The sequence below is a fragment of the Neopsephotus bourkii genome, unplaced genomic scaffold, assembly GCF_033783945.1.
Source record: "Neopsephotus bourkii isolate Nb327-2 ecotype Australia unplaced genomic scaffold, CSIRO-AGI_Nbou_v1 NB_1292, whole genome shotgun sequence".
NCBI lineage: Eukaryota > Metazoa > Chordata > Aves > Psittaciformes > Psittacidae > Neopsephotus > Neopsephotus bourkii.
The window spans coordinates 8,077,305-8,336,495 of NW_026901776.1; the positions used below are offsets into that span (position 1 = coordinate 8,077,305).

Consider the following 259,191-nt stretch of genomic DNA (forward strand, 5'->3'; position numbering starts at 1 on the left):
GCAGTGCTGCAGTGAGTATCAGAGATATTTTGTGTGCTTCAAAACCCTGATTCAAACTTTTTACCATAAGAGAAGACAGATTTGATGGTTTATTTCCTGATTTTCAATGTTATGAGCACGACAGCAGATGTGTAATATGTTTCCAAAATGGTGGGTTTGTCCTTTTCTTTTGGTGAGTCCACACAACTAGCACCATCAGCTGTTGATTAACTATGCTCTTTAATCCAGACTTCATAGATTTGAAACACTTTGGAACAGAAGCTTTCCTTTTCAGCCCTGCTATAAAGCCTGCACTGGTAAAGGTTAGGCCTAGTTTTTTTTTTAGTTTTCACAATTGCACATGCATTCATAATTGTGTAGATATTTATCCAGTCAAACACAAAGTATCCACTACTGTTTTTATAAGAATGCTGTTCTTCACTGCAGTCCACTGAAAAAACTTCCAGCACTTCATGTATATATTTGGATAGTAAAAACAAAGTCATAAAGAGATTGTCCTAGTGAAGCCAGGATATAGCAATGCCTATATTAAAGTCAGTGAAGTAAAACTGTGGTGTGTATCCTTTGATGCTCTGCCTCAGTGATGCAATACAAATGTACATTTTAATGGTGCTTTCATAGTACTTGAACTCTTGGCTATACTGAAATGCAATTTTTCATCCTTGATGTTTTTAGAATGTGTTGAGAGCATAATATCCATGTTTATCCCAGAGAGACCTTCTTCTATTTTTTCTTTTGCCCAGTCACAGCAATCCCTGCCTTGTTTGGGTGCTGGGGAACTCTTGTGAATTAGTCATCATCAGTGAGGTAAGAAGTGGAGTTTGAGTTAGTTGTCTATATTTTAATCAAATGAGAAACTCCATATTCTCATTAGACAGGTTCTTAGGTTTGGACCTAGTTTCTGTTTAGAGTTTGAAGTGCTGGACATTTCCTGGCATTTTAAAATTACCTGCATTTTTGTGAAAGGGCCCCATGCAATTTTATGAACTGCTGGGGAAATGAGCTATTTATCCTATCTAGAACTTTTTAGTCATCCCTTTCCAGAGGCTTTAGAGAGGTATCATTAGCTCAATTTCACATGTGGGGAACCTGAGGCACAGAGGATTGAAGTGACTTGCCCCAGACCATCCGGCAAGTAAGAAACAGAGCTAGAGTTAGGAGCAATGACTTTTAAGTTGTGCCAAAATCCATTCAGACACATGCTGCAGCCATCATGAGCGGAGGAGGCATGTCTTATGTTAACAGTGAATGGTAGAGGTTTTAACCTTTACAAATAGCAATTATTTAACCTGTGTGTCTACAGAGTAAAAAGAGTTGGAGATTTGCATCTTCTGACATTTGGACAGCTTGCACCAGTGTGCTAGCAAGGAGAAACTTTACTCTCTGCCTGGACTAGACAGGAGGCATGCCTCTATGGCTGAGTCAATCTTCACATGATCTCCTCTGTCACTTAATGGAAAAATGCAGAATGAGATTCTACTATTTTCTACAGTATTCAAATGTGATGGTGGCTGGGCTGTCAAGCTGCCATGAGAGAATTATTCTTTCCTTTTGTCCTGACAACTCTTATTTCTTTAGATTTCATCTGATCTAATGTTTCACTAGATGAGGCTCTGATGCTTAATCATAACCAAAACAAGCTTATTGTGTCCAGGTGTATCACAGTAGGAACCTGGACAGGACATACCAAATTTTGAATTTCTGTCCTCAGTTGTGCTGTCTTACCTGAGTAGTTAGAGGTGGAAAAATATTTGTGCTATTCTTCCTACCTCAAATGCCTAGAATCATAGCTTTTCAGCAGCAAAAGGATGAACACATCTGATATTTTTCTTGGTTCTCTCACAGGCTTCCTCATATAAGAAAGGGAGGCAAGCAGCAGAATAGCTTTACATAGCCTCCTCAAAAAGGGGGAAACAGCAAGAAACCACAATGGGGAAAGAAAGGAAGCTGCAGATAGAGGAATTCAGTTCTGAAAAACTTCGAAATTATCCTTTTTTGCTTATGGCCTTCAAATCTCAGTGTTGCCCATTACATAGCATAGTCACAGCATAGGAACTGAGATGTGAACTCCAAACAAACAGTAGAGAAGGGGGAGATGTGCTTACATCTGTTTTAAAGGAAAGCAATGTAAACATTCACTAAAATCTTCCTGTTGAATTTTCTTAACAGCATTGAAGAGTAAGCCTGTGTAAGGAACTCTGCCCAACAACAGCTTCATCTTAAAATAATTCCATATTTCTAAAGCTGTGTACTACTGTTTTGTACTGGTGAACTATCTTCTGTGGGTATTCAAAGTTTTTTAATTTTTTTTTTTCCCCACTAACAACCCTCACTGTGGGCCAAGGGAGATCAAGATGAGGTTTTCATTTCATTCAGAGCTCTGGAATCCTGCCCACTGGAACTTGTATCTTTTGAAGCTCTAATAATTAACATGCTTGCATTCCTTAAACTGCAGCGCTCACCAAAATGTGCTTCCTGCAGAGCTGAATGAGGGTGAGGACTTTGGCTAGCTGGAAGAAAAGGACAGTGACCCTTCCTGGAAGGATTCCTGCAGTCTTTGGGCTGGTCAGAGGAGAGGAGTCACCTGAGCTGGGGTGGCCGGAAGCCTTTGCACATACAGGAAGTATGTAGGATGTGCCTTCCTCTTTAGTCCTCTTTTCTAACCTAGATAAGAAGCAGGCTCTTTCCCACCCCAGGGGTCTGCTTACTGTAGATATGCTCTTGTTCCCTGTTAATCCAGTTTTGGAAACAGATATAAGAGAATTCTGTTGACCTAAAAAAAATATACATATATATATACATACATATATATATATATAAAGCTGTGATTTCTAACAACTGGTGTGAGGATACGACTTCTTTTCCCAGACCGCTTCCTCCTTAAGTGAAAGAAGGCCACATGAGGCCCTCTGAGTGACTGGAAAACTGTCTTCTGAATCAGCTCCTAGATAAGCAGAAATTACTTGGAAATGGCAAGTATCAGTACGTAAGTTTCACACACAATATGGGCTGAAGGAGTCCCCAGGATCCTCCTCTGAAGTGCCAAGGGGTCCATTTGGCCTGTCAGTATGGTCATCCTGACTTTTATTCACGTGTGGTGTCTCAGGGTCTGTAGTGTGACCATGACATACTGTTTATCTGATGTAGAGTATGTAGAGTTTTATCAAGGTGTGATCTCAGGAAGGTTATGAAGCCTGCTCCCTGTCCCAAAGAAGGATCAGTTAAACCAACATAACTTCTCATGAAGATTTGTCTGATCTGTTCTTAAATACATAATCTGTGATGACCTATCCAGAAAAACTAGCCAGTCTTCTATTTTCTTCTTTGCTAAAATACGCTGTCCCCAAATTTCTCATACTGTAAGTCAAGCATATTACTCCTCATCCTGTCCACACTGGACCTGGAAAATAGTTTGCTCCTTTCTTTTTCTTTTTGCAGCCTTATACGCTGAAGATTGTTATCAGGTCTCCTCTCAATCCTTTTCTCTGAACAGTTTGTTCAGTCTTTCCTTCTACGTCAGGTTTTCTGGACCTCAGATTAGTTTCCATAGCTCTTCTTAGGCCTATCTCCATTTGGCTCCATTTGTGAAGTGCACAATCCAAATGGGGCAGAGTACTTGGGCTGAGCTCTTTCCCATGCTGAGAAGAGGAAAGCATCTAGTCTTTCTATATGTTTCACAGCCCTACCAGCATTTGCTATTCCAGCACTCAAGCCAACAACTATTCCGCAATTTAAGGGTACAGCAGAAATCTCTAGCCTGTAGCCAAATCAAAGCAGGTGCTCAAACATCATGTTTCTGTACATCCATGGCTCTGGGTGGACTTGTGGCTAAATCCACAGAGGGTTCTTATTTAGCTTCCCTTCTTTCCTCTCTGCTCAGAATGGGTGACAAGGTGTGGCTTGCCAAGGCAGAGTGCCAACAGCTAAAATTTCCTATACAGCTGTAGAAATAAAGAACTATTGAGCATGCCTGGTCCCCACCACACCCTGTCTCTGGCCCTGCTTTGCCCCTTCTACCTGGCCCTGCACTGTTGCCTGCCTGTGTAGGGAGGCACGTAGGGTCACAGGGTACAATCCCTGCCTTTTCTCATGCCCACTTCCCTTTTTTTTTTCTGCATGTTTTGTCCTGCATGCCTGGGGCCCCCCTCCCTTGCTATGCTGTGCTTTCTTCTAGAACTTTAGGGAGATAAAAGCTTCTAGGTTGGCTGCTTTTTTCACTCTCGGATAATAGCAAAGGTGCTCCATAAGTTCAGAAAGACTAGATGGCATACTAGATGGCACAGAGCTTAAGCCCCCTTTTTGTTTGTTTAACAGAAAACTGATACTTTACTTCAGTCATGTCCCTGGCAGAAGAAGGGAACAGGCAGTCCTGAAAACTGCTTTAAAAGCACCTCATAGTTATTATTGTGACCACGTCTGAAGCTGTGAATGCAGGGGCTCAGTCCTTTGATATGCTGGGAGTACTCAGCTGCCTGGAGGTCAGCAGAAGTTAAAGTCACTAAGCATTTCCTAGGTCGCTCTTACCACCCCAGTAGGACAAGAACCAAATAAAATCAGCAAGTGACTGACCTGGTTGTCTGTTTGTATTGAAACCAGTTGTATGAAACCAACAGAGAGCAGAAAAAACCAAGAATTTAATCTGGAAAGTGGGGGAAGGGTGTAGTTTCATTGCACTTGGATGGGAGAGTGAATACAACAGAAGTGAGGGGGGTTTGTTGCTAATGGGGGAGGGGGGTTGTCACCCACTACAATCGTGTATATGTTGCTGAATCAGAATAACATACATGCCAAATCTGATGGATCAGGCATTTCTAGCTGTGCAGAGAAAGGCAAGGTGCTTTTTAATTCTTCATGCAGTATGAAAAGTGTATTTTTTTTCCAACTTTGCTTAACTTAAGAAACAGCTGGATATATTTACTTTGAATCTTTTTCAGTAAAATCTACCTTTCAGATGAGAATAAGCATGAAACATTTAAAAAGAGTTTTCAGACAGCCGGCAGAGGAAATGTTGGGGTTCTTAACCCTGACTGATAGGTTCTTTATAGGTCATGCTTTCCAAAAATAAGCTAAAGACACTTGAGGGAATGATTCAGTGTGATTAATAATCTCCATTGCAGGAGATCGATGTGATCTTGTCAGGATTGTCTCCCTACAAAGGGAGAATAAAAGGAAGATATACAGTGTAGAGCAGAGTTCAGTTCAGATGCTGCCTGAAAGGGAAGACTAGAGAAACAGCAGCAGTGCACTTTTACCCAGCACAGGCATATGATCAGCTGTTGCACCTTGATTTGTCCTGTCCTGTCTGTGTGTCCAGTTAAGTCATTGGCAAAGCTCTTGAAGTAACAAGCTGGTTTGTAACAGGACCAGGCTCTTCACATGTTGGGGTTTTTTCAAAAATAAATCCTTACATCCGACTATCACGTTTATTTCCTATAGAACATTATATTTTAAAGTTTCTTAGCAATCAGCCCCAGTCCTGCTTGGAATTGCAAAAGCTGTGGATTGCCTATATTTGGTACTTCACTGTGCCAGGATAGCCACTCCTATGTCATCCTCACTAACTGAGAACACAGGGAAAGTGATTGAATGATCAGTTTTATAATGCTTTGACTGTCCATGCTGCAGATGCTATCAGAGGCTTTAATTCCATAGCAATTGCTTGTAAATATCCAGTGAATGATGATGCAAATATGCCATGACTGACTCTCACCATGGGCTTCATTTGGGTACCTAATGTCAGTTTGTGGTACCATTCACAGCCTTTGAAAAGCAGCTTTTATAACTAGTCTTTGCTTTAATAAAAACCAGAATTCTTTCAGGAATGAACAATAAAATCGTCAAGCATTTGTTTTTCTAGCTGAACTTCCAGTAATAAAATATTTAAGGCATATAGTACAATTGTTTTTCATCAGAGAAATGGGACAAATGATGTCAAGATATAAAGAATACGTTATTCTTTATGCATACAAATTTGTATTATGTAAGCAATTTTTTTAAAATATATTGGGAGATATTTCAGTCAAAACAAATACTGTGTCCTATGTGTTTATGGAATCTAAGAATCTGATCTTTTTGCCTTTGTATTCTAAATCTCTGTGGCTTGAACTTGATTTTCTAAATTTCCATAGGAGTGTCCAAATGGGTTAGCTATTAGAGCCATATTTTAAAGTTTATTTTAAATTTCTGTTGCAAACTAGTATTTAATAATTCCAGGAAAAATCTTGACATAGAGGCAGGGTCATTTTTCAGTTCAGTAGGTTTTTTTAGTGGCTTTTTTTCCCTTATAGATACAGCATAAATGTGTATCATTTAGCTTGTAAATAAGAAAATCAGTTACAAAAAAAGAAGATAAAACCACAGAATTCCAACAACAAAACAAAGCCATAACAATGTAATGAAATAATGCAATTATTATTGTGATGAACAGCATGAGATTTTATGGCTTTCATGATTAGCTGTCCAGTGCTCCTTAAGAGGGAGGGGTAGAGACTAGTTGTAGCACCTGCACACAGTATGTGGCATAGAAATTATGCCTCCTGGGTTGAGGTACCTGGCTAAGTAAGACTCGGGTCTTCCTCTTTATCAGTGGGGGATGAAGAACTGCAGCAGTTGTTCTTGGGAGGCAGAGGTACTCTTTTGTGTGGAATTAGCCTGCAGCTTGGATGGAACCCTCAGGCAGCACTTGTGCAGCAGGTTGGGACCACACAAACTTCTATCTTAAAAAAAATAATAATTTAAAAGCTATCTATTACTGTATAGGAAATAGTATTCTGAGCAGCAAAGCTACTGAGGTCTACTATATAGCTTTCTGTCTTATGGCTATATCTTGTCTGATCTACAGTGCAAATGCAAAATGTAAACCAGTTCCCAGAGCTGGGATGCCCGCCGTGTTTTGCAGTCATTGATATCTAATACTGTTGTCATTTTTCAGTAAAACATAACAGAAGCTTCTCTTCAGTTCAGTTTAACAGCCTTGTAGAAATTGAATAGATTTCACATTCCTATTCCTCTTAAAATGCAACTGAAATTGGCTATGTGCTTAGAAGTTATTAAGAGAAAACATATCATGATTGCACATTTCCAATATCTTAAGAAAGTAGTCTAATAATAACAATGATACTGGTTTGGTCACCAAAATATTGAATCACATCAGGATGTTTCTGCACACAAACTCTCCAGGTTTGGCAGGATCTCATTTAGAAAATTAATTATAGATTATAGGGGTTCGCTGGAAAGTCAGTTGTCTGCAGATTCCTTAGTGAGACAGATCTCTATCTTCTGCTCTCCCTCATATGAAAGACAGGTGATGAAAAAAGATATGCATTAAGATGATTTAGACTGTAGGAAGTCAAAGGGGAAATGAGTTTGGATGGTTTATCTACTTCCAACATTATGTAACAGAGTAATGTCGGTCAGCCATGTCAGAGGAAGTTGATTTGTATTCACTATTTGTAAAATTAATTAAATACGGATTCTGAAATTTAACTTCAGGATTCTACTGCTTCAAACATAAGTAAATCCTTAACACAGTAAGTGACGCCTGCAGAGATGTTTAGCTTGTGCTTTACTTGAAGTATCTGTTGATTGCTGAAATAAGACCCCTGATTATCTTTGGAAAAAGCTACTTGATTGACCTTTTGTGATAAAATCAAAGGTAGGCAATTAAATAATTATTTGTATTATCTTACAATGAATGCATAAAACCAGGATTGCATCTAAGACAGGCAAGAATATTTAGTAGCTTAAGCAGATCCTTTGGGAAAAAGTTTGTTGTGATTTTTTGATTATTTTCTCTCCCCAGAAAAGTCAAGAAAATAATAAGTGAACCACACACTAAAAAGTAGGTGCATGTTTCCAAAATTATAAAGCTTAAAAAAATCTGAAAACAAGCAGTAGATTGGAGAATTCTCCCAAACGTCATACTGATACTCTGACCATAGGTCAAAGAGCTGCTAGGTTTTGAAGCCAGGAGGGGTTATTAATAGTCATCTCTTTCAGCTTTCCTTCAAAAAATAGAATTTCACCCAGCAGTTCTTGGTTTGTGCCCAGAACATTTGAGCCAGGTGTGAAAAAATTCAATATTGACACGGACTTGAAGTCATGCAGAATTTATTGCATCCTTTCACAAGCTGTTTAACTGCTTAATTTCCTCACAATACAAATTTGTGTGCTTTACCATTTGAACTTACCTAACTTTGTCTGCTAGCTATGGGATCTTGTTATGTCATTATGCATGAAAAACAGATGCATTAAAGCATCTGTTTTTACAATGTGAACACCAGTGCCTGCAACGAGGCAGGGGGGTGTCTGCTCAGCAAAATGAGGTTAATACTGAAACGTGTGTCACAGCTCTGAGTGCATGAACATTTTCCACAAAGTTAGAGTATCTCATCAAGCACAGAAATGGAAAACCTGTTTTGTTACCAGCAACAGAGGTTAAAGACCAGGTAGTTTTAGTACCAATTAATAGTTTTCCATGTGCCTCTCCTGAGTCATAATAACCTGTCGGAGTCTGTGATGTAACGTAGCTACCACACTGACACGTAAGATGGCAGAGCTACATTTAAGAGGGAGAAAAGTCTGGTTCAGCTGTCTGTCTTGTCTTTCCAGAGCTAAGAGTATGTTTCCTGACAGAGATCAAGTATCAGTCTGGCCACTTCTATCATCAGAAGCATAATCTGTCATTTTTGCTGAGCTCTTGAATTCTGTCTCTTCTATGTCTGGCAGTACATTTTGGAAAACACACTTGATATTTTTGTCTGCTTTCTAGCACACAGCATCAGCATAAATACAAAGGATTGAGCATCATATTTTGAAGGAAATTCCCCATCTAGAGAGAGAAAAGGCAAAAAGCTATTCAATAAACTGTTACAGTGACATTTTGATTTTGAAAGCTTAGGGTAACTATATTGGAGGAAGTCAACAATCTTCAAATACTGTAATTAGAGGGTTTGGACACAGAATTTGATTTATTTTTCATTTTTAAATTTTCTGTTGTCTTTGTGAAGCCCCAAGAGATTGATCTCTAGTACTTCACAGTTTTAATTTGTACTGTTTGTATTATAAACAGGAATGTAAGGTACTTTTCAGATTAGTTCAAAAAGCAGATTCTGTCCCCTAAAAGCATAGTTTCACAGATTTGCACCAAGCACTCACAGGGATGTTGCTAAACTTCTCTGAACCTGACTATTGACTAATAAACAATGTTTGCTAAATATTGATGTCTTCTATGTTCAGATTAATTCATTTTATCAATTGAATCATATTATAAATAGCAGAAGATATGGCAGTTTTCAAAGAACAATAGTCAAATTATATACATCCTTTTCCTTCATTTCATCTTTCCATCAAGTGCCAAGTACAAATATTCCTTTTCCTTTGTCTTAAGTATTGTCATGAAAAGCAGTTAAGTCTACAAAACAATTGCTAATGTTTGTTTGGGATTTTTCATAGATGTAGTGCTTCATATTTGATCCCTGAAAACAATCTGGGAAAATGTGTTTACAGCATAATTCCGATAAAAGTATTTGTAACATTAAAGTTAGATGGTCAGGTTTGAAGGGGATGCATTTCTATCTGTTAACAAATAAGATGTTACTGTGAACTTGGAGCTTCAGGCTCCCCCCCACAAAGGGCCGTAGGTGCTCAAGCTGGGAATACCAATTACAAAGCCAAAAAGCCCTCACTTTGCTGCCTCCCAGTCCTGTAGTCATTAAATCCTTCCCTTCTTGAGGTGCCTGATTTCCATTCTGTATCTCCAGTTGGAACCTCAAGAGCACTTACTTTTGGGGTGAAATCAGCAAGCTGGGAACACATTTAACACACAGCCAGTTGGATCAGGCCTGCACAAACATGAATGTGACTCCTTCAAAATTTAAATAGTGCTCATTAGTACCATGTACTGCTTACCACTATAAAGTGAGTGTACCCACCTTCAGCAAAAACTAGACCAAAGCTCAGTTAGTTAAAAATATATATGTCTACATATGTCTATATATGTACATATATATATGCATGTCTGTTGTTTATTAAAAAGAAGCTACAAATAATCTCTGGCAAAGGTACCAAATCAGAGGTCTTTCCTCCCAAACGAATGCCCTGACTACTGAGGTGGAGGTAAGGTGTGTCCTGCAGTTACTGTACAAAACTTGGCTTTCCTGAGCCTAAGGGAAAAATAATCTGAATTTGTGTCTGACCTCCTTGGCCAGATGCTCTCAGAAGGAGCATAGCAGGAGGCAAATATCAATACAGCACTGTATGGACATCTGACATCCTGCTGTCTCTCTTTCTCTGGGTTCACAGGCAAAAGCCTCTCTGGGAGTCAGGATGGCTGCAGGATGCTACGGGACATGTGGCTCTGAAGAGCCACGCTTTTGCCTCAGATCAAGTCCTGCTTTTGCTTGAAAGTATGCTGGTCTGACAGGGCAGCTCTGAATCACTGCCTGGACCTCAGCAGCAGGCTCATATTAGCTGGAGTATCTTGCTGTCCAGGGTCTGAACATGGGGAGGTGATCAGCAGCTTTTCCTGCTGCCCTCAAGCATGAAAACTTCTAATTTCCAAAAAGGGAAGATCAAATTTTGCAGTTTCAACATTTGAAAGTGGCAAAGAGGGGGAGCATAGTGAAAACTGGGGAAATTGTGTGTGGGTTAATGTGCTTGCTTGTTTTTAACCACTTAATTAGAAAATGAACACATTAAAATTGTTTGCTGATTCCTAGACAATGAGTACTTCCATTTTCAGTGGAAGTTTGGAGAAGTTCAGATGACAAGTTTGAATCATAGCCATGTGGATTGATGCCAGAGGATTCTGCCTTGTACAAGGTAAGCTAACACACATTTTTTTCAGTGAAAATGGGCCTATTTGCTTGGGGACTGTGGCTTTGTGTGTATATCTACAGTGTCACTTACACAGCTGGTGTTTGTCTCTGCAATCCCTTTTTTCTAGTTTTGGTCTAACATGTCTACTGATAGCTAAGGTACCACTATCCTGTAGCAGGGAAACAGGTATATTTTTCAGTTTGCTAAATCTGTCTCTTCTTGTGCATATTACTGCTTCCTTTGTTGTTCCTTTAGTGCAGTGGCATTCATGTTAGTATAAAATAGGAAAACATCAGAATTTCCTAGTATGGGCAGAGACCTACACACAATGATTAAACTGGATTTGTCCAAACTTTTGCAGTTTCATTCTTTCTCAGATGTTTTGTGGGGAAGTTGTTTGTGCTCTGACAAGCAAGCTATTGTGTTTGTTAGTTTGTTTGCTTTTTAAGCATTAAATATTTTTAAAAGTTCTTTTTATGCTCCAATGACTACACAAATTGTTACTATCCGTTAGTATTTGCCTGGAGGATTAGGACTAGCAGTCAGAATAATGTACCCGGCATGTCTCTTTGATTATTACAAAAGTGCTCCATGAAGTATTATTTGGTGGCTATTTTATAATGTGCCCAATTGGAATAAAATGTCTGTTTCATTTAAAAAAGAATGCATCCAAGGACAGTGCAATGGGACCCTGATACAACTGTTTTGTAATAGAACACATTCTCATGAAGTGATTTAGTGTCTCAGCTGGGATTAATTCCCAGGGAGAATTCCAGAATTGTCACTTACTGACTGGTTTATTTTCAGTGGAGAATGCTGACTTCTCAGAAAAGGAGGAGGGGAGTGAAGAACCATCTCATTTGTTGTATCCCTGTATTTCATGGGTCAGGGCAAAGTTATTTGGGGGCAATTCTGCTGCATTCCTTGTCAGATACTCATTCCTCAAGTGCAGAGCAAGGAATTTTATTGCTTTCACTTGGGGTAGTTAAAAATAATAAATTATATTTGAAAATAGGAGATGCATTTTATATGTCTCTTGTAAACTTTGCACTCAAAGATCTCCATCAGCTGTGCAAATGCACCAGCAATTCTGTTAACTTCTGTCAGGCAGCAAGAGGGGAAAAAATTGGTTTAAAAAAAATCTTCAGTATAATATTCCAAACTAAGTTTTTTATTAGTTTCCCTCCCTCTTATTTTGCATAGACCAAAATACTCAACAATTTCTTAATCAGAAAATATGCTGCTTCCGCTGGTCTCCCAAGTAACAAGCAGTAAGACAGGAGGAAATGGCCTTCTCTTGCACCGGGGAGGTTTTAAATAGGATAGTGGGAAGAATGCCTTAACTGAAAGGATTGTCAAGCACTGGAAGAGGCTACCTAAGGAAATGGTTGAGAAACCATCCCTGGAGGTGTTTAAAAGCCTTGTAGGTGCAACACCTGGGGACATGGTTTAGTGGTGGACTTGGCAGTGCTAGGTTAATGGTTGGACTCAAAAGTCTTTTCCAAGCTCAGTGATTCTACAATTACAATGTAACTACAGCTACTAGATTGACTTGTTTACACTGAATTGTCATTGCTGCATTTTGGAAAGCTGAGTTCTTAAGTTCTTGACAAGACTGCTGCTGTGTGTGACTATGTCTGCAGTCAGCATGTGCCAGTAGGAGATGTAAAGCTAAATGACTCCTTGAATTTTAACTGACATGGAATGTAAATTGGACGAGTAATAGGCAGAAACACTCATTTCTTGAGAGTTATGCTCACAACTGGAAACCATTTGAATTCTAATTAATAAAATGGAAAAAGCCACTTTCAGCATTATTTCCCACAAGTGGATTTATTTTAATGATAAAATGTGTTATGTCTGTTCTTGTATGTAGGTGTGTCCATGTATGTACATACATAGACACAGGGGAAACTGATCAATTTCTTGTAGTTTTAAGTCATGCCTGAGAAAAAGCTAAATTCTAATGTATAAAATAGGCACACGTGCAACCATGTGTGTTTTGTTTTGGTCTGCTAGCAGTGGCCCTCAGGACTTCATTTCTTGATAAGAAATCCAACTTAGAGTTAATTTTTAAGTATTTGCTACATTTTCTGAGCATCTTTGTACTCAGAAAATTCAGAGATTATTTAAATGTGCTTTCTTAAATGATAGAAAAGACTTTTCAGATGGGTGATCTGTTGTATCTCAGGGGCCCTGAAGATTTCCGGTATCTATTTTACTTATGTATGTCTCACTGGTACCTAGACCTGTCCATTCCCTTGTTTTCAGTGAATTAATGTTTAACTTTGAGCCCAGCAGCGGTATGGCAGGGCTCAGGCTAGATACTCTCCTGAGTGACATGCACACCCATGGTTAACACACTGCCATGGTGCTGCTCTAACAGGAGTCAATGGCTGTGGCATACAGGTGGGTATTTATGGCAATCCTAACTAGCTGTGTCAATGTGTAAAGTCTCTGACAATTTTTCTTTACATAGCAATACTTTCTCCTGATTTTAAAAGAATTTACTGCTAACATGAAGATAATAGCTTTTTATATGTAACATAATTGCCAGTCACTATGGTCAAGATTATCTCTTGCATCTGTCCTTGAAAGGGGGTCTACAGAAAGGGATGATTTTGGTTTCTCCATCTGCCTTGTTGTCCCTTTTCAGCCCTGCAAACAGACTCTCCTTTTCTGTTGTTCTGTGTGGTTGCATAGGGATAGCAAACTGGTGGTGGAGCATAGAGAGGTTTCAGCAGAAGGGAAAAGAAGGGGGGAAGTTGAAAGAAAGCGAGCATTACTTCCACTGCCTGCAACTCTCTGTGAGATGAGAAGTGTTTTGAGAGTACGCTGTCTCCTTGAAGGCATTAGATTTCTCTAAAGGCTCCTGAGAAAGAAAGGGAGAAACAGAAAATACCTGCACCTCCCTACCTAATGAGAGGTCTGATCTTGATCTTGGGGGTGTCTCAATTTTGAGTGTCCTTTGGGCAGCTTAAAAATGCTGGAAACTCCAGTGCAGAGGCATTAGGATGTATGACTTTGGGGTTTTGGAGGAGGTAAACTCCAACCGAAGTAAACTGAAACTAAGCAAACTGCTTGGGTACATGAGTAGTATCCTTCTTCCTTGAAGGTGAACATGTACCTAAACATTCTGATTAATCAGGAGCTCAATTGTCGCAAAATTAGTGATGTTCTTCTTTCACTGGAATGGAATGTGATACAACCAGTTCAATATATATTGAATGTGTATACCAAATAACTGATGGACTGGAACCTCTTAGAGTCAAGTGCTTAATAACTGCAGAGCTTAAAGTAGCAGATCACAACAAAATTGTTTGGGAGTCACAGTCCTTGGAAGAAAACACTCTCCAGTGTGTCTGTTTAGGCTATTTCTTCTTCCTTTTTCGCTTGCCATTCACAAGGTTCCACTGTGATAACTGTGAGGCTTGTCTCTCCTTCATTGCCTGCTCTCTTTGCAGAGCCTTCTGAGCATCAGATTAGGCAGGTGTATCTGTGTCAAGTCACAAAATATGGGGGAGTTTAATCAGGACATTCTAAAGGTCTTAGCAGATGCCAAGGAACCATATTCAGAATTGCCAATACCTTTATTTTTATCTTACTCAGTTTGTTTTCAAGCTTGAACATGTGTGTACACTAAGATTAGAACTATTTGCATGCCACGTTTTAGAGTTCAGTTATTTTTGAGTTAACTCCATAAAAATAAAACTGAAAAAAGAAAGTGGGTGGCATTTGATCAGGAGGAGAAGGGGAGATGATTTTATTCAAGGCAATATATACAAGACAATAAAAATATAAAAGACAATTTTTCCTTCAGAGCAGTTAATAAAGAAAAGTCAAAGCTATGCATAAAGATCAAGCACAGAAAAACAGGATTTCCTGAAGAAGGTATTCTTTCTTCACTTGCTCCCTTGTCAAACAGTAAAATTTAATCTCATTTCTGGATCCATGAGTCCTTACAGCCATATATGGGAGGTCTTCTGCACAAGGAATCTGCAGCTCCTCAAGGGAAGTTGTGGCCAACTGCTCTAATGCCCCACCTTCTACACCAATACTTACAATTTTTAAAATTTTTGGTTTATTTTATTTTTATTTTTCCAGGTCCCAGGTACATTGAAGTGCATTTAAATAAAATATCTAACCAAACTTTTTTGATATACAAGATATTGAAGGGGTAGATTCCACATGCCTTGCAGTTAACAACTGCTTGCAGATGTAGGTTGTGTTTCTGCATGTAGAAACAGAGCTTTCCACACAACTAATAAGTTGCTTAATAAGACTACTGATGGTATAATCTAGCTTTATAAAGTCTGATGACTATCAGTTCTCCTTGGTGCTGATCCTGAATTTATGGCATTTTTATGTGTGAAGGTCAGAACAGGAAGAAATCTCTGAATTTAGAGAAGCAGAAAAGCCACTCTCTGCAACTGCTGCTGCATTAGCCAGGCTGCAGTTACATCCAAGACCCTGTATCTTGATAGAAGAGGGGTCTCAACTTCTATTTGGCTATCAAAAGCAGCAGTCCAGATGCAACATCTGGCTAAGGAAATCCCTAAACTGCTGATTGTCAGAAGCGGGGAGGAGGGAATCACTCTGCATGCACACTGTCCTTTTTATTCTTTACCTAAGCATCTGCCTCTGTCTGCTGTCAAAGGCAGGATATTAGGCTGGATGGATCTTTCATCTGACCTGGGGTAGCAGTTCCTGTGTGGGTTGGGGGGGGGAGGGGGGAGGTGAAATGGGAGGTGGCTGTGAATGCCCATCTCTTATGATGTAAGTATCCCAAACATGACTTTCCCCTCCTGCCTAAACTTTTAGGGTTATAATGCTTCATCTATTATCTGCTTTTCCCAAACCTGCTCAAAGCAGAAATGCAGCATAGAGGGAGTGGAAGAGTTGCGCCCCCTCCCCAAGAGCTGTTTATTTTTATGCGTTTATGTATTTATTTTGGTTTGGATGAAGATTGCCTCCCCCAGGGAATTCAGAACAGTGACATCATTTTTAATCCTTGACAGTTTATGGTCTTTGAAAGAGATTCTGGATAACACTGAGCAATTAAGATGCCATTTTAATAGTTCTTTCAAGTGAAATCAAGTGAGTAATTAAATAAAATTGAATGAGGACCATGTCAGGCCACCCACAAGCTCTCATATCCACTACAAATAGATTAATAAGTCAGGCTAGGGACAAATGCTGTGTGCTGAAGTCGTCCTATTTATGTATTATTGGGTCACTCTAGGAATGAGGCTTTCAGCTGGAAGATTTGTTTTCTTTGTACAATGTTTCCAAGCAAGAACATACCAGATCGTAAACTGCTATACAAGTAGCAGTAAATTTCCTACCTTTTTTAATTCTGTATGGTGGTATTGATGCCATTGTTTTGTACAGATGGCCTACTGTAAAAGTCACAGTACATAAACAGGATTTTTTACATTAAATGCTGGATTAGAATTTCTGCTGCCTTGTTATTTATACGATTATATATGGATGCTTGTCGAAAGTTGCTTTAGAGCACAAGCATAGGGTATGGTATTACACATGCTTTGCATTCATTTTACATAGATAAAAAAAGCAGACAAAGGAGAAACAAGTGCTTTTGAGATTTGCAGTAGGATAATGAATAGATCCTGAAGCAAAGTGATATCTCTGGAGTATATCAGTTAAATTTTTTTAGGGGAAAAAGAAAAGACTTTTTTCTCTTCAAGCTCTTCCACTTTTACATGTTAAATTTTGTGCCAGGATTTCTCACTATAATTAGCAGTATTAAGTGGAAATTGCATTTCTGAAGTGCATTCTGTGTACTGTAGCTGTGATGCCTAACACTATCTCAGATCTATGCAAAATACTGATAAACTATTGGCAACTGAAAAATGTCTAATTTGAAATTACAACAGAGATATTAATATGATGACATTTGATAACAGTTTTGAAAACTTGACTTGCATCTACAGCATTATTTTTCCCTGAAATAAGCCTGGGGGGAGGCAGTGGTTCAATACAACAGCCAAAATAATCTTATCTCATCAAAATAATCACATACTGATTCACAGAAAAACTCATTATTCCTCAAGAATTTCCTCTGTAGGATACCTTCTGGGCACAGTTGATGGAGAGGAGACCAGGCAGCATTCCCTGCTTACCCCACATAAACTTGTGTTCCTTTCTCATCGGTATGTTCCAATCAACTGATCATTGCTCAGTGCCTGTAGGTGCTACCCTAGTACAAATACATACTTGCCGGTTTCATCCTCTCCTAAAACATGATTTGCTGGTTTTACTGTGCGTCTGGGACAATTGCAGGCCCCCTCTGGTGGTCAGAACCACATCTGTACATTTCTGTGGGATTTCACTCTAGAAACTTGTTTTGCTGAGGGTCCAAACCGTCTGCTTTATGTTTTAAAGTCTTGCAACAATACTTAGTTCATTTTTCTAAGAAAACCACCAGAATAAGCCAAAACTGGAGGAGAAAAATGCATAGGAGAGGTGTTCCACTTGTGTCAGGTCCCAGAAATGTGGTTGGTGACACTGACCGGTACACACAAAGTAGCTGCAAAATTCATTGAACAGATTCTCCTGCCCAGCTGGCATGATGGAGTTGGGATGGCAATCAGGATGCCAGGACTGGGCCCACTGCTGGAGACAGGACAGAGCATTAGGGAGAAACAGGAAATCAACTCTTATGGCTGAGAAAATAAACCAACCTAATGCGGCTCTTTCTCTGATCACTGGAAACTACACAGATACTGGATGTGGCATGTTGAGGTACAGAAAGCAAGTATAGTTTGAATTATTTGTTTCTATGGCTCCCTTTAGTTTAGTAGAGTTGGGCTTATGATAACAAAAAAAAAAATTTGGATTCACACAGAGGATTATGGTATGCAACTCTTAAATCTAGAGGAAGACTATCCTAAGCACTTTTCCTCTTCCTTTTCCTGTAATATATTTGTGTGTGAAAAAGTAGCATTTCCCTTTGCTGTTGTGAGGATGCTTGGTGTTGTCCTCTCTGGCAAGTTATTTCAACAGCATCTGTTTTCCTGGATATAATTCCTGGAGGTTGAGATGGTTTCTGAAACTGCTGGGAAAACCAAACAATGTTTGAAATCACTGTGACATCTTTAAAAGCAACTATCAGCCGTGTCATCAGGAAGATAATCCAAATGGCTGTCCAAAATCAGTCTTACAGTCACTACCCAGGGCTTCTCCTTCCCTTCTGAATCTGGCTGATTCTCACACATTGCACAAGCTTCGACTGGCATTCCTTAGTCTGTCCCCTAAGCCCTCAACTTGACTTTCTGTCTGCTGCCTCCGAGCAGCAACACATACCATCCACCACTCAGAGAATAAAAGAGTCCTGTCAACACAACAGCTGACCAAGAAAAAGAGTAATTCACCAATGTGTTTATTCACTGAATAAGCTCGATCAGTTCTATCAGTGGTGACAAAGAGGTGACATACAATAATTCTGTTGTAGTTTTAAAACCCCACTAGCCACAATAATGGCTGCTGAAGCACTTATAGTTGTCATGTGATTCTTATTAGCAATTTTTAAGGAAGCCAAGAAAGAGGGATTGTGATGTTTCATAAAAATACATTTAACGTTATTTAAGGGCTTGTAACTGGGAATGATGGTTTCCCAGAATCACCCACTTTTCCACATCTCCTAGTAGCTCTTCTGCATACCTGTGCACTGCAAAAAATGGCTCTGTGCCATAATATGCTGTGAAGCTTTAAAACTCTGCTAAGAGCATTCATCCTGGCCAAGGGCTTCTGAATGTTTTTTTTTCTGTAGTAAGTCTGAAGGCCCTGCACAATTTGCTGGTAAGTGTACACTGTTGGCAGCTACACACCACCATCAGAAAAGAGGTGAGCTGCCAGAGTAGCTGGACTGCTTAGAGGTTAAGGTATATTTTTTTTCATTCAGGTTTGTTAATTCCTATTAGGTATTTCCAAAGTAGAAAGTTAGAAATGGGTACGAGGATTTTTATTTGTTCTTCTCAATATAGAAAAAAATATGTAATTTTCCACGAGACTTCTTTTAGTTGTACAATTACAGCCATTCACTGTGTGAATAAGCAGTACTTGCTCACAGGGCTATGTAGAGGACAGTGGCTTTAAGAGGGAAGAAGAGGAGTTTATGGCTGCCTTAAGCTTTCTTTTTCAAAATGCCAAATGCAGGATTGCATTCAAAAAGCATTTGTTCACTTAAAGAAAGGAGGATACTATTCATAAGCAACCTTCAGAGTCCTTTTTCTTTGTTCAGTTGAATAGTTGCTGTTAAAGTCTTGTTACTCATGAATCAGTTTGTGACCATGTCCTTAACCTTTCTCTCTAATGACCTAAGTAGTCTGAATTCATGGTCTTCCTCATAGATGAAATTTATTTTCCAGGTGGCTAACCAGTAGCACTTGAGCTACATGAAATGCCAGCAGTTCAGGTACAATCTCAGGCCATGACCATGGATGGCATGGTTACAGCAGAAGGTGAGTCACCAGCCAATCTCCTAAAGTGGTCTTGTCTTTTATGCAGTGAGGGGTCAGACTCTGGGGGATCAATGTTGTCTTCCACTGATGGTTCCTGGAGTTCCCCTTTCATGGCTTTTGATCAAACAAAGATTCTGGTACAGGGCTTATAGGACAAGGAAGGAAGATCAGTCATGTCAATCACTGTTGTGGCGTTTCTCTGAACTTTATATAATTTATGAGCGTCCCTTTTTGAGCTGCAGGCACTAAGCCTGAACAGTATTCTAGCAATAATTGCTAAGGACTGCGTGCAGACATACGATAGCCATCCTACTTGATACACCCTGTGTGTATGCTTGTGTATCCAAGAGCAGCATTGTCTCTTTTAGCAGTGTGTCACACTGGGAGCTCCTGTTCAGCTGACAAAGCAGCATGACTCCACTATGATTCCAGCGACCTAAAGCTCATGAAAGAGATTCCTTTTTCTTTCTTAGCTGCAGTTAATCGTGAAGGAAAACAAGATTGCATTGAGGTCTTCTTAAGCATTTTTTATTTTCCTGGGGACCAGCTTCATTCCTGTGCCCTGGAAACAAAGATCTTAGGTATGAATTGTTAAGTGGCTGAAAAGACCCATTCTCTTTCTTTGTTCAGGCACTATACAACAGAAGCTAACAAAGGTATTGAAAGAACCTTTGGTATGGGCATGCATTCCTTTGACTGGGTGTTAGCATGCAAGAAAGTTTATAGAATTATAATAGTAAGAGCTGATACTTGAATATTATCCTCGGTGCAAACTACAAATTTAAGTTGAGCGGGACCACCCTGTTCATCCTGCTGCTGATACTGAGAGCTGCTTCAAAATGCTGTTCAACAAATCAAGGGAAAATGCTAAGAAAAATACAGTATGCAAGCAAGTTGTGGGGAGGTATAAAGGGCATGTATATCCAAGGTGCTATGACATCCCTAATTACTGTAAGATAGTATATTCATGTGACAGAATTTGGCTAAGATTTTTCCATCCTTCCTCATTGCTACTTCTGGCAGCTCCCCAGGCTCCTGTCAGGGAAATACAGCCCCAGGCTGGTGCGTGCTGTACAGCCAGCAGCCTCAACATTAGAGGCTTATAAAGACGTCAGGTTACAATCAAGGGACAGAAAGAAGTGAGGAATTTCACAGTCACGTACAAGGATGGTGCTGAGAAAGAGTGGATATAGACAAACATGATTTTTCAATAGGACGAGCCCAGTTTACTTGCAAGATCGGCTGAGAAAAGGAAGATGAACTTACCTAATAAAACAAGTCATGATCTGGGCAATAACTTAAGGATGCTCTGCAGCAGCAGCAGGAAAACAGAGGCAAAAAAGCATGCATAGGCTTCATTGCTTCATTACAAACTCCCTCATAGTGCTTTGTACTTGGCAGACTCCTGGCTCACCCTGTGTGCCAGAGGATTTTCCTGGCTAAAGCAGTCTGCTGGCAGATGCTCCCCCACCTCAGACCCAGAGATACCATCTCCCAAACAGCCCATGTGACTAAGAGGAGGCTGACTATGTTATCATTTTGGTATCCTGCAAAATACAGATAGGGAAACTGGTTACAGGGAAAGCTTTAAACGTTGCCATGTTCACAGGAACAGAATGCTTTATTGTGTGACGTTACTTAGAGTCAGGTTTTCCCTTAAACTGAGGCTGAAAGAAGAGGCTTACTTAAAACCATTGGTCTGTAATACTAAAGTAGGAAAAAGTAAACCAAAACTATTAAAACTACATTTGGTAAGCATCCTCTCTAGGGTCTCCAGGAGCTTATGAAGCTGCAGGCAGCTGTGTACTGTGTACCCCAGCCACGGTGTGTGCTGCTGGGCACTCAGAGATTTTATATGTGGGTTTTAGGCCCAGGGAGGGCTGTTGCCTTAGTGGAGACAGCTTTTCCCAGCGAGGATGGCAGGACTGCTCTCTTCCTGTTTATATGTCCCATTTTTCAGGGTGCTAGAATATAACATAGTGCTAAGGGGATTATGTCATGTCTTTCCCCTTTCTTCCGCCTCCTTCCCAACCCTAAGGTCACTTGGTTAATATTTCTATTGTACACTGTAATTAGCACATTCCTGGCTTCAGGCTACCTTCTCCTGTTCCTGCCCTCTTTAAAACACAGCAGTTTATATTCTCTATATGATTTTTTAAATGTTAATTGTGCAAGGACCTTTTAGGATTTGTAATGTTTAGCTTTCTGCGACCTTTGCACAGGATCTGCCCCTGACACACACAGCAAACACTGGCTTGCAGTGGCAGGCTGCCAAAGCTGCCCAGCCTCTTATCACTTCATCTCCTCTTACAGTTTGTTAGATTTCTGGGGAGCCCTTCCACATGCATTAATGCAGCAAAAATCTGTATTTGTTCCTTAACACCTATCCTGTGGTGTGCCAAACTCAGACTAAAAGGTTACCTTTAGAAAAAACAAGCCAGTGACTATCCCTGACATGAGAGATACAGGTGGGATCTTCTCTGTCAAATGAGTACCTATTGAGAGGTCTCAATGGTAAAGTAATCACGGCAATGACTAGGTAACTTCACAATGTCTTGCAGTGACAGAGGCAGTTCTCAGAGGAGGGTAACCTCTGGCAGAGGACAAAAGAAAAACCAGCAGTGAGCAGCTGGGAGGGTGCCCAGGAGCTTCAGTCTCTGACCCAGTTCGGCTGCAGATACAGCAACACACCCAGGCAAAGCCCCATTAACAGCATTATACATTTCTGCAATATCTGGGTGTTGTCTGAAGATTTCCCTTGAGCACACCCACGCGACCTCAGCCTCAGTCAGCAGGGCTATAGAATATACAGGAAAAAGGAACAATGCTTCTTTTTAAGAAACAGACATCAGCATCTGAAATAAGTCACTGTGCTTGACTTAGCCAAACCAAATTCCGGCTGTCTGGAGTTTTGTCTATCTAGCGATAGCGGGATTAGATACAATATGCATGAATATACTGTGCGACTATGCAAAACCAAATAGTGCCTCAAAGATAATTGTGGTTTAATTAATACAGTCTGCTGCTCCATGCCCCACCAAGTTTTTGATTATTTGTCCATCTTTAAATTTTCAACAAAGCATTCCTGCACAGTTGGATGCCTTCAGAAAAAGAAAAAAAAAAAGTATCTTCCTTTCCATTTTGGCAATTTGGCTTGTTTTCAAGCCATTTCAGTCAATAAAATATATTTTGGTTTATTAACAACACATTTGGCATATCCATTTTTCAAAACCTTTTGAGATTCTAAGTTTCTGTGAATTTCATAACTGAGGAACATGAAATAATTTTACCTATTTTTACATATGGCATAAAAAACTAAAGCAATTTGGAAAACATGTTTTAGTTAAGGACATAAACATGTTTCTGAAATACTAAGTTTACTTGTTGTCTTTGTTCAACAATTCCACTTTCATGCCTCAAACTCCAGCTTTTAAAAACATAACCATCTCAACTACAAGGTGGTACTTTTGCCCACTCACAGAAGTTGTCATTGATTTTTGATTTTTGATTTTCTTTTATTTTTCCATGGTTATTTGGCTTAAAAGACTAAAAATAAAAACATATTGTTCTGAGCATTGTGGACAACTTTTCCAGACAGGGAAAACAGAGGGTTTTATGACTTAGGAAAGCAGAGTTCCCAGAGGGCTGGTCTGCTTTTCTTCCACTCTTCCCTTTAGGATTTTCTGAAAACATTTCACTTTTCACTACATTTATAGGCTCTTATTTTTAGGGCTTTGTGTGTACCTCCTGTGTGCATGTTCCAGCCCTGCCTTCTGCCTGCTTTCCCATGCACACCGGGGTATCACCACACATTTGTTTATGTTCACTCACTCAAACATGACCAAAGATTCAAAGTGGTGGGGTGCCTGGTTTTGGTTTTCCCCTTTCCAGCTGCTAGGCAGAAATTTGCTCTCTGCTTATAATGGGTTAAGCTGAGTGTTCAGTCTCCAGGAGAGAGCAGTGCTGGGGTGGCAGCCCTGGTAATGAGGGGAGCCTTCGGAGTGCCTGCTCCATCCTGGGGTGTCCCCTTGTGTAGCAGGCAGAGAGGCAGTGAAGCTGGGCTGCAGCCCCCGACTTCCCTGCCCCACACTGTGCTTCTGGCCTAGTCTGTACCCATATGGATGAGTGGGCAGGAGCTTCAAGGAAATGGTATCTCTGTCCACCAGTTCCCAGGGGTATCTCCTAGCTGGCAGCCCATGCCCTCCCATCATTTCCTGAAGCAGAAGCTAAGCAGAAGCAGTGCAGCAAGTTCTGAAAGGGTGAAACATGCCTTTGTCCACTCCCTTGATATCCTGAACAGCTGGGTTAGAGCCACACACAACCCACGGCCATGAATGGCAATATTAACTTTAAAAAGAAAGTCCTATTTTTGATTGGCTGTGCCAGCTGTTTGATGTCACAGCTTTGCAGCAACTCAGAATTTCTTTGTAAATAGGGAATCGTGACAAAATAGGGAACAATAACATTATATGAAGACTGAGGTTTAAACTGGGATAGCCAAATTTACTCTCTAGTGGCACCTAAATTAATAATCTAATTTTGAAAGGAAGTCAGAACCTAGCAGCTGCTGGTAGCTTTCTTTAAACTGGTTAGAAAGAGTCAGATTATGCTTTTTCTGAGTATTTGGATGCATATGCTATAAAAAATCAATAGCCTATTCTTAGAATATACTTCTGTTTGTTGTTGATCTTTTCATTTTTTTTTGCCTAGCAAACTGTAAATGTACAAATGCCTTAAACCACATATGAAGTATTTTGTAGTCAACAGAGTGCTCCAGTGTATATTTCTTGTTCAACACATGAGCTGTGATGAGATTAATTGACAAGTAATTCTTTGCCAATATTTTATTTTTATGTAAGCTCACAAGCTTTACTGTCAGACTAAACTCTTGAATATTTGGTGTTTTCTAAAAAGCTGAAGTGTGTTGTCTCTAATGTCTCTGACTTAATTCCACACTATTTAAATGTTTTGTTAAGGCTAAAGCTTACTTATTTAACTGATAAATCTGTTAGTCTGCCTAATATTTCTTAAACATCAGATCTTTGTTAGTTATTTAAGACAAGAGAATTGTCAACATCTCTTTAAGGGAAATAAATGTTTTATATTAACAGTTTCAAGGTGTTAGGAAGTACACTGGATTTATAGTCTTTCTCTTACATCCAGAACTGGTATCTTCTAATACAAAGTCCTGCATTAACACATCAAGTTATTATAATTCTCCAGGTGGGGTGCTAATAGACTTGCAGTTGACTCAGCATACCTGTTATCCACTCCGGAAAAGCCCTGAACTTTGCTAGGATGGAAAATAATTCTCACAACAAAAGCAGGGAACTGATATGAAGTGGTGATGGATAAACAGAGGCTGGAAATTAAACAGGGTGTCAGCCTCACAAAGTAGTGGTGGGGCAAAACTCTACAGGCTATGAAAAAGAAGCTTGATACATCTCTGCACCATGGATGATGGGGTTGCTCTTAACAGCAAGGTCTGCACTGCTGGCCCATCTAAGCCTGGGATCTTTCCTTATGGTCCACTTTGTTCCTGTGTAACGTCAGCAGCTCAGCTTCCTCTTCTGTTAAGCTTTCATTTATCTGGGCGTGGTAATCAGGAGAACTGGACTATAAATTTGTGAATGTTTCCAGTACAGGGCAGGAACATGGACAGATGTCTGTGTGGAAAAATGTTGAAACTGCAAAACTCAGGCACCTTTGTATTCCAGTTCCCCAGATTCTAAAGACAGCTAAGTGATGCTTAGGTTTTTTGCTGGATCAAAACTTGAGTGTACAAGGTGGAGAGTGTTCCCCTTCTCCTTCCTCCCTGAATGCCTTTTCCCTTATTGTATTGGATTTTTCTGCATTGTGTTCTCTCCTCATTACACAGCCCCCTCTTCCCTTTGCCTTCCCTTTGACCCATGCACTGACCTTTCCAAGGCTATGTGTGTCCCTCCTCTTTATTTCTGCTTCTCAATGCAATGTGGGAGAGGGTGGTGTGTTTGGGAGCAGCGGATATGCTGTGCCCTGGGGCTGTGGCGGGAGGGAGGGTGCTGCCACACTTAGGGCTGAGCTCCCGGCACCAGAAGTACAACCAGCTGCACTTATGGGATGTGTGGGAAACCCTGTGGGGCCTTCTGCCCCATAAATGGCTGCACGCTTGAAGTCTGCTGTGGGTAATTAAACCCTTTTCCAGCACACCAGAGGGAAAAAAAACAGGTAATATCCGTCAGCCTCTTGCCACCCAAACTGCAGCATGCGTTAGAAAGTCAAGTGCTGGCCTCGCTTTCCCTGACTTTCCCCCTGTGTAAAATGGGGGTGCAGCTGTGCCAGTGTGCTGAAGTCTATAAATGAAAAGTGTTGCATAGGTGTGAGTATTATTAGCTGCTTAATAAAACTAGACAGCATTAGAAATGAACCTGAGGCAGACAGTGAGCCACAACAGTGTCAGCTTAAATCCGGATACCTGAAGTTTTTGCTGAGAACTACTGAAGTGCAAGGAGAAAAAACAATTGCTGTAGCATTCCTGTAACTCTTTCAAAGGCTTCTGTCTAGGTGCATCAAATGCAGCAGAGACCATCAAGGTCCTGCAAAGCTCCAAAGATCACTTTTTGGCTCAAATTTTGCAAAGTCTTTTGCAAAAAAAAAATGTCATTTTGAGCAGTTGAGCTGCCTTTTTGCTCTCTTAGAGCCTTGCACAGAGACTCCCTAACAGACTAATACATTCTTGCATGCTACCAGCACCTCTGTGCTCAGAGCAATCGCCACACACAGGTGCTTTCCTTGAGTCGAGATGACAAGGTTAGTTTTGAACATCAAGAAAGCAGAGAGATGACTTCCCACCAATAAATAAGCTTAGAACGAACATGTCACCAAAATCTTCTTGGCTTAAAACCACTCACTGAGCAGTGGCTGTATACAGAGGTGGCTGGACTGTGATCCTTACATTGTTATCGAGGAAAAACCCGTGAAACTAATATGGGAAAACCTTTGGGGTTTTCTGCGTGAACTTGTCTGCGCTGAGGAGCACCAGGATGTGTGTGGTTATACAGCATATGTAGCAACTGTGCCCAGCACAGGGAATTGTCTTCAAACAGGGACAAATGTGGGGGTTTTCTCCTCTGCCTTGACCCGTCAATTTTTTATATAGCACCCCAACCCCTCTTCCTCTGACATTCTAATGCCTCATAAAACAAAGCGGTTGGTTGACTTGGTGGTTTATAACAATGAAACTGGTATATGTAACTTGGAGATTTTTTTTAGAAAGCCCATTTGTTTGTTTGTATTTTAGTGTTCCACCTGCAGCTTTTGAATCCACAGGCTACCACAGCACCTCCACTGAATTTCAGAGCTTTGGTGCCAAGTGCCAGTAAGTTGTGACCAAGCTTTCATTTAAAGATTATTTTTTATGGTATTACAAGTAACAGTTATATTTGGAAATAATACACTTGCTTTTCAACAGTACCTAGAGAGGTGATATCTGCACCAAAAAATCTGTGCTGATTTTTCCTAAAGAACTTGGAAACAAAACAGTGTAGCCATTGTATTTTAAACATTACAGCAATTGTTCAGTACATGTGGTGCAACCCTAAATTTCTATGTCAGAACACAGTGCCAACTCTGAGTCTCTGTAAATTATGGTACTGTGGGCATGTGCATGTTTAAACAAGTGCTTTTCTATCTCCAGGTTAAATGGTCGTATTTATGGATATGGTTTGGAAAAGCCAGACAATACTCTAATGCGATAAAAGGGACCGTAAAACACGTGCTTATTTTTCACACCATTGTATTTTTAAAACAAAGCAAAACCTGTTTTGTGGCTTGGATTTTTCCTCTAAGTACATTGGGATTTGTTATATATAAATCCTAATGATGTTTATTATTGTATACCATAAAATATGTGGAAAAAAGAGACCTATTAAAACAAATACAGATAAACAAAGAATAATTCATTGCCTGCAGTTAAAAGTGCTTTGTGCTACAGTTCTCCAGTATACTCATAAACCTGTGACTCTAAACATCTTTAAATTATAGGTTTAGGCAGCCAAAATATTAAGTGTAACTCCTTTTGGATTCAACAGGCTCTACCTAGTGGCTTAACCTACTACTGAAGGTCAGGAGAATATAATTCGTCTTCCACAATGCCTAGACATCACCAGCTACACTTCTGGAGGTATCCTGGAAAATGAAACTGTTAAAACATTCCAAGCGCTTCAGTGGGATTATTGTCTATGACAAGATCCTCTTGGACAATACACAGACCTTTGTGCATGTACCACCATAATACCCACTAAAAATCAAAGCTTCCCTTTGGGACCACTCTGCTTGATGTGAACAGTATTTCAGATGGGCTGGTAATATATGCAATCAGCACTATCAATGACAAAAAAACCTCATGGCTTCTCACCCACATGCTCAGTTTAAGCATTCATTGTTCTTTTAAATGTGCTATTTTCTTACTTTTTAAGAAAGGCTGCCCATGTACCATACATGCCACCTAGCCCTAGAAGATGCTAATCACTGTGCTGTATTTCCCTATTTGGACAAAACAGGTTGTCTTCCGAGGCACTATTTCTAGAGGTTCTTAAGTCACAAAAGTAGAAATATATTTTTATGTATTGTTCTTACTGGAATTACCTGTAGAAACAATGGTTGTATAGAATAGTCAAGACACCGTGCAAGATTAATTGATTACAGGATCAGCCAGTATGCTCAAAGAGCATTAGCTTTTCCCAAGATAAGAATCTTATTACAAATTACAAATGGACTGTAACAGGCAGTGTTAACTCTTGAACCCAGTGTCCACTGCCACTCTGCTACTGATTTGAACCTAACCTTTAAGCACTGGAGTGCTGCAAGGAATGATTACATGTGAACATTATTTCTTAATGCAAAGGCAGATAGTGTAAGAAAAGAAGAGCATCTCCATAACTGACAAATGTTTGGAAGACTGGTGGCTGCTCTAGAAATAAAAAGTATGAAAAACCTTAAAGGTAAGCATGTTGATTTGATCAGAGAGCCAGAGCTAGAAAAACAGCAGGAGGAAAGGGAAAGTGAACAAAAGTGCGGAAGGAAAGGAGGCAGAAAGTTTGGTTTGCAACTGCAGGGGGCTTTTAGTCTTGTTAGTATTAGAGGTTACTATTCTTTCTGGCTATAAAGGATAATTTGGGTTATGCTGATCTTGTATATCTGAGACAAGGAGCTGGACAAATTCTGCAAAAGAGATGCATGTGACTCATGGAAAGAATAACTAGTGAAGAACTTGCTCGACTTGAACTCTTGCTTGCAGGGATTTTATTTACCCCTGGGGAAGGGTGAAATTTTCCAGTTTGGCATAGAGCTAAACTACTTTACCAGTAAGAGAGATCTTGAAGCCTCCTTTGCTGAGAAGATAAGCTTTCATGGTACAGGATAAAGGCTAACATGTACTGAAGATTATTGCACCACAAGCAAGGAAAGAGATGCTTTAAAGCATGATTCTTTTTACTGTGAAAACTAGCTAATGGAGTATTCAACACACATGTATTTAACTAGATGCTCGCATTAACTCATTTTCAATACAGAGCACAAACCATCATACATTCCTTTATTGTAGACACAAAAAAATAAAGAAAAATGCTCCCTGCTTTGAGGAACTGAGAGTCCCTGGTAGCTCTTTCAACAATATGATACTCATATTCTCATTCACAAGGGCTCCATGAGAGAATTCAGTCAAAACTCTTCTGATTTTTATTCCAAGTGTGAATAATAGGCCAGCTGCCTGGTGACAACATTATGGGCAGTTAAAAAAATTTGTTGTGGAAACACTTAGAAGGAGTTACATTCAAGAAAATTACTTGCTAAAGAGGAGCAGTTTAAATGCAAATTCAGCCTCAGCTCATGTGTACAAACGTGTTTTAAAAGAAAGGGGGAAAAACCCGCTTCCCTAATGTGCTGATTAGTGTTCTTAATAGCAGTCTAAAACATGCCTAGGTTAGGCAAAACTCACCAGTTTCTCCACAACAGGGCAGTACTTAATCCTCAGGTGCTGCCTGCCTGAAAACTTGAAGATCACAGAGAGGTAGAGAGATGAGATTTGGATGCAGATGCCAAACACTCTTAATACATAAGGTTGGAATATGGAGTTGTTTGGTTTTTTTTCACAAACCCTGCTTCATATTATGAGGAAATACTTAAGCTGCTGTTGTGAATCTTTTGTTCAGAGCCTATCTGTTTTCTAAAAAGACTTTGTTCTACCTAATTGTTTTGTCAAATCACCTTGAACCTCTCTGCAATAAAAACAAATCTTAAATTCTTTCAGAGGGAAAATAACCCACCTCATTTTAAAATTAATAAAACATAATAAGTGAAAGTTATAATAAGTAAGAGTGGAAGTTCGATTTATGAGCCCTATCTTTGAGCAGAGCTAAATAATTTAGTAGAAATATATTCTAGTTTTCAAGAGATACATGGTAATGTAGATGACAAGATTAGAAAACTAAATGATTGTGCCTTGCAAAAGCCTAATGAAACACTGGGGCTGAAAATGTCAGTATTTAATGAACTTAACAGTAGAGAATCACAAGAGATTCCTGCAGATCCTGAGAACATTATGTTGTGTATCTTGAGCAAAACTGGCAAACACTCAAAAAACCCACTGGTGTTTTTGCCAGTCAATGCTAAGTACTTACATACGGTCTTTATTCAGGTTCTTTCAACTGGTGAGTGTTTCTCTCAATTTAAATAGTTGGCAGTCATAATTTCTAATTTTCATAATTGCAGTTGCCTTTAAATCAGTTCTGCTTAAAAAATTCCTGCAAGGGACCTTGCTGGGAATCATCAAATTTACCGTACTGGAGAAGAATCCTAATCCTTGTCAGCTATGGCTACAGTCCCACAGAAAATGAGGGCTAACAGAGATGAATTGAGCTTAGAAGGAGTATAGGAATTATTTGATCTTAGATCAGAGATGGCCATCAGTGTGCTCTGAATAGGAATAGATAAGAAGCTTCTGTACAGAGACAGATCATTCTTCTTGTTTTCAGATTACATCTTTTCAGTTCAGGATTGTACATACTCCAATAGGTCAAAATAGTGATCCTTGAAAATCAAATGCCTGTTTTGAAAGAAAAGGATGGAAATCTGCATCTCCTTTTTTTTTTTTTTTCTGAAAATTTAAACTTTAATATGAACAAAGCCACCAAATTCATCTACATGTGGATCCTAAATCTAAACAATTTTCTGGATTTTCTGAGTGCTGCTGGCTAAAAGTCAACACCCGACTACATGTGATCCTAACAAGAATCTAACTCACACACAATTTAGCACTAAGGCACATCTTCAGGTTATTTCCAGATAGCGATACGGATGTGTGTAGCTAAAAGACTGTGCATACTGTTCCTATCTGCTGCATGTGATATTATATTGCCCTGCAAATCTGTGTGTTTTAATAAATCAGTCTGCAGATGAGTGGCAGGAGTGCCTGCTTTTGTGTGCGGAAAGATTCTGAGGAGACCATCAGCATGCCTCTGCTGGAGACTAGAGCCCCTCTGGGAAAAGTGAGTGAGTGCCTGAAGGAAGGAAGGAATGAAAGGCTGCCTCTCAGGTGGGCTCCCCTTGCCAGCAATGAGGGCCTGTGGTTGCGTGACTCACCAGCTGGCCGTCACGGGAATGTCTGAGAGCGGGGCGATGTGGGCATGCTGTGGAAGCACCACAAGCCATGCGTGGTTTAGATTCGTCTGCTACTGCTTTAGGGAAGCGCAGTAACTTACAATGGCAAGCTTAAAATAATCTGACAATTACAGAGATATATTTTAAACACAGCTGTTAAAGGAGGATGCACGTTCATAATTTTCATAATCATCCTTTGTTCAGGCTCAGTGTCCTAACAGGCGAACACTGCAAAACTAACCAACAGGAGTGGAGAAAGGATCTGGTGATGTGACAGACTGAAGTAGGTTGAAGCCATTGCACAAAATACCATCCACACATGGGCTTCAGTCCAGAGACCAGCAAAATCAGTAGGAAGTCTTTCCATTGATTGTAGCTCACAGAGATTGAAGCCTTTTGAGAAAAACAATCTATCTGCTTGTTTATGCCCCTATTCCACCCCTTTGTGGAGTGTGGCTGTCGATTTCACACAGTTTAAGACCACAGACCTTCTTGCTGGGAACTGCTAGGCAGGTCCTTCCCACATTCTCTTGGGTCCCAGGAAGACCACCCTGGGACACGGCTTCTCACTGCCATCCATTTGCTCAGGACTACAACAGTACTCCTACTGCTGGGCATACTTATCCTGCCTGAGAAAAAAAACCCTTAACTAAGAATCAGATGTAAGGCTGGTGTGATAAGGACGAATTAAGTCACTGGCTTGCTCTGATCTCCACGTGCTTATTTCACTCAGGGTGTCATAAGCTACTTGGGACAGCTACAGTACTTTGGAAGTAGTCGCTCACATAATTTTGATTTAACTAATTATAAACCATGTGTTAATTATCTGGTGTTGTCGGCCCCTACCATGCCCTTCTTAGCTAAGACTCTTTGCTATAAGGCCAGGCTGAATTTCTGTTCTCTAAATACAGGTGAGGCTCTGTGCTAGGCTGGTGTATCTCTACAGTATTCTTAGTTACAACCTGCTTGGTGGCAAGATCAGTTCAGGCTGTGCCTGGTGCTATGTTTGAGCCCAGGTGTGTAGCCTTTTTCTGGGGTCTGTTTCATCCTTTCAGTCATGTCCTAGCTCTTCCAGTCCTCAAGCTCCTTACCACCTGCACGCTATGCCAGGAAGCCTTGCACATTATTACCCTCCAGGCTTACTTTCTTGAAACTGGTTTCTGTTCCACCCAAAAAGGGCACGAGCTGTGCCTGTTTCCACCTGAGGCTGCTTGTTAGGCATAATGCCACACCTCATCACAGACTCATGCAATAACTGAGGATGGAGGGGACCCTTAGAGGTTCTCCTGCTCAGACCAGGGTCAGTGTTCAAGTGTCCTGATGTAAAACACAGACACACTGCAGGCTGACATTAAACACCTCTGCAGACACATTTGGCTATTGGAGAAAAAGTGACTGAAATGAAAGCCCAGCATTTTTCTCCCCACCTACTTCTTTTTTAAAAAAAAAAAAAAAGCTTGTAATTTTCATTTCATCACCTTCCACCACAAACCTTGAACCAGCAGCAGACAGAGGACCTATACACATACTCCCAACCTCTAACGGTGGTGTGTCTGGGAGCTGCTCCAAATGCATCATTAGTATTATATATCCGTTTTTTAATCCAGAGAGTCAGGATCTGCTGCTCTGTGTGCCCAGCTGGTCTATAAACAATTGTTTATCCTGACAGTAAAGCTCAGGTTCTCGTTTCAAGCACAGCAATCTAAGCAGGGCTGTGTTTCTCTTAGTGACATGGAGAGCAAGGTTAAAGCAGACAGTAGATAACCAAGCCACCCACCCAGCATCATCCTAAACTGTCAGAGGAGACCAAGCACAGATAAGGGGGTGCAACCATTACCTTTCAGGTTATTAAGTAGCTGCTTCAGGAGTAATCATGGCTGGTGTTTCCATGAGCTATAGCTCCTCTTTCCATAGTCTCTTACCACTCTGTCTGCTTCTCTTCCATTTATGCTGATGAGCTGGTCTGCCTGGATTATGTATAATTATGAAATCTTTGAGAGATTCTTTGATGCTAATTCAAGCCAGAAGGGCTTTATTTTACACAGACAATTTTCCTACAGCTTTCCATAAGTCTGAGCAGCACACAGGGCAACAGTGAAAAATCAGGATCCACTGCTGAAGTTTATTTTTGTAGAGGTTAGTATTCTTGGCATATGACATAGACATGCTGTGAGAGTTTTTAAATATTAGTTATAATATTTACTTTGCTTTTGTGAAGAATGTGTTAGTTTAAACATGTCTTCTCCTAAGGTAAAGTGAAATAATTACATGTGTTTTCTCTTGTTTGTGGTCCTTTCCACCTCATCTCCTCTGCACTTTGTTTTTAGTGTGCATGGGATTGTACAAAGAAAAAAGCAATTGCAAGGAACAGTGTAATAAAAAAGTTCAATGGATACTTCAATTGTTTTGTAGATGAGATGAAATTATTATCCTCAAGGAAATAAATACAACAGCACAGTATGGAGATTTTCATATCTGAAAAAAAAAACAACCGAACTTGTATTTCTGAATCAGTTATTATATGTATGGATGGATAACTGTGAAACTGCCAAATAGTTGAGATTTCTGCTAGTCCAGGAATTATGGAATGAAATCCAAGACTATGCAAATCCTCACAACTTCTTTTACTATGACAGTTACGTCAGCAACTTGAAAAGAAGCCAACTCCTACTTGTCTTAAGCATGTATTTTGTTGGTTATGTCTCTAGTCAGTAGTGATAGACTGGCATTAGACTTCTGACAGATGGACCCAACTTTCAGTGTGTCTTAATGCAGAAAAGAAAAAAGCCTTATGGCAAACTCCTTTGGTAGCAGTCCAGGGGGGAGTGATGACCATTACCCTGACTAACATTAGTCAGTCTTCTTTTCCCATCCATACTTGTAGCTCTGGCTTATCCGCATGCTAATCTGACTGTTTCTGACACCCAGTGCTACACTGGACTCATACTGCTCCAAGATATGAATTCATATACAGATCAAGCTCTAAATCTCAGTTCCTTCATCCCTGAAAAGACAGTCTGCTTCAGGACCTTGTGGCTCCCAGTCAGAAAAGCCGATTTATCTTCTGGCACATGTGTTACAGAGCCTAATGCAGCAGAGCCCTGATCACAGTGGCAATAACAATGTGCTGGGAGATGATGACTTCTTTCAGAGGAGGTGCTGGGGAAGGCACTACAAAGATGCATTCGTGGTAGCAAATCCAAGGAGGGGGAGGCAGAAGGTTGTTTACCCAAGGTAATAAAGTGTGAGTCTGGAAGCAGAGATACTTGCCAAAGTTGATCATTATGGATCTCCAAGTCGCAAAGGAAGGCCAACCAGTAGTGAATGGGTTCAGCAAAAGTAAGTTGCTCCCTTCCAAGCCTCACACATCTGTCCACACCTAGTCTGACTGAGTTCCTTGGGAGTGAATGTAAGTACCTACATGAACAGAGTGAGCAGGACTTGCGTTTTTGTGAAGCATTATTAATATTTGTACTGTGGTAACCCTCAGGAACTGTTGAGACCTCAGGATATTAGTTGCAAACTGTAATTACAGTTTGTGTCTGAAGGAACAAACAACAGTCATGGTTGGAAGGTGCAGTTCAGTTCAAAAAAATACCCTATGGAAATTATACTAGCATCAACATGGTTTTACTCAGCAAATGTACTTCATGTATGTATTCAGTCATGTGTGCGATATACTTTAGTGACATAATAAAGGTCAGTTACTTATTTCCTGTACTCTGATTTGAATGGAACTAAGTTATTCTCGTTTGTTCAAAAGAAATGCCTTCTAAATTAGAGTCATGTTACCTGTACAAAGCCGTGGCTAAGGGTATAATTTTGACTGCAAAATACAGGGGTGTTTCTGCAGATACTTGTATAGTACGAAAACGAAAACAGCAGATATAGGTCTCCAGCTAATTCTCAGCTACAAGAAGTTATAGATGATGCTTTTCCTCTAGCTTGGACAAAGTTTGGAGTAATATCATTGAAGCTAATGGAGCTACACTATGGTAAAAATGCTATTCCATAGCCAAAATTAGGACCGAACACAGCATTTAACCTTGTCAAATATGTTAACTGTGAGCTCCCAACCCAGCTTTCTTTGTCGGCTACAGCTTGCTGCATGCTGGATCTACAAGACCACAAGGACCATTTGTTGGCCCCGTAGCCTGACACATTGGGCATTGCCAATCATTGAATTTACTGCCTATCTAACCTGGACATGGGGTCACAGGGTGATATACTGTGGCACTATGCTGCTGCATAGGAAGGCTGAATGATCATCTGTGCTCAGATGACTTCACCCTCAACATAATGTCCATCTTCCCTGAAGTGTCCTGTGAAGGTTCCTGTGAGCCCATACACCAGACACATCCTCTGTGAGACATGGAGCCACATTTCCTTTATTTGCTGAAAAAGAACTCTGGAGGTCTGAGAGTTGCCAACACTGACAGCTCAAAACCAATTGTCCTTCTTCGCTGAACTCATGGAATGGGCCCCAAAGTCACTGGACTTGAACAAAAACATATACAGCAGTTTAGTTCTTGCTTTCATTTTGGTCTGAATAATGCTATTTTTGTTCTTGTTGCAGATACTCACACTCTTAAAGTGGCTTCTCCGCTGTCCATTAAGCCTTCAACCCTTGAACCCTGCCATCTCATCAGGCAGCAGTTCTGCTACCGGCATCCATCATGCTCCCGATCTTCCAGCCAGTTCTTTGCTTCTCAGCCTCAGCTATGCCCTTACAATAGAGCATCCAGAGGGCTGCCCCTCTGGTGGAAGATATACAGACTAAGCACCTTTCTTTCTGCTTCCCTGTGTTCATCCTTCAGTCACAAACCATGGGGGGAAGGAACTGAAACAGTGTGAATTGCTTTCCCAAGCCTTCTTTAAGAGAATGGTGTGGCTGGTAGGTGGTGTGAGGTCTGACTCCTGTTTCTAGCTGCAGACTCAGTACCTTTTCCACAGGAGGTGGGGAGAGCAGGTTTGTCATAAGCAGTGATACCATACTAGAGGATCCTCATGAACGTTGGTAGCTACCTGGCTTGTCCTTGAAAGGCCAGTATCTAGTTGTTTGGTGCTGAACAGATGAGCTTTTTGTCCTTTGGCAGCAGGGACTTAAATGTATGAAGAAATTCTTAGGTGAGCTTTAGGCTGCAGTGGCAGTTCACTGAAATTCTCTTTTAGCTGTTAAAACTTCTACATCTAACCCAACTTGTTACTGCAGCCAAGCCCCTAACACCCAAGACCTTCCAAACCTGGGGGAGGGAAAATAGTAAAGAAAAAGTGACCAGAACCAGACAAAGAGGGAAGGGTGGATTTCCTGGTTAGAGGAAAAAAAGGGAATGCTGAAAGTCAGATCTGCCATGTAAATTTGTGAGGAGTGCTTGACCTCAACCAATTAATCTCAGATAATAATTTTTCAAGAATGTTTTTAAACCTTGATCATTTTATGCAAGGCATCCACCTTTGTGGCTGTATTTCCCTTGAGGTCCCTTACCACTTGCTGTACAGTAGCCAGTAATACACCACATTTGCCCCCTGCTTGACATGACTTAAACCCCACATTTCTTAAAAGCAACTGGCTTCTGCTGTGGAATGATGCAGTTTTTGCCCTCTGTTCAACAAACCCAGCCACACACGTAGCTGTGATCTCATTCTGGAAAACTTCTGAAGGACAGCAGCCTTGTGCGCAGCAACACTCCTGAGCACCACATCAGTTTCTCTCCACTCAGTCCTCAGTCCTTTTCAAGGTGGTCCTTGAAACCACCTCTCTGGTTTCAAGGTATTTTTTGTTCCCTCAACATTGTAAAAACATTCAGTGTGCTCAGGATTGACAACAATAAGCTGTCAGAAGGGTGAACAGTTCAGATGCTGGGAATGTCTTCCGAGTTAAAAAAACAACAGATGTATATGTTTGCTAAAGAGGAGACAGTTAACTTCTTAGTTATGTTCAAGCTGGGGCTTCTTTCTGGGGGCTTTATCTGGTTTGGGTTTTTTTCTGAACGATCACTGAGTTTTATTCTAATTTTGCCCACTGTGGATTTAGAAGCCTTGAGGGCTGGTGGCATTTTCTTTTCAAACCCTGGGCTTCAATTCAGAACGTTGAAGGCATGGGAGCAGGAGCCTTTAACATCCATGTGGCTCCCTTACACTGTGACTATAGAAAGCTCCAAACGCTCATCTATTTAAAACTTCTATTTATTTTTGAGCAGTTTTAAATAGATGAGAACTAAGGAGGAAGGGACCGTTGTGCTCCTAACACTGGCTCTTGCCTGGAATCCTGTCAATGTAAAACCTTCCTGCTCCCTGTCCCGGCTGTGTAGCTGCACCAAGAGAATTTAAGAACAAAATCTCATCAGTTTGGAGCCAGGGTCAGTGTCCTTAAAGCTCTGGAAAACAGCAGAGGAGAATCCAGGGAGGAGGACCTGGTTCCAACATATTGGATTTGCAAACTGTTTGATTCTCTGCAGAGATTCTTGGAAAGAACTTGGACACATCAGCTTCTGAGTATTTTAAAAGATGTAACCTTCTTTTTATGAACTTTTTTTATTTAGAGTGCTTAAGGGTGACATCGGTCAAGACACACTGGAGGAAAACGTGGGCAGTTTTGCTTGTGTGTTAATTCCAAGCGTACAATTGCAGCTTGTATTTTGTTCTTTATGCAAACACACTGCCTTACAAACATAAAGAAAAACAAGAATGTGGTCCCTCTTACTCCTGCTAGGATGTCCCCTAAGAACAATCTCAAACCTATGCCTCTCATTAGTCAGAGACTGATGAACGTGATAACTTTTAACGTGTGTAAGAGCTTTCGCCAAGTTCCTACCTAAAAAGCGAAGCACGCGTATGAACCTTTCGAAGGTTTAAAGCCTTACCTCCATTCAAATAGGATAGAAACGCTGTTGCAAAAGTAGAGGTAGGCTGCCCCCGCTGCACGGGGGAGCTGTGCTGCGGTGCCGGGGCAGACCCAGCCCGGCGCCCAGGTACTCTCGAGGCTCGCTGAGCGCCGCTGAGCTCCCACCACCCCGCGCGGAGCCAGGACCCCCGCGGCCGCCGCGGCCCCATCGCTGTCACCTGGCCCCGGCCCCACGCCCCGGGAGCGCCGCCTGACGTCACGGCGGCCAGATTGGCTGCGTGGGGCCGGCACCGGGGCAGGAGCACCCCCATCCCCTCCTGCACACGCTCACTCGCGGAGAAACTCTTCAGGAGGGTTTTACCAGCCCGGAGTGCCTTAAAGACCGTTTCTTGCACCCGCACGCAGACCCCTGGCAGCTCCGGCAACCGAAACATCTGCTCCGCATTGCGACCACCCCCCTCCAGCAAATACCCTTCCCCTGCTGCTGCTCCTCCTCCCTTCCCGCTCCGGCTCACAGCTCGGCTCGCACCCGCCGCTTCCTTTCTTCCAACGATGTTTTCCTGCTCCACGGAGCGACGTGTTTGCTGAACTTTCCTAACAGTTTGGGGGGCGGGAGGGAGGAACCTGAGGCTTTATTTTACCCCTAACCCCCTTCCCGCCTGGAGCAGGTTGGGGGGCAGCAAGCGGAGGAGGAATCCGCACCGCGAGCGCAGGTCGCACACGGGCGTTCTGTGGAGGAGGAGGAGGAAGCCCTTGCCTTGGGGGTCCGCGAAGCTCGGCGGCTGTAGGGGTCCCGCAGTGGAAATGGCTCAGCTCGGATGGGGATTCCTTGTCCTCCTCACTGCCTGTGCGCTTTTGTCACCGGCGCTCGCAGCCTCCGAAAAGGGCAAGTTGAGGAGGGTCACGTACGTTCTGCAGCCCGGCCGGGGGGGCTCCACTGGCAGCCGGCATCAGCGCCCGACCCTCCTCGGGGGGGAGCAGCAGCAGCGCACGTTTAACGTACAGCTCAACACACGCTACAGCGGCGGCACCCTGGAGCGGACACGGCGGATGAGCAAGCCGGGCGGCGGGGGTGTCCCGCTCCGCTTGAGCCCCGCCGGGCAGGTCCACACCAACTCCGCCGTTCGCGCCTCCTCCTCCTTCGCCAAGCCGGCCAGCTTCAGCTCGCGGCCCAAGCCGCCGCCGGGCCCTCACGGCAACAGCAGCGCCGGCCTGCCCCTCCGCCAGAAGCACCAGCTGCCGCCGCTGCCGGGGTAAGGCGCCCTCCCGCCCGCCGTGCCCTGCGCGTCTCCCCGCTCCCCTGCACGGCTGAGGCGGTGTTTCCAGTCCGCAGCCTCCCCGCCGCCCCGAGTATCTTCATCGCCAGCACGGAGGGCATAGAGGCAGGGGGCAGCCGGTGCCGGGCTCCTGCAGGGCACAGTGGCGCTACCGGTGCCCGGCTGGCTGCGAACCCGCCGATTCCTCGCGGCCTCCCCGCGGCACCTGAGCCCCCGCCCCCCGGAGCTCGCGGCCGGTCCCGGGCTGAGGCGTCGAGCGCGCGAGGAGCCCCGCGGCCGCCCGCGCGCCCTCCCCTCAGCCCTGCCGGGAGCGAGCTGGGGCCCCGTCGCCTCTGTGGTTTGCGCCGCGGCGGGCAGCGCTCGGGGTGCCCCGTCCCGAGTGTCCGGGCACGGCCGGTGCGGGGCCAGGGAGGTTTGATTCTTCCCGCCTTTTCTCTCCGCGGCCCAGCGCCCGCCCCGCGGCCCGGCTGGGGATGGGGAGCGGTGCCGGCAGCCGCCGCGGCGCCGGGAGGGGCCCCGCCGGACTCTCGTCCCTCTTTGCTGTTCCTGCAGGGTCAATGTCTGCGGGGGGCAGTGCTGCCACGGCTGGAGCAAGGCCACGGGCTCCCAGAGGTGCATCAAACGTGAGTAGCCGTGTGGGTCGGGGGGCCTGGGATGGGTGTGGCGGCACCACTGAGGGCAGTAGCGCGGGTACCTTTGGGGAGCGTGCTGCCATGTGGTGAGTGCTGGTATGCGCTGTGGGCAAAGAGGTGGTGGCTGAGTTACAGATCCCACCTGCGCCGCACGGGTGCGGATTACCAGCATGCTTGCTTCAAGCCCTCTCACAGCATCACAGTACGCTGCAGTTGTAACGCTTTTCATCCCTAAATACTTACTTGCTAATCTTCAGCTTTGCTGAAGGACAAGCAGCAAGTGCCTCTTAATGTTTGTTGCCACAGATAGTGGCATTTTTGGAGAGGGCTTGATTAGTTTTTGTGGTGGAAGTCTACACACATGAACGCTTGGGTGTTAGGAATTGTTTGTCGGGGGCTTAATAGGGTAAAGAACCTGCCAGAGGAGTACAGGTGGAGAGCAAGAAGTTGTCATCTCCCCATACTCTCCTTTCACCAGCAGCCTGCATGAAGATCCTGTGCTTTGGGTGTGGAATTTTTGAAGCGTTGAAGAAGTCAAAAGAGATGGATTTGGGGAAGGACATGTGGAGGGATGTACCTTTACTGGGATACCTACAAACAAAATACGTGCACAAAATAACACAGAGTCAATGCAGTTATACTCATGTTGACCTTTCTAATGTGAAAGAGGAAGCATCTCTGCTAATTTTAGGCAGGATTCAGGATGCCTGTAAATGGCTGAATGGCGGTGATGTTGCCATGATGTGACATACTTTTTTTTTCTTCAGGAAACCCCTTTAGGTATTAGCTATATTGGGAAGCTCTTGGGACATCACTTTAGTTCATTAGGACAGACTTCTGCGGCTGAGACTTGGGGTATCATGGAGTAAACAATGCTTGTAAGATGCAAACTTTGGGCTTTTTTGGCTTTTGTCCCTGTGTGGGATTTTTCACAATAGGGATCAATTACGTTTATAATTCTCAGGAAGGTCAAGTACCTTTGACCTGTATGGAACTGTTGCTAAGAAGCAAAGGTTTTATTACAGTAGGCTGTTAAAACTTTACAATTTCCCCGACCAACTTAGACATCAATTTAAGATGAAAATAAGGTAGGAAATTAGCATTTTCATCTTGAAATACGTGCTGCTGTGTTAGGCTAGTCAGCTTTTTCTGCTTAACACATGGTACAAGTACTAAAATGATTTTCTTCAGTTTACGGTGGTAATTTTGAGGCTACTCTCAAACCTTACTAAACACCTCCCTTACCTGAAAGCCCAATCACGGTGAATGGAACCCCTTAATAATTTTGGGATATTAATTAAAAAGCTGTATTTCAACTATTTCAACAGAAATCCTATTGTCAACCAATTTTATTTTCATTATTTTGAAGACACACTCCCCAAATTTTCATTTTTTTCCCTTTCTGTCTTCCAGTAACTTTCAAGTTTCTTCCTTTTAAACTTTATTTTTTAATAAAATAAGCAGTTTTATTGTTTTCTTAGATTTTTGTCATTTAAGTTTCTTTTTTTTGGGTTTTTTTTTTTTTTGTTTGTGGTTTGGGGTTGGTTTTTTTTTTACTTCTTCCATTGTCATTCAGCTGTTCTCTTTATTGTCTTCTCTTTCTTTCTTTTTTTTTTTTTTGTTAATTTTTTTAATTCCTGTCTGGTTTTAGGGCCTTCAATAAAGACTAAGCCAGACAATTAGGTTTTTATGTGATAGCTGTAGAACCTTATTTAGATCAAAGAATTACTTGGTTCATTCATGTAGTGATTGGAGGAATAGAGTAGCAAGAAAAGAGTTAAAGGGGTGTGTGTGTGATTTTTCTCATTGACCATTCTTTCTCATTTTGTGTCTCTGGTATTCGGCTCTCCTTAGCATTAAATATTTTTTCTGCCTGTTCTGATGCTACTCTGGTACATCCTAGCAGTGGTATAATGCACTTGGCTTGGATCTTCTGGGTTTTACCCCTCTCTTGGCAAGCCAAGGGAAGTACTAAATGTACTGAAGCTGCCTGTTTTGTAACTTAGGCAAACCATGAGATAGCATTGACTTGATTTAGTTACGGAAGATTAGTCTCACAGTCATAAAAGCCAGCTATCTCCTTTTCTGGAACCTCCTGATGATCCTTTCAGAAGAACAGAAATCCTACAACTGAACAAATGTTAACCCCTAGTGTCCAGTAAAAAGAAATGATTTTTTTTTTTTAAATTCAGATAGTGGACTGTTAGTTAGTTTTGAGTGGATTATTGCACTTGTGGATTAATTGTGCCACAGATGCAGGCACACCTGAGCTGACTTTGTGTAGAGTCCGTTTGGGCCTGTCATGGTTTATTAGCTCAGGTTCAGTATCACTTTAATAAGCTATTTGGTCTCTAGGGCCAGTTTATATTCTCTTGAATGGTGCAAAGCCTGAGCTAATAAACCCCAGACTCATTCTGGCACTTTCCAGAGCCAACTTCTATTTGTCTGCATTGTGCTTCCAGAACCAGTGTGCTGAGAGCCAGCTCTGATCAGTGAAGTTTATTAGCTCAGGTGTAATCCCAGGCTGGAACAAGCAGCATGTGTTTCTGCTCTGCTGCACCTGTGTGAATAAGCCTGCTGGTAACCCACAGAAAAAGCGGTTGAAGGGAAGAGGTATGGTCTTGCAGCCCTGGTTGTGTTTATCTTCCCCTTTCCTTTGTCTTGGTGGTTTTTGTTAGCCCTGCTTTCTCATCCATGGGACTGTGGCTGAGCCTGCCCTTCTCATGGGGACTTCTATCTCAGGTGGGTGGCAGCCTGGCTGGGAGCAGTAGCAGCTGCATCACAGTCCCTCAGTAACAGCAACAGGGAGTATTTGAAATGTTTCTGTTGTGGGTCAGAGGGCAGCATCTGTATGGAGGAGGCAAGCGGACTTTTCAAGTCCTTCCTGCAAATTTTGGTTGAAAGTTGAACTGCCTGTTGTGTTTACAGTTTGTCCGTTTTCCTGTGAGCTACCTTTATGAGAGTAAATACCCTATCCAGTTTGGAGCATATCCAGTTTGGAGCTCTGTGCCTCGTATTTCAGTTTTACATTGTAAAGTTGTATCTTAAGAACTTTTTCCCAAGCTTGATGTGACTTTGCTTATGAAGAACTGCATCATTCTAATTAAGAAGATGAAGTCATAAAAGTATTCAGAATTGCTTTACACTGGGAGAATGATGTCTAACAATCAAAACCAACCTTTTTGAAGTGTTCGGAACGTTCACCTTTGGGTAAAGACAAAAGGTGGGAAAAAATCAGCCACAGCAGTAATCACTTTGGAAAGTTATAAGCATGTGAAAGGGTTTATGACAAGGATTGTCTTCCAGTCATAGTTATCATAGGTTATAATCTGTGCAAGTGTAATAATAAGGTACCCCTAAGGCTGGAGAAATCCTGTTTTGTTAGTTCTTGTTGCATAATCCAAGCATTATACGAACATTAATTAACCCTATAACATGCCTGTAAGGCAAATAAAACCTAAAACATGTAGGGTTTATTATTTATTTCATTTATGGAAATTGAGCCATAGGTTAAATGTGGACTTGGACAAGTTGTAACAACTGTTTGGAAGGCCTAAACTGGAAATTAGGAATTCCTGCCTTTCAATTGCATGTTTATCCTATTGAAAACTGTTGTCCTGTACTTTGTTACTTGCAACTAAATTTCTATTAGTTAACACTACTTCGTACAACATATGCCCTTCTGTTTATTTTGGTTTTGTTTTCTTAATGATTACAAGGAGCTGTTCTTCATGTTGGGAAGTCAAGAAAGAAATTATGTACTGTATGCAGGATTTGATAAAGAGCCACCGGATTGTAATTGTAACCCCCTTATAAAATGTATCATAATATTTTGCATGGAATATTAATATCAGTTGTTTGTGAGTGTTTTCACAAACTGAATGGCTTAAAAAACAGCATTGCCTGGAGAAATTCTTACTTTTACTAACATAATGATGAGAATTAACTAAAGATAGTTGGAAGGAGAGAGTTGCCTGTTAATGGAATACTGAAGCATGAGTTCCTTAATTTCAGAAGGGTAAGAAAGGCTCATGAGACAAACAGGTGAGGAAGTAGGTTTTGCAGGATTATGTTTAGAGTAAATTTCACATAGGGGCAGGAATTACTGTCTCTGTAGATGTAGAGCCCATGTACATCATTGTTGTCAATTAAGAGAAAAAGGATCTTGTGTCTTTATTAGAATCATAGAATAGTTCTGGTTGGAAAGGACTTTAAGATCATCAAGTTCCAACCCCCCTGCCATGGGCAGGGACACCTCGCTCAACCGTATCACCCAACGCCTCATTTGACCTGGCCTTGAACACTGCCGGGGATGGAGCATTCACAACCTCCTTTGGCAACCTATTCCAGTGCCTCACCACCTTAACAGGAAAGAATTTCCTCCTTATATCCAATCTAAACTTCCCCTGTTTAAGTTTTAACCCATTACCCCTTGTCCTATCACTACAGTCCCTAATGAAGAGTCCAACCCCAGCATCCCTATAGGCCCCCTTCAGATACTGGAAGGCTGCTATGGGGTCTCCACGCAGCCTTCTCTTCTTCAGGCTGAACAGCCCCAACTTTCTCAGCCGATCTTCATACAGGAGGTGCTCCAGTCCCCTGATCATTCTCGTGTCCCTCCTCTGGACTTGTTCTAACAGATCCATGTCCTTTTTATGTTGAGGACACCAGAACTGCACACAATACTCCAAGTGAAGTCTCATGAGAGCAGAGTAAAGGGGCAGGATCACCTCCTTCGATCTGCTGGTCACACTCCTTTGGATGCAGCCCAGGATACGGTTGGCTTTCTGGGCTGCAAGCTCACACTGACGCTGGCTCATGTTCATTTTCTCATCAACCAACACCCCCAAGGCCTTCTCTGCAGGGCTGCTCTGAATCTCTTCTCTGCCCAACCTGTAGCTGTGTCTGGGATTGCTCCGACCCGGGTGTAGGACCTTACACTTGGCATGGTTAAACTTCATGAGGTTGGCATCAGCCCCCCTCACAAGCGTGTCAAGGTCCCTCTGGATGGCATTCCTTCCCTCCAGTGTATCAACCGAACCACACAGCTTGGTGTCATTGGCAAACTTGCTGAGGGCGCACTCAATCCCACTGTTCATGTCAGCGATGAAGATGTTGAGCAAGAGCGGTCCCAACACAGATCCCTGAGGGACACCACTCGTTACTGGTCTCCAGCTGGACATTGAGCCATTGACCACAGCTCTTTGTGTGCAGCCCTCCAGCCAGTTCTTTATCCACTGAGTGGTCCATTTATCAAATTGATGTCTCTGAAGATATTCTGTGTGTGCATGCACGTGTGTGTGCATGCATGTGGTACGTATTCCATGCATGGATGTAAGGTGAGGATTTTGCAGTTGGAGCTGGACTGGATTCTTTGAGTTTGGTCATGGAGTTCTTTCCTATCCGTCATGTGCTCAGGCACCTTGAAAGGTCATCAGAAAATAAGTTTTTTTTACATTAGAAGGGGATCTTCCTAATTCTTTCTTTTTGAAAGACTTCCTGACTCAACATTGGGTAGATGTTTAGTTTAATTAAAGAAGTTTTAATTTATTTTTCAGAATAAGAACATATACAACAGTGAAGTGTTCCTGCTGGAGAAGGAGACTAGAAAGTGTGCTAATATGGGCCCAGAGGAAGGGTCCCCAGTGTTCAGTTCCTGAATTTGCATGGTGTTTACTTGTGTATTGGTATGCAGTTTGAGCCATCTCATCCCTAAGCTTCCAGAGTTTTACTTCTTGCTGTTGCTGAGTTAGCATGCTACAGCTTTGTGTCTCCTTCAGGACAAGAGCACTCTACAGTGTGACCAGTAGTCCTAGACCTCTAGTTGTCCAAGACCTGGATGGAACGTGCCCTAGGTTACTTTTAGCTTATACTCCTGGATTTTCTTGGAGAAGGGGAGGGAAAGGTTTCATGCCTTGGTCTTGTTCTGATACAGGATTAGGATCCAGACCTGCAGACTTGGAAGCATACATCATTCTTCCAATTAGATATAAAACTCTTGACAGTAAGTATTTTAGTATTGATTGCTCAGAATCTGCTCTATTCCTGTCTTCACTTCAGCTCTTAGAAATGGTGTTATCTAAGCTCGCTTTAACTGAATACTTCAAATGTTTGCAGCTGTGCTTCATGGAGGTTTTCTGGTGATAAATGGTTCCTGAGGCTTGTATTTAATCAGTTTTGTGGCTTCGAATTTTACCAAGTTCTGTTTATTTACATTGCTTATACAAAGCCTAACTATAACATACTCTCCCCAGATGTTAATCTTCTCATTCTAATACCATCATCTGAGTAAAAGCAGTATCAATCTCCTTCAAATTATGTCCAAATCAAAATTAAATGTCTCGATTTTAAAGAGACATAATTACTTTGACCCCATATAACTGACCTTTTTAATATGTTCTTTGATGTTGTTTTTAAATGTTCCAAAATTGAAAAAACTGGAAGCCATTACTTGAGCAGCTGGATTTTGCCTCTGCTGTACTGGCTACTGTAGTACATAAATAAAACTTTTGAGTTTTGTATACAGGGAATAAATTGGCTTTTGTAGTGGGAAAGCTCTTGTTAGCCCTCAGTGGGGGTTATGCTCCGCTTTATTTTTAACATACTGCCCTTAGGAAAGGGGGAGAATCCAGGCTTCAGATTCTTATCTTTGGCTTTGTCTACTTTCGTATGCAGCGTGGACTAATGGATGCAGGTGTATAGACTAAAGCCTTTGGTTTTGATGACCTGAGGCGCACAGTATGCATGTTTTGGGGCTTAGTGTTTTATTTTTGACTAGGTGTACTCTGGTCACATGGAGTGAATGCCAGTATGAGGCTGAAAGGTATTAGGTGTCTTCTTGGAGTATTCATGGTTTTTGGTTGGTTTTTTTTTTTTGTTTGTTTGTTTGTTTGTTTTGAGGTTTTTACTTTGGGGGTTTCTATTTAGCGCTATTTATTTATTTATTTATTTATTTATTTTTACTCTGCCTTTGAAAGCATCAAAATTTGACTTTCTGAGCCTAATTTATTCCTAGAAAACAGATCCCTTCCATTGCCTACAGAATGAAAGGAGAGCTTTGGCATCTCTGCATTTCTGACTGCACCCTGGAGGGGAAGAATTTTACATTTACCAACGCAAGATACTCATTTAATGCAGAGTTAAAAATAGTTCTGCTCATCCATATTCTTTTTTGAAATGCACATTGTAGTCCCTGCGTAAACCTAGAGTTTTGCAGAGCTGCGTCCCGATAAATGGGGATTAATTTTGTGTCCTATGGCAAGATTTGATTTTTCATAATTCATATAAGTTTGTTTTGTTTTTTTTTATTATTATCTCTAGATGGCAGATTTGGCCTGGGTTTTCAGAGAAGCTCAACTAATTGGTGAACTCTTAATTGAGGGTTGGTTGGATTTAGGAAAAAACTTTATTGTTCTTAGCACTTTAATGGCTATTATAATTAGTAGCCTTTTCTCTGGTACCTATTTTCTGTAACACTTCAGTTGTCTGAATCCTGCATCCAGTTAAAAATTTTCAGTTGTCTCTTTATTGAGGTTCTCTTAGTTTGTTCAGTTTCTTGTGTATTTCTTACAATGTATTTTGTAACAAAATGAGTAAGTACTATAATGAGAAAGGTTAAGGGCATTGAAAGAATTGCAGATGGGAGTGTTAACCAGCAAGCAAGACCAGTGTGTAACATGCGAATCTGCTGGTTTCCTTGGTTTAGTCCGTTCTGTAGTGAATGATTTCTTAATTTCTTTTTTTTTTTTGATACTGAAATGATAGAATGATCTCTACCATGTGAAATGTTTGTACTGTCAGAATATGTACAATTACCATCTCATGTAAATGTCTCCCAGATTGTACAGCCTAACAAGTATTTATATAAAACTGCAGTAAACACAACATGAATGAAAATGTCAAGTATTAAACAGCATGTTATATTCTTATGACTGATCAAAACCCTAACTTCAGACACATTATTTTAAGTATTTCAGTATAGCTGCTATTCAATTCTGATAAATCTTGGCATTTAGTGATAAAGCTATGTAGGTACATTGAGAATATTCTTAATAAAGTACGTTATGTTGTCACTAGGTTAAGGGAGAATCTCCAATTTATGTTTGCTTTAAAGGAAATATATGTATGGCAAAAGCATTGGGTTTTGTTTCCCTCCTTTCTTGGATGTTTATGTAGTCATCCACACCAGTGTGGAAATGCATCAGATGTTTTGAAGTGGACCAGTGAAGAATTCCAACAGTGACACATGCTTTTATTTGAAATATATTTAGGGAAAGAATTCCCTCAATCCCTATAGTTGTGATAAAAACAAAGTTTTTGTGTAGGAAGATGCAGATGATTGTAGTACTTCCTACATTAATAGTCTAGAGGTCATACAGATTTTCTGTGGTTAATGCCATTTACTCTGATTATTTAAATATCAACCTTTTTTATAGAACGGTCTTACAACATGGTTGTCTCACCCTCGTTCACAGATTCCTTTCTCCCCTACCCCCAGTGAATGTGTAGAATTGTTGGATATATTTGTGATAAAATTCAACTTTTGAAAACTGTTTCCAGATACTCAGATGGAGAGCTAGATCCTCAGAAAAGCATTAGGTGGTGAGCACCAAGAGTTCATTCACTTAGCTGTTAGGTTTCTAGTCTCCAGTGTTGCATCCTCAGTCCCAACAATAACTTAAAAGACTTAAAATGGTATCCAGAATATAAGTATAAAAGTAAGCAGTGAGCTAATTTGGAGAACAGGAAGCTATTATAAACTTCGCTTTTCTCCAGCATGTCAGCACTGTATTCAGAGTTTTCTAAGGGAAACTGGAATATGCCTCTTTCCTTTTGGAACCCACAGCTTGTTGCTCTTCAAAGAAATTGCTTCACTGCCTTTCTTTTGGAATCCGTAGGGGATCGTCACTCTGTCTTTTAACATAGCAGGAGTTAAAGGTGCCTTTGTATTACAACTTTTTGTTTAGGATGCGCACTCAACCAAGACGAACTTTGGCTTGGTTTTCTTGTGTGCTTGAAGGATAGAAATCTTGAATTGATGAAATAGGAAAGGCAATATTTGCTATGCCTTTAAAGTATTCCTGTGTTGCATGTAAACTTAATGCATGCATCTTTTCTCAACCCGTTTATGCTGGAATCTGAAATAGCTCCACACTTATAATCTCTTTCCAATTGCTAAATTTTCTGTTATTTGCCCTCCATCATGTATTTTGTCAGGCAGGATTTATATACTCCTATGGGTGAAATTAATATATATTGTGCCAGTGTGTATAGTGAGGAAATTTGTTGGAAGTCAGTGCATTCTGATTAAGCTGATGCTTGACTATGTGGCTAAGAGGAGGGAGGGAAAAAAGGTATGTAAAATTTTATGTGGAAACAGAAAGGAAAATTCTAGTGGATGGGCTAGAAATAACACAAGTTCACACCACTTGTGGTGTAATTTTCGTATCAAAGTATCAGAGGTTCAGGAATGACATTGAAAAACTTTTTGTGACTATTTTAAGTGCTAACCAACAGCAGTTGCTTGATAAGAGATGCTTAAAGGTGGAGTTGAGGCTGAAAGGTTAGAAACTCGGGTTCAGGCAACTTGTGGGGCATTTAAATTTCTTTACTGTTTCTCACTGAAAAGTACATTTTTGTGCATTTCAATCCTTATGTGATCTAGAGACACAAGGAAATAAACTTGTAGATGAGATGTTACTGTCTGAAGAAAGTAATTGTGAATCAAGGTAAAATCAAAGTGATTAGCATATGAATTGGATCTTAATGATCTTAATTCAAGAGTTATGAGGAATTGAACATAAAAGTTTTCACATGAAAAGTGGAGTTGTACCTGTGTTTTGAGTCTTTCAGAATGTCTGGAAAAGAAATTTCAATTTAAACTTCAATATGTGATAATATTTTTTACTTATGGTTTTAATATTATAAATTATGCTTAATTTGGTATATGAAAACATAAATACATTCTGTACATGTAGAAGATTTAAAATATTTACATATTTTTAAACTGTTATAAAACTTTTATTTTAGGTCTTGCTCCTGCAAATATTTATATACTCTTTAAAAAAAATAACATGAACCCGTGGACTGACAAGTGTCTATGTGTAGATCAGTCTGAAAGTGACATATAGATGTGCTGGAAGGGGTGTGTTTAAGCCTGATAGTAATGTTATTTCATACTGGCTTTTTTGAATGAATGCTGTAAATACAACCATACCAGGCCTGCTACGCGTCCCTTTAATTCGCTTTTCTGTCTGCGGTGGTGGTGAGCCGTAGTTGATTAGGGAAAGATGCGTAAAAAGAGATACAGCCACAGAAAATGTTTTCAGCTTTTTGTGAAGCAGGGATTACCAAGGCAAGTGTGGCACTATAGCTTTATTTTTAGTAGATGTAGATTGCATGGTCTTAAAACACATGAGCCAACCTCAAAGGGCCCTGTGTTCCTTCACAAAGTTTCTGGAAAGTGGGGAGATGTTGGTTGTGTTGTCTATGCCTGGCCTTCCAATGTGACCAGTTTCTTGGCACAGCAAGTTTGTGTGCTGTATGCTAACATGGTCAAAAAGCAGATCATCGAACACTGACAGAAAAATCTACTGAGAGTTATTAAACACAAACCCAGGACTCTTGCTCAGAAAGCTGCTGAGTCCTTAATTCTTCAAGGCTGTAGTGGTACAACATTTTACTGCTTGTCATCCTGTCCTGACACCTGTCATAAAGCATCCACCTTAGTAGGAGAGAGGAGATTAGACTTAAGTGGATCTTTGATCTGACCCACTAAGCCTAGTCTCATTATTTGCATCTTTGCCACGCTTCATTTTGAATTTCCAGTCATGACCTCTTTGTATTGAATAGGAGCAAGCCTATTGCCTTTAACAGGAGTATATTACCCCCCTTTTCAGTTTTAAACTTGATGCTTCCATGGTCCAAGTTTTGGAAACTTAGCTTTATGGAAAATAATGGTGTTTGCAGTTAGATGTGCCATTATTGTTGCCTTCAAACAGAACAATTAGGTCATAGATTTGGCATGCTGCAGCTGTCTTGAACAGTTTTAAAACCAAACCGCTGTATTATGTCAATTAAAATGTAAAGTCTTTCTGAAAAAAAAAAAAAGTATTTTTTCAAATCTTATTTTGTGGTCTTACATTACACAACATCAATCAAGAACTTCAATCAAAGAGTGCATTGCTGTGAAGATCTAATGGTTCAGGTTTCTGACCTGTTGTCACTGTTCACGTGATCTGAGAAAAAATAGGTCTTTTGTAACATAGTTGCTGGATCTGCTGATGCTTTTTTTGTTATAAGGCCAGCTAGAGTAATGCAGTTTGTCCTGTGGAGTTTCATGTGCTTTGTGTATATGTAGAGCTGAGAAACTTGTTTTGGTAAAAAAAGATATTGTAATTTCAGAGTAGCTGCATAGTTTTCAATTCATTGCAGTTTTGTTATGCTCGCTTTGGTAAGTGCAAACGTAAGTTTTCTTAGGCTTTTGAAGCACAGCTTTGGTGACAGGAAAAATAGTTGTGGTTTTCATAGGGTTGTCTTTCGCATGTGTGTGAGATGTTACTTCACTTTTGAGAGAGGAGATACACAATGATCAGTGTCCTAGCAGGGTGGATGTTACGCTGTATTGACTTCTGGGGTTGTCTTGTTAGCTTACTTCTGTATTTGATTTTTTTTTTTTTTTAAAGCAGCTTGCTAATAAGCCTGGAGTTTGATATAAATGCATGTCCATAAATCTCCAGAAATACATGTTCAATATGATTGTGGATTTTTTTGATGTTGTAAAAATGGGACTTCTGCAAATCCTGATGATTTTTTTAAAGTAATTTTTATGTGATAGTTTTCTAAAGATATCTGTGCCCAAACTGTCTCGCTGTGATCTTTGCACATTTTCTAACAGATGACCTGCATGATGGGGTCACTGTTTGGATTTTGAAGTCTCTGTAAAGTCATTGAGCCTTACATTTGAGAATTTAAGGCTCCTGACTCTATTTTCCAAAGGTATAATTAATTTCAGTCATGTTAATATAAGCAAATTTTTACTCTTAGCAAAATCTAGGTCTTAAAAGCCAAGTGGAAAAAAGAGTTGGCTTGTATATTAAAACATATGCTTGCTGTAAGCTTACAGTCAAAGTTACAGCTGCTGAAGTTTACAATGAAAATGGTCTTCAGTTTTCCAGCAAAGACAAAATATAGCCTGAAAAAGAAACAGAAATATAAGTAAGCAACTGATTACTTTTTTGTTGCCAGGGAGATTCATAGTATGTAATTAAGTTAGCTATGTAGTATTGGGAAGGAGAGATGCTGCAGAAAGTTATGCATGCAAAGTTAAAGTTGAGGGCAACTCTGGTGTTATGTACAGGTGGTATTCATGATGTATCTGTATCAGATGGTATTGTCTGTTGGCAAACTAGTTCTTCAAATTAACACAGTCCCATCCTAACAAGTTATTTCATATGTATGCTTATGTGCTTTATTTTTATATATAAATGTATGTATTAAAATGAATTTAAGTGCCAAGTACTCAAATTTATTTGGATGAGGGCTGTGGACTGACTTTAAAAGAATAGAATAATTGTGTGGTTGGATATATGGTGCAGAATCACATGTTATGGTATAAGGTATGGTCTTACCTATTTTAATAAAACCTGTAGACTTGATGATCTGGCATATAATTTTGTCTGAGTTAACAGATCCAAACTGAACAATATCCAACAACAGTATCCATAGTTTGTAGGAGTAAAGTAGCTCAGCAGTGATTCTTACAAATGCTTCTTTGTATACCATGTCTAATGGGACTAATGAAGAAATTATTTTGATTGCTATTTTAATTAGAATTGTGTTCTACTATTCAATTGTATTCTCTGGGTAAGAGAATGAATTTGTTTTGTGAACTTTGTTACTTTAACATTCTTTAAATATGGTAGCATTGTAAGTTTAAGCATCCAAAGTAAATCCTCAGATTAGGCATACCTCTGCAGTTTTACATACATATGTTCAGCAATTACTTTTGCTCCTCCCTCCCCTGCCCCCTTTTTTATTTTTTTTTTGTGGGATTTGCTGCTTCTCCAGATTCCTCACTCAAAATGGAATTGATCCTGTGTTAACTAGGTCTATGAGCTGGGTGTTGTGTCTAGGCTGATGATTCAGACTCCTTCTATAGTCAGTGGATAGAGCAATGCAGTGTAATTACTCCTATCTGAAGGCAGGTATCTGAAAGTGCATTGTTGTTTGAAGAATCTACTCCCTTTTCACTGGAGGTACAAAGAATGTATAGAAGCTAGCTGTGATAATCATGAGCACCTGCTTGTTCCTTCAAAGAATGTAACTCCTATGTGCAGCTATGTCTTTGTAGTACCAGTTTCTGTTTCCTTTCTTATGTTTAAAGTGGTGACATTGGAAGGAATTTCGTTTGGGTTTTAGCGGGGGAAGGGTTGAATTACTTTGTACTTTCCTCCATCATTTTTGTCATCTGTAATGTGACCATAAGTATTCCTGCTAGTTATCTATAGGGGATCTGTGATTTTTAGATAGTAATAGAATGAATCCAAGCCTGAATCAGTAGTGAAATTCTATAATCTGCATAATGTTTCACTGGACGCAGTTTGGTTGTTAAAGTATGGGGAGGGAGGATGCATGAAAGGAAGGGGTGTGTACAAAGCCACTAATAGGAAGATTTGAAATAACTGTTTTTTTTTTTTTCAAGTATTTCCTATTTTTTAGCTCACTTGTGTTTTACTTTTCAAAGTTGTAAAATGTCCATGTCTTGTGTAGGAAAGCAGTTTAAAAGCTATTCTGCCTTATATACAATCTTTTGTGGAGCTTAGCAGTGTTGCTTTCTCCTACTCCAATTAACATTAGCAATTAATAACTTTTTTTTATTGTGGGGAGGGTTTGTGTTTTCCTTCATGCTTTGGTTCACAGGTACTGTTTACAATATCTTTTCTTAGCTAACTGTGCACCACCGTGCCAAAATGGAGGGATGTGCCTGCGACCGCAGCTTTGCGTGTGTAAACCAGGAACAAAAGGAAATTCCTGTGAGGATACAGTCATGCAAGACACATCTTCCACTGGAGGCCGGAGCCCTGTTGTTCCCCCATGGCCCATACCTCAGCAGGCTGCCCAGCAGACCTTCTCTCAGAAGGTGCAGGTCCCACCGAAGGTTGGCCCTATGACTCAGATGGCATTCACTATCAAGCAGAAGCCTCCTGTTGGGTTACCTCAGCAAATGCAACCACAGTAAGTGTTTTCTTTACTTTCAAAGAAGTCCACTGTGTTATTTTTTACAAAACATTGCAAGTGTTTTCAAATCATTGTATTTGGAAACTTTCACAGATTATTATTTTTATTTTTTTAAGAGACTTATTTTAACTGTCAAATTTCAGTGGATCTTTAAACTTCTATTACTTATAAGCCAGATCTCCTCACCTGAACAGAATATCCTGTAATATCAGTCAACTTTATTTTACTTAGAATGACAATGCTGTACTAATTTCAGAGGAGTTATTCTTAATTTAGATTAGTGACTTTCCAAGTTTAGTCTAGAACAGTCTAACACGGAATTTTTGCACCTCATAAAACTGAAGAGAGTAAGATTTGGTGCTTACGGTCTGGTTTCTTTCTTCCATTTGCTTTTTATTTTCTTTAAGTGTGAATAGCTCTACTGCAGTGGATACTTCTGCTTGCTTGTGTTTGAGGTTCAGGGTTGTATCTGCCTGTCGTAAGTAGCAAGGAAACACCCTTCTTGTTGGAGATTTTTTTTTTTCTCTGCTTCTTCAGTAGCTGGTGACCTAGCCAGACTTTGATATTGCTTTCATTAGTTTAAATACTTCAAGTGTGCCTGAAATTTCCCTATGATGGTATTTTTATTAATGTGTCTAACCTTAACTTGATGTGTTTGATATGGAATTAGGGAGATGCACAGGAGGTGTGGCAGTCGAGTGTGGACAGTTGTAGGTGTCTGCTGCAAGTACTGTCCTTCTAGTTTCAGGTGGACTGGATGAAAAAAGTGTTTCTGCCCTATATCAGGTGTTGCTTTTGGATAGCTGTAAGCAGGGTGCAGTCCACCTCGCTTCTAGCTTCTGGAGTAAGTTAATTAGGACTGGGAAATAAACAATGCTTTCCTGTGGCCAGGAACATAAAAATGAACCCAGAAGGGTGGTGTGTGATCATAGAAGCCTGCTTTTGACAGCAAAGTACATCCTGCCACCCCTCTTCAAAGCTGAAAATAAAGATCACTGGGTACTGCCAATGTTTGCTGTTGTCCAGTAACCTCTCTGTAAGTTTTTTTTCCTCTTAAACCCTTCCAGTTCCAAGTCCTAGTTCATCTAACTGTGGAGCCACAAACAAAACTGGGCTTGTACATGTCTTGTGTAATAGGAAGTAGAACTTAGCTGGGTTCCCTTGGAGTCCTAAACCCTAAGCCAGTATGTTCTTTGAGAAAGGTAGAATTTGGGGCAGGGTAGGCTTTAGGAACAAATACATCCACAGTCTTGAAGGACAGAGAAATTGCTACCCAATTTTATTATTTTATAGTACTCTCAGCCCAGTTTCATTCCTGTCAGTGAAGCAAGGGTTATTGAAGTGACTAATACAAAGGGGAAATTACCAGTAAATTCAGCAGGCGTTTTACTGCTCCTTCCCATCCAGACCAGCAGGACTGCTAACCCTCAGCACCTGCCTAGTCTGCTTAGCCCCACAAAGTGCAGTACAGCATATCAGTGCAAAGAGGCCAGACAATTCCTGTCTTATCAGTGCTGATTTCTGTAGTGTGTACTGTCTTTTTTTTTTTTTTTACCTCCCTTCCTTCACACACAAGCATTCTCAATGAATTCTTCTTCTTCCTGTCGTGATACAGGCCAGTTATTCAAATTGGGCATAAAGAAAATATGGGCAGTTTGTTCTTGGCTAAAGAAAATCTGTTGTCTTCCAAACATTCTGAAACTGCTGAAAGGACTTGTGGCTGCCTCCTAAAGAAGACTTATTTTCCATTATTCCTGGAAAAGCAGAGTCCAGGGATAAAGGGTTCCTCTTCTCTGAAGAGAGAAGGTGATAAACTACTGTTTTTTTTAATGCTGCTATGCTAGTTGCTGAGTTATGATACTCAAAGTGTTTCTAGAAGGTACTTACAGTGTGTCGTGCTTCACCAAAATCTCAGTTCCTGCTTGCATGAGACATTCCCAGACGTCAAGGAAGCAGCTTCAGGATAACAACCCCCATCATGGTACCTGCAATCCAAAGCGTTTCAGCATGCTTCCAGAAGCAGTGTTAACCCAGGTGGGCTTTGTAGGTCATGGGACCCTGCTCAACCTAAGGGTTTTTTTCTTAGGTGTAAATAGACGTTTTCAGGTAGGTAAGACTGGCAGTCTTTGAGATTGCATGAAGCTAAGTCTGTTTGAGCCAGCTTAATAATGGAGTGAGAAATGAAAAACTGAGACTTTGGAGTCATGAGAAATCCAGCCTACAGCCTTGTCAGGAGACAGACATAGGAGTGGGAGATGGAGAAGAAATGGGCTGTTTCACAAACCAAAGCATAAAATGCAGCAGCGGAAGGTGGATGTTTAGATCCAACTGTTGAAATCAGTGCAGCAGTAGTTTTAGCTCTCGTGTAGACTGTTAGGGCAATTTAAAGGGCTGAAAGAACCTTCTGTGGTCAGGTCTTTACCACTGGTACAGAGCAAATGGGCTAGTTCTTGCTTCGTTCCTCTCTGAATGAATGTCTTGTGATCTTGTACAGTGTGTGAGGCTCTCCACATATCTTTGGAATGGCTTTTCCCTGTTCCCACCCCTAGAAATACAGGGAAAACTATGGCAGGAGTGGAATCATGCATTGTCAGCGCTATTGGTGTGCTGATCTAGACACTGTTTTTCTGCAGAGCTGTCAAGGACTGGTGAGGGTCAGGGCACAACCTGACCTGGAACACTAAATTAAGCTCCTAGAGGAGGCTTGTCTCTACAGCACTTCTGTTTTGCCATTCTCTGATATTTTTTTTCTGTTTTATATATGAATGCAACTTTTCCAGCTGCAGTCATTGAGATGTCTTCTTATGTGTTTTCTTAGAATCATGGTGGCAGTGACATTTAGGGAAGGAGGCTATTTCTTGCCAGAGATCTTTTTTTGAAGAACATAGTGCTGAACAGAAGGAAAGCTGGAGAGAGATTAATTACCTGGAATATCCTGGATTTAGAACACAGGCACTTAGCACCAGCAAAGTCTGTCATAACCCTGGGCTGAAGATGGATACTGTCAGATAATAGGTCTCATTTCAAAAGAATGCTAGCAGAAAATGTAGCTGGCTGTAATTGAAACCAAGTGGTATCTCAGAAACAAAAACCTGCATCTTATTGGAACTGTTGGGAATTCTGATCTCAATAACAGACGTGCTTTGCGGTCTTGAATTTCTGTGATAGCTCTCCCGTAACTCTGGGTGTCCCTTTCAGATCTCATTCTCTCACTTGTTGGCAACAGTTTGATTTTCTGCATTTAGCAGCTGTGGGAGCAGATTTTTATTTTTTATTTTTAATTTTTTTTTTAAAGGGGAATTTCTATTACAGTTTTGGAAATGGTCATCAGAAGGAGCACAGCATCAACCAGCCGAAACTCAGTAATACGGTGCAGCATCACAGTATTGCTCCTTCAGCCTCTTCTGGAGGCAGCTGTTGAAATTTTAAAGTTTGCTTCTGCATTGGGCAAAGGTGAGGTGACTGAACAAACTGGAGGTGACAGGTTTAGACTTACTCATGTGTCTGGTGTATTTAAAGATGTTTCCTAAGAGGTCCCCTTCACCTTTATTCCCGGATCAGTGGGCCTAGTCCTGTGGTATTACAGGCAGGTGTATCACCTACTATCAAACTTTGTCTTAAAACTGTGTTTTCTTTTTACTTCTGATCAAGGATGTGGTGTTTTTTTCCAGTAATTCCCCAATTTTTAGGTATTGGTGTGAGCTTAATATGAATTTAGATTGGAAGAAAAAAAGCAGAGAAGAAATGGTCATGCTGTTGTGACCCTACTGAAATCAGCAATGTAGGACAGTTATAACTGAAAATAGAATATGTTCTTTATATAATCTATAATGGTAAGTTATATATTCACATATTATATATGAAAATAATCTGTAAATATTGTTGACTTTGTGTTGCATAAACTCTTGGCTGAGGTTTACTGCAAAATATAATAGGCTGCTCTTAGTTATTTCTGTCTTATCTACTAGTTATTTTTCTGTATCTTTGACTATGATATTTATTGTTTAGAGCATGTGGTTCTAAGATTGGTTTCTATGATGGCTGAGCAAGTGGTGATCTAAGAAACACTAGAGAAATGTTTTTTGAAGTTTAATAGCTAGAGTGAGAGTAAATATTTCTGGAGGACATCAATTTTCATCACCATTATGATAGTTTCTTGTTCTAAAGAGGTACAGAGCACCTAAAACTTGACTACTTTTTAGTTAGAAGAGCCCTGTACTTAACTGTGAAGTCTGTTTAAAAATGCTTTATGGAAGCTCTTAACAGAATATTGGACTTCTCTTCAAAAAGACTGTGTCTTTTTTATTATTTTTTTTTTTAAAGTTTTTTAAGGAAAGCAAGGATTTTGGGGTAGTATTGGTGTTAGAAGCATAGAAGATCTTAGGTTGGAAGCAGAGGCAATCTGGTTCAACCCTCTGTTTAAAGTGGGATCATCTATAAAAGGTTACTTAGGGCTTTGTGTGATTGACCTTTGAATGTTTTCAAGGCAACAAGGTTGGGGATCTCACAGTATCTCTGGACTCCTGTTGCAGTGCTTGACCACCCTCAGGGGAAAAAAAAATCCTCCTTTATGTAGCTGAAATTTCCATTGTTGCACATTAATTGTTACTCTAGTATTTTTTTTGTTATACGTCTGTAAGAAGACTGGTTCAATCTTCTCTTCAGTACCTTCTCAAGAGGCTGTTGGGGATTGAGTATTACCCCTTGAACTGCCTTTTCTTAGAGCTGAACAAGCTCACCTCCCTCAGTCTCTCCCATCTGCTCCAGTCCCTGACAGTCCTGGTGGCCTTCTGCTGGACTTGTTTCACTGTGCCAGTATTTTCCTTGATTTGGGGAGACTTAACTGGGCATAGTATTCAAGATGCAGCCTTACAAGTGCCAGGTGGGGAGAGTAATCATTCCCCTGATCTGCTTGGCTATGCTGTTGCTAATGCAGCCCAGTATATGACTGGCATTCTTCACATGAGGGCATACTGCTGGCTCATGTTCAGCTTGTCTGCTGGGACCCCTAGATCCCTTTTTGCAGAGCTGCCTTCTGGCCATTGCAGTACCAAACCTGCACTGTCAGACAGAGTTGCTGTGTCTCAGAGACAGGACTTTGTGCTTGCCTTTGAAATTTGTGAGCCTATTTCTCCAGCCTATCAAAATCTCTCAGGCCTCCAGTATAACAGCCACTCTTCCAATTTGGCAGTCTGTATGATTGTGTAAATGGCATTTTTCCCTGTATCTGGGTCATTAGTAAAGTTGAACAATACTGGTCCCAGTGTTAATCTCTAAGGAAAACAGTTCAGCCTCTTCAGCATCCTGTGGGTTGGATTTTGTACTACTAAGTACCACCTATTCAGACAGACAGTTTTTGCACCTGCTTTATAGTCCAGTTATTAATGTTTCACCATTTTTTACACATGGAGACAGCTGTGTCAAGCACCTTGCTGAAGTTCAGGTTAAAAAGGTTCATCACACTCTTTCCATGCAGTGAGCTAGTCATCTCTTTAGAGAAGTCAAACAAAACCCAAGCAAACGTAACAATAAGTTAAAACTAGAACATTTGTGGTGACTTCATTAACTCCAGAAAGTTGATACTCTTTCCTTTCAAAGCCAGGAACCTGTATGGTACACTGCCTTCCTTCTGCAGGAGGAAACACCATCTCTTCTCTTCGGCTACACAGGGCAGTTGGAGCTGGAAGCAACTGAAACATAATTCTAGTGAGGATATGTTGGAAAATAAATATTTGTTTTTATTCTAGGCAAAATATTACATGTTAATGTTCTTAAATATGGTTTACTTCTTCTCAGTGCAATTTGGGGTTTAATCTGTGTTCTTGGGCATGTACATGTGTCTCTGCTTAGGGCTGATACACATAAGTGTGTTCTTGACAGTATGGAGTGTATAGGGGGTCAGAAGAAGTCCTTGAGTGAGCCATGACTACGCTGTTGTATTACAACTATAGACCATTACTTTGGGCTTCAGAACTTTTTGTCTGAAAGCCATGAGCTACTAAGATCTGCCCTTAGAGCCCAGTGCCATGGCTGTTTGCTTTTAGAAAAGAACATCTAAATCCTGTGAGGCTGTAAAGCACCATGTCCCAAGCACCATATCCCAGGCATACCTACAGGTTGGGCAGAGAAGAGATTCAGAGCAGCCCTGCAGAGCCCTTGGGGGTGGTGATTGACTGGAAACTTAACATGAGCCGGCAGTGTGTGCTCTCAGCCCAAGAAGCCAACTGTATCCTGGGCTGCATCAAAAGGAGCATCATCAGCAGGTCGAAGGAGGTGATCCTGCCCCTCTACTCTGCTCTCGTGAGACCTCACTTGGAGTATTTTGTGAAGTTCTGGTGTCCTCAACATAAAAAGGACATGGATCTGTTGGAACAAGTCCAGAGGAGGCCATGAGGATGATCAGGGGACTGGAACACCTCCCGTATGAAGATAGGCTGAGAAAGTTGGGGCTGTTCAGCCTGGAGAAGAGAAGGCTGCGTGGAGACCTCATAGCAGCCTTCCAGTATCTGAAGGGGGCCTATAGGGATGCTGTTGGAGGGACTCTTCATTAGGAACTGTAGTGATAGGACAAGGGGTAATGGGTTAAAACTTACACAGGGGAAGTTTAGCTTGGATACAAGGAAGAAGTTCTTTCCTGTTAAGGTGGTGAGGCACTGGAATAGGTTGCCCAGGGAAGTTGTGAATGCTTCATCCCTCGCGATGTTCAAGGCCAGGTTGGACAGAGACTTGGGTGACATGGTTTAGTGTGAGTTATCCCTGCCCATGGCAGGGGGTTGGAACTAGATGATCTTAAGGTCCTTTCCAACCCTAACTATTCTATGATTCTATGTGCTTTGCAACATCACGGGATTATTTCTTTTCAGGCTTCAAACTTTACTCCAGGAATCAGAAGTTAGTCTTTTCCAGTAGTTCTTGAGCCCACTGGTTTGTGTCAGAGGTGAAAAACTGTCAGTCTGTCTGCAGTGTTGTCCCTTCAGTGTAGGCTTCTAATATGTAATGTGCTCACAGGTTACAGGTTTGCTAATGCCAGGTGGCTTCAGGGAGAATAAGAAAAGTTAATTTTCCATTGTGAGTTATTTGGGATGGATTCTGAGGTGCCTTTGCCAGAGCTTTTAATAAGAGATCAGCTGCAAGGAACTGTAGTATACCGTATTAGTCCCCAGGTTATTGGTTTCTTCATAATCAACTTGAAAAGCGTTTATGCAAGTCAGTTACCTATATCATCCTGTCAGGGCACATTGCTTTTGAGAACATGTGTAGCCTTCCTTCCCACAATCCCAGCAAATTGAACACACTCCACAAGATAAGCAGACTTTTAAAGTAACTTCTTATTGAGTTATTTTCTTTGAGTAGTACTGCAATATGTTCAGGCTAATGTATGTTAATAACAGCAAAATTAGAGGCACAATGTTTTAGGATTACTCCATGTAAGTAGAAATCATTCCCTTTGCTTGCAATGCAGTGCTTTTCAGGAAAGTAAGTTACTTGTACAACTACACTGGTGTGTTCAGCTTCCAAGGTGTTTTTTTTCTTTGGGGGGGGGTGTGTGTGTTGATTTTTTTGGTTGTATTTTGTTTGTTTGTTGGGTTTCTTTGTGTGTGTGTTTTGTTCGTTGTTTTTTTTGTGTGTGTTTTTTGTTTCCTTGGTTTCTTTTTCTTTGTTGTTTTTTTCCTTATTTTGTGGGTTTTTTTTCCTTTCTGTTATTTTTTAAGGTTGTACTACTGTGAAAATTTTACCATTTATCATGGGAAACAACCAGAAGAATTTCTTTCCAGTGGCTTCCTGGGGACTTGAAGGAACACATCTTGTTATGGATAGCATGACAGTTGGTTTTCATTCTTAGGGCAGAGTGTTTGTGTTGTTGAAACTTGGTTTGACATAACATAGTTATCATGTGGCAGAAAGGCATTAGGAACATTTGCTTTTAAGAAGTTGCTCTACTAGTAGATGTTTGTGATACCAAAACAACTATGCAACAATTTTATACTCGACTGACACTTTTTACTGGAACAAGTTAAAGTGACCAACTCAAGTTAAAGTTTGTATTTTTAAGCAAACTACTGTGCAACAGTGGTGATTATAGGATGTGGCTGAAGTAAAAACAACGTTCAAAGTAGCTGTTTCCCCTGGAGCATGTATGGTCAATAATATAATGGGAATGGATTTTATGTAATTTTCATTCCCCCCTCATTAGAGTTGTGGGAATAGATCTCAGTAGGTTGATTTGGAAAACTCATATCTGTTGCCAAATATATCTGTGCCTTTAACTTCCAAAGGAACTAAAACAAAGTGAGAATAAGGTTTATTACTGATTTCTGGTATAGAACTATGATTTAACAGTGTTCTGTCTTTTTAGGAAAATAGGCGTTTCTGTTTAGTGTTGTGATTATCAAATGGTCACTGAACCTGGGATATTTTCTTTTGTTTTGGGTATATTGGACTTGGAGAAAAGGTTTAGTATGTTTGCAGGTATGTTTGCCTTTGGTCTTTGTATGGAACATCTTGCTTAATACTTGATTTTTAGCCCTTTAAAATAAAATTACCTGCAACTGTTAACTCATTTGCATGTCTTGGTTATTAGTATTATTTTTGATATTAACACTTCCAGTCTATTGAGAATTCATTATTAATAACCTTATCAAATAGATAACAAAACCATAAAGAACCCCTCTTCAGGGGGTTTACTTAATCTTAGCATTTTGCCAGTGTAGCAGGTAACTAGATAGTTTAAGAATATTCATTCAGGGGATGATATGGGCTGGCCTTAGACAAAGGCAGATGTATTTTTAAAATTGGGCCTGTCTGACTAATTACAAATACCTCACTGATTTCTCATCTATTGAATAGTCTGTTCTGGTCATGATTTAGGAACCCCAAGAGACCTATACTTCAACTCTAATAAACTTATTTTATTATTCAATGCTAGAGTCTGAATACTTCACTGAGAAGCAGATTTTTTTCTACTTAGAAGCAGTTTCCACTTCACCTAAGCTCCATAAAAGTTAGATATGACATGTGTCCTTGTACTTTGATAAATTCCTTCCAGGAATCCAAAACTATTGTTTTATACAATGTGTAATCAGTTGCTGATCTAACCACTGCTGGGGAAGTTTATTACTCATGTTATTTTGAAGTTTGCTGGTACTCTTCATCTGTGTCTAGTGAGAGACAGATTTTATTTTTGTATGATTGCATATAAGACGGGAATATAAACAATGAAGAACACCACTAGCCAGTGGGAGAAAGTGGGATCTTCTGATGTCATTGTTTGAGTACTGATTGAGATTTTATAACCTGCCAGTAGTTTTTTAGAGGGGCTTGCCAGTAAATCGTTGTTGATTTCCCTCTTTAGCAAATTTTCCCTGAATTATCTCATAGGGCCTTAGAGAGCAATGTTGGAGGACCAAAATGTGGACTGTTAGTTAATTCGAAGTGTCTAGCAGAGATCATGTGGTATATGAAGATAAGCCTGCTAGTGTTCTCAGGAGAGATGTAGGGAATTGAATCATGACTACTTGACTTTGAGTTGAGCAACTTTCTACACTAAGTGTAGGATCTACAGATTCAGGAAGGACTCTTTGTATATGATACATTAAGAAAATTAATACTTCCAGACTAGTAGTTCACTGAAGCTTTGTGATTATTGAAGAGAATTTTTCTGTGCTTGAAAACAAAAAGAAATATCATTTCTGCTGTTGAGACATGGAATTTCCAGGACAAAGGAAATACTTGCAATAAACCAGCCTTCACTACAGCCCTGTTTTGTTACTAATGCAATCTATAGCTTTAAAAATATCTCCTCTAGAAGTGTGTACAGGAAGCAAAATAATCTTTTCTGATAGACTTTATCTATTGTAGTATTTTTTTTAATTACTCTCTATACAGAATGCAGTTGAGGACAGACATTATTAAAGCCTATAGCACCACTGGAGGATATTAAAAGGAATTCTTAGTCAGTTTGGATGCGCTGATAAATGGTGTTTCAGGCTTGTCAGATATTCCATAAGCAGTTCAAAATTCGTTCAAAAGAAAAGACTGCTTTTGGATATTTTGTGCATTGGCTTCCTGTTTTCTGTTTTATTAAAAAGATAATTGAAGATGCAGTTCTATACGTCCTGTGTCAGGGAAATTTGTTTCTAAGGCAAGATAGCCTGTTAAAAGGAGACTGACAATACTAGCACGTACTATTATGTTGTTGGGCAGTAGGTGGCAAGCTTTGCTTTTCCTTTTACTTAGAGTTTATTTTCATATTGCAGAATGCCAGAATTTTGAAAAGGATGATTTGAATTCACTGGAATATGTTATTTATTTGCAACACAGTCTTTTAACCATCAGTTTTATTCATTGTGTATAATTATTTTTCTATTGAATGCTGAAGTGAAGCTTCTCTTCTTCAAATGACAGAGGGAAGCAAGTCAATGCATGTGAGCTCTGTTGTATCCTCTTATGGCTTTAGTAGACAGATTATTAATACACAAATGAAAAACAAATGAATTGCAGTCACAATCTATCCCAAATTATTTGGGAACCTTCTGTTTAACTTCTTTTGTGGAGCTCAGTACAGCTGGGAGGGAGAGGGCACAGCACCCCCTTTTAACAGAACATTTTCCCAAAATGGCACTTACAGTTCTAGCTCTTACTAATGACTGAAAAGCAGAAATAACAGAATGTTTATTTTGCTTTTCTCATAATGTGTCGTGTTCCATCCTGTGTCCCAGTCCATCTGTTGCCACCCGCCCTCCATTCCTCCTATGAATTGCTCACCTCACAAACCCAGCCTGCTCTGCTGATGTGTAGAGTCAGGCATGGGGACAGTAAAGCAGCAGCAAATTGCCCAGCTAAAACTAAGGGTGTGGAGCGAAGGGAATGCTTGAGTGCTTTCTGCTGGCACTGACTGTTAGTACCCCTTCTCTGCTCAGACTTTCTTAGAGCCAGTCACCCGACATCTGATGTATTAGCAGCCAGCTTTATATCTGTACTAAGGATACAAGGGGCACGGTACCTCTCCTGTGCAGTTTCTCTCAGCTGTTGTCCAACTTAGACACTCCGCTGTTCTCTAGAAGACATTTTTTTACCTGTTAGCCAAGTTAATTCTTCGCTGAGTTTCTTCATACTGAGTTAGAGTTGTTCTTACTCAAAAAAAAAAAAGACACCACTTTCATTTTCTTTCACTCTGTCCTACACGCACTTCATAATAATTGTTCTGAGGAAGATCAGTGGTCTTGGATCAATTTGATCCCAAACTGAAACATATTAATATAGATAGTTATTTGATTTTGTCATCCTCGAAATTCCGAGACAAATTTTTTAATTATTTTTTGGTTTTGTTTTTGTTTTTTTTTTTTCCCTCAGTATAGCAGGGCATTCTGCACAGGAGTCTCCTTAATGTGAATAAAGGCTGCATACGAGTTTGCATTTTCACTACTGAGGCTTTGTTTCCTCACACTGTTCCTAATGAAGGTCAGAAGGATCTTTGGGACTAGTAATGAGGTTCTGAGCTGTCAGTTGAGGGCATGGTTAACATAATTGCTGCAGCACCACTAGACATACATAAAGGATCTTTGGCATCAACTATTGGTAAGTTGGGATGTTTTGAGATTCTGATATTGCAATTATTCTCACTTTTGTAGTCTTTGGCAGTGCTATTGATGTGTATGTGCTAGAACAAAAACTGGTTCAAAGGTAGTTACTCATCTGTTTGTGCTGCCAGGCATTGAGTCAGCCCTCAAGAACACCTCCATTCATCATTCTAGGGGAATGTAGTCATCAGGCTGTGGGAGCTGAAGTCACTGTTTAGTTGAAATGGCTGATCTCCCTCAGGACTGGGATCATTGTGTTGGCAGAGAAAATGGAGATGATTTTTTTATGACAGTGGTATCAAGCCTATAGTCCTGGTGTCCTCTTTGAGCAGTGCTGTTGGGCACTTCAGTGCTAGTCCACGAGATAACAAATAATTTGTAGTTGCCTCTATTAGATTGACTAGCCTCGCTGTACCTGGCTTGTACCAGATGTGGGTCTAAAGACGTGGCCTTCCTTGAAACACAGAAAAACGTGACTTTGTTACCAAATAGTTTAGTCATTTGGTAGATCCTGTTAGTTTGCAGTGGTATGAGAAGTGGGCAGATTGTTATGGCAAACTGCCTTAAGTGAAGCTTTTGGTGTTTTGGTGGACATAGTTCAGTCTGTCATGATGACTTGTTTTTAAGACCTTTCAGTATGAACGTTTGTGACTTTTACTGGTTTGGCTGAAATCTTTGGGGCTGCAAGTATGCAATTTCCTTATGTTGAGAGTTCAGCAGACTTCTTTCAGTGGACTGGAGCTAAGTAGCCTCTGATCATGTCAAGTATTGTTCAGTGCAGTGAACTTTCAGAAGTGTGTTGACTTCTGTTTACCAGGAGAGCAAAGATACTTCAGAAAAAAAATTTGAAAAACAGAAACTATCACCATTGCACCACCATGCAAAACATTGATGAGAGCCAGCTACAATGTCCTATGCTTGAAATTATTGATGTTCCTGAGATGGTGCAGCCTGCCTTTGCATGAGCATCTTGTTTTATCCACACTTGAGCTATCAAGTGAAGGTCTCACAAACTGGTTACAGGGTGTTCAGTATTTTCATTAGTATATCTGACAGGAAAAGGCTTCTCAGAATCTCTTTCTGATACAGAGACTTAAGATATAGGGAGCCAACTCAAGGGATCTCAAGCCAGCCTGAGCTTATTCCAAACAGGAGGAGGAAACTAATCTGTGTGGTGACAACAGCCAGTTGGCTTATAGTTTTATGTGGCTGTGTAATGCCACTTGTCTGAGTAAAGCTTTGGTGCAAGAAAAGAGGATGATCAGTGTTGGATCAAACAAAAGTTTTATGTTTGTTCTATTGTTTGGGGATAATTGAAATTCATATTACTGTTGTTTCATTTCTTTGTAGCTTCAGTGGTATGGTAGCTGTCACTATCTTAGGCAGCTAGTAATATAGTCTTAATGCTGTGTTTCCTCTACTTCACAGTAAAATTGCCGTTCACAGCAATGCCTTTTTAGTGATTGATGTGGTTAATTTGCTGATCTCATTTGAGATTCTACTCTTGCTGGAGGAGTGATGCTGTTTCTCAAAGTGCTCTGTTGGAATATCCAGGATATTCCACAGATTTTTTTCCACTCCTACCATTAGTTTCCCTTTCCCAAGGTAGGAATGATTCCTTCCTAATAAGCCTGTATAAAGTTGGTCATTCTTTCTGCATTCTATTTCTTGCATTTGTAATGTTTCATTTAGAAACATAGGTATTACTGATTTGGTTGCCTCCTCTATGCTATCTAAGAACATACAGGTTGTTCTGTTTCTCACTGTTACATGTTTTAAGTATTACCAGCATCTGTTCTTTACTTGAGTCATTGACTTCAGTAAGCTGTACTGTAAGTACAGTAAGTAAGCTTCATTGAGCTGTACAGTTTTTTTCCCAGTTTCCAATTTAAAAATTCTCCTATGGTATTTGTGAGCGCCATCAGCCAAGTTCCGTTAGGCTTTAAATTGTTTCTTCCATAGAGCTTTCTTTATTCCAGTTTGACAACTCTGCAGTCACCTATGTTTATACTGTTTTCTGAGCCATGCACCAAAACTTTTGACCTCTCTGGAACCATGTTTTGTGTAAACTGTTAGCAAAAAGTGTCGAGTTTTAGAGCATTAGACAAATGCATTGATGTTTGGTACTTTCACAGACTTACAGAATGGTATGGGTTGGAAGGGACCTTAAAGACCATCTCGTTTCACACCTTCCTTCTGTGGGCAGGGGACACCTTCCACTAAACCAGGTTGCTCGAAGCCCTGTTCAACTTGGCTTTGAACAATTCCAGGAATGGATCAGCCACAGCTTCTCTGGACAACGAACAACTTGTTTCAGTATCTCACCATTCTCATTGTAAAACTTCTTCCTCACATCCCTCTTTCAGTTTAAAACTATTGCCCCTTGTCCTTTCAATAGCTAGGGTCATGGTAACACAGAAAAAAGTAAACACTTCTCTATAATATATGTGATTAAAGCATTTTTATAACAAAGAATGTTAAGCTGTTAAAAATTAGTTTAAAGTTGTGGTACAGGAAGCAGTCAACCAAGATCTAAACTTTCAGGCTGTAGGCACTACTCATGGCTTCCTTTACATCAGCTTCAGAAAATTTACAATCCTAATACTTTTTTAGTCTCACTGAGATTCCACACCCCCTCAGGATGCTGCTCAGCTGTTCTCTGAACCACATGTCTGCAACACTTTGAAGTTAATTCTTTGGTAATCATCTTCAATGATCACCTCTGGACAGCAATATCCTAGTTTAGAATAGCTTTAGCTCTAAGTTCTTCTTAAAGTACTTTTAGAATGTGACAATTTTGGGGAGTAAAAAAATTAAACCAGCTTACCTTTGAACAGATTTTACACTGGGAGAGCTCTTTCCTCAAACTGTTTTATAGCCTGTAAATGCTTCTGGGAAAGGTAGCAGTTGGATTCTATGTAAACCCTGTACAATTGATGGATTCTCCGATCTTAATTACTACTTTGATACGGATTCTATTCTGGTTTCTGCATGGAGGACAAGGATGGTTATTGAATTGATGCCACTATCAAATTAATAATTATGAAGAAGGAGACAGATTTATGCATGTATTTACTGTAGCAAAAACTCTGGTGTGTCTCCTGCTTCCTGCACTAGAACCTTGAAGCTCTGAAGTGGAGGACAACTGCTGGTCACCACAGTCCCAGCTGTGCCTCCTTACTGCTTTAAACAGCTGTCATTTTTATTATATAATGCCTGTTTGGGAATTCCAGCTGTTGCACACATGAAGATCCTTAACAAGAAGCCAACTCCCCCTCATCCGCCTTTTCAGTATTCCAGCGGCTTCTCACTGCAGAGCGTGTTTTGCATCCTGAAGCATTTTCCTTCTGTTGCTCCCTGGAGGGCTGTATCTATAAGTTTTTTTAGTTTTTTTTTTTATGGACTATTTAGAAATCCAGTGAATTCCTAAATTGGATTTTCTTTTGATGTGCTTCTGGAAGTGAGATTAGAAAGAGATGTAACCCACAGCTGTACACTTACAACATTTCTGATGGGAATTCAGGTGATGAAGACTGAGGAGAATGAGGTTGTAAAAGGAAAGAGTTGTGTAAATGTTACTTTTTCCCCCTGTATTTTCCCTCTCCTTTCCTCCCCTTCATTGCCAAGTTCTGCTTTTACTGAAAGAGTAGAGGGGAACAGCTAATTCTGCGTGCGGTGCTCCTGGAAAGTCAGTCATTTGGGGGTGATTCCAGAGTAGTCTATCCTTTCTGTAGTAGCTAGTCTGGAGGGATGGCATTTCAGCCCTTTTTCCATTTCCCATTTCTATAGCTGGGATGCCATTTTTTGGGAGGGAGCAGGTTTTACTTCTGGCTGCTTTGGCTGATCAAGGTCTTGAAGAGGATAGGCACTCTTTTCATAATCTTCCTGCGGTTTTTCCCTTCAGGCACTTAAAACATCTTTGGAGAACTGTTTTGTGTGGACACTGCCATTCCTTCTGTAGTGCTATGCTATTAGTGCTCTTAAGCTTCCACCAAGGGAGAGGGAAGTACTTGGGTCACTGTTATGAGTGTAGTTTTTCCCTGAAACATTTGCACGCTTTATGGCAAAGCTCCTTTTGGAGATGTCATGGGGGTTAATCTTCAGCCTACTGGATTCTCTGGTGAAATATAAAGCGAAACAATGGAACTGTGTAAAGCTACATAGCTTCTGTAATGAGTGCTGTAACATTTTCTAAGGGTAGAATCTAGCAAGGTCTGGCAAGTGTGGACAGAGACCTAGAGTTCCGTTAACTTATATACCGTCTAGGTTGCTCTGTACAGTGCAGTGAGATGGTCATAGAGTCATAGAATGGGTTGGGTTGGAAGACCTTAAAGATCATCTGATTCCACCCCTCCCGCAGTGGGCAGGGACACCTTCCACTAGACCACGTCAAATATTGGACCTGTCCAACATGTTGTTCAGCATGTAGTCATGTGACATGAACTGCAGCTGCTTTTTCTGTGTGATGCGGATTTATTTGCACCAGGGTAGGCTGTTATAGCTGTTATCTGCTTAACTGATATTTACGTGTATTACATTGTCCTTGTTGAAATGAAGCAAATTATTTATGAAAATTATGTGGGGGGAGGTTTGGTGACAAATTTTCACTTTGGGAAATCTGTTCTTCTCTTGAAGCTCCTCTTCTTTCATTTCTGTTTCTTGCAGCATGTATTTGGCCTTTGATCCTTACACTGTAACTTCTGCCTTGCTGTGTATTTTTTGAAGTGTTTCACATGGCAAGATTGGAATCCTGGTTGAGGTATCTAAGGCTTACAATGTATTACTAGTAATAATGTTATGAAAAAGTTACATGTTTTATCAGCTGTTTGTTCGCATTTAACACTTTGGTATTTTAAAAAGGTTTCAAACAGATGCTGCTGTTAATTGTTGTACTTAAATAGCTCTCTGAGAATAGCCATTTTAAAGTTATTCGTAGTAAAACACAGTCTTTGTCTTTTTAAAAAGTTCAAAACAGATGCCACTGTTAATTATCATACTTTTTTGTAAAGACTTTCAAGTAGCTTTTTCTGAGAACAACCATTTTAAAGTTATTCATAGTAAATAAGGTTGTTCTAAGAAATTATAGAGCTTGCAATTGTTTAAAAAGTAGCTATGGAAACTAGCAGATGATTCTTAATTTAAAATGAGCTTTCGTTGCTTTCATTGGCTATGCTCCCTTCTTGAAAATGTCATGCCTCATGGACACTCTACAACATTTTCAATTAATTTAATTTTCTTTTAATGGGCAAAATATCCACACTAAGATATGCTAGAGTTTTAAAACATAAATATGCCATTTGCTTGGATTGTTTATGTTGCTTGTTTGTTGTTCTTTTTTTTAAGTTATGTGATTATAAATAGCATCTTTTTTCATTTTCCAAGCTGAAAATGTTAAAATTCAGTCCTTTTCAAGTCTGGCAAAAGAAAGTTTCCTTCTTGAAACATAGCCAAGTGTGCCAAGTTCCATCTTTAGTCTTTTAAGCTGAAAAGATTCTTCTTGGTATATGTTACAAAACATGTCTTGAATGCTGCAGTAGTTGTGTACCTGGGCTTAGAGGTGCGGAGGTTAGTAGGCATATCTTTCAGTTTGCTAGATTACACTGTAGACAATGCATCTCTTACACAAAAGGTGACACATTACCATTTTAGTTAGATCATGGCATTTAAAAAAAATACTTGAATAGTCTGTTATTTTCTCTTTAAAGAGAAAGGGGAGGGGGAGATTCATCCAGCCTAAAAGAATGAAACCAAAGAGGCAATCAAAGCTGGTGATTGCCACACATTTATTTATTTTTTTTTGTTCAGTCTGTGGTGGCTATGCTGTTGTAGATAGAAGATTCTGTGGGAAGGCTTGTTAAGTGTTTCTCCCTACAAGTACAGTTCAAAGTCAAAACTCCTTTTTGATACTGAGAGGTAGATGATAAGCTCTGTGCATAATAGTTGCCAGGTTGCTTGACATTGAACTTCGTGTGGCTTTACTGAGTTTACTGAGTTTGTGTCTCTTGATAATATTCATGAAGCTCTAAATTCCAAGTGACTCATATCAGAAGTAGTTGCTATTCTGGTTCAGCATCTTCCTGGTATGGAGTGTAACGCAGTTACAGTAATGGGTAACAGTTCGAAAACTTTCCTAACCATATAGAAAACAGTATTCATGTTGTCTTAAAATCTTCAGCTTCTTAACATGATAATGCTTGCTGGGAGAAAGTTATTTTTAGAGACTCTTAGCATGCTTGGCACAAGGTTTCAGAGCTACTTTTTCAACTGTACCCTTAAGCACATGCTATGAGGAGCCATAGCTGGTTTTGACTGTGGTTATGTAACTTGGGTAAATAATTATTTTTGATTCAGTTAAACTATGAATTACAGTGATTGTGCTCTGAAAATGCATCTTTTCAATTGTTAAACTTGTTACAGAGAATTCAAGAACTAATATATGACTCTATTATAAAACTTGAGCGTCAGCTTTTGGCTTTTCTCTTCCTTCCTGCTTGTCTTCCTCCCATCCCTCCTATGTTATTGAGGGGAAAAAAACAAACCAAAATAAAAACCCCACCCTATCCAGTATAGTTAAATAAATTGTGATTGTTGTGCACTGTATTTGCTGCAATTGTTTCCTAAATTGATTTAAAATTTAGTAAAATGAAATGATTGCAGTTTGTGTGCGGTTCTGTGTGTGTCAGTTTCATGCAAGAAATTTTGGCATTCATAGGAGCTGTAGTTAAGAGCTCAAGTGATCGGTAGGCACGTAAAATGGTTATGGCTGGAAGTGCAGTCCAACTTTCACCTTTTAGTATGTCACTTTAAAATACTGTTATTTTTCTAATTATGCATTGTTCCACAATTAATAGGAAAGCACTTGGAACTGTGAAACTGCAGAGCCTCAAAAGGATGGAACAGTGCTAAGAACTACAGCAGTTCATGCAGTAAGCTGCAGAATAGAGAATGCTAGAAATTTGAAGGTGCTTTTCAAGTCAAAATATACTCAACATCCAGCTGATTAATTTTAATTTTAGTAGGAAATTACTGCATGCCCTGTACTTCTGAAATTGGGTATTTTTTCAGGTGCTTGTGGGTTTTGGTCTTCAGTTCTGTCAAGGAATACACTTGGGATATTTCTTGGCTAAGTGCATTTGTGCTGCATCAAGAGTTAAGCTGAACTGGAAAAAAGCTGCTCTTGAAGAGTAAGTATGCACAGGAGATGATATTTTAGTGTAACTAGTTTTTTTTAAGTATGAAAACAAGCCTCTCTACTATAGCAGTTTTTATGTCCATCTATGTAGAAGTCTGTTTATGAGAAAAAGCTCCTTATAAGCTAAGAAGCAGCAGGCTGTAAGGATTATAAAAGACTTGATCAGTTGTGCTAGTGATGATCCTCAGCCATACAGGTATATGGTGGCTTCAGAGGTGTGGGGAAGTGCGTGCTTTTTAATTTTCATTTTCTCCTAACCTTGTGTGTCATTTCCTGACCCCCCTACCCCTCCTTCATTTTCTTCAGTTGTGAAGTTAATATTGGCAGTAGAGGATCATCATCATCTGCCTACTAATAGTATCAGCAGAGTCACCTATTATTATCCTGAGCAGGGGTACTCGGCAAACCATCTTTGGGGTAGGTTGCTCATGGTGTCTCTCCATTGCTGATCATTGAAGAAAGGATGTGGATTGTTACCCCAGTCCAACTTTATGTATCTCCCCTGGAATATGGGTTCAAACTTAAACAGGGGAAGTTTTGATTAGATATAAGGAGGAAGTTCTTTACTGTGAGGGTGGTGAGGCACTGGAATGGGTTGCCCAAGGAAGTTGTGAATGCTCCATCCCTGGCGGTGTTCAAGGCCAGGTTGGACAGAGCCTTGGGTGATATGGTTTAGTAGGAGGTGTACCTGCCCATGGCAGAGGGATTGGAACTAGATGATCCTAAGGTCCTTTCCAACCCTAGCTATCCTATGATTCTATGAATGCAGGCTGTAGACACAGAAAGCGCCTGTGGATGATTCAGCCATTTCCCTCAGAAGAATATGGATGGATCTTAAAATGCAGGCTGCCTGCCCAGCAAGTACCAAGGAGAGACTGCAGGACTTCCGTATGCTCTAGTAAGCTGAAAGGGCAGAATCAGGGCCTTCATCACTTAAACCTGTTGTCTGTGGATGTTCATAGTGGGGCTTACAGTGACTGCTCACTGCTTGTGTTGTACATGATCAGGTGTACCTATAATGAAAGGGTGAAAGTGTTTGAACAAGCTAAGCCCAAAACAGCATTTAAGGAACTGAAGATGAACAGTGACTTCTCTGTCTTTCACACTTCGTTTGGAAGTAGGGTGTTAGGCCCAGGAGTTCCAAACAGCTATGCCTTTTCATCATTAAATGTTGTGTAAGGGTAGGTATCTATATGATTTGTTGCTGGAGTTTCTAAAAATAGCACTGAGTAATGAGTCCTGCCAAAGGACTCAAAAAGCGTCAAGAAATACTAGGCAATTACAGGAATGTTTAAGTACTGGAAACAGGAAGAATGTGCCTAGCATCATCATGATTGAAGGTAGCGATGTGTAATGGTTTTGGTTTCACAGTAGTATCCACAGCTTTCTGAAATCCTTCTTGCTAAGTCAGAGATGGATTTGCTTCAGGTAGAACCAAGGACTGCAGAGTTTTTACAGGCTACTTGGATGTGGGGCTAAGCACAAGCCTCAAAAAGATTTGTTTGGCAGGAATGCTAGTTTCCAGAAGTTCAGTGGAACAAGTTCTGCTGGGCTGCTGAGGACGTGTAATTCACAAACCAGCTGGCACCATGGAATATGATGTCTTAAAATACAGGCTTTTTTCAGTGGTCCTGAGATGGTATTGAGTTATTTTGCTTATACTCCTGCCATGACAAATTATCTTAGTATTTTGTTTGCAAGATGTTTATGGTTAAGTATGTGTGTAAAGATGTTTGATCTGTTTTGTGATTCAACATGTATTTAGCCTGTGCAAATGTTATGAACAAATTGTTTTGTGTTGGTTTTGTCAGTAAATTCTCACTATCAATCATTTGATACAAAAATACAGATTTTGATTTGGTTTATCACTTTTAGATGATAATTTTTAACAGGATAATTTGGTCTTATCTTTCTTTATAGCCTAAAATACAGCTACATTAAGGGTTGTTTTTTTTTTTTTTTTTCAGTTCCGTGTATAATTTTTTAACAAATTTAAGTATTGTTTTAATTCTCAAAAATTCTATGATAGAACTCACCCCTGTAGAGGGAAATGCTGTACTAAAATTTTTGTTTCTCATTAAGTTAACAAACCTACATATATCAGATACCAGTTCAAATGGTACCATAAATTTGTGAGTTTGTAGATTTGAATTGCACATCTGAATTGTCCCATTGTGGAAGGTATATAAATATTCGCTATTTTTGTTAATCCCCCCCCCCCCAAGAGAATTAATACGTGCCATGAATACTTTTTTAAAAATAAATAATAATATAAAAGGTATTTTAAGAGCATTTTTACAATTTACCTTTTTCTTAATGTTTCTAGGTTATGTGGTGCGTCAGCAACTTTAAGAAACTCAAATTAGATGTATATATATTGATAGTATTCTTTAATTAGAAGTGTTACTTTTTAATTCATTGTGTGTGCAGTTTACTAACTAAATAGCTTGCTATTTCCAGAAGCACAGTCTCTTTTCTGGCTTGCTGAGCAGTCACAGAGTGTTTTAAGATAATTTAAGTTAGTTTAGTATATTTAGGAGTTCAAGCATGTATTTCTTTGAAGTAATTAATGAAGAAAGTAAAAGAACTCTAGCAGTCATTTCAATAATGAAGCATGGAAATCCAAAGAATGTGAGGAGAAGCTTCTAAATAGAGCCCTAAGGATGTAATTTCAAGCACCTTATAACCTGTCCTCACAGTTTATAGACTTGTTGGAATGACAGTATTCATCTTATGTTTTAAAGAAATCCCATATGCAACGGGGGGGGGGCCCCCCCCCCCCGGTACTGTGAAATGTGGTTTGCGGTTATGCCTGAGTAAAACACAAACCTGTAAGCCACAAACTTCAGTGACCTAGAATTTATGCATAATATATTGTACCAAAAACTGTGAACCAAAACTAAGGACTGGGACAGTATCAGAAAGAAGGCATGCATAGCAACTGCATTTTCTCAAAATCCACTCTGAAAAATTTTTGTTAAAGCTTGTAGTTCTAGGGAAAGCAAAATTTGACATGTAGAAGAAGCAAAGTGAATTTTTGAGGAGAAATTGGAGACATCCTTAAAAAACAGAGGAATGCCTCACAGACTTCAAATTTACCAACTGCAAATAGGAAAACAAGCTATTCCTAGACCTCTGGAATGCAGTCTGGGCTTTTGGTCACAGTATTTTTTTATTATTATTTTTTTTTAAGTAGGCAAAGTGGTTTGGAGTAGGAGATCGAGTTCTTCCAGACATTGTTGGTTCAGCCGTATGTCAGAAATTCTTCATAGCTGCTTTCTTGCAAGCTGAATTGAACTGTAGCTGGACTTATTTCTGTAGTAAGGAATTAGATCGCTTTCACATACTTCATCCATGTGTTGGTCATGGGCTGAAGTCAGGGGTAACATGTTCTTTAAGTTTGTTTGCATTTTACTGCCTTCCAGGGTGACAAATGTGGGTTTCAGAAACTACAATTAGGAACCAAGAGGAACTCTACTTTGGCATTTGAAGGCAGGGTAAAGGCCACTGAAGATAGCATCTACAGGTTTTAAGTCCAAAGGTGCAAAGCTGTGTTTGTTAAGTAACAAAGTCCTGAGATGAAATCATGGCTAGCTAGGAAATAAATGGGAGTTCTGCTGTTGTCTTCAGTGGCATCAGGATTTTATGCTAGTGCCTGGGAAAACACATTGTATTAAAACCAGTTGCACTGTTTTGGTATTCTTTTGCATGTGTACCTAGCACTTTACAATCTTGAACCTTTCACTGTTAAATACTTTGCTGCATTTTATAATATTATGGTGAAGATCGTTGTTTTACAAAAGGGGAGAGGAGAAATATGTGCTTGTTCTAAACTTTTTATCTTCTTTGGAGTAAACTGTCTTGCTCAGTATAGTAAGGTCAGTAGGAAAATTGAGATTTTAAAGAGTTTAGCTTTCATCATTGTCCTCAGTGCACTAGATAAGATTACCTTCTACCTAATTATTTTAGAAATAACAACAGTACATCATTATTAATTATCATTACAGCATTCATCGGGCTTATTAGTCACTATTCAATTGAAATCTATGCTCACCTTAACCCTGTAATTTTTGCTGAAAATCATGAACGTTTTTCAGGCAAAAATATTACTGTCTTTATATAATCTGGGATAAACAGGGATCTTGTACCAACACAAACAGGGTTAGAGCTACCTTCTAGTTATCTTTTTAAGGCATTATACCATATAGACACAAACATACAATTTCCCTGGATGTTATTTATCAGAAAATCCATGATGATGGAAACACAGTTAACACTGCGTCATATGTATGCAGTTTTAATGAAGAAAAAGTGATATGGCTGAATTTTGAGAAACAACTAAAATTCGCTAATAACTTTTAGAAATTGCTGTCTTCTGGTTTTGCATGAATTTACTACCTTTATTACTTAGGAAATGTTTTTTGTTGAAACTGCTTGTAGATGTATGTCACGAATCTTGGAAAGCTCCTGACTCCCAAAGTTAGACTCCTGGTAAGCGGATGTGCTTGTTGTTGTCTCCCCTTTTCCTGGTTCTGCCCACAGATGGAAGCATTTCATTTTTGTGATCACTTAAAAAAAAATATAATCTTTGTTACTCGATTTTGTCATATGAAAAAGTAGATTGCGTGAGTTGTTTATCTAGTTCAACTAAGAAAGTAGTTATGCAATTGAAAACTTAGATGTTAAAAGTGGTTTTGGCCCAATACAAATGTTATCTCTATCTCCAATGTTTTTCACCACTTGTGCTGTACCCCAATGGTGAAAAGGTAACATGTATGTCCGTTTTGTCTTGCATCACTTCGACTTCCCAGATACGAAGCATGCTTCACATCCGAGGGAGCATGCTGTTGTTGCATCACTTGAGTTTAGGTGACTGCTGTGGAGAACTTGGATAAACTTGTTGGTTTTGCCCTTTTTTACACTCTCTATCTTTAGGATTGCTAAATTCTGTGGCGTAATTTAGTGAGAGCAGTCCATGGGGTGTTTCAGGGAGAGTATTCTCTAGCTAGTACAGTCTGACAGAGCTTCTTGCTGCTGATTTAGTATACCAAAAAGAGCTGCTGCTGAGAAATACACGTACTGAAAGTCAAGTCTGGATTTAATCTTGACATTTTCTAGACTCGCTTGTCATAAAGTACTACATATTTTATTCTTCTTGTCAAGTAAATTTAGCAAGCCTTCAATGAATATTTAAGATTCTTACTGTGCACTAACACCTTCCCATTCAAACACATAAAACCATATCTTATTCTCATATAATAAGCACATTTTGTGTATAGTATTTGGGCAAAGTCAGTATCATACTACATCTGCTAGTAGCTGCTTACATACAAAATCAGTGTGTATTACCTGGGGATAAAGTGCTCTGACTTTGCCCTTTTGTTGGCACTTGTGTCAGCAAAAGAAATTAGGAGAAAATTAAGGTTTGTTTACACTGTTTATTATGTAGGAAACTGATATACATAAGCATTGGGATTTCTGATTTTTTCCTCCTGTGATCTCATAATCAAATTAGAGGAATGTTCATCATTTACGTTGGCATTCTTGGAAGCAGTTATGATCCATCATATCTTGTGATAGTTCTTTCCATAAACTGATTTATGAAGTATGTGGAAAAGGCATTTCTTTTTCAGTTAGAACTTATTACATTTCATTTTGAATTAAGGGTTATTTTGTATCTTTCTGTCATATAGTCCTTAAAGAATTTTCTCTGGAACACAACGGAGTCTATCTGGACATGAAGTGCCCACTTTTGTCTTCGTGGGTATCAGTGCTTGTAAAAGTCTTCATTGTTATTTCCCCTCAGCTCTTTATACTCAGTATGCTTTGAGTTTTATTTTTTAATCTAATTTGGTACACTGGAAACTTCAGCTGGGCTGATGCTAGAGTCTCTTGATTGGTTGGTTGCAGTCAATGTAGACATCACTAATGTGTGTGACAAGTTCTGATTGCTTCTGATGCAGATGCACGTTGTCGTGCTCACCAGTGCTGGATTTCATCTGCAGTCCAGGTACTCTGAGTCATCTCTCTTTCTGTCTAGCCACTATTAATTGTCTTGGGGATTTTTTTTGTGCCTTTTCCTACTTGTACATAGGTCTCATTTATAAACAGATTATAAACCTACATTGTATTTTTCTGACCCCTTCTGAGAATCTCTGCTTGTACCAGCAAGGTCCTACTTCTAAAACATTTCCTAGTCATAACAAACTGTAGTGGTAGAATATTTTTGCAAATCCTCTGCATCTACACAAAAACTTGATGGTGTAGTTACCTGCTCATTGCATTTGTATTTTTCATAATCATGACCTAAGCTGTCAGAATCTCAAGGGTAGACCAAGGTTTTATGTTCTTTACTGGCATATTTACTTTTATGTAGTTATTTGGTTCTTAAATGACAGATTTCTGCTAAATTCAGACAAGGCTGTAAATATTTTCTCAGAGTGAATTTATTTTGTGTAAATATATGCTTGCTAGTCTGGAAGACCAAATTAGATTTGAGGGTTTTCTGAACTACTGTGGCAAAATTTCATATACTTCTGTTACTTGTTCAACTAGAGTGAGGTATTCTTAAACCATATGTGTTAGTAGACTCTGAAAGAACATATCATAATTAACATATGTCCAAGAAAAAAAAAAAAGGGTGCATCTGCTCTGATCCATATATTTGCCCATTTTAAGCTTGCAACACTGTTTTATAACCTCAGGTTTCCCAGTAGCCTTTGTAAGATAACTCTTCGAAGTCTTTTTTTGAACTTCAAATAAATTATATCAACCAACTGGTCTCTTTGTCTGCTGTTTTGTTTAACATGCTCAAGAATTTGAGTAGATTAGTGATGCATGGTTTTGCTTTGCAGCAGCTGTGCTCATTTGCCTTTATTCATGTAATATCCATCATGGGAGTTTGTTTCTATTTTTAATTGCCATTTCAGTGTACTTTTCTAAAACCAAAGTCTGTCTAGTGGGTAGACAGATTGGAAATTATCACCAGTTAATGTGTCTTTATCAGAGTAATTTTATTTATTACATAGTGTTAGTGTAAGATGCCAGAGGCCCTAAGAAAACAAGAGATCTTTCTGTGCAAAAAGTAATGTGAAACAGGGAAGGGATATCATATGTTAATTAACTAAAGATTATGTTTTGAACTTGTTCAGTGCTCTGGTTAAGTAAGTTTGCCATTAACTAGTGAATTTCATCTTGACTCACTGTTACAACATAGTGAATGCCTGATGGTTAGATATTTAAAGCAAATATTTGTGACATTGGCAGCAACTCTTTTAAAAGCTGAATTATTAGTTAGTTTGATACCCTGTCTGATTTCTAAAAGACAACTGACAAATTATCTTACGTGAATGAATGTTATCAAATGCAGTGTCCCAGTGTTCTGGGGAACAAAACAAGAATCAGTCACACGCCTAGGTTTTTTAGTGGTTTTTTTGTTTGCTTGTTTGGTTGGTTTTTTGCCTCCTTCACCTTTGCTGCTAAGAGAAGCCTGACAAGTTGAAGGTGCGTGTATGGCTCAGTACCTGTATAAAATAATTCGTATGCCAAATTCATTTACCTGGGTTTGTGAAGTGCTTCACTGGTTGTGTTGGTGCAGGCATGCATAAGATAATGAATTAATTTGTAGCTTCAAGTTGTTTGTTTGGTTCCTGGTGAGAAGGGAAGTTTGTGAATTGCTGTTACTGTCAAACTACAGACTTGTGTCTTTTTCTTCTTCATTGCTGTCTTGTGTTAGATTTTCCTAGCCTTCATGCATACTGCTTCCTTAAGTGTTGAAGTTCTTTTGAGACTTATTTTTTATACTTGTATCTGTTGTATCTTGATGGTGCTTTGGGAGTAGGATGGAACAAACTTTTTGTGGTCATTCTAATAAAAAGACATAGTAGGAAAGCTTTCCTTTTTTTCACTGATAGAATTGCCATTTATACAATTTAATTTTCAGGAGTATTCTTCAAATGTAATCTTCTATGGAAAATGCTTATCTGCTGTTGTATAACTTGCAAGAACCATAGCTTTCATAAGGCTTTGTGGTAGCATGTGTATTTTTGCTCTGTATCTGAACATTTAACCAACAGATACAATTCTTCAGCTTTAAGACCTTTTTTTTTTTGCATTTTGACATCTAGGAAAGGAATCATTGCTTGTGATTCTGGAAAACTCAGTGTATCTTTTCTCTCTAGAAACCTGGAAGAATGTTCATAACACATTTCAGTTTATTGTGTTATATGTGGAAGGTGGAATGAATCATTGGATTCATAGTTGTTCTTGGTTTGGAAACACTGTTGTTTCACAGAGCTTTAGTTCAGCTATTGCATCAGCTTATGCTGGCAAAAGGATTTGAACTAATGAGCAATTCAGTTTATCCTGCAAATGCAGGGCAAGCTTTATTAGCAAACACTTAAGAACAGATAATTCCTGAAAGTGTCTTCAACAAGGATTTTTACCACAGAAACTATATTTAAGTTGGACAAAACTGGTACTGGTGGATAAACATTAATGTTTTACATTTCTATGGGAAACTTTATAAGCAAATCAAATCACCTTGACAATGATCAGATAAGACGCTTTCTGTGGTGTAACTAGCAACCTTTTACATGGGTAAAAAGGTAAAAAATTAGAACTTGAAGGTGTTGTTTGAGAATAGATTAGTCATAGGAAAATCATGATCTCTGCAAATTTTCACCTCAGGAAAACTGTATCATAAAGATATAACTTCAAGGCAGGTTTATAATGAAAATCTAATGTGACCCTGGTAATTCTAGAGCAGGCAAGTCTCAGTGCTTGTTTTGCAGTGTTTCAGGGACAGGATTTTCAAATTATACATTAAAATACATTTTTGTACATAAAATCAACTTGTGTGGAGGTTTTACGATGGTGAAAAGCAAAGCTTGAATGCTTCCTCTCTGTCATCTCTTCTGACTGGGAGGATGTTGTGAAATAGGCCACGCTTGATTAATGCTGGGTATGGTATGACTAATGTAAGGGGCTTTGAAGAAATCCTGTCTGTTCATCATCAGCATGGAAGTTAAACTTTTCATGTATCCTAAAAGAAAGAATGCACCCCACCCCCCCCAAAAAAAAACAACGCAACACCACTCCCCCCTCAAAAAAACCCAAATATGAAAACAGTGTAAGGAGGGAAGCAGCTGGCAAAGATCAGGCTGAGCTAGCAACTGAGTTTTAATAATTTACATGGTGGGGGGGGATTTAATTCTATTTGCATGCCTTTTGAACTGTCCTGCATATTTTCTTTACTATCTCATAGTTACAGAAAATGTTAGGTTTTCCCCTCCTTTTGATTGTTCGTTGTGAGTTTGAGAGAAGATAGTGAAGAAAGAATTAATTTGTCGGTTTGTATAAAGCAATTGTGTTAGCAATTTAGAGTTTTCTTTTTTTAAGTATTGCTAGCTAGGAGCCAACTATGGGAGCATCAGACTTACAGTAAATAAAATTAAGAAAGCAGCCTGAGTCAGGCCTGTCTTATTTAGTCTAGACAGTGCTTTTCATGCCAAATGTTGCTGGCCTCATTTCTGCTTGCCAGAGTTACTCTGATACCTCACATTTGTGGTTTGGTTTTATCAGGCAAGGGAGCTTTCTTTTGCATGATAGCTGCAACTGTTCGTTCTCCTTCTGTAGTGCTGTTGTAACCTTACTACTCTTTGTATTGTTTGTTTCTAGAAAATGCAATTAGACATTTGTTTGTCTCACTAGTGTACATTTCAGCAATGGAAAGTTTTTGTTAAGTTTATTAAGTTAATGTCAGTTTTGACCATCTAATTACAAACTACCCAGATAAATTAGTCACATAAGTCTGTAAAATGCAAAAATCTTATGTAGTCTTGGCTGTTTGGTGCAAAATTTAAAGATTGGAACTAACAATTGCATGTTTTTAATTAGTGTGACAGGGAGTTTTAGTAGTACTGCAATATTTTGTATTGCAACAATGCCCAGGAGTTCCACTTAGTGTTCAGATGTTCAGTAAGCAGCATGCTAAAGTTGGGAAGCAATGAAATATCTTCAGTTGTGGTGATGGTTGTTATTAATAGATAAGAACTGTTTATCTTTTAAGTACAGTGGCTGTGAGTTGCTTATGCATTTTTGTGTGTGTTTTAAATTATAAAATTATTTATAAAATTATAAAAACCTGTTTTAGTGTCCCTGACCTACTTTGAGTATCCACTGTGGTAGCAAGCTAGTACTGGCTATTCCTAGTGGCCTTGAGCCTTGAGTAGTGTTGTGAAGAAATTGGTCTATCCTGCTACTTATTTATTGGTTTGGATATCCCAACACCAGGAATAAATTAAAAACCTCATTCAGTGCCAAGTAATGCTACCCTAGTATAGTCTGAAGAGATTAACTGCCAGAACAATCTGCTTTGGAACAGCTAAATGCATCCGAGCATAATAGCAGGCTTGGGTTTTGCTTTTTGCCAGGGGCCCCTGGCACAGGTGATATGACCAGGTACAGCACCTGAGCCTCCATGCAAAGAAAGGACTGGCATGAGGGGCTCAGGCAGAGCTCCAGGACTTGGTAGAGGCCTATATATAGGAAAGGGAAGAAGCAGAATTATTTGCAGGCTGGTAGTATTGTTTGGCAAGCTGCCACCAACAGTCATAGCAACAATCACTGTGTTTTAGAGGATTGGGAATATACTGTGGTAGAGCTGTTAACTTTCAAAGGCTTAACAGTGACTAGGGTGATGCTTGTTATCAAACTAGGCCTGAAATGTTTCCTTGTGACATGATTGTATTGTTTTCAGTGCTGATGTTTTACTGACCTTCTCTCTGAGGGTCAGGCTCTCCTCTCTGCTGATGTCAGTTAGGAGGGATAGTTCTGAAGATTTTGTCCACAGGGATCGAGACAAAGGAAAAAAATCCACTCACGCTGTGTGGCTGAGCCCACTAGAAATTGCGTCTTCTTACTTAGAAGTTCTACAGCACTGAAGGAACTCTTTATGTGATGGTCTAGGAAATAAAAACTCAGGTACTGCATTAGCATCAATACCCACAGTGGTGGCAGAGCTACATGACTGATCTCATATACCTTCCATGATGCAGTTAGGGGAATATCCTTGATTTTAGTGGAAGACGCAGTATCTCAGTTAGCTATGCAGTATTTTTTAGATTATGAACTAATATCTTCAAGAATTAGGTCACATTGAGAAGAATTTGAGTATCAAAAGAACAGTCAGAACAGAAGGATCTTGTGAGTGCTTTGATGTTTGAGCGTATCAGCTCCTACTAGAACTGCAATTCTGGTGAACAAGATCAGTCAGGCTGGTCAGATGCTTTCAGCTAGCTCACATTGACACTAGCAGCAAATGTCTAATACCACTCTTTTTAAACATTTGGAGTACTTTTGTATCTCTACTCAGGACCTTTGGTGGTTATACACCACAGTCATCAAAACCAAGCACAAATGTGCAAGACACAAACGGTCTAGACAAGTCTTAAATTTGGTTTCATGCAACAATTATAAGCATACTCTTCTATACAAGAGTAGGTTATTTATTATGTATTGAAATTTAAGATCAACAGCTTAAAGATCAGATGAAGATGTTTCCTTTTAAAGAATTTGAGTTTCTGGAGTGAAGATTCAAGCTTTCCTGTGTACTACTGAATAAAGCACTCTTGTGGAACAGTACTTACTTTTCTACTGCCTTAACATAGTTAATGTTAATACTTCATGCAAGCTAAATTAAGGCAGAAAATTGCAATACTTGGGAATGAAGAAGCAACTTTTTATAAATCCTAGTGGTAAAACTTTCAGCCTCCAGTGTATGGCATTCTTGTCTTAGCTGTGTTGTATTGTTGAGTTACTGTGTTTTTCTGGGGGAAGGTGAGTGGTGGTTTTTTTTGGGGGGGGTTGTTGTTGCTTTTTGTATTTGTGGTGGGGGTTTTTTTTGTTTGGTTTTCTTTAATTATATTTTAATTTCAAGTGTTATGGTAGAATCTATTGTAGGTTGACAGCCTTGGGCTACAGTGTGGCTGCATATACTGCAACATAAGAGGTAACACTTCACAACATGTTACAGCCTTAATAGAAAACAGACACTTGAATGGCAGCATCTGTGTCCAGTCAAAGATCACACCACTGAACTTTGAATCATAGAATCATAGAATAGTTAGGGTTGGTAAGGACCTTAAGATCACCTAGTTCCAACCCCCCTGCCACGGGAAGGGACACCTCACACTAAACCATGTCACCTCAAGGCTCTGTCCAACCTGGCCTTGAACACCACCAGGGATGGAGCATTCACAGCTTCCTTGGACAACCCATTCCAGTGCTTCACCACCCTCACAGTAAAGAACTTCCTCCTTATATCCAATCTAAAATTCCCCTGTGTAGGTTTTAACCCATTACCCCTTGTCCTATCACTACAGTCTCTAATAAAGAGTCTCTCCCCAGCACTGTTATAGCCCCCCTTTAGATACTGGAAGGCTGCTATGAGGTCTCCACACAGCCTTCTCTTCTCCAGGCTGAACAGCCCCAACTTTCTCGGCCTATCTTCATACAGGAGGTGCTCCAGCCCCCTGATCATCCTTGTGGCCCTCCTCTGGACTTGTTCCAACAGTTCCATGTCCTTTTTATGTTGAGGACACCAGAACTGCACACAGTACTCCAAGTGAGGTCTCACGAGAGCAGAGTAGATGGACAAGATCACCTCCTTCGACCTGCTGCTCCTTTTGATGCAGCCCAAGATACGGTTGGCTTTCTGGGCTGCAAGCGCACTCTGAAACTGGCTCATCTTCAGTTTCTCATCAACCAACACCCCCAGGTCCTTCTCTGTAGGGCTGCTCTGAATCTCTTCTCTGCCCAGCCTGTAGCTGTGCCTGGGATTGCTCCGACCGAGGTGTAAGACCTTGCACTTGTCATGGTTAAACTTCATAAGGCTGTCATCAGCCCACCTCACAAGTGTGTCAAGGTCCCTCTGGATGGCATTCCTTCCCTCCAGCGTATCAACCAAACCACACAGCTTGGTGTCATCGGCAAACTTGCTGAAGGCACACTCAATCCCACTGTCCATGTCAGCAACAAAGATGTTGAACAAGACTGGTCCCAATACGGATCCCTGAGGGGCACCACTCGTAACTGGTCTCCTCTCCAGCTGCACATTGAGCCATTGACCACAGCTCTTTGTGTGCAGCCATCCAGCCAGTTCTTTATCCATCGAGTGGTCCATTCATCAAATTGATGTCTCTCCTATTTAGAGACAAGGATGTTGTGTGGGACAGTGTCGAATGCTTTACACAAGTCCAGGTAGATGACATCAACTGCTCTACCCCTGTCTGTCAGTTCCATAGCCACATCATAGAAGGCCGTCACATTCGTCAGGCAGGATTTCTCCTTAGTGAAGCCATGCTGGCTGTCACCAAGCACCTTGTTGATTTTCATGTGCCTTAGCATGCCTTCCAGGAGAATCTGCTCCAAGATTTTGCCAGGCACAAAGGTGAGACTGACTGGTCTGTAGTTCCCAGGATCATCCATTTTCCTCTTTTTGAAAATGGGGGTTATATTTCCCTTTTTCCAGTCGTCGGGAACTTCACCTGACTCCCGTGATTTTTTAACTTAAATATGTGCAACTTTTGATAGTTACCTATAGTAACTATAGTATCAGCTTCTGTAGTACTTTGACCTCTTGTCACAGCCTGCTTCTAAATCACATGGGAAGTATTCACTGTAGACCCTCTTATGTCCAGGTAAAGAATTGGATCTCCTTAGATGTAGGCATTGAATGAGACCTGGGGGGGGGGGAAACAACCCTAGGTTGTGGAGGAAGGATTGCATTGACTTTTCAAAGACGTGTAATTCATATGTAAGCAGTGACTTACATATGTGAGTGACTTCAGCTTTTTCACAGGCTGAGGTTTTCTTGGTGATACTTTTTACCAGACTGTTAATTCTAAGCCTGACCTCCAATGTCCCCAAAGCCTCTTTGCCTTGCTGGTAGGAAACCTGAAGACAACACAGGAAGTACAGTATTCTCTCTTAATCTGGGGAAAGGACTTCTACTGAATACAGTGAGACTGCGTAAGCACTGTATTAGAAAATTTGACTTGGAAATAGTCTGAGGAGTTACTTTTTTGTTGGACGTAAGAGTCATAGAATGTCTCTAATGAATGCACTTTTTCTCAAACTGATCCAAGTTAACAAGAGCATCTGTGTAGGACAAAACCCCATTGTCTGTTCTAACCACAAATCCGTTGGCTACAGTGGTTACTAAGCATCCTTGAATAATATGACTAAAGAATAAGGCATTGCTTTGGAGGTAGGTGCTGGCTCAGGCTCCACATGCTGGAAAACAATAGAACTATCATCTGACTTCTCACTCAGCTGAAACTCTTCGGTCTCACCACTGTGGGGAAGTGCTGCTCAGCTGTCCTCTGTAATAAGAGGGCCATGCCTTACTCCCAGAAGACGGTTATTTACCCTGCACAACTGTAGCTCTTTGAGGGATGGTTGTTATCCCATAACTTTCCCTTTTAACTTTTGCAGACTGAACTTACTAGAGATCCTTAGTTGCAAAGAAGGTGAGGGAGGCTTACGGCATCACACTCTGCCTTCATTTGAGCAAAGGACAATGTAGCGCTACTAGCCAATGAACTAGGTTAGCAATTAAAACTACTCTCTGAGGAACGTGTTATCTTGACAGTGTGATCTACAGTAACTACAACTTCTTGAAAACTTTCTATTAGTAGTTCGTTACTTAAAGATGTGCTATTACTGCAGTAGAACTCTGCGGCCTAGAGCCCCAAAGTAATGAGCTTGTATATGGCTAAGAGCTGTGTGATTTGCTTCCGTGCTTGTTTATTGCTGGATAGCACTGTGGAAGAGTGAAGGCCAGTGTGTTAGTAAATAGTTCCAACTGCTGATGGTGTGTGGCTAAATAACCATGTTTTTTTCTAAAGAAGGGGGAGAAGGGAATTTCTATTGAAAGCTGGCAAGTTTTTGTGCAGTGAAAAACTGAGATCTTGGGGAGGAATGTAACAATACCAAGTAAGAAACTGGGATTTGGCAGTGAGAGAATCAGCTTGAAGGCATCGTCTTGTTTAACAGGAAGGGGAAATAGTTTTGTTGTTCATGGAAGCCATGTGGTTATGGGACATTTGTCAGAGATGTTCAGTGCTGCAGGCAGAGAGAAAGTGAATGGGGAAAGTAATGTGATACTGGGAAAGAGACACAGACCTTCTGGTGAGATGGGAGCCAGGCTGAAAGAGGAAGAGAAGGAGTGCTCTGCTGTATGACTAGAAGTGTATGGTGGTGAAGGGAACAGGGTTTCTGGGGAAAAGGTGGGAAAGCAGCTGGTCTTAGGTTCTACTTAACACACCCGGTGTGAAATGACAGTTGTAAGAAATTGAGAGAGGTTTCATGGCACTGCTGCTTCTCTGACTAGTCTGGAAATCTCTGTGTGTTAACAATGTTGAGCTTTTCCAACTCATGATTTTGAGGAGGACTTTTTCTTATTCCTCCCTATTGTCTGAGTTGTTGTGACACTTCTCTTGCTGTATTGAAAAGAAGTGATATAATTTCTGTAGTCTTTATTTCTTGTTTGTTGATCTGCAGGACAATGAAAATGCTAAATGCATAGAAAGTCAGGTGCTTCATTGGAAGCTAGTAAGTTGAAGTTTCTCAAATGGTGTTTTGAGAACTTGGAGTATAGACGAGTTTGTCTTTTGGGTTTTCCTTTTACCAGTAGTTTCTAAGTCTAATTTGTTAACTTTTACATCATTCTCTCTCTTTTTTTTTATTTCTTCTTTTTTTTCCCTAAAACAGGATGATACCTCTATCATCTCAGACACTGATGATGAATCTTCATCATGGCCAAACACAGGAATATGTGATCAAACCCAAATATTATCCAGTAAAAAAAGTGATTTCAGGAGAACAGTCCACCGAGGGATCATTACCACTAAGACTGGGTCAGGATCAGCTTGCGTCACCTTTTCAATGTGAGTACAACTACAAAAAGCATACTCCTTTCTCTCCCCACCCCCCTTTTTTTTTATTTTTTATTTTAAGATCTTGAAAATTTTTTTTCACCTGAATTGCCATAAAACCTCCAAACAGAAAAAGGTTAAAATAATTAAACAAAATAATTCTTAGATTAGCAAATGCTCCAACATTCTGTATCCTGTTGAGAAGCAAAACAGATCTCCTAGATGAAGAAAAAAAAAATTGAACCCGAGTCACTGATAAAATTCATAGTGCTATTTCTAGATGATAGGTTTTTCTTTGGATAAAAGGTGCTTTGTGAACACCTGCTGGAGTAGGCATAACTGTGTAGTCAGTGTAAGATGACAGTTACCTTTACTTCAGTATGATAGATACCCTTCTTGGAAAGCTGGAGTCCAGATTGTGGTCTCACTGGTGACTGGTTTTCTCTATATTTAATTTATTATGTGTTTATGAACTTCTGCACAGTATGGAGGCTGCATGACAGTTTCTGCTTCATATATATAAAAAATGATTGTGTAGGTGCCCAGCTTGTGGCCTTGGCTCACGCTCCATTGTGTGGGGAGCTTGAGGACAAGTTTTGGCTTAAAAGATGAAGGGCTTGATGAATTATGGGTTAGGTATTACAGAATGTCTGCTGGCTTGATTTGGAGAAAAGTTCCTGCAGTTAAATAATGGACTGATTAACATGGAGACCAAGGTAGTTGCAGTCTCCTGACTGAGTTCCTCTGCTGTAGCGCAGAGGGGAATATGTTCTGAAGGATGAAGGGAAGATCCTTTCATATTGAATTTCTAAATATGGTTTCTTTCTGTATCTTTGCATTTCTGCATTGCAGATCTTCATGGTCTGTCTATCTATACTTAAATGCAACGGCCTGCTTCCTTTTTCTCAAGAGTAAGTTCATCGATGGTTAATTAGAATCTTGGCTCTAATGGGAGTACAAGTGGGAAGCTGAAGGTCTTTGAATACTTTAAGTGTGGGGAAGTATACTGCTTGCGAAGCACTATATCACCTTCTTAGAAGCTTCAAAAAGATACTTAATCACTCTGTCAACATCAACCAATAGTACATCTTGCAAATGAGATACTACTGTTTTTCTTTCTGTCAGCTGTAGTTTTCTTACAAACGAGATATTAGTGGCCCCTGGGATTGGATTGTGTCCCTCTGTTCTAACTCTTGTCAGCCAGAGAGTGTATAAATCCCAGGCTGTATAGTTTGCCCAGTACTTGGAGCGACTGTTGCTGGTTGGATTCTGGGGGGAGGGGAAGGGAGTAGGAGGGGGGCACAAAAAACATCTTGATTTTTGTCCCCTTCCTTCAGGCTATTTGGGTCAGTCTACTTCAGATATACTCAGTGTTTGCAAGCACCAAACTGCCAGTGAACAAATGGGTTGTGTGAGATAACTCCATGCTGCTCTAAGACAAAGGAATCAGTACTTCTAGCTCTTAATAGCTTATTGGAGTTCCTCTGTTAATTACAGTACTGTGAAGGACATGACTAGGAGGAGGAAGGTCGGGCTGAAGACAAGAGTACATGGTATCAGATTCTAAGAAGCCCCTCTGATTAAGGATTAGATTAGGGTATGAAATTTCATGTCAGGTGTTCTGTGATAACCACCAATATGCAGTCCCTAGCTTTGCCTTGAACTGAGGGCTGAGGTCCTGCAAATTATGTCATGCTTGTGGCAGGGTTGACAATCATTGTCTAGTTAATATGAGAAAATTTACAAGTGGCTGATGATCTCATGGTATTTTGTCACTGCTATTAAATGTGTAATCTTGTTTTATGGCAGAACCTCTTATTCCATTGAGCAAATGAATCAGTAATATGAAGATACTTAAATCCAGCATTGTGGAGATACTTAAAAAGGAAGAGGGGAACAATGTAGTAACTTCATTAAAAAGCAAGCAAAGTTGGTACTGAATACTTCAAGGTTTTTTTCTTTTATATTTTTTTTTCCTTATTAAATGTTTGGTTTTTTTTTCAGAGGAGAGAAAAAACAGTCGTCAGATAATACTTGGTGACATCACCCAAGAGTTCATAGTTATTGATTAACAAAATGCAAAGCAAATAATTTTTTTCCTGAGCATTTCTATGCATTTTAAGGTATTAACGCTGTGGCAGAGAGTGACATCTGTGAAGGATGTTCTCCAGAGAATAAATCTATTTTTTCAACTTGGCGTTGATTTCTCTGGGTTTCTATAGATTATTTAAAACCTGTGACACTTGAAACTGGAACAAGTGTCAGTCCTGAGATACCTTTAGAGATAGTTCTGTCCTGGCAGAGGCAAATGAGATGTTGGCTAATAGTGCTTTGGGAAGAAAACTGCCAGCCCTGAGTAGGTTCTTGGCATCTTTTGGTTCCCAGTTAGTAGCGTTTGAATGTCCTGCTATAATGTTGCCAGATCAACTTTTGGAGGTATTAGGGGAAAAAATATTGAAGATGAGTCACATTAAACATTTTTTCAATTAAAATTTATTTAAGGTTCTTCCTGGAACACTTATTCTGGTGTATTTACAAGCAGTTTAATGTCTCTGATAGCTTCCAGAACGTGCAGTATAGTAGTGCTATTAAAGACAGCAAAATAGTCTATTCTTTTTTGCTTTTTTAACTGAACTTCTACTGTAAAGTGATACATCACATCAACAGAGTTTGAAAATTCAGTCGTCCATTTGGCTTACAATAACAGCATTTAAAGTCACCCTGGGACATGAAATGCGATTACCTGCCAGTAGCCAGTTCTACTATCAAGCACTTTGATCTTTTGTGCTGTAGAATGTAAGCCTTCTCCTAAGAGCAGCTAGTGTAATTAATCATAAAGCTCACACAAAAATGTAGTTCTTCAGTGCTAAATTTTGAATTCTTGTTCTGCCTAATGAGGCGAGGCTGTTACAATTGTTCATAGGGATTTTTTTTAAAGTCTTGTTTTCTAAAACCAAAATGAACCAAACCCCCACCCTAGAGCTAATGTTAAAGATCTTCAATTAATATTTTTGGAGTTCACTGACTCATTCAAATTTTTAGAATAGTCACAATTTTACTCCATAATTAATTCTGTCTCCTTATGCTTAGTATTGTAATACAGTTATTTATATGGCTGTGTATTGCTTTTTTTTCAGAGGGCTCATACCATATTCAATACAGAAGGAGAGAGAAAAATCAGGGCTCATAAACATGGCATTGTAGAATTTTAAAGTGCTTTTCTTTAGAACTGAAATGCTATTCTGTTTGCATGCTTCTAAATCATCTGTTAAAGTTATTGCACTATAAAGCATCTATCTGATTCCATTTAATCAGCATGCTGGTATATTTAAGCTACTCAAATTAATCTTCAGGTATCTTTTTACAGAATTAGCAAATATTTAAAGATAAGGCTTTGGAAATTCAGAGCTGCCTCAAGCAGATGAAAGTATCTCATGTTGCATAGGCTGACATCTGCAGCAAAAGTATACATATGGTTTAGCACCAGTAAGAAGATTGAATATGTAACGATGAAAATAAGCTTGCAGTGGAGTCAGTATGGTCAGCAAACAAAAACTGAAAAGATGAGATCATGTATATCTCAGCATTTGTAATGTAAACATCAAAAATACTTTAATACATAGGTGAGGCCAGCCAAATAGCCTGTCTTATATAAGCTCACCATGAGCTCAGTAATTCTCAAGGGATGCATTGCTTTCCTAAAAGCACATACCAGCACAGTTGACCTGTAATCTGCCTGAATATTTGAAACCTCAGGGTAGCAATGGCATCAGCACAGAAATTTCAACTGTAAAATTCTATTTGCAACTTATTAGCCTATAAAACAGTGGGGAGATGCACTACTTTCAGTAGTGCAGGTACACCTACTTCAGACGTTTTCTGCTACTCTTTTAATGGCACAGTTAAACAGTAACCACTAGTCAGCACGAACTGAGCGTGGATCCTATAAATATGAGTGCTGATCTTCCTGGCTTTATATGAGTAATGCTAAAGAAAATTAGTTAAATTCTGTTCTGTTCCCATTGGTCTAAAATGTATATGATAATAAGCAAATTATAACCTGAGTATGTGCTTTCTGGAATTCCTTTCAACACAGTTATTGTGAGAACTGTTTATTAGAACAGTAAAAGGCTAGTAAGTTACCTTTCCATCTGTTCACTTCAAGTGTTAAATGATGGTTCAGAAAAGGCATTTAAATATATGCCTCATTTTCTGACCTGAGATAGTTGAGGGCTACTTCTTAGCGGCATTGTGCATGGTTCTGTGAACAGCACTTAAATCCTTGTTTAAAGAGGAAGCTGAAACAATCCTATGAAAGTCATGTAACTGTTCTAACTATTGATACATTATAGTGTCTTATATTTTACAACATAATTTTACGTATGTTTAAATACATGAAGTAAGCTTAATGTGGAAGAAAATGTCCCACCACTTAGAATTGTGATGTGCAGAATACTCTTGTGACGGTTTTGGCATAACAGTAGCTTTCCTACTATTGGAAGCATAATACACTGATAACAGAGAAGCTCTTTTTTAAGCTGATATATAATTTGCACATGCTGGCTTCATGGATGACTTCACAGATTGATTTAAGCAAAAACAGGTGTCACTTTGAAATTCCAGTGTAAACTTTTCATGGTATTACACCATTCTGACTTCACTATGTGACACTTGTATCATAATAATAGTATTTCCCTGTCAGTATGGGTAAGCAGCTGTAAAATACATAAATGTTTTATTGTTTTTAAAAAAAATGCATGCAGAGTCGACACATGTTCCTTGTAAATGTGTCTGTATGATTTGACCTTCTACCACAATTCAGTGTTTGCTGATTTCAGGAGCTTTTCTCCTGGTCACATATACCTTCCACACTTCTTGGTATTTGTTTGTGGAACCACTGTGCATAAACAGAAAAATAATGCTCTCACTGGCTTGTCTTAACTATAGCATTGCATTGTGTTCTTTTAGCTTCTGCCTACGTATGAATGTATGGATATTAGAGTTGAACAGTGGTAACTTCTTTGCACATAAGTTTTGTGAAATTTGGAGGTAAGGGAGGGGTGTTAGAGGCTATACTCTAATTAAACAAGGTATGGTCAGCATAATTAGGTGGTGAAAAGAGAATGAACAGTTAGAATGTTAGAAGACTAACAAGCAGAAATAACTGAAAAAATCACTGCACAGTCTATTCGGTGGAGGGAATGAAGAGTCCAGTTCACTTCAGTCACTCCTGGGAACTGACATGCATGTCATGCTCCTGAGGTTGTACATAATCAAATACAAATAAGGGAATGGGGTAAGTGTATAAATGTCAGGGACTTTATTGTTTTCTCAAACGCAAAACATTTTACATGTGTTCAAAGGCTTTGCTACCCTTCAAGAAGTAATGGGGATTATTTTTTTTCAGGGACATTTTAAAATGTTTAAGAAAAACTTTTAGTGCAGCCAGGGTCAAATAATACTGTGGCTTTTTTGATGACAAAACCCAAACAACTTTAGTAAAGCATCCTTTTTCTCCCTCCCATTTAAGAGCATTATCCATACTGCTGTTGAAAGTCATGACAAATCATAACAGCCATTTAAAGTTTGCATTTTTTTCAAGAGGGACTTGGAAAATGCTAAACTCCAAATATAAATTAAGTGGCTTAACTAGATTCATGCTAAAGCAGTTAACTCTGTCAAATCAACAGCAACATCTACTTTGCTTTTGCTTTAAAGAGTGACAAATTCTGAAACAAATAACTTTAACAAACGAACATAGTTTATTTAGCAATTATAAATCATAAAGGACTGCATAGTTCTAAATCCTTGAAGATAAAACAGTTCTGTATAAACACAAACTGCTTCTCTCAATATATTGCAGCTGCAGGCATTTTAACAATACCTTTTCTAAGGTGTCTTTGTGATTGTTTGTGTATCTATAAAGGGTTCAGAATTGAGGTGGCCAGGAAACCAGCCTCCCCCCAAAAAGTACCATGTTTTTCTCTTTGGACTCCAAAAATGTTTTTATGGCCCTGAGCTCACCAATAATTGAATGTCTGCGTGACAGGCAGAGGCTGCTGGTGCTTTTATAGGAACTAATTTAAATGTTACATTCACCCAAAAATGAATTATCATTTTTCTATGCTTTAAAATGTGGAGGCCACGACTGATAAACATCAGTGTGGGGAAAAAATCTTGGAAAAACAGATTGGTGATCTGGCAACTGGAATTCAGATCAGGTCAAAATGTGTTATAGCTAGAGGAAAACACAGTCTGAGACAAATGAATCTCAACTACTGTGACGAAAGAGAATTGGCTCCAAACCCAAAGATTTCTCAAGAAGAAAAAAGAGTCTTTCCAGAAAATTCTGTAGGGGAAAACCTCTATGATGTATCTGAAAAATAATAACTATGCTGGATATAGAGACTGATTGAACCCACGCAATTAAACATTCTAAGTCCTATAGATAAACTAACTCCAGAGTTGCTGTGATACAAGTCTTGGATACTAAGAATTGGTTTTGTCTGTTGCAAGTAACTAAGTTTGGATTTACTCACAGAAGATATGAAAGTGCTCTTCTCTGTCAGTGCCATCGCGCATGCCAGAAGGAATGACCAAATGTTCATAAAACAAGTACTGCAAGAAGAAGGTCCTTTCATACTCAGTGAAAGTAAGATTTCAGAATCAAAGACATCCTTAGGTCTGTCGTCATCTTTTTCCCCCTTCAGAAAATTAATGGGAAAAAAAGATCTTCGCTTCATGCAGTGCTGAGAGAGATGATTTTTTTAATGGTGATTCAGCATGTGGAGAGGGCTATGTTCATTTATAACTTAATTCCGTGGCATTTGGTCCTTTGTCACTGTTTACAGTTTGTTGACTTCCCTTAGTACTTTTCAGTTGCTTCCTTTCAGGAAATAGAATGTTAAGTGGATATACTTAGTAGAGTCATACTAATTTAATTTTTATTCTCTGTTCTTGCTGGAAATGGTAAACATTTTTAGAGTCTTCTCATTTAAGGAAGTTGCATGTAATGGGGGTGGGGTGTCTCTGTCTATCTCAATAACTTATTTTCTAAAGAGGTGACAATCTTCCAACTTAAAACTTGTACTACTATCCACAAACAAGTCTGTTGTCTTGATAATAGATAATTACTGTAGGCAAAATGTTTAATTGCAGATGAGTGAGATCAGGTGGGAGTGAGTCTCATTTTCAGTGTATAAAGGACTAATTCAGACCTTCTTGAAAGAGTCCTGTTGTGATTAGCTATTATTAATACTTAAGTGTCAATGATGCTAATAATATGTGTTCATCTGTGCCCACCTGGGCTTAGGTACAGCTGTACGTTTGTGTGTAAAGATGCTGGCTTCTCTATTGGAATGTGCAGTTCCTGCAGTAGCCTCCATCAGCAGAAAATTGCTCATGGCAGACTCTGAAGTCAGTGCTGCTTCATTACAGCTAAGTGTTGTGTAGGATGGCTTTCTGTCCTAGTGGTCTCTGTCTAAATGTGGCTTTTTTGACTTTTGTTCCCTTATCTCTCAAGTGAAAGCCTTTTGGATCCACATATGCTTTATCTACCTCAGAATCTGGGTAACTTGGATGGGAGTTAAAAAATGCTTGTGGACCTAAACCCTGTGCTAGGTTGCTTACAGCTGGAATTGTTTGCAGCCCCAAACCTGAAATATGGATGTGAACTTTCAAGCATGATACTCTTGAAGAGCTTGAAGTTCTGTTTCAGAAGTACTGTACTCTGAAAAAGACAAAGTGTCTTGGGTTCTAATATTTTGCTTAATTCTCACAGAAACTTGCGGCTGAAGCACTTGTCTGCCTGCCTGACTTAGAAAAGCAGTCAACTAAGCCTTGTTAAACTCTCCTGCAGGATTAAGCTCCCTGAAGAGGGCTATAGCATAGTCATGATGGGGTTTGGAAATAAAGAGTAGTGAAGAATTGCCCAGTTCCTCAAATGAGTGTGTCTGAGCCCTAAAAGGATTTGAATGAAGCACTATTACGTCCTCAGCGTTTCCTGTTTAATGGGTTGGGCACATTCCTGTTCAGTGTGCTGGTTAGGCTGCTTGCTCTGTACAATTAACTTCTCTCATCTCTTGTACAAGAGACCTAGGACTGATTAGTGATATAACTAGAGGCTAAAATTTAAGCTTTTTAGAATTGTATGCAGTTGCAGATCTAGTCTACATGTAATACCTTTAAAACAAATAAAAAACAAATTAAAATAATTATCCCCAATAAATTTAATTGAATAGAATTGAGGCTGTTCCATCAGTAATCTCAAACCACATTTGCAGCCTCTTTTAATTTATTTGGGGTATTACATTTTTCTGAAATATCCTGAACTATGTAAAGGAAAATGATAGTTCTATTTCTCATTATCAGCTACTGATTAGAGTTTCTAAAATTGCTTTAAACATGTAAAATGATTGTAGCTCAAAATAGGATGTTTGTTGCCTGAGGATTGCATATAAGAGAGTCTGTAGTGGTAAAGACAAGGGAGACAAAAAGTTATTCATAAAATCTGCTGATGGAGATCCTGATTTCAGATCTGTATTTTGTATGTTATGTCGTTTGCACAGGACAAAAGTGATTGCAATTATTATGAAATCCTCTGACTTGTTTTAAAAAGGTTGCATCAGTAAAAGAATTTATCAGCAAAGGTCTCCTGGGGGGGCATGTAAATACAATTTTGCATGTCTTTCAAAACAATAGTAAAGGAAAACACAACAAGCCTGTGTTTGTGACAGCAGTTTGTCAAAATTTGCCAGAATTAATGAAGAAAACCTACTTGAATGGAGCAAGTTTTGCTGTAGTAAATATCTTCAAACAATATATTGTTTAACTTCATCTCTGTATTCACCTAAGATTAAGAGAACTAAAGAGTGAGTTACTTGCTTCTCCTAGAATTGACCAAAGATTTTGCTGTTTTTTAGGGAGGGGGGGGGAGAAGGGATATAGTGATGAGGGAAATGGCAGAAATGCCTCTTCTCTCTGCTGTGACAGGCATCAAGGATAATGTTGTATCCCTGTGATAATCAGTAAGGAAAAAGTGTTTTCCACATATGTTCTTTCCAGTTGTCTTCTTCCTTACCTTGGGATACCTTGGAAGCATCAAGTCTTTGAATTATTTCTTTGCCTGTCTGCCAAGGATGCTGAAGCAGCAAGCAGGACTTAAAGTGAGGGTAAAGAAACAAAGGCGCAATAGAAGCAAGAAGTTAAAGGCTGGACAGGGCCTTGAGCAGCGTGATCTATGGGAGGTGTCCCTGCCCATGGCTGGACTGGATGATCTCAAACTCCCTTCCTACCCATTCTATGATTCTAAGTCTTGAGAGTGAGGACTGTGGTTGGAGCACCTAAACAAGACAGGAGGAGGAAATGAAGATGTAGTGACATGGCTTATCAGAAGTAGGTATGTAGAGAAGTGTGTATAATAGCAATGGTGGCAATAAGAATGGCAACAAAATAACCCTCTGGAGATCACTGTTCAGTTACTGGTGTAATAGGTAGCTGAATCTCCTTTCCCTCTTTGAAGCCCCATTGCTTTGCATGAAGGCAATAGAACTGAGTGCTTGAAAAATGGCAAAATATCAAAGATTAGCCGTATTAACTGATGAAATACATGTAAGATCATGCAAATGCCACAGATTAAGGAGTTACAAAAATAACAAAAAGTAGGAGGAATGCTGGAATTAGTTACATGTCAGTATTGCTGAGGTGAGTAGCTCGAGAGAGGACGCCTTCAGCACTGGAGCGAGGGGAAGATCAGCGTCCAGGAGCCTCAACTCAGAGCGACAAGAGCCACCGAGGGAGCCTCAAGTCCTCGACAGGACCTGCCCAGGAGCCGGCAGCTCAGCTGACGCGAGCAGGGACTCACAGGGGGCGGAGCCAGGAGGGGCAGCACCAGCCCTGATTGGTTAAAAACCTGCCCCAGGGAGCACGGCGAACAGAGCTGGTCGAGGCAGGCGAGCGGTATGACCAGGGCCCGGTCTGGGAGCTCTGCTCTGGCTGCCCCGGCGGCAGCCAGCGTAGGCACCCAGAGAGAGCCGATGAGCGGGGAGGCTGCAGTGCAGAACTCGGAGTGTAGAGAGTGCTTGCACTGGTCTGGTGAGGGGAGGGTGCACAATGGGCAGGGTTGCACCTGGTGCTCCCTGGTGGAGGTCCTCCTGCAGCAGGTGGCTGAGCTGCGGGACACCATCAGTAGGCTGCAAGATGTCAGGGAAGCTGAGAGGAAGCAGGACTGCTTGCTCCAGGGCCAAACTGTGCAGGGGCCTCAAGCATACCCTCTAGCTCGTGGAGGAAAGAAGGAGGCCGCTAACCCAGGAAGCTGGGAAATAGTAACAAAGAAAACCAACAAAAAAAGGAGGAAGAGAACAATTAAAAGCAAGAGGCTTCCTTCTAAATCTGTGTTGTGTTTTGTTTCATCTACTGTGAGTTCAGGAGTGTTGCATCCCAGCTAGAAGGAAACGCAGCAGGAGGGCCAGGAGACCTCCTTGGATGGATAAGGAGCTGCTGAGGAAAATTTTGAGGGGAAAAAAGAGGCTTATAAAAGGTGGAAGCAAGGAAAGGCGGCCTGGGAAGAGTACAGGAATGTTGTCTGGGAAGCTAGGGACCAGGTTAGGAAAGCTAAGGCCTAGTTAAAATTAAACTTGGCTAGGGATGTGAAAGAAAGCAGGAAGGCATGCTATAGTTACATTGCAAATAAAAGGCAGAGTGGGGATAACGTGGGCCATCTCCAGAAGCTATCAGGAGAACTGGCTACTCTGGATTTGGAAAAGGCTGAGGTTTTGAATGACTTCTTTGCCTCAGTCTTCACTGGCAAAGGCTTTGACTGCACCTCCCAAGTCTTGGAAGGCAGACGCAGGGACTGTGAGAATAAAGACCTGAGGCCCACTGTAGGAAACGATGTGGTTCGAGACCATCTTAAGAACCTGAACATGCACAAGTCCATGGGACCTGATGAAATCCATCCATGAGTCCTGAAGGAGCTGGCGAATGAAGTAGCTAAGGCACTGTCCATTTGAAAAATTTGAAATATCTGGGACTCAGGTGAAGTTCCAGATGACTGGAAAAAGGGAAATATAACCCCTGTTTTCAAAAAGAGGAAAATGGATGATCCCGGGAACTACAGACCAGTCAGTCTCACCTCTGTGCCTGGCAAAATCTTGGAGCAGATTCTCCTGGAAGGCATGCTAAGGCACACGAAAAACAACAAGGTGCTTGGTGACAGCCAGCATGGCTTCACTAAGGAGAAATCCTGCCTGACGAATCTGGCGGCCTTCTGTGACGGGGCTACAGAACTGATGGACAGGGGTAGAGCAGTTGATGTCATCTACCTGGACTTGTGCAAAGTGCTCAGCACTGTCCCACACAACATTCTTGTCTCTAAATTGGAGAGACATCAATTTGATGGCTGGACCACTCAATGGAAAAAGAACTGGCTGGATGGCTGCACGCAAAGAGTTGTGGTCAATGGCTCAATGTCCAGCTGGAGACCGGTAACGAGTGGTCTCCCTCAGGGATCGGTGGTGGGGCCGGTCTTGTTCAACATCTGTCTCTGACATGGACAGTGGGATTGAGTGCGCCCTCAGCAAGTTTGCCGATGACACCAAGCTGTGTGGTTTGGTTGATACGCTGGAGGGAAGGAATGCCATCCAGAGGGACCTTGACACGCTTGTGAGGTGGGCTGATGCCAACCTCATGAAGTTTAACCATGCCAAGTGCAAGGTCCTACACCTGGGTTAGAGCAATCTCGGGCACAGCTACAGGCTGGGCAGAGAAGAGATTCAGAGCAGCCCTACAGAGAAGGACTTGGGGGTGTTGGTTGATGAGAAAATGAAGATGAGCCGAATTCAGAGTGCGCTTTCAGCCCAGAAAGCCAACCGTATCCTGGGCTGCATCAAAAGGAGCAGCAGGTCGAAGGAGGTGATCTTGTCCATCTACTATGCTCTTGTGAGACTTCACTTCGAGTACTGTGTGCAGTTCTGGTGTCTTCAACATAAAAAGGATATGGAACTGTTGGAACAAGTCCAGAGGAGGGCCACGAGGATGATGAGGGGACTGGAGCACCTCCCGTATGAAGATAGGCTGAGAAAGTTGGGGCTGTTCAGCCTGGAGAAGAGAAGGCTGCGTGGAGACCTCATAGCAGCCTTCCAGTATCTGAAGGGGGCCTATAGGAATGCTGGGGATGGACTCTTCATTAGGGACTGTAGTGATAGGACAAAGGCTAATGGGTTAAATCTCATACAGGGGAATTTTAGATTGGATGTAAGGAGGAAGTTCTTTACTGTGAGGGTGGTGAGGCACTGGAATGGGTTGTCCAAGGAAGCTGTGAATGCTTCATCCCTGGTGGTGTTCAAGGCCAGGTTGGACAGAGACTTGGGTGATATGGTTTAGTGGGAGAGGTGTCCCTGCCCATGGCAGAGGGGTTGGAACTAGATGATCTTAAGGTCCTTTCCAGGCATAACTATTTTATGGTTCTGTAATGTGTAGCTTTAGCTGTCTAGACTTGGTAAATAAAGTATAGCTTGACATAATGCTGGCTCGTTCAAAATGTTTGACTGCATGGGTATACACATGTACACCTCTCCTCATGCATAACTGTGGGGAGTACTTTTAATCATCACATAAGTTATTGGATCTTGGGTGAAAATGAGCTGGATCATCTTATTTTCATTATCTCATCTAACTTCTCCCATTCCCTGTGAAATGTACACCGAGTGCAAGGTGTTCAGATATACTGTAACAAAGTTTCTGGAAAGAGCCAAGATGCAGAGCTCTACCTGAAGATAAGTATTATATATTGAAGCCAAAAATGAAAATACCCAGCAACTGTGCCTTGCAGTTTTGAATCCACGTAATTTTCAGACTTGTTTGTGCTTGTGATTTACAGAAAGAATAAGGCTCATTTTCTGCCTGGTTTTCAGGTTTGAATGCAGGTTTTAGTTTCATTTTCAGAGCAGTGTAAGGGCTGAGTTCAGTCCTGCTGAAGTCATGTAAGCTATGTTCCACATTTGGTTCACTGGAATGAAATCCATATCAACAGATCAAAAAGGGGTTTGGGAGATCTGTGCCCCTTTGGCCTAGTCTGCAGGCTGGTTCTGAGTATGAAGTGCACCATTAGGGGAGAAATATAAATTATACCAACACAAGCATTTTATGTAAGCTGTATTAAGTAATTCTGCTGCTCTTCTCAATACCCATCAGACCTCAGCTGCAGTATTACCTAATTTTGACCAGTGTATTTGAAGAAAGATGAGGACAAAGTGAGTAATATCAAAAGCAAAACAAGAAATATTGGAGGTCTGCATAATATGGCCTGTTAGACTGGAGAAGTTTAGAATGTTTTGGTCTGTAGAAATGAGACTGAGGGAGATTCATGGTAGCAGTCATCAAATATGTTAGAAATTGATCCACAGAAGAGAAAGGTTTTCTCAGAGTTCGCTGTTGGCAAATAATACCCTTGAATTGCAACAGGGTAATGTGAATTAGATATTGAAAATACCCTTATAATAAGAGAGATTGAAGCACTAGAATATGTTACTTAGGGAGTATGTAGAATATGCATAATAGAAGATTTTTTTGAATAGGCTGGACAGACTTTTTGTGTGATGCTGCTGTTCCATCCTGTGTTGGGAACAAGGAGAGAGGAGATTAGGTGACCTTTCAATCTCTTTCAGTCCTGTACATGCCTAGCAAAGGCTATGTTCCTCTCAGTGTGTATTCTGAAATCTAGGGAAGATCTGCATCTGCTCTGTATGTGAATCTAACGTGTCTTTATCTCTCTCTCCTCCTTTTTAATCCCTTCCCTCTTCTCTCTGCCTTACCTCTTAGCATTAGTAAATCTTCCAGATGCTGATGTTCCTAACTGTATGATAGCCAAATTTCAACTTGTTCTGATCTTTGGGAGTCAGGTGGGGGTGGGTGTTTGTTTAAAGTTGATGATGAAGACAGAACTTCCTCATACATTGTCAAAAGTGTAAAAAGGTCATTTGACAATAGTTCTAAAAATTTAACCGTTTTACTTACGTGGTTGATTTTTGTACAATGTCAGCTTTCCTTTTGACTGAACAAGCATATCTAGTAGTGAGGACTAAACCAGGTGGACTGGTAAAATAACTGGGAGGGACCTGTTTTAGGAAATAAGTAATTTCCTTCTGCTTCTTTCCTTTTTTTTTTTATGTCAGCGTTGAAGAATAAAGAAAGGGAGCTGGTCATCTGAGGATTAAAAATGTCAAATTTATTTGCTATTTAAAAGCTTGTTAGCTTTTACTTCAGAAGATAGATTTTCATGCCAAAGGTATTCTCATGCAGCATGGCTATAATTCAAAAACATGAAATTGCCTGAGATAAGCTAGTGTCTTTGGGAAGAGAATATAATCTTAAAACAGAATCTTCAGGTCTGGTGACATTCTGTGTAGACACATATGAAAACATACTGGGCTTACTGCAGAAGTAGGGTGTCATGAAAACAGGGTACTAATGGAAAGCTTACAGTTTGGTTATTTGCTTCCTCAGAAGATTTGCCACAGGATTTGTCATAAGTGAAGGTATTAAGAAAAACCTCAAACACCAAAACATGAACCCCTTTAAAAGTAGAATCCATAAGAAGTTTTGTTCAAGGATTATGGGAGAGGTATGTGTAAGCCCTACCAGCCTAGTCCACAATATAAGCCACTGCTTATGATTTTGATCCTTCTGATAAGATCACTGTGAAGCACAAAACATTGTATACACAGTAACATAGTAATTTTTTCAACACATTAAAATATTTTCTTCTTTGCCCTACTTGACCTATGAGACAGTACAATGTAGCAGTCTTTTAAACCGAATACCAGTTCTGCTTTCACTAGTGTTGCTAGCCCATTGTCTTCCCACAAAACAGGGACATGCCACAAATCATCTGAGATCCACTTCAGCTATTGAATACTGTCTAGTTGAATTTTTGCAGAATGCTGGAACTGTGAAGGCAGCCATAAAAGCAAGAAAAAATGTGTTTATAGAAATTCTTTTAGAAAGAAACTAAGGCTAAGTACTGTTACAGACAAAGGGACCCGGGAGGTTGAGGAGGAACCCTTCCTTTTAACCAACCCAGGCATAACTTGTGTGAGCTGTTGTGATCATGTGGACCTAAAATCTGCTACCCCCTTATCTTAACATATTCTCCTTTTTTTTATTTATGCAGAAAAAAATATTAATTTGTCATGATGGACAGTGGGGGCAGAGGGATTCTGTGAAGAAAGCCTTTTGCTTGTATTTTCCATTTCTCCTGCAGTAGTTGCTAAATCACAGCAGGAGCTTGCTGTGTTCATAGTATTATATCATAGTGACTTGCAGAGATGGAAAGAAAATCGCATACATGTGGTGCCAATTTTCAACTAAAATCTCATCATTTTACCCATGCATCTTTCTTTTTTTGAGTCTGGCTCAAGAGACTTTCACAGATTCTGGAAACTACGAACATGTTCTTCCACTGATCTCCTTTGACAAATGTATCAAAGAGTTCTTAGGTATAAGTAAGCCTGTACTATGAGCCAGGATGATTATGCAATTGGCTGAGCCTGAGCCTCCTCATTATGAATTTGTTGCCTAACTCAGGGATGAAGCTTTAACCAGGATTGGTAATTCTGATTGTCCTATCTTTATTAAAGCAGCTCTCTGAGTTTATCCCTAGTTCTGCCGTATTTTTTTCAGTATCTTTGCTGTTTATTTGATGTTTGTATCTTCTGCTTTTGTTGGTTTTCGTTAGACTAATTTATTTATCTGGTCTCACGTTTGTATTTCTTCAGTCTGGTGTTATACTTAAGAGCAGAGTGAGGTGTTTCATTTCCACATGTTTAAAATTGGTTTTGAAGAGTTGATGATACATGTCTGTATGTATCTCTATAAAATATGATTCCAGGTATGTTGCAGTGCTGTAGTACCATAATTTTTCTCCAGAAGTGAATTTGAGATAATCTAAGTTGCAGATCTTGTTATGGCTGTGTCACAGTGGCATCATCAGTAAAGCTTCTGGAGTTTAAAGAGGAAAATAATCTGTATGCTACTTTAAAAATGCAGCTAAAAGATATTGAAGGATGTATTTTCTCATTTAGAATTAAATCATCCCCTCTTTGGAGGAGACTGGGAGGGGGGGGAGGGGGGAGAAGGGAGTGGGAGAAGATTCAAGGAAGTCCAAGAGTCTAACCTTGCAGTGTTTCTGCCAAAGGCTTCCTTTCAGCAGAAGGGTTCTTGGTCTGTTTTCAATTTAAATCTACATGCATTATGCTCACTATTAAGGTTGCTAAGCCTTAGGATGCATGAGGATAGTACTGTTTCCTTAGGTACAATTACAGAGAAGGATGAAAACAGTTTTTCTCCCTTGATTCAACTCCTGGTTAATTTTCAGCTCAGAGGCCATCATTAGCTTTGTATCCCTCCCAGATGTCTCAAGAAGTATTGAGAAAGTTAAAAGATGTGGCCTGCTAGGCAAGGAGATGAAAATAATAGTTTCATGACGGTTTTCATAAATCTGAGATCTTCCCATGTCAAAAGAATATGAATCTGTCTTATTTCTGGCGCTTTTGCAGCTAATAAACCAGGAATACCTGTCAGAATTGATTTTTTTTTTTTAATAGCAAAATAATTGCTGAATAATGATGTGAATATTTATAGGGGTTAGGGCTTATATAGTGTTTTTCAGTCTTCTTACTTCCCTAAACAGCTTGCATTAAAATATTCTTTCATGGATACTCTTTACCTCTGTAGGTACTGGCTTGTGTTTGTGAAGGTACTGTTCAACTGCTGTTCCTGCGCTGTTACTCCCAGACTTACGTGCTAATATCTTCTCACCCCAAAGGGATAAGAGGAGAATTTACAATTGCCTCATACTAAGGCACCCCTTCTACCAAAAAAACAAAATTACGCTACAGATTTTTTTTCTGGTAAAATCTGAACTATGTGATAAACATTATTTTAAAAAGAAGATATTATTTTCATTATAAAGATTATGTCCAAATTTTGCTACAGCTCCGCAGCATAGTACAGAATACTAAGAAGGAGAATTAAATTATGATTTAGTTATTTTTAAGCTAAGCTGGAAACCTTGTGTGGGTCCCCCAATACTGGTTTTTACAGTGTAGGCAGGGCTGACTTTTGTGACTCAACTAACCATGTTTTTTTAATTAGATCACATCCTAAAGGAAAAATGTTAAAACATCTGAAAATATAAAATATAAAATGGATTGGGCTTTTCTAGGAAAATACATATATAAAACTGCAAATAAAATACAAAGATGGCAGTATTGCTTGTGAAGCTGTGCTTAACAAAAGGAAGGCTTTTAAATTCTAGACTCAGCAGTTCATAAGCTACTTATGTTTGTTGATTAGGAAAAGTGTATTAATAATTTCCATTTGACATCCAAGAATCCAGGGTGTCTTCTATGTTGACTAAAATCACAATACTAGCCTTTAATTGAGATATGTTATTCCTGTGTCTGTCTGGGATGTGCTTTTTCCAGCTATTGTTTAGGGAGAAATAAGGTGGAAGCATCTGTATTACAGCTGCTGTTCAGATAGAGCAATGCCTTTATTCTAGACAAAACAGTTGGCACAATTGTTTTATTTGTTTATGAAAAGACAAATATGAAGAATTTATATTCTTTTGAAGTGGGAAGATTTTTTTTCATTTTCTTGAGATTTAAAAAAGAAAAAAAAATTGTCCAGAGGGTATTTCATAAACTGGGTTAGACAACTGTCCAGGAGCTTCTTTAATTCTGTGACTTTAGGAAGGGGATTGGAGATTCTTCTCTTTATGGGCATCATTTTGTGGAATTGTTAGGTTTGTTAAGAAATTGTTTATTAATACTTTCCATGAAGATACTGTGATACTTTTACAAGAGGTTTCTGAATTTATTAATAAGTAAGCATGCAGAGGACAAACTGTATGTTTGTTTTTTTTAAGAATTGCAAATGGAATATGTTCTATTTCCCTAATTTTCCTAATGAGTAGTTTTAATGTCTTTTTTTTTTTTGTCTTCAGCTTTACATCTCTTTTTAAATGAAATTCTGTAACAAGTTCTTCTAATTACCTTAATTTAAAATTAGTCTTTGCTCAGTGTTTCTTACATTCAAATTTAAAAAATGACTGTATGTATACATGTATGTATACACATGTATATAAGGAACAGTCTAATAATTTTTTATCTTTGAGCTCAGAACCAGTATTTTAAGCGTTGATACATACTTTTTTTCTCTGAACTATTTATTACTTATACAAAGGCTGACAGCAAAGCTCAGTCTATAATACGTAAATCCTTATGGAAAAGTAGTGCCAAAAATCTGTGAAAAAATGGGTCCAGGCAGCTGCGTCACAAGGTTTGACCACTTTGGGCTGGGGTGCCAGGAGATTTGAGACAGATGTTTTCAGACATGCCGCATGCCTAAAACATTTCCAGGGGTCGAGCTACAAATAGTGACTTAATAAGTGCAGAAACAGGAAAAGTATGCAGGAGGACACAAGAGTTTATTCACCCCTAGGTGCACAGCCAGCCTCTTTACATTACATCTGCCTGTCAGGGTTGACTATTTAAGCTGTCATGCCCTTGGTATTGCTCTTTGTCTGCCTGTGAATAAAGTGCAGCATTGTGATTACTAATCCCACTCCAGTGACTTGACTTTAAATGTGGTTTTGGAGTGGATCCCGGAGTTCTGTTTGCTAAGCTTCCTACTCCTGTTTCAGAGACACCACTGGAGATCTATGAGAGAGCACTGCAGACTGCCCTCCTCCTGTAGACCTGTCGCCTTCTCTTCTCCCCCCCACCCCCCCGCCTTTTTTTTTTCTTTCCCAAAACTTTCTGAAGGAAATCAATGGATACCAAAGTGATCTGTTTATTTTTCTTTTTTTCTTTGCCTCCACTGACAGTGGGAAATCACACTGGTCGTATCAAGGTGGTCTTTACACCCAGTATCTGTAAAGTGACTTGTACCAAAGGCAACTGTCAGAACAACTGTGAGAAGGGAAATACCACCACCCTCATCAGTGAAAACGGCCATGCTGCTGACACTCTGACAGCCACTAACTTCCGAGTAGGTAAGTACCCTGAAACTGTATTTGTCCTTAGCTGTCCTCTCTTGACTAATAGAGGGAGGAGATGTTTTGTTATTAATAACAGTTGTGCATCTGTTACTCTTTGTTTGAAGGGCTGTGCTGAGTAGGAACCATTGTATGTTAGACAAGTTTTCTGGTATCCTTCAGAAACATTCCCAAAAGTTCATTTTGTATCATAGAGAAAAACTCCCATATTTTTCATCTGAATTTTCAGCTGAAGGGGCTGTGAGATGCTAAGCTGCAGCTTTTGGTAAAATTAATCCCTCAGAGTTTGTGTTGGTAAACAGAGAAAATGTCAGATTCCACAAAAAGTTCTGTTTCCTCCTTTTTGCTTGTTGAATGGATATCAAATGCACATAAAATCTGGCTAACACAGTGAATCTGTCTTCAATAGATTGTTCAGGAGTTCCTTAAAACTACAACCCCTTTTAGGAATACATCAGCCTAAAACTTTTTCTTACTGCTGAGAGTAAATCAGGTTACATATTTGTCATTTTTTAGAAACTGAAATAATGTTAAGTCTAATTGCATTTCTTGAAGCCAGTCTCTTCTCTGTTTATTCTCTCTGCTTGCTCAGTAAGAGTACCAGCAGTATGTCAGTCTAAATGCTACAACTGCTTGACTGTGTTGAAACAAATTCTGAGAGCTATCTAGGATAATGATTAGCATATTTAAACTCTATGATATTAGTAGGAATGTGTGTGTTAAGCATTAGTCTCGTAAGCTAAGAAAAATATAGATATGTGGATACTTATCTAAACACTTTTAAACTTGTTTCACTTTCTGATATCCTTAGCTGCTCTTAGTATAGTATTTTGTTGTTATCCAATAAATATCATAATATTGGGGGGGGGGGGGGAAGTTGATTATTTTGCCAATTTGTACTTAAAGAATGCCAGATATGAATAGTGTAATTTTAGTCTCTGTCTAGTATAAACAACATGTCAGGCAGTGCTGAGGCTGGCCAATACTGCCCTTTTTCGAAGTGTGCTATATTTCAGTCTCTGAGGGAGGGGAAAGCTATTCCAGTTTATTCTTCTTTTCATCTGGACAGACGATACAAAGAGCAGTTCCCTCCCTTAACACTCCTACTAGACTATCAGACTGTGAGTGAAAGCTCTTGGAATTAATAATATATTCTTTAATGATATGAATGTTTGTAAAAATGTGTGTTTTGCACTAAAGCTAATAAACCCAGTGATTTAAAGGAGCAATACAGCATATTTTGGGTTTGTTTATTGGCTGTTCTGAGGCACAAAAAAAAAAAAAAAGGATTTTGTGAAGGAATGGTAAACCAAATACTTTGAACTTGTGTTTACTGTCAATAGATTTTTACTAATGTTTTGGCAAGAATCACACTAAGTATGTTTTTTGTTTAATTTTCTGACTATTGTGAAAGGATTGAGTTATTCTCCCCCCCCCCCCTTCATTTGACCTTGTTTTTTAATTGAAATTATGAAATGCTTAGAAGGGGCAGTCATGTAATTTTTCTGCTATGTAAATCTGTGCTGTAACATGACCTTCTCTCAAATACTTGAAAACGGGGAGTGGAAATTGACCTGTGAAGACCTGTTCCACACCTTCCTTCCTGGCCTCAGGCCATGAAGCTCATGATGCACTTTGTACAATAGGCTGCTAGAAATATTCAACAAAAGCAGCCTATAATAGTATTTGATGGAAAGATAAGGGAGCGTTATGTTTAGAAATGTATAAAAACAAGTCGCCACACACGTATAGTGGTTTTTAACCTGCCTGTGGCTACCTGTCTTCCTTATTACCTTTAAAAGACCAAAAGCATTCACCGCAGCAATAAGTGTCATCATTTTTTCAGAAGGGGAATGAGAAAGAGGTCATAGAGCCCTGTGACTTCAGGGTTCTCCAGTTAAAAATAAAAATGCTGAGTAAAGTTCTTAATAGCCAGAGAGAAAAGATTCTACACCTATACATTGAGTTCTTTCACTGATTGCACATTTTCAGGAGCTTTTGAATCAGGGTTGAAAATATATACTACTGAAATAATTTTTATTTATGTTCTCTGATTAGCATCTCTCATTAGCTTAGGTTTGTCCTGATAGAGATGTCACCCAATATATAAAGCAGAAATAACCTGGGTCTTCTGATCTTAATTTAGTTTTGTTATATTTTTTAACATCTATATTATGTTTTACTTTTGCTTTTAAGTCCCCATTTTAAACTTGTTTACTTATTGTTCATACAAAATGCATGGAAATCATGATTCTGATAATTTGACATTTTAAAAGTACAGTCATGAGACAGAATGTCATGTCAGAAAATACATACTTGAGGCAATGAACAGCACTTTTCAGCATGTTTCTTTTTAAAAGTATCTCTTCTTTCTAAACCCAGAAAAGATAAACTCACATGCCCTGTTTGGAAAACTTAACTCCTATTACTAATAATGGATACCTACTGTGAATGGGGAAATTAGGAAACTGCTTTAGGTGGTTATACCTAAATGCATTTCTCTAGCAGGAGAAGCATTCTACTACACAAGACTGAATTTTCTGAAAAGAGATTGCAGTTAACCATCACTTTGCTTTGTCCTTAATAATCCATTATTTCTGATAGTAAAGCAGAGTAAATTTGTGTTTGTTTTAAACTTTCTGATGAACTTTGTAAACACTCTATTTTCAGAGAGAGTAAGCTGCAGTGCTTCTACTGAAGCTGCTCAAGCTTCATCTGGGTTATTCAGATTCTTAAAAGTCGCTTAATTTCTCATTTCAACTGAAACTTGGTACCAGTGAGCCCAGACAAGGAACAAATCCTGTTTTGTAAAAATTTCATAAGAAATGGATAAGCCATTAAAATGAAACCCCCAACAAGAAACAGACTGGGGAAATGCAGCTTTTCAGGTAGTGGAGATTTTGGCTGTTCTCATGAAGAGCTCTAGCGTTTCAGTTGAAGGTGATGAAAGCTTGGTATTTAAAAGGAAGGGTATCCTTGATTGCCAGTCTACTCCATGGAAACTGGTTTTCTTGCAGTTTCATTTTGTGAATTGTGGATGTTGCACAGTTAAACTAACCAACTTCTAATATCTCTGGCTCGGAGAATAAAAGCATGTAATACAAGTGGAAACTTCTGCTGAATAGATGATTTTCATTATTCTATTGGATTGATGCATGTGCAGTTTGCATGGTATGTCAGTCCTGATACGTCTACAGAGGATTGTTAAACAGAGTCGATATATGTGCATAGGAAGGATGTGTATAGAATAACATGAATTTCTGTCTCATTCACTGTTGAAATTACTTAGTGGTGTGTCCTGTTTCTCCACAGAATTATTCTACATTCCAAAATACCTGTTTTTGAAATGAATTTTCACTCTGTAAAGAATGGGAGGACAGTGACTAATTTGTAACTGTAAAATGAAGCAGTAAGGAATTAGGAAATGCCCAAATTAATGTTCTTTATGCTCTTTAATTTTTTCCCCATTGTGCATATGTATGTAATTATATATTTGCATTCTTTTTTTTCCATGGGATCCCTGCCATATTGTGCAGAACTCAGTAAAGGAAGCAGTCATTTAATACCTGGTTTTATATTCACTATTCGTTGCAGCCCTGTATCTCATTTAAAGCAGTTTATTCAAACTGTTATAAGTGAGAAATTAAAAGTTGCATGTATGTCTTTTTGTAGGCATTTTATACTTGAGCACTTGGCAGCATCTGTGTCAAAGAGGGAAATAGAACCATGGAATGGTTACGGTTGGATCTGAAGGTTATCTAGTTCCAACCCCCCTGCCATGAGCAGGTACACCTTCCACTAGACCAGGTTGCTCAAAGCCCCATCTAACTTAGCCTTGAACACTTCCAGGAGTGTGACATCCACACCTTCTTTGGGCAACCTGTTCCAGTGTGATCTCACACTGCCAGCTCATGTTGAGCTTCTTGTCAACCAATACCCCAATTCTTTGTCCTAGGGGCTGCTCTCAATCCATTCTCCACCCAGCCTGTATTTGTGCTTGGGACTGCCCTGACCTGCATGCAGAACTTTGCGCTCAGCCTTGTTGAACTTCATGAGGTTGGCATTGGCCCACCTCTCAAGCCTGTCAAGGCCCTTCTGGATGGCATCCCTTACCTCCAGTGTGTTGACTGCACCATGCAGCTTGGTGGTGTTAGCAGACTTGCTGAGGTACTCAATCCCACTGCCTGTGTCACAGGAAAAGATATTGAACAGTGCCAGTCCCATACTGCAGATGGAGACTGAGGAGAGTTTAAGATTCTTTTTCCCAAGACCATAGGACAGAATTGTGTCACAAATGGTGATAAAACTGTTGCTCTGCTAATCCCCCTTACATTGCTCTTCAGTGCTCATCAGTATCTCTTTTAACACTCTCTTCCCCTTCTGATCCCTTTCCTTCATAGTTGTCTCTCCTCATGGCTTTGCTGTGCACCTTAGTTTACTTAGGCTGTTACCAGGGATAAGGGAATATTTTGTTCTGTGCTTTTCTTTGGAAGAAGGGCAGATTTTTAGGAACTCTGTATTTCTTGTTTCGTTAAATCTGAGTGACTCTTAAAGTGTTTCTCCTACAGTTTCACTGGACTTTGTAGGCAGTTGTTGTGAGGTTGAGAATGATGTCGTGTGTGTGTTGTGGCCTGCAGTCTGGGTAAGCCAGTCTTCCTTGTGAGACTTGTTTATCCATCCTGCTTTCTTTCTTTCTCATCCATAATATGTCCATTTGTCTCTGGTCCTATATTAACATGATAATAAAGATCTGCCAGGCATCTTTTGGTGACATGGTGTCCAAAGTAAAAATTTATCTGGTCCTTCATATTTCAAAGGACATTATTGATTTAATAATAAATCTTAAAACTTTCAGCATGGATCACAGGGATCTGCGTATCTTGTACCCTGTTGCAATAATGCTCGAATTTTCATAGAATCATAGAAGGCTTTGGGTTGGAAGGGACCTTAAGGATCATCTAGTTCCAGCCCACCCTATTATGTTGCCTAATGGATGTTGGCACTTTCCCTATCGGAATTTTGTGTCAAAAAAAATTCCTGTTTTACCGTGTTGACTCTATGCAAGTGGTTTTTTTGGATAATTGAGGTTGTCCAAAAGTTTCCCATTATGTATAGACAGCAACTTCCAAGAAGCAGCATAAACATTCTGCTCAAATCTTGTTATTTGGTCTTCTGTTGAAAGTAATCAAAGAAAGTTTGACCAATATATTTTAAAACAATAAGTTATTCAAAGGGAGCTTAGTAAAAAGGCTCACTATGTAATTATTATTCTTGCAGAATTTCCTGTATAAGGGTCTAGGAGCATAATTATTTAGAGCTATGAACATGTAAAGCAATTACTTTACAAAACATTAATAGAATATTAGAATTTTATTCAGACATACATGATCATGAATTTCTATCCATATTATTGAAGTTAGCATTACTTTTTGTTATTTATTGCATTTTATTTCGATTATATTTATAATCTATTTTTTTTTAAATGGCAATGACCTGTAAGCAAGCCAGCACATTTTTATCCGTAGTTAGTGAATGACAGGAAAGCTAAGAGCAATGAATGGCCTTTTCTTGCTGCCAGTTACTATGTAATGAGCGACTGTGACATTTGAGGAAGGTTTTTCATTATTGCATGGTATGAAAGGCATTGGTTGTAAATAATATTGGAGGGCAAATTTGATGACATGTGAAGACATATAAAAGACCAACAGCTTGTAGAAGTGTTTGTGTAGATTTATGAGCTTCACAGAATCTTCTGGCCGCTTGTGAGGTGTACACTTCATTTTTCTACCCCTCATATTTTACTCTTTGTTGTGCTGGGTTTAGTAAGAGTTGCCAGAATGGCAACATGTTAGAAGAGATGCTTTATTATCTATTATGAAGTTGTTTTTACTACTTGGTGATGTTAGTCTGGGTAAATGAGCCATCATGCCTGATCTGTGTGATTTGTGCCCCAGCAAAACATTTTTCTTATGGCTTCAGCTGAGACTTAGCAGATATACGTGTATCTTCTCCAATGAAATACTTAAAATAATTGGTAACAAATGTTATGCAGAGATTTTTTTTAATTCCTTTTGTAACATAAGTGAGGAGAATTAATGTATTTTAAACGCTCTCCTTGTCAGATATCCGAACTGATGAGCTTATTTTAGGAATAACCACGTAGCTCAGTAACAGCATATGACAATTCATAGTCTCTTTTCAGTAGCGTGTTCTCTGTGGGTGAGAGAAGTGTTACTTTGAACTATTCTCGGGTTTTGCACTTGAACTTGCCATAGTGTCATCCTTTTCTGAAGTAGTTATGATGAAAGAACCATATCAGTTTAGTCCTTTGCTGTCTCTTTGGTGGCTACCTTGTGGCCTTATTTGGTAAAAGTTTTGGTTCTACTCCTGCTGCAGTAATTATCATTTATGCATTGTCAGGCTTTATTGTTTTATGCTTTTTCCTTGTCTTGGTTTTTTTTTCCCCTGCCGTGAAGTATTTTTTCTTTTAACAGACAATGGCAGGAATTTGAAAATTTCTGAATTCTCAGACAACTTGGTTAAAAGATTAACTTTTCAAATTTTCTGGAGGAGTTGTCAAGGAAGTTGATCAGTCTGTCAGAGTGTCTCTCCCAGGTGAAAATAAATAAATAAATAAAAGCTTCAGGACATGAGAGTTTATTCACTGCTTTAGCTGGTAATTTGAAATTTAGTCTGTATTAACTGATGACCATGCTTGAAATACTTATTCATGCATCAGCACTGTAACAGCTGTAGCTCAGACACTGGACTGAATGGATGAAGTAAACAGAAGGACAAAATAACAGTGGAACAGCTTTAAGAATTGTTTGCATCCTCTGTCTTATAGAAGACAGTAGGGAAAAAGGTATTTCCCAGCCTGAAGAGCCAATGTAAAACAATTAGGGAGGAACCACTTATCATGAGCATCAATTTAACAGAAATAGGTTTTTTCTAATCTCCCTTTGTTCTATAAGGTAAATTTGAGCAGAGAGGAAAATGGGTTAATTTACTTACAATCCAGGTATTGTAGTGTAGGCCTTCATAGTCTGAATCATTAGTGGTCTAAAATCCTACTCTGTAATGAAAATGTATCACTGCTGTTTGAGCAACGCTCAGGGTCTTAATGCATTTTGAATCACTGGCCACCTATACTCATATTATAAAGAAAAATTGTATCTTAAGGATTTTGTTGTTGATATTCACATCTGTTCAGAAGGAATGCTTTCTGTCCCCCATGTGTTTATCAGTACTTGTCATCAACAAATAGTTCTGGTTTCTACCATACAGCTTAAGCATCTGTGAGCTCTTTCTTCATAACCTTAAAATAATTATTCAAATTTGGCATTTTCCAGTCTGAGTCTAACAGAGGCCAGATGCTAATTTAGAGAAAATGGATTGTTCAGCCAGATGATTTTAACGAGGCTAAACTTAGACAAGCCAGTTAGCAACTCATTTCCACTCTCTTGTTCACCTTAAGGACTTCAGACCGTCACTGTGAAGCAAAAGTCCCGTCTGCTCTCAGAGCATTCATCTAACTGTATATTATAACGAACACAGTTTTTGGATGTGCAGTCATAGGAAAAACCACAAATGGAAATGGTACAAAATCCACACCTGCAGCCATTCAAAACCACAGGGAGTATGTTCCCTCAAAGTTAAAGCGAAAACAGAACATAAAGTTAAAATGCATAATGCTTTATTTTAGTGTATATGGTTTTAATTTATAGTGACTAGTTTATGTACATCTGACTTGAAGTACTGTAAAAAAGAACTAAGAGAGCATTTATTTGAATGATTACATTGTTGCACATTCAAATAAACACACTACCTTGTACAGCTATCATTTTACTATTGCTGAACCAAATGTCTTTGCACATACCTCACTGAAGATCAAGTATATGCCAACTTTGGCTTAAAAAAGAAGAAAGTTGCCTTTGAATTATGCAAACACACAAGAGTCTGACAAATTTCTTTGCTGTTTAAACTATGGCAGTTATCATGGATAGATTTGTTTAGCAAATGGGTTTGTATTTAATGTGTCCTTTCTAATACCACGCAGCCAGAAGGAAGCAAGCAGCTATTGGTGCTCTACTGATTGCAGTCTTTCCTTATTCAGCCCCTCTACTGTCTATTTTGGTTTTGTTTATTCTGCTCCAGATAATTGCCCTGTGTCTGCACAGTGTAGCCTGTATAGCCTTTCACCTATCTATTACATCCATAATTAGTTCTTAGATTTGAGTATCACTGTAATTGAGAGGCCTGTTTTGTAGTTTAGAAACACAGATTTCTGGATGTTTCTTTTAGAACATGAACTCTGTCTTTCTTACACACACATTTAAATTCTGTAGATTTTTAATCTATCCATAAAAAAAAACCTGGATTCTTAAAAAGGAACTGTGAACTCTCAACATGGGATTTGCTTCACAAATATGAAGCAAGTTAGTCTGTGGGAACGGAGGGGGTTTTTGTGTGTTGGGGTTTTTTTTTTGTGTGTGGTTGGTTTGGTTTTTTTTGTTGTTGTTGTTTTGTGTGTGGGGTGTTTGGGTTTCTTTACAAACCTCTTACGAAGTCTAGAGGAATTCCAGTCAAGAACAGAAGGAAAACTGTGTATTTGCTGCTTGCACAGGGTGATTTTACTGAGGTTAGTGTCGGGTTTTAAGAAACCCAGTCACAGACAGTGTTTCTTATCTATATTTTATTCAGCTGAATACTTTGATAATTTGTCATGTTGGTTGAGTTTTAAGTTTAATTTAAAGATTATAAGATGAGCTATGGAAGTAAAAATTTTCTATTTGATATTATTCAGATACTTCAAGTTTAGGGGAACTTTCAACAACTTTTCATGTCATAATTTAGGAACGTGAGCTCTTCAGCTTTTCCCTGAGAGGGACTGCCTCTGTCCATAGATTGTACAGAGCACACACTTCCAATATATGTACATTTATTTATCAATTATGTGTGCTACTGTATGTATCATGTATATATGTGTGGTTTATAACACATACATAAAATGGAAATTAAAAATGGATCAGATAAAGTAACCACAAAAACTATTTATTGATGGTGCAAAACATATTTCTTTCCAGCATCCCAGTAGGCTGCCTTGCACACCACCTGGGCTGAGCAAACCCTGCTTTGGACAACACTGGAGAAGTTCAGCTTCATGACATAAGCTGTAATATTACCTTTCTGCATATGCAATGTGTCCAACTGTGTCCCTCTTATTTATTATTTTATTATATTAAATTCAGCCTATTAGTGTTACATGCTATGTATATATCTAGGTGCTAACATACCTTTTTTCAGTCTAATTGGAAGATATATAGGTCCAAGAATGCCTGGTGGGAAAATGGGGGCAAAGGGATTTTTTTTGTACCTTTCAACACACAGGGTCAGGTACAGCTGCAGCATGAAGCTTGTCAATGGGGTGGTACATAGCACAGGGGAGTTGGGTGCATGGTTTAATTGCTTGGAACTGGACGTGACCAGTCAGAATGCTGACTATGTTTTAGGTTCACACAGCTTGTGCAACAGTTTATGCAGCTATTATGTACTGTTAAAAGAACCACAATGAGGAGTATTGAAATGGTATGGTTTTTAATGGCTTTCCAACTGTACATTCTCTGCAGAGTAACCTTTATCCTGCCTGCTTACTAGCACTGACTCAGTTCCTTTCCTCCTTCAGAACTCCAGGGTTTGAGTTTCTTGAGTTTTGCTGGTCTCCTATGATCTAATTTATTACTCAAACTCTGAATAATATCCTTCCCATTATATTTATATTGTGTCACCTCCTCAAGGTCAACTCCCTAGAAAACTTTCCAATTTCTTGTGATGTAGCCAGTGCCAGAAAATCTTAGATAGCTAATGTTTTTTAACTAGTCCAGGGAAGTCTGGATTATGAGCTATTATTTGTATGTTAATGGGTATTGAAAGAATCTCTATTCCTACTTTATCCTTCTCATAAAGTTTTTCACACCAAAATGAGCGCTGTGGTAACGTTAATCAGAGAGGAGTCTCCTGACACTTGGAAATGATGGAAATTTTTTTTAATGACTACAGTTTTTGTGGCTTTTCTTTTTTCTGTTCTGAACATAATTTTGTAATTGGAGGATGTCTTGTTCTATGGGATGCAGCGGATTGGTGTTCATAGACCCTTTGGATCTAAGGTTGGGGGGTTCATCTCACTCACCAAATCTTACTGAGGTGCCTGAGTCAGGAGCTGAGTTGGTGATGAGAGACACCTTCATGGCAGGTTGGCCTATGGATGGCCTGAATGGCCTGCTGGGTGAGCCTCTCTTTATTGAAAAGAGTGGGAAACCTTAGGAAACAACACACCTAACTTAGCTCAAGAAGGCACAAAATATTAAATGGGATGAATGTTAGCTTAAATACCTGTTACTCTGTTAGTAAGGATGCTGGTGTACCTGGCCAGTGCCAGCTTTGCTGCTTCTGTGGTCAGGACCTTTGCGTAACAAAGGCATGACCAACTGCTAACATGTTTCTTGGGACATTTTGCCATTTTGTCTGATAGTTACCAAGTAGTGTGATATTTTCAAGGTCTGTTTCTCTGAAATGTATTGCAGCTTTGTCCGTTATGATCTGAACCTGCTCACCAGCCTTCAGTATCAGGATCTCCCATAGCTAACGCTGTAGTCTCCATTAAAGAATGATACCCCACCACTGATATGCTTTCATAATGAAAAATCTGATATATAGTAGGACAAGCATGTAGACTGCAACAGCTTAAATATCAGCATCCGTGTATGAGTTGCATGTTGAAACTTCCATTACATGCAGTGGAGATCTAGAAATTTGTTCAACTCTAACACAGACATGGAAAACTAAGGCAGTACCTACACGATTCTGTTTTCCCTTGGATGTATCTCACAGCTTTCCATCCTCATGGAAGACAGCATCCCTTACCCTTTTTCCATAAGTAGACAGTTTTTCTTTTCTAGTCTATACCTAATTTGTTAGTTATTGCATTATTTTTGGTGAGTTGATACTGCCATTAGGTGATGCTAATCACTGGGCAACCTTTCAGCAGCTCACACAAAGCTCAATTGCTCATGGGGATAATGATCAACTAAGAAGCTGAGAGTACAGTCTCAGCTAAGAGAATGAATTTTAAATGGCAGGTTTGCTGTTGGGAGATACAAAAATGTAAAATGCCTTAAGATGTGGGTAATCTGATCTTGCGATGCAGTCTTCTAATTGTCTTCCTTGGTAACTGCTGTGTAGTGCTGCACTAAGTAGCATCACAGACATTCATCTAATTAAGGTATTATGTGATTTGTTAAAGCTTGGTGTTGATAGTGATACGTGGAGGAGTTTGAGAAGAACTAGTGAAGTACTTTTTCATTTTAAAAGATACATCTTCCAGAATTGTGAGAACAACAGTGAAGAGTAGCTAGATTGCATTCTAGCAGTGAGTCTGGCTTTATTAGTGTTTTCTGTTCGTTATAAGTGTATTTTTCTACATCTGCAATAGAATAAAAAAACCCCAATAACCCACAAACAATGACAAAAAAACCCAAAACCAAAAACCAAACTGCTGTAGTACCTGGTTTTGCAACTATGTTTTCAACATGCATAGTGCAAAGAACATTCGCATTTGTCTATGGAAAAAGTGTAGGAGGTTTATTTTATGAAGTGGTATGACTGCAGCCTGAAAATGGTCATGGCTACAACAGACATATCAGTAAGGTTTTTCTTCACACATGTAAACATACGCCAGCAGAATTGATAAATCGTCAAATTTGCCATGGGCATGATAACAGCTATTGAGCTTCCTTAGTGCAATGTCTCTTTTTTTAATATTATTAATATGGGCAGCATGGCATTTCATAGAGTAGGGAGAGTGACTGAAAGAGAAGGCTGTTCAGGAATTTCTTTCTTTGTTTCTGTTGAGAGGAAGACTTCTTCAAGAGCAAGCGCAATTCCCCAAGATTCTTGGCAGCATATTTTCAAGTGTAAAATCATGCCTGTCCAGATAGCTTTAGTGACTACTACTTGCTCTTCTACTCAGTGATTCTCAACTCTACTGAGTTCAGTTGTGAGACTAGATTCAAACTAATACCAGTGCTTTGAATCCAGTCCTCAAAAAATACTTATGTTTTTCTCTAAGTCTTCTTATAAGATTTTTCTTCAGTAAGGATTCTTTGACAAGCAAAAATTTAAAGTAGAATTGATTAGGAATAAGTAGGGTAGAAAAGTGTGAAAAGGTTTGAATTACTTTGGTAAGTGTTCAGTTATGATTCAGCAAGGAAGAAGGAAGGCATCAACCTGCATGTCCTTGGAGACTGTTAAAAAAATGATGTGTTAAACCATCAGCAGGAGATGGAGGTTAAAACTCTTCCCCTTAGTTGTTCTGCCTGAACTCCTCACTCTGAAATAGGGGTATTCTATCTCTTCTGCCATTATACAGTAGAGTTAGTGTTGCATTTCTAGGTCAGTTTGCCTTCTCCCAAGAGCAATCAGTTTTTAAAGCCCAACATTCTTATAATGTTCAGAAGTTTAGGGTGCTCTTAGCAGGAAAAAAAAAATAAATATCCAAAGATTCATGTATCCTTGTCAGCTGTTTCTGGATAAAGTAGGTTTTTATTAAAGGAACGTGTGTACATCTGTATGTGGCATTTACACAGATCTCCTTACTCTGTGATTTTTTAGAGGCAACCTGCTGCTTTGGACCTCTTCACAGAGTCAAATATGGTTGCAGCTGGGTTAGAGTGGCATGAAGACAGTTGTGGTCACTTTTCTTGCTCAAGAATGCCTTATTAGTTGAGTTCATACTTCGACTCTGATGTTTGCTTATATCTTTAATGTTAACAGCCTTAAAATGTCATAATGCACTCAACTGAAAACCAACAAAATGACCCCTGCAACACAGCTTAGCATTAATACTGTTTTGTGGGAGAAAGAGGTGCTATTCAGTTACTAGATGTAATTCCCGAGAAATACTATAATTCTGCATTTATCTCTGGTGTTTTGGTTTTTGTTTTTTTTTTAATCACTTTAGCAGTGCAAATGTAAGAAAATAATTTTACCTACAGAAAGCAACATTTATATACAAAAAGTTTGTATTTGGGAAGTGTTAAATTTGTTTCAGGACCGTTCTTTGTGCTACCTCTTGATTTTCCTTGAGGCTTCTGTTTTGTGGGTTTTTGAATTCTCCAGAAAACGTGCATGATCCAGACAGGAATAACACCACAAAGCTTGGTTATTTTGGCAATAGATTGGTTTCCTTGTCTGGATAAACAGCAGTACTCTGGATCCCATTCCCAAGTGGCAGTGCATTACTTTGTTAAAGATCCGTTGGTAATAATAGCTTAAAAATATAGGACAATTTGCAATGAAGTCAGTTGATCATGTTAGTTCACAATAGTTGAGAACCCAGTTTAGCAGCTGCATATTCATATATTTTCTTACCGTAACATTAGGTTTGAGGTAGGTTGCTATTTGAAATATTTTCCTGCAATATTGCAGATCTTATTTCTTTCCAGAGGAAACATCTGAATTGTCTTCAGTGTCACACTCAGCCTTTTAGGATGATTTCTATTAAAGTATTACAGCATTCAGAGGAGAAATTGTTTGATAAGATCCTTGTTATCATATTTACACATTACTGATAAGCAGTGTGAAGGTGACAGTATAAGGGAGCACATTAGATAGAGTTCCTTTTTATCATTTTCTACTCAGAAGTCTGGCGTAATGAAAAATGCCACCCTGAATGGCATAAAACATATTTTTTTCCCTACTTCTGAATATTTCTAATCGTTTTATTTCTTGCTCACTGAATAAATGTGAATGCTAATGCACCCACTGAAGTGACTACTGTATTTCTTTTTGTGAATTTAACTTGGGAGTTCATATGCAAAGAAACATACATAATAGCTTTGAATATATTATGTTGATGATAGTTGTAACCACAGAAGAACAGAATAAGGAAAAACAAAATCCTGTGAGTATAAAACCAAACTAGATTTTGGTGCTTCTATTCATCATGCTATTCATCAAGTTTGATAAAAACAGCCTGCAGTAATAAAGAAATGTGCTTTGAAGTAATGATGTTTGAAGTATGCCACTTACCTATGGTGTTCTGTTGTCTGTCATTCATACTAATTTACAATTTTCAATGTAAAAATATTGCATGTTTAAATTCATGGCATTTTGGGGGAATTTGTGTAAGCCAATTTAGGGCTAGTTAAATTAGCAGTAAACCAAATGAAGCTATTTACTAGAGAGATTTCTATATGACAACTCTTTCATTGTATTTTTTTACTTCGTATCTTTTTGGTGTACCCAGCTGAGAAAGTGTGCACTCTTGTTCTATCCACATTTCCGGTACTGATTTTCCAAAACCACTTTCATACATCTTTCAAAATATATTTGCACGTTATTATACATATTACAAGGGATTAATCTACCAGAGTTCTTAAGCCATTGTTTGTGCACAGAGTAGCATTCAACAAAGGAAACCAGAGGAGACCCTTAAACATTTTTCCTTTCTTGTTGAATACTAGAAATACCATTTAAAAAGTGCTGTGATGGGAAGCTCACCGCCCTTCAATACTGCCATTTGTCACCCACAGTGACTGCTCTCTCAGCAGTAGCAGAGACTAGCCATTTCTCGAGGATTGCTTATGTTTGGAACCAAGCCTGGTGCTGTCCTCGCAGTTTGGATCAGGGAATAGCAGTTGTAGGCAACAAGGGATTTGTGGGTGGTAACTAGGTTATACCCATGAGCAGGACATCACTTTTCTGTTTTCAGTGGTGAGCAGAAAAGGGCATTTTTCATCTGCTGCTGGAGATCTTACCATCAGGTTTACTTTAAAAATTGTGTTTGGGTTTTGGGATAGAATGTTTCTCTTTAGATTTGTTGAAATACAATGTTGCATATGGTAGTGCTTCCCTTCAGTAAATGGCCTTCCTTTCCTGTGAAAAAACAGTTGGTGGAACTGTGTGCTAGTCCCTGTGCTTTCTGTGTGCTTAGTAACAGCATGGATGAAAGATGCCCAACAGCTGTGGGGCATGTAGTAATGCTGGGTAACTGTGTAGTACTTGGAAACAAAATTAATGTGCTGATTTGTGATGCATCCAGTAGAAATATTGTAATCTATTGAGCAGTTTAAGGTTTTCCTTAGCCTGTTGATGTAATTGAATAGTTGATAGCATGGAAGTAGAAAAGGCAAAGAGTAGTGAGGGAAAATGAGACAAAGTTGCATGTGCCCTGAGGTGTAAAAGAAAAGGAATATGGAAAGTCAAATGAAGAACATTTCAAAACCAGTCAACACTAATTACAGGAAGGGAGTTTCCATCCATCCAAAGGACTTGTTTGGATAAGTGTGGGCTAATTTTTAAGGATTAGGAGGGTTTAGGTGCTTGGAATTTTTTTTGCACATTATTTTGATTAAATGAAACATTTGGGCTTGATTATATTAATCTGGAGCTGTTCAAGGTTATTTGTGTACCTTGAAAACAAATCAGATGATGTAATTACATGGACAAACAGAGTATCAGTGGTTTCCCAGTTTCTTTGTTGATTTCATGCCCTATTCTGTTTCCAACTCATAGCCATGGCTGCTTTATCAGGATTCACATTGCAAATATTCTTCTTTTAATATGCATTCAGCCTTTTAGAGACTCCCTGTGGAAATACCTCAATGCACCTTGTCTGTTTGACTCACTTTGAACAGTGATACCCACCAAGCTGTCGCAGGCTGGGGGGGATTAAGGCCTTTGGATGCCAGAGAAATCAGAGCTTGCTATTACCAGTTAATTGCCCAAGGATAACAACACTTATTGTGTTTGTAATCATTTAAACCTGTCCCTACATTTCTAAAGGCAACATATTCATTCAATAAAGATATTGTTAAATTTGTGCAATCATGTGTTGGTTGATCCTTAAGAGACAAGTGAGAGACTTGGCTTATGGCAGACCTAAGTGACAAATATGTTGCCTTTCTTAGCTCCATTAATATTTTATTTTGCTTGTGAGATATACCCATGTGTTATCTGCAATTTCTTGTAATCTTGTACATGCCTATCTCCACATTCTTATCAGACTCTGAGCAGCTACAGGGTTTCACATCCTGATGGATATTTTTATCTTTTTCCTCCCATTTTCAGAGGTAATGGCAATAGCCTAGTGAGAATCAAGCTCCAGTGCGCCCTTTGTCTGAATGCCAGTTGTGAACATACAACAGCTGGGCAATCCAGTATCTTCTGGTGGTCTCTCCCAGTGTTTGGGTCTGGTTTTTGTTGGGAATGTCCCCTATGCCTCTGGCAGTGTTCAGCCGTTCTGTTTGTTTAAGCTCTTTAACCTCAATGACAAAACAAAACAAATCAAGAAACTTTCATCAGAAGCTGAGCTGTTCAAACAGACCCTGGCTTTATATCCTGTTCCTATCTTAAGTGGTCCTTTCCTCAGGGCTTTTTGGTCTTTATTAACCTGAGATTCCCACAGCCTTGTTGAGGAAATGTAGTGTTTCCTTCCTCTGCCTTTTTGGAGACTTACCTCCCTTCAGTTTGCATTTCTCAAATGGTCTGTGTGTAATTCCATCTCTGGTGAAGTGTGCGTCTGTGTCATAATCAAATGTAGCCATTTCTCCTGGCTATAAACTACATGAGGGAACATCGCAATTAGTGTATGCATGTTTATTATTTATTTAAAATTATCAGAGAAGTTTTCAGTGTTTTATCTTTTTCTAAAAGTTCTCATAACATTTACCATTTGAGATTATCAAGGTTTCAGTTTAGCTTGGTGATCGTATCCTATTTCTTTACACAGCTGAATGTAACTTACAGTTGTATGTTTCAGAATATTTTGATACCAGAGAGAGACAAGTAGCTGTCAGGCTTTGATTACTGCTGGTATCAAAAATCCTTCATTTTGCCCTAAAGTAATAGCCACTCTTTAAGGATGTCTTCTATTCACTCAGGTGAAATCCCAACAGCACTGGCACCCAGGAAAGTGAAGCCTGCACTGGTGTGGGCAGCCTTCCAAAGTCAACTAGGCCTTTTAGCAGAGTGCTACAGCTTGAAGTACTTCCAGTCAGTTTATATGAAATGAAAATATGAGATAAGAAAAATATTAAATATACATCTGTAGAACAGAGTGGAAGAACAAATCTGGGTGTTTACGTTTGCATGTAGACCTATCTGGCAATCAGGCATTGCTGTTCCAGACCCAGTCAATACAATATGAGGGTGCTCTGTGACAAGCTGGGCTGATTGCGCTGTCTCTTGAGTGCTCTTTCTGGGCCAAATGAATTACGCAGCTGGGTTGGAGCTCTTTGAGCTGCTGAATGCCTTACTTTGTCTTCTTGCAACATGCAACACAAGGGTACCTTTTCCAATACTGACGTTTTATGTTACTAATAATGGCAATAGGCTGTGGTTGTCCAGAGATTACACTACTTGGAACAGTAAGTACTAGGTTCCTAATTATGTTGCATCCTCCCCAGTTTCTCATTTTTATTGTAATACGGTATAGACTGAGCAAGCAGTCCAGCAAAAGGCCATAATTACACCAAAGTCTAGATTTTTATTTATTTATTTTTAGTCCAAATCTTATCCTAGAGCTGACAAATGGACACTGTATGGTATTTCTGAAGAATTCTTTGGTTTCTCAAAAAATTACCTTAGTTTGTCTTGCACAAAAACTCAGTGTTTTTTCTGTTGTTTTTACATCATTTAGTTCTTGAAAATGTTGACAGCTCAGCTAGATTATGGTTGATTATAAAATTTCACATTGTATTTTTAGAAAGTTCTGAACCCTGCCTTATTACTGTCTAGCTGAGTTAAGAAATGTTTTCATTTGATGTTGACATTTTTCATGTTTCACTTGATCATTTATATTGTTGTAAATGTGCAAGTACTATCTGGTACAGAAGTAATTACCCCTGTCTTTATATTGCAGTTAAAATACTTTAATACTTTGGAATTTGTCTCTGAAATAATTTGAGTAGAATCTCTCAATATTTTTATTATCTGTGTGGGTGGGTATACAAATTAGCTTGTTTTGTTGGAGAGATAAATGTTAAGCAAAAATCAGGATACTCAGTAAGACATGGTTTTCCAGAGTACAACCAAAGCTTGAAGTGAAAATGGAAGATTTATCCTTAGTACTGTCTACTTCCTGGTGAGTTTTTCCACAGTCTTCCAAGGAATTGTAGATTGTCCAGCATTTTTGGAAAAGGACTAAATAAAAATACCTGTACAAAAGTGTAATTAAGATGTGCAGCCAAGCAGTACATTAATTTAACATCTTGCTTAATAGCCTAATGAGCTAAAATAGCCAGAATTTCTAAGGGGAGAATGTGCTTAGCATGGTTATCATGGAGAGAAGATGCAAAATAGGCAGAGGTCAAAAGGAGGGTTTGTCATTGGAAGAAGGTGTGAACAGGCAGAGGTCACAAGGAGGGGAAGTGGTTCTACCACAAGGCAATTAAAAGCACATGTCAGATGGATATTCATTCCTCAGATGCTCTAGGAATTAAGGGCCCAGTCCTCCTCATTTTATACTCAACTTGTGTGTGATATGTGGTCAGACAATACTAAAGCTGAAGTCATTAACAAAATTTTTCTTTCTTTTTATATTTCAGTTATTTGCCACCTTCCGTGCATGAATGGAGGCCAGTGTAGCTCTAGAGATAAATGCCAGTGCCCTCCTAATTATACCGGTAAACTCTGTCAGATTCCTATACAGACTGCCAATGCTCAAAAACTCTACCATCACCCGCAACAGGTGAACAAGGCTGTAGGATCACAAATTATCCACTCTACTCATACTCTACCACTGACTATGTCTGGACAGCAAGGTGTTAAAGGTAACTTTTTTTCTTGGTAGACTTTTTTTCCTTTAGAGTTGATTTTATTAATTTTATTAATATTAATTAATTAATTTTATCTTAGGTATCCAACCAGTAGACAATGATCTGTCTACCTAGTGTGAATCTTGACACACGACTTAAGTCATGAGCTCACCAGAATGCCTAGAAAGTATTTTGCTTAATGACTGAAATAATAAGCAATAACAGTGCTATTGAAAAGAGTTTATAGGTAAATCTAATTTGTTTCAGTGGAATCTAATGCAGATTACAGAGTGTAAGGATAATGCAGGGGCCTTCTTCCAGGAGTGCAGGCATGTTCAAGAAGAGAACGATTCTGGCTGAACAGAGTCCATAAATTGCAGTATACCTAGACAGAAAGTAGCATGTAGTTTTTTGATTTCTAGTGGAGGGAAGAGAAAATGATTTTCAACATAACAAAATTTAAATCAATGTAAAACTACAATCCATGTTGTATCTTTGTTATATCACATGGTAGAGTCTGTAAATTAGTTTTGTGGTGAACGTTTTAGTGTAGATAGGCCATGATATGATTCAGTTAAATAGAACATTCCTTCCAGGTCATATAACAATATCATATAAAAACGGTAGGGATTTCCTACTGCTAATGCTGTGAAGAAGGCAGAGCATCAGAAACAAGAAAAGCTGTAATGTTAATCACATTTTGCCCAGATGAATTCCCAGATTGCTTTTTCTTTCTTGTCAAGGGTATTTTTACAATTACCTCTCCAAGATTATTACCTCTGAGTAAAAACAAAATATATGGGGGAAAGATGTGAGGAGACTCAGTTGTTGGCAACTAGTTGCTGAATAACTTTGCTAAAAGAGGCCAAACTATTTGTGTGTTTGTGATAAAACGTAATCTAATGTAGTATTTCTGTTTCCAGAAAGGGACATAGCTGTGAAGGAAGTGTTGACAGTATTCTCCTGGAAACACAATATTTTATAAACGTTTTTAAGTATCTGCTCCATCTGTTCAATGGATTCGTTCTCTAGGGACTGCTGCACAGTCCACTGGGAAATATTTTCCACTGACATGATGGAGTATTAGTCCTTAAAGCTACCCAGAACTTTTCTGACTCTAAAAGACAAAAAAAAAAATGGGGGGGAGAGGGAAAGGAGAATGTAATTTATAATTACCTAGACACTTAGCAAAGCAGCAATTTATTTCTGTGACTGTTTCATTCCTGAACAAATTATTTTAGACAATATGGTGGACTATAAAACAATTTTAAGACACAGGGGTTTTTTTTCAGATTTGGAGTTGCTGTCTTAAAACACACAAAAGACTTCTCATTGCTGAAGAGTCTGACCTCTTAAATATTTCTTTTTTCCTGGCCCTCAAGTCCTCATCAGTACCATCAGCAGTCACAATGCCTTTTCTTCTCTTTACATGCCCAAATGCGGATGTTGGATTGTTGACAGAGGAATGTTTCTTTTCTTTCAAGGAAAGAATAAAACATTTTATCCTGAAATGGCTGGCAGTAATAAAAAATAATCAGCACATCTAGGCAATGATCCAAGACCTGGAGAGGATCGTGGTAATAATACTACATGGGAGGAACCAGCCTAAATTTGATGTTTTAAGCATCTGAACATCTCCAGGTGGATTAATGGATTAAAGCAGTGCAATTCAGAGATTCCTTTTGAGGGCTAATATATTTTGTAGATTTATCAGCTGGATAGAGAAACTAGTTGAAGGGATCCATCTTCACACAAAAAAATATATGTTAGTAGTTACATTGGGGTGAGTTTTGTTCTTTTCACAGCCAGACTATGCAAAACCAGTCTAATAGCGTTAAGAAGGGCCTTACGGCTGCTTCCTGTGACACCGGACCTTTCCGTGTGGGTGTACGTGTAACAGAACTCATGTAGCATAAGTTTTGCTTGAAGGTTGTTTCTGATACAGGCAAGACCTGAAGAGCTGTTAGAGCCCTGCAGCCATGTTTTGCTGACTTTCTGCTACTTCATTGCTGATATTTCATCTGCAGTATGTTTTTCATATTTTCATAAATGAAACAATGCAGGGCAGAGTAAAAATAGTTTTGTTTCTTTTAAGGAATTCCTGTATGAGACTGATTAATACTAAAAATGTTCCTAGAGAAATAAAAGTAATATGAAAACCAAAAGCTATGTCTACAAAATTATGTAATTTTAAAACACATAAATAAATGAAATACACTTCCTTGGAAGTGGAGCTGTGAGGTTGAAATAAGAACTGAAAATCAAGTTCCTAAGAAGCCCAGTCAAATTCCAAAGAGCAGTCTGGCCTCCTGGAGTCAAGGAAACTATTTAGAAGACTCAACAATCCTGTATGCGTTGTAGAAAAAGTATGTCAGATGATAATTTTTGGTTCTTGATGTTTGGAAGGGCTGTTAGGTCTAATGGATTGGCTGGCCTCAAGTAGTCTGTGCAGTACATGCTGACCAGATAGACCCAGTCAGACTCAGTAAATGCTGTTACACAGCTTACAAACTATAGAACTTTGTACACATCTCTCCTGTCTGTTCCCTCTCCCCCGTCAGTAATTTAAGTTACATGTATAAAGGGCATCCAATGAAAAGAGGCTTGTGGGCCAGAAACAGTTCTGTGCACATTACACTGACAGGAGGGTCTCAGTCTATATACCTAGACTTAAAACTACAACTGTATTTAAAACCAGAAGTATCTGAAAAACATTTCCTCCCTCCTTATGTGCCAAATCCTGAATTCAAAGTTCAGGAAAGGGAGTGGTGATTTTAGATGGTTGAGTTGCTGGCAACTCTTTCAGGGGCAAACTCAGGACTTGGCAGGTATATAAAGGTGAAGAGATGAAATCTGAAGCTGTTTCTCTGTTCCAGAGAAAGATGATGGATCTGAAAAAGAAAATAAAGCTTACTATATATCCAAAAATAACCCAGTACAGTTTGAATTCTGGAACTTTGAATGGGATTCTTATTACACAGTATGACCACAAATATTAATGTCACACAAGCCAATTTGGACATCTATGTTGGTGTAGCAGTCTTTACAGTCCTATAATCTCATTCTTTCCTGTGTGCAGTTTTCATTTTCTTGCTTTGTTAATGAGTGCCTGTGTTCTTTCCCTCTAACCCCTAAATTTGGACATCATTTATATTTCACTCCCTTTGTGGCACTGATGTACAAAAATAAATGTCTTAGAGGTGCCTAAGATACCTTTTTTTGACATATTTTACTACCAATTTTTCTTATGTGTTTTTCCTTCAATTATTTTAGTGAAGTTCCCTCCTAACATAGTGAATATCCATGTGAAACATCCCCCTGAAGCCTCAGTTCAGATCCATCAAGTTTCAAGAATTGACAGCACATCAACAGGACAAAAAGCGAAAGTACCTCAGCCAGTACATCCACAGGTCTCTTACCAAGGTCTTCCGTATCAGAAGACCCAGAAAGGACATTCTGCTTACACAAATCAACAACCCATTCCTCATATGTTTCCTGTTTCAGTTAAAACTCAGCTTGGGCGCTGCTTCCAAGAGACTGTTGGGACACAGGTAAGAAAATTGTGCTCAGGCTTTTGAGACAGGTAGTTTTAAAACAATATTATAGAGGAAGGAAAAATTTTCACTCATCCCTGGGAAAGGACACATTTGTTATTATTTTTCAAAAGAAAATGATTTTGAGACTATAAAATTGTTACAAGACAGCATTGTTCTGAACGTCCTTTTCCTTCAAGCTAGTATCCTTATTTTCTGTGGACTTGGATCCCTGACATTCTGATTTTGGTTATTCTAGCCTATTCTCACTTCCCTATTTATATACTATTTCTGCAAATAAAAAAACACTACTTAAATCCTAGCTTTATCTTTCCTGATTGAGCAACTAAGGTTATACCATCTTCCGCACCTTGTACTGTCCTTTGGTTTAATGTTAATTTGGTTTTTTGCATGTGTATCTCAACAGCCAATATTTTTCCAGGAACTGCAGTTTCCATTGAAATTCCTATTCAACAACTTCATCTGTTTTACAGTATTATAGGCTAATATTTTGAATCTGTTGAAATGTGACCATTGAGTGGGGTAAAAAAAAAAAACACTAGAAAAACCGGTGGAAAGTTTGCTAGAGCAGTAAAATCTTAGTTCAGTTTAAAGTAATATGTTCACATCAGTTTTTACATTCGACTGTTCAAAGTTGCATATCTTCCTTCAGCTCTTGAAAGCATTTTAATAAGTGACACAGCATTATCATCTTTGCATATCTGTGTAAATATACAGAGAGAGGAGAAAAACTCATATGTAAACAGATTGTAACAGATTGTAAACAGAAGTTAGCAAGACCCTGTGATTTATTGCTTTTCACTGTGCTGAAATCTAACGTTTTGAGATCAATTTTTTTTTGTTAGCTGAATGTGGGCCTCAGGCTGAAATTTTTTGGGAGGTTTTAGAAAAATCACTTTTTTTTGGGGGGCGGGGATGATATTAGAGAATGAATATGCTGGTTTACTCAGGTTAAAAAAATTTATGACTTTTTTGGTGAAGATTTGGATCATCTGTATGCTTTTAAGTAGAAACTTAAATTTACTACAAAGGTCACTCTGCTTTTGGTCCTTCCAGTAACGTGAGCCCAAAGTTAGCTGATTTTCAAGCATCTGAAAATACATTTCCAATATATTCCACAAGTATTTGGATTTCACCTGCACAGAGCATGGTGAAATGAATCCCTGAAATGCATAACTGTAGCAAAATGTCCTTTACAAGTATTCTAGCTGTCAGTGAATGCTGCGATGCCAAGCATTAGAACAGAAGGAAACTTTCTTGTGACTCCCAAGCAGCACTCATGCCCTGGAAATAAAAGAAAGGGTGGGGGAAGGGGAGCGTGGGGGGAAGAAGAGACCTGACTCAGAGGTGCATGGAGCTTTGGAGAGGATCGGTGATGGGGAACAGGAAGGAACAGGATGCAGTCAGAAGCAGGGTGAGAGTAACACAGGTGGCAGATCCCAAGGTAGTGATAGCAGTTACCTTCTGAAACCTCAGTCTGAAATCACAGTTCCTTCATCTGTCATCCTTTGCCAGCTCCAAAGAATAAACTTTTTTCTGCAAAATGTTTTCTCTTTTTCTCTTTCCCTTTCAGTGACTGGCTTCTGCAGAGTATTGTAGCATTCCTACTAGTGACATAATAAACTCTAGTCAGAAGTCAGTGGTGTGGAAGATTCCAAAATCTGTTTATGCTAGGTCACCACGTAAGGGTGTTTAAAAACAATTGATTCTGAAAGAAATGCAATGGAAGATGTAGATTTTAAATGTTGTCATGGCCCAAGAATGTTTCTAGAAGAGCAGCGTTAACTTTGTGTATGGATCATTAAAGGCTAGTACTCACTAATTGTTAAATGCTTCACGTGGGATCCAGTATTTATTTATACTGATGAGCTCTTCATCCTTGTCTGTTTCAGGAATAGTAAAACCATGGATTTGTTCTTTGAACAAATGTGGAAGCACGTGTTCAAATGAAAGTTTATGGAATTTACATGACAAATGAAGCAGGGCCTGTGTCAAACAACCTTTGTTTCTCTGTTATTTCCTAAGAATGAGAGATCTAGCCAATACAGCATTGTAATGTACAATCATAAAATTCTGGAAATAATTACGATAATTAATATTTGTTTGTTATTAATTTGTATTTCTGGTTACACTTATATCATAGAATGATAGAATGGTTTCGCTTAGAAAGGACCTTAAGATCATCTAGTTCCACTCACCTGCCATGGGCAGGGACACCTCACACTAGACTGTATTGCCCAAGCCTCTGTCCAGCCTTGCCTTGAACACTGCCAGGGATGGAGCATTCATCACTTCTTTGGGCAGCCTGTTCCAGTGCCTCACCACCCTCTCAGTAAATAATTTCTTCCTTATATCTAACCTGAACTTCCCCTGTTTAAACTTAAACTCATTGCCCCTTGTCTTATCACTACAGTCCCCGATGAAGTGTCCCTCTCCAGCATCTTTGTATGCCCCTTAAGATATTGGAAAGCTGCTATGAGGTCACCACACAGCCTTCTCCAGACTGAACTGCCCCAATTCTCTTAGCCTGTCTTTGTATGGGAGGTGCTCCAGCCCCGTTATTGTCCTCGACAAAATTTCTTCCTCAATATTAGACTTGAAATCTTTTATCTCTTACCTCTTATGCTTGAGCAGTTTCCTGCCTGTTCTTTCTGCCACATGCACGAGTGAGGCATTTCAAATGACATAGTGTCGTGGTTTAAGCCCAGTTGGCAACTCGACCATGCAGCCTGCTCTCTCACTTGTCCCCCTTCCTCCACCCCCCCACCCCCCGTTCCTGGAGGGATGGGGAGGAGAACTGAAACAATGTAACTCCCATGGGTTGAGATAAGAACAGTCCGGTAACTAAGGTATAACACAAATCACTGCTGCTACCACCAATAATAATAATGATAAGGGAAATAACAAGGGAAGAGAATACAACCGCTCACCACCTGCCGACCGTTACCCAGCCCAACCCGAGCAGTGATCTAGCCCTTCCAGGTAACTGCCCCCAGTTTATATACTGTGCATGACGTGCTGTGGTATGGAATACCCCTTTGGTCAGTTTGGGTCAGGTGTCCTGTCTCTGCTTCCTCCTGGCTTCCCCTCCTCCCTGGCAGAACATGAGACTCACAAAGTCCTTGGTCAGAGTAAACATTACTGAGCAACAACTAAAAACATCGGTGTTATCAGCACTGTTCCCAGGCTGAAAGTGAAAACCACAGCACTGCACCAGCTACTAAGGAGAAAAATGACTGCTACTGCTGAACCCAGGACACATAGCTAAAACTTTGTGTCGCGTGCATGCCCCTCACATTACAGTGATTTTGAAACTAAAGCTTACTCAACAGTCGCTCACCAAAAGACAGTAACATGTTCCTTGTAAAGTGGGAGAAAAATGAAAGTAAGCTTGCATTGCTCTCATACCTGATTTGGAATCCTACTAAATGTTCAGTCTCCTATTTATAATATTTTTTTTCAGTATTTCTCTGGAAAAAAAGTGTTTTCCATGCTCTCAGGAAAAGGTTGTGCCTCCCAGTTTAGAATAATGCATGTTCTCATTTCTTTTACAAATTTCATTGATCCTTTCAGTGTCAGTCTTGGAGAAGAGCATAGTAAGGATTTCAGAGACCTTTTGTTACTTAATTTAATGGTTCAGTTTAGAAAGGGAATTGTAGTATGGCACTTTTGTAGAGCATTCATTGAGACCTTGCAGAAATATAGATTTAAGTGATTCATTTGCCTGAATCTGAATTCTAAAAGAATTTGGTTTTCCATTTCTTTGATACTTGTTTTGATAAATGTTAGGATTCTCTATCTGCTCAGACAAGGTGCTAAACTGATCTTTCCCTATGAGTGGTAATGTGTCACAAGTCCTTTCTGGAGTTTATGGTGGTTAATATGAATATCTATACTTTTTTTCAACAATCATCAGTGTTTTACATTTATTTTTTGTAGGGTGGATTGTATGTTTGACTTCAGAAATGTTTTATTAAATGTCCCAGGATCAGAGGGGACTTTACCATCTACAGAGCACATTGATGGAAGGATATGTGTGTGGCCTCTTGTAGGCAAATCAATCAAGTTAACAAAGATTTTGCTGAAATTACTGTTGGTACAGGCTAAAAGCACAGGATAAAACCAGTATTAGAATCTCTGCTGTGATTTTGTATGTATGTCGCCTCTACCATTCTGTGACTCTCTCCAACTTTGTTTTCTCCTTCTTCCTTGAATTTCAGCTGGTCTTCAATTATAGGTCCTCTGCTTTTAATACTTTGGGTTTCTTCCCAACTTTCTGTGGAATATTTTTCAACTCTCAACACATTCTTCTGCACCCCACCTTAGTTAAATTCCTTTAATGTGTCTCATCCAAAAACAGTAGTCCTTTAAAAACAGTAGGATAGTTGCTGTACTCAAATCCCAAGAGAGCAGGGGCGTATTTTCTGCAGTGCATTTCCAACAGTGTGCACAGTGTTAAAGTCGGCAACCAGAGCCACCCTGAACTAAAGCTTGGAGGTCATTCTGGTGCAAATACTTGAAGAATCTCGTTGTATTCTCAGGCCTTCAATCACTCGTAATTAATACCACAGTTCTTCCAGACCTCCTATTGATGTAGCTGTACTGTCTCACGCCCATGAGGAAAGTGTAGTAAGTGATGGGTGAAAATGTGAGTCTACAATCTTAGAAGGACAGGAGGAGAGAGATAGGGTCTAGATGAATGAATTTTCATAGTTTTAGAATAAAGATGTATGGTTTAATAAATACATATACACATGCATGTATGTATTGCTTAATTGTGAGTGGTTTCTGAAGTGTCTTCAGCATTGAGAAATAGAGTGAAAAGAGCAACTGTAAAAGTAGTATTAATATTTCAATTTTTTAAAAGTAATATGGGAAGCAAATAACATTTTTGATGGTTCTCTTTTCTGTTCAAGTCAGTTCACTTTTCCTGGCTGCCTCTATTTTCTCTAAGTGGAACACTTAGCAATCATTTCTCCTATGGGAGATGTTAATGGTGATTGCTCCAGGATAGCTTACCATGTTATATGATATCTTACTATGATATGACCTGTAAAAGCTGTGGTTCATCAAATGCTTTCCTAGTACCAAAAAAGGTTTTTGTAGGTTGTATAATAAACTAACAGTTAAGCTACAGGCCAGAAACTTCTCGTTGTCATAAAAACATAGGAAATAAACCTTTACCAAAACGTGCACCTTATTATATAGAAAATCACATTGAGAAAACAGAGCCTTGAAGTTGGGAAACAGACGCAGTGGAAGCAGTAGGATAAAAAAAATCCCACTTAAGATGGAGAATGGTGAATTTCTGGGGAGCACTGTATGTTACAGTGTCTTCAAAAGCTGGTGACTGGATGTGGTGTCCTGCAAGGTCCTTTACAGCCATGTAGTCCTGTATTTCTGAAATCCAAGGAGTTAGTCATCTTAGACCACTGATTGTTTACGTCATATTTAAAACGCAAGCATATAAGGTTATGATGTTTCTCTTCTGTAATTTCTCCTGTTTGGCTGCTTTTTATTTTGATTCTACTAAAAAAAACTTTATTATGACACAGATTATCTCTTTATTTCCTAAAATACTTCTACAGTGTCAGTGGTGTGCCTAGTAAAGATTGTGTTGGTAATCTTGAGTCCTGTTAATTTTGCATATGATTACTTTGCATTTGTATTGAGAAAAGAATGCAGATGCCTACCATCTTTCAGAATTAATATAATTAAGCATCACTTTTTTTTGCCAAGATCACTTTGAAGTGTCTACTAAGATACTAATGTGTTTTCATATAGTTACTGCATTTCAGTGTTTAGACTAAAAAAGTAACTTTTTCTTCAAAATTGGTTTGTCCCTTTATTTGCTTAACTGTAAAGAGAGAGACACTTTTTGCAAGCAGCATGAAATTGGAGAAGCTGGTATTTCCAAATTTCTCTAAAGCAGACTCTTTCTGACTAGATTTGCAAGTAATGCTGTTCATTTCAGCAGATATTTTTGAGTACCAGTTTTACTAAAGGAGATTTCTGGTCAACTCTGCATCTGTAATATAAGAACAAAATTAAAAAAGAGTTGTTATTCTAAAGAGAGACAGACACTGAAGTTGCTTCTCTGGGAAGGCAACATACGCCTAAATGTCCATAAAAGAAGCTGGCTAAGAAATCATGTCTGTCTACACTTGTTCATTGCTCCTCACTGTCCCTCAGTTGTGCTGTGTAACTGCTGAGAGGAGCCGCACTGTTCTCTAAAGTGATCACTGAAAGAATTCAAAAATTACTGTCTCTGATCCCTGCTTTTATTGAGGTATTTTAAATTCAGATCAGTTACAGGTTGCAGTGTTTTGGGCATATGTCCCACTCTTTTCTTGTCCGTTGTTTGCTAAATAATGCTTTCTGCTTCCCTTGCAAAGTACTTTGAAAGGTGTTGCAGAAAAAATCTGTACCTGGTAAGAATGCCTGAATTAGAGTTGCTCTGTTATTGAGGTGAAATTTGGTGTATTATAGTAATACTTTGGCAATCGTATTAAAGAAAAACATATTAGCTGTAGCAGACAATAGAAGCGTATTTTTATGTATTTTAAAAAATTAAGCTAAATAACTACTGGTGAATACTTGTAAAAGCTTACTGAAAATTATAAAGGTTATCAATTTTTTCAGTGTGATCAAAACATATATGCATTCAAATGTGTCCTGGGTTCAGCATATGATAACTCTTAGTACACAACCTAAGGTATAGATACTACTACATGCAGTGACTTTAGTGTATGTAGTCTGGAGGCGATGACAGTAGTAATATCCCAGTTGAAATCATTCATTTAATTGTATAAATATCTTTGTTTAGTTTTAGCAAAACATTTCCTATGGAGATAAGTTTCAGGTATTTTCATTTTTTGACAGGCGTATGAAATGAACTTCCCTGTTCATATTCCTTAGGCAGGAAGAATGATACAAGTAAAATTCTGTGCTTTATACTGGCACTTTTTTTCTCAGAGCAGTTTTAAAACTTTTTTTCTTTAGAATAGTCTTAAAAATACCATCTCATAAAATAACTGTCTGGAATTCCTTGAAGCTCATGGTTTGGCTTCTGAACTTCTTAAACAAATAGACTGTCAGAAATCAGTGCAGATTCATTTCCAGGATTAATGCTTCATTCGCAATAGTTTCTTTGCAAGACCAATACCCTGAAATATCAGAAGATTAAAGATGTATCAGATACCAAAAACACCAAACATTGTTTTAATTACTCAAATATAAGAAAGCGGGATAATTTTTACTTGCCTACGAAGAATGTTCTTCTAAAGCCAAAACAAATTCTTTACCAGTTCTTTTAGAAGGTCTGGAAGTATTTAAGTTTTTCTCCTCTGCTTATGAGACAATGCCTGTTAGTGAACCAGGGCTTCATGGGGGAGTAGCCTTCATTTGTAACTACCTGTCATTCAGCTCGTCAATAAGCTAATTACGCATGGTCGTTAATTGTTTCAGTAATACTGTTTATTAAGATTGAGGTTTCTTGCTCTGTTTGTCGTGCCTATAGGAAATAAAGAAAAAGCAACAATCCAAGGTCAGTGCCTGCTGAATAGTTTACAGAAAGTTAAACAGTGTATCCATTCACTTCTGCTATTGTGGTATGTGAAATGCAGTCTTTTGAGCTGAATCCTAGAGTCATTAGCTATTAACCCAGGCAAAGCACCTATCAATTTCAGTCATAATCATGTGACACTCCTTTATTTATGCCTGTATTGTGGTTTTAACTAACAGCTCATGACAGGGATTTGTAGATGGGTCACACAGGAGTGGGAGTCCCAGGACATGTGGTCCCTTGGCCAGATTCTTTGCAGTTGCCCTGGGACTAATTGCCAGACTGGGCTCTCTACTGCGCTTTACAGGGAGCTGAATACGTTTCTTCTGCTGCCTTAGCAGAGGGTTTTTGAGGATATAATCCTTCCTTTTCCCTGACATTGAAGAACACATGAAAGCCTGGTGGCAGCGCACAACTCCAATACTATTAAGCTCTCCAAGACTGTAGAGACAGTGCAGAGGCTGGAGTCTGGACAGAGGACCAAAGACATGGTGTGGCTTGGGGTGGTCTTTCTGCACCGTCACGGGGTCAGCCAGAACTTCAGTCTATCAGTGGGAATATTCAGTATTTCCTTCAGTTATATAAAATACTGGCATAGAAGCCCAGGCACGCATGGGGAAAAATATGTGGATTCGAAACAATACTTTCAGTGTCTGTGAGTGCTTTACCCAGGAAGAACTTTGTTTTATAGCAGTACCATGTGTGCTCATATTGCTGCTACTGCTGAGCCTCTTTCAGCACAGTTGAGCTCTTTTATACCAATCCTTCATGACTTCTTTGCATTCTGAACCAATAGGAATTATCTGTAAAGCATTAGCTTCTGACAGAGGTATCATTCATGAAAATCTATTCTTTTCCAGAAGCCCTCAGGAATACAGGACAGATTAGTTTAAAATGTGTGTGACTGATGGATAGAAAAGTATAAACCTACGCTTAGGGAATGTCATCGTCTTCATGCATAGTGTGAGCTGTATGCTTGTCTTTAGGTTCCCTGCTTATTTTAGGTTCATATTTATGTGTTGAAGTTGTGTTGAATGGTGAGACAAACTAGAAATAGTTATGGATTCCCCCAAGTGACTTTCCTAGTCACTTGTGACTCAGAGACTGGAAGAGACTGTCTGAAGAACTAATGAGTTGTTCTCAGTGTGGAAGGGTGTAAGACTCTTGAAGTGGATAGAAATTACCTAAAAGGCTTTGAAACCTGTAGAAATAGCTTTGGTTCATTGGTGCTTAGGGTTTGTGAAAGGGAGGAGCATCTTAAGAAAATGTAGCTGGCTGGGAAACAGTTTGTGCAGTACCATGAGTATTGAAAGTATCTGAAGCGCTATTAGATGTACTTCCAATACAGGTTTAGAGAAATCAGGGTTTATTAGCCATAGACAAACTCTGTTTGTGCTTGGCTTAGGACTTAGCAGAGCAGTCATTTTTTCTGATGTATAGCTCCAAAATGACACAGATCTAACACCACTGGGAGTCCCATGTGGCAGTTGCTTTTCCTCCCTGGACGGTTTCTACAATGATCTGTACATTAACAAAGTTATCATTGATTCTTCAAGCTTTAATTCACCATAGAGGCAATGGGAGCAGCAGCTTTAATCATTGCCAGTTTTTACTGACAGGACTACAAAGCACAGTTGCTAGATGACTCAAACTTTGGCATACTTATTTTTGCTCATGGTTTTTATATGAAAATTTTAAAAAATTATGACCACAGAGATCATGATTTTCAGTAGAGTGCAAATGCTGTAGCACCACACCTAAACTAGAAGTGGGCTGTAGTCCAGCTTCCTTCCCTTTTTTTTTTTTTCTTTTTTGTCTTCTTCATTGTTTTATATACTTTTAATTTACTACTACTAAATGACACCTTTTCTGTTCTGGGGAAAAAGAAAAAAACCCCAAACCAACCAGTCCATGATGGCATGTTGGCTCTCATGTTAGTGGAGTCTTACCTTGACACAAGCGTGACCAGCAGGTTGAAGGAGGTGATCCTGCCCCTTTACTCTGCTCTTGTGAGACCTCACTTGGAGTATTGTGTGCAGTTCTGGTGTCCTCAACATAAAAAGGACATGGAACTGTTGGAACAAGTCCAGAGAAGGGCCATGACGTTTATCAGGGGACTGGAGCACCTCCCATATGAAGATAGGCTGAGAAAGTTGGGGTTGTTCAGCCTGGAGAAGAGAAGGCTGCTTGGAGACCTCATAGCAGCATTCCAGTATCTGAAGGGGGCCTACAGGGAGCTGGAGAGGGACTCTTCATTAGGGACTGTAGTGATAGGACAAGGGATAATGGGTTTAAACTTAAACAGGGGAAGTTTAGATTGAATATAAGAAGGAGATTCTTTCCTGTTAGGGTGGTGAAGCACTGGAATGGGTTGCCCAGGGAGGTTGTAAATGCTCCATCCCTGGCAGTGTTCAAGACCAGGTTGGACGAGGCTTTGGGTGATATGGTTTAGTGGGAGGTATCCCTGCCCATGGCAGGGGGGGTGGAACTTGATGATCTTAAGGTCCTTTCCAACCCTAACTATACTATGAGTCTATGATTAAGCTGCTGGGATGTCTCCTTCATGCTTGTGACCTTGCAGAGAAACACTGAGTGTTAAGTAATGTGCCTTGCTGCCCAAATGCTTTATTTCTGAGATCATAAGGGGAGGTGCAGCACCAGCCTTGATTCCTCCCACTTCTTTTCAGAGACAAGATTTGTGAAAATGAGGTACAAGGGGGGGACAAGAGTCAAGTGCAAAAGCTGATTCAAAACCAGCTACAGTATATGACTGTAGTAAGTGGCTTCTCTGTCTTTGCAGTAGCAGTCCCAATGCTAGAAAAGGAATTGAGCAGCTGTAATTATAAAACTGAGTAGCTGTAATTATAAAGTAGAATGGTTCTTCCTAGAGCATGTTCACATGAGATGGGAGTTGAGAAACCAGCATTGTGTAAAGATGCAGCATGAATTCTCTAGTTTTAGGACAGCCACTTGGAAGAGAAATTATGAATAGTCTTTAGTTGGAGGATTTTTGAGCTTCTGGTAATGCAGTAAAATCTGTACATCATCTAGCTAAAGGCAGTTGAGAGAGCTAGTTCCAGTTTTGAAAACATTGATGCTGCTGCAGCAGAGGGAGTTGAGCAGAATTCCCTGTGTGCAGCTTGATGACCTTTGTTAAGTGCCAGGCCAAGAGCTCCTTCTTCGAAACACAGCTTAACAGGCTCTGACTGATAAGAAGTAGTCAATCTTATACTAATCCAGCCAGTGCCTAAGACAGGGAAGTGCAAGACAGCCTGACAGACACATGTCTAAATAGTGTATGCCTAGACCTGCATCTGAAAGGTAGGACTTGCTTAGATAATTTACGTTCTTAACCAACCAGGTGATGACTGTTTCTCACCTCTTGGAACATGGGAAAATGTCAGAAGACCCTCTGCAGACAGTAGTGTGAAAGTCTGACTCCTGAAGTTCCACAGTAACTGAGCAGTCTCTATTAACCTGTTTGGCCACTCTGTTCTTTATGCTGTTCATGTGTCACTCAAAGCAGAAGTGGTGCTAACTGCTTCTATAGGGATGATGTGCAGAGGCACACCGTAACTTCAGTAAGTTGCCTTGGTACTAAAAACACGTTTCACAAGAGAGGCTTTTACTGGAACAGGATACTCCCAGCTGCTCACACATCCTTTGACAGATGTCTGAGCTTCACATGCAGCAAGTACTGAGCTGCTGCAGGCTGCACTTTACATTTTGATGTTTAAACAGTGAAGTGGTGCTGCTTTTAATTTGTTGCTGAGATATTTCAGGAGGCATCTGGGGAGCATTTATGGAAAAAGAGGCAGAGAAGATGAATGGGCTGAGGCCTTGCCACCACTCCCAGTGCAAGGAGGGGATGTTCTGATGAGTCAGAGCCCTGACGTTGTGGGGATAGCCTGTTAGTAGTCACACTGTGAAGCTACACAGGGTAACACTGCACTTCAGAAACATCACTGACTCATGGGCGTCAATAAGATTAAAACATTATGGGAAGGTTGGAGGAAGCTATCAGAGCCTGTGCATTAACACCCAATGTAGAGTGACCAGATTACCAGCTGAAAGTGAAAGCAACCACAAGGCCACAGCCTGTTCTGTAGGATAAGCCAGCAATCTTGAGCTGAGAGCTCAGCAGCAGTGAGCATTTGGTCAGAGGTTTGTATGCTGTCAGGAAGGAAAGTTAAATTAGGGAAGATCTGCTCACTCCATATTGAGGATTCACACTTTGGTGCATTTGAATTGTTAGCTGCAATTTGCATCAGCATTTGCTTTGACAGTATTACTAAGTGCAGTTGTCTACATTTCATGTGCTTTGTGTGTTTCTATTTTATACTTAATAAACAAGTTTAGGTGTAGTTTTTTTAATGTCTGCATCTCAGAAATACATTCAAGCCTTCTTTAGCATGCAAAATGAAAGAAAATTGCAAAAGTAAATGATATAACTAGTACTGTGTAAGTTACCAAAAATTAGTGTTCTTATATAGTGTTCTTAATAAAAAGCATAGTAAGTGTATTCTTGATTGGGGTGAGAAAAGAGGAATATTGATGTCAGAATTTATTGCATGATTAATATGAATATTTACATGGGGAAAGAGACACTTGTTCAGAATAATACAGACATCAGTAACTGGCTTTGATCATCTTATTTGTGTTACCTTCTTCAGTATCTGAGCAGCAGAATGTGTAATTACAATCTGGCGATTTTCAGTAAGTGTTCCTAAACATTAAACAGAAGTTGGCAGGAAGTTGAGGCTTTTAAATAGGAAATAACATTCCAGAAATCAGCCATACTTGTTGTCTTTGAGAGTAATTAGGTATTTGAAACAACTTATAGAGCTTTTGAAAAAGTGGACGAGCATGGTTTTACGAGGAAAAATGCAATGCCAATGGCAAATTACTACATTGGAAATACCCTCACTTATTCCTATATAATACTGTTCTCTTTTTTCTCCTCCTTTTGAAATTGACACAGGGCAAGATGATAATGTCACCTAATTTACCTTTGTAAAAGAATATTGTACTGGAAGTGAGCCTCATACAGTATTGCTAACAAGAGTATTCTTTACCTGACTATTCCAGTGTGGCAAAGCACTTCCTGGCCTTTCCAAGCAAGAAGACTGCTGTGGAACTGTGGGTACTTCCTGGGGTTTTAACAAATGCCAGAAATGTCCTAAGAAGCCGTGTAAGTGCTATTTTGTTGTTTTTCTCTGGATCAGTTTATGACTTTTTGTTCCCTCAATAAGTATTTTTTCCTTTTTTAGTGGGGTAGGGGAAGGACCATAGTAAAAAGAACATGCTATGGTTTGATCAGGGACAAGCTGTAGGAACTGGAATTGTCCTGCATGCCAGCAGAGTTACAATATGCAGGCATTCAGTGCAGCCAGCAAAGTTAACGTCATTGGGATTTTTTTCCCTTCCTCTTCGTTTAAGTCAGTGATGCACTGTTGCAGTTTCTCAGTGCAGAAAGGATAATGACATTGAGTCATCCTGCCTCTTCCAGCTGGATTTATTTTTTTTAAGTTTGCACAGAAATGTTAAATTATAGAGGCGCCAGTTACTACTTGGAGAGAATGCAATGACCTCTTGGGACTGCAGATGAACTTTCAAGTTCGGAGCCAAAGTTTTTCCAGGCTCTGAATTGTCAGTTGCATTTTTTTTTCTCTGTTTTTGAAATATCTTCCTCAACAATTAGACAATGACAAAGACTTTTGCACAATTTTGTTATGATTTGACATTGTACTATAATGAGAGAGAAATTTCCATTTATTTACATGATAGGTGAAGATAGTCTCTTGAACTTGGTGAATCACATTATTTCTTCACAGGAATAGTAGTACTTCTCTGTCACTTTGTATTTTCATCCCTAGATGAAAGATGAGAAGAGATAATGTAATCTCAGTTCTGCAGATGTAGTAGACTTGCAGTTAATGGAAAAAAATAGTGCAGGGAGTCACAGTCCTCTTACCTGGGTCTTCTAGGCACCTGTTACTCATACAGATAGCGATACTGGAAATGTGTTCAGTGTTTGATTTTGGGTTTGTTGGGTTTTTTTAAGCATATTTTTGTCCATAAGTCTTAATGTGGATGTAAATACAATTCTACCGGAAAACCTGCTGTTACTCCTACTTCTCCTACTGTTTCTTCTACATGAGACTGATATAAATTTATGCTGATTCAGTCTGGTCTGCTAGTTTATGGAACATTTAAATTTTGTGTTTTGGAGTATGGTTATGTTCTGAAAGAAAGCCTCCTTGGGGTCTTTGAGGGCCATAGTTAATAAGGGTATCTAAATTTTTATTCCTGTAACATAAATACAGTTTCTGACAGACATGCATTCTGTATTGGTGTATGAATTGTGAAATGTATACTAATTTTTTAGCTTACTCCAGAAGGTGTTGCAGTTTTAGTACAAATGAAAGCCTTGCTCATCAGAAGCATGTGGGCATGCTGAATGTTGCTTAGTGGATGTAGGTGTGCCATGAGAAAAAGGATGAGAGCCTGAGATGTGTTTCAACCAAAAACTGGTTAGAACTACAAATTTCTGGTGCCTGGTTCAAAAAGAAGCCCATTTGCTAGTTCTTCATAGCTCAGGTAAAATGCTAGTTGTCTCAGCCTGGAATCCACAATGGGCATGTTGGTCAGGCAGCTGCTTAATGCCAACATGCTTGGCACGGTGTTAAGAGCAAGCAGATGGGGAAACACTGGGACAAACCATGTCTGAAATTCTGGTCCACAGATGCTTTCTAGGCGGGTCCAGAGAAGTGCCTGAACTCACCCTAAAGCCTCTCCTGAAGGGAATTCATTCCACCATGCTTTTTTCCAAGCACTGAGTAAGAATATTTTTTTTGCAATGCTAATGGGATAAGCACTTTCCTTTGATGATAAAAGCTTGATGACTAGCACACTTACTCAAGATGGGACAATTCAGAGTGTTCCTTTATCTGCCAGAAGAATTTCTAATCTACATTTTATACCTATGAGGAGATGCCTTAACCCATAAAATGTAGAAGCAATTCTTGGAACAGGACTGGACAGTCTCTTTCCCAGTGTCCTTAATTACTTACGGCATGAGTCATGCTAGCTCCTGCTTTCTGGCTCAATCTGGAATTGTTTTTTGAATGTAGCTGTACAAATTCAAGAGGAGAGAGAGAATGTTGCCACTTGGAATAATCCTGTCCTTGTGATTAAAGCATTCCTGGAAAGTAAGGGTTTCTTTCTCCTAGACGTAATAGGATAAATCTCTCGTCTTTCTAGGTGGGAGCTCTCGCTGTAGTGTTTTAAGAAGGGAGGAGATGGGGTGCTGTTTTCTCCAGGTTAAAATACAGTCTCATCTACCACTGCATTATATCAAGAGTATGATTTGGTAGGTTTATGTTTCAAGAATACTCACTGAATCTCTCAGGAAGCTCTGATAGATTTTAGTCTAGATTTGATTTAGGAATGAGTTGAGCATGATGCTGTCAATCATGCCAGGACTTACGGCAGTTCTTCATGGATGCAAATGGTGAATTTTCAGAATTCTAAGAACTTAAGGTGATAAATTCAGAGTGTTGCAGGAGTTCAAGTGGTCTTGCAGCATCTTAAAGTCTTACAGATGTTCAGTTTGAATTCAGGCATGCAACTGAAACTTTCAAATCTATTTAGAATCTGGGCCTAAGTGTCCTTTGGACATTGGTGTCAAATTTAGCCTCATGTCAGTATCACGGTGTTATGCTTCTGTAGAGCAAGCAATCTCCAAATATCAATGTAAATTTATTATAAAATTTAATCAATTGTGGAGTGGTGCTTACTAATTTCTATTTCATCAAGGTTTTGAGTTTTCTTTTTGCATGTTGTTTTTACAGTAATGAAAGTTTCAGTGGTAAAAAGAGTATGCATATATATATTATAAATTTATATGTGTGTTATTGGATGGAAAAATGGAATCAAGTAAATTATTAGTAGCTTATCAGTTAAGTGATCTTCATGATAGTGTCACAGCAGTCCCACAGTAGTCCTGTGTAATTTTGACCTGTTCTGATACTTCACTAAATTGGTATTAGCATTTTTCTTGTAGACTATTTGGAAGCAAACAAACTTCCTTTTGCTTTTATGGTTTTGTGCTTCATAAACTTTGTTCAAAACTGACCTGTATGTAATAATCTGTAATCAGGTTGCATTTAATATTGATCCTCTGCAAAATCCACAGCAGAATATTTAAACATATACTTCAGTCTCATTATCTGGCACTTTTCTTCTCTCTTCAGTAAGCTACTTAACAATGTACATAAGTCTGTGTGTGGCGTGTTCCCATGGACTTAAACAGCATTTTGTCACTTTGCAAAGATGTACTTGCATGTTCTGGGTAGTAGCCACTGCTGAGTCAGGGCTTCTGTGTTCTTGCAAAGTCAAGTGTCTTGGCCTGAGACTGTAAGTCTTGGCCATGCCTGTAACTTTATGGGTTGTTCAGTATTACTGAAAACAAAAAAAAAAAAAAACCAAACAAAAACATTTTGGAACAGATCTTCATTTTTGAGGGCTTGTACAGAAGATGACTTTTAAGACAAAGTGCATTTCTGTGTTACATTGGGAATGTAATGATTGTTCAGGTGCCTTGCTAACAGTTAATAATTACAAACAGGTTGTCTAAGTGAGTAAAAGGTAAGTAATGTAGGACTCTATCAAGCTCCTACATGGATGCACTAGCCATCACTGAACAAGCTGCTTCATCTGCTGTGACCTGCTTACGTTGCTGCTCTCTAGTAAGCCGCTGTTTCCTGTTCAGTGTGGGAGTAGAAGGATGAGGAGGGAGGGAGAGGCTAAAAGGAGAGGTTAAAATCTCTGACCTCACTTCACCACTCACTTTCTAGAGCAGCTGAGTCACCCTGGAAGGGAAAATGCATTGCAGCACTGGAAAGGGCCTGGCATAGCTTATGTGCTGTTCCTCATTTACAACTGGAAGAGCTCTGCACTCTCTTTCTTCCTCTACCAGCCTGTACTGCAGGGTACCATTCCTGTCCACAAAAAGTTAGAGACTCTCCTGGGTTTAGTGTGAATTGAGTCAGATCTGTAATGGCAAACACAGGTAAGTTAGGACATAAGCAGTACACTTAGGAATCTGACTCTGCAAACATGAGCATTAGGAGTTTCATTGACATTTTTGAGGACCAAGAATAGGCTAATGCATTGCACTTGTGAAAATCTCATCTTAATTTTCAACTTATTTTAATACTTACACCGTGAAAAGATTGGAGCTACCTTAAAAATAAATGTGTAGCTGCCACTTTATGGTGAGAGATGAAATTGTCAAATTTTAATTTGTATTAGAATGGTTGTAGTTGATGTAAAGATGGAGAAGTGTGTGCTTAGAGCACTGTTGCTGTATTTTGACCATTCCTTTTTTTTGTGTGTTTAACCATTTTATCACTCTAAGCAATCTCTAAGGAGAATCTTAATGTTCTAATTAAGCAATTGTTGTAAATAATTCACATCAATATGAATTAAAACTATCTCACTGAAACCCTCCTACTCAAGATCATCACTTAAATTTTTCCAAAGCTTTATAACTAATGAAAATATTTTTTTTTTCCTTTCCACCTTTATATTCAACTAGTTACCAGTTTTAAAATAAGGAATTTGGGTATTATATGTGAAGTGGAGCCAATTGAAAACATTATCTCAGTTATTCTGTCTTGACAGTTTATATAGGGTAAAGATGGAAAGTAATGTGCTTGATTTATTTATTTATTCATTTATTTTGGCCTGCTGAATATCTAAAAGGCTTAGAACACTTTCAAAGGAAAACAAAAGATCTGACCAAGTATAAAGTATCTCTGTTGTAGCACTCAAATTATGAAAAACTCTCTTGACTCTTATTAAAGGCGCTTGTGTGATCATAGTGCCAAAAGTTTAGTCCTATGTGTTTAATAAAGTGCTTGGCTTTGCCAGGAGATTAGTTTTTAGTGCATAACCATACAAAGAAGTTATCGCTCTCACTTACGATAGCCATTAAGGAATCACTAAACAGTTTTCTGTAGTCTCGAAAGCAACCTTAAGTGAAAGAAAGAAACAATAAAAATAAAAAATTAGTTAACTGAACACTTTCTATTTTGGAAAGATGGAATTCGGTCTGTGTTTTGCATGTTGTTATACCCTTGACAGTTTACACGGATCGGCCAGTAAGTGACTGTCTTATAAAATTCAGCAACTTTGTCACACAAATCACAAATGTGCCTTTTTGGTTTTGGCTTGTTTTAAAAGTTTATTTAAATTTATTTCTTCTGTATTTCAAATATTTTTTAGCTCATTGTGGCAGGAGAAATAGTGCCCACCAGTTTTCTTAACATTTAAGATAATTCTGCTTTCTAAAGCTGCTTTCAGGTTTAAAACCATTGAGTTTCCATCGCAGATTTTCAAATGTATCTTTTCCCAAAATTATACTTGTAGCTGGCTTGGGAAAGTAATTATTTGAATATTTGAAAACAACTAGGATGGAGGATAATATCCTGATTTCAAAGATTTCTTTTTCTGGGAAAAATGTAAGTTTCACCAGATAAATGAAGATGTAGGTGGTATACATGTGGGAAGAGATGGAAATAAGGTTACCTGTACGAACTTTAATTTCAATTTCTTGACTTTTTATGCTTAATCATACATCATAAAAACTTACAGTGTTTTTATGGTTTGGGTTTGTTGGGGTTTTTTTTAGCTGCATAATAATTTGGCTGTCAGGTATTTGACTGATGTAAATTTTTTTCAGCTTACCATGGATACAGTCCTATGATGGAATGCCCACAGGGCTACAAAAGGATCAATGCTACATTTTGTCAAGGTAAAATTGATTGTGTTTATTTTGAGTTTCAGTTTTCTGTGACACATGCTTTGATATTTCTGACCTAGATGAATTAATCCAGTCACTTGATTCGCATTTTGGGAAAAAAATGCTGTGGCTACTTTGAATTCTTTCCAAATATTGGCAACTCTATAGAGTGGGGTTTTTTTTGCTCCAGGGCAAAAAACTTTTAAAACCTTTACATAGACTCTCATTTTATTTGTTGTATAAAGATGACTTCAGCTAAATTCATTTACTTTGTTTTTCAGTAGCAATACATTGTTCTGTCAGGTCTTCTGCTAAACAGTGAACCTGCTCTTAAGTCAGATGAAACTAGCAGTAGAGGGTGATTTTATAATCATGAAAGTATAGAGTAATCAGAAAATGATTCCTTTGAACATAAGAGGTTAGACACAGTAGTAATGAGAGAAGCCAGATGATGTCACTGGCAAGTGACAATGAAAACCATGCATACCTGGCTGCCATGTAAAGTAGTGACCCACGTACTTCAAGGTGCATGGTGCAGGTGACAGTGTATGGAATGTCCTGGTTTGGGCTGGGATAGAGTTAATTTTCTTTCTTGGTAGCTGGTACCCTGTGTTTTGGCTCTAGTCTGAGAATAATGTTGGTAACACACTGATGTTTTAGGTGTTGCTAAGTAGTGCTTACTCCTAAGTCAAGCACTTTTTAGTTTCCCATGCTCTGCCACTGCAGAGTAAGGATGTGCACAGGAAGCTGGGAGGGAGCACAGCCAGAACAGCTGACATGAACTGGCAAAAGAGATATTCCATACCATACAATGTCATGCTCAGCATATGAACTGGGGGGAGTTGTCTGGGATCCACTGATCACTGTCTGAGGAAAGGCTGGGCAGGGGTCACGGGTTGGTGAGCAATTACATAGTGCATCATTTGTGTTTCTTAGGGTTTATTCCTGTCTCTTTTTTATGTATTATTAATAATAATAATAATATTTTATTTCAATTATTAAACTGTTCTTATCTCAACCCATGGGTTTTATCTTTTTCCAATTCTCTTCCCCATCCCCTTATGGGATGGGGGGCAGGGAGCAAGTGGCTGTGTGTACTTAGTTGCTGGCTGGGCTTAAACCACGACATGAGTTAGACACTGTAGAAATTGTATTATTCAAAGATTATGCCCTGTATATCCTGGCTGCAAGCACAGAAGTTATCAAAACAGGGTTATGGGATCTGCATGATCATGCTGCTACACTGAAAGGCTTGGGGCATTTAGATTCTCCTGGCCAGCAGCATCTTTATCTGATGAAGCTGAACAGGTATCTATAAATTTGCGCTCATTCTTTCTGTGTATCTTGGGGCATTGAAAAGATGTGCTAGATGAGGATGTTGGAAAAAGCTTAATTGCTTGTTCAGCTTGTTTGGCACAGCTCAGGTAAACCAGAGGAAGGAGTTCTGAGAAGATGTGAGCAATCCTGCAGAGGTGTTCTGGAGAGAGATTTAGGAAAGAAGGGAAGAATGAGTTCAAGTGAGGCTGACAGTGACCTGTGGTTTCTTAGTCATTGTTGACACTGCAAGGGTAAAAGATTCCAGCAAATAGTGGTGATGGAGAGGAGTAATTGTTTTTAAAGGATATATGTAGGCACTTTGGAGGTAGAGTTAATTTTATGTAACTGAAACCTTTCAGTTAGGACATTGATGGAGTGTGTAGCAGTCAGCCATGTAAAGAAATTACTTTCCCAACCAAAACAAAAAATACAGTTTGTAGAGCACTAAATGCAAACATCTCACTGCTTCCACTGCTGAGGGAGATGTGAGCTACTGTCTGAAGGAACAGCCATTTGAGCCAATCTGCTGCTCAGTTCTTTACCTAGTTAATGGTTTACCTGCTTGCAGGGGAGGGGCATTTGCAGGGTTGCGAGAGAAAACTGGGTTGGGTTAAAACAGTAAAAAAACTAAATGGAGCTTGTTCCCTGATCTGCAGTGAAAGACTGTGGAGTCCCCTTAAGAATTTGTACATAGCTATACTACAAGAAATATGAGGCTTTAAATAGTTTTATTTATTACTGCTATCATTATCCCAGAAGAGAGAGCCCTGTAAATTAAATATAGCTTGTAATTAATACATGCAAATTTATAACCTAGATTTTAATCACACAACGGAGTAGTATTATCCAACCAGGAAGTAGACTGTTGATGAATTGAGGGTGGGGACAATATCTTAACTTTCTGGAGAGGACAGAGGTGGCGACTGCTGCAGGCTCCTCTTATTGTCTTATTGAGGCTTGGGTGGCTTCTCTGCAATTTAGTCACCAACACACTCCAAAAAAGAGGTACAGGTAAGGAAGAAACTGGGAGAAGAAATACTGTGGAACAAAGGATGAAATTTAGTCCTACTGAAGTAAGTAACAAGATTATAATTTTCTTTGGGGGTCAGGTTTTTGACCTCAGTTTGAACAGTCATCAGGAAATCAAACTTTATTTGTGAAAGCTGCTGGCAGGGTGCATTTCAGTCCTGAAATGGTCATTAGCATGTGCTTCTCAGTGGGTCAGGAAAAGTGGGTTGCTTGTGTTTATCTGAAGCAGCCATGCTTTTCTAAAAAAGAAGAGGACAGGGCTAAGAAAAAAACCAGCTGTCCGTCTCAAACATGGAGCAAAGCAACAGCAATAGCTGTGGAGAGAAGACTTTCAAGCTGCTGGCTAGAGAGGATTGATATTCTTGTAATAATCCTTACAACTGGATTGGAAAAGAGTGGCACAGCATGTCCATATGCAAGTATACATTTTAATTAGATTACTCCTTGTTGAAAGGGTGTGCATGCTGTGTTCATGCTCAGGAGAGGCCAGCATTGCCAGATGAAATAGTAATGGGGGATACATTTCTGAATCCCTGCCCGCAGCTAAAAGAGATTGCTGTTTTCACCTAGACACTCTCCAACTTTCACTGCATTTGAAAACTCAGGCCGAAAAGCCTAATTAACCTTTTGTACTACATTGTTCTGCAGTCAAAAGCCTCCTTAGTTTACAAAGCCTATATAATATTAGTGTGATTACTAACCAGACCCTGGTTTTTTTTTTTCCTTCCAAGTGACTGAACTAATGTAATGAAACATTATTCTCTCTAATGTGTGTGTAGGACAACAGAGAGCCATTTGTGGGTATGCTAATTTGAACAGTTTAATGTAATTGCTATCAATAAAGCTCCTGCTGCTGCTTCCCCCTCCCCCCTCAGTAATTATCTTTTCAATGGGGTGATTTATTACATGTACACACATGAATCCCCTAAGGCTGTCATTAAAACCAAAACACAGTTTATCAGAGCTGCAACTTCTTTGTCAGAATCCACATGCAATGAGATTTTTTGGTTCCCTGTTTAGAATTATACTTACTGTTTCCTTCTGCTAATGGTTTTCTTGGAAAACTGAAATAGAATGAAGAAAACAGCTGGTGAAAAGGTTGGATTTGTTTTTCAGGAAACTTAACATACTGCCAATAGAGCACTTTAAAAATCTTATCTTGAAGAACTGGAAAAATACCTGAACACTTGTTTTTCAGTGAAGTAAGAAGTTGTGCATGGAAGTTCTTGAAAAGCCCCCATATGCTTAAAATTAAATGTATATGAGCATGCAGAAACTAGTATTTGTATGTTGATGGATCAAGTTCTGTAACCACGTGGCCTAGGGACTTTGAGCTACTTTCCCTTGGCTTCGTTGTGATTTAAAATAAGTTTTGAAGGTATATTCTGCCATCCTCTATTTGTCCCTAAAATACAGTAATATCTTTTTCTCTGCATGTTGTATATATATTTTATTACTTTTAAGTAATAAACGATTTTTGCTTCATAAGAAATGCTATTTAATGTTATTTAACTACTAAGTTAATGACCTTCTTTCAAAGTTCTTTTATGATGATCATACTGAGAAATAAATGTATCTCCAGAAACTGGGCTGGGTTGCTGTTTGGACATTGATTATGTGTTTGAAAATTGTGGCTCTGCAAACTTCTGTTCCAGTAAATTCCACGTAGAAGCACAAAATGAGTTGGATTGATTCCTCCTGCTGCTACTCTGTTAGCTCACGGAAATCAGTGGGTCATTTCTTAGAATAAGCACCATTTTTTTTTCATTAATTTAAAAAAAATATATATTGCAGTTGTTGCATTAGCAACTAAACCATGTTGTTTGCTTCTTTTAGCCTTTGTTGTTCTCACTGATCAGGTTATTATTGAAACAAACTATAATGGAGGCAATAAAATCTGGAGGTCGTATTTTTTCTTAGAACTAAGGATATTAATAGTGGTTAACAATATAGCTATAGCAGAAACAGTTGGAACAGTATTTTCAGTGGTGTTAGTAAGTACGCTTGTAATTGATTTTCATAGAATGAAAAATTATATTGAGCCAATTTGGAAGACATTCAGTTAGGTGGCACTCCCAGTGAAGCCTAGCTTGTGCCTTACCCGAGTGAGTGAAATTTTCACAAATGATACGTATTCCAGTCTTCATTGCAACATGAGATACTGTGCATATTAAAGCACTTAATGCATGAAAACATCTGTCAAGGCAGATTTTACTAAATAACATTTAATGACTGACCACTGAGTCATTTCTAATTAAGTTGTTGCCCAGTACTTTGGCAAATTCTAATTAGTACATAATTGATCTAGAAGGCTGCCTTTGCTTAAATGTAACAATGTGTGGGTCTCTTGAAAGGCAAGTTGCTTGCTTTGCATCAAAAAGAGATACATAGTTTCCTTTCAGTTTCAAAATATAGTCATTTAAACAAAGTCAGTTTTTGAAAAGCATAGAAATTTCATTTCAGAGCGATGTACAGAAGTCCCCCTTCAGAAATCTACTTTTCCATGGGGCTTAGGCCTGGAATCAGCTGTGGGCTGCTTGATGTTGAGGTTGCTGGTGTCCTTTGGCACCAGACACTTGGGACAGAGGGGATGAGAAGGGCTGCAGTACTTTCTAGCCACATGTTGATTCTGAGTATTTCAGTGCAGCTATGAGGGCTGTGGTAGTCTGTCTAGGCATTCTGCTTCTACAAGTTTGCTTGCTTGGACTGGTTTTCCTAAGAACCTTCTGGGTATCATGACTGTCCTAGCTGGATGCTGTTGCATATTTAGTTTATATGCATTGTCATATGTTGTTTTATAAAGTTTGAAATTATAAATTGTTTTCTTCTGTTTATGCACGTAATGTGACTTTGAAAGTCTGAGTTTTTCATTGTCTTTTGAGACAGATTTGTTCATGTAATCAAAAAATCACCTACCAGAGGTGTAAAGCAGAAAATGCGTTGTATACAAAGGAAATACATTGTTTCAAAAGAGGGATTATTATTTTAATAATTAATACTAAATCACTCCTTAGTTTTCTTCAGTCTTCTTTATGAAATTTTACAATGTATTTTAGTTACTTCAACATAGTACAGTAAAAAAACCCCACCTGATCCAGTTTGAATAGTTGACACTATCACTTCAAAGTTATCAGTGCTCCTGAAGGCAAATTTGACTGTATTCTTTACATGAATGGTAGCAGTTCTTTCAAAAAACAAACTGAAGACTATTTTTGTTTACATTTGTATTGTTCAGATTCCCTGTAGTGACTGATGACTTTTTTGAGCTCATAGACTGTTTCTTCTTGAGGAAAAATATTCTCTTTAAATAGCTAGATTTAAAGACCATACAGTCAGAAGATTGTGGCTTTGACCAAAACACATTAATAGAATTGTGGTTTTAAGTTACATGTTTAAGTGTGCTTAAATGCTCCAAGCTGTGATGATTTGATGAGCATAAATTCTATGTGTAACGCATGGAGATGAAAGAATTAATTTTATAGGAATGTTTCAAATTCCAGTGTGTCTGTGACCAAATATGGACCTTATTCGCTATCTGAAAAGAGTAGAGAGTGGACTTGCTCCATGTCTCCAAATGAGCTACAAGGCTGAAGGCAGATAAGACAGCTTTACACCACCTTAGTATTTCCTGTGATTCTGCATTGGGCCAGCTGGGACTGGGTGGTCTGAAGAGCTGTTATAACAGTTAACAGAGCCAAAACACAGTGAACTTCTCTTCCTAAATACTCTTCCAGCTGGAGGCTGCCAAACGGAAACACTACAGAGCTGATCTTCCAAACATCAGCTTTTGTAAGCTGGTCCATAGCAGAACAGCTCTCTGCTGATCACCTAAGTCCTTCTGCACTGCTTCACTTGTCTATAGGGGGCATCAAGCTCTGCACATTGTGTTGGCATGTAAATGGATGTAAGAGCAGTAGGCTGTGAAGCATTTTCATATTTGCTTGCTGAGGAATCTAGTAAAGTATTTCAGAAAATGGGCAAATTAAAGGACATTACAGTAGCTGTATGATGCACTCAGTAAATCACTTTGCATGTTTTACTCTAACCAAGCAAAGCATATTCTTTCAGCAGTGACAGGTACAGATCTCATTATAAGTAGGAGCAGGAATTTTTTCTAGGATTGAATGTTTACTCTTGACATGGTTTGTTATCCTTGGAGAAGGGATACTCAGGCTAAATTATGGTGTCATTAATCCTGGAATAAAGCTGAAATGATTCACTTCCTGAATGTGATTGAATTAGGCCATTTCTCAAGAAAAGTTAGGAGAACATTGCATGTGGATTTCCAGTAAAGACCCAGAGTAGTGTTGAACTGCAGCTGACGCAGCCCCAAAGACTGCTTTAATCTACTTTAAAAGTCACTGTGGAATTGGAGAATGCAGGCAGAACACTGGAAGATAATACCTTCTGCAGTATGCCTTCCCCTCTAGCACAGAGTTCTTTCACACATCTCGTCATACAGTGGAGAGATTATACTACATTGTATCTCTCTGTGCACAACAAATACTTCACAAAGCTTCCACTGGGTGTATAAATGCTTTGTCACTTAAATTTAAGTACCTTAGAACAGAATTTGGTCCCGTATCTAACTTTTCTCCTTTTAAAATTTTGATTTGTGTATTTCTAAGTCATCACAGTTCCCTAGTGTGCAATGCATATAAGAACTAAACAAGTAAATCAGTATTTCAGTAAAAGAGCCCAACCCTCATAATAGAGACATTAAAAAGGCACTGGGGTTTTCTGTCTTTGAGTGAGGAAGAACTCCTTATGGAAAAGTAACAAGTAAATGTTAAGGGATTTCTTTTTCAAAATTTTCTGGGTTTTGATTTCTTCTGGACTATTCAGTCCTTCCCTAAATCAGTTATTAAGAGAAAATAGCTTTTTTGTATTAACTGTTGCCTGCATTTAGACTTAATGAAATTTAATTTAGTGTTATGGTATTTAGCCCATGTAATTGCAAATATGTATGTATGTGTGGTCATGAGGAAAATCTGAGGTCAGTTCTTCATCTGATTCTGTTAAATATTTGTGGAACAAAATTCTGGTAAAGTGCTTTCAAAACACACTTGTGTTTTGGGGTATTTCAAATGTGAAACCTTGAAGATTGCCTTGCCCTGGACACAAATCTACATAAAATTTCTTTGTGAACTTTCTTAGAAAGTAAGGAGGAAAAGCCATGAGTAAAGTTATCTTTAGTTTTGATACCTGAGTTATCCATTCATTTCCATCTTCTGTCTACTAATTAAAGTATGTAAAGCTTTTTTGAAGATGAAGTTGGTTTTGGACTTATTAAAACGATATGTAATTATGGTTTATAACAAATTCAGTGTTAACATGTGCTTTCCTGTTTAAATGCATATCATCTTACAGTGTTTCTGTCTTCCTCCTTTGCTTCTGTTTGGATTTGAAGGAGTTTTTTTTTAAGTCGTGAAGATTGCTTCATTCATAGTCACACTCTTCACATGAGCAGACAAGTACTTAGCTGGGAAATGGTTGGTTTAGTTTATTTTCTTTCCCCAGGAAATTCAGTGGCAGTGAGTCATTACGTTGCATTTTCTGAGCAGGTTGACCTGACACCCAGTAGACCTGTAAAAATATGTGGGAAGGTATCAAACTAACTGTTGTAGTTAAGAGAACCTGGTTTCAGTTTTCCTTAGTGGGGAAGATTGTGGGATAGATTAGCAGCAATTTGGTTTTAGTGTCTGGGTTGTTCAAAGCAGGGACTGCTGCATGGCTCTGGAGGAGCTGACCTCACCGTAGACCAAGCTGTGTGCTTAGAAGGGGATATAGGAGGAGTAAAGCTTTCATTTCTTGCCAAACTTTCATAAAGATGAACTACCAAATCTAGGAGCACATTGTGTCAGGGACCAGTTCTGTGTATTGGGCATGTATAGTACTAAAGGCAACAGCAAAGTATCAGGCTGTCAGCACAGAATGACAATGCTGCTTTTATGCCAGTGGGGTTACACCAGTTTATTACCATTGAGAAGGGTTGAGACATTCACATTATCAAGCACCTATTAAAAAAATCTATTGATGCTTTATTTGCAAGTTCTTTATAAATCATAAATAACAGCCCCTACTGTGAGAGTTCGCTGTGGAGCCATGCAAGATGCTGTGTGGAAAAGTTCCTTGCTTAATTTGGTTTTTGATTTTTTTCCCCTTGTATCCCATACACAGAGGCATTTTACCAATAAAACTTTATTACTCAGTTTTCCTTGAAAACTGAAAAATAACATTTAGTTGGTTTTCTTTAGAAAGCTGTATTTAATTTGTATGGTTTTATAGTGCTGCTACATAGGCCCTTAAAATTTTTCTCTATGTAGATGAGTATGTTTGATCAAATCACTCCACAAGCATGTTGTCAGTTTGAACTTAAGCACAACAAAAGACAGGCAACTTTATTCAGACACCTTTAAAGTAGCTTTTTCTTTAGAATGTGGAATGGAGCAAATGAATTCTTATTACTATATTAATTTAAAAGTGAAATATTTTTCATGTCCATAGACAAGAAAAAGAGGGCTAAAAAAAAAAAAAAGTCTGTTAATTTTGAATCAGATTTCCAGCTGCTCGAGCAAGTTGATTCCAGTGCAGTGTGCACACCTGGGCAGGCTGGCAGGTGATACGAAACATCTGGGGTAGGTGGTCTTTTACCACAGTCTGAAATAAAGTGAAGTAGATAGTAAATCTGGAAGGGTTTTTGTTTTTTAACCCAAAATCGTTAAATAAATACTGTTCTTACATGTATGTATGCTCCTTTTGAAAATTTGAAGTTTTCTGGTTTGTTTTTTTGGGGTGTTTTTTATTTTTGGGTTTCTTAATTTATTTAGGCATTCTAGGCAAAGTATTCATTGATATTTGCATCCATATAAAGTGGTACTTAAATGCAACAGTGCCCATGTTAACTAGCAATAGCACAGAACATGTGAATGGGGTATTATATTTTTAAATACTAAATGTACAAGAGCAGTTAATCTGGGAAGAGATTTAATACAGTGGCAATAATGACAGCATCTGTGAATGTTTCCTGCAGAATAGTTAAATCATTCGGAAAGAAATACGACTGGACTGAAGAATTATAGGAAGATCCCTTTACCTGTAAATTAGCCACTTAAGTAAATAATGCCATGAAATCTTCACTATTAGCAGGCAAAACTCTAAAACAGGATTCTCTCAATAGCACCAGATATAACCAAAACATTCCTATGCAAGTATTTCCCACCAGTAACATAAAATTCATATCTGTAAGAACGTGCATAATTTCTATTTAGATACTTAAATTCAGTTTACTTTAAAATTCACAATTACAATTTATCTGTATAAAGACTTAAATATAATCTATATTGAAAAAAAATATAAAATCCAAGTAGCACAGTTTTGTTACTGGATATTCAGAATCATTCAGCTATCTGAAGTCTGCAACCTGGAACAAGAATTTAAGTGCAAAGCCAGATTGCGCTTCTGTAGAATAGGTTTGAGGTTTTTCCTTCATTTCACTGTAAATATATATAGATTTATTCATTTCATTTCAGTAGCTAAGTTGAAGCTGAAAAACTGCTTGAGACACCATTTTTATCATCTATAACATACATAGTTCTACAAACTTAAAACAGTACAGCTTGTTTGAGAAGTATGGGTAATACTAGTGTTACGAATAAAATGATTCAAATTCAAGTTAGAAAGCAGGTTTCATGGGTTTTTGTTCCTCTTATCCACCTGTGTCTTTGCAAGATTTTAATTTTTTACATGCCTGTAATTTCAGTATTCAAATAATAAAATTTATCCATATATAGGTTTTTTAAACTTTCCTTAAAATGAAGCTTGATGCAAACAATGTGTAAATGAAAAATGCATCATGAATCATTTTAAACATTGAAAGTATAAATGCACTTATGTTAAGCTATATAATATAGAAAGGTATAGTTATCCTAGATAGGAAGGAAGAGTGCCAAATTCTTCATAATGATGACATATAAGCAAATAACAATGTAATGGTGAACAAACAGGAGACTTGGCCTTTCCTTGAAAGTAAGACCTATAAAGTCAAACTAATATTATTTAAAATAAGTTGTCTTTTTCAGTGATTTAAAATTTAAATACTGTCTTCACTAGACAAGGTATTTCTGCTAATTCTACATGGATCTATATTCCAGAGAAAGTGACAAGTGGTATGTTATACATGTCCCCTGGGAGATTGCATTTTTTTCTGGTAGTATAGGTAAATTTTCCTGTTTAAAACAAAGAATGTATACTTAGAATTTGTAAAGTGAGAAAGTTATTTTAAAAATGTCTGGCTATTTCAATGTAGAAAGCCAGCAGTTATTTTCACTGAATGGACTGATGTCAACACCAACAAGTAACTAATACTAAATAACAAAAAGCAAAAGTCAGATAAGAATATAAAGCACAGACCTTGTTAAAAATGTATATCTTAATATTCAAATTTTCATATCATTCTTCTATCTCTTAATTTCTCCGTTGTTTTTCCTCTTCTTTCTCTTCCAGAATTTGTATGTGCTTTTTGCATATACGTGTGTATGTAATTTGTGTGTTTGTGTTGTGAATATTCAGTTTGAAGTGAACATGGATACTGAGATTTTCGTTGCATTCAGTGTAAAGCATGCTGTCTCTTCTGCTGTCTTGTTTCTAACGAAAGAGTCAGTACTTCATCAAAGCAAGCAGAATTCTTGGTTCTTCATGGTTTAGCATCTGAGGACTGATCTGACAACCCAAATTTCTAACAGGTAGAAAATTCAATAGTGGATTATTGAGGGTTCCAGTATTTCCTTTGTATTAGCTTCTAGGTATTTTGTAGTCTTCTCTTCCATTGTGTTCCTTGTTGTGCCCAATGTTTTAAAACAGAGCTAGCAGTGTGTCCTTTCCTCCTGACAGCTTTACAAGAGCATCAACATGTTTCTTTCTATTCAAGGATGTTTCAGTAATGTTGTTAGTTTGCTAGCTGTTAAGATTTGAGTTCATTCCTCATAATACTCACAAAAGATAATGGCATTGAAACAGAGTTCTTTTGGGGATCAGTTGGCCCTCTGTAGATGCCTTCAATCATATTTTGAGATTTCAGTGCAAAAGAAAGAGCCTAGTCAGACTAAGCAACTGATGAGATATTTTGTGAGTGCATCAGAACAAGTCTAAGTTACTAAATATTCTGTATTAGCACAATCCTTAAATAAGGTACTCCTGTGCTTATATGGGACATCTTCCTGCTCAAAGGTTAGATGGGTCAAAAGGTAGACTGCTGTAGGAGACAGTTTCAGCAAGGTTTTGTGGTGGGTTTTTTTTCATGTACCATTCTCCTTTTTAGATAGTCCACTCCCTCTGAGGTCAGAAAGTCACACAGTCTGGGAATTTCACTTGAAAATTCCTTTGAGGCAGAGTTGATCCTTTGTAATTCATGTGGTTTCCATCACATTTCATACAAAGTTCTAGGATATAAATTATCACTCTGTCACGTGTGGCTAAGTACATAGATGTGAAGTTGATCCAGGTGGTGTCAAGATACTAGATTAGGTATAGCATTGAAAGAGCTGAGGCATAAGCTCAACACCGAATATCTGGAAAAAATCACAACTGCTGGAGTCTGCTGTACTGTGAGCTTAAGTTGTGCACTTCTGTGTGGTGGGACAGGTAGTCATACTTGTGGAGAAAAATGAATAACATGGTCAGAAAATGAAAGATTCTTTCTGTAGGTTTCCAAAAGCAAACTCCATCACATCTGTTACATTTTACATATTCAACTTCTTACCCTTGTTGATTGATAGTGTTGAATCAGGCAGCAACATCCAATGAGGTCAAATAAAATGGTGAAGGTTTTAAAGGTTTTTTAAAAACTAAGAGAAAGGTAATAAATATTATGTATTTTAGATAAAATGATCACTGATAAAATGGTTTAGGTAAAACGATCTCCAAGGAGCTAGCTGGAGCATCTGACTTCCACTTGTAGCTTGTTCACCTAGCAAGGTAGGCGCTTTTTCCTAGCTTAGGATTAGGGAGGGAAAGTCTTACACAGAAATAATGCACATAAATGCTGAAGTACGTTTATTTCAATGTGCAGACTCTCCTTTTTCTGAAGAGGAGACATGGCAATTTATAGCAGGCAATTACAGGTTGGGGGTATTTTTTTTTTTTTAATTATTTTGGGGTTTTTTTATTATCAGTACAAGCTACTCTGTAACTGAACCCTTAATTAAAGTCATAGTTTGGCTGACTGAGTTACTGATAGTATCCAGATGATTATCAGAGAGGTCCTATTCTGAGAGCAAGTGAATTATAGGTGCAACCCCAAGCATGATAAAGGCCTGAGGCCCAGTGCTTGGAGCATGGGAGAATAAATCAGTGAGACCCTGAAAGGGACTCTGATACAGGTAGCCTGGGAACAGTAAAATTTATCAAAGCAGCTGTTAATTATTACAAAGTTGAGTTTCCACTGGTGCAATTCTCTTCACCCCATGTGTTTCTGTGCTTCCTGAAATATATTTTTGATATTTAGATTATAGGTTCTTTAGGCTAGAGATGGTAGTTTTGCGTTTTGCTTCTTCCAGCACAATGAACCTTCAGGCACTACCAAATACAAATACTAAAAAACCAACCCTGAATTAAGTGTACTGTTTAAGCTGCATAAAATATACTACATCACCTGAAACTTTGTTTAATGTTCTTGTGAGTTGTGTTTGACTATGTGAGCAGTCATCTCGTTAGGAAAAGAGGGGTTGATAAGCCAGTCAAAGTGTATTTGGTTTTTAATTCAGACTACTTGAGAATGATGTATTAATTGTAATTGCTGTTCTGTTATGCTCTCAGCAGTGTTTTAAAAGGTTATAAATCAAATGTTGTCAGTATGGGAAAACATCTTGATTGGAGTGCTAATTTGTTACAGGTCAGCACAGTTAAAAAAAAATAGCTTGTAAAGAAAGGAGTATATTAATGCATGTTTCACTACCTGATTATTTTCAATTTTCCCACAGATATCAATGAGTGTCAGTTGCAGGGAGTTTGCCCTAATGGTGAGTGCTTGAATACCATGGGCAGCTACAGGTGTACCTGCAAAATGGGATTTGTGCCAGATCCTACCCTCTCCAGGTGCATACGTAAGTAATAGTCCTAATCAAAGTACTTAAATAGATATCTAGTTGCACTTTAGATGAAGATTTATTTGATTGGGTCCAGCTCTTCTAAGCTATCCCTGTATTTCTTGTCTTTCCTCCTTTGTCTTAATCAGCTTATTCACTTTATTGAGTCAGACTTCGTACTCATGCCTCTTTTCTGTCTCTTTGTCCTGGAAGCCTTGGTCTCTGCCAGTGGCTGTCCAGGATCCTTGCTATCTTCTCCTGGTTTTCGTGTGACAAAACCTTCAAGGCCAAATCCAGCCTCCTCATACACTCAGTCATTCTCACCAGCTTGGATTTTCTTTCCCATGATTTTTTTTTCCCCACTTTGCTAGTTCCCTGGCCAAAATCATCTTTGTGTCCTGCCCTCTCCTCTTTCACCTCTGCAGCTTTGACCTGGGTAGTTGCCATTACTAAACATTCAGCACAGGATGATCTTTGGCACATTTGCTTTTCGATTAAGGAGGATTACAAAATAAGAAATAATTTGGAGGAAGAAAAAGTTGTGAACAGCATGAATGCAGATAATTTCCTCTGTTAATCAGCTTTTACTTGGGGTGGGATCAACCGCCTCAACAAGAAGAAGGCGTAAAAAACAACTAATTTTCTCGCTTTTATGGGTTTGGGGGTTTTTTGAAAATATTTACAAGTGAAAAATACCTCATTTTCTAAGCTTCTCATCTGTTTTATATAAAATATAGTCTAGAGTTGTAGGTGAATTTTTTCCATTTTTTTTCAGCATGTTTATCTTTCACTATGAATTAAGGACACTCAGTTACTAAGAATGTTTTCCAGTATTTTGAAGAATTTTTTAGAACTTACCAGTTTACCACCAGAAAAAAAAAGGAGTTGGTTTTTGCTTTTGATTTTGCATGTCATGTTGAAAATCAGGCAGTCTTCATATTTTTTTAGTTAAGTGAACATATTACCCAGAACTGTTAACTGTATGTTAAAGTGGATGCATAAATTAGAAAGCTCGATGGGTCTTAGCTTCCCATTACCTCATACTAGTCATAGCTGATGGTCTTTGGCTCTTCCACATTAAAACTAAATATAACAAAAAATATATATATAATTGTCTTTTTTATAATGTGTCATGTATTAATCTTAATCCTTTTGTAGTCTTATTTATATAACCTACTTAAAGCTGAATGTTCCAGTGGCTATGTAGCTTGACACATTGCCAGTGACTGACCTTGGTCTTCAGTAGTTGGACTTGTGTACAAGTGAGAGCACTGATTCTGACCCTTTATAACTGATGGTTTGGAAAATGTTTTGGGTTTTGGTTTTGGGAGTTGGGCTTTTTTATTCTTTAAAATACTTATCCTTGGTCTAGGATGTTCTTTTATGCAAAGTAAGAATCATAGCTTGAGATATGTGTTTGAAATAAAACTTCTGTGGATTGTAATATTAATGCATTTAACCGATGTTGGAAATCTAGTGGTGTTTCTCTGTTTTACTTTTCATCTGAACTGTGCCATACTGTCTTTCACTTTGCAGCTGATAATCCTGTGGTTGCTGAGGAGAAAGGACCCTGCTACCGGTTTGTTAGTGCAGGAAAGCAATGCATGCATCCTCTTTCTGTGCAGCTCAGCAAGCAGCTTTGCTGTTGCAGTGTTGGCAAAGCCTGGGGCCCGAACTGTGAGAAGTGTCCACTTCCAGGAACAGGTGAGAACTGACAATTAAAAATACAGACTCTTGCCCCCAGCCAATGTTTGTTCTGCATGCTTAAAAAAAACGCAAAAACTAAAAACCCAGGAACTGATTTGAAACAAGAACTGTCCATCAGTATATTATGAAACTTCTTTACATGATAGTAGGATCACCCCATGTATAGTTTTGTTCAGAGGGATTTGTGATTAGACAAAATAATTATCTTTGATATGTTGTGAGAGAATTCTGGATTAATGACGGTTGCATCTTCAGATAATGTCCTTGAACTTTGAATCTCCATCACATGAAGATAAATTTATTGTACATTATATTCTGACTACAGATAAAGGCAATTTAACCCAAAATCTAATTAATATTCTTCAGTTGTTAAAGACACCAGTAAAAGGATGTCAGCTTTTGAGAATTAGGTCACAGAAAGACATGTGTTGTACGTTACATTACAGTTAGTGGGATATGTATGGGGGTATCACTGCTTTCTAACGTTGTTTCCTATCTTTACCATACACTCTGAGGAAAGTGCCAAGTGTAATTTCTTTTAAAAAAACGAAGTTAAACATTTCATGCCGCCTTTCACTTCATCAGTTGCTTACTTGATACATAAATCTCATTTGTATTATTAGTGCTCACTTGGTGTCTTGCTGGTTTTTAATATATAAGGACTTGGAAAATACACTCTTGTTTGGTCACACCGCTAACTTAGGCTGCTCATAGGTTATGATACCACATATTGTACATACTGATTGCTGCTTTCGAGTACCTTCTATTCCCTGGTTTTGCTTAAAATTTAAATGACCACTGTTGGAGTCTTTTGTCAAAATCAGTTTGTCCAAATGTACGGTCAAATTCTCCTTTTTTTTAAAGTATTGATTTATGTAATATACGTGATGTCCAGCCTGTTCAGTATTTTAGCATAAGTATTTGTAATGGTAATCCACAGCTTTTTTCTGAAGTCACAGCAGATGTCATTGCTATGATATAGGACATGCATCTCTATGGAGTATTTTAGAAAGATTCAGCTGCTTTGGGAAATCACAGCTAGCATCAGAGACATGGATGAGAGCAGCAGGTTCCTTACATCTTTAAGTTGGGCTTACAGAAGTGGGAAGTGGCAAACATTTTTGAGCATTTCAATTGATTTTTAAAGTAATTGTTTCCTGCATGACTAAAGTCCAGTTCACTTTCAAATAAATAACATTTCTATGGCCTTTTACTGCAGTAAAAATACATTCTTTGCAGATGACTCACAATTTAAATGCAGATGTTTTACATTTAAGAGAATATTGTGTGAGACTTTATGCCCAGTTGTGTGTATGCTGAAGCAGAAAATAGGTCTCTTTGTTGACTGCTCTCTAGTCATAAAAACTACATAATTGAATATTATGTGGAATTGGCTATTTTAGTAGTTTTAGTTAATGAAAAGATGTAAGAGAAAATCTGTGAGAAGAAAATTCTGATGACCTGTGTAGGAAACACTTTTCCTATTTCATGACAACTTTCATGATTAAAAAGCATGTTCCTTTCCATAACAGGTTAAATTCATAGTCTTTCAGAGTATTCTATGAAAATTGTGTGAAAGTGGAATACTCCAGAATGGGGTAAAGTATTTACTGCAGCATCCCTTGTTAATTTTGGAGCTATTGAATTAAAAAGTCATGATCTCACTCCAATAGCTTTTAAAATATTTGTACAAAAAGTGAGACTGAGAGAGGCCAGGTTTGTATACTCAGGTGTCAACAGCACTTATCAGAGAACACGACCTGAGCAGGATTTCCTACATTCTGAGTATGCATCCAAAGGGACAGGCATCACATTTTCTCCTGCTTTGACCAGAATTCCCACCTTCAATTGGGTATTTTTGTGGCAAGTTTTAACACTAACACTTCCCAGCAAAAAGCGTTCCAACATTCTGAATTCACTCAATTTAATCAGTTTAACCCTTCATCTTTTCTATTACTAGGACACTATCAGAACACAGTGTGAAATTAACACATACTGCAATTTAATATATAATTTAATTAATTCATCTGTGGCACACCTGTAGCTAGGATTTTGTGGTTTCATTTTTAGATGCTAATTTATTCTAAAGCCTTCCAGTTCAAAGCAGAATTTGTAAACTTACCAATGCGCTGTTGGGCACATCTCTTTAAGAAGCTGTAAGATATCACATTAGGCAGATGGGAGACTAGATCTTTGGTGTTTCATCCCAACATAGCTTTACCTAGAGCAGTGAGGACAGTGAAGCAATGAGGGCAGTGAAAGCCCCTTCAAGACTCCTGAAGGTCTCCCTGTCTCTTGACAGGAGCATAGCTGTTATCTTTGATGGGGAGGAAGGCTGACGTGTACATCTCTTTGATTCTAGTCTTCCATTAGGACTGCAAAACCTGATGCTCATGTAGAGCAGCTGCAGAGATCAGAGTAGGTGTTGCTGCCTGACTTTCAATAACTTTTTTTGTAGCAGCTTTATAAATGAGATTATTTCCTCTCTCTTATGGTGGTAATTTGGTATTTTATGATTCCCAGTTTGTTTTTTATCCAGCCCACTGAAGTCAGTGGAAAGACTTACTCAATTCAGAGGAATTTGGATCAGGGCTGGTATGAGGCCTCTGATGTATCAAATGGGATCCTGTGAATGAATGTTGTTACTGGTTGATATTCTTCTGCTCCTCTAATACAGGGATGGTGAGCTTTTCTCCTTTGGTTTCCGCAAAAAGAGAATGAGAAATTAATGATCTTCGTTACTTATGTAATGTAAAGGATTATGAAAATTTGCATATTTAAACTCATACTCAGAAAGGATATGCAGTTTGAAGAGGGTTAATACCAAAAAATTATCTTGATATAATGATAGATTAAACACAACTGAAGAAAGATGGTAAACTATAGTGTAAACCTCCTGGGAGTAACAGCCAGAACATGCTTTTGGGAGAATGCTCCATCAATTTAGCATGCAATGCATAGCTTGCCTTTTAAGTAGTTTTTGTTAAAATGTATATTCAATATGAGATTAAATTTATTAGTGGTAGTCATTATATTTTCCACTATGTCAACATATTGCGCTTTTAGACTCTTAAAAGGAATATTTTCCCATCCCAAATCTAGCTGCTTTTAAGGAAATCTGCCCTGGTGGAATGGGTTATACGGTTTCTGGCCCTCACAGAAACAAGCTATATCATCACCCTGCAGTTAGAGTACAGCCACCTGTCATTGGCAAGACCCCGATTACTCAACCTGTTGCTAAAGGTACTTCTCCTCCACCTCTCCCAGCAAAGGAAGAGCCAGTGGAGGCACTGACCTTCTCACAGAAAAGTGAGACTGAGATGGCTGTGCAAGAAGGTGAGAGTGGAAAAATTTGGTATTTCTCTATTTCTGTGCATGTGTCTTCAGTGGTCTGTTTCTTCTCAGAGTAGCTGCTGTACAGTGCAGGAGAGAGAGGTGTCGCTTCCCTCACAGAGTGCTCCATGTCATGCAGCATATTGTGTTACATGTTTACTTCTGAAATTTTATGTAGAGCTGCTACCAGATGCTGAGTACACCATGGGGAGAGAGACTGCTTTTATCTCACTATTTCTTTATGATTTAGTGGTATATGGGGTGGCAGAAGCTAAGGGGTTTCCATCATCTTCTGTCTATACACGCCTATATTAGCACTACCTGGTGTTGGCATGCATCCCTTTCCTGTGCTCTGCTCTCACCCCTGCAGCTTTGCACTCCCTTGGCATGACCATATTGGATCAGTCCCCACCTACTGAGTCGTATAATTATTAGTTGACTCCTCTAAGATACTTTTCTCAAGCTTCATTTTCTTCAAGCAGCTGAAATTGTCCTGAGTCCAGAACAAGTGCAGAAGCAAAGAAATACAGAAAGCAGCACTATTATACAAACTTGGCATATTATGCAAACTGTAGACCAGATGCAGCACATTGCTGAAGAACCCTCTCATGATACTGAGTACTTCATAGGTGTATTTTCAAGTAGCAGTTATATATCTGTATATCAGACCATTATTAGAAAGATTTTCAGTCAGCTGACTTTGCAAAATTCTGTGCAACGCAGGTTACTTTCCAGGTGAAATTACTGCTCTAGTTTACTTTTCAAGAAGAAAGTGGAGTTAAACTGAATCTGGAAAGAAAAATAAGCCATTCGAATATACTTACAGACTGCTGGATTATAAAATCTCAGATAAACCTCTCAACTTTCCTGTGTTACAAAGTGGTGCATCATTTGCCTAAAATATTACTTCAGTAATTAGAAAGATTGACACATTCTGGTAAACCTTAAAACAAAGAATGATGGGAAGAAAAAGGAATATTGTTATTTTAAATTAATAACTTTAAAAACCATGTTTGCTTCAATTCAGTCAAGACACATTATTTAATTTTTTTTTTTGTATGTTTGCATTTGGAATTTTTGACATTTTATTAGAAGTTCTCCCAGTTCTGATAATCGGCATCCCTCAGAGTACAAAGAAATGAGAGCAAGAAGAGTGATTGATTTTTTATTTTATTTTAATTTTTTAAATCCATTCTATGAAAAATGTTGATTGTGAAAAGAAAAATATTCTTTCATATTTTTTTTCCGAAGAATATAGATTTTCATCAGTAAGAGGAAGTCCAGAAAAGACAAACTGCAACAGAAAATAAAAACTAGAAAATTTCTACTTCTCCTTCCCAGAAAAAGAGTCACTTTTGTGGAGCGGGGTGGGGGTGGGGACAAAAACAAAACAAAACCAAACCACTTTTGCTTGCTTGAGGAAAAGGCAAATTTCAAAATTTAAAACGTTTAATCAGTGAATAAATAACCTGTGAGTTTCTTGGATTGTTTCCAAGGAAACAACCACTGAGAAACCTGTAAGGCAGCTGAATATTATAGCTGAATATTATAAGTGTATATATATTATAAGCTGAATCATTATAAGCATTGGTCCACAAGTAGAATGTCACTCTGGTTTCAGATTAGTTTTTACACTTGCTGCTTCTTCAACTTTACACTATTTTGGAATGAGGTGAGAGCCAAAAGTTTTTCTGCGGTGGCAGCAACCACTCTCAAATGTGCTGCTAGTTTTAAATATAATGTGGAAGTGAAAGTTATGTGAAGTCTGATTAATTATTTTTTTTTCTTTCTGGTTTTAGTGGGAACTGCAGCCCCTGATCAGGTAAAATATGATGTGATTTATCTAAGAATTAGAATGTAGACCATGTGTGCAAGATGTGATACAGTAACTCTGAAAAGGATTTAGGATTTATGAGGAACAAACAGCTCACTGTAGATTTACAATGCAAACCCTGAGGCAAAAAGAGCTCATTAGTATTATGTACAACAGGCAGGTAGTGAGGTACAGGAAGGGATTACTTTAACCTCTCTTTAGGGTATTGGCAGAGGGTCTGTATTGTTCTATCCCATTCTAGAGAGCCTGGATTTTAAAGAGGATATTGAAAAATACAGACAGTAGGAAGGGGAGCCACAGATACTGACAGCTACAGAGAAATTAATTTGAGAGAAACAGTATGAAGCTTTGAGAAGTATTTGTGACACTTTGTATTAACACCTAAGTTAGTTTCCTAGTTTTCTTAGGGTTGCTGTGTATTCAATGGAGCAGGTGTGTAGCTGTGCTAAGAAGTTCCTCATTCTGGAGGTTCCAGGTTCTCTATGCTGAAGATACTGGCATTTCTTAGGAATAACTACAGCTGTACTTAATTTCATTTTGCTAAAGACTTAAAAGCATCTAACACTGTTAGAAAAATAAGATTATCAGTGCAGTAGGTAAGAGAGAATGTTTCACAGTGGTGAAGATTTAAGAGACTTATGTGATTGTATACTTTTGTGTATGTTGAACTGCAATTAAATACTATTTGTAAGCAATTAAAGAGCAGAAGAGGGGGAAACTATGGAGGGACAAAGCCAAAGACATGAAATGGCTGCTTCAAATGAAATCAATGTTAGATTGTATGCCATTGTGTAAATACCATATTCTGTGTTCTTTCAGGTTTAAATTGGTGGTAATTAATGATGTGCTATCAGGAGCCACTCATGTGAGAATGTTAGCATTTTCCAAGCCAGGAGTTTGTGGATTGTTATAATAGCTGAATTGAGAGAATGTTTTCAGAATGTAACTTTTTAATCATTCTTTCAGGAATTAGCTTCCCTTGATCAAGAAAAGCAGCCTGATCTACAGCGTGGGCAGCCTCAGCTTTCTCCTGGGATTTCAACAATTAACCTGCATCCACAGTTTCCGGGTGACTTGTTTTGACTTGTCTTTTAGTATGAGAGAGTGCTTACAATTCTTTGAAGAATGGGAAGGCAGCAATTTTAAGATTAATAAAAAAATTATTGCAGCTTCACAAGCAATTTTTTTCATGAGCACAGTACAGAAAAGAAATCATGGAAGCTGAGGTGGGAGGAATTAAGAGGTTGTCATTGAGCTGGGTGACTTGTTAGGAGGCAAAGACATATTTTAGGCAAAAGTGATATCACGGATTACATACATGGGAATTTAAATGTCAGCAGAGTTGAGGCCTTATACCCTTGTCAAGAGAACACTTTACTTAGGTGCCTCCTTGCAGATTCATGCATAACTTCTCCTGCAAAAGTTTTAGTATTGTGCTTGCTTTCTTCATCACCTCTGGGTTTTTTTCACAAGCTGCAGAATGATGGAAAACCCAATTATACTATTTTTTTTCTACTCTAGATCTAAGCAGAGTAAACTAACGAAAAGTTCCATCATGTCTGGCTCATTCAGTATCGTGTGTGAATTCTTTAAGAGCTTTCTTTTGAATGTTTTAAGGGGTTTTTATTTGGGATGTGATAGATTTCAATTCCATGTCACACAGTAGTGATTGAGAAAACATCTCCTCCTCTGCCTGTTGAAGTTGCTCCTGAAGTCTCTACTTCGAGTGCAAGTCAAGTAATTGCACCTACTCAAGTTACAGGTATTGTACTTCCCTTTTAAAACTAAAATAAATTAGGAAATGACTGTAAGTTCCTGACACTATAAATTGTTCCGTGCCACTTCTGAATTATAATAGCAAAGATAATGTAGCTGTAAAACAGAAAGGATTACTCTGGAAAGGGATAAAGTACAGAGCAGCACAGCAATGAGTGTATTCTCAGCAGAGTAAGGGCCCTCATAGGATGTACCTGCCTTTTTTGTGCCCTCAAATAAATTACAGAAGGAAAAAATAATAATTCCACCTCAGATTTACATGATTGGCAACCAGAATTGAACTGAAAACTTGGATAGAAGTCAGGTCTTCAGACAGTTTGCACATGTGTTCATGAAGTATACATAGTCATGTTCTTTGAGGCATGTAGACTTCATGAGAACTTTACAATGTCACTTTGGCTAGTCTCTCAGAATTAACACAGGCTTTGAAGTAATTGCAATATCCAGGTAAATACTTCAGGATGCAGTGCTATATATGGTACACGTCTAGGCCTACCACAAGGTTTCCCAACTTTCATTCACAAGGAAAAATTGCACACACTTCAGTTGAAGTTTAACTTTTCAAAGATGGCTTTCTTTCATGCAGGAATGGATTTTGAGTTGCATGTATCATGCACCAGCTCTAAATCACCCAGTTCTTTGAAGTATGATTCTCTCTGCAATTAAATTCTACTGTAAGAGAAGTAATTTTGCAGTCCTACTGTAAGAGTAGAAAAAGTATCCTGTCCTTCTGTAAGCATTCAGCTGGCTCCTTCAGTTACTTTAAGATGTAGTTAAATTTAACCTCTTTCTAAGTATTCTGAATAAATTATTCTCCTTTACAGATAACTTACTTTTCAGGAATTACAGTTTCACGCTGCTATGTAACCTTAGCTTAAATTGCAACTAAACACAGTCATTGGTTCCTTAGTGTTCTTTTGCAGTAGCACATGTACTTTGAGAATCTCTAAAACTGCTGCAGGGGTTTAGCATCCAATGCTGCCCATACTGAATCTCCTTATCTTTCAAAATACATTCAAGCCATTAACAGACAAGTATTCTCTAAAAATAATCAGAAACTCACTACAATTATTTTCTTAACCTTTGCAAAGGTTAAATTGTATAAATCTTTATTTTATGTTATTTTCATTTTACTTTATTTTTTATGCACCTATATATAAATCTTGGATGCGATACGGAATATGTTGCTAGGAAAAGCCTAGATGAACTTTAGATTCTTCTAGATAAGGTATTCATTACAGAAGCTTAGGACTTACAAACTTGATTTACAGTTGTTTTCAGGGCTGAACTTTCTACTTGTATTACAGAATATTCTGCACATACTGAACTGTGTGGGAGAGTTTAATGTTAAATTTTTGCTTGTTTGTTTGTTTGCTTAGAAATCAACGAATGTACAGTTAATCCTGATATCTGTGGAGCTGGACACTGTGTTAATTTGCCTGTGGGATACACTTGCATCTGCTATGAGGGGTACAAACTTAACGATCAGCAGACAAAGTGCTCCGGTATGAATGGACGCTTTCAAAACTCTGCAATAACCATGCTGTGAAATGCTTGAAATGTAAAGTCTGGTCAGGGGAAATATGCTACAGAGGAGTCAGGAGTTGCTTCCTCTACTGAATGTTTCCAAACTACACAGAAACTAGTTTTTGTATGTCAAATGAAACTTGCCAACTAGTCTCTGATTATAGCCTTTCAGGCACTCAGAACTGAATGTGAATTTAATTTAATTGAATGAAACCCTTTCCTATTGTGAGATGAAAGAAAAATTGGTTAGACAGATCTCAGCTTTGTATCAGGTATCTAAAACTATCAGACTGCTAGGAAGAAATACACTTCTGTTTGGATAAAGAGTGACTGAATTGGCACCTGTTTCTCAGAATGATTTACCCAGCTACCAGCTCTGCAGCTGGACTAAAGCCAGTCATTTTGTTAGGTCTTTCCTTTCAACCTTCTGCTGAAAAGAGAAAGTATAACATAAACATCCCAGAAGCGTATTAGGAGATCTGCAAAGTGAAGTCTTCATATGCTTCTAAGCTAGTAAATTCTGGAACAAAGTGCTCTGGTGAACATAAGGCAGAGCCCAGACTGGCTTTACGTGAGCTGTTTCAGATCTGGAAGCAGCACTATTGGTATCTTTCCTTCATTCAGAGTATGCTGGCTCCTCTGTAACTTGGATCAGAAAGTTTATTATGTCATGTTGCCAGACTGTGTACTATCAACTTTTCATGCTACTAAAAGTTCAATAACTTCATGCTGATACACATGCTATTGTGTGCAACTACAGTATTTTTTTAATAATTTACATACACAGCCAAATAGCAACTGAAAATCGTTCCAATTCATCCAAATTGTGTTAATGTCTCATGCTTGCAGCTTGTGCTCAGCTACACTGCTCATTCAGTGTAGTGATTTGAATAGTAATCATGTCACATTCTTTAGGCCAGTGAAATATTCTTATAGACTAAGCCAGTAAGAGTGTTTTTTCCAACCTAAACTATTTTAATGCATCTCTGTTTTGCAGCTTTTAGGGAGAGGAAAACACACTTTTTCAAACAGTTGAAATAATTACAAGATCAGTGTTCTCAAAAGCAGGGCATAGAATGCAAAAAGAAGAATCACAACTAAACATGTTATTCTACAGTCTTGTGTGTTTTTATTTCTTTTATAGATATTAATGAGTGTACTCAGGCACCCCACCTCTGTTCCCTTGGACACTGTGAAAATACAGAAGGAAGTTTCCTATGTATTTGCCAGGCTGGATTCATGGCCAGTGAAGATGGAACTGACTGCGTTGGTAATTACTGGTCTCTTTTTTTTACAGAAAATAAAAATACAAAAATGAATCAATAAACTTTTCTCAGCTTTTTTCCTCAGTGTCACTGGTACTGGACTTTGTCTGGAAGCGTTTTCAGCTGTTCTCACCAGGAAAACATTTGAGTAGCTTCTACTGTTTTCCAAAATGATTATTTATTGAAAAACGAGAAATTTTTCAGTATCATGCTTGTTTAGGAAAAATACCATTTAGTAAAAACACTTGTGGTAGAAAATACAAGTATTCAAAATCCTTTCAATCACTAGCAAATATAACAGACCGTATTTCTAAATGTAACTGCAAACAGCCATAAACATTGCAGAGCAACATGACCAGTGTGCACTAGCTGTGGTCTTCCTCAGGTTAGCGCTGCCTTGGGCACAGTGTACACGCAGTGATACGCATTGTGTTTGCAAGCACAGGTCTGCTCGCTGGCCGCTTTGGTACAGCCTAGTTGTTTCTAGATCTCTTTGTGCAATTACAAGCAGTGAAGTAAAGATGGAACTGTTCAGGAAGAACAGCTCTAGGACTGTGGTTTGCAAACAGCTTCAAAACTCCAGGTTTACTTATGTGTACTTATGGCAGAGTTTAAAGGAGATGCAAGTATTCAGTAATCTCATGGTGAAGCAAAGTTTCTTTTCTTTTACATCTGCAGATTTTGATGAATGCGCAAGACCTCATACTTGTGGGGAAGGCTATTGTATAAATACAGTTGGCTCATACAGATGTGAATATTGTGATAGTGGATACCAAATGAACAGGAGAGGTGAATGTGAAGGTAGGTATGGCCTTTTCACCAGTAATAATACAGTAGCAGTTGCCAAGCCAAAAAACTGCAATAGGACAAGCCGTTTGTTCATGTTGACTGCTGTTCCTGATCTCAAGAGAAAACTTTATGTCTTTATTTTTGAAGAAATCTGGCCATTAGATGGAAATATTAACACAGATCTTTTTGTTTTCATGTTTGATTTAAAATTTTTCTATCTGATTTCAGATGGAATGTCTTGGCACAGTGGCTTTATATGTATTTTTGTTCAGAATTCCCTTTCCCCAACTCACTCTGTCCTTATTTCCATGGGTTATTTGTCTAGCTTAATCCTTCTGCTGAATTTCTCTCACAGCTACTTTCTCCATTTAATTTGCCTTTAGGTCATTTAACTTCCTCATGCACACCAGCTAAAAATGGCAGAATGTTCAAAAGGACATTGCTTGTTTAATCTATAGAATGTCCTGGATGATGAAGTGAAGTTACCATTTATTTATTTCACAAAAATAATGCCAAATGTTAGCACTGTGTGGAACGATTAACATTGTCTGCTGTTCAAAGGAGACAGTTGCGCTGCAAAGGGAGAATTCTCAGAAGTCTGCAGTCTTAAACAAGAAACCTTTCTGCGTAATCTCTAATCTTTTCAGTTATTTGATGCCTGGAACCACAATGCAATTCCTATCATTTAGATTTAAGATGCTGCAGAGGAGTTCCCCCACTATGGACAGGACTGCTATTTTAACAGCTCTTGCCATGAAATCTCTTAACTTCATTGTTAGTCCTTCCCTGCATACTTTACCAAGTTTCTGTTTCAGGAAAAAAAAGAAAAGCTGTCTGTTGTCCCATCGTATAACAGGCAGCAAATGATAAGTGGGCTTTTTTAAATTTGGAAATGTATACTGGCAGGTATTTCATGTTGCAGGAGATCCTAGGACATCTGACCTTAGAAACTTACTATTTTTCAGCATGATATTTTTGCCTTTTTTGCTGTTCTTTTTTTGTCTTTCATTTTTCAACTTGAATTGTGAACTAAAAACCACAAGCAGCCATTTCATTTTAAACATAGTTTTGTTCATGCTTTAGTCTAAGTTATCTAGGACAGAATAAAATTGCTAACATGTTAGGTTGCCTAGCAAATAAGCAACTTAAAGCTGCTGTGGATATATTTGCTGCTCTGAACATTGCTAAAAGATTCCGCTTTCTCTTCAGACCTTTTGTTTTTTTAGATAAATATTTCACACAGTCCACTCTTACGATTACTTTTTCCAATTCTTCTCTGTCAGTAGGGAATCTGTGATTAAAATATGCTAGCAATCAGAATATCACAGTGTGTTGAATTTATTAGCTTGTATTTTAAGTAGTGTGGCGGTAGTCCTCTGTCATTTAATTTAACATTAACATTTAAATTAACATTTAATTTCTGAAACAGAATTATTTGATCAAAGTTATGTAAAGTTGCTTAAGGGAAAAACCATACTAACACTAAATCCATCAAACCAAGGAAATGACACATTCGGGGAATCATTTCACCATGTCATTACACCTACACATTATAGTCACCTACTGACAGATTCCAGATTCCACAAATAACTTCTTTCTACCTCCTCCACACTTCAAGAACAAAGGCAAGAATCCTTCAAACTGCACTCAATACACACAGTTAGCTTACACTTCCTCATCCTGTCTTCATCCTGCCTTCAAGCTATACCAGCACAAGCTCTGTTGTGGGCCTAGCCTGGGAAACAAAAAGTGTGTATATATTGTTGTTTCACAGTCTGTTGTTTATGTAGAACAATATTACAGGCATAGTTGAACATCACTGCATACAATTAAGTTTTCCTATAAAATCTTGTGATTGCTTTAAGCTTTGCAGAATTTAGACTTTGACTGAAATTTCTGTACCAGATACTTCATTCATGTTGTGTGTTTTGAGGGCATATACAGTCTATGTAGCCCTGAGAACAGGTTTCTTCGGTGTTGGGGCCGGTCTTTGGTTTCATCCAAAGTGGATTTTCTTTAATTAAATAACTAAAAAAAATCTCACAGCAGTTCCACTGGGAAATGCTTGCAGGCCTGCGTTGTAGTGGCTGAAGGGGCTGTTGCTGTTTGCATGAGGAAGTATTCTCAGCTGGACAATCATGAGTCTATCAAAAATTGCGATTTGCCCACATCCAGTGAGTTGTTTGGAACTGGATGTCCAATTCTCTGAATTTTGGAGTACTGCCAGTTAAATTACAAGTGTCGGAGGCTATTTTCCTTCTCTGTAGCTTGTTCCCAAAACTAGGAGTAAATTGCCTCTCTGCTATCTCTTCTGGAGTAGTAGTCCTTAATTGCAGAAGGCACAACTGGTCGGCTTGAGGCAGGGTCAGGAGAGGAGCTTAGGAAGCTGGGTTTACAGGTGACTGGCAATTTCATTATTCTGTGTACTGCATGAAGTAGGAAAGATAATTATTGTGTAATTAAGGCCCATATTATAAAATGGTAGTCAAGGCTGGAATGAGGCTGCCCAAGCTGTTCAAATTCCATCATCTGACCATCGGTCACTTGGCAGCAACTTGTCTTTGAATATAATTTTTGTATGCAGTCTCCTTTAGGTTGTATATATTGTATTTATTATTGGTATGTTTGGGGCAGAGTGAGAAATTCTTGGTAGATGCTCAGAGCCCAGACGTAAGATCTATCGGTATTTCAGGGCATACCTCTTGTTTTTCATGGATTAACTAGGACCTCTCCTAATTCAACAGTTCCCTTTATCACCCTAAACATTGCCAGCCTCAGTGATGTGTGTTGCTAGTGCCTTCTTTCAGACATAATGAATTCCTTATTCTCTCTAAACATCTTTGATTTACATTCAAACAAAATTTGTAATCCACATAATATTTACATGCAGCATAACTCTAGAACTCTGAAGAATATCAAATTGCTCTTTGCTTTTAGAAGCCAGAGGAAGTGCATTGTTGTTGCAATGCACATCCAAAGTCTCTTGAGACTGACTGTAGGAAGAACCTCTGGACACTTCAATATGGTAAAGGGGTGATGTAAGCAAAGTTATTCTTACCTACGCTTGAAATGTGATCTGCTGTATGTTATGGAGGGTCTACCAAAGAATCATAGTATGACAGAAAATTCAGATTCAGTTAATATGATACTATGACCTGATTTACAGTGTCCCTTCACTGGCACTGATCTGTGAGAACTTGTACATTCCAGGGTCTATAACAGATAAAAGTACACAGCTCTAAATGTATCAGTACAACACGAGCACAGTAAGAATAAAGAGATTAGTTTATTGTTCAGTGTTCTGTTATGGCTTTGACCGGTATTTCCTATTATCTTCTCTTTTTAAGACATTGATGAATGCCTGACTCCAACTACTTGTCCAGATGCACAGTGTGTTAATGCTCCTGGCTCTTACCAGTGCATTCCTTGCAGAGTGGGATTCAGAGGCTGGAACGGGCAATGCCATGGTATGTTCAGTACTCTTTGACTCTCCACTTATAGTGCTTGTTATGAGATGCTGTATTTCCTATTTCACCAGTGTTACAACCTGATGACAGCACTGTGCCCTGGGTCCCCATTTCATCAATTATAATTGAAAATATGAGATTTTTTAAATGACTTTGTTCTCAGACACAGTATACAGGAAGAAATTGTGTTTTACTGTAGATAAATTAACATTGAATCTAGACTGCAAACAATACAATCATAATTACAAATCAAAACTCTTGAAATAGAAAATATGGAACTGAAAGGGATGTTTTATTGGTGAAATGGTAGTAGGTCATTGCTTGAATGTCTTATCAAACGGAAAAAGCATGGATGCTAATACATCAGTGTGACTGGCAGGCTTTTTAATAGGACATGGGAGTTTGCTCACACAAAGCATGTTCATAAAACTTCTTAATTATCTGTACTTCCAGCGAAACATTAGCACATCTTAAAGCAGCTTGTCTCACTTCAGGTATTTAGGTTAGGTTTTTAGGACAGATTTCTCGCATTATAGTTCTGTTGATACGTTTTTGAATGTTTAGGGTTTTTTCCAAATCAGTTTTGGCTATTTCAGATAGATAAGAAAGAGCAGATGAATCCAAAATAAATAATCTTTTGCTGTTTTGAGTGCCATTTCCTGAGTTCTACTAGAAACCTAAATTTGACCTCAGTTGCAAAGGGTCTGTTGTCTGTTGTGAATCCTCCTGTCCACTCTGTGTGTAATGCATGTCCTATAAATTGCAATGGTTGGAGTAACCATGTTACCTAAAAGGGTATATAATAATCTACATAGGGAGCGTTTGCACTATTACTGTAGGTCAGATTGACAGTGTGCTTTCATAGCTTATTTCCTAATTGCTCCCAATTGCTGTGATTTGGTTCAGCTCATGAAGCAGTCTAGGATCACTGGCTGAAATAGCTCTGGAAAATGGGCATCTACTGTGCTTCTGCCGCAAATGGGCTTTTGATCTGTGGAGCAAGAGTAAAGTCAAATTTCAGTGAAGCACCTGAAGAATGTACGGTGTGGCTGTTAAAGCCTCACACTCAGTTTTGATGTACAGGTTGTAAAGAAGGCAGATCGTAGCAAATTACTCGTCTGAACGTATCTGGCTGTCATGATTTATTAGCATGCCATAGCTGCATTATTTGGTCTTGTCATTTGACTTACTGTTGAGCAATGAATCTCTTAAGTAATTTCACAGATTTTAATGGAGTTATAGCAAGCTAGAAATGTTTACCACAAACTGATACAATTCACATAGCACACATTACTCCATGTTCATCTTTGGTTTGCTCCTTCCCACCTGTCTAGATTCCTGCTGCCCTCGCAAAGAGTGTGGCACATGCATTATTTTAGAAAGGTTTCCCCTTAATTCCTTTTCCAGAAAATCTAATGTTGGCTTAATTTTGTGTTCTTACCTGACATCAAGCTTGATTTCTGTACCTATTCATGAAAGTAGCCTGGTTGAAAATCCCATGGCATGGTTTTCACTCGTTTTGTCCACGCTAACCAGGTTAATAGGAGCAGAATGAGATTAAAGAAAAGGTCACTGTTCTGCTCTGATTTACAGAACAGAACTAAGCCATGTAAGGGATAAGTCTTGGTTCCAAGTTGCTAATAATTTTTTCCTTGTATTACTGCATGTAGTTACCATTTTTCCTTTGTTTTATGAAATGTTCTAAGCCTAGACTTCTCTCTCACATCATTAGTGATCAGTCTTCATTTTCTGTTTATGCTAGACTTACATCATGTTGGAAATGAGCCATATGCATTTTGGAAAACGTAATGCAGATAGTTTGTCTCAAGTCTGTAGCTTTGCAGTATGGTACAGTTTAAATACACTGGAAAGGAAAATATTTCCCAAGTTATCGATGAAGAGTATTTAGGTCCATTGTTCCATTAATTCATTTCTTTCTGCTGTTAGTCTAGGTCACTTTTCAGAAAGTCTAATGCAACAGTTCAACAGTTCTTTGCTGTTGATATTGTGATCTTCCATGATTGCTGAATTAAGTTCTCTATGTTTTAACAAGTTCTTGAATTAGAGCATTGATCATATACACTGGGAGCAAAGGTGGTGTTTTGTTGAGCAAGGATGTTTTGTGACAGTAGGGATGTGAGAATTAGTCTTGCCTACTGAACTGCCATAGCAGGGCACCTGTGGATCTGTGCTGTCACCTCCTTGGAGGATGCCACTTCATGTTCTTGGTCAGGCTACCTTACAGAAAAAAAGTTTCTTTTGAGTCCTCCTGTAAATAAAGGATGATTTGCAATCAGGAAGAGAGAATTCTGTTACAAGGCCATAATCCAATGGAGTTCCTTGCTGCCTATGTAGAGCAGCATTACAAAGGGACCTGCATGAATTGTGGAGATCCCCTTCTGTCAGCTAAGCCCTTTAAAACCTGCCTCCTTTAAGTCAATTTGAAAAATTGACAGAGTTCCCACATGTGGATGTGTTTCTTGCAGTCTTCAGTTATGCACTGGAGAACTCCCCTAAACCCTGTCATTAATCGAGCTAGCTTTAAAAAGCAGGAAAAATTCAATGGCAGAAAATATGATTGAGGTCTGTCCTGGCTCTGAGAGGACCTGCCTGTTCCCCACAGGTAAGCTCCGGGTAAACAAGTAGAGGCAGAAGGCTGGGGGATTTTGATCAGCACACATGTTTTAAAAATGCTGCCAGAGAGAACACCTTCCAACATAGCCTTGCCAGCATTAGCTGACTCGACTCTTCTGACTGTTTTCTGACCTGTTCCTTGCAATAGCAGAAGAATTAGTGATAATGGCTACAAGGTACTGGTGGCTGCTAGTTCGTTCATCACAGGTACATACCCTCGGAGTAAATCTGTGTAGTGCAAGAATGAATGTACCAACATTTGCTGACCTCTTCTCTATACTAAAGCCATACTGGCTTAAGCTAATTTTAAATTAATTAGCTAATTTTAAGGGAAAATTATGGGCAAAATAATATTATTCAGGTAAGGATGATGTGGACATAGTTCATAGTTCAACTCCTGTTAAAAAAAAAAAAAAAAAGAAAAGAAAGAAAAAAGGCTTGTTACTGCAGTCCTTGTAGTGCAGGGATCAAACTATCATTTTGGTCATGCGGGCTCTTGAGTATAGTTGAGTGTTTGAGCACAGGGCAGCTCAAGTTCAAATCCTTTTTTTAAATTGATACAGAATTGTCAAGGTCAAAATATGCGGGAAAACTGATTACAACTATGCTTATGGCAGAATTTGGATATATTCCCAAGCTCAGCTGAAAGATGGTTGTACCCAAGTTAGTTTAATGCTTCTGCTTTCTTTGTGTTCGCAGATATAGATGAATGTCAGTATGGCAATCTCTGCACAAATGGTCGTTGTGAAAATACAGAGGGATCTTTCAGGTGTATTTGTGGCCAAGGTTTCAAACTGTCTGCTTCAGAGGATCAGTGTGAAGGTAGGAAAAAGTATGATTAAAATTCATTAGGTTGCACTTACCTTTTAGGCAGTGTTTTTCATCTAACAGTATTCCTTTCAACAGAGAATCAACAAATGTACAATACTGAAGCTAAATAACCAACAATGTAAGAATATGTATTTCCATTTTATGGCTTCATTGGTCACATTGAAGATTTTGCCATTTGTTATAAAGCAAGTCATGTAGTAATATTTATATTGCTAAATAGGAATTTCTGCAAATCCTTGGCATCTTCAGCATTTTGGAGGTTTGGAGATAGTGGCTTTCACTGCCTGAACTGCTTTTCTTTCTATCTGTCCTTTTTTTATTTTCATGTGGGTAAGTGGAATCCAGAAAAAAGCAGGCTGTATCCTCTCGGAACCCAGTAGCGTCAGTTAACACTGAGCTGATGCCTCACTGGGGTCACTGCATTTCAAGTAGTACATATAAGAGAGAGAAAGTTTGGTGTCTTATTTCTGAGAACAGAACCTGTACCTCCTGAAGTGTCAGGTTCCACATTGCTTCAACAAAATTCACATCTGGACTGCTCCAGTAAAACAAATTTAGGTCTGAAGTCAGAGCAGAGTAGTCTAAGAGAGAACCTACAGTGTTTGCAGGAGGAATTAATATCCTTATCCTTAGGGAGAGGGGACTTACTGAAACCTCTCCCCAAACGTAAAAATCTGGGAGAATGTCTCTAAGCTGTGGAAGTACACAGAAACCTGAACATTTCTTTGTCAGATGTTGTTTTTTCTTCCCTTCCCCCTACACTTTCCTAAGTGTCTGTGTATAGCACCAAACACTTTCAGACTTCTGAGTGCTAAAAATAATACAGTAAAACTAAATGATCGTTCATATAACTTTGTCAGGAAGTTTGAAACAAAACATCAGTGTAAGTGAAGTGTCTTGAGTGAGTTAAATGTGCTGTCCAGGACACACAGCAGACTGGTCTTGGGGAAACTATGTAGACAAAGTTTGACTGCTTCCTCTGAGCCTTCATGGAAAAAGGCCCTTGCCAAGCTGAACTGGCATGAGCAGACTATTCTTCTTAAAGCGCAGCCTTCTAAAGTAAGGACCCGTACACGTGCCCAGATGCTTCATGCAGCTCTGCAGATGTCAGTGATCCTTAAATTCAAAACTTCTGTGGTCGCAAGGGACTATTACTCAAGAGGTCAGACTATGTAGCCATAACACAGACCTAAAAAACCTCATTGAGTAACTTTCTCCTGTTTGAATTGGAGAATATTTTCAGAAAGACATTCAGCCATGTCTAAACCCTGTAAGTGACTAAGAACATACCATATCAATTTAATTACTGTTCTTTAACAAGTATTTTATAAATAAGGGAGGGAAAACAGGCTTCCTAGCTCAAACAAGACCTTTGCTATGTTCTGAATTCAAAGTACCATTCCCCTCCAAGATTTTGAGTTCTTCATAGGAAAATTTCAGTTTCATGTTCAAGTCCATCTGTTAACCCAGGCTGACACCAGTTCGTAAGAACTGAAGCGCTGAGGGATTAGCAGTGGTTGTGGCAGCAAAGAGACATTTCCCCATGTTTAGAGGATTAATACTGTTACAAGGCAAGTATTTAAAGGAGCCTTAAGGCACAACTTAATAGGAGAACAGCCTGTCAGTGTGCATCTGAAAACCACACCCTGCTAAAAGGTGGTGATTCTGCTGGAAAGTATTTTGTGGGTTTTGCTGACTCACTGGAGTGGCTGGTTTGTTACCTTTGCCAGATAAAAAAGAAACAAAAGCAGCTCTCAAGCAGCCTGAGTGTGTATTTGTGTGTCTGTGTGTATGCGTTTGTGGATTGAGGGATATATACTGACACTACAGGAGAGAATGCTGAATGCAGTCATTACAAGGAAAGCATCCATCTGCAATTTCATATTTTTATGCATTATATGCTGTCTGTATTTGTTAATAAATAAGAATTAGAGAAGCACTGCTGGTTACTGACACTCTGCTTTGCTGTTTTGTTCAGAATGGTTATTGTACCATTTGTTCAGTAACTGGCATTTTCAGATGTGTTATGATTTCACTGTCTCTTCTGCTACAGATATAGACGAATGCCAGCACCGATCACTTTGTGCAAATGGACGCTGCAGGAACACAGAAGGATCTTTCAGATGTATTTGTAGCCAAGGCTATGCACTGTCATTCACTGGAGATCAGTGTGAAGGTAAGTTTGTGAACTTAAACTGATTAATTTTTTTTCAATGAGATCTTGAGAATTTCAGCTATAGGCATGAACCCTTTTGATAATGAGGCAGAAAGACAGACTGCTTCTGTTTCTTTCTCTGTGCTTTACTGTCAACCATTCAACAGTCCCCACCTACACAGGCACGTATGTAATGGATTCTTAGAAATAGTCCCTCTCATCTTTCCACATACAAGAAATCAGCACATGCATTTCCAACAGTAAGATTGGAAGAGCAGTTGACATTATTACCAAAAACAATTAAGTCTTTCCAAACCTTGTTGCTCAAATTCTGACACAGAGGTTCTGTATTACAAAAGCTTCTGCCAGCATATATTATTCACATGGGGCCCTGCTAAGTTAAAACTCCTTATCCAGCTGTTTTGGGAACCTGTAGCCAGCCACCACAATTCCACGTGTGCACTGGAAGGAAAGAATTTAGTATAAGATGAGCTCCAGGGGGATCTGCTAGAGCTCACAGCTTTCACTGTCTCAGAAGGCAGTCTACATACTAAGCTTGTAAAAACAAAAATAAGAGGTGAAAGAGGTACAGTAAATGCTGTGTTATAGAAACCAGAAACATTTATTAACTCTCTAGGAGAACAGTTTAATTGTCCACTAATTGGCAAATGAATTATTTCAAAGCTACTTCCTCTTCTCCATTGTTGGCTATACCACCTGATACGATCAGTCTGCTGGCCAGTCATGGTCACCTTGAGCATGTGAGATTACTTAGTAGTGAGTTTCAGGAAAGACTGTACCTCAGTTGCTTCCTTATCTCACCCTAGGAGTGAGGGAGGAGAAAAAACTCCAAGTTAAAGTCTCACCATACATGTGGTATTTGCACATAAAAGCTTTCCAGTATCTGGTGTGCTTTCTGTAGCTGCTGATACCACGGAAGACACAAGTTTCCTACTACTGTTCTATCTAATAGTGTTCTGCTGCTAGGTTATCCTCCACACAGCACTGTAGGAAGCAGCTCTCACCTTCTCCCCCACAGCAATAGGTCAGGAACTCTTCAAGTGATCCAGGCAGAAGAGCCAGTTCCCCCTGAGACAACCAGAAGGTATCTTCTCAAGTCAAAACCTGTAATACCAAGTCAGACTTTGTAATCAATAATACTGATTGTCCGTATTCAGTGAGTGACAGCATCTCTTGAAGTTTTCACCAACAAGGAATAAGAATATCTTACAAAAATCTCAGCACAGAGATCCTCTTTGGTACTGGAGAATCTGGTCACAGAAGAACTTAACACAGTTTTCTCAAAGTTCCTGGTGAATACCAGCATCACTTGCATCAGCTTCAAGAAATGTGGGCTGATGATGCAAGGCACTAGAATTCAAAGAATTCTGTCAAAGAATTTTGCTCTCACATGACTTCATGAGTTGCAACAGATGCAGAGATACTGTGTCAAGAATCAAAGAAAAATGTGGTGGAATGGATCACTGGTCCATCCTACCTCCCAGAGGCAGAACAGACCATATGATGTCACTCCTGACAGGTACCAATCTAACCTGCTCTGAGCAGGCTTCAGCAGATGAGATTCCAAAGGTCTCTTCAAGCAGCCTGTGCAGTGCTTTGTTGTCCTTGTGTTAGATTTTCTTTTTTCCCAAATGTGTGATGGTAATCTTCTGTTGCTGCAGTTTAATTCATGAGTTCTTACCTTGTCCACCTTCAGCAATAAAGGTTCTTTCTTCTCCATAGCAGAGGGAGGTGGTGAGAGAGTGGGATACATAACTGTTTCAAGCATTTTTGGTTCCTCAGCAAGAAGTGTTACAAACCATCAAGTCTGCAGAGAGAGGTTTTGAATTAGTAAATGCTGTTAACATGTGTGAGCATATGAAATGGTGAGTTAAACCATCTTGTAGTGAAGAAGAGCAGATGAAATACAGAAATTAATTTAAGCCCATTGTAGCTGAGGACTAAATGTTGTCAGAACTTCTCTTCAGACTGCTTTGGTGATTTCATACAGCCCAAGTAGTCATGGGAACTGTTGATGCTCTCCATCACTATGCAGTGGCCTCCCAGGGCAAATTCATGCTGTATCATCTTCTCTTCCTTGATCCTGTTCAAGGGCAATTTTCAAGAAATAATAATTTAAGAAGCTCTCAAGGCAAAAGAAGAAGGATTGGATCATACAAGGAAAAAGAGTAAAACTGCTTCCTCATCTCAGGATCTTTGTCTCATTTGCAACAGTCTATAACCACATCTTTTGGCTTCTTCACCCAGTGGCAGAGCGGTTAATTTCTGTAGAGACAGTTTGTTCACTGAAGATTTTCATAAATGTTGCAAGTCCTGTAAAAAATCTACTCATCTCTTGAAGTGGAAGAAATTCTTTTGTGCTTTCATTATATCCTTTCAGTATTTTCTAAAATACAGAATATTACAGACTGGTTTTTGCACCTTCGAAATGAAGTTTGAACAGACTGTGCTTGTTTTGCTGTCATTAAGAACACTGTGTGTGACTGCTTCATCTGTTATACATTCACCTCTCTTGTTTTTCCTCACCTTGTGATGTAATTATTTTTGAGGGCTCCTTGAAGCATTCAGTGCACCTTTAGGGAATTCAGTTGAATACAGGTTTAAATCTCACGTTCTTTTCATGGCTTTCCTTATGACTCAGTTCAGCCAGATGTGTGCATGGACCACAGGGCAGAGCTTCCATAAAGAGAATATCACTGTGAGAAGATGCCCAGTGTTTCTTCATAATGGCTTCTGATTTTTTGCTTAGCCTGTTTACCTGTTTTCTAACGCAGGTAAAGAGGAGGATGAAAACAGGACAGACAGGACAAAAACTGTGGGTACAGCAGAGCTCAGTTGTGTGAAAAGAACAGAATCATGGAAATTCTGTCCAGTTTTTCAGACTTAGGGGTGGGTGGTTGGCCATTTCCTACATCAGAGAATACCCAAAAAATGTATCAGGCCATAAAACCACAGTGATGGGCAAATCACTTGAAAGAAATGTGCTTAATTATTTAATAAGGATTTCTTCTACTTCAGAAGGTTTCTTAAAAATGTAGCAGCTCAAGAAGCAGTTTGCTGGTTTGATCATTATACACTTGTGCAGACTTCTAGGGATATTGCAGTGCTCGTTTTCAGCTGTGCATTTTACAGCTCTCTGGCTAGTGTTTTTGTGGAAGCTTTTGCACAGTATTCCACTTGCTTAAGAATAAAGTTAATTTGCAAATAATTGTTCTGTGCATTGGTGTGTACATGCTGTGTATGCATCCTTGCACTGAAGGCTTCAGAAAACAAGCCGGACTGAGACCTTCAGTTCTGTCTGAGAGCAATAGTCTGTATGTCTATTCCTGTCATAAATGCCTGTATACCATGTAATCCAAGGCCAAAGTACCTGTAGAGACTTGCTATTATCTGCTTGGAAATTAGTAGCCTGGAAGTACAGCCCACCATCCTCAGGTGGGCTGTACACACAACCTTCTACTTGAAGATAGAAAAAGAAGTTAATTTCCTAGTATCCAGAGATCTTCAAAGTTACATGAGCACATGTATGTTTATATTCTGTCTGCCTTATGTTCTCATTCAGCATCTTGTTCTTGAGACGAAGTGACATTGAGACTTTGTGCTGTGTTGCCCTGAAAATGAGTGAACACAAAGTGAGTGAACCTGTGGCCTTGTCACAACAGACATGAAGTACAAATGTGTACCAGCTGGGCTTACGTATCAACTGTACATCTCAAAGAACTCAGGTTGCTGAAAAAGAGTCTGTCTGAAGCACAGGAGGCTCCTAGTGTTCTCCTAGGAGCCTGCAGAGATTCTGCTAGCCAAAATGCTCAAGACATGCACATTTAAAGGGTAGTAAAAAGCACTGAAGATCACAAGCATGACTCACTGTCTCTGATTTTTCTGGACATCCTTATGCAGCAACCATAGGACCTGTGAAAAGTTGCATTTCAGAGCGGGAGGTATGCATCCTATATGGAAAATAATGAGTTTTGACTGAATTTGGCGGAAGACGCCTTCTTGTTGTGAGACTTGGCATTAACTCAGCACAAGGGAGTCGTTCATTTTTTTTCCCTCGTGTTCCTAGTCAAAATTAATTGCTGTTTTAAATAAGCCACAATTTATTTCTCAGTTCAAAAATTGTTATAAAACATGTGGTTATCAAAAGGTCACAACTTTGTCAGTATTAAGTGCAGTTTTATCTGCAATAACATTCATTTATCTAAGAAAGCTATTCCTATTTCTTATTTTTATCAAACAGATTAAATCCCAAGGATAATTGCAGTCTGATACAGTGTGGGCTTTCCAGAGATAAGTGTAGAAAGGAGGGCATGTCCTCATTTTTAATTACAGTTGTTTTTCATTCCTGCAACACAGGAAAAAGTTACAGTTCTAATCAGCTAGAATCCATGCTTAAGAAATGAGAATAATCAAAAGCAGTGGAAAAAGTCTTTGATAACTGTTTTTCAAAGGAAACTGTCTGCATTATCTGAGCAATAGACTCAGTGAATTATGAGGTAGGGCAGTGTGAAGTCAGGGGGAAATTGCTTCTCAGACGCTTCTTTTATTTGACTCTTACTTTCGCTTTGCTTTTAAAACCTGGGGGCACAGTCATCAAATGCCTTGTGATCTTCAGCTGTAGTGAAAAGAAGTGTATAATATTGCTGGAGGATAGGCACTTGCTGAGTTAATCGTGTATCCACAGGGTTAACAGAGCTGTGCTCTGTTTCCTCCATTGGGTTGCCTTTAAGCCCTTTGAAAGACAACGCCAAGACTTTAGGTGGGAACAATGCCAGTTCTTGAAATATTTGATTACTTTGTATCTGGTTTGTATCCTGAAACTTGCCCTCCTATGTGTCAGTCAAAACGTCTATCCCATGGATATCAAGACACAGTCTGCAGGCCTGAGGCTTGATGCTGGGAATATAGTGTACAGGCAGCTGGGAGGTAGACTGCATTCCCTGACTCTGGACCTGGATTTATGGCTTGGATGCTGCACTGTGCAAAAGCAGCTTTTCAGCCTTGCAACCAAGCTGCTAAGCCTGTGAAATGGCTTTATTGCATCACATGAGCTGCATGAAACAGTAACTATTAACACATAAGTATGTGCAGTGTGGTCCCTATCCTACAAGCCTCCTATCCATGTGGTTGTTTTGTGAGTAGTCTCTGCAGGCATGTCTTGTCTGGTGTATGACACACCAGCTCTGCTTTAGCTTGCCCATACTCTGGATGCCGTCTGAGTCAGATCACTTCCAGCTTACAGATCTCTGTGTAGGGCTCTAAACATGTCCAGAGATGCCTATTGCATGTTTTGCATTAGGAGGCAGCTTCAATGTCTGTCTTCTAAATGTACAGCTGCTTGGATTTCTTGTTAACTGTATTACTGTAACACCATGGTCACCATTGGAGTAGGGTAAAGAGTGGTGTAAAGGTTTGTTATGATAGCTTTCATGACAGATGCAGATGGCACATTAGGTGTGTTTGCTAGGAATAAATGACATACGAACTCATAGCTCTCTAGACATACAAGAAGCCTGATGATATGATGAAAGGAGAATTAAACGGACATCCTAAAGCTTAATAAACATGATTTCCACACGTGCACATGGTTATTATAGGGTATTGTAGCTTCAAATTGCTATGTTAATATCTAAGTTTTATCAGTTTTTGCATTATCTAATAATTCAGTAATACTTTTGTTTCAGATATTGATGAATGCCTGCAAGACAGTGACATTTGCCTTCGAGGAAATTGCATTAACACTGACGGGTCTTACAAATGCACTTGCCCAGATGGTTTCCAGCAGATAGCGAATAGGGGATGTCAAGGTATGAAGTAGCTATAAAAAAATACCTGGGTCATTATAATAAACGTGCAAGTTTGTAAGCATAACTTGTGATAGTCACAGATCATGCTAAGGGAGAGAAACACATTTGTGAATTGTAGTACTTTCTTTTCCCATTTTCTATTTCTCTCTGTAAATATACGCTGAGAAACTTTTTCAAGAGGCTGAAGTCTCGGGAGCAGGAGACTGGACTTTTCCTTGGCACCTCTCTAATACACACTTCAGACTTGAGCTGAGAGTCTGAATTCCAGCTGGTCTGTGTTGAAGACCTTGTGCTACCGACAGTAAATTTGCTGTAAAAGTTCTGAGCATTCTGTGTGACTGCTTTCTAATTCTGAAAATGTTGCGTTCAACTTAAGGAAGTGACCTGTTAGACCTTGCTTTAGCAGATAAAAGAGAATTGATCGCAGGCTATAGATCAGAGCCAGCTTTGATACTCTGTTCTCTTCACTGTATAAAGTAGTAGTATACAAGCTTCATTTTTAAGTAGATAAATACAGCAAAACAGGAAGTACTTACAAGCCAGCCAAGGGACAGACAGTATTGACAGTATTTTTAACAGAAAAATATGAATGAAAATTAAAAATCCATTTCAGGTAAGAGCACCACACTTGAGAAAGAAAACCACCAACCCTGAGAAATACGAACTTGCTGTAGAGGGGAGTTAGACTGATGGAGAAATAGCCAGATCAACATCAAAACAAACGGAAGAAAGGAAGAGTTCATACAATGTATACTGACAGGTTAGAACAGCAAAGAACTGGATGCAGTGAAAGAATAATAAAGGGGGCTCTTTAGCTAGCAGAATTGAGCACGGTTAGACTTTTTACTGGGCTGAGAATTTGTTAAGCTCTTACAGGATGCAATAGTGGGTATCTTCAGTATATTTTCTTGTTCTGTATTTTGCACTGGACAAGTCTAGCCATACTTGTATCGTAAATGATAACTTCTTTACATTTCAGCAGTACTTTCCAAATATTTTAAGTGTCAGCTAGAATGAGACATTTTGAAGTGACTGAAAGTTGGTTCTGTCAGGGTTCTGTAATAGCAAGAAAAAAATACATAACATTTTTTGAGAAAACTTACTTGAAGATGCATGAAAGAGATCCAGGTAACAGGCCACTAGTGCCAAGTAAGCAAACAATATGTGTTTCAATATATCCGTATCTATATTGAAAAAAGGGATCCCAGTCATGCTTGTAGGATAGTAGTCTTCCTTCTGGGAATGGTTACTGAGAAGGATTTAGGGGTCAGCAACATTCAGCTGAATATGAGCTTCCAGTGCAACCCTATGGCCAGTAGGACTAATGCACTCCCCAGAAGACTGACAAATCAGAATACGCAGCAGGAGTAAGCAAGGTTTGTTTCCCTCTAGTTTGCACTGATACAACTGCTCTTAGCACGTTGTTGTACATTGACATTCTGGTGCCCACAGTTCAAAATGAATGCTGAGCAGTCAGAGACGAACCCAAGAAAACTGATGGCCAGGGGAGGGGAATGGAGTGAATGCTTTTAAACTGTTGGGGTTTTTTTTGTTGTACAAAAGAAAAAAAAGGAAGAGAGGTCACTTGATCAAAGCCTTATTATGTTCAAAGGGAACAATAACTGAAAGTAGAAAGCTATTGAATTGATCTGGTAAAGTTATCACAGAATGCAGTGTCTTCAAGTTGAATTTGGACTAGACTAGGAATTAGAAACGTGTTTTGGTAAGAAGCAAATCTGCAAAGAGTCCAAAACATTAGAAGGGGAGCAGTTTGCTCTTTCAGATAAATTATACTTCGTTTCCCTAACATTGTTAATTTTCTTATCTTTTAATACATCAGTCTACCTTGTGTAACCAGCTGGTTTGGCAGCTGTAAGAACCTGACAGCTTAGTCTTGAGAGCAGCGTGGGTCCTCTGTCCTTGTCGCTGGTCTGCCACCTTACCTGACAGAGATTGTCAGAAAGCGTGCCACTGGTCTGCATTTACTATGAATTCAGAGAAAACTTTATACATGTAGGTGTTGTATGAAGCACAGTGCACTGACTTTACCCTGTGCACCTCCCACAGATAGTACCCTTCCCCGAGCTGCCTCTGTTCTTTCCACATGTGCCATGACTTCAGGACACTGGCCTGGAAAGTTTACACACAGGACAAAATCAGTCTGCATCTAAAGAGAACTCTGTAATGGGTGTCATGGGTCCTAAAATGATGGTATTGAAATCATGATTTCTCCAGTCTGTGAAAATACTGTCTACTGTGATGTGTTTTGTATGGCTGCAACAATGGCCAGAATCTAAGCAACAAAAGACACAGTTAAGAATAAGACATTCTAGTATCTGTGATGGATGGATGAGCCACATGTGTAAGTTTTGTTTGTAAATTCGTGTTTGATCTCAGCATGGTGTTGAAAACTTCTTAGTAGGTTTTTGTAAAGCAAAATCCAAAAGTGCAATTACAATGTGAATAGTAATTCATGTGAAAGCAGTACCTCCTTAATGACTAAATGCAGTCCTTAAGCACTGATGGTAGGTTTTGTTGTTAAGATGAGAGATCAATTAGAAAGCAGTGCTTGGGCTTTAAATTCACAAGTATGAAAGGCAGTGCTTGAAAAGTGCTTTCTGTGTTCAAAAAAAAAAAAAAACCACCAAAAAAAAAAGCAATGATGACAGGCTCTTGTATAGCAACCTTTTGGGAACATTCCCACTCCCCATCAGCAGTTGGCTTGAAATTATACAAAATCAGCCTACTGGGAAAGATGCAAGTCCAGACCTGCCGGTAATGCATGGAGCCAGATGCGCAAGCTGACCAGCATGCAGCCGTCAGAAAGCAATGAGGTGGAGCCTTCTGAGAATTCCCCTAACACAGAAGAAGTGCTGGCTAGTACAGAGCTTGTACTGATATCTCACAAACCACTCTCATCTGCTCATCATCACAGAGAGTGATGCAGGGAGAGTATGATGCAGCAGAACATACTGATGCCTATACAGAGCTTAAGAATGATACGAAGATTTGGTTACTCTGGAAAATAAGCCCCATTTACATAGCTGTTTGCATAGCTGCAGCTGGTGAAATTCAAAGCTGCTTTTAAGACTAAATTGAACGTAGGCTGAATATTAAGGATATCATGATTTGAAAGCAATTAATGTGTCTGTTTTCAGATATCAATGAATGTGAGAGATCTGACCTTTGTTCGCCTCATGGGGAGTGTCTAAACACAGATGGTTCCTACCAGTGCATATGTGAGAGGGGCTTTTCTGTGTCTGCAGATGGCCGAAGATGTGAAGGTGAGGCAAGTTACAATAACGGATTCCTATTGATTTGCTGTTATTACTTGGGCGAGAAAAATGGTCATTTTGGGTCTGATACTCCAAACCCACTATTAACTCTGCAGTCTGCCATCTAAGGTCCTTTGTGCTTTTTCTTGTAAATGCCTGGTACGTTATGCTGCTGTTTGAATCTTAAGCGTAACAGGAAATGTACAAAACGGGCAACATAATGGAGTTAATGTTTGTTACTTTTTCTTGATTTCTAATCATTTTGCTATCTTAATAGTAGATTACACTTTTTTCAGCAAATTAGTGAAAAAGAATGAAGACTGAGCTAACTGTGGCAAAGGAGGGAATGACATTCTGATGTTAAGATATATGAAAGCAGTAGACTTTCATGCAAAAATATGAAAATGTCTTCATAGATGGGAAATTATTTCTATCTTATATTTATTTCTTCCATCCTTGCTATATATGAAATGTATGTAAGGTGAGTTTGGAACTCAGGCTTCTGATGAGTTTCAGTGGGTAAGACCTTCTTGAAATGGCAGAAATGGAGTAAATAATAATAGTAATCAGATCTTTACAGGTTTAAAGCCAGCTAATGGCATGCATGCACTTGCAAGTGATGCTGCTCTTCTACACTGAATTTAAAAAAGGAGACTTGTGCTCAGTGATACCAAGAAGATAAGCAGTTTTGTGTAGTCAGTGATGCTGGTAGAAAACAAAATTCCCCTCATTTACTTTTTACTTCCCCTCATTTACATTCTGGATGATGAATGGCTGTTCTTATGGATGAGGAGGCTGTTTAAGGCAAGAAGCCTCGTGTAAAAAGTTCAGAAGGGAAAAAAAAATCATGCTAGTAGTTCGGTAGAGTGCATGTAGAAGAGAAGCACTGAGCAGATTATAGCTCACTGTTACAACCTACAGGTAGTGGATCCCAAGCATCAAAGAATTAAGCAAGCTGTTCTCTGTCCCAAATTATAGCCCAGTAGATCCATATGTGATTGGTTTTCATGGCCCAGCTGTTCTCATAGTTCACTTAGGGACTGTTGCATCTACTCCCCCTACTTTTACCAGAGGGTAATAAGCATTATGGCATTATTTGAGCAGGCATATAACCTGCTATTATGCCATAGTTAGTGTATAACTATATAGGTTACTATAACCTGCTGTATGCTATAGTTAGTAATATAATAGCTAATGAAATGAAATGAAATCCACTGCTGGCAGAAGTACTGTTATGCTGATGCAAGGACAGTAAGTGCTGTATATTTAGGTATAGTATGACATCACACACACTATTTGTGGTTTAGTCATTATTGATAACCAGAAAGAATTCTGCAGTATTTTTAGTGCTTTTCCTTCTCTAAACATTTACTTTATTTTGTAATCATGGCATAAGTCGAAAGAGACACTCTTATACTGCTAAGACAAAAGCCTGGTCAAGTGAGCTGAAGAATCTGAGTAACTCCAGTGATTGATGGACAAGACAGTATTTTGTGATTTCAAGTAATAAAGATAATTGCAAAGCATTTTAAAGGACTCTTTTGGCAGCATGTACATATTTCACCCAGTGTTTAGGAAGGATATTGTCAAATACCTTCAGTTTCTCTGCAAGAAAAGTAGTAGCAGGTGCTTTGCTTCACTGCTGATCACAACTAAAAAAAAGTGGTCAGGGAAGAATGCAGCCTGCTTTTAGTAGAAACCAAACACTTTATTGCAAACCGAAGTGACAAGAACACTTACTAACCTTGTGAAATCAAACTCTCAGAAATTAAATAAGGCAGAACTGAATAGAAACACAACTTAAAAAAAAACCAAGCCAGTGGCATCTAAGTCTAGGGGGATGTACCAGAAAAAATGAGCCCCTCTGTCTGGAGAAAGTAGCCCTGTTCTAAGGAAAGGGTTAGTACGAAGTTAATCTCTGTATCTCCATTAGGACAAAAAACCCAAGCTTTTATGAAATAGAAAAAGATGAAATCAGATCTTATTTCCAGAACTGTGAACAGTTTTGGAACATTTTAATGAAGAATCAAACAACAAGTACAAAACCAGTTGAGCATGCTTCACAAGTAATCAATGGTGTGTATGGAATACAGATCAGACTTTATATTCAGCACTTGGAAAAGTATTTGAATAACTTGGCGAAGCAAGGGTACTTCTAGTCTTCTGAAACAGCAGCACTCCTTTTCTACCACAGTCAGTTTCTCCAGTCTGTCATTTTAATAAAAACAATTCTAGAGTTGAAAAAACTCACTTTGAGGGAGGACTGGTGGCATCAGTGTTAGTATTTGTAGTGGTGTCTACTCCATGTGAGAGGCAAGATGAAACAAATGGAACAAACAAAAGGAGCGTGTGACGTTCCAGGTACTAAGATGTGGCTTCCAACCACAGAAGCTACTGTTCTTTACATTGGGTGCCTCTGTGAATTTACTTCTAGTTAAGTGAGTGAGATTAACTGTTTATACCATCAGAGAAAGAACCTGAGGAAATTTTGCTGGATTCACACGCCTCTTTGTACCTGGGGAGCAGATTTTCCGTATCTCCAGACTTGTTTTGTATGAGCTTGACCCCTTTTTTTTTTTTTGAAAAGTCAGAAACAACAGCAACATAAAACATTCAAGAACCCCATGTGGTTAAGTTCTGGCATGGAGTTTTTGTGTCCATTGGCCAAAGTAAACTGAACAGCTGTGGAGACTGTCTTCTTCCAAGGTGTAGACAAACTTTTGCTGTGGCAGTGACATTCCACTGCTACCTGGCCCCAGGCTCAGCGATTTGGCTGCACCAGGCTCTCTGAACAGGAGGTTCTTGGAGCACTCCTTTGCTCCCTATTGAGCTCTCTGGTGTTCCTGTAAAGGCAGCATTTTACCCAGTTGGCTGCTAGTCAACTGGGTTGGCAGAAACTCAAGTTCTCTGGCGCTTAAGTCAGTACCCTTCCCCAAGTGCCTCTTCTGTCTCCATGTCCAATCCCATACGTGTCTCAGTGGCTCTCTCACTTCTCCCTCTCTCTGCTCCAAGACCCAGGCTTCACTGCCTACCTCAACAGGTATGCCAAAATAACTTATACATCCCACCAGATCTTTCCAACCTCTGCTTCTTCCTTTCCCCTCACTTACTGTCTTGTATCCTGCCATCCTATACTAGTCCACTGAATAACTCACATGTCTGAGCCTTTTGGATACTTGCATGGGGCATTCACAAACATTCTGTGATCAAAGAGTAATGTACAAATCTGTACACAAAGATGCTACGTTGTCCATTGCTTAAGATGTCTGCATATGTAAGTAGTCTGAAAACTGGTGACACAAAGAGCAGAGCTGCGAACAGTGCATAACCGTTACCTTTGCCACCACAGGCATTTTAAGATAATAGATGTTTGCTGTAACTGCATGTCAGAACCATAACTTGCCTGTATATAGGGAAGACAAGGCAACTAGGAAAACGGTATGGTAAATCTAGGACTGCTTTTGAGGCAGAGTATTATCTGTCACATGGAGTAAATTTTATGCAGTAGACAACTTCACAGCTTCACTAAATCTCTGGTTAAATGTGTAAGTAAGAAAGCTCAGGATCCTGCCAAACATAGATTCAAGTACACATCTCCAGTGGCCCGTCTGAGCTACCTTCTTATTTCCCAGTGAGTAATCACAGACTTCACCAGCCTTCTCACAGTTGGTGACAGAGATGTTTTAGGGCATCCACTACTACTTACCTGGATGCTGGCTACAGAAGTAAGATCACAAAGGGAAAAATAAGAATCTCTTTCTTACCCACATCATGGTAATGTTGGGATGTCCATCCAGCATTATTGCCTCTAGATGGCCAAAGTCTTTATTGAAATGCATATTTTTATCATTTTCTCATTATGTGATTTTTATGTATGGATGTTATGGGCAGTCTTGGAAGTCTCAGAATCAGACCTCCGTTCCCTAAGTCTTTTACAGGACTGTCCTAGGAAACACTTCCTCTTCCAGACACTTTGCCATGTAAGTAGATTTCAGTGAGATTTAAATCACACCTGAGGTTAGGCATGCATGCCTTCATCTTGTTCAGTTTGGCAGAAAACAGGAACATGGTGTTGAGCTGAACAGGAGTGCTCTTAAGCACACACGTTTTGCCTTTCTTTAGAACCTGATGATGTAAGATCAAAGGAGTTTTGATTAAAGCAAGCAGCACTGAGTCATGGATTCTAAACCAGGTTCTAATTAGAGGACTGCTTTAGTCACTATATAGACACAGGATTTATTAGTTTCATATTTAGTTTTTCTCCCTATAGCAACAGGATTGCTGATTACAAGCCTCTTGCTCTACAGGATGATTAAAGAAACAAATGCCCTTTCTGGCTATAAAATAGGAGTCCTTTGAGCAAGCTGTCTAGATAAGGGAAAATATTTGGGGCTTGGACCTTCTCTGTAATTTCCCATGCACTGAAAGATGCAGTCATGTTCAGACTGTGTACTTTGTAAAAACTAAAGTATCTTCTGTGGCTATATTATATACTAAATTAGGACACTTGCTGCAATCACAAGTTTTGTTTCTGCAGCTTTTTAGTCAATGACCTTAATTTACCTCTGGAGAACGAGCTGCATGATCCATTCCCCTATCTGTTTCCTTCAACATCTAGCTACTAAGGAAGAGAAATACTGTAATTTAGGTAATTCTAAAATCCTCAGTTGTAGTTCCTTCTCTCTAGGCTTTTAACAGAGTAACTGTCTCACGGCTCAGGAACTTTTGTTGTTGAACTATAGCTGGACACTGAAAATACGAACACTGCATTATTGCCTGTTGTCTTAAATTCCTGTCTGTCAATCCACCACTGTTTGCTCATTTTGAATTACTTCATTTTTCTTAACAGGGAGTAACAGAGAGTATTCACATTTTTTTATATGTGAAACTCTGAGGATCACAAGATTAAATACTAAAATATGTTACACAGGTACAGTGCACAGCAGCAAGATGTTGTGCGTACTCTTTTCTGGCCTAGCTGGATTGGATTCTAAACTGTTCAGACCCCAGCCACAGCTCATAAGAAAAGCTGGTTTTCAAGACCCCAAAAAAGCTTCTCCCTGAGGCAGGCAGAGCATATGTGAATGAATTTGAGCACTTGGGAAGAAAGAGGGCAGCACAACAGATAACCTGCGTGGATGGTAATGCCATGTTGTAATATTTGGTTAGCCTGGGGACCTGTTGACCGCATGGTTTAAAGACCAAGAATTCCCTTTCAGCTGAGCATAAGACACAATTTAAAATGCCCATGCTTGGTGAGCACTGTCAGGAGGAGAATGAGGTGCATCTTTGCTGACTTTTCTTGGCCTTTGAGACAGCTGTGAAAGGCTGGAGGAGCAGACAGGACTATGTTTGAGCCCTACTCTCACCTGTCAGAAAGACACTAAGCAGCAGCGCTGCTCCCCTGTTCAAAGAAGTTGTATCTCTGGCAGTGCAGGATTCGGTCTCACCAGCTTCTTAGTTCAGTGAGTACCAAAGGCCTTCACTGGAGGTAGAATAATGGCAGGTTGCATCATAAATCAAAAGCTAATCACTTTATTCACCATTAAAATGAAGATGATCCCTGAGGCACAATACAGAAGGCAATTCCAAGCAGACAGCAGCCTTACTTAACAGTCATAATAGGGAAGAAATATATCAGTAATTTCTCTGCTTCAAACTGCAGAGGAATTTACAAGGCAGAAGATACTAATTCTGCTATCCTGGCAGGTCCCCAGTTTCAGTTAATGTTCTTCCTGAAAAACATACCACAACATCTTTAATGACTACAGATGGTCATGGCCTTGGGTTTAGGTCTTACTTGGAGTGAAGATAAAAATAATACATTCCTAGCACTTATAATATGCTTACAGGTGTATTATAACTTACAGGATCTGCCTTACAGGCAGAACTTACAGATTCTGCCACAAGCAGCTCTGCTTCATTATAGGGTGATGGGCAGTTGAGTCAAAGAACAGACTTACTCAAGCAAATGACTCTTACTTGTAAGGCCAGCAAACCACATATGGGAACTATAAATAAAAGGGCCAGTACAGAAAGCATGGGGGCACTGTAATTGCTCTGCCTACCTGAGTAAGATTATTCATCTGTGTAAATTTACAGGATTAAAGCCAAAAGGCACAGTGCACAGAGAATCACCACCAAACATGCACCCTGAAATTCTCTTCTGTGCTGAGAGCCAGAATGAGATCTGTGCACAGTGAAATCTTCTGCATAGCAAATGCAACCATGCTCTCAAGCTCTTCTGGTAGGCACAGTGGGTCCAGTTTCACACAATGCTGTTGACTGTACAACGCTACACTGGCAGAATCTGTAAGGCAGTCAGAGAGATGGTCATATTTAAACTGTGCATTATTCTGGTATGTTACATTGTGGCATGATTGGCAGGTTTGGTGAAACAGATGGGAGACAGCTGACCAAAACCGTTGCCTGAAGTTTTGTACAAAGTTAACACTGAAACAATCTCTTAAACTGTATGGGTGCTCACATTAAATTTTTGTCTCATCCTTTGTGTTTTCCTTCCCAGTGTACAACTGCATCTCTTTGCAAAAATGGCCCTGCTGGTTTTTTGCCCTCTTCATGCGTGTCTGCCCCTGTCACACACCTTGTCTGACGTTATAATTCTTCGTTGCAGATGTTGATGAATGTGCAAACAGCACAACATGTGGCAGTCATGGGTTCTGTGAAAATATGGATGGCTCCTACCGCTGCCTCTGTTACCAAGGGTATCAGGATCTACAGGATGGGCAAGGGTGTACAGGTGAGTTCTTAGATGCAAGCAGTCTTTCCTGCAAGGTTCTAGTGAGCAGAGTGGCATATGAGCAAAATGCATTTCTTCACAAGAACATTTTTGGTTCACATAATTTTTTATTGAAGTTGTACCACTTTACTAGTAAAGTAAGGTTGAGCAGTTGAGCTCTGCTTTACTCAGTGAACTTTGTATGGCAAAGTTAACTATGTATCCATTCAATGAGAGTTCGTTATTAGGCTCAAATGGAAACCAACACCAAATAAGTTCAGCCACACATTTTATCTCTGAAAAAAAAGCATCCTAAACCACCACAAGAAACCTGACTATTGCTGCACCTCAGGCCCATTCACAAATATAAACCATACTATACTGAACTTAATACATTAGCCTATTTAAATGCAACATCTGTTTAGTCCTTTAGCTGAATAACCAGAATTCTGTACTACCCCCTGCAAGAAACAGTGTCTGGCATGTGGTACAGCCAGCGGGAGCCAGATAGCACACCTCCCTAGGTACATTGTATTTGTACACATTTTAAGATTGGCTTTGAGCTCCAAGAATGACACCTATCACCGTGAAAAATGTGACATTTCTGTAGAGGTGAAAATACTACACATTTCTCTTGAGTAATGGGTTTCCAGATCTGTTGTTAATGGCGGTGGTTGGACCTGAGAACAATCTGAGGCAGCACAAGTTTCTAATAAAAAATTAGTACCAGATCAAAGAAAGGTATTCATTAAGCAGTTTCTTCAAACCAGACTCGGGATGAAACACATTTGCCAGGAACAGAGACCTAAATGGAATACTGAGCAGAGGGGAGTTTGAAGTTTTACAGAAGTGTTTGTATGTGTTTTCTAATATATTAAATAGTTTTATTATTACAAAATTCTTTATGCCATTTGGCACTTAGTTTGCAACTTGCCAGTGTTTATCTTTGCATACAGTGACTTTCAGTGGGTGAAAAAAAAGGAAAAAAAAAAAGAATCAAAATCTTGTGTAAAACTAAATTAAATTTTGAATTGCCAGTGAACTGATTCTGCACCATAAAATAATGTGAGAGTTTTATTATATACGTGATATAATATAAAATACTCTTAATTTTTGATGCCAGTTATCTACCAAAATAATGGTAGGAGAAGGTAAGTCTCTATTTCTGGGCAACATTCCCCAGATTCCCTAAACCAAAAGTAAGGAATAAACACAAAATATAAACAAAAAGACAATAAGTAAGGAATAAACAAAGAGAAACAAAAATAAGATAAACAAAAATCTAACGACATTTTAGAAGTGCTGAGCAAACCACATGTTAAAATGTATATCTAAGTAAAAATACACAACATTGCCATTCAGTCATATGACTAGACTTTCATTCTTGATGAATAAGAGGTTCAAATGATAATGCATTGCCTCACAAGTTACACTTCAGCAGCCCCACTTGATTATAGACGTTTTTGAATTGTTATACACAAATTATGATTTTTAGAGTCTGTCATTAGTAGAAAAGTAGATTTTCAAGCGTAAACTTCAGCAACTGAAAAGGGAATAAAGTTAAATGAACCTGACAGTATTTGGTAACCCTTGTTTAAGCAGCAGACAACTCTCTCATCAATCAGAAAAGCATTTCATGTTTGACTAGTTAGCAGGAATACAGAATCCAAGTTAAAAATATGTGGGGGTATGGGGGAGAGGAAATCTGCAGCGTTCAGCAGGGGCTCCCTGGGAAACCTGGTGGGTTCCAGAGCAGCCTGTGAGATTGTGCATACCAGAGGCAGGGGGTGGGGATGGTGATGAGATGAGGAATTCACTGTGCAGTGAATGTTTGTGAGGAAAATAGGATTTTGAGGGAAAAAGGAAATTCTCTTTTCATACTGCAGTCTGAATTGCAGCAAAACCTACTCATTTTGCTCCCTGAGTTCAGTGGAATTTTGATAATAAAGTAAGTTAAGAAAACAAAGAAAATTAGCCTGAATCTTAAATCCCAAGAAAAGCAAGTATTTAAAAATTAGAAAGAAACCCTGAAAAAAAAAAAAGAAAAAAAATTAAAGCCAGTGTTCTGGTCTACAAGCAGCACCTACTCAGCACCTATAAATTGTACTGTGGCTTTCAGGGGCCTTTTTTTCAGAGGACTGACTACTTGTTTATGAATTCACATAGGTGTTAGTGAGTTTTTAATCCTTCTTCAGAGATCTTATCTGTAATCTGACAGACAATATTGGCACAGATCCAGCAGTTAAAAGAACAAACCGTCAGTAATGGGTCTGGATTGATTTATGGTTTGGATTTTTCCCCCAGATGTGAATGAATGTGAAATGCTGAGTGGAGTATGTGGCGAAGCCCTCTGTGAAAATGTGGATGGTTCTTTCTTGTGCCTGTGCTCTGATGAAAACCAGGAGTATGATCCGATGACCGGACAGTGTCGCTTCCGTACCTCACCAGGTAAAATGCCAGTGGATTTTTGCATGCTTGGCGTGATTTCCACTGCATATGTAACCAATGGAAAGTTAAAGTCTATTTAAATGCTGATGTTGCTTTAACTATAACAAAAAAAATTGTCTTCTTGAAAGTCTGCATGAGAAGAAGCTTTTCTAGCACGGAACATGCTATCGGTGAATCACTAGGAGTGAAAATGCAGCAGAAACACCTTTTAATTCTGATGCATCAACAGACTTGGCAGTAATAATGAATAGTTACAGCAGTTGAGAATAAACAATCTCTTGTTTGCTGTACTGTAATAATGAAACCTGATATGGAACCAAGTCTGTGATGAGTGAGCTTATTTTCAGTTCAGATTTTTACAAACATCCACTAGTACCCTCGGACCATGTTTAATGGAGCATATGATTAAAACCCAAATTTGCATATACCAGTCACCTGTTAGCTTTACCTAGTACTAAGGTAAGTCCTCAGAAAAGGTAGCTAGGAAAGCAAAAAACCAGAACACTGAATTGTCATCGGTCTCTCTGAGCGCCTTTTTGAGTGCCCTTTCCTAGTTTACTCCAATTTTTTCCTGTGCCCTATTTTTCCTCATAGTCCATTGTGCTGCATTTGTGAGCTTTTGTTATCAGGTATTTTGGGTATTGCAAATACTACTGGAAATATGCTCATTAAAATGAGTTTAAAACTCCTAAAGTTGTCTCCACATTTCTGCACTGATGCAGTTTGGCGAAAGGAACAAGCCCACACTAAGGAGCACCAGAGTATGAGAAATGAAGGGATTTACTTATACAGCTTTTTTTCCCCTCCAGAATGCAAATCTTGGTATTTTTCTTGTTTTGTTCTTACACTGCAAGCTGAGGCTGATCCAGCTTTCGGAAAGCTTTAAAATAACTGGCTTTAGTGCCAGGATGCAGATTCTACAGCTTACGTCAGTACTGTCAACAGAGGAATACTCTACTATCAGTACTAACTCCATTTTGTCCTCACCAGTGAACAGAGCTTTACTGTTACCAGTTTGGAGTAAAGCCATTCTTCTTTCCCTCCAGCCTTCACTGGGCCCTAACAAATCATGTGTTTCATCTTTGTCTCTTGTCTAATAAGATCATCGAGGAAGAATATAGAATCATAGGAGACCAGAAAACATGCAAATTGGGACCCAGTGAGATGTACTCTTGTACACCCCATGTGCTCTTGAACTACAATGAAAGTGGCAGTATTAGGAATAGAGATATTACTGTTTATTTTAGTTCCAAAGTAAAAGGAGGAAAGTACCGTTGTTCCATCTTCTTTAGGATTTTTGCTTTCCTGTATATCCTGCAGCCTTGCTGGGGTGTTTTTTTTCCTCTTGTCAGTTGGCTTCTGTTTCTCAAGACCTCAGAGACTGACTAGTCAAGTGGTGACACTGCCCCATGTACCACTGGATGTGATGTTTTAGGAGCTGACAATGCACACTTCATTATTCTACGTATGCTCACTGTGCTTATTTTGTGCTGGGAACCAATTGTGCTTGTGCAGCTGAGGAGGGAACAAAACCAGTCTTTTCCTCCCCATTTAAGTGCCGTAAGCCCCATGTGCTCATGGCAGGATGACCAAGAAACAGCTGTGCTGTTTTGCCCAGCAGTGAGTACTTCAGCCTCACCTGAAACCAGCTGCAGCGTGATCATATAGGAATAGCATGTTATCTCCCTGCAAAGTAAGCCTCCCTGGAGTAGCCACATCCTCTGGCTTTGACAAGCACATGCTCAAGTCAGGAGTGGTGTTTTGAGAGTGCCTACGGCACATGTGGACCTCATCTGCCAGCATTAGCTTGCATCATGCCTGTTTTCAGAAAGGAAGAATTTAATGTGCATTAGCCTGTTGCAGATATCTATAGTTCAGCAGTTTACTCAGCTTTTGCCTATTTCTCATTTTGTATTTTTGTGTATAAAGAAATGTTCATCCACTTTGTATCTAGTGCAAATAGGTGAAGATTGTTGAAAAGTTATTATCATCTGGGGACATTTTTGCATGTGGTTAAAGGCTGTTAGCTTTGTGGAATGCTGTGGGTTCGCACTTTTCCTTACTTGCCATCTTGAGACTTCTTTCTATCTAGATTGCACTTGGTGGAAATTCATCTATTGTTAGCTGTGTCCTGAAACAATCCTCTCAGTGCACATATCAGGAATTCTGGCCCATCTTGTCATGTTCCAGTAACAAACAGAAAACAGTACAAGGTTTGATTATCTTATTCCCCTCCTCTCTGCCATGCTATTCACAAAATGTAGCAAGCACTTCAGAAGGGAGAGAAGGTAAAATCAAAAAGCAGAAAGAACTCTTTTGTATTAGATGAGACTTTGCTGTTACACATCTTTGTACCTAAGAGGGAAAAAATGCATGCTTTGGGTTAAAGTCTTCTTTATTCTTCTAACAAGACATGTAAAGCCACTTACAATGGATTTCTAGCAAGTACCGAGCTGAATGCAGTTTGAGTAATAATCCTTCCTAACATGGTTTTCATTCTTTCCACATGAGAAAAAATGCATGCTGTAGTATGCATCTAAATTATTAACATACTCGTATATTACTAATATATCTCATTGCCTTGAATCCAGAATCTGGAAGGATAGTATGTATTTGAGGACTATAATACGTATGATTTAAGCTTGGCCAATAAACAGAATTCCAGTGAAAGCACTTCACCAAGGTAGCAGGGCCCACTTAGGTACCTACAGCTTATTTAGAAGACACTTTCTCCTGGTTACATGAAATGTGACCAGTTGTTTATGGCAAGATATTTAACAGTATGTGCTAGGATTTTTGTGCAAAACTGACAGTTTTGGTGTCCAAACATGACAATCTCTCCTCAAGTGATTTGTATTAAAACAAAATCAAACCCTCCTGCATCTAACCAACCACCAGCATAAAAAAAAGAGGCTGCCAAGTAACAGTTTATAAATCTGATCCAAAAGCCTCCTCAAGGCTACAAATTTGGTGCCCGAGTACAAATTCTGAATTTCCTAAACTTTAAGGTCTTTCTAAGTGTTAACGCTTTAAAGGAAATTCTTCATATTTGTTGGGGGGGGAGGGGGTGAGGGGGGCTAAAGGCAATACATGCATGGCTTTTGAATGTAAATAATGATCTGAATTTCAGTTATCTGTGAACGTAGTCTTAGATTCAATGTCCTTACTAATTCCACCTGTGAATAAGAGGAGTCAGTTCTCAGCTGCAGTATGTAAGATCCCACCAGTTCTATATATTTCAGGTTATTTTCACATCACAGATGTGAACAGGGCACTGTTTAGGCAAATATTTAAGTGTATGTTGAAGTCTAAGCATATACTAATATCCTGATGATCCACTGAATCCTGTATGTATTTTTCTATCAAACACATACTGAAGCATATTGTTGGATCAAGGTTACTCTAAGGTATATAAATCTATTTCTATTAATTACTTCAGAGGTCAGTCTAGCAGCAACTGTACTTAAGCTCTTTTACAGACTGTTAATAGAAAAGTTATATCAACAACCTGAAAATTATGTTCCTTTACCAGCATGCCTTAGGTAGACAGATATTTAACATTTTCTAGGAACAAAAGACCTGAAGTATCCTTTTCCTGTCATATTTTGCCCACATACCTAGTGAAACCACTACTTTCAGAATCAGCCTATTTACTGAATGGTTAATAACATATGAGAGAGAAATCATAAGCCTGTAGACACAGACTGGTCCTGGTTTTCAAAAAAAAAGAAAAGGCAGATTTGTGTCTCATTTGCCCTCCAAACATCCATGACGCCTGCTTGACTAACCCTCACTCACAGCTGTGTAAACAACAAACTTTTAAGCTGCTGAACAGATAATGGGAGGAGACACCAACACATCATATGTAAAAGGGGAATAAACAGTGACATGATGAGATTGTCTCCCCTTCCTCCTGGGGCAGCTTCTGGTGTTCTTGCTCTGGTAAACAGCATGAAAACTGCCATGCTTTTTCTCCTTTTAATGATTTGGCTTTGATTCAGTTAGCCAGATGGCAAATGGCCAAGGAAAATGTATAATTTGGTGTCTGAAGTCCTGCTCTCTCACCTTGGAGTAACAGATGTAGTTCAGTTGTGTTTCTGTGACACCATAGTCTTAAAATAGCTCTTATCGGCTAGCAGTAGATACCACAAACCCACCCTGCTTTATGAAACTCAGCACATTATGGAGAATTGTAATTGATGAGGGGAGACCACAGACAAATGTGATATAAGCACTCAGCTGGGTGTTCCCTTTAATGCACAACTTAGTTACTCTGGCTAAACACCAAAGGAAAGTTTGCCTTGTAGGGGGCAACATTGTACTGAGTTTGAATAGAGGTATCTGCCAGCCCCTCAACCTCCCAAAAGAGAAACAGTCGTTTTTCTGAAGAAAACAGAAAAAAATCCAATTGCCTGTTTGGAATTAGAAGCCTAAAGAACTGTTACTCATGCCCATACTATTGAAGTGCAACAAGAAGCAGTCCATAGTGGCATTTTTAAACCTGCTTTTCTCAAAACAGATCTAATATTTGCATGCTCAGTAAAGTTGCCTTGCCCCATGTGCTTGGGACATTGGGGGTGGGCAGCGTTTGTGGGACAATCGTTATCTTCAAGATCCCACCTCACAACCATTATTTTTTAAGTGGATGGGATTAGAAGAAAAACTATCCTGTAACTGCCATAAAGAGGCTGAGCTTGATCTCCAGGACATAGAGGTGGGAAGATGATGTGGTCAAGTGAACTAGGCTCTACCAGCTATACCGATACATTACACGGGCCAGCCTTAAGCTTTTTCATGGAAAGGACTGCAAGGCGAACAGAGGTAGTCTATACACCACAACTCTTCGGGTCTTACTAATCTTGTAACATTTTGAAATGCACTGTCACTCAGGCATAAAACTTCAGTTCCTGCCTGGATGCATGTGTTACTTGTGAAATTTCATGTGCTTGGTATATTGTGTGAAAGCCTGAGTAGCAACAAATGAAATCTCAAATAATGGAAAATCAGCCAACAGGCAGTAGGTTTTAGTAGGTTTTGGGGAATTAAGGGTAATGAATTATGCTAAGCATAAAGAATTTCCCAGAATAAATAGGAAATAAAGTAATAGCCTCAAGATTTATCTATCTGAAGTTCCTGAAGAAAGTTTTGGGTATGATTAATAAATGTGAACATCTGTGATTTTAGAACTAGGTTACTTTATGGATGGCCATATTTTTTCACAAGTTTTTCATATTGATCAAGTGTGAATAACAATTTTATGTGATAGTTCCCACTTCCAAGCTTGAGGAGAATTTTTGTGGAAGTACAAGGTTAGATAGTTCTGCAAAACACAGAAGCTTTAACTAGGTATTTCTTTTTCAAACTCACTTCTTGGTGTACTTTAGGACTGCATTGCTTTAGAAAGGTTTTTGACTATTAAAGGGGAGTTTTATTGGATCTATGGGAGAGACTATTTTGCCTCCAGTCCTTATAAATACTGTGAGAGGACCCACTCAACTACTGAAGGCAGAAAATCTGACTTCTTGGCTGGATGCCTATTTTAAAGTAAAGCACAGAGTCAGTTAGCTTGACATCTGCATTATATTCCTCTGCTTACTGTGGAGTCAGTTGCTTACTTTTGCAAAATCTATAAAGGGCCTTGTATTCAAGTGTGGAACATGTGTTTTTTCCCAGAGAAATTAAAAGGGGCTGGAAGTGTTCATTCTTTTGAAAATTGGGCCTTTTCAGTTTTTGTCTTAGCTCCTTTATCTGTAAAGCGAGGTTGTAATGTTTGCTCACCTTTCTGAAGAGCATCCAAACTCATATGTGAAAAGCAGTACATCAGTAGTTGGGTACTTTAGTTAGGTAGCTGAGCATGAAAGCAGGTACTTCATGCACTGCATACAAATTAAAGGTGCAAATGTGAAGAATCCCTTTGCAGCCAAGCTTGACAGCAGGTCTAAAAAAGTCAAAGGAAGATTATCAACTTCCATCATTCTTTATAAGAACAAAAGTTCAACCAAAATTTGTACTTAACCATTTTCTTCCCTACTTGACAATGCTGATCTTCACTGTGGTGAAATTGAGGCATAGGGGCTCTTCTAATTCTGTAAAATTAATTCATTTCACGTCATCTTATGTGATTTATGGGTTTTTTTCTCACCTTTAGAACTCCCAGCAGAGCCTGATGAACATGAAGATGGAAAGAAGGAATGCTATTACAATCTGAACGATGCTAATTTCTGTGACAATGTGCTTACATCCAATGTAACCAAACAAGAATGCTGCTGTACCTTGGGTGCTGGCTGGGGTGATAACTGTGAAATCTTCCCATGCCCCGTCTTTGGAACTGGTAAGAGGAGGCCTTCTGTCCCTTCAGTCTTTTGAAGTGTTGTGTTTATGTTAATAGTAGTGTGATTTGCCTTCAGAGAAGGCTTGCCTATTAAATCACACATTCTGTAGTATTTAGTCATGACTTAACCATGGGAGATTTCCACAGTGGAAAAGTTAGCAAGTTAATAGGAATAACTCATAGAATCAGAGAATGGTTAAGGTTGGAAAAGACCTTAAGATCATCTAGTTCCAACCCCCTGCCATGGGCAAGGATGCCTCAGACCTAGACCATGTCACCCAAGGCTCTGTCCAACTTGGCCTAAACACTGCCAGGGATGGAGCATTTACATACCTGGTGTAGATCCATTGCCTTCACTACAGTTACCCCAGTAACTGTACAGTTCACCCAGTTACCCCAGCATAAAACCAGCCTGTTTTTTAACAGCATTATCTCAACTGATTTTAAACAAAGTTGGATTCTCACAGAAGCTTTTTCTAGATGCTGTAACATGTTAGATTTTTTTCCCACGAGCCGGGAAACAAAGGTAAGCCTTACAATGGTTTTGAGTCTGCAGCTATTCCTTGTAATGTTTTTACAGCACCAATAATTACTGATACATAAGATGACATTAGTTTTACATTTGCTACTTACTGAATAATTCAGTTAATCATGTTGTCTACAGACCATTGTTTAACCTCTAAATATTAAATTAAAAAAACATAGCCATATGACATTTGTCACAAATATTAAAAACAGTGCTTGAAACATAAACAGTGATGGCTGAAATTCAAAAACCATCTGGAAAAAATCACATAAGAGAGAACATGTGTAAAATTTTTGAGATTAAACACTAAAGATTATTATTCACACAAATGTATCATCAAGTTTAATTCCTGTTTTAACTATACTTTAGAACCAGTGAAACTGAAATAAAATGTGTTACAAAAAGAGCCTCTTTGCTTGGATAGGCTTATTTGGTTTTGTAGTCTCCCAGACACTTTAAACAATTTTCCTTTGTAATCTACACCATGTTCTCCTGTTGCAGTCAATTAGTGTTTTTCCTGTATAAGGACTGAAGAATGTGGACAGGGGCTTGTATCTCAGTTGGGGTATGTCTAGATTGCAGCTTGCAGTATAGCTCAGAGAGGCTCATGCTAGCTTTAATTAAGATAATTTGGCTACTGGTATTGTTATAACTGCAGTGCACCATGAAACCAAGTAAGGAGTACATTCTCCTGCCAGGGAGCAAGAGAAACTAGTTTGCATGGAGCTCTGTGATGCTGTGGGTACCCTAGCTAGGTTTTTCAAACCTAGCTCTACAGAGAGCAAGAGAGCCAGGCCATAGTGTCAGCATCCCCTACTTAGCTAAAGGTGTGCATGATTTCCTGATAGATGTGAATAAGGCAAAACATTGCCTCAGATTTCTCAAAATACCCTGAAACACATATGCAACACATACGTATGTAACTTTTTCTTAATAACATAATTTTTTGCTTTCTTTCTCTCCTAGCTGAATTTAGTGATTTGTGTCCTGAAGGAAAAGGTTTCATTCCCACTGGAGAATCATCTTACGGGCTTCTTGCTCAGAATTACAAAGGTCAGTACTGACTTGTATTACATTTAATTATTTCAGAAGTTCTGGTAGTTGACTAGAAATGTCAGCCAGCAATGCAAATAAACTAATTCAAATTGTTTTAGGTGATAAAAGCAGATTATGATATGAAGGATTACTGAAAATCATCATCTGACAGATTGTTAAGAATGCCAGTTATAGTTTTTGGAATATTCTGGCTTAATTTGTACTAAGTGCTATATACTGTGAGAGTAGCTGCTGACACCGCAAACCTCAAATATTCATTTACATATGAAATACAAAACCACCTTTAATTTGTAAATAAACATATGAGTAGTTGGGAGAGAGAAGGAAATTCTGTTAAACATTAGACCTACAAGTTAGAATGGATATAAAAACTGAAGAGAAGTTCAACAATGATATTTTCATTACAGACCTTCATGGAATAGTTGAACAAAAGGCTGTAGAGAAATATGAGTGATAGGAGTTAGTGGGTGTAAGGAGGAGGGAGCTAAGAAGGAAGAATGAGATTAGTGAAATTCCTTTTCAAGTTTGAGAAGTACCTATCAATAATTTGTGAGATTAATTTTCCTTGGCATAAATACATAGTATTTGTGTTAGCTAAAATAAAGCCAACATTTTATCTTTGGATTACTTAGCAGCTACAGGATCTTTAGAAAAGCATGGGTGTTAAAGTATCTGTTCCTGTTGGAATTGTGTTTACAAGTCAAGGAGTAAATGTAGAAAGTACTCTGTTCATATCACATAAAAAGACCTTAATAGAGCCATAGTATCAGCTGGTTGATAGATAAGCATTTCTCAGAGTTGCTTCTAGTTAAATCACTTAATCTGTCAGACCTAATTCTGAGAGATGGCAAAAAACTGGTGGGACTTGAAAAGTTTTGTGTTTTTTTCCTAACAATTGTTATGTCTCTTTTTTGAATTGCCTCTCCTCACTGAGGACACTACAAGGTCAGTTTTCCTTTCGAGTTCGTGACGAGACCATGTTTCCGTTCAGTTGTCTTCGTAATATTTTTTTGTGTTATCCTCAGGAGGTGTTTCTTTGCACCTGTAAAGCGCATAGGACATAGAAAAGATACTAAAGGTTATAAGGCACCAATACCCAGATTCATTCAAATTAATGTGGGTGTTTAAATGGGGTAACTCATGTAAGGCCTCCACTCTCTGGAGGTGTTGCTCTGTCCACCAACCTGCAGTAAAGAACAAAGTGCCATGGTGTGAATCCAGACCCAAGACTAATGGGAGCAGAGTTGGACAGACCGACAAGTTATATCTAGCCAAGTCAGAACGCTGTCACAGAACTCATCTTAAAGGACTTAATACTCTCTGAGATGATTTTTCTTCAGCGATTCCTTAAGTGTGCTGTTTGCAGATCTAAGATATCTGTACATCTCTGCAATGTAGATTTAGGACATGCCGTGTGTACAGTATGTCCAAATGTGTCTCAGAGAAAGTCTGCTTTGTTTTTGTTGTGCTATCTCAGAGTTGATAACATCTCTGGCTGCCATAAATATTGAAGTGAGGAAATAGTTCATCTGGAACTATCTTCCACAAATCCTTGCCATAATAAGACTTTTTCTGTTTTCAGTAAGTTTATTTTGTAATAACCTTAGGAATGGCACAATGGCCAAACAATAAATGGATATGTACTTTTAGTAATATGACCATTACAGCGTGCTGGGACATCTAGTCTGATCCTCTGTTACACTAACTCTTGTTCGTTTTGCTTTCATCTACAAGCTTCTGCTTGTAGGAGCAACTCTTTATTTCTCAATTGGAAACAATTGTCAGAAGTGAACATACTCAGCTAGCCTTCCCTGACTTTACTCTCAGGCTCTCCCATTCTTCCACGGACATAAATCCATGTTCCACAGGAAAAAGCAGATGGTGTACATAACATTTCTTACTAATCCTTTCATCGTTCTTGTTGCTGGACAGTTAAACTTAAAGTATTTGAATTTTGAAGTGGCTGGAAGACTGACTATAAAAATAAATAGTTCTATAACCCTTTTAGTTCTTCCAGGAAAAGTAAACATTTGCATCATTCACCTTTAAAACTGCTGTACAGCTGGAAATTACAACTTTGGGCTGAAATCTGTGTTGCCCAAGAGTAGATGGGGAGTAAATCTATAGGGGAGAGTGGATAAAGATAACTGGTATTGAAAGGAGAATCACCTACTTTACATTGTGCTTTTTATTGCCATTTGTGATACCAGCCTCACTTTAACACACTATTCTAGGTAGGTCTAACAAATGAAAAGTAGATTTGGGAAAAGGAAGTGAATGGAATTCCAACAGCAACAAATACATAAATACAAGACTGGGGAAAAATGTGTACGACTGTGAAAAGCTATATTTGAGCTGGCATATATTTTCCATGAAACCTCCTGAAAACATTTAGCCCCATTTGAAAGTGTGGTAGATTCTCTTTGATAGCTGTAATGGGATCTGGAGTAGTTGCAGCCTAATATCTAGCAACAAACACAGTCGGTCCTATGTGGTGGGAAGTATCCACAGGATTTGTGCAGATAGCTTTGAAAAATGAAGTCACAAGCAGTGCAGATATGAAGATTCCCGACCCAGCATAGCAGAGTCAACAAACTGTATGGAAAGAGGAGAGCACTCACAAAGACCATCCATTGGCATAGCTGCTTAGTTAGTTTTGTAATTAGATTGTGTGATTAAATTAGATCCATGGTGGGAACCCCTTGGCTGAAGCAAATTGTACTGGAAAATACAGGCTGTATTTTACATCTGGTTTGTTTGGAGTGATACCAAAGGGAAGAAAGGGATGCTACAGATTCTTCCAGTCTTTGTGTGCCACAGGACTTATTCTGACCAAGGGAAAGGGAAAATCATGGTCCACCAGTTTTTCCTTTCCTATTCTAGCTACAAGCACACCATAGCCTTCCACAGCAGTTGTTTTTATCCAGTGGATGTTTGTGCTCTTGGGGCCTTCTGTTTAAAGTGAAGTTTGCTTGAACAGAGAAGTGTAGAGGCTTTATCCCATCCTGCTTCTCTGCGTGGCCTCATAGTAATTATGGTAACACAGCCTTTAATGTTTACTCCCCAGATGCTGATGAATGCCAACTCTTTGGACAAGAAATCTGTAAAAATGGCTTCTGTTTGAATACGCAGCCAGGTTACGAGTGCTACTGCAAACAAGGCACATACTATGACCCTGTTAAGCTCCAGTGCTTTGGTAAGTTTATTTAAAGTGGTCTTGTCACCATAATGGTATGCAGATGGGCAAAACAAGCAAAGTTGTAAAGCAGGCTTCTCATCAGAACTGCAGTATTCCCCGCAAGGGGAAGAACACTGGGCCTCCAAACTCCTCTAGCAGCTTTTTAAGAGGCATTGGGTCATTTCCCTTCATTTCTGCTTGGCTGGGCAGCAATTCTGGCTGACATGGCAATGGCATGTAGAGCAGGCTTTGCTTTATTTGCTTCCTTTTTCAGCAAATTGTTCCCAAGAGTTTGCATCTCCAAAACAGCCTCTTGTGCTCTTCTGAGTGCATAGGCAAGGCAGCACAAAGTGATCAGAAATGACTTTCTCTTTGTATGCACGCTACTTCTTCACTCTGCCAAAGTACAATTTAGCCTTCTGTTCTTTGTATATGTGGTAAGCAGTGGAATCCTGTATGTTGAAGCTCACCTTTCACTTGGTAAGTTTATTATAATAAATTAAATTAACAGAGTTTGGTTTGGACAGATATTTTCCACAAAGAGTTAATACACAATGTGAAATTACAGTTCAGGTCATCGATAAGTCCATTTTAGTCTGCACAGCCTTTTGTATTCATGTGGTTCTGGTATTCAACTGAAAATTACTCATAACCATGACCCTGGCTTTTACTTTGTAAGCAGAAAACTATGTATAATGTGCAGAACAGCATAATGAAAGGAAGTAATTTTTGCAACCACTGTAAGAGAGCCTTTCACCTTCAGACTCTATGATTGTGTTTTACAAAAGGCGGGGTTTTGCTGATTTAATGTAATTTATCCAAAGTAAAATAGCCTTCTCTTCCATTTGAGCTAAATTTCTGCTTTTCCTCTCCAAGACAAACTAAGGAATAGAACTACTGTGGCTAGGTAAGGTGATCCCTTTTGATAAGCTCATGAAGGATCTCAGAGAGTATTCCCACGTCTAATGCTTGCTGGTACTGTCCTAAAGGGATAGGAACATGAGAAGCAGTTGCAGCTGTGCTTGATGAAGGGTATGCCTGGCACTCCAACCCCTCCAGCAAGCCAACTCATCCAGATTCTCCCTAATGCTAGAGGTCAGCATCCTGCTGATCTGTTCATCCTTCTTCATGGGCACAGGCAGGATTCTGCTGCCAGCAACTGGTATTTGTGGTAATTAACAGAAGGCATGCAGAGAAATCTGCTCCTAATATAGGAAAATAAAAACATGGATTAACACAATGCGACTGCTTTGTGCTGGCTCTCCTTGATACATTTCCTTCCATTTTAAAGACACGGATGAATGTCAGGACCCAAACAGCTGTATTGATGGCCAGTGCATTAACACAGAAGGATCTTACAACTGTTTCTGTACACACCCAATGGTTCTGGACTCAACAGAAAAGCGATGCATCAGACCAGCAGATTCAAGTGGTATGATCCATTATACATATTACTGCAGTGAGGGCACCTCTGTGAGGTGGTGCTGGCATGCCTACATATCCCAGTAAGCTTAGGCTGGGTGCTTGGATGAGCCTGCTCTTTTGGAGGATTTTGGAAAGCAATGCTTGGACCATCATCTGTTGATCCAGAAGGCATCGTGATATAGGACTCCACAGGGCTCTGCTTTACCAATGCAGACAGGAGATTGCTAGAAGTATTAATAAGATTAGGTTTGGGCTGGGGAGTCTTCGGCCCCTTGATTCACCAGCTTTGTGTCTACCTCATCCAGCCTTGTCTGGCACAGTCTCTTGCTGTCTTACTAAGACTGGGGTTTGGCTATGGGCTGACTCTGGAGATTCAGTTCAGAGTGACTGCTCTTCTTCAAAGCAAATAAAAACAGGAGTAACAGGGTCTAGGAGGAAATAGCTGAAATTTTATCTGTGCTTTCAACTGATTAATATTGAGGCTACATCAAACTCACATTTTCAAGCTCTGGGCTGCAGCTTCATTGTTTAAGTAACAGTTTTGCATGTTCTTTTAAATTCAGTAGACACTGATTTCAGAAAAAAAGGTAGATATTATGAGATTCTTAGAAACGTCTCAGAAATCCAGAGCATTATGTAGTCTGCACAGCTTTGTCCATGCCACACACATCTTTAAAAGAAATGTTACAATGGGTTTGATTACCATTGGCACTCTATAGCCATAAATCCAGACCTCTGGTCCCTGCAACTTGCAATGAATTTTCCTAAGATGCATCTGTGAAAGGAAATGGGAATACCAACTGAATGCCAGCTTTAGTCACTCCAAATTATAAGACTGATACTTTTGAGGAGTAATGTGGTCGTCCTCTTGCCTGAAACTGTGGAAGAACCACAGCATTTGTATTAATCAATCTTCAGTTAAAACAAACCAAGAGCAGGGTTATCCTTTGGGTTCATCTGGGATGTGAAGGGAATGCAAGGGCCCAAAGGGTCTTCTGTCCTGCGATACTGGCGTTGACACAGCAATGATCTCACCTAGCACAAAGCACTCAAGTCTATCGCACTGGCAATGTCCTCCCCAATGCAGAGAAGCAGGAGGCAGGATGGTTCCTTTGCTGCCAGCAGAATTTGGAGTTGGTTGCACAGGCCCACTGCTGCTCTTCATGGCTTGCTGTGGCATGTTCTCAGTAAAAATAGGCATCTAAATGCTGATCCCCTTTGCACTTTCAGAGCTCACCATTTTACTCCTGATCTAGATTGCAATTCTGTACTCACCCATGCATCAGTGCATCATGTGAAAATGCAGTACAGATAACGCACAGACAAAACAGAACCTTGGTTTGTGACAACATTTATTTTTCACTCTATGTTGGAACAAAATCAAAAACTTGCAGATGTCTTTACAAAACAATTGTGCTGAGGTTTTTGCATTCCAAGTGGAAGATTAAGTTTACAGTTCCTCTCCCTCTGATCAGCAGTGATCAGAGATTGCTAGGGTTAGGAATTGCTCCTACTGAGATCTTTGTCAGAACTAGTATGCCTCTGAAATAGTCCAGCTTTCACAAAAATACATGTTTTTGTTAATGTTCTTAAGAACGTGACAGTAGTTCACAGCAGTATTCTGTCTCTAACAATAGCTGTAAGTGGATGATCAGGGACCAGAAGAGCAGATAAACAATACTTCTTCCCAGCACTCTCCCAGCCTCCAGCTATTTTCAGCTCAGGGGATTTCCTGAGCCTGATGTAGTTTGTCTGTTTCATTACTCAAACTCTCTTCCAAGTATTTGTTCAGTCTCCCGTTGAGGCCTTGTAAAATTTTTGTTCAGCTCTGCCCTAGTTGTAAAAGTTCTTTTGGATGCCACTGACAGCAATATAAGAAAAGCAAAATAAGAACTCCTAAAGATTCACTCCATCCTTGGTGTGTTCCTCACATACTCACCTCTGTCTTAATACTGTTTTTGTCAAGCTCTCTTAACTTCCATGGGAGCAGAGCTGAGTCAGTGTTAAGCATTCAGCGCTGACTATTGGTTTAGGAAGTTTATTTCTTTGGTTTCCAACCCAGTGTGTTTTTAAATTGGCCTAATAGTGTCAAATCAGAACCCTTTAAGATTTTTGCAGAGCTGAACAGAGGATGAGCCACTTCAAGCCTTAAATGTGGTCATAACTTCTAAGTTTAAATTTGTATTCAGCAGTGTGTATAAAGCTAGGTTCTTTTTCTAATCTAAGTTTAAAAAATTCTGCATTATGTCAGTATCTTTTTTTAAATAACAGCACTGCAATGATGATCTAATACTGTCTTCTTCACCAGAACAAACTGAAGAAACTGAGGTCTACCAGGATCTTTGCTGGCAGCATCTAAGTGATGATTTTGTTTGTAGTCGACCTCTGGTTGGAAAGCAGACTACCTATACTGAGTGCTGTTGCCTATATGGTGAAGCCTGGGGCATGCAGTGCGCACTGTGTCCTATGAAGGAGTCAGGTAAGGAAACGTGCATGTCAATTCTTGGAATGGAATCTGAAATACTTAATCAGTTTAATCCCTTGCATTTATACTTGGGCTAATAACGTAAGAGAGAACAAAAACCCCTAACCCTTCAAGAGCTAATGGAAATTTTTCTCATTAATTAAAGGGAATTCATTACAGTCTGCATTTTGAAAATGTAGCTGCTTTTATTTTTTGGCACTTACAGGACCCGTTTCCTTCAAGTGGGACTATCAGTGATTGGCAGTTCAGAACCTTGGTGGAAACAGGAGGGCATTTTAAGAATAGCAGTGTTTCTTAACATGCCTGACAAAAGCCATCTATGAAAATAGAGGCACAGTTCGTGTGCATACACATGCATGGTACTCAGCAGGTTATATAACTGTTTCAGATTTTTGCTGCTAGTGTTACAGTTGAACTGTACTTGCTTCTCTGCCCCATATAAACTTCTCCAAGGCCTAGTTTGGATGTAGCTTTCTTACAAATGTCTCTTTCATTCAGTAGTATTGTTTTCCATATAGGAATATCATGCTACACTAGTAAAGCGTTTTATTCATATCATACCTGTTTTTTTACTTGGCCCTGTGTTACTCTGACTGTAACATTAGGGCTAAAGTAGCACGTTTTATTTGTAGCAAGTTAAAACTACAGAGCAGCTCAGTGAAGCACTAAGGTGACTGTTTGTGTCTACCTGAGTTTTACGTATTTATAATTTACTTGCAAGGTCCCTGAACCTGTTCTTATATATCTTTACTTCTTTAAGTTTGCTTTGGAAGTGCAGCAGCTGAAAAAAAGTGCCTGGTTTTGATGATGTTGGGTGGAGTAACTGCTGACTGACGCTTACCCCAGAAAGAGACTAAAGAAGAAAAATAGGGCATGACAGCAGCTTGATTTATAAGATATGGAAATCTCTGAAATGTCTTTGTCAGAACAAATCTTACAGGAGGACATTCCCAGGCAGTGAATTGCTACATCTGCTAGAATAACAATTGTAATGGAATGAAATGTAATAGTAAAAAAAATATGGGCAATAGCTAATAGCAAGACTTGTTGCTATGACCTGGACTTCCTCGGGTGGGAAGATAGAGAGAGAGGATGAAGGGAAGATAGAGAGAGAGGATGAAGGAAAGCTGTTCCTGGTGGAGAGAGTTAAGGTAAGCTTGAGACTTGCTTCTGAATATTTCTAGCTAGTTACATTGAAAGGAGGATAAATCTGAAGAGGAACAGAGAAGGACTACCAAGATGGTCAGGGAATGGAGAACCTGTCTGACAACAGAAGCCAAGCCTATATGCAGAACAAAGGCTGTAAATGGTTGAACTTTTCCACAGCAGTCATGAAGGATTCCCACAAGCTTTTAAATTAAACAGTGTTGATGTGAGGAAAAAATTGTAACAAGTTCAGTCTGAATATATGTAGGCTTGAGATTAGATGGATTTTGATCATTAGGACTGCAGGATTCCAGAGCAGTGATCCTGTGACAACAGTGGGGTACAGATCCCAACTAGCTCTCTGAAGAAACTTAAATTCATTTTAGAAATTACATGAAAGTTCCTGATGGATAATATGCTAAACATCACTTGGATGACCCTCAGTCAAAGCTGATGAGCATTACATTGGATCATAAAATCCTTCTGCCTCCAGACATAAGATAATTTTTATTTGAAGTTAATATGCATTGTAAAGTATCTGCTTTAACCGAAACTACAAGGCACGCTTTGATCCCAAATATTTTAAATCATCCTTATAGACTGGAACATAGTTAAAAAAACCAAAAGCACTTGAATCTTTATGATGTCAGAACAAACGGGCAAGCTTACGTTTCTTAGTGGAGGCGGTGCATCCTCATTTGTTCTCACACACAAATGCACGCACCCACACAGAAACCTGGAAGACTTTCTCTGGTCTCAGAACATTTACCAAGAAAAATTTAAAGCTGACTGAACCGAATAAATGATTTATTTGACATGTCTTCAGTTTGTAGTACTTAAAGTGATATCATTGGCTTGAGAGAGTGCTTTCGCACCTCTGGGCCAAGAGGTCACAGGTTCAAGTCCTGGCTGGGGAACCGGGAATTTCTCCATTTTTGAATACTTGTGTATTGTGTTGGCCAGATTTACAACTGAAAGTGTTTGCTTATTTCCCAAGTTAGGGGTATTCTGAAGATTTGTAACACATCTTAAAGAAGACCTAGGGATGTGAAAAGCATTATCACCGGAAGACTTTCACCATAAAATGGGTTGGATCACAGAACAGGTCACTTGCTTATCTGTGGTTTCCTTTTGCCTTTTTTATGCTCCTCTTGTATTTGAGGATCTAGATGCTGCACTTGGAAAGAAGGAGATACAGGCCTACCACCATAAGTGATACATTTGCAAGTCCCTTCTATAACAAACTCATGCTTTATTGAAAGAATCTCTTAACTTTCGCTTCCCAGCTTGTCTTCAGAGCAGTTGCATTTTTCATTGCAAGATTTCAAATTCCTTCTTAAGTAGCATCCGACATAAAATCAGTGGGAAGATAGAGAACTTCTGTAAAAACTGATCCATATAAATGAAAAAGAAACCTGGCCTTTCACCAGCATGAAAACAGAATTTAGGTAACTGATAAGATCTCTAAAAACTACTACTGAGTGCTTGATCAAACCAACCCCACTGAAGATAACACTAAACAGAGTTTGAGACAAAAATAAGTAGCACCTGTTGAAGTATTGCAACTGAACAACATCATCTTAACAACCGTAAGACTTATATGTATTTTGATAACAGTATCAAGGAGGAAACTCAAAATACGAGTATCAAAGTCCTGTTCAAAATAGTGCAAACATGAACTGTAGTGATGTGATTGAGTACATCTTACTTGTGTAAAGAATTTGTGGGGCAGGCCTTGGAAGCAAAGGAAGCAAAGACAGATTGCCTTCAACTATGTTGTCTCTAACATTATGATCTTATGATATCATCATATTACAGATAAAGGTTTTCAAAGATTGCATCCAACACCAAAATATTAACTACTGAAATGTGTTCTCTCTGGGCTCACTGTGGCGTTAGGCTGTCCTTGCCCAAAGAACATTCAATAATTAACCTTAAGAAACCACTGTGGTATTTGAGATTTGTAATTTGCAGTCTGTATTAATTGAACAGTTGAGGAAAATTAGAAAATTGGGGCCACTTCTTTTAGATAACAAAAGCAAAACTTTCTGCATTGCACCCAACCCCCTCAAAAAAAACCACAAAGAAAAAAAACCAAAAAAACCCCAAACTAATAATAAAAAAAAACCCAAATAAACAAACAAAAAAACCAAACCACCACCCTGTTAGGTGACCTGCCTTCAGAAGTTCTGCCTCTTTGGACAATTTAGCGTTAGTGCCCCAAGACCAAATTGTCTCTATCCAGAGGCCATCCTCTAGTAACTGGCAGCAGGACAGGCAATGATGGGTTTAGCAGCTGGGCCAAAATATCCATGCTAGAAAATAGAGAACTGGCCAAGACTGAAAAAAATCTGGAATCTAAAATAAGGGCATATACATCTTATGTTAACCTGGACAAGTAGTACCTGAATTATAAACATACTAAGCTTCCAGAAGCTCCTGTAACTCCCTTATGGGACTGGAGTGGATTTTAGACAAGGTATATTATTACAGGGCACAGGAAATTTGAAGGCAGGAGATAGAAGTAACAGCTAGAAAATGTTTAGTAAGGTGATGTGGCAGAGTCAGTGTGTAATTTAGGGCGACTGTTTATTTTTGTATTTGTAAAATGATCTCCTTGGAGTTTGTTATTTCAGTGCAGCCCCACCTTTGCTTCAGTAACACATTAGGATGCTAGGAAGGTGGAATTATGTGCCCCTGAACCAAAGACATGCCAGTCTGTTAAGGAGGGTGCTTTCTCCCTCTTGCAGCTGGCTGCCTGAAGAAGTTTTAATATAGAAAAAGGGGGTAAGGAAAAACTGGGACAGTTTAACAGATGTTACAGTATCAATTCATTGGGTGAGGGCAGAGTGTGTGCTACATTACTACAACTAAGAACTTGGTGGTTGTCTGACTACTAAGATAACATCATGAGCACATTCTTAGACAGCTGTAAAGGAGGCCAGCATTCAGTTTATCAGCCTGCTTATTTGTATAACCTTATACACACCTTTTTTACTGCAGGTTTTACATGCTAGTATTTTGTGGGGTTTTATGGAACCACTTTATGTTTAGAAGATCTGCAGAAAGGAAGACGGTAGAATTCCAGTCAGTGTTACAGAAGTTCTGTGGGTTAGGAGACAAAGAACTGCTGAGGACTTAGGTTATAGTTGAAGTTTCTCTTTATCTCCACCTTAACATTTGCAAAGCTGAGACTAGGAGAACACGAAGGGTAGTGGGTAACGTGAATCTTCTGGAGTGCTGTATAATGTAGGATTTCTTTTGGCCAGATTCACATAGATGTTTTTTATACAGAAACACACAATTGTGCTAGTCCTACCAGTTTCCCCTTCCCTCAAGGAAGAAAAAGAGTCATCCCTGCATGTAGCTGTTGAATTCTACCCCTTCTGCCAGAACAGATTCTTTGACTGGGGTTTTGTTGCAAGGAACTCTGTATTCTTTGTAAACACTATGAGTTAGTTCTGGGCTGAGCTTCCATATTATGAGAGCATGGTGTTCCCTTAAAGTCCTGACTTACGTTAGTCATGAAAATCTGGAAGTACAGGGGAGATCACTTGTGTGTGAAGGATGAGTTTCCATCTGTCTTCTTTTGAGATTGTAAAAATCAGCAGGGGGACATTGGATTCCTTTCCGGAGACCATTGCATTTGCATTTAGGATGGTATTGTGGCTCCTTCCTTTCTGGTAAAGACTGCACAAATAGATTATCTCTTGAGCTCAGAATACTACAGTGATTGGGCCTTGAATATTCAAATTCCTATGCTCAACTGTGCAGATTTTTGGCTGCTTTCATTTCTGTTGATGAAAATTTTCAGTGCTTTTTACGAAGTTTAGAAGAGACATGCAGAATAGCCTGGGAATGGTTTTCCTCATGGAACCTCATATTCCGTGCATACTCACAGTATTACATGGGAGTCAGCAGAGGGTCAACAAGTCATTTGCAAAGCTGTGGCAGAAACAACCTGGCTCTTACTACAGCTTTTAAGTGTCTACCTTGAGCAGTAGAAGGTTGTTTTAGGAAATTTGAGCAGCATTAGTTGAGGAACAAAAGGTGAATACCAAGAGGTTTTGAAAGAATCAGGCTGGTAATTACATTTCCTCAGAGACTGCATATAGAGTATCCGCATGTGAGGATATGAATAGCTTTCTTAACTCATGAAAAAAATCCTTTAAGACTGGTACTCTTCCTTTTTTCTTTAGCACCAAGAGTTGTAGAACATATGTGAATGCTGTCCATGACAAACCTCAGCATCTGTTCTTGGAAGATGTCAGTAAAACTACCTTAGTTGTCAAATAGCACAACCTAAACATAGAGCAGAAATATCTTCAGCTTTGGTTCACAGATGATGCAGTCTTCCAAGACAGCATAAACGTTACCAATTCAGACTGACATCTAGAACCTCTAGTTGGGAAGGGCCATATATTACATGTTATAAATGCTTTCTTGGCTTTGTCCCTCTCTCCAGTGATTTCTTCCATGGCGAAACTATTGAATTCTTAAATAATTTGAAGGAACTGCCTTGGTGTTGATAGCTTTGGCTCCTTTTTTGTGTGTGATGATGACAGTTCTGAGGAGCTGGAACAGAAATACACCTTGCTTTATGGGCAGGAGCTAGGATTGGCTTTGGTACAGCTGTTTCATGGTTATGTCAGGAAAAGCTTTTTTATATAATGGGTTTAAATGCAAATATGAAATATGCAATATGAAATAAGGAATAATTATTACAAGGAATAATTTTTCTGACTAGAGAATTCAGGATTTTTAGGCCTCTGGGTACAAATAAGGCCCACACAGGCTTGTGCAGTTACAACAACTGCATATGCAAATTAGATGTACATTTGCACAGCTGCACTTAGGTTAACACGCACCTATACACCAGTCAGTCCATCCAACTTGTGTTGTCTCTGTCATTCTGTTTTTCATCACTAATTATGGCTAACACCTGTGCCAGTATGCATGTGCATCTAGCTGTAATCCCCCAGCACGCTTGTTTTATATGCAAACATATGACTTAAATAATGTCCTTTACATTTTTGAAAGCCTACATCAGCTTCCTTTTATAATGCCTATCCTAAGTTATACAACAAGCTGTCTCAATAATTCATTTACAAGTTATGACGAAAAATGTAGAAACACGTGACAATGTAGACTAAACCGTATTAAAAACACAAGTCTTTTTTTCCTCTTGAACTGCAGTTGTATTGTCCCTGATCACAGCCAGGAGAGAGCAAGCAGAGAAAATAAATCTATATAGAAAAAGGGTTTATCATTGATTATGAATTACAGAATTTACTTTTTTTTTTTTTTTTACTTTACATGAAAGATTCTTTTGAAAGTGAGCATTAATTTATGTGACAGCTAAAATGTTTTTGTCATTCGGGGTAGTTACATGTTTTCACTTGCTCTCTGCCCCCTTACTGCTTTCTTGGCCTAAGTCTCTTGCTACCACCTTCCTAGGGCAAGATCTCATTTGTATATTTGCTGCAACTTTGTGCGCACCTATCATGCTTTTACCCACAAAACTTACGGCACTCTGTTCATTTAGTTCCCATCCCTGGAAAACAGTGACCAGCATTCAGCGCAGTGACCTGAAATGTACTATTTTTAATTTAAACTGTAGGAACTTAGCATAGTAAGGGGAAAAGCTTAAAACAACAGAAACTGAACATATGCATCCTTCCTGCCATTAACTTTCTCTATTCTCCAGAGGGGGACTCTGATGTGTTCATTTTTCTCAGACATCCAAGCCTCTAGTTTACCTTATTTCAAAATACTAGTTCTCATGATCTTCCCAGAATGTGCCCCCCTGTTACTGGTTCTGAATTTCTACTGTTGGTTTCTTAGGTGGGTTGCTGTTGCTTTCCTTAGGTTTATCTCCTGAGCACCTAGTAACTCAGTCAACACATTAAAAAAGACGAGAGATAAAGTCTATTCTACTTGGACATCTAAAGATAATGTGCAGCATTAACAGGCTATTAGAGTTAATTTCAAATCATCACAGTATATGCAGCAAAACAATGCTCTGTATACAATTAATGTCAAAACTATTGAAAAGTGTATTAACAAATGGTTAATTAAGCATAATAGACTTCAGTGGGTTAATAGATTATTACAGTTGTATGTACAGCCTTGTAGAAGACCTTGATATAGTTACAATCTCTTGTGACAAATCCCAAGATGTTTTCCTAGAACAGCTCTTCATCATTTTGTAACCACTAATTTACTTATAATGAGAACTAAAAATGCAGACATACAGAACTTGACTGGCAAAGAACCAGTGTGGCAGGAAACAAGTTTCTGTTGTCAACATTTCTTTATTCTTCTTTAGATAATAAACAACTTTGTGTTGGCAAACGTGCAGTACAAAATATTCTTGCACAATCTTCAAACTACCCAAATCTCGTGTACACCAGAGCTCTGTGGCTTTTCAGATGTTCTGACTGCTGCCTACAGAAGAAAAAGATTGTTTCTACTACCAGTATCACTAAGTGCAAAATTAGCACTGTGTAACCTGAGAAGCTAATGTCCAGGTTCTGGTCAGTCCTTCCGATCAGATCATTCATGTGGAAGCAGCAGTGTTCTGTGAGACCTGCTCAACTTGTCCCCTTGCCATTCACTGGCTGGTTTTGTGTGGCAGTTTCTTCCATGCAGGCCAGATGAGTTAGTATTTTGTGGTAAGGCATAGATTTCCTCTGCCAAGAACATTTGTGTGCATCTGTGAGAAAGTGCTTTTACACTTCTGCACAGCTTTTCTCTGTGTACATATCAATGAAGGAGTCAGTCAGAGATGATAATCTGCTCTCCCCATACATGGATGTTAGTTGGAGTTAGATGTGAGGAAAGAAGAATAGGGTGTTTCAGTTCCTATGTCAGCTCTTAAAACTATGTTCATTATTGTACTGTCTCGGTGGGAAGCTGTGCATTAAGGGATGTAGCTAGCATTTGCTATATTCTCTTTATTTTTTCATGCTGGCTTTGTTTTATGTACAAACTGAAACAAATGTGTTGGGCAGTGTATTTTTTCATCTGGGAGAGGAGAGGGGTTTTGAATATTGTGATTACTTTATATATTCTGGAGGATTATGGAAATCACCTTGCACTTGAAGCAGGTGAGATTTGCAATGAATTGCAAGTTCTCTAGGGAGTGAGTACAGTCTTATGATCATAAAGAGCCAAGCTGTTGACTGCACAATTTAAACAGTCTTTTTGAAACTTTGTTTTCAGTACCAAAAAAAAAATCATTCAGGTGGATGAGATCCTACCTGTGAAAATAAAATTACAGTGCTCAGTAGCAAGTGGAGCTGTGCTTTGCACTGTCTAGAGGCAGTCTGGATTTATCCAACTATTTGCTGTCTGGGACAGTTCTACACAGCATGAGGTTTCTGGCTCTGTAACCATCTGCAGTTCTTGGATTTTGTATCTGCTTAGGGCTTTTTTTCCTCTCTCTCTTTTCGTGGTTTTCCTTCCCGTCCTTATTCTGCTCGATTCTCAGAACAGCAGGAAATCTTCACAGAAACAGCTGCTAAATAGTCTGTAGCAACAGCAAAGGAGTACCTGGATTGTCGTATTTTAACAACATTTCTATTTTCAAATAAATTGTTTTGTATGTATTTTAGTAAATGCTAATGGAAACAGAGGTGACAAAATAAATCAAATAAAAGAATCAAACTCAGCATCAGCATTTCAAACACGGACTTCGGCATCTAAAATGAATAGTTGCTTTTGTCTGCTATCTGTAGTCTAGCTATGACAAAGAGGCAGAAAATCAGAGTGTAACTATTTCTCCTGTGTATTTCCCCTTGCCCTTTAAGGTCCACAGCCAGGAGACTTTGAACAGCACTCATGCTTAAGCCTGTGATTTGAAGATAAAGTTTGCAAATGAGTATGGGTTATTTTAGGATTTTTCATTCTGTGATTTCTGCAAGTTAGCTAAAAGCACCAGAAGTATGGCCCCACCTGCTCCACTTTGCTTTCTTTAGGGTAGTTTCTGCTAGCAGGCATGATGGTCTGGGATGGCCTTTGTTCCACCAGAATGAGTGCAAGCATGGACAGCCCTGGAAAGGGGTGCATTGGCAGCGGGCTACACAGCATCCCTCTGCTCTCACTTCCTGAATTGCAGGCCAGAAGAACCCGACCCATAACTTTTTGTACAGTTATTGACACAAATCTATCCCTGGTGTTATCCCTATTATGATTTAACAGTCTGTATTTGGCTCATTAACATTTTAATGACATTCTTCTTGAAGAGAGAATGCTTTGAGCAAATTGCAGTTTATGGTGTTTCTAGGAAGATAAGTTTATTTCCAGCTAATATGAACCACAGCTCACTGGGACTAATGCAATGCAGCCTGTGTTACAAGTGTGATTAGTTTTATATCCTATTTTCTTTCCTCCCTCAGAGGATTATGCCCAGCTGTGCAACATCCCTGTTCCAGGATCTCGACGGCCATATGGACAAGATGCTTTGGTTGACTTTGAGGAGCACTACACTCCAGAAACTAATCCATACTTTGTAGAAGACCGTAAGCAAGTTTCTCTTATATAAGATATTTCAAATGAGGGTTGTAACTTGGATTATTGCCCTGTAGCTGGCTCCATTCTTCTGTTTGCCTCTGAGTACTGTGGCCTATTTATGTTTTAGTTATTCCTATGACACTAGCTTTCAGTCAGGTGTTCTGGTTCAAGGACCAGTGTTGCATAAGAGTCCAGTTGGGCTCAGGCTACAATATTAGTTTTTAATATAGTGAAATAGCTTGTGCCAAGTGTACTAGATTTGTATTTACCAACAGATTTACAGCTAAGGGTCAAAAAGATTGCCAGTTTTCCTTCTCACAAATTAATTTTCCTTTGGAGCATAGGACAGATTTCTTTCAGAGTGCATTTAGTTTAAAAGGGGGAAACAGAAATGCCCTCAGGCCAGCTTTCCATGATTTTCCAGCAGAATTTATATGGGGGAAATGGAGACCAAGCAAGTCGTTCTTGCTTAACAGAGAAGATGTAGAGCACAGTACGATCCGAGTATGCATGCATATAGCTTTCAGGTTAGATGGAACAGCCCACCAAGCAGGATATGAGGAATTGTGTACAGCATCTCATGTTACACTTGAGGAGGAATATGAGGGTTCTTTATGGGTCTGGCCAAGCAAACTGTGGGAGAGGAATGCTCACAGACCTCAGCTTCTTCCTCAAGATCAGCCATCCTGTAATTTTTAGACAAGAAAAGTGGAAGTACCAGAAGGGACTTGTAACTTCCTGTGCTTCATAAATATGGCCCACAAGTTCCTCATTCCCAAAGTGCTTCTCCTGTACCAGGACTTATTTTTAAAATAACAGTAATAGGTCAGAATGGGGCAGGAGGATTACAGCACACTATCAGAAGGGTGATGTACATTTCTTGTGCACACTGCACTTCATACACTTATACAGAGCTACAAAATCAGGTTAATGAGGTCTTTTCTCTTTAGCATCCAAATGACCTTCTAGCTCTACACAGAATTCTAAAATGTCTTATTTCTTTATATTCAGATGATTTTACTTAAACAGTACTGAGTGTTGATGCTTAATTGAAATGTCACATAGATGGAAACTACCAAACAAAACAAAAAGCCCAGAAAGATGGCTGGGTAGCAAATATGATAGATAAAATACTGAGTGGGGAAGAAGCATTTTGCAAATTATATAACCCATGGTGAATAAATAAAATAAAATTTCAAATTCAGAGCTGAGTCCACTGTCTTAGGCACAGAGGCTTAAGAGAGCATGTCTCTTGCTCCCATCCTATCACTGTGTCAGATACAGTGGCAACCAAATACATGAGAAACCCCTGAACACACTGTCCTGATCAGAGACGTATTCCTTGACAGATACAGTTGCCACATGTTTAGGGCATCAAAAACGTCAAGGTCACAGTCCTGCTATGGTCTGTATGAGGAATACAAAAATACCTCCCATCCTGTGGCAGGTCCATGCCCTTAGATGTAATGTTTGTCACCTGTATGCAATCAGCTTCCACAGAAACAATACACATATTTGAATTACAACTCAGGTCCCATCCAGCTGGTTTGAAGTAGAGTATTTTGTGTAGTTGAATTTGCTGCGAGTTATAAATATTTTGGGTGTAGCAAGTTAAAATTACAAGATGCTGTATTTATAAGAGAAAAAAGTATGTCTATATGTGTGTACATATATATGTACATGCATATATATGTAGATATATGTCAAATATGATGCCTTTATTTAAAAAAATAGTTATGTTGGGGGGGGCATATTTCCCTTTCTTGGCACTATTTGTTTTTTTAAAGTAGCAAAGGTCTTCATTTTAAAAGACTCTCATCAGCCCTCTGCAAGCTGTATTAGAAATTAAACTTGGTCAAGTTTCTTACTCCATTGTTACCAAACATCACAACATCTTGCTCAGTATCCTCAGTATTACTGCACTGAGATGGGATTTACTAGGTTCGTTGAAAAGACTGTAATATTTCCTAGTTAATGTACACTTGTATACGTCCTATGTATTATATATGTTCTTGAGATGTGGCGTATGTCAGCAAGTATATGTCACGTTGTGCTCAGCATCTCCAGAATGCATTCAGTGTTAAGACTGATCACCATGATCCTTACTAAGAATCCCACTCTGCTAGAGAAAATCCAGGATAGAAACAACGCATGTAGTTAAAGACAGGGGGAGTGGAAATGAAACTAGGGAACTTAAATGAAGGATGAGACGGAAAGGCAAAGCAGGGCAAGAGAAAAAGGGTGCCTCAGGACCCAAGGAAGGATGGAGTAAATACAGAAAGACTGGAGAACAAGCTCAAGCAAAGAGAGAAATTCATATTCTTAGGTAGCTTTGCAAATCTACATATCACAGCTGTTGCAACAATCTAAATCAGTAAATGGGGTTTAGATAAACCAGTGGTTTGTTTGTGCAGTCACTGTATTAGTTATATGTTATGGGGAGGGGTATCCTACCCTATTCCACTCCAGCTCCAAATTCCCCTCCATTTCTCTGCAATATATTTATTATGCTGGTAAACCTACAACTCCCAGACATTTTCAACTTTTCCCTTGAAAGTCTTTTTGATGTGATGGGCTGCCATCTGCAGTCCTGTTAATATTACTGCTCCACGAATAGAAAGCTAGTGAAAAAATACTGTGCAGGACTAACAGGAACAATTCAGTCCTTGAGAGAATCTCTAAACACATAAAAAGTCAAATTAACTTTTTACATATATATCCTTCCTTATGCATAAAAGCATAACTGTCAAAAAAGCCCTATGACAGGGAGCACAAAAGGCATTGTACAAACAACTCAGTACAAAGACAACTCTTTAGCTTTGACTACTTGCCACCTAGAATTATGGCAAGGAGCAATTGGTAGATTATAGGTATTTGTACTGGCACCAGTCACAGAAGTACAAGCCAGAGGGTTGTTAACCAAAACCACAACAGGAAAGCAGTCGCTGATTTCTTCTTACTTTCCTTTAAGGCAGTTGAGATTGATTTTTTTGGTTTTGGTGTTTTTTGGTGGTTTTTTTAATATGTTTTCTTCTGGAGAAATGAGAATGCAGCTCTCGCCCCTACCCTCACCTTATTTTTCTCCTGTTGTAAGGAACTTTTACCCCAGACTTCACTACCACTTCTTACCTTTGTTTCCATAAAGTTTGATACACATAACAATTCAAAGTGCTATTCAGAAAATACTCAATTTATCCTATAAAAAAATGCACTCTCAAATTATTGTTTCCTTTGCCAAAAAACAAAAACAAACAAAAAAAACCCCACAGACTTTTAACTCAAAAACTTAAGAGTTCACAAAGTTATTTAGTTTTCATCTTGAAACATAACACAGTGCTTTTCTAGTGCTTTTAAAACTCCAGATGGTGCAGATTGCTAAAGCTGACCTATTTGCTGCAAAGTCAAGTCGCATTCCAATAAACTTCTGAGAGAATTTCAGACTCCCACTATGCATTTGGTTATACTGCTTCAACAGCTCTGTAAGTTACTTGTTTGCAATGCTTTCTCCACCAAGGTTTTCTGAACAGCTTTGAGGAGTTACAAGCAGAGGAATGTGGTATTCTAAATGGATGTGAAAATGGCCGATGTGTAAGAGTCCAAGAAGGCTACACCTGTGACTGCTTTGATGGTTATCATTTGGACATGGCCAAAATGACTTGTGTTGGTGAGGACAGCATGTAACTTCATCTTCTTCTGTTTGTCTGTCAGTTTACTGTTTACTCAGTACACTGTTTACTCAGTCACCTAAGGAGGGGCTGGAATCATAGAATCATAGAATAGTTAGGGTTGGAAAGGACCTTAAGATCATCAAGTTCCAACCCCCCTGCCATGGGCAGGGACACCTCGCTCTAAACAATATCACCCAAGGCCTCGTCCAACCTGGCCTTGAACACTGCCAGGGATGGAGCATTCACAACCTCCCTGGGCAACCTATTCCAGTGCCTAACCACCCTAACAGGAAAGGGTCCTCCTTATATCCAATCTAAACTTCCCCTGTTTAAGTTTTAACCCGTTACCCCTTGTCCTATCACTACAGTCCCTAATGAAGAGTCCATCCCCAGCATCCCTATAGGCCCCCTTCAGATACTGGAAGGCTGCTATGAGGTCTCCACGCAGCCTTCTCTTCTCCAGGCTGAACAGCCCCAACTTTCTCAGCCTATCTTCATATGGGAGGTGCTCCAGTCCCCTGATCATCCTCGTGGCCCTCCTCTGGACTTGTTCCAACAGTTCCATGTCCTTTTTATGTTGAGGACACCAGAACTGCACACAGTACTCCAAGTGAGGTCTCACGAGAGCAGAATAAAGGGGCAGGATCACCTCCTTCAACCTGGAACAAAGGGGTTATGAGATTATCACCTGAACTGCATTACAGATGCCAACTTTGTTTGATTTACTGCAGAGGCCAGTGAATATTGTTACAGAAATAATTATGTTTGTGTTCCTCAGTTCATCTTGGTCATTACAGCTGTGTTCAGTTAAGAGCCTAGAAATGAGCAGACACATTTATGTAATGACACATAAACTAGTATCAATGATTTAACACTAATATATGGAACAAATGTTTTTCGAAGTCTTTATTAAGCTAAGAGAATGGAACTGGATCCAGAGTGAGGAGTCATTTCAGGAGCGTTATTTAGAGTGGTTGAATCGCCTAAATATGCAGATAACCACTTGGTGGGGTTTGGCCTAGATTCTCCCTGATTTCAACAATCAACAGACTCATTTATTCCTTTCACTTTCAAACTAGTATATCTGCACAACTACTAAGCAGAACATCTAATGACTATGTCTTCAGTTAAAACAACAAAGCGTGGGAATGGCACGTGTCAGTAGAAGATGAAACAAACAGCACCCCTCAGTGTACGAGCCTAGTAGAGACTGTGTTGTGGGTATTTCAATTTAAGGTCTGTGCTAACTTTCTTAGCATTATGCTTCGTAACCCACAGCTGAGGTCTCCCAGCTGTATCATGTTAAGCTGCCTGCATGCCTTCTAATCTTTAGGACTTTATGGCAAGCTGGTCTCCTTAGCGAGAAAAGATGTAGCTCCTGTGTATTTCAAGCCAATGCTGCACAACACTGAGTGCAGATACTTTGCTGCTCACTGTTACTCAGTTGATGACAACAGTTCCTAAAGTATTTAATTTCTTAAAAATATAGATATTATACTAAGAACTTGGAGCATCTTGCTTAAAAGCCACTTTTCAGTCATCAGCTAAAAACCTGAGGTTTTAATATTTTATAACATAAGTTATTAAATTTTTGGTTTGCAGCTTAGGCTAAGTTTGAATTCGTAATTTAACAGTTTAAGGCCATTTAATACACTATTCGTTTCCTATGAGAATTTCCACCTCTTCCCAACTCATCTGTACAGCCTTTGACCCAGCCTGCTTCCACCTGATCTGAAATGAAGTTCTGAGTGTATTCATACAGCACGTTCTACTCCTGACAATGCTGGAAATAAATGAGTTTTACCTACACACCAGACTGAAGTACTTGTCTTTTGATGTCCCCTTTTTGCAGATGTGAATGAGTGCAACGAGCTGAACAACAGGATGTCTCTCTGCAAGAATGCCAAATGCATTAACACAGAAGGTTCGTACAAGTGCTTGTGTCTCCCAGGGTACGTACCTTCAGACAAGCCAAACTACTGCACACCACTGAACTCAGAACTGGACAGTGAACTGGAGTAGAGGAAAATATCCATATCCTAAGCCCATATACTCTGCACTGTATAAAGAAAAGGAAGAAAAGTATTTAAGTTGAGAAGAGAAGGCACCAGTGTAGCAAACGTAAGGGGAGAAAAGCATAAAAATGTGTCAAAGGTGAGACATGATGGGCTGATAGTATGTCAGCTTCGCTGAAGTGACAGACCAAATGGACACATTGCTCTGTATGAAAGAAACAATCAAGTATATAGTGTGTTCATAAGAAAAAAATATCTTTGAAAATAGTAAAAAACAGTGCTGTTATTTTAAACAGAAGAGCTTTGTTTTTTTGGTTTGTTGTTTTTGTTTTACTATTGCTTGATTAATTTGGCATTTAAATAGCGATGGAGATATTTTATATTACTATGTCATTTTTTGATTGTTCAGTTCCTTGCCTACTGTTTCTTTTCAGACCTTTTTTCTGATCAGTGCAAATTCTATGATACAGATATTTTTAGGCCATTTTATAAGAACTGTTACACAGGGTAAATGCTCCTCCTTCTCTGGAACATTGGTCAGTGACTTCTTTTTCATTTGCTAGTTGTCTGCCCTGTGGAGCAGGCACCATTTGTTTTCAAATGTTTGTATACCTTGGCGAAAAGTCCTTATATTCATTTTGTATTCTATATGGTTGTTACTGCACTTAAAGTCTTTAGAACCCTTCTTGCCAAGTTCAAAGCTGCTAGTGGACAACATTGGATTCCTTTTGTACATTAAAACAAAAGATTTTAGCTCATGACTGTATTGTAATGTGTAAATTGAACACAAGAGAGATCTTGTATGATTACCCTAACATATTAAAGCTGTATATTAAAACTCAATAAAATCACCTTTTTTAGAAAAAAAAAACCTATTTACTAATTGTAGGCATTTTTTTGATTGTTGTTTATGTTACACAAATCAACCCTCAGGTGTTTACAGTACTAGAAATAACTTACATTGCAACAGTTACAGGGAGTTGTCTGGCTGTTTCTTCCTTCTCATGCTGTTTTAATAAGACCAGTATCTGAATCAGTTAATGCTTGAAGTTGGGCTTCCAGAGGGAAGATTTCAAACACAGACCTACAGAAACTGTTTGACTTGGAAGCTGATTCCCATGGAATTTTTCTTCCTTCCTGTTTTAGGCATGTTTCCCACTAAATCTGCAAATAAGGCTCTTCAGTATCATGGCCTGGTTTTCAGAAACTACTGTAGAAAAGGGGGAGAATTTCCTTTCTCGATGAACTGTACCATCAGCTCTATTTTTCAGTGGAAGGAGAGAAAGAGATTAGGAGACTGACAGATGTTTCCCTTTGTCCTCCAGAGTGAAAGAATTTGCTTTGGAAATCCAAAAACAGGTCCTTTTGATATTTTCCAAGTGAAATATTTTTGCTGTGTCTTTTAGACCTGCCCTGCATTAAAAGGAAAAGGATAACATGAGACTTCAAAAAGTGAGTCAAATTGGGTCCAACTGTCCAAGAATTAGATTTTTATTTCTTGTTTCACCAGGAAAATACCAAAATCACAACCAGAAACTTGCCTTGAATTTGAATAAAATTTCCAATATTTAGGTCAAACAAAAATCGTAAGTTGTATTCTGTTCAGTACTGTGCACTCAGTAGATCTTATTAAAGCCCAATAAAGATCTTATTAAAGTGCCTGTTAATATGCAGAAGCATCTGTCCTTCGCAGGGCCCTTCCTCTCTACCTGTTGTAATTTGACACTAGGAGTAGTGAAGATATTGCAGGTTTAAGATCTGACTGTATGTTAAAATACTAGATCTTTAAGGAAGAGACCCTTTATAAGTTGCCCATCATCCCTGGCTTTTCTAGAATTAAGCAGGAGCAGGGTGGAGGGCCAGTTGCTCTTGTCAGCTTAAAGAGGTGCACTACAAACACTAGAGCTGGTCTGTAATTAAAAAAAAACATTCTTGCTTTCCTGCTGTGGTTAAGAAGGAAGAAATGTCTGGTCTTGTTAGGGGATTCTGTAACTATAGAGCACTTAGTTGTCCCATTTAAGGTTAATCCTATGATCTAATAAAAACTGAAGTCACAGTTGCAACCTTTCACTGGGACTAATTTCATCTATCATGAAAATTTATAGACAAGACAGGGCTCCCCTCACTTCCACCTTCAGGCAGCCTCTTCCTACTTCAGTCACCTCTGAAAACGGCCTAGGACCAACAGATGCCATTGCAATTGGCACCCCAGCCTCATACTTTTTTACATCCCAGTACTCCTTTAATCCTTCCCTAGCTAGGGAGTTAAAATGGCAGTAGGAGTATCCCCTTTTCCTAGGAGTACACCAGTATGACAGCTGAGGAAATAGCATTCAAACTTTGGTACCCTTAGAAGTCTTCACCTGGGGACAAACACTACTGAGCATGTAATTCTAGCCATAAGATTGACTTCTCACTAATTTATTACATCTTTTTAAAACAAGTTTTGAATAGCCTGAGAATCTGCCATTCTTGGACAATATACCCTATGACCCTCTTTCTTTGTGTTATTTCAGGCAAAAAAAGCCAACCCAAAGCCAGGCTGTTCAATGAGCAACAAAACTAAAATGAAGCTTGAATTCTTACAACTTTTTCTCTTAACTCTCCCCTCAGCAGACTAACTCCAGCTCTGGGTCCTTGCATCTTTGCCATGCTCAACAAGCACAGGCAGCACCCATCTGCAGCTCTGGGTTCCAGGACAGGGTGATGGATGCAGATGCGACATGACTGCTGCCAAACCAAATATTGTCCATGCTCTCAGCAAGGAAGGTTAGTTGGGTTATTCGTCTCAAGGTGTCCATCAAACTTCACAGACCTCAGATTGTACTGGTCTTTTTGGCTAAAAGCTACCACTAGACTCTGGCTCCATAGAAAACAAACCAACCAGTAAACCTAAGTCTAAGTGGTCTCTTGACCTATCAATTTCTGTAACCAGCAATTCACAAAAGAGGTTTTGGTGTGTCCAGCCATCTTCCATTTTTCCTTCTTGATTCAAGGAAGTTGTAGTTGACCCAAGCCCTGAGTGAAGGCTGAAAACATTCTTCTACTTCAATAGCCATGTCCTCATCACAGCTGCACTCTTCCATTACAGATACTATATAAATAGTGTCCTTTGTGCATGCTTCTGCTTTTCCCTTTTGCCTCTTCTTACTTCTAATGTGCATTAAAACATATACAGGGAGACAAAAGCAGACCAAACTGCCTAAACTCCACTTAGATCCCGGTGCTTGGTATTCCACATTGCCTGGCTCCAGGCCTTCAGAAATGCTTTAACAAAGGAACCACAATTGAGGGAATTAAATGAAATTCAGCCCATCTGACCTCAGCCTCTGGAGCCCACCTACTTTGCCCCAGTGTAGCAAGGCTGGTTGTGTCATTTCACCTGGAAAGCTGCAGGGCTTAGAAATACAATTCTCATTCATAGTTAAACAAACATTTCTTTAACATCATTAAGATGGGCGATTGGACACCATGGATGTAGCCATTTACTTGTTACAAGAGCTGCGGTTTTGGTGAGAGCCCTCAAAATACAGAAACCACCACATACAATTCCATGATTCAAGTTTCTGAGTGCAGCAAAGTCTGGAACTGATTACAATTTATACTAAATGGCACCAATACTTTTTACATCCATATGGATCCTCTAAAAAAAAGTTAGTGCTTTTTCAGCCAGCCATTTCCTTGTTACAAAAAGTAAAATTGCTGACATGGTGGAACAAAATTCTGCTAGTTTCCTTATAATGCTGCTGTGTTAATGAGCATGAAGTTACTACAGAACTAGAGTTGCTCACATTTTAGATACACATTTAAGATGAATAGATACGTTGATGTTGGGATCCTATTCAGTTAAAAATTAGCCAATGTTAAAACTATTCAAACTGAGCACTAACATTCCTTGGGAAAAAACTGTCACAGCTGGACAGCTCACGAGACAAAACTGACATGACAAAAATTCAGCTAGTCAGTGGGAACTGACACAAATCAATTCTTAACTAAGAGAAGTCCTAAAACACTAAAAGCGCTGAAATGGTTGTCGTGACCTATTAACTCACAATGATCCTTACCCTCATTGAGGTTTGAATCTCAGTTTAGCAGCAGAGGGGCTACTGGCTTTGGCATTCTTTCCTCACTTCTCAAAAGGAAAGGTGACAACCCCATTAGAGCATGTGATGGGCCTGATCTGGCCAGTGGTTAAACCACAGTACATTCCTTCAAAGTGCACAGCAAACTTAAAAACCCCACTGCTGCCTCTAGAAGAGACTACAGTATTGTTCTTCTAGTAATGCCACCCACTTTGAAGAGTAGTTTGTACTTGCTGGGGATTCTGGTAACACCAAACAGGCCAATGGAGATATTAAGGAGCCACTCAAGCAAAGAAGAGGCTTTCCTGAATGTGTCACAGAAGCTACTGCTCACTTCTGAGATCATTATTTTTACTTGCATAGCTTTTTCTATCAGAAGATCTGAAATTTACCTAGGGAAGCTAAATTATGTGACTGAAAGAGAAGTAGGAAAACAAAGAGTGAATGAATGAGGAAAATCTGATGTTTGCTGAGGGCTTCCCAATGAGTGACAGTATCAGCTTGGGAGAGAGTAACAGCATTCCTTGGGAGAATGCTAGTGCCCAGGCTAGTCACTGTATACGCCTGCAGGAATAACCTCACAGAGCAAGAACTAGAAAATTTGGACACTCCTGGGGCAGCACTTCCACAGCTGTGTTTGCACACAAAGCTGTGAAAGATCTTGAACCCCAGCACCATATTACCCCCACCAAGCTTTACCATTTGAGTCCCCGTGTACCAAAAAGAGAACATACATTGAAACAGGATTATCCTGTGATAACCTGCACTAGCAGGTGATTTTACTACCTGATGGGAAAAGAAGGACATAAACAAAAGAAAGGCAGAATGTCAGCTATGTCAGATTTCATTCAAGACCACTAACTCACCAGATATGTGGTTTGACTCAGAGACTCCTAAAGGAAGTCTTCAGGCTGCCTGTTCTGGCCCAGCTGTGTCTGGGCCCTGTGATTGCTCTGTTCTTCTCCCTCTCAAGCTATAGGCCTGGGAAGATACTGCTGTTACTCAGCAGCTGGGCAACCTCATTGAACTTTCAGGTTTGCACTAGGAGTTCCAGAGGTCGCTTCCAAGATACATTTTTTCCATGAGAGGAGGCTGTGACCTGACACAGGAGCCTCTTCTCCCTATCCTTAAGTGAGACAGGGAGCCTGACAAAGGGCATGTGACCCTGTCCCCTTCTTCTTCCACACCTGAGCACCTGCCAGAAGTGTGCCTTTCACTTTGGAGAAAATATAACACCAGTCTGCTCAGCTTGTCTCCCGAGAATCCCATCCAGAAGGAGCCTTATGCATGATGTTCACTGTTACTTGCTAATGACCAATATGTTCTTGAAGAGTTAAGTAGAAACCTCAGGTAGAAAGGAAATTCTGCAGTAAAGATTTTGTCCTGATAAAAGACACAGAGAGGGAGGAAATTAGGATATTCTTATTTCTTTCTACACTGCCTTTCCCTTCCCCTCAAGTCATGCTTTGCTACACACTGCTTTCCATTAGCTCTAAACCAAGGGGGATGGAGAGGATACTGCTAGCCAGCATGGAAAATTTCTACGTGACAATTTCAGCATCACCTCCAATCCCTATCTACTCACACTGCCAGGATCCATTCTGGACTGGATTTTTCCAAAGCACTCCATTTTGATTTAGCTCTCCTCCCACCAAAGCCTGTGGCACCTCCATGGATTCCAGTGGGAGCAGAGCAAAGGCTGTGCCAAGTTCTTTTGAAAAATCCCACCATCTGTATTTAATGAGGAATGTCTCTGGCAGAAAGCTTTGAGAAGAACGAAGCAGATTTTTTTATTTCTTTCACATTAAAAGCTTAATTTCTGCCACTTCTCATCCAGGATGTAACTGCCCGGAAAGGTGGGTGAGACCTGTTCCAAAATCCCCAGCAGGATATAGACTATTTCCACCTAAAACTGAACTAGACTTCTCTGTTATCTAAATGGTCCCTGACACTTGTGTGTGGCAACATTCTCAGGATTCACACATCCCTTGCTGCTGCAGGCAGCCATCCAGCTCAACTCTGGCCACAGGGGCATTCCCCACTTTCTGTCCCATCCAATACCCCTGTCCAGGGCCAGTCCTCACTGTAGTCCTGCTTCTGTTTTTCACCTCGAGCACATCCTGTCATTTGCTCATTGCCCAAAGCCTCAGCATCCCATGCACCCATTCCTTCCTGTTCGTGGGCACTGGACTCCACAAAGTAGTTTTCAGTCTCTAAATACAGACCTGGCATGTGGTGAAACTGATAGCTGCTATCAGGTACTTAGAAAAATCTTCTGTCAGCATAAACTGATCACATCCGTACAGTGATCTCTTTCCTCACAGAAATGGCACCACCGCCAAGTCAGTTTTGTATTCTTCCTAAACTACCCAGAGACGTGTGACATGCTTATTTTCCTTCTTTTACCATAGGCAAGATTTTAGCAATTAATGTATTCTTTGTCATGCAGCATCACCAAGCTGACTGAATAGCAAACATGGAATAAGGAAGTTTCAAAAATAAAACAGGAAAAGGAAATCCTTTGATTTGCACAACAGTGAGCTGAATGAACATGGAATTTTCATTCACGTTTGCTCATACTTAAATGTCCTTTTTAAAAATTCCCTTAAGCTGAAAAGGAAAAAAAAAAAAAAGGAGCTACATTAACTATATTATTCATTGCAATGTTAGTTAATTTCAGTACATTGAAGATTAAACAAAGCAGATAATAGAGAGCTTTAGAGGGTTTCACTATTGAATAGAAACAATACGTAGTGCACCCAGATATATATATTAGTTTCACATCTGGTAATAGTTCTGGTGTTGGGTTATTCCAACAGAAGGCAGCAAGAACTATTTTTAGCCATGCTGGCCCTTACTTCATCCAGTAAAACTGGGTTTATGTTTGAGTGTTTGCTAAAAACATTACATCTACCACATACTAGACCTAACAAAACACTTGCAAATGTGTACCACAAGGACGATAGTCTAGGAAAATCTAACACAATAGGTATTTTCCCTGTCTAAACCCGTAACTCAAAACCGCTCCAAAAGACTCAGCAGCATACAGGGCTCAAGGGCAAGGACCTAGAGCAAAACATCCTTGCACATGGTCTACCAGCCTCCAGGGCAGACCAAAGAAAACAATTCAAAACGATGAGGAACAGAGTGCTTAGAACTTTTGAAAGCAATCTAGCAATGCTGGAAAAAATTGCTAATTCCAAATTTTTTGTACGCTTCAAAACAAGTGGTATCTCACTGAACCCTTCCAACTCCCCTGCTGGCCACACAAAATGGTTATGTCATGAAACATGAATTTATAAGTAAATTTACTTATCATTAAATGGCAAGTAGCCATAGTCAAACCAAACCTTTTTAAACTCTGGGTTCTGGGGTTTAAGTTGCCCTTACATAAAGCATTTTATTGTAGGATCATAAACAGGATGAAGTATCCACAGCTTCCAAAAGATATTCATTTTATAATTAATAAATATTAATAAAAGTTAATAGACTTCTTCCATTGTACAACCAGCAGAAGATCTCCATCTCTTCAAACACTGGACAGAAATATAAGCAAGTATCACAAAGGCCTGGAGAGACAGTAGGAGCAATAAAGCTCTTATAATTTGTTTGGGCTGAAAACGGCAGAAGAGGGCTCCAGGGAAGCCTGCCTTTCACACGTTTTAACAGCAAAGACACTTTTTCTCCTGCCTTTGTCACTAGAGGTCAGCACAGCATCTGAAGTGCCACATTGTTCTCGTTTAAGGAATGATAAGAAAGTCCACAGCCCTTTGAGCAAACAGGGCCTTAAGAAACAGCTCCAAGACAACAGAAATGTGAAGCCTCACAAAAAAGACACAGCAACAACCGAAAAGCTAGAATACAAAAACCAGAGTAAAAGCATGCTACAAGTTTAAAGGTTCCAACAAAGCAATTAGAGTCTAACAATGACTATTAAAAAAAAACAACCCCAAACCATTAGCCTAAGGTAAAAGCTGTCACCTAAAAATCCCAGCTGACTAACATTCTGAGGACTCTTCCTGATGCGTGCCAAATAAACTATTTAATCTGCCTGCACAACAAAATTCCTACCCTCGGCTGTGAGCAGCTGCTCTAGCTCATGTAAATCTAACACATACATACAGGTCAAGGAGATAGGGAAAGCATTAACTGCACTGGAACAAAGTCTAGGAATGCAGGGGAAAAACCCACAGACAGACACTCATCTTCCCAACACAACAAAAGAGATAAATCCACTGTGTGATCCTTGTCCCTCTGAAGTCAATGGAGAAACCTAGTAATTAGTGGGTCTCACTGTGCACACTGCTATTCCTGTCTCCCGGGGCCTCTCAAAGTCCCTATGACTGTCAGCCAGGAGGTGACATGCTATCACAGCACCTGACAGGAACCATGAATGAGCAACTCTTCCTCTTCCTTTTAGAAGAGGAGACTGTGGAAGTCAGCTGCTCTTGAGACAGGTGCAAGCAACAGAGATCTGGCACTGAAGAGATGTCACTTTTTGGCCAAATCAGTTCCCTCCCCTCGCAGCGCATGTGCCTGGAAAAGGGCCCATGTTTTAATATGATCTATGGTGTTCAATTCACCACCTCAGCAGAAGAGCCTATGTTTGTCAGTATGCCCCAGAATCCAACAGAGAACTGTGGAGCTGTATCCCAAAAAGCCATTTAGTACAGACTGCCAGTGGCAGCAAAATGGCTGGCACTACAGTGTATTCCATGAACTGACATAAACTGTGTGTTTAGCACAACTTAACATATCTTCCCTGTTGCCAGTACAGGAAAGCAACACCTTGAAATTCAGAAATGTTTGGCCAGCAAATGGAAGCCCCTTGGAACAGTGGCAATGGAAGCTACAGGAGAACTAATTCACACTAATATACAGCGAAAGCAACGCATCTTGGTCAATGAATTATAGTGAGGGGAAACTAGCATAAATGAGAACTTAATTCCATCAGTCTAACAAAAAGCAGATGGATTTTAGCCACTTTAAAATATTTCCTTTCCTTATCTACACCGGGCTACAAAGGATAAGTAAAATGGTGTGCACCCATCTTCTAGCAACCATGAAAAAATTAACAGTCCTGTAAGGGAAGTCTTTTTGCTAGAGATGCATTACCTGTAAAACACGTTGCTCTTTTAATAGCACATTATACACAAAGGAGGAAACAATTTCTCCCTGCTATATGTTTTCTCGCCTTTTTTTCTTGGAAAATTCAGTTCTAAAAGACACATTAAAATAAATGTAAGAGTACAATAAATGTAAGAGGAAAGATCAAACATGTAAAGGCTGAAGTGCAGGACTATTAGTGCAAGACTATCATGCCTGAGGTCTTCTAGCCATTATTAATACCTCTGAGTCACAGTGCAAATCAGTAAAAAATGGGCACTCTTTTGTGCCAAGCGCTTTAAAAAAGGCTTTCTCTCAACAGAGGTATAACAAGAGAAAATAAGATGGTTACAGATGGAAAAAGTATACAAGGAAATGATAAGATAATGCTAGTAATAGTGACAGCAGCTGCCTATCCCATACAAACAAGGGATGCAGTCAGGAATGGGGACTTCTGACATGGCATCTTGAACAGCCAGCACAGCAAAGAAGTCACTTACTTACAAAGATGGGCAGCACCAGAAGATGAACTTTTGGGAGATAATTTCTGACAGTTCAGGAACCTGCTGAAATTTTCGGTTGCCCCCTTTACCTTCCTGGAACAAAATACCACCTGCAGCAACAGCATTGACATTTTGTGACAATGGTGTGACAAAGGAGAGGTTTGCAGAAGGCCAGTGAGGTAATGTTGCAGTTGTTTGTAGCACCTTGCCACAAGTGGAGGAGAAAAACCAAGGGTGCTTGCACGAATATTTTACAAGTGGGAACATAACATAGGATGTAATCATGAGCTGGCTGGAAGCAATGATCGGCTCTGCTAGACTAAATTACACACAGGACAGAAGTAGAATGCAGAGAACCTTGAATACAAAGATGTGACTGAAAAGGGAAGAGTAGACAAGTAAATTACAAGCAGGAAAAAGATGAAAAGCAGAAATAACCAACAGAATAAGCTTTCAAGATAAAAGTATTACTTCCTGTGAGACCTTTGGCAAGTTAGTCTGTTTCCTCATCAATACCATGGGGATAATGTTTCCTGCTGTCATCACCTCCCTACAAAATTTAAGCTCCTGGTTGTTTGTACAGAAATCAATCACAGGGAAGAGATGAGGAAGTACAAAAGATTTGAGACTTAAGAGCTCTAAGGATTGTAAATGAAGCTTTAATCTTCACTATTACACTGCCATGCATGTTCTTCGTTTAAGGTACAGAGAAAAAAAATAGACATTGTGTTTTGGTAAGAAAGAAGGCAAAAAACAAATTAGACTTCTATTTGTGGTCTCCCTTCATTACCGCACAACAAATCTAAAACACACACAGATAGTTTATGGCATGAGGGATTACAGACCACAACTGTGTTAACCTCATCAGGCCACAAATACGCAGGGCAGACAACCAGACTTCTACATGTACATTGACTCACAGCTTGAGTCTGACCTGCGGTTTTCCCTGACTTCTTTTTTTAAGATCACAATGAACTGTTCTTTAGCTTGCCCTATAGGCTTTAAGCAGGAGATCTGTTGGTTTATTTCTATGTTTTGATGATTTGCTTCAGTGGCAGGGGGGAGGAAAATATACATTTTTCTATACAATAAATATAAGCTACAATTAGAAAGGCCTTTAAACGCAGAGCTCCTCAGCTGCTATAAACTGCACAAATCCATTAAAACCAATTGGCCAAATTCCCTAGACATCTTAATTCAGCGTCACTCCACTGCAGTTGATAAAGCAACAACAATTTGTAGAAGCTAGGGATCTGGCCCACAGACTGTACTGCAGTCCAAAAAGACCATCTGTGTTTAACAGGATGGGAAATCAAAAGGAAAGTTTGTGTCCTTTTAATTTACTCAATACTACTGACACAATGGTTTTCCATGGTTTTAAGTCAGGTAGACTAAACAAGAGCTATACAAGATAAAAAGTGGTTTGTTGTTTCTTCCTCAGTATAGCTTTACCAGGGAAAGTTATGTAATTTCTTGCAACATATTCCACGAGGCAATGAAACATGAAGACACGAAGGAGACAACTGAAGAGACAAGAGGGACAGGAATAACCATATAAAGAATTCAAACTATTTAATGAATTATAGGCAAGACAAACTAGAGCATGCTGCCCTGGTCATGCTGACTTGATGTCAAACCCATTCCCACTGATGTCAGTGGAAAGAGTAGCATAACACAATGTTGTTACTCAGCAGCACAAGGGAGGTGCAGAATAAAAACAGAGGAGAAGGCTCGGGTAGTTCAGCTTTTTATTTTGGATGCTATTCTGAAAAGATTCTACATTCAAATGTCATGGGAATTTGGATACCGTTTTTACCATTCTAACTGTGAAAAGCCAGATGCAGACCTAGAACTAACTCAGTAATCAGCATCAGGGGGGAAACCATATCAAAGCATCTAGGTTCATGTTTTGAAGCTCATTGGTAAAAATCAAAATTATTTGTGCAAAGCTCCTTTGAGGTGCCTAGTAAAAAGCAGTGTTTTTGTCATGCTGCCATGGGAGACCCCAGTCTAAGTTTTCTGTGGTGAAGAATTCATGTTTCTCTGTACTTGAACAAGCAGACCTTGCATACAGAAACTTGCTGAAAAGAGTTTACTTCCATCCTTAGCACATGTACACATGCATGTGTTTTCAGGGTACAGAGTGTAAATGGACAATGAAGACAAGATGCTTTGAATTCTGGGGGACCAAAAACATCCCCACAAATTCTGGACACAGTGTTACTCTGCATCTGTTCATGCTGCCATTATTTGTCCTAGAGGCTGATGGATAAGAAATAAAAGCAAAAATGGTACTGTAAGAGAAAATACATCTCTTCTGCTTTGACACAGAAAAAACTAACTTACAGCATCTGCTCTCAGCAACTCTTCCTCAGTCTGCTCCTAGCTCTCTTCTGGCTCCACCAGCTATCTGATCGAACCCCAAAGGAAACTCTTAAGTGGAAAGTCTAAATACCTCTCTCAAAACAGATTCTCTCCTCAAGACTGCAAGAGTAAAGTGGGAGTGAAACAATTTGCACACTGGGTGAGAAATTCTTCCAGTGCACAAAGTCAGAATGACAGGAGAGAAATCCTGCTTTAACCTTGCATTCAATTTTTAATGTTTGGAGATGCTTTGAATGACACTGAGAAAATACGTGCATGTCTGAAAGAACAGCTACCAGCAAAATCAGTGTGAGCAGACTCCTGCAACTGGACTCTACTGGCACCATGCTGATTGACACACGACAAACAGCTATTCAAGGCTAAGCCTCTCCAGGGCTCTGGCAGTGCTTGGTGCTAACTGCACCACAACACACAGAGAATGTGTGATGCAAATTCACGTCTGTAACCACTAGCAACTCATCGAGCAGATGGAAGATTTAAACTAAACTACATTTAAATAAAGATATGCACAAGTGAAATACTGCTAAGCAGCTTTGCATTGCAGCACTGTTATACTGTGTAGATCAACTTTGCAGAAACAGAGTTTGTTAAGCCTATTCCACAGTTGCCCTTAATAATGAATTCAATCAACTTTTATCATTGCCAGTTTTTCAGCCTTAGCCTAAGGTCCGAAAGAGCCAGAAAGACTGAAGCTTGTCTTCAGTCATCTTCATGACAAAATTGCTCGGCTAAAATATGCTTCAGCTAAGTCAGTATTTGATCCTCTGTTCACTACAAAGGACCTTTGTTAGATTTGTGGTATGGTGTCTGCAAAGATCAACCTCTTCCTAAGAATTTAAACCTGTCTACTAATTACCAATATTAACACACACACACAAAAAAATTTGTAAATATTGTAACTTTCAGGTCCTTCTATAAATTAAATTATTCATTTTGAGAGGAGTTTTGCTTGGAGTATTCAATCTTGATTTAACTTTATTTAAAAGTACTTTCAAGGAAAATTTGGGTATTATTAATTTTCAAGAATTCAACAACATCTATTCACTCGCCACTTGTATGTTTATTTGTTTTTCATAAATAATTACATCCTTGTCATGAGAAATGGGACCATTGCAAAGTTCTCAACAAGGCAGGCACTTCCCTGAAAATGCTCTTGATTTTTACATAAACTGCTGTAGCATTATCTAGTCTACGTAAACCTAACACAGATTTGAAAATTCATACATAAACCACATACTAGCTAACAGTCATGATCGCTGCCTACATAATGTGGCTGAAACAAAAGGTTTAGCATTCTCCAAATTCCTTAAATGCCACAGGGCCTTAACTCTCACCACTTTCAGCAGGATTTCTATACAGAACTTAAACATAAGAAAAATTACTTGTCCACATAGCAACATTTATCTTTAAAGTCTCTACCTTCCCGCTAAAATAATCACCAATCCCAAATCATGTATTAACTGTCTTCAACAAGCACACTGCTATTCTAACATGAAACGACCAATGTAAAGACCCAAGAAAAAGCTTTCTTACAACAATTTGCCTCATTTGTGTAAATTGAAGGAAAGGCATGTACCACAGCAAAGAAAGTAGGAAGAAGAGATAAAAGCTAGGTAAGTACAGTATTCTGCTATCATCTTAATTGAATATAATGTGAAAATAGTTCTTTTTTTTCTTTTAGCTTGACAGGGCCTTGGAAGCTTGGTATGTTTTTATAAACACTAAGCTGAAAATAATTAAAATTGGAAAGTTTCTGATCAAAGAACTGACCCAAAGCCCATTTATCTCAAATTAATTCATAAACATATTTGAGGATTTTAACAGAGTTGCTATTCAAGAGCTATAGCTGTACCCCACTGAAAACCTGCACAACATTTGGTTTTCCTGCATGTAAAGGCACTTAGTTTGCTTAAATAATTCCAACCTTAGCCTCCGGCCTGTGGCTGCAGGCTAAGTTTCACTGAGGAAGAAAGTACTAAGATGAAATGATGGTGCACTGACTTTAAACATCATGCTTAAGCATGCAAGATCGGCACCCAAAACACGTATTTTACCTACAGCATGTTGGCCATCTTTGTCCTCTCTTCCAAAGAACATCTTTGCTCCAACTCTCCAGTCTCAAACAATTTCAAAGCTTTAATCGAAATTAAATACTTGAGGGAAGTGATAATTTACTAAAGGATAAGGTCAAAAGGCACAGTGCTACTGTGTCTCCTCATTTTTTGGTAAAGTACAAAAGATGACATCCTAGCATGCTTCTCTACAAGTGTTTCCCTCATGCAGGAGAACTGTGTCTGCAGAGCAATCTTTATCAAATTCTTTTACTTATATTGCTGGGGGAGGTTAAAACCAGCTAAGATCTTTCCTTTGTTTAAATGCATTTCCTGCCTTCCTTACTGCTATAGACTGTGTTGTGTAGGCCTATTTATAGTCCAAAGAAAGGAAAAAGCACCACTGGAGGCAGGAAAACTAAGTTGGGAAAGAATAGAAGGAAGTGTGGCTGCCATTTAGCCAAACAATCTAGAACTAATTGAGCTCAAAAGAGCCCCAGCCTCAGTGAAACTGCTGGGAGTGAGCAGAGCACAATCCTATTTCTCTCTCCAGGGCCCTGCCAGGGCTGCTGAGTGTGAGAGTCATGGATAGGACACTGCCAGGCAGCAAGTCATCTCAGCATCTCAGCAGTGTGAGAAGAACTCTATAAAAAGGAGTGTGCTGAAAGTTAAATACCTCTCAAATTAAGGTAAGTGTCTCCTTCCAGCATTTTTGCTTGCTGTATTCTCCATGTCTTTTCAGATGTGGCCAGACTGGTAAATGAAAACAGAATGAGCTTTGGAGAATTAACTGTATCTGATTTTTAGATAAAGGTTTCCAGGATGTATGATTTTTAGATAAAGAAATCTGATTTTAGTTACAGATTCTTCAGAACTTTTCTTAAGCAAAAAGGAGCCTTTGCCATATATCCATAAGATAACTTTAGTGTTTTCCTCACCTGTGTTGTGTTCATCTTATTATCTGCAATTAAGTCCTAGAGAAATGTTCATGGTAACTATATGCTCCAAAGGAAAATAATGAAAGCAACTGTGCATTAGGTTAAATGCATAGATTTAGAGAAAGGGAGGGAGAAGTATATATAACATACACTTATACAAGATGTGCTAATTTAGAATACATAAACATATCAAAATATAATTTATAATGGAAGTTTTGTGAGAATTTAGTCTTACACTCATGACCTACATTTGAAGGCAGGAACTTAGCCAAAATTGAAGCACCTGAAAAATCCTAGTTTGAGATTTTATTATGGCAGGTAATTTGTGTGTTTGTTTGCATATCCAAGAAAATATACTATCTATAAATGTTGATACATATTATTCATTGTGATCTTGCATTGTGATAGTATGTAGCTGGCATTCTGAGATTTCATTCAAAATGGCAGTAGAATGTGAGTGGAAATTTTTAATCTACTTATTTTCAGATACCATAGACAGAGTTATACTATCATGACTGCATATGTAAAAAGCTCCATTTTAAGGTATACCAGTGCACAGACTATATTAATTCAATGAATTAGCAACAACAAGACTGAATTTTAAGAGGGAAAAAAAAAAGAAGTTGTTTAAGATTATGTTTGATTTCTTTGATTTCCAACATGTCTTTTTCTCTCCTAACAAAGGAAATGCTGTTGTGATTTGAAGGCAGGAGGACAGAAGCTGTAGAATACTAGATTCAGGATTTCATCATGCAATTTTCACCTTCTTTGATCTATGAGAATAACATTTGTATTAGTCTCACTTGTGTTAACATGTTACCTCTATGCATACGCCATTCAGATTATTCATTGTTAGTCAGATATTGTTTAGGATTAGTGGCTTATGTAAAAAGTTGCTGGTGAGTTAAAAGGAAGTGTGATGTGTTGTTATTCTACTGTATCCCCGTAGGATGCTATTATGTTTAGAGTCTGTTATTGTGAAGATAGGAAGGCAGGATGTCACCCATGTAGGTGAAAAGCTGTGATAGGACAATTGTAAACAACAGCAGCCAGCTGAAAAAGTGATCCAGGGAGGTGTCAAGCAGCAATCCCAAAGAAGGAGATGTTAGTCAATGCTCCTAGAAAGAATCAAGCTTTTCTTTGTCTGATTTCAAAGTAGTCAATTATTTAGAATAATTCTCACTTCCAAGTGATTGTAAGACTGGTCTAGTGAACAATAAAACACCTGTAATAGGAGTAAAAACAGATGACTGTACAGATATTTGCAAGATAACAAAAGCTTTTTAGACTGCAATTTGAGTAACTAGGATAGCATGCTCATGTTCGGGTAATATTCCTTGCTTTCAATTTCAGTAACCAATTCCCCTGCACAAACACTGACTAGAAACAAAGCCAAAAAAAAAAGAACACCAAAAAAACCCCATCCCACCCCACCCTGGAAAAAAAATAAATAAAATGTAAGATTAAACTGTGCAACCACCATTATACTGGATAAGCTTTTCTAAAACTCATATGATGGAGGGAAGGAATAGAGGCAAATCTGCAGATAAACACTCACCCAAAGAAGCATTGCAATTTCTGCTCTTAGACAAATGCAGTCATTTCCATGGGATGTCAGTTCCACAGCAACTGCAATACAACTGAAAGGCAAACACCGGATCATTCAGATTTATTCAAGTCTGTAGCACTCTCCACAATATTATTTTTAAGCTCAGTACCACTGCATGAATGTAGAAAAACAGAAACTATTGCTTAGCTATAAGGAGATCATTTGCAAATCAGCCAGTTACAATGTACTTATACAGGCAGAGGTGTTAAAATCACATACTGATCCACTTTCCCATTTATCTGTGGAAAAGATGAAATAGATGGTACTTAGAAATTGCCTAACTAGTACTCTTAATAAATTCATATCCTTAATGAAGAATGAACAGAACAAATTCTAATGAGAGGCACAGATGCAAACCCTCAGAAGCTAGGAGAGTTGCTCACACCACTGAGAAGGGAGTTGTTTGTCCTGAAGATAAGGAAAACCTACTTCATTGGCTATTCATTTGTTTTCTGTTTCTTATGGTATGCTGTATGGGGAACACAGCAGTAGCCTGAAGCAACCTTACTTTCTTCAATCACAAATCACTTAGCACCTAAGGCAGGCTCAACACAACTCGGAATCTAGGAAAATGTGTCAGCAGTATGGCTAGTGGTGCTCAAGACATTATATGCTATCTCCAAATAAGAAGCCCTGCCTTAAAAAAAACACGGCTTACAAATTAGTTAGGTTTTCTATCTTTGAGAACTTACGGTCAGTGTTTTCAAGCTTGTTTCTGTAAGTGCAAGAGTTGCTAATCCTGGTTTAAAAAAATGGAAACTGCCTTACATAGTCACATAATCACAGAAGTAGCAGTTTTATCGGGGAAAAAAACATACTCATAAAAAGATCTGCTTCAAAACTGGGAGAGCTCACAAGTTCATGAGTTCAAAGATTGCAAACTGACAGTTTTATCCTGAAGATACAGTTTTTCCAGAAGGTCTCAGAATGACATTTACACCCCTTCACCTTATAAAATCTTACTACCTGCTAGGGTCTAACTACTCTGCAGGAGATTCTTTGTATATAAACACTTCTGAGTGTTCACAAGTACTAACAGGGTTGCAATTATTAAGACACGAAGCTAAAAATAAAATAGGAGAATTTGATACACCAGAAGGAAGTGGAGGTTCACATATTTTCTACACTGCCGTTATTTTGCCAGGAGGTACAAAGAAGTCCAGGGTTGTCAAATGCTTCAGTCAACTGTCACTACTGTGTGGCCAGCATGGGTTTCTGGTTCCAGGAAAGCTGACTGACTTAAAGAAAAATCACATGACTTAAAAAATAATGCACTTTGAGTGACAGACAAACCATGCCATGCTTTCATGCAAAGCTAGCTCAGGTTTAGTAGGATTTATTATTCCTCATGCGATTGCTCCTAAGTATCTTAATTTCTCCCTAAACCCCTTTTCCACCATACCAGACACTCTTACAAGGAAGCTTTGTGCTCCAAGTCACAGTCAAGCCTGCTAATGTTACAGGAAAAAAAGAGCAAAGACTTAGAAGTATCAGTGCGTCTGGGGCAGTCAAAGCAAGATTTTTTTTAAGAACACATGTACAGATTACATAGTCTCACTCAAAAAAGTAGAACTGGGGGAGAGAGAACATAAAAAGAAACCCAGCTAAAACACATTACAAAATCAAAGTTCAATATTGGACAGCATCGAAATAGTTCTACAAAGAGAAGCAGCTGCTCAACACTTAAAACAGAAATGTCCGTGCTAAAAAAATAATTTATTTAATAATGTCCAAAAAATCCATCTTATAACTATGTGCTGAATAACATCCTGACTCGTGCAAATGTTTATACAGGTGCTTAAATTTAAGCATATGAGTAGTCCCATTGATTTAAAGTAAAATTATTTCAACAGGCTGATAAAATTTAAAGCCAGGCAGAGTCATTAGATCATCTGGTCTGACTTCAAACACAGCATGCTAACTGTACCATTCCTCTTGTCCAAAACCCAAAAGCTTGCCTGCTTACAACAGAACATATGGATATAGTATGTTCAAGATAAAAGTGTAAGGGGGAGATCAGAATGTTCTACATGCATGAGTAGCGACTCACTCCAGTGAGAATTGTTCAAGTTGACACAAATCCCTTAGCTCAAACAGGAATTAAATGTTGCACAGGCTTTGTACCAGCTTACTGCACATGGGTGAAGGTCAACGTGTTTATGGAAGATGACTGCTTCTCCCAGAAGTCTATGTGCTATCAGAAAAAAACAATTAATTTTGGTTGTTTTCCTACTCTTCTCATGGGCAAGAGAAGTACTGTTGTATAAGCAAGGCTGAATGAAAAAGCTGCTTTACAACTCTATCTTCATGCCAAAGTGAAGCTGTATTTTTTGCCTTTGGTTCTCTCATTTCTCACAGACCTTGTGCAAAGTGCACCTTGCCCACAATTCATATTCTGTTCCCATGATTCAAATATACTTTGGCTACAAAGTATCTCGCACATAGCTGCAGAACACAGGAGTTGGAACATACAGCCTCCAGGACTTGTTTGAAAACACTAGGGGAAACGGGATGGCCTATACTTTGTGACTAAGAATCTAAAAGCACTGAAATTGATAAAAATCCTAAGTGACTGTATTCACAGAACACCTAGAAGAAAATAAAACTCCACCTAATGACACAGTATTGCTCATGCTTGTTTATAGCAAATCTTACTTAATAAAAAATACAATAGGAAACACTAAAGATTCTTCCAAGGAGCCTGCAAGCTCATAACCATGCATCTTTACATCTTGGATTAGCACAAAAAAGACATGTTGGCTTTGAGAAGTATTCTTGTCTTTGCCTTTCTCCACTTTCCACTGAGTTTCAGTGTTGGCAGTCTCCTTGTTACTTAGCACAGTACTTCCTGGAAAGCAGTGGTACCCTAGAAGAAGGAGAAGCCTTTCCCAGCTCTTGACAGCAGGGGAAAATGACAAGCACACTGCCATGTTTCAGTCCTCAGCTCTTCTGTAAATTCAATTAATCTCCGAAATGATGCTCCTCAGCCACCTAATAGTGGTTGCACACCAATTTGTCACAGTCGTCCCTAAAGAGATTGTGTGGACTCAAGCAACTGCCCAGTGCAAAATAGCCCTGTTGTAGCAGTTCTGTAATGCAGGATCAGACACCACCAGGAACATGAAAACACAGATTGGCCAGTCTGTTGTCAGTATCACAAAAAACTGATGCCGCTTGGTCAAGATAGCATAAACGTAGTAAACACCCAGAACAGTTATGGTGTGATGCAAAGCATTGTGGGAAATCTGCTCTACCAACATGATTTAACCACATGCACAATAACTCGACTTGGAGGGGTCTCTGTGGATTTAACATTCTGTCTAGCAAACACGTCTGGTATTTTCCCACTAATTCATGATAGTTTACATTAAGCTGTAGATCACTTTAGTTAGAGAGAACAATGTGTACCAACATCTCTGTTTAGATAGCTCATCATCCTTAGAATCCTTTATATCCTAATATAGGTTTCCAACATAGCATTTTATTGTTACTTTTGTTCATTACTGTACCACAATTAGCTTAGGAGGCTGGAGACAAAGGTAAATCTTTAAAGATCAGCCGGCTCACTACCAAAGTGAAAAGAAAAACTGAAATAGCATTCAGTCTCAACTGAACTACAAAGTATTCTTTCTCATTTCAGAAAGAGGAAGAGGCAAGGGAGGGGAGTGGACTACATATGAATTCTTCCAAGATGCCTGATCTTCCTCCCAGTCATGGCTAGTCTCCTCCTTCTTTCTTAAAAAAAGGAGCCTCCATATTGCCTTCATATTATGCTATGGTTTTATACTGCAACACAGGCTACACGGAATTCTGGACACAGCATATCATTCTATTATAATTCTACCCATTCATTTTTATTTTATTAGAATAGGAGGATGAGTAACCGTCTTAAGCAATAATTAAAAGCAGAAGTAAGATAAAAGAGTATGGTAGTGTCCTCATACCATTAAGAGACATGAACGCAAAATGTTTGCATGCAATGCAGCAGATTTCAGGTTGCTGGATAACCAAGTCTGACTGACAGACACTGTATGTTGGAATTAGTGGAGACCCTGCTTGCCAGTTCTACCAGATAAGGCATTTGTGATACATGCCTCATTTTACAGTGCAAGCACAAGCTTAAAGTGCTATTGTTTAAAAGGGAGTGGTAAATTATTTTTTAGTATTTTGACAGAAACTGTTAAAAAAAAAAAGTTCATTTTTTTCTAGGGAAAGGAAGGAAACAGGCTTGGGGTTTTTCTCTTTTCTGGGTCTGTTACTTGACGCCATTGTTTCCACTGTTGCAAAGTCAATGCAAATGGACTACGTCAAGTTGGCAAGGGGAATGGTGGAATGTGTTGCTTCAGGTTGATACTTAGATACTACCAGCTTATGCTGCCTCACTCAGAAGAAACTGACTTACTGAACCAAGAACCACTGTGACATCAGTGTTGGTAACATGTATATCAAAATTAAAAAACAAACAAACAAAACCAAACAAAACAAACTCCAAACAAAAACAGAAATGCAAAATTGGCAGAATAACATTCTCTCTGATGTGCATTTTGAGTGAAAAGCATACTCAGAGGTGACTTATACAAGACAATGCTGAAAGTAGTCAAACTTACAATAGGGGAAATAAATAAAACATCCAAGAAAGCTAGGTACTCTTTATACCACATTATAAAACATACATTCGCTGACTTGAAAACTTTCTGTGCATCTACCATTGCACTTCATGTCCTAGAAAAGATGTCATGAAGAGCTCTGCATAAAGTTCTGATGTCATACTCTTCTTCACTTGTACTCATTTGCATCAACTGTGCAAAAAACCACACTTCTTGAAGATTTTTTTAAATGCTATTAGAACTCCTGATTAGGTCAAACTTACCAGATGCAGAAAAATCAACAAAAACTAAGAGCCACTGTACACTCAACATTGCAGCAATGCTCCATCCTTGTTCAGCACATCATTTACAACAAGGATGGCTGGAGAGACCTAGAAAACAAATGTCTTCTAAAAATGCTCAAGTCTGTTTAGACATCTTCAACTTCAGAACAATCAGGGTAGATTTGGAAAAAAACACCTTTTGTGACAGATTTTGTTTTGAGTTTAGTGATGCTACTGCATCTAGGTCTAGAATTACAGGAACACGCTCTTCAAACTCTGTTTCTGAATAAAGCATAGACACCCTGCGAAATATAACTATTCAATTTGGCTGGTAATAGACAGTAAAGAGCTTTTGTTGCTTTCTTGATTTTTTGTTTGCTTTTTTTTAAAAACAAACATGAATATACTGTTATTGCTACAGAAGAGCTCCTTATCACCAGCTTCGACTGCATGGCAGAATTTCATCCTATCCCTTAGCAAAGGCAATGTCACTACCCATTAGCATTCATAGTGCAGAACAACATACATTTGTCAGTCCATCTCTGTTCTTCAAGGATTACAAGAGAAAATCTCTCGTTTGTTCCTAAAAGAAACAAATTATTTCTAAAAATTCTTTCTGAAAGAAACAAATTCCACTTCAGTAACTGACAGTGTGAGAAATACATACACATTCATCTGTTAGTTGCTTTGGATCAGCTATTTCATGAAGTCCTACTGCTTTTGTAAACATGGAAGTCACAGTACTGAATGAGAGCAGCATGCAATCATGTTATTGATCAAGCACATATCTATTAAACAAGAAAAAGTTGCTAAAAGTGTTGAGAAACTTGAAACCAAAATGCCTCAAGCTGCATGCTACTGGTCACGTGGTACTTTTCTAGACATACGGAATTCCTCATCCTGGTCTATCCAAGCACCTTGGCTGAACAGCAGGAGATGTTTCTGATGTAATTCCATGTTTAAAGACAATACACTGGATACAAAGCAAATGTATTGGCCTAACCACACATCACCTAAAATAAGTAAATAATACTGAGGATCTTAATAGGATGAGGGTGTTAATATTACTTTAAAAAAAATAAAAAATTATTTCCACCACAGCCTTCTCACTCCAACCCCTTCATTCCAGTCATTATGTTTCTGGTTTTCCACTATGGAGACAAAGTGCTCTGGAGAAAACTAAGAGCCTTCCAAAAGTCATGAGAAGATGGCTGGTAGGATAGGTAGGAGCCCCTTGGGAACATGGCACAGTGGGCATGGATCACTGGCAGAGGGACTTAATCCCCACAGAATTCAACAGCCACAGTAACAAACACCCAAATTTCTACTGAGCAAGTGAAAATATTAGTTAGAAACTTAAAACTGAGCTGAATGTTTACTGGGTCAAGAAAAAAAATCCCCCACTGCCTGCCATGGTGTAATTCGTCTATCAAAAGGTAAGTCTTTCCTTCGGAGCCTATAAGTGTTATTGTTTTTTGATGTCACACTTGGAAGAAATGTTTAACAGAGCACATTTTTTCCTCTCTGTTATTTCTAAGAATGGATCTATCAGCTATTTTAGTTTAATTCACAAACTCCAAATTTCAGGCAGGTACACAGCATATCAAATTTCAGTTTAAATTATGATATATTTATGTACTTAAAATCACTCAAAAGCTCTTTTTTTCCAATTGAAAGGAACCAGCAACCTTTACTCTAGGCATTGCTATAGGCAGCACCTGTGACACGTTAATTGCTGAGGGAAAAAAAAGGACTGATTTCCAGGGTCATACCTAAGGATGACCTAATCTGATAATACTTCTCAGCTCTTGCTTTCTTAGTCATAACATGCCTACTAGCTGTACCCACGGGTATGAAATGGGAGGTACACTGCATTTGCAGTACTCCTGTGCCCCCTAGAGCATTATATTTAAGAACTTGGAATCTACTTTGGACTTTTTAGGATTGCTCAGGATGTAACATAGCCTATAGATGTTTAAAGCTGATTTAATGTAATGTAAGGTTGAGAAACTTATCTACAATATTTGCAGCAAAATTTCCTTTCCATTATGTCCTTCAGATGCCCTTTAGGTGGCAGCTTAGTGTAAGAGCTGTTAGACTATTTATAGCAGACTTTAATTGCACCTAGATATTTATAAAACATCCTGTGTAGTGAGGGCTTCCTTGGTCTGCTTTCATTCACTTCTGCTGACAGTGAAGGCTATATAATATCTATCTGCAGCAGTGCAGTGGACCAGCAAACCAGGAACTACTTATTAGTTACGGATTCCACGTACTCTAAAAAGCTGCAGTTAAATCATAGTGCAGCCATTTAGGAAACAAATACAGTAACACAGACTTGCAGTTAGTATAACCTGATATTTATGTCCATGGAGAGTCTTACTTCCTGTTACATAAACTCCAGAAGAACACGTTAACAGAAAAAAAAACAGAAAAATGTTCAGGCAACCCATAAAACAGCCATCTACGATTGCCATATTCAGAAAGTAACTTAATGTTCCAAAATTTTGCACACTATCAAAGCACTGATACTTGAGATAATCATTTTATCAGTGATCAATTAATATATTGATGCACCTATAGTTAATTAAATGACACACAGCAAAACATAGCTAAGTATGTCTAAAAAGCCAAAAGGAACAATAGTCAGAAAGAAGCCATGAAATAAAGCCTCTCCTAGAGTAAGGAAAGGCTATTGATCCATTTATCCAGCATCAATAAAAGCAAAAAACCCTGATCACAAATTGAATCAAAATTATTTAGTTCTTTGAAACTTTTCTAACAGCTGTCCATAAAACTTGACATAAAAATTTAACCTTACATGCACCCATTCTGTAACAATTCAGTGCTAACTGTACTCAATTTTTTTTTGGTCCTGTTCAGCATTTCCCATAGTCTGTCTGATAAATCTATGTTCATTTCTTCATTTTTATTTGAAGCATCAATGTCTACAGAGAAAAATATACCTCCTTCGATCCAGTCTTGAGTGGTTTTCTCAACAGATGAAGAAGCTAATATACTGTTATATGCTGTAACCAGCAGCAAAACTTCCATCATATAGAAGATGACATCTCAGAGATATAAGAACCCAAAATTACATTCATTGTGTCTGCATTAGCTACGTTATCTTTTTTGTATGTTGGTATTTCTCAAAAGTTAAGAATAGGAAAAAAAAAGTTGGTACTTTTATTTTCAGGAATCATACCCAAATTATTTCTCTGCTCTGTTTCACGATGACTTCGATCTATCTAGCATGAGGAGCTGATAAACTTTTTCCCACATAAACCACAATCAAGAGTTTCTGGCATTTTTTACTGAGCTATAAAATTAATTTATTTGTCTACTCATTTGAGAAAGTACAAAGGCTCCTTTTAGGAAATGTATCCCAAGTTGTTTGTGGAATATTGCCATTCGGTCATTCTCATCAAATTATGTTCCCACATAGAGCATGACTACCAAAGAAATCAGGCAGCTACTCAGTGCAGAGTGATAACTCTGTTCAGTATGCTACTTGAAATAGCCCAGGTACTACCAGTATTTAATCTGATCATCTAAATAATGATATCAAAGGGTCTTATGCAAAAGAGTACAATTGATATTGCATAATCAGAGAAATAGACAAAGGACTATTAATGGCATTTGTGGACTGGTAGACTATTTGGATCACATTTTGATCATAGAACCATCGAATCACATTTCCCTTCAGTATCAGCAGAGAGTAATTTTTTAACAAAGTTTGTAAAGAAATTCAGGATTATCTTTTAAGTTGCATATAAAGTTCTGTTACCTTTAATCTCAAATGAAAATGCTTTTTAGGGAGAATGAAATTACATCTATCAAAGCCAACTCATTTGGTCAATGGACTATGTGAGTGTTATCTTCTTCCTCCAAGTGACTCCAGTAAGCAGCCATTTGTGGCCAAGGGCTGCAGGAGCTTCCAACTCAGTCCTGCAGTGGCAGCTCTTAGTCCCTCTTTGAAATTATCATCCCTTCAGTATTCTGAATATAAACAAACTCATTCCTCATGGGCTTTTTCCCCTTTTTTTAATGCCTAATTTTTACAGTCATCTCCTCTATGCCTCTTTTAAAGCCTCCTCAGCAGCTTAGAAGGCCACAGGGTCACAGAGCCCCATGCACTGGGACACTCTCTTTGTAGGCCAGACAAAGGTTCCCAAGGAAGCTTGAGGAGGCCTCCTCATTTTAGCTTCCCAGGAAAGTCAGGAGGAGCAACTTATTGACATGCTGCCAAGCACACTGGGACGCAACAGTGCTGCACACAGAATTGTAGAATGGTTTGAGTTGGAAGGGGCCTTAAAATTCATCCAGTTCCAACCCTCCACCATAGGCAGGGACACCTTCCGCTAGACCAGGTTGCTCACAGCCCCATCCTACTTGGCCTTGAACACCTAAGTTAACATTTGCTGTTTGCCTACCAGTTACCCTCCTATTCCAGAAGCGATCCGCCTTGTGCTGCACTTACCCCGCTACCCAGCTCAGAACAGAGGCCTGGAATCTTACCACGCGCACCCCGTGCCTCCGAGGTGAGGCAGCTGCAGTGGGGACCTCGGGCCGCTGGGGGCTGCTGTGGGGTCGCCGGGGCACCCCTTTCGGCGGCTGGTGTGCCTCTGCCTTCAGAAACTGCTGGCCGAAAGAGCGAATTCAACCGGACGTGCCGTGCGCCCCTCTGTGAGGGTCGTGAGGGTCCTAACGGTCCTAACGGCTCTAACGGCCGGCGGGGCGCGCGCGGGAGGCTCTGCCCCTCTGCCGGGTGCGGCCTCATCGGCCGTGAGCCAGGATTTTGAACTGAAGCTCTCTTCCCTCATACTTCTTGTTGCCGTAGGTGACCAGGGGGCAGGCGCAGGGGCAGGCGCGGACAAACGAGGCACCCAACCCTGCTGTGTCACCGGGGAAAGGTCGGGGTTTGGGCACCTTCACCTCCAGTGGGCTGGGCGCACCCACGTCTGGCTGGGTTAGGAGCGTCCGTGTGACGCGGGAGGTTTTTGCTGTGAAACTTGTCTGGGAAACTCAGCAGTTACCCTGAGAGAAGAGACCCAGAGTCGAGGGTAATTAACACGAGGGTTTCCTCCCTGCTCCAGGCGTTGCTGGCAGCGCTGATGGTGGCGTGGTTTTGTAACCATGCGCGAGTTTATATAACATGAAGAGCTGGGTAGGGTCAAAAGAAGCAACCTGAGTTCCCGTTGTTTGCTGCAGCCCTCGCCCGCAGTCGTTTGCAAGGCTTTCATCAGTTGCTGACCAACGTGCCAGCTAGATACGCTGTTACAATTTGAAATTTTAACAACAGGCATTTGTCTCTGAACAATCCCTTGCAATCCCTGAAAAATGCCCTGTATTATAACCCAATGAGACCGTGCAGTCTTGCAGGATCTAGGTTGCTTACCAAACAGTAAAATACCATTACTACATCTTATACTGAGGTATGGCAATTGCCAGTGTCCTGTCTTTTCAGCATACAGTACCACTGGAGTTTCAGCACAGTATAACTTATATGCATTTCAGAAAATGACATCTCACCCTCAAAATCCCATTGGTACCATGCCTTTGTCCTTAAATATGTAAATATACTTAAATATGTAGCCACTCTAAAGGGAATTAAGTTCAGAGTCTCAGCTGCCTTTCAGTAATGTAAGGCTACTATCACCCTAGAAAATTCCATCAGAATCTGTTCATTTTGTGACTTCAGTGTTTCTCCTTCATTTGTCCTAAATCTGGGAACATGGGGGATAAAGATTCATTTGTTTCCCATTTTGCTCTCTCTGTTTAGACTGATAGTTGCTACCTCAAAAGGGTTATCACAGCCTGACTGGACAAT

General features: G+C 39.1%; 1 protein-coding gene across 8 annotated transcripts; it reads left to right on the forward strand.

The window, feature by feature from the left end:
- Positions 1-38,048: 38,048 nt before the first annotated feature.
- Positions 38,049-232,692, forward strand: LTBP1 (latent transforming growth factor beta binding protein 1). Of its 8 annotated transcripts, none has more exons than XM_061365890.1 (33): positions 38,049-39,035; positions 39,612-39,682; positions 53,638-53,926; positions 88,475-88,650; positions 107,525-107,692; positions 126,301-126,525; positions 129,784-130,061; positions 142,717-142,819; positions 148,376-148,447; positions 161,761-161,883; positions 163,402-163,569; positions 166,675-166,908; positions 168,705-168,727; positions 169,706-169,808; positions 170,403-170,501; positions 171,895-172,020; positions 173,187-173,312; positions 173,986-174,108; positions 177,444-177,563; positions 180,897-181,019; positions 183,082-183,204; positions 188,889-189,011; positions 192,170-192,295; positions 198,921-199,046; positions 201,330-201,473; positions 207,622-207,804; positions 209,297-209,383; positions 212,454-212,582; positions 213,856-213,996; positions 216,298-216,468; positions 226,020-226,142; positions 229,649-229,798; positions 231,655-232,692. In XM_061365890.1, exons 1-33 carry the CDS (start codon positions 38,587-38,589, stop codon positions 231,822-231,824), a joined length of 4,995 nt encoding a protein of 1,664 aa, XP_061221874.1. In that variant the 5' UTR covers positions 38,049-38,586; the 3' UTR covers positions 231,825-232,692. The 8 variants fall into 8 exon arrangements, with proteins under 8 accessions (XP_061221874.1, XP_061221875.1, XP_061221878.1 ...); XM_061365891.1 differs by having other exon boundaries at positions 170,406-170,501; XM_061365894.1 differs by having other exon boundaries at positions 130,015-130,061.
- The last annotated feature ends 26,499 nt before the right edge of the window (positions 232,693-259,191 follow it).

Coding starts and splice junctions, on each gene's coding strand:
- LTBP1 (XM_061365890.1), top strand. CDS start 38,587: ATGGCTCAGCTCGGATGGGGATTCCTTGTCCTCCTCACTGCCTGTGCG. Junction 53,927..88,474: donor CCTCAGCAAATGCAACCACA/GTAAGTGTTTTC, acceptor TCCCTAAAACAG/GATGATACCTCTATCATCTC. Junction 169,809..170,402: donor CCTGCATCCACAGTTTCCGG/GTGACTTGTTTT, acceptor CATGTCACACAG/TAGTGATTGAGAAAACATCT.